Source organism: Cervus elaphus, chromosome 15, assembly GCF_910594005.1.
Source record: "Cervus elaphus chromosome 15, mCerEla1.1, whole genome shotgun sequence".
NCBI classification, from domain to species: domain Eukaryota; kingdom Metazoa; phylum Chordata; class Mammalia; order Artiodactyla; family Cervidae; genus Cervus; species Cervus elaphus.
In genome coordinates this window covers 75,866,584-76,154,941 of record NC_057829.1, presented here as the reverse complement: position 1 = coordinate 76,154,941, position 288,358 = coordinate 75,866,584, and the positions used below count along the sequence as shown (strand labels likewise).

Sequence of the window (288,358 nt, the reverse complement as noted above, 5' to 3'; positions counted from 1 at the left end):
GTTAATTTGCCCAGTAAATGGGCCTGGCTGGAGCAGCTGGCCTGGAGCTTTGGGCATGAAACCATCAGGGCCTGTTTTCTGACAGAGATGACGAATGGAGGAAGTGAGGGGGTGGGGATCTGAGCCTGAAGAAAAGCATGGACAAGAGGAAATGCCAAGGGCAAATTGCCATCACGAATTTTAAAGGCAGGCTCCTCAAGGTAGGAGAAAGCTGGAGTGTCACAGAGCCTGTGTTGGGACCTTTCTGTGAGTGCGTTTGGAAGAGACAATTGTTGAGGCCGCATACACGGACTGATGGCTCCACCTCCACAGAGGCACCCCAGCAGCAAGCAGAGGCTGGGACTAGGACAGAGTCCTTTCTGCATGCTTTTGGGAGGACTAGAGTTCAGAGCTGCATGGGCGGGGGGGGGGGGTGGGGGGGGTGGGTGCTCACCCTGGCTGATATCTGGGTCCCAAACATCAGGAATAATGACAGGGGGTGGGTGAGGTGGTGAGTAAAAAGCCAAAGGTTTTTTTGTTAGTTGCTGAGTCATATCCGACTCTTTGGGACCCCATGGACTGTATCCCGCCAGGCTCCTCTGTCCATGGGATTCGCCAGGCAAGAATCCTGGAGTGGGTGCCTTTCCCTTCTCCAGGGGATCTTCCTCATCCAGGGATCGAACCTGGGTCTCCTGAACTGCAGGCAGATTCTTTACCGTCTGAGCCACCAGGGGGGAAAGTTGCTCTTTAGAATACCAAAGAGATTCCTCCTGAAAAGAAGGCCCCGGCTCTACCGAGTACCTAAGTTTGAGAGCTTCTATGGAAAGGAGCTGGGAAAAGCCCAACTGTTCTTTTTTTTTTTAAATTTACTTTTTATTGTGGTTTTACTATGTACAGTCAGGTGCCCATATCTCAAGCGTATAGCTCTTTCTAACAAAGGGGGAAATATTTGGAGCTCCCAGGAACAAACCAGGTGGAGAAGATGAGGCAGAAATGGAAGAGGAGGTAGACAAAAATGGCAGCTGAATGGCAGGGGCCCAGGCCTTCTCCCCCTTTTCTGTGAAGTCAGCCAAGCCCTGAATGCCCAGTAGGGAAGGATTTGGGGCACCCAGTAAAGAGGCCATTGCTGGCAGATGTGGGGTGAAAAGATCACACATGTGCAGATGTTGGAGGTGAGGGAGCCGCAGGGAGGAGCAGACATCACCTCAAGGGCTTCGGGGATTTGTAGCCCTGGATCTCCAAAGGACAGGGAAGCCCAAGGTGACCTGTGGATCACAGGAGGGTCACCAGGTGGAGACACCCCCTGTTCCTTGGCCAGATATCTCTTCTCACTGCTTGCCCACCCACCTGAACGTCCACATGCATTCTTCATGTCCTTTCCCTGCCCCATTTTTTAAGTGATAATTTATACGTAATAAAATTCACCATTTTTAAGGTGCAGTTCTATAAGTTTTGATAAATATATACCATTGTGTAGTCATTATAATCATCAAGATATAGAACATTTCTATCATTCCAGAAAGCTCCCTTGAGTGCCTTTGAAAATCAAGCCCCTGGTCTGTTTTCTGTCTCTATGGTCTGGCTCTTTCCAGAATGCCATATAAGTGAAATCATATGGCATGTAGCCTTTTGGGCCTGGCTCCTTTCACTGAGCATAAGGTATTTGAGATTCATCTAGGTTGACCATATGAGGGGGGTTTTCTTCTTTTGATTGCAGAGTAGTATTCCACTGTGTGGACAGATCATGGTTTGTAGGTTTATTCCCTAGTGGGGAATCGCCTGGGTTGCTTTCTTTCATGTCCTTTTGACCTTGCCTTTTGTGGAACATTTTATTGGTGGGAATTACAAAGAAAGTAAGCCCAATCAGGCTTTGGTAATTCCTCTCCTTCTCAAGGGATCTAAGTCAGTTTTCCAGGTCTGTTTCTTCATGTAATATCTGCCTGCCAAGCTCACTGTAAATACGTAATTGTGTAACTTACAAAAAGGCTTTGTTAGTTTTCTTGTATAATAGTTTTATTGAGAGATGATTCACATACTATACAATTCACCCATTTAAATGAACAACTCAATAGCTTTTAGAATATTGACAGAATTGTGTACCCATTACCTGAATCAATTTTAGGACATTTTTATTACTGGATTTTTTTTTAAAAGCCCACACCCTTTAGCTGTCACCTCCAGTCCTGATCTATATTCTGTCTCTATAGATTTATTTATTCTGAATATAAATGTAGTCTTTGGTGTCAGGTTTCTTTCACTTACCATATTTGCACATTGTAGCATGTATCAGCATTTCATTCTTTTCTATTGCTGAATAATATTCCATTTTGTAGAGGTACCGCTGGTTTATCCATTCATTGGTTGAAGGACATTTGGATTGTTTCCACGGACTATTATGAATCATGCTGCTATGAACATTCATGTACAAGTTTTTGAGAGAACATGTGTTTTGAGTATGTAACTAGGATGAAACTGTTGGATTATAGGGTAACTATACATCTAACTCTTTGAGGAACTGCCCAACTGTTCTGCAAAATGGCTGCACCATTATGTATTCCGTAAAGGCACTTTGAAAGTGTAAAACTGTAAAGCAAATGGTTATAATTTAATATTACTCATTGAAGTGGCAAAACAATATTTGATCATTATAATAATTTAGATTGTACTAAAGTACCTAAAGTACTTATTCATGTCAATGTATGGCAAAAACCACTACAATATTGTAAAGTAATTAGCCTCCAATTAAAATAAATGAATTTATTAAAAAAAAAATAAGTGCCTAAAGTAACCTGACCCCTCCAGTCCCACTAAAGCCCACAGACAAAAAAGCACTGGAAAAAATTTGGTATACAGTCATCCTATTTTCTCTGCTTAACACACATATACCAAATTTTTATCTTTTTGATAAAATGAAAATGCATTCTTACTAGACATGATTCTAAGTTCCTTTTTAAAATTGTGGTAACAGACGCAGAAAACAAATGTATGGTTACAAAAGGGGAAAAGGGAAAGAAGGGATAAATTAGGAGCTGTGCATTAACAGATACACACTACTTACTATACATAAAATAGATAAACAACAAGGTCCTAGTGTACAGCATAGGGAACTCTATTCAATATCATGTAATGAGCTATAATGGAAAAGAATCTGAAAAAGAATATATATATATACATATATATACACATACATATGTGTATACATATATATTCTGAATCACTTTGCTGTACATTTGAAACATTGTAAATCAACTATATTTCAACTAAATAAATACAATTGTGAAAAATAGATGTAACACAAAATTTACCATTTTAACCATTTTTAAGTGTATAGTTCAGTGGCATTAAGTATATTCATATAGTTTTCCAACCATTATCACCACCCATCACAGAACTTTTTTTTCATCTTGCAAAACTGAAACTCTGTTCGTGTTAAACCATAACTCCCCATGACCATCCCCCAGGAACTGGCAACCCCCATTCTACTTTCTGTCTCCATGAATTTAATTAATCTAAATACCTCATATGAATGGAATCATATAGTATTTGTCCTTTTGTGACTGACTGACTTCACTTAACATTGCGTCTTCAAGACTCACCCATGTTGCCACATAGGTCTGCATTTCCTTCTTTTTTAATAATCTAAATCTCTATCTATAGCTAGCTATCTGTCTGTGGGAAATTGGCTCCAGGACCCTCAGAGATACCACAATCCAAAGATGCTGAAGTCTTTTATAAAAGTTGCATTGTATTTGTATATAACCTATGCACATCCTCCCATATACTTTAAATCATCTCTAGAGTACTTAACAATACCCAGTACAATGTAAATTACATACAATGTAAATGTTATATAAGTAGTTAAAAGAGTGTGGCAAATTCAAGTTTTGCTCCTTGGAACTTCCTGGAATTTTTTAAAAATATTTTCCACGCACAGTCGGTTGATATGGAGGACTGCCTGGACACACGGCGTGTCTCCATTCTTCTGCGGATGGACATTTGGATTGCTTCCACAGTTTAGCTATTATGAATAATGCTGCTGTGGACTCAGGTGTATGGTTATCTCTTCATGCCCTGGCTTTCAATTATTTTGAGTACATGCTCTCTAACTCCCTTTTTTAAAGAAAGACTAAACTTTTTATTGAAATGTATGTCACTTAAGAAAATCTTAACAGTAGTAAAACTACTGTGCTTCTCCCACATTCTAAATCACCTTCCTACTTTAAATTGTTCTGTTTTCATCTATAGTGTGGGAGTCCTATAACCTACTTCACCATTGCCCACCCCAGAAACTGAGCAGCATTACCAGCAGGTATTTCCCATGGACTGGTCGTGGTACAGGGCTCTTCACATGCATTTGCTGATGGGGCTCTTATAGCAATCCTTTGAGATGAATATAATTATCAACCCCATTTTAGAGGCAAAGAAACTGAGGATAGACAGCTTAGGTAATCCGCCCGAGGCCATTCTGCTAGCAAGGGCTAAAGTTAGAAATCAAAGTCTGTCTAACACCCAAGCTTCATAATTTCAGCACCATAACTAATGATATTACTAAAGGGTCTCTTTTGGTTGGCCCAAGAGTGGCCTGGTGGAGGCAGGGGAGGGGACATGAATGTATGTGGATGCTCACATCCCAAGAGCCATGAGGCTGATCCCCCAAATAGACCAGATATGCCTTTTACAATGAGTGTTCTTTCTCAGAAGCCAGGCTTCCTATAGCCTCAGAAAACTGAAGCAGGTTCCCACCTCCCTAAAGAGGGCTGTGGGATCATGCTTCCTCCCCTCCCCTTCCTTTCCTTTCTCTCTTTGATTTCTTATTTGCTGAATCCTGCTTTCACCCCTGACCCCACCTCCACACCATCCTCCAGACTATCCAGGTTCAGGTGACAGAAACCCAGCTCAAATTAGCTTTCAACCCAAATGAATGTTTGGGTTCATTTAACTAGGAATGTAAGGGTGCATCTGGCCTCAATCATGATTGGATCCAGGGGCTCAAATGATGTCATTAGGCTCTTTCTCAGCTCTGCTTCTCTCTATACATTGATCAGTTCTTTCCTGCAGTGGACAGGATTTCTCTGCAAAACGGGAAAGATATTCTGAAAGCTCTCAAACTACTGCATCAGAGCTTAGTTATCCTGCCAGAAGGAGGACCAGTTTCCTTCTCCTGTGTTTGTTAATTCACTTCAGTCGTGTCGACTCTTTGCAACCCTATCGACTGTAGCCTGCCAGGCTTCTCTGTCCATGGGATTTTCCAGGCAAGAATACTGCAGTGGGTTTCCATTTCCTCCTCAAGGAGATCTTCCCAACCCAGGGATGGAACCTGCATCTGTTTTGTCTACCTCCATTGGCAGGCAGGTTTTTTTTACCACTAGCGCCACCTGGGAAGCCTTCTTCTAGTATCCATAAACCAGTTTCAGGGAAGGACTTCAATTGGCCAGCCTTAGGCCATATGCTAATTCCTTAACCAATCACGTGGCCAGGAAGAGGCAGTATTAGGACTGATGCAAACTCAATGGCATGGAAGGCAGTTTGTGTTTCCAAAGAGAGAGCAGGAAAAAGCATGTGTGCCCAGCAGACAGAAACTGGTCAAATGGCTCCTCCAAGCAGCCACAGACTGCCCACACATGGCTACTGCTGTTACCGCCACCCCGTCGCTCAGTCCTTCCATCACCAGAGAATGAATGGAGCTGGACCACACTGCCTTAGAAAGACTGCAAACCTCTCATCTATGGAGAGATCCAAGCCATCCAGCCCTGTTTCTCTTGCTGGAGGAGACGCTGCACTATCTAAATATTTTCATCATCTGCTGCTTCTTCCAACTTGCTCCCCAGGCTTAGCTCATCTTTCAGAGGCCTTGTTTCTTTCCCACTCGAAGGTACAAGAACATGAGGTGCCCAGATGTCCTGGCTGTTTACACCACATGGAGCATGGGTTCCTGCGTGTGGCTCCCCACTTGTCCCCAGATTCTTGCTCCCTGAGGTCCTAGGCTGTGCCAATCACTACAAGCCAAATGGTCACGGACAAGCCTGGTCATTACGCGGCCTCTTCCTCTTGACTCGCTGCAGACCTGACCAGATGAAATATTTGATTTTCTCATCATAAGGAGGCCCGATGTTGCTTTGCCATTTGATTGACTGTAAAATGAAAGCCAGACCCTTTTGTTTGGTGTGGCGTTTTTTTGTTTGTTTGGTTTTTTCCAGCATGTCATGATTAATTCATCCCTGGCCTGACTCCACAGACAAGCTACGCTACTTGGCACTTTCTTCCTCCTTTCTTTTGTCTCCCTTTCCTTCCTGTACCCCAGGCCCACCTTGATGAAAAGCTTCTCTTCCCTCTGATGTCACTAAATACTCTTGCTGTAGGTGAACTTGGACCGACATTTCAAACTGCCAGAGACTAGGGCTTTGGGAAATATTAACAATATGTGTTTAAAATAGTTGGATGCTCCTGAACCATCTGCCCGTGCCAAATTGAGAAGTAAATCACAAAATGTAAACCAGATTAAACAGAACCACAAAACTTTCATTTTCAAGCAAGTCACAAACTAAAGAAACTGTAGCAAAATGAGCAATGGGTGCTATTGTCATTGTAACTAACCTGGTCTGAGTAAGACTTTATCTTAATCAAAGTACTTTCCTATCTACCAACTCATTTCATTTTCTACAGCCATAGCTAAGGGAAGTAGGCTAGGGATTATTCCTGTTTCCATTTTGCAAGTGAAGAAATGGTAATGGCAGATCCATGTCTTAGGATAGGCCTTTTCAGGGAGCCTTCTGGAATGAAATCCCTAGTGTGATCCCTGAGAAATTGAGTCAAGAAATGGAAGATCAGGTATGAAGCTGGAACAGAGAAGATGAGCACTGAACTCTTGTCCACTCACTTTTCTCCCCTGCACACATCCAGGGCACCATCCAAGATCAGCTGAAACAAGGCCAGTTCTTTCAAAACTCCTAGCCTGGAAGCCAACTAAGCACACAGAACGGCCCCATTTTACAGCTGAATAAACTGAAACAGGAAGGTTCACTCAGTGCCTGGGATAAATCATACAAACAGCTGGCGAAGAGAGAAATAGAAACAAATTCTTACCCAGACACGGCATGTTATTCCGCTTTGTCGCTGGAGTATAGGATTATTTTCCATTTGCACGCTTGACAAGAATGTGACTCCCATGAAGAAGGAGCAAGAATCACACATTCCCTGCCCCTCAGTCTCTCCAGAAACCTAAGAATATAAACACGCAGATTACTGTTTATACGCTAGGGTTTGGAGCTCGAGTTGAGAAATTCACAAAATCTATTCTTTGTACTCTGAGCTTTGGACTCTTGACTTCCTTTTAGACAACAGGGACATGAATGCAGTTCTTTCAGTGGATGCTCACAGTTACGGGTCATTCTGAATGGATGCCATAGGTTTAAGAAAACAGAGAAGTGGCGAAAAGAGCAGGATTCTACAGAGTGATGCAAAAGATATGGGCCATGTGTAAATAACTAAAAAGGAAGAAGTGCAATTAACAGTCAGTCATCCATTCAATCATTCATTCAATAGGCATCCATTACAATTCTCAAATGACCTTGAGGTTCTTGTGGGAGATAAGTGAGAACACTCATGCATATGAGGAACCCAGGGTGATGTCCATTACATGATGGGCCTACAGTCAACACTGGGTCCCTTTGTTCCCAGGGTCCCAGCTCTGTGTTATCTCAAGCAAGTACCTAGAAACAAGAGTAAAAGGGGTGTCTTTGTAAGTGAAGGCTAGAGGTAGTCTAGAAGCAGAGGGAGGAAGGGGAGATAACTATGGTCATGAGGGTGGGCTGGAAAGGGTTTTCCTGCATGTCAACCCCTCAAGAATCTCAGACATGGGTTGCTATGGAATCTCCAACAATTCCCAAAACACAGTTCCAAGCTGGGCAAGTTTAGAGTTAATCTCATGGTCAAGGGAGGCCCTGGGATGTAATAGAAAGTATACTGGGCTTTATCCTCTCTAGTCCCTTTTTCTCATCTGCAAAGCAAAGTGGGGAGGACCACATGCTTCCTAATGCCCTATTAAATACAGCACGACTATGAGCCAAGGTTTCCTTCTTGTGGAGCCAATATCTTCATTGTAAATTTCAACTCACTTCCTTTCATGAAATCAGTTAACTCTGGTCTTCCTAACATAATGAAAAGATCACTGGACTGGGTGGACCAAGACCCATAAGAAGGGACCCAACCTTTAGAACCAGCTGGCTTTAGCCACTCTCATGGCCACATCTGGTTCCAGGAGCTGCTGAAGTTTGGGGAGCATCCTTCCCCATGCACCAGAGATGTCTGTGTGAGGGCAAATGACTCGAGCTCTCAGGAAGCACACTAGGGATTTTGTTCCAGAAGGATTGCTATAAAGGCCACCCTGAGAAATGGAACCTACAGAAGTGATCCTGCAGGAACCCTTCACAGTGGCTTCCAGGGACCACCATCTCCTCTGGTACAGACTCATTAAGCCTTCAGAAAGAACTTCTATGTCTAACACTGTCCTGGGCCTTGCAGATACACCTTCACAGAACCTCACCACCTCTCCACTGTGTGGCTAAGGCAACTTTGCCTCAGTGACATTAAAACATCTTCCCCAGGGCTCACAGTGGGTAAGGGGTGAACCACGATTGCAACCCAGGTCTGTGTGAACCAGAAGACTACTGTGAGCTCTCTAGCTAGAGACATCAAAGAGAGCCTCGATGGGGGTTAGATTTCCTAAGAGGACAGTGTACAGGGGTGGGACAGAGGGAAAGTCCTAGAGGAGGACGCTGGACAAGCCTGCTGGGAGAGACTGTCCACACGCAGACCTTGAGGGCTGGCAGGGCACTGCTCCCCAGGGTAGAATGCTGCCTTCTGGCCATCTCCTGCTTCCCCAAGAGACCATCACCCAGCGTGACACAGACCAGGGTATCTTAAAATCTGGGGCCCAGGACATAAGCCCCAGTTTCTAAATCTAGGGATGACCACTGTTGTCCTTATTCAGAATGTGCCTTGTAGCCAAGAGAGGACTTCACCCATCCAGCCATGTGTCCATTGGGCAGACTCTGCCTTCAGGGGAGGTAATTTTCCTAATTCATGCAAAGGCACGCGAAGAGTGAGCCCCACTTTAAACAGCCCCGTTTCTGGGTCTCTCCACTTATCTATTCCATGAACATTTGTCTCCAGCCAGGTCATATAGCCATGCAAAGAAGATGGAGAGAGAGCCCCTGCTCTTGAGGAGGTGGAGGTCGAGTGCAGGAGGCAGGCACGCAGACCATGGAAAAGCACAGGTTCAGAGCACAGGGAGGCAAGGGGCCCCTCCTCTGAATTCCAGAGTCTCTCATGGCCGATCGCTCTTTATTACGTGCTCCTCCTCTCTCCCCCTTACTAGGCAAATCAGAACTCCGGAGGGGGACCCCCGGCCCCCAACTCCCCAGCTGTTCTCCTGCTCATCTGATCCCCAATTTCATGTGACCTGGGCTGGCCACCCTTCACCCCCAGGTGTAGTCAAAAGGTCCTTTGTCTCTGGGGACTCTGGGAAATTCCTTCCTTCCTCCCAGCTTGGGGACCTGCCACTCTTAATAGGTTCAATATTTGATTGTCAACAGATGGAAGGTCAAGTCTCTAAAAACAAGGGGTTTGGGGTCTGAATTGCTTCTTTAAGTCCCTCCAACTCGCCACAGGATCTCAGGCCAAGATATTAGGCTGCATCGAGAATCAATCAGACCTCAGGATACAGAAAAAGTGGCTCAAAATATAAAATGTGTTCTCTAAACACAGCACGAAGTCTCCCCCTCCAGAGAACGGATGCTCCTTTTCTCTGGGCAGTTTAAGGAACAGTGCAGACATTGGGTCTGAGGGACCTGACAACAACAATAACAAAGGGTCATCTCACTCAGCATTTCCAGGCTGCCATCTATTGAAACCTCCTTTTCCAGCAGTTTCCCTCATTTACAGAGCCTGGTTGAGGCCGCATTGGCCTCAGTCTGCTCCTGCTTGCAGTGTATCCACAGAAAGGAGGCCAGGGTCTTCAGAGAGAGTGAGAGAGAGAGAACGAGGGGCCTGCGTGGAGCGTGGACATGGGATTCTACTGGGGTAGCCTTTCCCAAGTAAGGAGACTGAGCCCATTGCCTTCCCATCAACTAAGAGCAGACCAAAGTCTGCCAGGGCCATCCTGGGGATACGTGGGGATCCCGATGGTCGGAGGACCCGGGTGGACCAGGGACTAGGGGCAAGACTGTTGCTGAGTCAATAAGAGACGATTTCTCACTAAGAGGGAATGTCAGCCACCCGCTGTCCCTGGGACCACCTAACCCAGCCCCAGAAATTCCAACTGTGACAATAAAGTCAGCCAAAGGAGCTATTCTCCATGGAATGGGAGGTCACTTTGGATTTTAAAAAGGAATCACTGAACATGCTAAGAACTTAGCTCCAAAAAGCCACATGTACTTCTCCCAGGGAAGGCCCTGGAACTCCAGCAAGGAACCCTAGCCACAGCCTGCCCTACCTTCCTCTGGTTCCCAGCCTCGCTCAGCACCAGGTTCTGGCACAAGGATGGAGTGGTCAAAGGCAGACGGCAGATAAGATAAACATCCGTGGTAGGACACTACACTAAAACCACTACAATATTGTAAAGTAATTAGCCTCCAACTAATAAAAATAAATGGAAAAAAAAATCAAAAAACAAGTGCATGGCTATAAATTGCATACCAGGATATGTGCAAATCATAGGAAAAGCCACCTAAGAGTGCTCACTCTACTCAATATTTCATAAGCACCGAACAACTCATGAAGTAGAAATATTAATGATGGCCAACATTTATTGAGCATTTACTGTATGCTCAAACCAGAAAACCAGGGCTCCCAGGGAAAGCATCAGACAGGAGGCTTTGCAAGAGAACTGAGAAGTGGAACCGGTGTTCCTGGAGAAGAAGGCTAGGAGCAAAGGCCCTGGGGCAGGAAGGGAGTCCAAAGCAGGCCTCCAACAGGACTTTGGTGAGGGCAGGCAGGTTGGCGGCAGGTGGGGGGCCTCACCTGGAAGGTGCCCACTACTCACCGAGGAAAGGGGAGTCAGCGGTTGCTTCTTTGCCCTGGTCTCTTTACCAGGCTGTTTAGCCCAGGCCCGAGCGAGGCAGAAAGGTTTTGACAGTTTCATTTTATTTTGTTCTAAACAAGAGATAATATGAAATAGGCACCTGGGAGTGTTTTGAATTAACAGCCCAAACGAAACGAACAGCTGCATCCCAGAGAGTGGGGGGAAAGTTTCCTGCCTTGGCCATATTTCCTTTCAGCAACATTACATTAACACTTATGAAATACAGCCGAAAAGTCAGGCGGAATTTAAGGGGAAGAGAAAGGTACTTCCATACTGCGTGCAGAATGCGCTGCCAGCTAATTGGCCGTGTAAGCTGGGTTTTCAACTCATCTGCGGGAGTCTGGAGGTTAATGAAACCATTACGTATGCACGGATATTGTGGAAGGGGAGGGGGGGAAGGGGGAAGAAATAATTGACAAGGCTCTCTACCTGCCTTCGCGGTGTGGGCTATTCTTATCTGACAGTGCTTATCAAAGTCAGGGATGTGGGTGGAATGGGTCTCTCCGGGTGTGTGCATGAGTGTGTGTGTGTGTGTGTGTGTGTGTGTGCGCGCGCGCGCGCACAACCACGCTAATGAGAACAATTCTGTTTCTCCATCTGGAATCCATTAGTCGTGATTATGATGAAGGCCTCTCCTCCCCTTCTTACTATCAGGGATTAGCTAACCCCATTACTACCCAGGCCGCTTTCTCAATCTGCTCCGCCGAGCGGAGGAGACGGTTTCCTGTCATCTAAGCCGGCTCCCTCTCTCCCACTCTGGAGCCATCGTAAACTCCCTCACCCCATCTCAATTACAAGCGCCCTAATCGACCCTCCCGTCCCAAGTGACAGGCCTCCGCAGGTGTCTAGGAGGCGGGGGCGGGAGGCCGGCTGATCTCCAGCCTCGCCCGGGCTCTTCCTGCTCACGCACCAGGCCTGCGTCTTGCAGGTGTTCAGCAATTATCTCGGCCTGGTTACCGCACCGTTTCTTGGGGTGGATGGAAACAAATAAAAACGGCACATTCAAAAGGTTGTTATGACAAAATAGGAAAAGCCTAAGAGACAGGCAGGACCCCAAATGGAAGGCTTGACTCCTTTAATCAAGCCTATGGCTTGGAGAAGTGGTCCTGCCCCAGTGGATCCCCAAGATGGGAGACAGGCAGGTGATTTAAGGGTGCTCTCCGATGGAAACACGAACGGAATTAGCAAGGCTCGTGGACTTTGGGCTCCCCTCTCCCGGCTCCCCAAGGGACCTTATTTCCTGGCCACCCCACCCTACCCCACCTGGTAGGCAGCAGCAGGCAGGGACTTTAAAAACTGTGCAAGAATTTGCTGTTTCCCGAAAGGCCATCAGAGGAGTCGCTAGGAGCGAGCACAGGCGGGTTATCTGGCCCTTATTTCCTGGTTTAGTCTAGTTTCTCTTTGTTTGGAATGTGGTTGGAGGTGGGCACCATTTCTCAGGACTCAGTTCCTCTGTGACCGCGTCCCTTTCATGTGCCTGAGAAAGCACTGTCTCCACAGGGCTGTGCTGTATCATCTTCATGTGCGTTGGGAAGCTCTGCCCTGAAGGTCTCCTTTTCTCCTGTCCTAATCATCCCTCCTCCCTTTTTGCCATGTTTAGACAGTCAAAGCTGTCAGGACCCTTAAATTGGCCTACAATGTCCTCTGTTGACCACTGAGGACAACAAGGCCCCTAGGGTCCCAGGACTTACCTGAGGTCACATAGCATCCCCCCAGGGCGGGTGGGGCAGAGCTAAGATTAGAACTCAGGCCTCTTGGCTCCACACTGAGCTCTCCTCTGCCTACCTCCTGACTTGAAGCAGACAATTTTCCTGTTTTCTGCGCTTTCCTCTCCCCAGGCCCTACCACCCACCGCCCAGTCTCATTCTTCTCTCCCCTGCTGGCCAGCAGGTACTGATTTGAATTTCCAGGCTACCAAGCGGAGCAACCAGGGCATCAGGAATCTATTCAAGTAGGAGACTTGGATGCTTGCTTGCTTTCATGCACCTAAAACCAGAGAGGAAGGCGGGACCACTTCTGTGTCAATCTGCCACTCCTAGCTTCAAGACAGCAAGGCATTCTCAGGAGGGCCAGGTTGGGCTAACTTTCTGTATCACAGGCAGATGCATGCACTTACTGCCATACTCAGCTTTGATTCCTAGGGACGAGGGAGGGAAGCGTGTCCTCCTGAGTGGTAATCCCCTTTCACAACCCACTTGTGCCACCATGGTACCCAAGACTCATCAATTTAGAGTAGGCAGGCTTCCATGTGGGCACTCTAGGGGGACCATGCATGCCTGTGTACATACTCGGTCATGTCTGACTCCTTGTGACCCCCATGGACTGTAGCCTGCCAATCTCTTCTCTCCATGGAATTTTCCAGGCAAGAATACTAGAGTGGGTTGCCATTTCCTCCTCCAGGGGATCTTCCCAATCCAGGGATCAAACTTGTGTCTCCTGCATTGCAGGTGGATTCTTTACTGCTGAGGCATTGGTGATGTCCTGGGGAACCATGGGAGACCACAAATATCCCTTTACCAAGCTAATTCCAAAATCTGGACTTTGGGAAATGGGGGAGCTTTGGTGAAGGTGGGCAAACCGTAAAACTCTTGTCAGACTCTCCTTGACTCAAACTCCATCTGAACATCTGTCCCTGTGTTTAAAGATGGGAAGGTTATTTTGGGCACTGTCTACGTGCATGTTCACCCCTCTGCAAATAAAGAATTTCCAGCCCCAGTTAGGGATGGCTTAATCTGATTAGTGTCCCAGGGGAATCAGGAGATGGTGGATGTGTCCTAATTCTTCACCGCGAAGGGGGAAGGATGATTCTAAATGCTTATTCCTCCAGGTCAAGAAGATTAGTAGCTCCCACATAAAGCTGTCATGTCCATACCTAAGAAACCTGGCGTCACACATAATTTCGTCCAAACTATAGCTGACAACCATTTGGAGATTGGGTGGTGAATGATAAGTTGACTATATGAGTTGTCTAAAGAGGTTCAAGGTATTTTAAAAGAAATCAATAATGGTGGTGACAAGGAAGCTGGGGAATGGGTGCTCTCCTAGACTGTCGGTAGAAATGAAAATTGCAATGACCTTCCTGAATGGCAATTTGACAAATATGTACCAAAGACCTTACAATTGAGCAGACTCTTTGACTCAGCAATTCTAAGAGTTATACCCCAAGGAAATAATCAGAAATGTGTACAAAAATCTACATTATGAATGTTCATGACAGCAATGCTGTATAGTAGGAAAAAATGAAAATAACTTAAACCCTAATAATAGAAATTCACTTTTAAAAATAGTGACGCCTTGCAAGAGAGTCACTGAAAATATGGAATTAAAAATTAAAATGAGAAATTTCATAATATAAGTAAAAAGAAAGTCAGGCTACAGAATAACTTTTCCAATATCATTTCAATTTTATAAAAAAATGTTCGTGTGTCTGTGTGTTGATTAGACCATATATTTGAAGGCTCTACTCAAAATTTTCCACAATGACTATATATTGCTTCTATACTTAGAAATAAAATTTTTAAAGAAATGAAGCCAATTCCTTCAGCTATGAAATATAGGGATAATGGAGTAACTTTTCTTGTTATTATACATATATATTAATATAATCTAATCATCTCAGCTCTAATTTCAGCTCTCAAAATTTTTCTCAAAGATCAGATCTGGTCTAATCAATACCCTCAATCAACTAAACTCATCCAAGACATGAACTTAATTTTATCACATGTGCATTGGTACTGTGTAATTTTACAAGGAAAATGGAGAAGTCTTCATTTTCTTCACTTGTGAGAAAAATACGTGTACCTACCCATTGAATGTTTGGAACAGACAGCATCCTGAAACCTAAAGGACTGTGGCTTTCCCTGCCCACACCTCTGCCATCAGTTGCCTCCTATAGAGCATCTTGCTGGATCCACCAAGGCAGAGCTTGTTGGTGAACCGCCTCACTTGCTGTTTAGTCGCTCAGTCATACCCAACTCCAACCCCATGTACTCTAGCCATGGAATAGAGCAAGACTAGCCCACAAGACTCCTCTGTCCATGGGATTCTCTCGGCAAGAATACTGAAGTTGGTTGCCATTTCCTTCTCCAGGGGAACTTCCTGACCCAGGAATCGAACCTGAGTCTCCTGTATTGGCAGGCAGATTTTTTGTTTTTACCAATGAGCCATCAGAGAAGCCATGAATGGCCTCACAGTATGAAGAAGGAATTCATAGGGCCTGGACTCCATCTCAGGCCTGTCCGTGCTGGCCGTGCTCGGCTGCCTCTCCAGCGGACTCTGAACTCTCTGCTTAGTGCCTGTGGGGACGACAATGGAAGGAGAAGACCCCCTCCAGACAGGGGAATCTTGAAGATCACATCCAGGCTACTCATTGCCTAAGAGGAAGCATACCGTAATCACCCCTGTCTCCGGACAGGTCATAAACTTTTTTCGTATCTCTCAGGATGTAATCACAGGCTTATCGATTATAACTGGTTGGAATGTAACTGCGGGCTTATTGACTATTGACTGTTTGGACACGTACACATGGGGTAGGTGGTGGGTTTAGACACGTACACATGGGCTAGGTGGTGGGTTTAGACACGTACACATGGGGTAGGTGGTGGGTTTAGACACGTACGCATGGGGTATAAAAGATTTTCACAAATGCTGGACGGGGTCCTTGGCTAAGAGGAGACTCTGCCTTGGGCCCGCCGGCGTAATAAACTGCACTCAACTATCTGCATTGTCCTTCTGAGTGAGTCTGTTTCCTGGAAAGCGTGGCTATAACAAGTACACTGCTAAATGGCATCTGAAGCCACCATAAGACAAAATTAGAGAGTGTTCTCATTGATCTCAAAAAGCCATTGCCAACCAAATGGACTCAAAAAGATTTTCAGTAGCATGAAGGGTAGTCTCTGATGCAGAGCAAATCCTGGAGATTTAGCCACGTTTTGTCTCCCACAGCCTCCAACTTCATTCACCATCATCCCTTCTGGACTCCTGCTGTCTCTGACAGACCATTGAGAACGTCCCCTCTCCAGGTATGTCTAGTGACCAAAATTGCTCCTCTCTCCTTCCAAGCTATCAAAAGTACTGTTGCCTTGAGAATGACTGGTTAGAGGTGTTGATAAGAAAGCCATCTGATTGAATTAGTCACTGTAAGATGTATATGACGATCGCCCTAGATCTCCCTGCGTGTGTGCTTAGTCGCTCAGTCATGTCTGACTCTTTGCAAACCCATGAACTGTAGCCCATGAGGCTTTTCTGTCCATGGGGATTCTCCAAGCAAGAATACTGAAGTGGATTGCCATGCCCTCCTCCAGGGGATCTTCCCAACCCAGGTCTCCCGCATTGCAGGCGGATTCTTTACCATCTGAGCCACCACTCTCCGAGTGGTGTCTTTTAAATAACACTAATTCATTCTTTTTTAAAGTATAACCTCTGAATCATCTGCATTAGAATCACCTGGCTGCTTGTTACAATTATGGGTTTCTGGGCCCCAGTCCTACCAGAATTGGAATAACTTCTGGTAGGCTCCAGGGATCTGCATTTTAAACAAGTCCCTTTGATATTGGTGCACCCTAAAGTCTGATAACTAGTGGAGTGTGAAAGAGTTGCTATCTTTGAGCAGGGAAGCCTTCACAGTTAAATGACCCACTTTTCACTCCAGGAGCACCCACATCAAAAAAACAGGGGTTAGAAATTTCATCAACACTTAATAAATTTTTACAAAACTTTCACACAGCAGGCACTGTTATCATCTACATTTTAACAATGCAGAAAACTGAGGCTCAGAATGATTAGGTACCTTCCCCAAGGTCACACAGCTTTTAAATGTTGGATCTAGCCTTTGAATTGCAGCAGCCTTGAGAAAGCCTCCTGAGGACTTACTTCAAATATCAAGTTATAACCCGTCTCCATCAAAACTTCAACTTCGCTAAGACAGGCAGCAGTGCCCAAACTTGAAAGACTATGCTGAACTGTGCTCAGCATCTCAGTCGTGTCCGACTCTTCGAGACCTGTGGACGGTAGCCCGCCAGGCTCCTCTCTGTCCATGGAGTTTTCCAGACAAGAATACTGAAGCGGATTACGATTTCCTACTCCAGGGAATGTGACGACACCCCTAGAAAGAGAGATAGGAAAAACAAAACCTGGCTGAGGTGTGAATTTCTTCGACACTACACCATGTGTCAATTCTCATTGAATATTTTGGACACCAGTGTAGGCTGGTTGATGTATTACAGTTTTGCCTGAGAAGGCTCAGAACTTTGAAACTGTTTCCTTTTGTGCTTTGATTACACATTCGTTCTGACTTGAAAAAGGATTATGTTGTTAGGAGCCACACACTCCCTCTCAGCAGCAGCTTGGAGCTGTTTTCATCTGTAATGATTGTTTAATGACTATTTAAGAAAGTGCTGCCTGAGGTTCTCTAATCACCCAATTTTTATTAAGCGCTCAAGGAAATCACATGGGTGCAGAACTGCCTAATTGACAGGCAAGTCTCTAGGTGTGCAGAGCTCCCTTCCTCCAGAGGAGGAAATGCAATGCTGATGGCAATGTGCGCCCCACCTCACCAGCAAGGGAGGAAACACAGAGGGGAATCACACATGGGTTCCCCCAAGGGGAGCAAAAGATAGATTTGAAACATGGAATAGACAGGAGAGAGCAATGGGGACCATGAGCAACAGATATTTTAAAGAGGGGAGCAGCAAGTTCTAGAAAGATCACTAAAGGTATGGAGGTCAGGAACCCTCATCTCCCATTACCTTGATAAGCATCCTGAAGATCCAAGTTCCTTCAACCAAGAGCTGTAGAAATCCCCAACCCTATCTGGAATGAGCTTTGGAGCTGAGTAGTTCAACAAATGGCTATTGATGGCAAATACTGTACTAGTTACCATGATGTTGGTACACAGATGAATGATGAGCATCTTTACCTGTGAGAAGCTCAGAGTCTGAGATGGAGGTAACAGCACAGGTATGATACCCCAGCAATAACTACAGTTTATGCACCCTTTTTATGCAATACATACTGTTAAGTGCTTTCAAACATAATGGAAAAACAGACATAAACCCATCTCCATATGAGAAAACAGAGACTTAAGGAAATCAGGTTCTTTACCCCAAATCATGTAGCTAATAAGTGATGGAGCCAGTGTTTGAACTACAGTGTGGCTCTGAAACCCATGCTCTTAACCACTCTCCTAGACTGAAAATTTATCTTAAGAATTGCTGTGAAGATGGAGAGCAAGGTATGCCCAGAGCATGATGGGAGCATTGACAGTGGACTCTTGGCTCAGCTTAGATTCAAATTCTGGACCAGACACTTGTTAAACATGAGACCTTGGGTTAAGAACTTAATTTTTCTCAGCCTTAGTTTTCTCGTGTGTAGAACAGTTTCAATAATATCAACCACATCGGATCACCCTAGAACAAAAGGGGATAAAGCACATAAAGCAATCCAACTCAGCATCATCTAGTAGGTCATGTGGTAGGCGATGAGTTAATATTGCTTTCCCTCTCCTTTCTGCTTTTCAGGTAAGAAATGGTGGAGCTGGCAGCCTAAAGCCAAAAATGGCCCAAAGTGCTTGGGAAACAGACTAGTGGGCATGTGGACAGGGGCAACTGCTGTGGGGAGCACTCTAACATTACCTAATGAAAATTAAGAAAATGCAACCAGGTCTGTATGGAGATGGGCATGGGGTTTCAGGACCACATTGTCTATAACAGTGGGGAATTGGAAGCAATCTACATGTCTGTCACTTGGAAATGAATATGAAGATTATGGGGGAAATCTATTATAGAATACATTGTAGGAGTTAGGGGTAATGTCCTATCGATATATACAACATGGATAGAACTTGAAAACATAGTTTTGGAGTAAACATTAAAGAATCAGAAAGATCTGTAGCCCAAGTCCATTCATTTAAATAAAGAATCCTTACACATTCAAAATAATGTTGCATTATTTTGCAGTGATACACACATATCTAACTTAAGTACATGCTTATGTGTATGACAACTCTCAAAGTTGTCCACATCCAAATATCAGTAACCTGTGAATACACCATGTTATGTGGCATGTTATATGGCAAGAGGGAATTAAGGTTGCTAATCAGCTGACCTTGAGATGGGCAGCTATCCTAGATTATCCGGGTGGTCCTCATATAATCACAAGAGCCCTCATAAGTGAAAAAGGGAGTGGAGAAGGAAATGGCAACCCACTCCAGTATTCTTGCCTGGAGAATCCCATGGACTGAGGAGCCTGGTGGGCTACAGTCCCATGGGGTCGCAAGAGTGGGAAGTTGATGTATAACACAGCTCAGCCCAGTGCTCTGACAACATGGCGGGGGGGCGGGTGGTTTGAGAGGGTAGTTCCAGAGATGGGGGAGTATATGTATACTTATGGCTAATTGATGTACGACAAACCAACACAATATTGTAAAGCATTTATCCTCCAATTAAAAAAAATTTTTTAAAAAAAAAAAAAAGGGAGCAGGAGAGCAAGTGTAAGAGCTACAAGTGAGAAAGACTAGGCCAGCCGTTTGTGGCTTTGAAGATGAAAGGGGGCTGAGCGCCAAAGAACATAGGTGGCTTCTAGAAACTGGAAAAGTCAAGAGAATAGATTCTTCCCTAAACCTCCTAAAGGAACGCAACCCTATCAACAAATGATTCCAGCTTAGTGAGACCCATTGGGATTCTGATCTCCAGAGCTGTAAAATAATACATTTGTGTCATTTTAGGCCACCCATGTGTGGTCATTTGTTTCAGCAGCTATTGCTGAAACAGGAATATTGCTGTATCAGGAAACTGATACAACCTCAAACACAGCAGTGGGGGAAGAGGAATGGAGGTGAAGACTGGAAAGGAAGGGAGTGCCATGCATGGACCCAAGCTGATATCTTGCCCCATGCTGAGGAGTGTGCTAAATTCAACTCAGTACCTGAGATGAAGCAAAAAGGAGAGGGAGGGAAGAGGGAAGGAGAGAGAGGGATTTGGGGGCTGGGGGTAGAGCTGATTGGTTGCACAGTATATGCCACACAATGCCCTCACATCCAGCAGTGTACCAGATGCACTGAAGAAGTCGAAGCACAGATGAGAGCTGATGACTATGAAGGGGGTGCATAGTAAAGGCGCTCCACTGTTAAGGTGGGTTAGACTGGAGCAACTCCTAGAGTGGGCCGGAACCTGGGTTATGGTCCCCGGGTTTCAGAGTGCAGTACAAAGCCATCCTCCCTACCACACTAACCAAAAGGTACCTCTTAGTTGGGTATAGAAGATTAACCAAAGAAAATCAGAGCTGCCTGTAAAATGGTGTATTAATACCAATTTTACAGAATCTCTTCCAGAAAATAGAAGATGGAATGTTTCCTAACTCATTTTACAAGGTTAGTATTATCCTGATACCAAAATCAGATAAAGACAGTCCAAATATCCCTCATAAACTTAGATACAAAAATCCACAACAAAATATTAGCACATTGCAATCTGTAGTTTATAAAAAGAATTGTATACCATGACTAAGCGGGATTTATTCCAGGCATGCAAGGCTGGTTCAACACTTGAAAATCAATGTAATCTACCATATCTACAGGCTAAAGAATAAAAATCATATGATCATTTCAACTGATGCAGAAAAAAGCATTCGACAAAATCCAATACCCATTTGTGATAAAAATTTCTTGGCAAACTAGAAATAGAGGGAAACTTCTCAACTTGATAAAGAGCATCTATAAAACACCTACATACTAACATGATACTTAATGGTGCAAGACTGAACGCTTTCTCTGCAAGATCAAGAACAAGGCAAGAATGCCCATTCCTGCTACACTTATTCAACATAATAAGCCAACATCTGGCCCTCAGCTCACCTCAAGACAGGTGAGAACTCAGGGACACAGCACCCAGGATCTAGGTTGCCCAGATGGCACCATTTCAGTCTCACTGACCTCTCCCACACACTTTCATTTTTTAAAAACTAATTTCCCCTCAAAAGTGACTATTGGATTTAAACCCTCACTGCATCCCTTTGTTCTTCTGAAGCTAGAGCTTTCCCAAATTACCATCAATTCAGTTGAAACCAAGAGAAAAGAATGCAGATTACACGCTGTTTTGTACTACCTAAAATCAGAATATAAAAGAACTTACCTTTTCTAACTGCCCACAAATTGCAAGATGCTTTCTTGTTCCCCAGCTCGTCAGCTCCAGTCCGCTCCTCTCACTTCTGAGCTTTCCCTGGATGCCCCCTGGCAGAATGAATGGCTCCCTCCTCTGAGCTCCCACGGGGCTTCCCAGGTGGCTCACCGGTAAAGACGCCATTTGCAGTGCTGAGCCACAGTTTGATCCCTGGGTGGGTTAGATCCTCTGGAGGAGGGCATAGCAACCCACTCCAGTATCCTTGCCTGGAGAATCCCATGGACGAGGAGCCTGGTGGGCTACAGTTCATAGGGTCACAAAGAGTCAGACACAACTGAAGCGACTTAGCACACACGCACGATGAGCTTCTACAGACCTTGGTACGATTTCCTGTGGCCACCCCTGGTACTTTCCATTAAAGCACTAGATCAAGCCTCTTTGTGCCCCACTAGACCAGGAGGGACTACACAGTGAGTAATTTAGCATCTTCTCCCCAGCACCGAGTATGGGCTCAACCATGGGGTTTGGGTGCAGTTCAATTGAGAGGTAGGTATTATTGGCACATAGAAGGGACTTGGTAACTGGTAGCTGAAGTGGAAGCCGGAGGAAGAAGCTAGGACTTGGACACACCGAAGGACTCCATCAAGGTCACACAGTGAGATGGTGACAGAGCTGGGCTTCGATGCAGATCTTTTGCTTTTCATTTAGATAAACAGACACTTTTCACCCACTGATGTTCTGCCCTGTAGCTCTGGGGGGGACCATACCCAGGAAAGCAGCTGAGGGTTTAATGCATACCTCCTCCGTGGGGAAGCTAAAGAGAAAAAAAAAAAAAAACAACCTTGTTCTGTGCCATCATGCAGAGGCAGCACAGAAACAGAAAAGCAGCCAGGATTCTGAGAACCTCTGAAAACAGAATGCAAACCACAGAGCCCAGCCTATCACGAGTTCAACAAAGTTTCCGAGCGTTGAACTCTGAACTTTGAGAAGTCTGGAATCTTTAGCAATTGCTTATTGCCTGCAGGAGAGATGCCGTTAGTCCCGTGCCTTCTGGGCATGCCCTTAGCTGCAATCCTCATTGAAGTTTCTATGCTGCTGCTTTCAAAACTGCTCAAATTCCTTCACTCAAGTGTTCTTAGCACTTATGTTGATAGGGAATACTTCAAAGGGTACATCTTTACTTTATCAAATCTGATCTAATTTTGCAGATGGAATCAAAGAGGTTCATTTTGAGTCTAGTCAAGTTTGCCAACCATCCCGGAGAGGAGGCACCGATGCTTTGTCGTCTGTGTAATTAACCTTAACTGAGGGGTCCCCAGAGACACTGGGGTCTTTGGTCATCTGGATCTAGAGACCCCTGGGCAGAGGCAGGGGCGTCCCTCAGAGTGAGAGAAGCATCAGGAAGGGAAAGATGGGTCTCTGACACCCAGGGATCCACGGCTAGTCCTTCACTTCAGCAGTCAAAGGCAGGATGGGTGTTCCAGGGGAGCTCTATGAAGACAGAAAATCTAATGAGCTGCAGTGTGCCTGGCGGTCTTTATAGTGTGCTGTGTGGTGGAGGGGAACCCCGGACACAGCAGCCAAGGCCCGGGGTATTAACCTTCACCCTCGGCTGCAGGAACAATTACGCTTCTCTTCTCCCAACCTGGCACTTTTTATAAAATCCAAAACTTGATGTCGGTGCTAATTTGCCCCTGAAACCTGCGTTTGAAGCTGAATCCAGGCATGGATTCAGCTTGCCTAACCAACTGAGCTATTATAATCGTTACAGTAAAAATGCCTGCCTGCATACAACACACCAGGTCGGAGGAAAGCCATTGAGTTTGGGGTTCAGAAAAGTTCTCTGTGGCTCGGAGCAGAGACAGCTCTGGCTGATGTGACTTTATTTGGAGATATATATATATACATATACAGGGGCAGCCATTTCTCATTGAATTGAACACGAAGGCAGGGGAGGCTCAGGGATTCAGCTCTTAATGTCCTCAGCTCTGGGGTCTCCCTTTTAAAAAGCTCTTCAAAAACTCCCACACACAATGGGCCCCCACCCCCTGGCTTTGGACACTGGAGGGAGTCACGCTCATCCACCAGCCTCTGGGAGGTCAGGGGGAAAGTCGCAGAGCCTTTGTAAGAGGCCCGCACAATTGACCATGAAAAAGCTCCATGGCTTAGATCTCTGCCCACGCATTCCGGTCATCAAGGGTGTGGGCGTCACTCTCTCTTTCCCTCGGAAAAGAAACCAGGCCAGGTCTGGGGAGGTGGAGCACCCGCCTCAGCTCTGAAGCCTTCAGGCCTCCCCAGGTTGCCTGGCCCCTTACCCCTTGCTAAGAGCCACCCATCTGGCTCCCCTCCAAATGATTCTCTACCCAGCAGAGTGACCCTGCAGAAACAGATCCAGCAAGGCAAAATCCTGAACTTGGCCTTGAGGGCTTGGCCTTGATTGCCTCCCCAGGTTGCTCTGTCCAGCCAGGGCTGGTTTCATCGACCTGTGACACCTGCAGCCACATTGGGTCCCATATCCTATTCTTGAGATTTTTGCTATTCTTAATTTTTTAACAAGAGATCCATATTTTTATTTTATACAGGGCCTTGAAAATCGCATAGCCTTCCACTATGCTTCACACGCCTTCCCGTGCTTCCTTGTACCAGGAGACTTTGTGCCTGCTATTCCCTCTACATGAAATGCTTCTGCACACCCAATCCCCACTGTTGACACCACCCTCTACTTACCTCACTCCTACTCATCCCTTGGATCTCAGCTAAATTGTCACTTCCTCCCGGAAGTCCTCCCTGTTCTCCCCAGTTGGGTCAAGTCCCCTTTAATAGGCTCTTAGAACACCATGCTCTTTCTTCCATAACTCTTTCTATGGTTGCAATTCTGCATTTATTATATGTACTACATGCTAAGTCACTTCAGTTGTGTCCAACTCTTTGAGACCGCATGGACTGTAGCCTGCCAGGCTCCTCTGTCCATGGAATTCTCCAGGCAAGAATACTGGAGTGGGTTGTCATGCCCTCCTCCAGGGCGTCTTCCTGACGCAGGGATCAAACCCATGTCTCTTACTTCTCTTGCATTGGCAAGCAGGTTCTTTACCACTAGCGCCACCTGGGAAGTCCCAACAAAGGATAGTACACCCTCGTGGCATGAGGGCAGGCCAACCCTTTGAATGCATTTGATTATTCCCATCTGGAATATAATTTCCGAGAGGGCAGAAACCACATCTGATTTTCAGCTCACCATTGTAGCTTCAGTGCTCAGGAGAGTGCTAGACACATAATAAATATTACATAAATGTGTGTTGAGCTAATTACATAACATAAAAGGAGAACATAATAGTGGTTGGAGGCAGGCTCTGCAGTCAGGCTGCTCGACTTCACAACTGTTTCTGCTGCTGGCTTTGTGACCTCAGGGAAATTCCCTAGCCTCTCTGTGCTTCATCTTTCTCATCCAGAAAAAAGAGGACAAAATAATTCATAGAACCATTGTGAGCCTTCAATGAAATGATGTACACAGGATAGTTGAGACAGGCCTGACACACAGTCAGCAGCCCGAATGTCCACCATTCTTGTTACGGGATGGCTGACGAGCCCTCTACATGCATTTCCCACATCTCACATGTTCTTGCAACAATTTCACACGGCAGGAATTGTACCCAGCTAACAAGTGTCTGAGTAGGACAGGAATCCATTAGAATCCATCTTCTTGACTTCTTGTATTTGTGCCAAAGACATAGCAGTTGAGAAAGGACTGGAAATGGGATTACCAGGGGGTTGCAGAAACCCAGGTTGGCCCCACCCTTTAGTATTTGTGTGATCGTGGACAATTTTTCTTGGCCTTCTTGGATCTTAGTTTCCTCATCTATAAGTCAAGGATGATAAGAAATGCACCTCATAGGGTTGCTATGAGTAGTAAGTGAGATAAACCTTGCAAAGTGCTTGGCACAAGGCATGGCTCCTCATTAAGTATTCGGTAAGGTTTAGCTCTTAGTGTTACGATTAAATTGAAAATACAGCCCATGGAATTCTCCAGGCCAGAATACTGGAGTAGGTAACTGTTCCCTTCTCCAAGGGATCTTCCCAACCCAGAGATCTAACCCAGGTCTCACACATTGCAGATGGATTCTTTACCAGCAGAGACACTAGGGAAGCCGCTGGTCAGAGTCACACTGATCAGGGTGGAAGGAGCTGCATGACACCTCAGTTTCAGAGCTGCCTTGCTCCCATAATCACTGCTACCAAGGCTTCTAAAGAGAATTCAGATTGTCTGCATAGAGGAGGGCATCGATATCCCAAATTCCTTCAACTTCTTGTGTTTCCTCCATGTCACCCTGGATGAATTGTGCTGGTGGCAACCTCTCTGCTTTCCAGATCAAGGGATGATGTTCCCCAGGGTGGAGGGTGTTCAGAAGACCAGAAGCCCCAGGTGTGGCCTCACAGGCCTGCTCTTGCCCTCCATCCGCTCTCCCTGGAGAAGATAGAGTCCTGGAGAGCAAAGGGTTAATTCAGCAGGTGCCTGCTTCACACATCACGAGCTGAGGGGACAACCTCGTGAATCCAGAATGGCTAGACTATGCTGATACGGGACTAAAGCAGAAATCCTGTTCCCTCCTCAGCCAACAACCAAAGAACCAGAATGCACTGTGGCCCGTTATAGACTCCTCAACACCCAGGAGAAAAAGATGGTTCTCACCACTGATCCTGTGGGCTCAGTAAGAGGGGCCCTTTCCTCCCCTCAGAATGAGCCAGGGCAGCTGGTAAGGGGAAGTCATGTGTGACCCAGGAGTGAGCCTGAGGGACCTTGACTGCCATCCAGATACATCACGTTCCCCCTCTCCGTGAGCTGGGGGGGCCCTGGAGAGATGCCTTGGAGCAGCTGCTGGGGACCATGGAGGTTAACAGGGCACCTCCTGCACTTTGGTCGGAGCCCTGCAGTTTTGTCTGACATGTATGTGTGTGTGCACATCATATACATACATATATATACACATATATATGTGTATGTATATATATACATGTATGTATATGTATATATATATATGTATGTATGTATACAGACATATGTATTTTAGAGAGGGTTCTATTTGAGGGTGGAAAGTCACTCTTTTTTTTTTTTTAAGGGAAAGTCACTCTTTAAAGAACATTATTAAAAGTAAACAAGTACAGAGATGCAGAGGTAGAGAATAGACATGTGGACATTGGAGAGGGACGAAGGATGAGCTGGGAGATTGGGACTGACGTGAGCACTGCCATTTGTAAAACAGATAGCCAGTGGGAAGCTGCTATATAGCACAGAGATCTCAGCTAAGGGCTCTGTGATGACTTAGATGGGGGGAGGTGTCCAAGAAGGAGGGGATAAATGTGTATCTATCTATATATATATATATTTATTTATTTATTTATTTATTTTATATATAATATAGTTGATTTGCTTCATTGTACAACGTTGTAAGGTAACTATACCCCGATTAAAAATATATAATGTTTTTGTCCATTTCCCTCATTTGACCCACGGCAAACTAAGACTCATGGAAATCTCCAAGACCTCCCTGCACAGCTAATTATCAGCCAAGGATAGGCCAGAACTCGAGCCCCTCCGTGTCGGCAGGGACTGCTCTACCCCAGCACTGGGACACTGTGTAGTGGGTTTGGCAGGTGGGATCAGCATGTGAAAACTCTTCTTGGAGAAAAGAGAAAAATCACTGAGCCAGAGAAGACCTGAGAAAAGTTTTTACCTTCCCATTGTAGGAAAGGTAGGACTAAATACAGGTGTACTGACCCTCCCCTCTGCCTCTTAGGTGAATATAGTTGTGGTATCCACTACCGGACAAAAGTGGGTCCCTCCCATTCCTGGAGACCACCCCTCAGGTGCTTTTCACTACAAGCATCCCAGACCTGCCATGCGCCAGCCATCAGCATTGGAAGTGCATCTATGGATGGACATTAGCTGTGGGGAGCCAAAACCAGGAAGTCTCGGTTTTGGGTAGATATTGTGGGTTGCTCATCCCTAAATTCTTTTGAGTCTGGCTTCAAGGTTTTGGAGCCCCAGGCTGATTAGCTGGCCATGAGGATGTTACTAACGCAAGTAAAATATCCTTCTGGCAGAAACCCTGAAATCTGCTTTGGAGGGTCATGAAATTCAAAAAACTGGGGGTAGAAAGAGTCATCCAAGTTTATCTAGACTAATGACTATTCTACAGAGGAGGATGCTGAAGCTCAGAAAGAAAAAGTAACTTGCCCAAGAAAAAGTGAAAATAAATAACGATAGACCTTTGCCTCTGGTGTAGAGGAGATGAATAGTTGTGTCTCATTTCTCCCTAAAATGTAACTGCTCATCTCAAATCAGATCCTCTTTCCTGAGCTACAAATCTCTCTTCACTCCATCTTCCACCTCCCCTTTATTCCTCAAATCTTACTCTAAAAATTGCTTTCCCATTGATAAGAAGTCCTAACTTCTGGGTGATTCACAATTCCCCATCTCTCTTGACTGAGCCAAGTAGCGGACATTTTCAGGAGTCATTAGTCCATACGGAAAGTCCTAACTCAAACTGAAGTCGATGCATGTAGCTGACAGAGCCAGGTCCCATCTCACAGCCTGAGAAGGACTCCATTCAACTTGGTCTTGCCCAAGCTCTCCTCTCAAGGCAGTGAATCAAGTTAACAAGATTCAATCTGGAGAAAGCGGGTCACGTTAGCCAAAATTATTAGAAAGAAGTTTCCATTTAATTGGGCCGATATAAGTCAGGCAACTGACACTTTACTTGGATCTGAGGACTCCACAGGCATGGACTCCATTTCCCAAATCACAGCACAAATATAGAATCAACATGAAGGTAAGCAGTCCATGCCCTGGTCAATCAAAACAAGAAAAATGACGATCACAACAATTCAACTTCCTCTCTTGAGGTAGGATGTTCATGGCTCATTAGTCTCTTTTGCTCTAATCACCTCCATCCACTTTTCAGTCTTTAAAACTTTCTTTTACCTTCACTTATTCATCCGTTCAATAAAAAAGTCAAGGTCAAGATGTTGCCCAAACGCTTATCCCCACTCAACACACTCTACCCACTACCCCCGTCCTTCCCCAGTCAGCCTCTTCTCCTCCAAAATGAGCCCACGATGAAAGTACAGCAGGCTCTGTGCATTTTAAAGAGTTAGCCTATTTTCAACTCTAAAATAATATGTGGCATAGAAAACAGCATGTAGGATGAAAAAAGATCCTGTTTAGTTTCAGTGTGACATTTGCCTGGGGGAAGAAGTGCAGAGCTCATTGGCAAGCCGATTGTTGAAGCCCTGACCAGTCAGTTACAAAGTGTCATCATTTAATATGCCAGTCAGCTCTGCCTTTTCGAGGCCAATCACTCCTTTTGTGCCGGGGAGAGGCGGAGGTGGGGGTGCAGAGGAGAAATTGAGCAGAAGAGGGGTGGGAACAGCAAAATGAAGGGAGTAAGGGGCCCACAGTGATTGCACAATGTTTGATGGCTTGAGCTCTCTCCCACTCCCATGGGATCCTCACTGGTGCCCACTGGGGCAAATGGCCAGAGCCCAGTGGCTCTTGGTCACGGTAGCTGCCCAGGTGAGGCATCCATAAATTATGCCCCCAAACCCCACCTAAGCTGAGACGTGGGCTCAGAGTTTCCATCCATCCCTAGAGCTGGGGTCACAGAGTTTCCATCCATCCCTAGAGCTGGGGTTATGTTCTGGCCCCAGATGCTACCAGAAATCCCAGCTTCTTAAGTTATGGGCAAAAAGGTCAACACATCTGAACCTATTACCAGCTCCTGCAAGCCTGACACATTTCTGTGTTCAGACATCAGTGCAAGATCCCAGCTCCCTTTCATGACTCTGAGCTTTGTATCCAACTTACCATTAACAGGGTTCAGCCAAGGCATGGCTTTTGACTCGCTCTCCCCCCTCCACGGCCCCCTCTCTCGGTCTGTCAGCCTTTTCTTCATCAACTATATTTGTTACAATCAAGTCCTGTCAACTGTCACGGCTTACATACAGACTGCCAGTAAATATGTCTTTCCACTCATTAGACATTCCTCCCAGTCACCTTGGGATTTCTACCTTGTCTATCTCACTCCAAAAAACTTTTGTTCAGAAGTATGAGACACCCACTGAGCAATGTCAGCTTGCGGCCATTACCTCAGGAAGTGACAGAAAACACCCAACTGTCACTCATTAAGATCCATTTTTTCCAGAGTTGATGGAAGTCAGACTTTGCCCCCAAAACGAATCATGATTTATTTAATATATTTGCTTCTACAAGTGTCAGCTCATCAGCTTAAAATGTTCCTCCTTTAACTCTATTGAGGACTGAACAGAAAGTTTTCTTTGAAACCTCGTTTTTGCTTTAAGGCTTAATAATTAAAACAGGAACAGGAACAGTGAAGACTCTGCTCTATAGGTGCACTTTGGTGGCCCCTGGTTTTATAATTATATGTACAAAGCAGTCGTGTTGGAATTGTCGCCGGACACGCTAGGAAAATTGCCCCCCACTGAGCAAGCTGGCTCTTTCTGCCGGGCACACCAGGCTGGGGCGAGATGAAATGAAAACCCGGGATGGTTTGAAAGCAGGGACAAAAATAACAATTAGGGAAGCCAGGAGGAGAAAGATGCGGTTTCTTAATTGCTCGGCCCATGCGCCAGCGGGCAGCTCCCCACAACGCTGCAGGAACGTGGGGTCCCCGATGCTGTCCAGAGGCCTAGGGGATGTGGGCAAAGGTGCACTGGCCACAGCTTTCTGGGAAAGATGCCCGAGGCCTGGCTTTGACCTGGATTTCAGGAGAGATCAAAGCCTGAGCCAAACAGGAAGGTGATTTGACGGGCTGATGGCTTCCTGTGGGGATCTTCAGCTCAAGGTCATATCCAGCCAACCTCCTCTCTTTCAGATTCACTCCGGTCAGTACCTTCTCCAGGAAGAGGGAGGTTGAACTCAGGAGGGGCCATTTGGAAGGCAATTACAGTGCCCCTTGATGTCCCTTTGGCCTTCCTTGGTGTCTCAGCAGTAAAGAATCTGCCTGCCAATGCAGGAACCACAGGAGACATGGGTTCAATCCCTGGGTGGGAGAGATACCCTGGAGAAGGAAATGGCAACCCACTCCAGCAGTCTTGCCTGGAAAATCCCATGGACCGAGGAGCCTGAAGGGCTACAGTCCATGGGGTTGCAAGAAGTTGGATGAAATAGAGCATAGGCATACATGGTGAATGATGTCCCTTTGGCCAGACAGGACTATGACTAATTCTCCCTCAATCCTGGAGCTTGCTTCCCTCAATCCCATGGCCTGGGGATCCCAGAGTGAGATAAATCCTGAGATCACCCTATCACCTCTAAAAAGACTTCACCCCCAGACCCATACATGCATCCAGTAAAGGTTAGTGCTGTAGAGTGGGAACGGCACAGAAGAGGAGCAAAGAAAGGAGAAAATCCATGTGAATTTCCCCAAAAGGAGATGGATGGTCTGGGGAGAAACTGGGGCTCCTGTCACCAAACGTTCCCACTCGACGGCTGATTGTTGGGGTGCGGCATGGGAGAGAGCCCAGCCTCGCCTGGCGATCAGGTTCAATGACACTCAAAACTGTACAGTTGGAGATCTTAGGACTCTGAGGGTTTAATATTTTGCCAGATGTTCTTTTTTTGTGTCTGCATTACCAAGACAATGTGAACCCCATCCTTCAAATCTCCCCCAACACCTGGTCAAGGTGGGTTAGGGCATCTTCTGGGTTAGGGTATCCATCACTGATTGACATGGAGGCGCAGGGGAAGCTAGGAGTCTAGAGGAGGCTGTGGAAGGCCCATGGGAGAGGCAGGAGCCGCCAACTGGGTCCAGGCAACTGCCCTGCTCACTAAGATGACTGCCTTGGCTTTCCTGCTCTGTGCACCCCCTCTCCAGCAGAAACAATGATGTTCTTCTTCTTTTTTATTTTTAATAAATTTAGTTATTTTTTTTGGCTGTGCTGGGCCTTTGTTGCTGCAGGAGATTTTCCTTGGTCATGGTGAAACGGCTTCTGTTTGTGGTGGCTTCTCTTGTTGCAGAGCATGGGGTTTAGGGTGCATGGGCTCACTCGTTGCTGTTCCTGGGCTCTAGAGCACAGGCTCAGTAGTTGTGACGGACAGGCTTAGTTGCTCCATGGCATGTGGGATCTTCCCAGATCAGGGATCAAACCCATGTCTCCTGCATTGGCAGGTGGATTCTTTATCACTGAGCCACCAGGGAAGCCCTGCAGTGACATTCTTAAAATACAGACTTAATGGCAAAATCTCCCTCCCACTTCAAACCTTCCAGTGGCTTCCCATGGTTTGTAGGATAAAAGTCAAACTAAATAAGAGGGCGAGCAAGGGCCTCGTCCCAGCTCTGTCTGCCTCACCATAAAATTTTGGTATCTCTATGGCCTGTGCCGAAGAAGGCAATGGCACCCCACTCCAGTACTCTTGCCTGGAAAACCCCATGGACGGAGGAGCCTGGTGGGCTGCAGTCCATGGGGTCGCAAAGAGTCGGACACGACTGAGCAACTTCACTTTCACTTTTCATTTTCATGCATTGGAGGAAATGGCAACCCACTCCAGTGTTCTTGCCTGGAGAATCCCAGGGACGGCGGAGCCTGGTGGGCTGCCGTCTATGGGGTCGCACAGAGTCGGACACGACCGAAGCGACTTAGCAGCAGCAGGAGCATGGCCTGTGCCAGACTTGAGTCCCCTGAAACAGAAGCAGCTCTGAGCCAGGTGGTAGCTTGAGGGGAAAATGGCTTCTCAGGAGATGGAGAGGAGGGCGAGGAAGTAGCTATTACTTGATCACAGTACCCTACAGTTGCCAATGGATTGTCCCCAGACAGATGAGTCTGATTGACTAAAACCAGGTCGTGTGCTCAATACTTAGCTGCCACGAGGAGAGAAAGTGGGCACTGCCCTTTCCCATGCCTACTCCCCTCCATGACTCAGAGAGTAGAAAATTCCCTAAATATAAGGAATTTCAGATGCTGGCCCCCAATACAGGAAAATGTCTTCTTTCACCTCAGTTCATTGCCAAAGTACAGTTTCCCAGGGAAACTGGCAAAAATCCCCCACTAGGTCTCATGAGGGCACATTTTCCATCTCTCTAGCTCTCCAAGCACCAGGAAGAGGACCATCTACTACCATGCACCCAACCACATCTGTAGCCATCTCCTTGACCCAGCATGACAGGCGAAACTCTGAGAGAGAAAACACATTAAAAATCGATCTACAAACAGAACATTGACTGTGGATCATTGGCCATGATCCACAGCTCTGAAGGTAAATCAGACATGGAAGTATTTGACGAGGCTCAGTCCATTTCTAACACTTTATTATAGCATTTAAAACCCGTGCCTCTTGGTAGAAGAACTCAACACCCCTAGGAATGTGATCAAGGCCCCAGATGGAGCTGTCAATTCACAAGTAGCTCCAGAGGACAGAGGAACACCTTAAACTACACCACAGAAGTGCAATCAGCAAAGTCCAGACTGTGGGAAACTCTGTGGGACAAAAACTTGGATTTCTTACATAGATGACTTTCAAGGGGACAAAATGACAGATGGGGATGGAGGGGAGGGAGAGCTTATAGATTAAATATACTTAAAAACATTTCAATTATTTGCAATGTTTAGACTTAATCTGAATCATGAACAACTGTAAAATATATATATATATATATGACAAGTCTTCCCGGGTGACTCAGACAGTAAAAATCTGCCTGCAATGTAGGAGACTTAGGCTCAATCCCTGGGTTGGGAAGATCTCCTGGAAAAATGAATGGCTACCCACTCCAGTATTCTTGCCTAGAGAATTCCACAGACAGAAGAGCCTGGTGGGTTACAGTCCATGGGGTCACAAAGAGTCAGACACGACTGAGTGACTAATACTTTCCCTCTCACTTTTCAGAAACCTGAATATTGGATATTTGATGGCATTAAGAAATTACTGTTAAATTTTCAGATGTGATGGTGATTTTGCTTTTATATATCTTTAAGTGCCCCATGCTTTAGAGGTACATATTTTAATGATATTAATGACATGATATTACAGATGAAATGTTATTAATGTCTGAGAGGCAAAGGGTGAGAATGCAGGCTTGCACAAGATTGGCTCTAAGTTGTTAATTGCTGAAGTTGGGAGGTGGTACCCATGCTTTGCTATACTAGTCTATTTTTTTCTTCCTTTTTAAAAAATTTTATTGAAGTATAATTTACATACTATACAACTTTGGCCACCTGATGCAAAGAACTGACTCATTTGAAAAGACCTTGTTGCTGGGAAAGATTGAAGGCAGGAGGAGAAGGGGACGACAGAAGATGCGATGGTTGGATGGCATCACTGACTCAATGGACATGAGTTTGAGTAATCTCCAAGAGCTGGTGATGGACAGGGAGGCCTGACGTGCTGCAGTCCATGGGGTCATAAAGAGTTGGACACAACGGAGGGACTGAACTAACTGAACTGATACAACTACATACTATACAATTCAGCCATTTAAAGTGCATAATTTAATGACTTTTCGTATATCCAGAACTATGCCTCCATCACCACAATCTATCTTAAAATATTTTCACTAGTGGAACTATGGTGTTGGAGAAGATTCTTAAGAGTTCTTTGGACTGCAAGGAGATCAAACCAGTCAATCTTAAAGGAAATCAACCCTGAATATTCATTGGAAGGACTGATGCTGAAGCTTAAGCTCCAATACTTTGGCCACCTGATGCAAAGAACTGACTCATTGGAAAGGATCCTGATGCTGGGGAAGATTGAAGGCAGGAGGAGAAGGGGATGACAGAGGATGAGATGGTTGGCAGTCCATGGGGTCACAGAGTTGGACACGACTGAGCAACTGAACTTAACTGAACTGATAAAGAAACCTTTCACTCCTACCCATAATCCCTCAGTTCCACCTTATTCCCACTCTTATCTCAAAGCAACCATCTTCTTGTCTCTATAGATTTGCCTATTCTGGCTATTTCACATAAATGGAACCTTATAATGTTGTGTTTATGACTGGTTTATCCATGTTGCATTCCTTCTTAGGGCTCGGTAGCATTCCTTTGTATGGATAGACCACATTTTATTTATCTAATTATATTCTGATTAGCATTTAGGTTGTTTCTACTTTAGGGCTATTGTGAATAGCGCTGCTTCGCACGTTCAAGTACAAGTTTTTGTGTGGTAAAATACGCTTTCGTGTCTCTTGGGTATATACTTAGAAGAGGAATTGCTGGGTCATATGGTAACTCTGTTTAATCATTTTAAAAATTACAAACTATTTCCTAAAGCAGCTGTATCATTTTACATTCCCACTGGCAATGTTATGTCTCTTTTTTTGTGCTTGAGAGCTTCCATAGTTTAAAAAAATTGTTTTAAACCAAGGAAATGGCAACCCACTCCAGTATTCTTGCCTGGAAAATCCCATGGATGGAGGAGCCTGGCAGGCTGCAGTCCATGGGGTCGCAAAGAGTCAGACACAACTGAGCGATTTCACTTTCACTTTTTTCAGGCTGAAAAGCACCAAGGCATCATCACCATGTCAGCACCTTCAACTTTTTCTGACCTCTCTCTGTTACTTTTACTGACATGGGCACTCTGCGATAAGATCATGGTCAATTTATATATATATATATATATATATACACATTTACCATTATTTCCTTATTTGTTTATTTATTTGTTTTTAGCTGTGCTGGGTCTTTGTTGCCACACACAGGCTTTCTCTAGGTGCAGAGAACAGGCGCTACTCTCTCTTTGAGAAGTGAAGACTTCTCATTGTTGTGGTTTCTCTTGTTGCCGAGCACAGGCTCTAGATGCACAGGGTTCAGTAGTTGCAGCACTTAGCCTCAGTAGTTGTGATTCGTGGGTCCTAGAGCATGGGGTGAGTGGTCATGGCCCACAATTTTTTAAATGCTTAGTTGCCTTGTGCCATGGGCAATCTTCCCTGACCAGGGATTGAACCCATGCCCCTTGCATTGGCAGGAAGATTCTGAACCACTGGACCACCAGGCAAGCCCCCATGGTCAATTTTCACGCCTTCTAGTTTGCTAGGTTTTTAGGTGCATAAGGACCTCTTATTTGAAACCTCTTTCATTTAGGGGATGCAGCTTCTGAAGAAATAAAAAAATTTAGCATCGGTAAATGACTTGAAGCAAGTTCCCAGAGCAGAGGAAATCTGAAGCAGCCGTCTTGTCCAGCCAGGCCACTCAGGAAACGTGTGCATGATGCTGACTGTACTGACATAATTACACAAAATGAAGGCTGCTCAGGAAGGAACTGCTATGGTAAGATGAGCAGAAGGGCCTGATTCTACCGAGCCCCAAGGTTAAATGCTGGGGCATAAAGAGATGTAACCAAGAGAAATCTTTCAGCACAACAATTTGGGTTGTAATGGCGCAGAGTCGCATTCTGCAGGTGTGCGGCAAGCACTTGGCTGCATTATTCCATCCAGGGTCCCCATTTTCTCCTGTTAAGAGGTCTTTGACTAAAGACACAATTGTCTTCCAAAGAAAGGCTGAAATGCCATGTGAATGACTTGAGCGATGGGCTGTAGCATCTTGGATGCTCAAGAAAAAGCAATGCTAATGGATTTGTACACTAAATAATATAAAAGGAAGAAGGGGAAAGCCCCCCCCCACCCCACCCCAAGGCACTGCAACAGCGCATCCCAGAGCCTTCTTCTGAGGCACTGGTAAGGAGCCAAGGCTTTGATAAAAATGTTCCTCCCCTGGTGAAGGCAAAGGATACCTGGGTTCCTGGGAGTCCATTCCTGACTCTGCCCTCCCTTTCACATTCTCAGATCCTCAAAGAACCAATAGCAGGTGTTCCCTCTACAAATCTGGGGCATATAGCTCCCTGGATAGCCTCGCACAAACAAGATCTCTGACCCAGACCAGATGCAGGCCTCCCCTCTCAGGCAGCAAAGGTTCCTGGGAGATTCCCAGCCTGCCTGGCAAAATGGTCCAGCCCTTCTTAGAAGTTGATAAACTCACTAGGAAGCTCAAGTGAGCACTCTTCTGGGATAACAAGGTGAAAGAAATATAGAACACAAGCAAGAAAAGGACCTCGGGGTTCACCAGATCCAACACTCTCTTTTTATAAACAAGAACTCTGAGAACCATGGGGACTTCCCTGGCGGTCAAGGGGTTAAGACTTTGCCTCACAACGCAGGGGATATGGATCCCATCCCTGGTCAGAGAGCTAAGATCCCAAATGCCTCTCGGCCAAAGAAACAAAACATAAAAGAGAAGAAATATTGTAACAATTTCAATAACGACTTTTAAAAAAATGGTCCACATCAAAAAAAAAAAAAATCTTAGGAAAAAAAAAAGAACTCTGAGAACCAGAGAGGGTGAGCAACTCTGTGAGGTTACGTCATCAGCTCATGTCAAGCTGTGTAATTCCGCTCCTTTGCCCTGTGGTAGGTGGAGTTCACTGCAGGAAAAAAAAATGAAAGAGCATCACTGAAGAATCCTATCTCTAATATGTCTGGTTCTGGGGATGAGGCAGGACAGGGAGACCTGAAGGTTTTTATATTTTATTATTTTAGGTAACCGTGACCTAGAAACCGCAGCTCAGGAGTCCCTTTTGAAGAGGACCATAGCTTTACTGCAGGTTAGCTTGTCCTGGTCTGTAGGTGTCAGCCATGGGGCATTGGACAATGGCACCTGAGATCATTTGGTCCACCCCGCTTCACACGAGCAAGGAAACTGAGCCCTGACAGCTGATGAGATCCCCCAGGGCCACAGAGCTCATCCTACTCCGCGTTTCAATCCCAGTGAAGGCACCACCCTCAATCCCTCCAGATAAAGGAACCAGAAACCAAAGAAACACCCCCAAGACGCCCCATCACTACCCACCCCCCCACCTGAGCCAATCGGTCCCCAGCCTGTCATCTCCAGCGTCCTTTCCATTCCCCTGCCTCTAGCCTAAAGCAGGTTGTCACTACCATTTGCTCAATCCCTAACTCTTCTCAAGCATCCGCCCTTGACCCCTGGTCCCAGTCACTCTCAAGATTGCAGCTAAAGTGATCATTTCAAAACTCAGAATTTGATCACATTTATCCCCCATCTAAATCCTTCAGCGGCCCTAGAGAAAAACCCCAAATCTTGACAGCTACAAAACCTGCCTGGCTTGGCCCCAGGGGTGTCCCTGAACCCTACCCCATACCAACTCTCCTGTTCAAGCCACACTGACTAACCCTCTTTCCATCTTTCAAACATACCATGTTCCCTTCTGCCCCACAGCTTTTCCAAGAATGCTGTTATCTCTCTGGAAAGTTCTTGTTCCACTCCTCATTTGATTGTCCTTCAGGATTTGGGGGGGTGCCCTTCCTCAGGGAAATCTTCTCTGACCCCCAACACTGGGTGAGCCCCTGATGCTTGACGCTTTCATAGCAAAGCTTCTTTCCTTTAGAACATTTATCCCAGTTTATAATCCTGTGCTTATCAGTGTGATGAACACAACCTATTTCTTCAGACAATAAAGATGAAGTCTGCTTAGTTTCACTGTTCTCCAGCTCCTAGCATAGTGCCAGATACTAGGCGTATATTCAGTGATAGGAACAGGACAGTGGTGAAAACATTGAAATGTTTCTGTATCCAGAGGTAATTAACTACTGCCCTAAACCTCCCATGTGCCCCTATAGTATATTAGCCATATCTCCTCCCCTGGACCTTTCAGACCACCCCATAGTCCAGTGATTAAAGGAGTAACTTCTGGCACAGCCCTCGGATAATAACAGCTAAATATTTTGAACATCACTCCAGCCTGCCTATGGCAGGCACTTAATAATTATGGCTTGACTAAAAGAGTAATGGTGGAGTTAGCATTTCAACCCTGATGTATCAACTCCCTGCGCATCATTCTTTCTGCTTTGCGCTGCTGTTCTCTATCTTCTACCCCTCAAGTAGCATAAAGAGTTTTCTCTGCACGTTCTGGAGGGCGGCATAGTTGGGCTCATGCTTGGATCTTTCAAATGATCCAATCTTTCCAATCTTTCACTCCCCACTTCAGGGCTTCAAGAACACTGCAGCACTGCCTACATTGACCTTGAAATCCACGGCCCCTGTTTATCGCCGGAAGCAGAGGCAAGTGGGTAAACTTGCCAGAACTCTCTGGGGAACCTCCAAGTCAGCAGAAGCCACTGCTAGAGGTGACTCTGAAAAAAAATCCATTCACCCTTTCAAAGGGGTGAGATCCACTGTATGTCAACTCTTTACAGGCCAGTCTTCCCTCTTGGAGAAGCAAAAGGGAGAAAGGAATATCTTTCTTCCATGAAAGAAGATACTCAGTTGCAAGCCGTTTTTGATTCTTAGGCTGCTGTTACCATGGTCGAGTTCCCTAATACCTGGATATTGAAAAGGTGGTTCCTTTCTTACTTTGGATTTTTCCAAAAGTAGACCCTGAGGATAATATTTTGATATAAGCAGGTTTGAGAGATGAGTCAAGAAAGTTCTCTACAGGGGGAGGACATGAGACCAAGCAAGGGTGTGTTAGTGAGGAGGGTACTTCTGTGGGAGGCAGGGCTTGGTCTCACAGTAGACTCTGCAGAGGGAACAGCGTGTTTCTGAATATTCTGTCAGAGGGGCGAGGAAGCTGGGGTATTGTTCACCAATTCCCATCCCTCACTGTTTGAGGGTTCCTCTTGGACATTCATCCTCTGCATTCCTGCTCGCCCTGTGATCTGGTCAAGCAGTCAGGAGGCCAGAAAATGCCTCAGGCCAAGAGACCCACAAAGCTATTAGATGTTTGGAAACTATCTGCAAGTGACCTCATGGGTGTCAAGGGGGTGTGTGCAAGGGAACCTCAGTAGCATTCTCTATAGTGTTCAAGTGCCTTAGAGGGGAGAACCCTTGGGGGCCACTAGGGAAGCTGCAGTTTTGAGTGGTAATGCAGCAGGAAGAGCTTTGGCTTCAGAATCCAAGTCCTGGGCTTGATTCTCCTCTCTGCCACTTAACTAGCTGGGCTACTGGGCTAATTAACCCCATGTGAACCTGACTTTTTTTTAATCTAGAAACATTATGAAAGTAAAAGTGTAGTCACTTAGTCGTGTCAGACTCTTTTCGACCCCATGGACTATAGCCCACCAGGCTCCTCTGTTCATGGAATTCTCTAGGCAAGAATACTGGGGTGGATTGCCATTTCCTTCAAGGGATCTTCCCAATCCAGGGATCAAACCTGGGGCTCCTGCATTGCAGGCAGATTCTTTACCATCTGAGCCACAAGGAACAGAAAGATTATAGTAAAGATCAAATTGAGTGCTTTGTATAAAGTGATTGGTAGAGTGCTGGGCCCATAGAAAGTATAGTGGTGATCACATGGCATGTGACAATTACATCATCATAATAATAATTACTATTGAAGTAAAATAAATCATTTGCTTTTAGGATTTTTATGATCTGGAAATCTCTCCAGACTGAGGATCAAGAAAAGGTGATGTCTTCTCAAGTTTAAATATTGGTTTTCTTTAATTCACTCGTGAATTGATTCACTCATGAATTTGTTCATTCAACAAATATTTTTGAGCATGTCTTTCAATGACTTCAACAGCAAAAGGAGTGATGGCTGCAATAGTTCTTTCTATTGCCTTCTAGCATTTACCATCGTTCAGTCTTCAACTGTTCTCTGCAGGAAGAGAGCTTCATTTAATGGAAAAAAGAATATTATAATGACATAATGGTGTTTAAATATTGATAACTTACCAGCTACGTGACTTAAAGTTACTTCACTCTGCTACCCTGTATCTGTGAAATGGGCATAATAATACCCACCTTGCAGTAATATTAATAAGAGATGGCATTCTAGAAATCTCTTATAGCATCAGGAACATGTTAAGAAGATGACATTGGTTCTTTCCCTTCATCTCTGGGGTATGCATGGTTCAACAGACAAATGTTAAGAAGTGTTGAGAGAGTAAGCATTTCAGATCTCTGTGAAAAGATGAGAATGACCCCGTAAGCCATGCGTGCAGCTGAGCTCATCAGCAATAGTCTATGTTATATTAAAGGACACACACTGACAGGTTCTAATTCAGCCCATCATCCTCTCACTCCCAATAGAGTGTCTGCACATAGTAGGGACTTCGTCAATATTAAGCTAAGGTCCTTAAGGACAAGTAGAGGCATTTCTTGGTATCAATGGCAAGCCTGCATGGTTGAATAACATCCAGGTAAATGAAATAGAATGTGGCCCAGGATCCATCTGCACTACAAATATAGACCTCTGTGCTCAAAGGCCCTGTTCTGAAGGGAACCACTTAATCATTTAGTCTTCCTACTCAGAGTATGGTCCACCCAGCAGTGGACCTGAGAGCTTGTTCAGAAAGGCAGGATCACAGGCCCTGCCCCAGATCTGCTGAATCAGCAGAATTCTGATTCAGCAGAATTCTCAGCAGAATCTGCATTTTATAAGCCACCCACGTGGTGCCCAAGTTAGAGCCATGCTGAGACTGGTTTTCTAACTTGGCTGCACATCATCTGGGGAGTTTTTTGGTTTTGTTTTTAATGGACACTGGACTCCATCCTTAATATTCTGGTTGTTTGGTGTGGAATGCAACTTGAACAAAGTGATTATTTAAAATAATAAGTGATTATTACAATCCTCTGGGCTTCCCAGGTGACTCAAGTGGTAAAGAACCCACCTGCCAATGGGAGTCGCAGGAGACGCAGGTTTGATCCCTGGGTTGGAAAGATTCCCTGGAGGAGGAAATGGCAACCCACTTCAATATTCTTGCCTGAAAAACCCTATGGACAAAGGAGCCTGGCGGAGTATAGTGCATGGGAGCACAAAGAAACAGACATGACTTGGCAACTAAACCACCACCACCAAGGTTTTTTAGTACCTCCTAGCTGGATACTCCCTCATAGCTCAGTCGGTAAATCATCTGCCTGCAATGCAGGAGACCCGGGTTTGATTCCTGGGTCGGGAAGATCCCCTGGAAAGGAAATGGCAACCCACTCAAGTAGTCTTGCCTGGAGAATCCCATGGACAGAGGAGCCTGCCGGGCTACTGTCCATGGGGTCGCAAGAGTCAGACACGACTTGGCAACTAAACCACCACAACATCTGGATACTGGGAAGAAAGCGCTCAAGTCGTCTGAGAACCAGGTCCGCCCAAACCAGGCCTCCACCTCATGAGAGAAGAAAGCGTTAAGCCCCAGTCCAACCTGCCCTCCCCGGCTTTCTTGTGTCCACCCACGGCGAGCCCCACAACCAGCACTGCAGCTTGTACATCTGGTTCCGTTCCTTGGAAACTTCTCCCCTTCTTATTGTTTCCCTCTCACCGGAGACAGCTTTCCTGATTCCTGCCCAGAAGAGTGACCTGGGGCCAGCAGGATCTAGCCCGAGAATGTCCCCACAGCCTCTTCTCTGGGCCAGACCTCCAGGTGGGGTTTGAAATGATTACATCAGTCATGGCCAGGGCAGCCTGTTCATCAGAAACCTTTCAATCCTCCCAGGAATCTCCCTGGGACAAGCACAAGGTTCTGGCTAATTTTAAATGTAATTAAAAGATTTTCTTCCTTTCTTTCTTTCAAGGCATGCTCAATTTCCATCACTCCCCTTCTTAGAATACAGTTCCTCTGAGGTCTTCTTTTTTTTTTATTTTCCAGATTTTTCCCCCCAAATGAAAACACTTACAACAGATGCAAATTCTTTCTTATTTGGCCTCGTTTATCAGCAGATAGTATTTTTACCATGCAGAAAGGTTTTTAATGGGATGTGGAAAATGTCTTTTCTCCCAAAACACTAATAATTAAAAAAAAAAAACTCTTTTTTTTATTTTCTTCAAATTGCTTTTTATAACCCATTCAGCATTTTCAGGAACATAATTAAAACATCAAACAGTTTTCCTGCTGGTTATGCTAAAATTTGAATACTTGAGGCAGCCACTATTATTAGATATTAAAATGGACTTGAGTATTTATTAAAAAGATCCTCTTAAGTAACTATTCATTTGGGTTTGCTCTGTTTAATATAAAGACAAGCCTCATAATGTGAAAATACCTGTTCCTAATAAAGTCCATAATTGGTAGCGGGAGGATATTTTTTAAAAATATAAAATATGTATTTTGTTCACTATTTTTCCAGCTTAATGTGACTAATTTCCCCATTCAACTTCATCCCTAAGGAAAACTATAGAAAGAAAGGCCATTACCAATACATGAAGCTCAGTAGTTTGCTTTCGTGGGATGTAATTGCTATCAAGAAGGCTAGCAGCTGGGTAATTTTGGTTTAAATGAGTACATAGCCTGAAAAAGGATACATTATCCTCGGTAGAACTGAAATTAGATTCCAGTGAAGGACTGTTCTAACTCAACGCACATCGAGTCCAGGGCTGGTGAATATGCTATTGTTGCCGTTCAGTAGCTCACTCATGTCCAACCCTTTTGCAACTCCATGGACTGTAGCCCACCAGGCTCTCCTGTCCATGGGATTTCCTAGGCAAGAATACTGGAGTGGGTTACCATTTCCTCCTCCAGGGGATCTTCCCCACCCAGGGATTGAATCCTTGTCTCCAGTGTCTCCTGCATTGGCAGGTGGATTCATTTCCACTGAGCCATCTGGGAAGCCAGAAGAATATGCTGCCCAGGAGCAAAGCCAGCGAGGTGCTAAGTGCCTGGTCAGTGGTTCAGGAAGGACATGGTAGGGAGGAGAGGATAGGGCAGAAGTGGAAACCAGGACTATTTGTCTCTCTGACTTTTCCAGGGGTCTGTAGACACTTTCTAGATAAGTACAGTTTTCCCTTCTCATGAAATTCCAGTGGGCTTCTCAGAGACTAAAGCAGATCAGATCAATTCGTTAGACACGCCGTTACTGCCAGCATATGACATGAAAAAGCCTCCTCTGCTCCACAAACAGTAACGGTAGAATGAATGTGTGAAGACCACGTGGCAATCAGCTTTCATCTCCCTGAGGCTTATTAGGGAAAGTGAGACTGATTAGCAAATCTAGATGACAACATGGCGGGCTGACTGCCTGTTGAATGGTGCTGACAGAAGAGCTCACAACACAGTTGTTGCTTTGAGTTGGGGACAAGATGGAAGTCTTCTCAGCAGAGGTGGCATTGAGCTGGACCTTGAAGGTCTTATCAGCTATAGAAATCATATCCGGGTAAGTCTTCAGCCTTCTAGAAATGCCTGTAACACTAGAGGGTGTCAAAACTCCTAGAAGTCCATACCTGTGACTGCCTACATAAACTCACACCATTGAGTTCAGTCCTTGCTTTCTTTGTGAGACAAAGGAAGAAGGTTCAGAGGCTCTGCAAACGTTAACTAGCACTGTTAAACTAGCACCCCCAACAAGTCACTGTTAGATGCTGCTGGAAAATGAGAAGAAATGAGGTAGCGAAATTAGCATTTGCAACTGGCCATCTACTGGAAGATTCAGATGCCTAGCACTTCTGCCAGCCAAATCTAACAACTCTAGGAAATATACAGTAGGCACCAGGTGAGTGCCAGCGTTGTTTAAACTATAGATGGGGAGGAGAGGAATAGACCCCTCCAGTCCTGGCAGCTGGGAGGCCTTAACTTAAGAACATGAAACTTGAATGTACAGCTAGGACAGCGAAGAGCCCATCGTGCGTAAAGAACATTAATAGTGAGATGCAGCGGGGTGGGGGCAGAAGGGAAAGGAAAATGCATTCCCTGGCTGAGACATTATTTGGCACTTTCAAACCAGAGAACAGACAATTTGAATAAGGAGTGAGAGATTTCCCAAGAGAACATTTCCCTCGCCCTCTTTCTGCTTCCTCTGTCCTTTTTAAGCACATCCCAGTCCCCAAGCCCTGGTCTAATTTGATGAGGCTGGCCAGTGTTATTTTGGGAGGAACAAGGGCTGGAAGAGGCTCCGCGGTCAAATTCTTCTTGATGAAAGCCTTCTCGTTCTCAGCTCCGTAACCCCCACCCACTCAGAGGGCTGGCCCAAGCCTCCAAGCCCCAAGGTCAAGATCGCTGCACTGCAGGTGCGGGGGCGCACCTGGAAATTTCACAGCCCCTCCCAAGGCCTCCCAAATGGAGTCCCGATGGATGATAAACACAGAAGAAGGGATCAAACTCTGTGGAGCCAGCACCGAACACATCTCTAAAGCCAGAGAATTTTGTTTCGCTACCCTCTGTTGAAGTCAAAACAGCTCCAGGAGAATTCCCTGGAGTGTGCAAGAGCTCTCTCATCACACAGGGTTCAAAGACACTGTGAGGCATGCAGCATAGCTGAAAGTGTCTGTATGTAATAATGCCTTTATGATGTTGTTTTGTTTCTGGCTTGCCTTTACCTGAATTATCTGAAGACATTGTTTGAGGCTATGAAAAAATATGAATAATATTAGGCCTTGAGATCAAAAATCATTTTTTATTTCCATGGTTGTTAGCCGTCAATATCCCACGCACGGCTCTCAATTTCCAAAGCAGCAGTGAAAAGCTGGAGAGACCAGGTGAGGACTTTTTTTTTTTTTTTTTTGATTATTTTTATTTTTGTTGTTATACACTGGTCTTGATTTTTGAAACTGTTGAAAGCTATTTGATATGGCAAAACTTATCATGGGTAGGAAACCACAATTTTAATGTAAGATAAAAAGAAGCTCTGCGTATGTGTGTGACGAGCTGTCCACTCAGTGGAATGAATTATTTGCCACCTTCCAGAATGGCCCCAAGTGCTCTGGCTACCCAGCGTGCTTTGAGGGGAGATGCTGCCAAGGATCCAGGGCTGGCTCTGGCTGGGGTCCCAAAGAGGGTTTTCCACACCAGGAGATAACACCGTGATCCATCCTTTGAAATGACAAACAGGCCTTTTCTGCCCGTTTTTCTCTTTACCACTCTGCTCACTCAATCCTGCCTGGTGAAGAACTTAGTTTGAAAAGCTAAGTGAGAAGTTAGATCTTTTTTTTTTTTTTGCCCCTGTTACCTAATCTATGGACAGTGCCCAACTTATGTCCCAACAAGTAGATGAGGGCCAAGACCACAGCTGACAGACGTTCACCTCAGGCTGACCTGCTTCAGGCCTGGGCTCCAAGAGCCGCCATGTCTCACGTAGAACACCGGATGTCTAACACCCTCCATGGTAAGACTGTTCTGACAGGGGAAGACAGAGCATCTGCTTTCTGGCCTGGCTTAACCTCTAAGGAGGTTCCGAATTTGGACACGTCACTCGGCCTGCCAGGCCTCCATTTTTCTATGCTTTCTGCATTTTCCCAGTTAGGAAACCTCACAGTCAGAGGCCAAATGATGCCTCCGTTTTCACTGGGCATATTCCCAACCACTTTCTTTCTTTTTTTTTTTTAAGATTTTTGGTTGGGTATGGACAATTTTTAGTCTTTATTGAACTTGTTACAATATTGTTTCTGTTTTCTGTTTTGGTCTTTTGGCCACAAGGCATGTTGGATCTTAGCTCCCTGACCAGGGATCAAACCCACATCCGCTGTGTTGGAAGGTGAAGTCTTAACCACTAGACCACCAGGGAAGTCCCCCAACCAGTTTCTGAGTCTCAGAGTTGTGGCCTCTAACCACGCTCTGCTTTTCCTTCCAGTTGCACTTGCCCGCCTTCCTAACCCATCTCCCAAACCCCAGTATCTTCCCCTCTTCCTTCCTCTGCTGCACCCTCCTGCCACTTTCAGATTCACTATCATAAGCACTTCTCTGATTCTGTCCTCAACCTTTTCAGAAGCTGTCAGTGTTTTCCATCACCCTCTCTGTTGATGTCTGCCTGTCATTACCTGTCTGCTCCAGCCTACCTGTTCATCCTCAGTGCCTACCATGTCCCTAAATTCACCCACCTCCAGCCAAACACATGTCATGCTTCACACACACAGTTCTGTGCTTTCCACCTCCACACACTTGCTTGTGCTGATTTTCCTCCTGGAACACTCACTGCCTACTCTCACCCTGACCTCTGCACATTAAATTGTTCTATTTGATTGATGGAAGATGCAGCAACATATGATTGTGAGAAAATGGAAACAAACAGAATGTCTAATTGGACTGAAATGGTTAAATAAATTATTGGTCAAGCATAATCTATAAAACATAATTTTGAAGAATATTTATGATATGTGAAAATTCATTATTCTGTTAAGTAGACCTCAAAGGTATTTATTCAGTATCGGCCCAATTTTATGAAATTGTGTGTGTGTGTGAACATATAGACATATATACACACAAAGACAAAAGCCTACAAGAAAGACACCAAGATGTTACTTCTGTTTTTTCCTGGGTGATGGGATTATGAATACATTAAATTTTCTCCTTTATGCTTTTTAGCATTTTCTATAGTGAGCATATATTCCTTGTATCATTTAAAAGTGCCATGAATAATCATTATCTATAAAACAGTGAATTAAAGGAAACCTACCATTGCTCAAGTGTCATCTCAAACATTATTCTGTCCTCTAAGCCTTTCTGGATGGCATCCTCTGACCACTAACCTCCACCAGGTGGATGTAAGTTTTCTTCCTCGGAGCCTTTGCTATGGCACATGGCCCGTTCTGCTTTATACTGATTCCCCAGTGGCTCAGCTGGTAAAGAATCTGCCTGTGATGCAGAAGACCAGGGTTTGATCCCTGGGTTGGAAAGATCCCCTGGAGAAGGGAATGACTACCTACTCCAGTATTATTGCCTGGAGAATTCCATGGACAGAGGAGCCTAGCGGGCTACAGTACATGGGGTTGCAAAGAGTCAGACATGACTTAGTGATTCACACTTTAAATTTTTTTTCAAGCTCTGTATCATGCCTGCCTCCCCTCTCAGCCCAGGCACACAGCTTGGCCTCCATAAGCACTCTACTTGAACTGCCCACACTCAGTCTCCAGGACTAACGGGGTCAGTAGATGGATGGTCTACATGTCTACAGCAGCCATCCTGGACATCTTAGCACATCTTCCTTTCTTGTAGTTCTGCAGGGAACTAGTTTGAAAAGAAGTAGCTCAAATAGCCTGTATCTATTCATTTCTTCAGAAAAGAAATAGAAGCCAACTCCAGCTCACCTCTGGTCTCTTCTTGTTAGCAAGTTCAAGAGATACTTGGCAGTATTGACCTTCGAATACAAAGATGGCATTTAGGGTTTCCTCATGAGTGTTTGTCCTGAGAAGAAAAGAACATCCTCATTCTTGGAAACCTAAAGTAATAGATGTACAACCATCACTTAAACTTTGCCTCCTGATTCCTGAGCTAGGAAGCCTCTGTCAGACACTAATAAATCGAGACCAGCATGGCCTGGAATCTCATGATCATCTCTAGTCAATGACTTTCCTGAGAGTTGTCATCAACTTGGACCTCAATCCAAAACTCAGAGGCCTCAAAGAACCTCAGCTGCAAGGACATTCTTTTCTGGCCTCCTGTTGCCTTGCCACCAGGAACACTTCTGCAGCCCCCACCATTTCTTTTTCCTTCACCAAAGTCAGAGAAACACAATTCTCTGATGTCTGTAGGAGGGACTGATAGACATTAACAACTAGGTAGTGGCTCAAACACTCAGAGAAGAGTGGGACACAGTCTCTACTTTTGAGGAGAACCAGTCTGTGGAAGAACAATTTAAGAGCTACCACAAACCAACCTCCAAGCGTGCCCAGCCTTCTCTGAGTCCTCTTCATCCTTCAAATCCCACTCAATTCCCATCTCTGAAGAAAATCCTCAGACCGTCCAGCCATAACGACTTCCTTTCCTGAATCCCCACAGCTGACTCAATAGTACCTCGTAAAGTTGCATATAAACCATTGATGCCAATACAGCATCCTAACAAAGATGAGCATGTAGCAGTTGCTCAATAATGATCACTAAGCACTCATTTTAGAGTTCTTATTAGTGTTCTTCTGTCCAACGTCATGTCAACTCCTCAAAGACAGGGATCCTGACTTCAGCAGTAAAGCCTTGGCTAATCATTTTTGTTGGGAAATGGATTGTTCTAAATCTCAGGGGTCTCCTGGGTGACTGAGAGTTTAACATTTTGAGGATGGTGCAAAGATACTCTTAGAAGCTGCTGGATCTGACCTCTTTCCTACAACCGCCCTTGAGTCCTGACTCAGAGCATTCTAGGTGCTGGAAGTTGGTATCTTCAGGGAGCACTGAGGTGCACAAGGCTTTCCACGTTCCTATCACGCGCAATCCTGCATCTCTCCTTGCCTCCCTGACTTCTGGCTCCGCTGTGTATTCCTTGTTCCTTCATCATCACATCGAATCCCCCAACAACTCCTGTAATGGCCTGCCTCCTTCGACTCTCTGAGCCCTTCGTTCACACTTTTCCCTTTCATCTCCTCTCACTTCCTTGGCTGTCATGTGGAAATACGTGGCCTCCCCTAGGCATCACGAGGTGTCCCTCTCTGTCCACAGCATTCTGGGTCCTCCCTGCTGGGGTCCACCAGCCACCTTCAGCCACCTTTGCCTTCCTCCCCAAGAAGCCTCCCTTTCCCCATTACATCCAGGCCAGCTATCATTCTGGACAATGACAGTGAACCTCAAGATGATACAGGCTTCTCCCCTCCTCCTACATGACCTCTGTTTTCTGGCAGAGAGTTAAAGATGTTCGATTTTCAATAAAAAACTGGCTGCTTGATTCAGGGAAGTAGTTAGAGAACAAGAAATGACAGGCTCAGGGCTATATTCAGCCTCAGCATGTAAAGGATGAGAGTGATCTGCAGAAACTTCCCGAAGCCACCCAAGGCTGTGCTGAATTTTGAGGGGAATGGAAAGTTTTAGGTGAGTTAGTTTGATTTTTGTCATTTCCTAAAGACATTTGACATCAGAAGCTTCTAGGGCTCCAGACGTCCTGGTCTCTGCGGCATGACCCAGCGTGAAGCAAGACATAGGGAGAACAGACACCGCCTGGTCCTGCCGCCCTCTGCAGATAATTAGCGCAGCTAAGGAGCAGACCGATTCCTGTCTCCCGCTCCGTCTACATGGCTCTTGCTGAGGTCTGGGACATAGGGACTCTTTCCTCCTCAATCGAGGCACGAGGAGGTGACTGGGGAGAGATGCATGGAAGATGAAAACACTATCTCGAGAAGCAACACAGCAACACGCTCTGTGAACTTCCTCTGATTTGCAAATGCGATTTCTCCCACAGACAATGCAAGCAGCACCAAGCCCTGACTGAAGACACAACTCATGAAAGTCTCCAAGTCAGACTCAGAAAAACCTCCAGCCACTGAAGGCAGAAGGCAGCGCTGGAAATAATGAACCACATTAAGAAATCGCAAAAGCCATCTCTATTAGACAGCTGTGCAGGTCAGAAAGGAAACCAGACAGGAGACATCAAGAGGAAACTCAGGCTCCCCAGGATAATTGCAGTGCAATTAATACAGGGTGAGTCACTGGCCTGGTGGAAGTGGGATCGCACGGCTAAGGGGAGCGGGCTTGCAGACCAGTCCCCCTGGTCTGTCAGCAGCAATTCCCCTTCCTCACCATCTGTGAAGCCCAAGGAAACATCCTCAGGAAACAAGGTCAATATGAATGACATCATTATTTTAAAAAACTCAAATGCAGCATCCACAAATATCAATACAGAAAGTGCATCACCTGGAAACCTGGAAATGATTTCAAAGCTGTCCATCCCAACACAAAGGCCCATTGGGCTGCTGACAGCAACTTGAGGGGACAGACAGTAACCAAGAGAAGGTTGAGAAGAAAAAGGGGGAAATAAGATGAAATTGACATGCCTTGTGCACCTACCAGCTGCTGGGTGCTGGCTATGGTGGTTTCTTCCCCATTACCTTCTGGGCTAAGTCCTACTAGTCCCATTTCACAGATGTGGAAACTGAGTCTCAGGGAAATTAAAGAAAAGTAAACCGAGAGGAGAACACAAAGAAGCAGAGGTAGAGGGTGAGAGTAGGGGATGAGAGGAGGAAAAGTGTGATTTAACCTATGGACAGAAGAGGAGCCTGGCGGGCTACAGTCCGTGGGGTCGCCAAGAGTCGGACATGACTGAGCAACTAAACACAGTACAACCTTTGAAAGGTCCACCACCTTCTCCTCTTCGCCCCCTTGGCCTTTTTCCCCTTGGAATCCTGAATCTCACATGAGGCAGAGATCACTGTGCTAGAAAAATAACCCAGGGCTCTTTCAAGAGCTACATTCAAGCCACACGCAGGGTTGAACAATATCCCAGCCCTCCTTGAGCCCACTGCACATGCACCAAACCAGAGGGAGATGGGTAGCACTCAGAGTACGGTGCACACCCACTGACTGTAGTGAGTTACAAATGCAGACTCTGGGGGCAGACTCTGGATCAATAGGTGATTCTAAACAAGGAAGGAACCACAAGCTCTGCTTTGAAAAACACAATGACAGAATGACACAATGACAGAAGTTTTAATTCTTCGGATTGAAAGTCTGCTGGTTGGTGTCATTGAGCTTTTCTCCCTCCCCCTCAAGGAATACCTGTGGAGACATGAGAACTTCCTGGGATGCAGAAGGGCTGAAGCAGGCCAGACAAGGGCCCTGGTTACCACTTCCCTCATCTCAATAGCCTCGTGGGAAAGCAAATTAGTAAGGGCTCTTTTAGTCACAAGCAGTGGTGTCCTGGTACAAGCTCACAAAAGCCAATTGTTAGATATTCAGAAATTTGCAAGTTGCTTGTTAAACCTTGGCAGCTTAAAATTTGACACAATGGGAGCATTTACACCATGGTAACTGGCAAACACAAAAAAATCAAGTCTCCTCTCTTTCTCTCTTCCTCTCCTTCTCCTTCTTCCTCTCTCTTTCTTTTTCCCAGCACACCACTGGTTGCAAGTGGCAGAAAGGCCACTCGAATGACTTAAATAAGAAGAAATATTTTTAAAAATTCATTTGACTGCACCAGGTCTTAGTTGTGGCATGCAGGCTCTAGTTCCCTGACCAGGGATTGAACTCAGGCCCCCTACACTGTGGGTGCAGACCACTGGGTCACCAGGGAAGTCCAAAGGAATATTTATTTGCTGTTACAACTAGAATTGCCTTCAGATACAGCTGGATCTAAAAGCTTAAAAGATACTGCTAAATGTTTTTGTTTCTCCCATATTTCAACTCTGATTTTCTCCATGTCACTTTTAATCTGAAGACAGACTTTCTCCAGGTGACAAAGAAGATGGCAACTCCCTGTCCCATGTCCATATTCACTGAACTTCAAAAAACAAAGCAAAACAACAACAGAGGAAAGGATTATTGCCCCCTGTTGGCTCTACAGAGCAGTCCAGAGAGGACTCTGATTAGCTTTGGGTCACAAGCCCACCCTTGAACCTATCACTGAGCGAGGGAAGAAGGAGGGTTCTAATTGACCAGCAAGGATTATGCACCTTGTCCCGAGATGGGGATATAGCCATCATGGTTGACTTTTGTTGTTGTTGTTGTTTAAAAAAAAAAAACATTCAGAGCTTGAAGTTGATATTTGACCAACCTCTCTGACTTAGGTGAGACAATGGACAGCAAGGCCTTCTGAAATTATAGGTTTTGCTCAGCTTATCCTGAAAAAGGGGAAGGAATTAGGAAGTCAAAGGAAATCAGGCAATGAAAGTGCATGTAAAGGACTTAATAATTGTCAAGAGCAATCAGACAAGAAAATGGTAGTATGGGAACATCAGAGGCAGAGAGCCCTAGGGACCATAAGGTACTATGCCATGAGTTGTTTGCAAGGATTAGGCAAGATCGACTTGAACAGAGTGAGGCAGATGCCTGACACATTTTGAATGTTCAATAAATGGTACACACTCCTATTATTATTACTTCTATTTGTGGCCTCTAGTCCTCACTTATAAAAGGAAAACAATGGTAATACTCATACAGTGAGCATATGAGACGTTATAGTATAGGCCTGGCCTATTATAGCTACTCCATATAAATTGCAACCATCCCTTTTGGGTGGAAACATTATTTTTCAAGGTTCCTTTGCTCTTGCCTTAGCTCCTTCCTTGAATCATCAAAATAAACACTTGACATTTTCCTTCCTTTCCTCTGAGCACATCAAGAAATAGTCAAGGAAATAAGACAACCATTTTGTCTCCAAAAAAGAACCTTCTGGAAATGTGTTTCTCTGGCAGTTTTTCCAGAGCAGGTGGGTTTGGTTGAAGGGAAGTCAGATGTTAGCAAATATTTTCTCTCAGGCTGATTTCCTGAGAAAATTGTACAAGTTACTGAAAGGTTAAAAAAAAAATCCTCCATCTTTCCAACTTCAAAAAAGACATTGAATGGGGTATCACTGAAGTACACAAGATCTTTAGCAGAGTGGATAATATCAATGCATGTTGCTACTTTTGATATTGCCTCAATGACAGGAGTGGCAGCAGAAGTGGAAGTTCAAAAAAAACAAATTCAGAAAAGACAGATGGGAAGAGCTTTGTCACTCAAAGAATAATAAATGTTTGCTATGGCCTACTGGGCAAGGCTGTTGAGGTAAAGACAGTGAGTTCGTTCAAGTAGCAATTAGATGCTATCCTGGGGGAAAGACCGTATTACAAGAGAGAAGCATCAATGTGGTGAATGGCTTTTCATGCTCCTAACACTGCCTATGTTCTTTTCATACTCTTCAGGGTCTGCAGTCCCAGAAGAATATGTGAGCACAGAAATTAGGCCTAAAAGTATGCTCTGGGAAACTGGGCCAAGAGAAATAATGCTATTCAGGCAGGACCACAATTTGTGATGTTCAGCTATAGCACCCATTTCATTTCTGCTCTTTCTTAAGTCTTGGAAAACACAGATGATGCTAGGGCAGGGAGCGGGAGACAGTCAGGTTCTCAGGGCCCGGTTACTGATGTTCAGTTATGCCCCATGCTACATTCTTGGGTTGGGAAATTCAATATAATATACAAATGAGATATTAAAGTATGTTAAGGTCTTAAATAAAAGACACACCATTGGCCAAATGCCACTGCATTTCTTCTTGGAAGTTCATCCTGACCATTGCCTCTCCTAGTCTCTGGGAACTTCATTTCTGTGCCATTTTCCCAGTATGGGGAAAAAACTCAGTATTTTGGATATTTTTTAAAACACACAATTTCCTGACTCCCTTTGGACAGTAGAGTTTCACATACCTACATGTAAGGTCTTCTAAGTTTTGTGTCAAAGATGTAATTCAAATTTAGAATATAGCTTATTTATTGCAAAAGATAAAGCATTAGCATGGTGGCCTCCCAAATCCCACTCCCAAGTCACATCTGAAAAAATAGGCAGAGATGTGGAACCTGCTGAACACAAAGGAAAAGATACAATTGACAGGTATCATTTGACAGGTGTCAATCTCAAACACGAAAACTAACACTAAGGTACAATTTATTCAGGCAACAGAAAAAGATTTTAGAATTTGTATAATTAAGGTCTGCAAAAAAGGAATCAAATAGAAACCTCCAAAATTAAAATTCTGTCCACAAAAATAATTAGTAGGTAGGCTGGCAAACAACATGAAATGGCTGAAGAGAAATTTAATCATGTAGTAAATGGAGAGGAAGAATTTGGGCAGAATACAACTTAAAACAACAATAAGTACAAATATGAAAAAAAAAAAAAAAAACAGTTGAGATGTGGAGTCAAGATTCAGTTGTTCCAAATTTCATCTAATAGGATTTCTAGATGGAAAAAATCCAGGAAATAGAGTAGAGGAAATAAATTATTTTAGTAGGAAAACTTCCTAGAGATGATCATTTATATTGAAGGGTTCCAGTAAGTTTCCTAGAAAAACAAGATGACTTTCAATATATCATGTAAAACTTTATAAAACTTAGTATAAAGTGAAAAAAATACTGTAAAGTTTTCAGACAGAAAAAAATAGTTTATCTACAAAATAACAAGACTAAAATTAGAATCAAGATCCTCAATAATGTACTGAAAGAAAAAAAGTCAAGTACTATCTTCAAACATCTGAGAATAATATTTTACCTAAAATTTCATATCTACTCAAATTACATTCAAGTGGGAGAACAAAATAAATATTTTTCTGACATTCATAAAATCATAAACTTTATTTACCACACATATTTACTGAAATAATCACTTTTTAAAAATAAGCAAGGAGTAGATGAAGAATTCATGACAGTTTTTACTATAAATACAAATAATTTTGATACACAAATTTATAAAAATTAATATCTGGAAAAATCTCAAATGATAATTCACATGAGAACATAAGGAAACAGGGAAGTAGAGTGAAAGCAAGTGTGTGTGTGTGTACTTCTGATAGAAGATCAATTTCTTTTTTCTGTTATGCATATTTGATAGTCCTAGAACTATTTATTAAGTCTATCACTTCTCAAGAAAATTTTAATGGTATCTTTGTATGTGAAGTGTCCATATATACATGGGTATGTTTCTGGGCTCTCACTCTTGTTCTTTAGCCAATGTGTCTATTTCTACATCAGTACTACACCAATTATTGTGGTTTTATAGGATGTGTTAATATCTGGCAGAGCAAATTATCCCACCTTATACTTTTTCTTCAGGCTAGGCTTGGCCTTTGTTTTATATATATAGATATATAGAAATTTTAGAAGAAGCTTGTCAAGTTCCTCAGGGTGGAGGGCAGGACCCTGTTGGGATTTTTATTCTCTTAACCCTAGAGCCTATAACTACTATTTCAAAAAGTAACTGTGCCCTTAAAACAAAAATATGAGGAAAGGAAAATTCAAAGTTTTTGGAAATCAAAAATATGATTGTTGGAGTTAAAATGTCAATAGAAAGACCAGGGGCTAAAAATGAAGAAAAATGGCAGGAAGCAAAGCAAAAAGAGAATTTTTTCATTGTAAATATGACAGAAAGGATGATATTTAAATAAAAAGTCTACTTACAACATTAGACTAAAAGGAATTCCTAAAAGAGAAAAATCAGGCAAAACAGTATCAAACAATACAGGAGAATATTCCGAAGTTGAAGTACACACATTTTCAGACTATAAGGAAAATGAATAGGAAAATCACACGTTGGCAAATGAAAAAAAAATGTCAGAACATCAAAAATAAAGAATGAGGCAGGGGGTGAAGGGAGTAACATTTTTTAAAAGGTTGACTACAGAGGAAGTAAAATTGGACAGGCATCATATTCTTTATCAGCACATTAGACATCAGGAGATGATGGAGAAATATCTTTGAAAGTCTTTTAGTCATGCATTTTTATACCCAGTGAAACTATCATTGAAGGGTGACTGATAGAATAAAAACATTTTCAGACATACAGGGACTTGGAATTTTCAACTCTTACATTTCTTCTTTGAAGCTGTGCTCTAACAAAACAAAAGAATAAGCCAAGCAAGAGAAAAATATGGAATCCATAAAAGAGTGGAACAAACCAAAAAGTGTAATAAATGGAAGTCCTAGGGTAACAGCTATAACTTAATTTTATAGAGCTGTAAGTTCATATTTATGAGGCTCATGGAGAATTCAGGACAAGTAAACATGAAAATGGAATGAGGAAGAAAGAATTTGAAAGATTTTAAGGATGTGATTTTAAAAGCAATTCAAGAGAAAGAGAAATGTCATTAGAAATGTTTCAATAGGAACACAAAATGCATCACAGAAATATACATGATGAAAGATATTTTTTTAAAGATATATATTTTAAAAGATATCAACTTCTCTAGTAATATTATTAGATTATTAATGTATCAATTTTGGCCAATTGGTTCAATAAAAATTAAACATCAATTACATCTATGCCACTGAGAATGCAATTAAATGGCCACTTTTATATGCTACTGGTGTCCTTTTGAAAGGCAATTTGGCAATAACTATCAAAGATTTTTAAATGGGCATTTTTGGTCCAAACAGCAACTTCCAGAAATTTAGGATAAGAGAATGTTTGTATGTATTTCATCAATATTCACCGAAATATGGTTTGCAGTGGTAATAATATAAAATGATAACTTAAGCATCAATAAATAGAAAGTTGATGAATTATGTATAAATTATAGCACATCCACACTGCAGTATACCATGCAGCCATTTTAAAAAGTATATGTCAGGGCATGAAAAATTCCAGACTATCGTTTAATGAAAAACAAACAGCAGAACAATACGAATAAACAAAGTTATAGTAACTGTAATGTATTACATAATGGGGCTTCCCTGGTGGCTCAGATGGTAAAGAATATGCCTGCAATGTGGGAGACCCAGGTTTGATCCCTGGGTTGGGAAGATGCCCTGGAGAAGGGGCTGGTTACCCATTCCCATATTCTTGCCTGGAGAAGCCCCATGGACAGAGGAGACTGGTGGACTACACAGTCCATGGGGTCACAAAGAGTCAGATGTGACTGAGTGACTAACACTTTTATGTCATATGAATTATAACATCCTTTACCAAAGACCCAGGAAGGACAGCAGCTGCTTCCTCCAGGATTCATGAGATCTTCTCAGTGTAAACAGGACCCACTGCTGGGGCTCCTCAACAGCCCAGGCATCATCTCAGGGAGCCAGGCATCATTGCCATAGGCCAAGTCCATTGCCAGCCTGACTCTGCCAAGAAACATGCAGTTCAACTACACTTGATTCTCAAAATAAATACTTTAAGTCAGAACACATGATGTCAGCTTGACCCAGAGCCATCGATGGCACCAATAGCAGGGAGAAAACTCTTGGACCAGAATAAACACAGCAGGAGGCCCCTTGGAAGGGGTTGGGTCAAGCTTTCAGGACCTCTGGAGCACACTCCCTGGGTGGAGGCAGAGAGTCTGCCCAAGGAGACATACTTCAGGAGAGAGGAGGCCGTGGTGCAGCTAAAGAACTCCAGCCAAGGGCCAAAGTGCCAGCTCTTATCCCAGCTCTGCAGCTCTTGGCAAATCCCTCTGCATCTGGGACTTAGTTTCCTGTAAAGGAAAGTTGTTTGAAGATTCAAAGAGCCTTGTAAACTAACTGTCTGGTGGGAGGAGGATTATAGTAGCCTGAGATCACCCTGGGATGTCCTCTGTTGCTATCATCAGGCAAAGAGAAGAATCAAAAAGGGGCTATTCAAGTGGCTAGGACCTGAGGGCTCAGACTGAAGGCCGTGGACAGAATCAAGACCTCTTCTTTCCTCCTTTCCAAACAGAAGGCTCCTGAACATGAGGTTCCAATTTTCTCCATCTGCCTTACCTTCTCCCTCTTTTCTTCCTTCCCTCTCTCTCTTCTTTCTTCCTTCTTTGTGCTGCAGGGATCCAACCATTGACAATTCCTCTTCATTCTTGAAACGGTGCTTTCTTCATCTCATTGCAGGACTTTTTACCAACTGTGCCCTGCTTGTCTTCCAGACCTCAATCTAGATACAGCCTCCTCTGGGCTGGGAGAGAGACCCCTTACTGGGTTCTTCTAATGTCCTATGTCCCTGATTGTCTCACCTCAGACTCTGAGCTTGCAGGGTAGGGGCCACATCTTATCCACCAGCCTCCCTTCCAACAGAGCCTTGGGAGATGTGCACTGAGTGAATGAATAAGCTAAATATTTCTCAGGGACACAGCAGAAGGACATTCTCTGTCTACGATTCCAGTGCTTATTCATTCACTTATTCTTCCTTTCAATTATTTTCATGCAACAAATATTTGTTGCACACCTTCAGAAGTCAGGCACATGGTCAAGTGCTGGGCATACAGTGAGGGAAAAGACAAAGTATTTGTTCTCAGGGATTTTGCATTCTAGATAGAATTAGGAAATTACAAAGAGAATAATTATCTGAGAAGGAGGAGTTTTACGTAGAAAATTTTAATAGGCTAATGGGATAGAGCTTGACCTGGTAGATATTTTAGATTGGATAAATAGGGAAGGCCTCTCAACAGATGGGACTGAGAGAAAATAAGCCAGAAAAAGCCCTTTGGGAGTGCCAATAGGAAGAATATTTCAGGAGAAGGACAGTTTAAATGGGAGGTGGGAACAGGAGGAAAGTTAGTGGGGTGGAATGCAAGGGGTGAAGAGGAGTGTGTTTGAGATAAGGCTGGGAAACCAAGGAGAGGTTAGCGTGGTGGGGGGGAGGAGGCTTGTTCTATTTTAGTCAAGTGGAATGAGGTTCACTGGAGAGTTTTAAGCTGATGTGATTATAATTCATGTTGTTAAAAAACTAGCCTGACCACCGTGTAGAAATGGTTGGAGGGGTGGACAGGAGTAGAGGTGGAGAGACCAGAAAGGAGGCCAGTGTGCTAGCTCCTGCAAGAGTAACACTGACTTGAGACTTCCCTGGTGGTCCACTGGCTAAGACTCCATACTCCCAAATACAGGGCACCTGGATTTGATCCCTGGTCAGGGAACAAGATCCCACATGCCATAACTAAGAGTCTGCATGCTACAATGAAAGATTCCATATGCTGCAACTAGGACCTGGTGCAGCCAAATAAATGTTATTGTTGTTGTTTTTTAGATAATGTTGACTTGTGCAAAGATGGTCATAGGAATGATGGAGAGAAATGGATGGACTCTGTTGGAAGGTAGAGTTGCTCAGATTTTTTCATGTTCAGAAGGAAGAATTGACAGAAAGTACACATGTCCATCCTAAAAGAGATCAGCCCTGAGTATTCATTGGAAGGACTGATATTGAAGCTGAAATACTGAAATACCTGATGCAAAGAGCTGACTCATTTGAAAGACCCTGACAGAGGATGAGATGGTTGGATGGCATCACCAATTCAGTGGACATGAGTTTGGGTAAACTCCAGGAGTTGGTGATGGACAGGGAGGCCTGGCATACTGCAGTCCATGAGGTCGCAAAGAGTCGGACACGACTGAGCAACTGAACTGAACTGAACTGAACTGAACACATGGTGTAGATAAAGGGGTAGATGAAGGAATGGGGACTCAAGGAGCCTGGGTGGACGGGAGTGCCCTGTACTATGAAGGAGAGAAAAGACTGGAGGGAGAGGAGGCTTAGGGCAAATGATCAAGGTTTGTTAGACCCTGTTTGTTTTTGGATGCCAACTCGATATCTAAAGGGAAGTGTCACTTAGTTTAGCACACAGCAGTTCTGGGGAGAGATCAGAGTCAGAGATTTGGGGATCATCTGCTTTAGATGACATTTAACATTATGGGTCTGGATGAGGTTACTTGCAGAGAGAGAGAGCATGCAGGGGGAGATGGAAGCTCAGGTTTACACTCTGGGCATTCTAGCACTGGAGGTCCACAAAAAAGGAAGAGTCAGCCAGCGAAAAGACCAAGAAGAGAGAGCCAGAGAGGCAGGAGGAAAGCCAAGGCAGGGTTGGGCCCAAAAGCCAAAGGAAGAGAGATTCAAGTTCGTAACTCTGCTTCCCTGCCGCCCCCAATTTTCCTAATCTGTCCTCTGTCCTTCTAGAAGGGTACCCTTCTGCTCCTCAGCTCAGCTGTTCTCAGTGGCACCGCTCTCACCCCACTGACCAATGCCAAAGTGCCGCCCTGCTTGATCTCCTTGGGCAGCCTGGCACTAAATGACTAAAGGATGCAGCCTGACCAGGTCCTTGCCCGTCCACAGCTCCCCGTTCCTCCCTGGACCAAGGAGGAGGCTGGAGATGGCTACACCTTGCCGACAGCCCTTAGGCCTGAGCCCACGTGACCTCAGGTTCCTCCTCCGCCTGCCTGTGCCAGGCTCTCCAAGTCTGGGCTTTGGTCAGATGTGGCTTCTATTTCTCCTCTTGTGGGGCCTTCCCCCACAACAGACCATAGAGCTGGGGTCTCTGGAGACAATGCCAGGGATGCAGGGGGTCGGCTCAGAGCGTAACTCAGAGGTGGGGCACATCCAGGGCCACAAGAAACCCCTGGGGAAGACCCAGAGGAGCATCAGGGGCACATAAGGGCCTCAGGCCCTGGGTTGCGGTGCAGGTTGTCCATGACACGTCTAGTCACTGGGGTGCTCTGCTCGTCAAAGAGGGCGCCCTCAGATCTCCATTTGCATTTGCCCAGGGAGGTAGATTTTTTTCTTATTCACACAAAAGCACCCTAGGAGTAGTGCCAGGGACCGCTCTTTGAGCCTGTCTCCTTGTTCCTGATGCTTCAGCTTCTCTGAGCTTGCTGCCTGGTTTCTTTAGGCCCACAGCCTGAGGTCCACAGGCCCATCACCATTATCTTTAAGCCCACCATGTGCCCTATTCAGGCATGCCGCCCAGCGCCTGGGTGGGCCTCCTGATGCCTGGGGGCCACCCCACACTTCTTTAGGGTAGCTCTCTGGATTATTGAAGCCTGCTGTGTCATAACTCTAGGCCTGCTGCCAGATTTCCCAAAGACCTGGGAACTGCGGCTGCTGCTGAGCATCAGAGCTACGTGGCACGTGAACGCTGCTCTCTGGGGGCGCTGTCAGGAGGAGAAGACAGGACCCCCTCTCTGGCCTCCAAGGGTGACCACTGTGAGTAGGCTAGGGGCTCAGCCAGGCTTTGAAAGGCGCGTTTGTACAGTTTGTTTCCCTGTGCAATACCACCAAGGCCAAATCCCCCAGAGACCGATCCAGGTACCCATTTGCTTTTCTTTTTTTTGGTAATCCATGTTTAATAGGGAGCCGTGTGTATAGCACCCTGTGCCTGCAACCCGGGCTCAGTGCTGGCAGGGCAAGAAGACAAGGAATGGCCAGCAGCAGGGGAAGGAGTGGGCCAAGAAAAACCCCAGGTCTCCAGCGGTGGCAGGAGGGCTGCCCGGATGGCCTGCCCACCAGAGCCTGGCCTCAGAGCTCCCAGGGACCCAGCTGGCCGGGTGCCAGCAGCTGCGGCCTGGTCCCTTTGCAGAGAGCCAGGGAGACAAAACAGACCTGGTTTTAAGAGAGACACAAAGTGGTCTCTTCAGAAAGCCCTGCAGCAATTTGGACCAAGACAGACGGATGATCTCACACAGGGAAGGGGCCTTGAGAAGCATAATGTACAACGTCCATTACATGCACGAATGCTGGGCTTGGACAGAATAATAAATAATGCAACTCTCATTCAGCAACAGCCTCCCCCACCTTACCTGTCAGGCACTGTGTTAAATGACATGCACAAGAAGACCACGAAGGCCCCACTGGTCTCCACCTTAGAGATTAGAAACCAAGGTTCACACATCTAGTCAAATGACTAACGTTTTTTTAAACTGGTAATATCAAGCCCTGGCGAGGATGCAGAATGGGGACTCACACATCGCTGGTGGCAAGGCAAAGCGGTACAGCCACTGAGGAAAACAACTTGGCGGTTTCCTATAAAGTTAAATACACACAAACCATATGACCCAGCAAGCCGACTCCTAGTTATTTATCCAAGTGAAATGAAATCTGTATGTAAATGTTTATAGCAGCTTTATTCACAATCACCCAAACTGGAAGCAACCCAAGCGTCCTTCAACAGAGGAACGGATAAACTAGCTCTTCAGTGCACAGAATATTAGTCAGCAATAAAAAGAAGCAGACTGTTAATACAGGAAAAATATAGATGAATCTCAACTGCATTATGCTAAATGAAAAAAAACTGAAATCAAATGGTTACATATTATATGACTCCATTTATCAATACTTGACATTCTCATGAAGGAAAAACTATAGGGAGAGAAAACAGACCAATGGCTGCCAGGGACTAGGGGGGTTGGTGGTGGAGGGGGCTGGATATAAAGGGGCATGGGTTTCCTTTGTTGTGCAACCCTCAGAATGGGAGAAAACAATAGCAAATGAAGAAACAGACAAAGGATTAATCTCAAAAATATACAAGCAACTCCTGCAGCTCAATTGCAGAAAAATAAATGACCCAATCAAAAAATGGGCCAAAGAACTAAACAGACATTTCTCCAAAGAAGACATACAGATGGCTAACAAACACATGAAAAGATGCTCAACATCACTCATTATCAGAGAAATGCAAATCAAAACCACAATGAGGTACCATTACACGCCAGTCAGGATGGCTGCTGTCCAAAAGTCTACAAGCAATAAATGCTGGAGAGGGTGTGGAGAAAAGGGAACCCTCTTACACTGTTGGTGGGAATGCAAACTAGTACAGCCGCTATGGAAAACAGTGTGGAGATTCCTTAAAAAACTGGAAATAGAACTGCCATATGACCCAGAAATTCCACTCCTGGGCATACACACCAAGGAAACCAGATCTGAAAGAGACACGTGCACCCCAATGTTCATCGCAGCACTGTTTATAATAGCCAGGACATGGAAGCAACCTAGATGTCCATCAGCAGACGAATGGATAAGGAAGCTGTGGTACATATACACCATGGAATATTACTCAGCCATTAAAAAGAATTCATTTGAATCAGTTCTAATGAGATGGATGAAACTGGAGCCCATTATACAGAGTGAAGTAAGCCAGAAAGATAAACACCAATACAGTATACTAACACATATATATGGAATTTAAAAAGATGGTAATGATAACCCTATATGCAAAACAGAAAAAGAGACACAGATGTACAGAACAGACCTTTGGACTCTGTGGGAGAAGGCGAGGGTGGGATTTTCTGAGAGAATAGCATTGAAACAAGTATACTATCAAGGGTGAAACAGATCACCAGCCCAGGTTGGATGCATGAGATGGGTGCTCAGGGCTGGTGCACTGGGAAGACCCAGAGGGATGGGATGGGGAGGGAGGTGGGACGGGGGATCAGGATGGGGAACACATGTAAATCCATGGCTGATTCATGTCAATGTATGGCAAAAATCACTACAATACTGTAAAGTAATTAGCCTCCAACTAATAAAAATAAATGAAAAAATAAAAATAAAGAAAAAAAATAAATAAAGGAGCATGGGTGAATCTTAGGAGGGTTTTGAAAACAGTCTCTATATATCTTGATGGTGGGGGTGGTTCCACCCTTGTGTACGTGTTTATCAAAACCAGCAGAACTACACACTCAAAGGGGTGAGTATTGCTAGATGCAAATTAAACCTTGATTTTTTTCTTTTTAATGAGAAAAAAATTAGAAGTTCAAGAAGATCAAGTAACTTGCCCAAAGGCAACTAGTCAGGAAGTGGCACAGCTGAGATTTAAATCCAGCTTTTTCACCACTAAGCTGGAGATCATCTGATCCAAGCCTGCTTCATCAAGAGACCTGGATGCCCCAGGATACTTAGAGAATGGTCGGTTCTGGGGAGCTGGCTTTCAAAAAAAAAAAAAGGTTAACTGAAAAGTTATCTACAGATCACTTTTTTCAGCCCCTCTTGCTACAAATGTTTTCCAGTTATCTGAAAATACCATCATGTCTTACTACACAGGTTACTAACTCTGATATGCTTGAGAATTGTGCACAGGGGCACGCCCACAGTTTGAAGGACCTGGTCACCTTCCTTTATCTTCCATTTGCTGTGTCAGCCTGGATATGTCATTCACTCCTTTCAGACCCCAGCTTCCTTATCCACAAGAAGTGGACAACTTCACACACCTCTAGAGGAAATAGGGAGACTAAAAGAGAATCATAGAACCTAGAGTTTTAGATCTTCATGATGTAATTCAACTGCCTTCTCTTTTTTTTTTTTTTTTTAAGTCTTTATCGAATTTGTTAGAATCTTGCTTCTGTTTCATGTTTTGAGTTTTTGGCCAGAGGCATGTGGGAACTCAGCTCCCCAACCAGGGATGGAACCCCCATCCCCTGCATTGAAAGGCAAAGTTTTAACCACTGGACCACCAGGGAAGACCCTCAACTGCTTTCTTTTATCTCAGGGGATTGATTCATTCTGCTAGTGATGATAAATAATAGTGAATACTTACTGAGTATGTACGATGCACTACACATTTTACAAATGTCAATCCTGCTCCTGAGCCTTGAGGTGGTACTATCTCATATAATACAACAGGACAATAAGGCACTTAGAAACAAAGTCATTTAGCAGGATTCCACAACTAAACGAAACAGTTGTTGTTCAGTTGCTAAGTTGTCTCTGACTCTTTGCAGCCCCATGGATTGCAGCACGCCAGGCATCCCTGTCCTTCACTATCTCGTGTTTGCTCAAACTCATGTCCACTGAGTCAGTGATGCCATCTAAGCATCTCATTCTCTGTCGCCCCATTAGAGCCAGAATTGAACCCAGGCGCTCCCATCTCAACTTTCCACTGCCATCTGCAGAGTAAGAATTGCTGGTTACATCTTTTGTCCATGTGTCAGTAGTAACCTCTATGGAGCTTTCCCCAGAGGGACTCTGGATGTCCAAAAGGATTTTTCTCCCCTTTGGGAAACCCAGCCAAGCCACAGAGGTCCGCCGTCCTTCTCCTGGCCACCTGACCTGCCCTCTGTTCCACCAAGCATGGGTGAGAGAGGACAGTGGAGAGCGCCAGAGGGTCATTTGGCCCCAGGAGGGCGCTAAGAAGAGATGGAAGCAGAAAGAGGCCACTTTTGCAGGGGAATGAGCCTGTGTCAAGCTCTAACTCAGTCCGGGAGGTTTCGTTCAGGCTCATTGTTCCTCATTATCAGAGCTAACTATGTTCAGGCGAAGGGCGAACATGTTCCTAAATTTATGTCTCTGTGTGCGACCACGACAATGCGTGTTTTGTGTGCTTCTCCCTGAAAAACTCCTCGGGTGACACAGGCGACCCGGCTTGGACTGGATCTTTCATGTGCGTTACCCACTCCGACTGGCCCCCGCTGGCAGATTTTTCTTAAAGTCGAAAATGAGGGGCTAACCTTCTCTTCTCGGCTTTTTCTTCTCCGCTACCTATAATCTTGATTTGACTCACACAAAAGTGAGTCAGTGGGAGCCCCACTCAAGAAGGCTTTGACAGGGAACAATGCACGGGCACCTCTACAGAGGCCAGCCCGCCACGTCGAGAGAGGGAAAAGGGATTAAAGTTTAAAGATGTCATGTATGTTAACCGATCAGTATCGGTTTTATGTATTTTGTCAAAGAGACAGCAGTGAAGCTGGGCCTATGAGGGTGAGGGGGTGCAGAGGAGGGAAGAGGTGGCCCCCAGGAACTTTGGCCAAAGGCCTCACCAGCAATAATGAGCCCGAGAAGCTGGAGTGTTTGAAAGGTAATAATAACAACAATAAAGAAGAAAGCGCTGAGGGGGGAGACTGTCGTGGGATTGTTGCGTGTGTCAGCTTTGTCCTTCCACAATGGCCCAGGGCCAGGAGCCAGGCAGGCGTCGGACAGCAGAGCGGCTCCTCCTGAAAGCGGATGCTGCTCTTTCAGCCCGGATGGCTTTCTTCCCTGATAATGCTCCGGTGGGGCCCCTGGAGCAGCCGGAGCCCAGGGGAGCCCTGAGTGAGGTGGGAGGGGGTGGCTCTGAAAGGAACAGCTCCCTGCCAGCCAGCTCTCTCTGACCAGGCCCAGCATAGGGCCTGGGAGCAAGGGGCCCCATGCCTGCAGGGGGCCTCAGCCCTGGCCTGGCTTCTTGTTCCGGGAGGAGGGTACCCCCAGCGCCTCGCTCCCCTGACAAGAAGTCAAGAGAATAGATGTGACCTCTGGAACGTCTCTTCAATATCCCTGAAGGAGAGTGGAATTCCCCACGCTGGTTTCTCCGGACTTCTGAGCACTCTTCCCTTTATAGGAATCTCCCTTTGTGAGGGCTGCTAGAATTTTCTCAAGTATCGAACAGGCGGAAAGTTGGGCATCTTTGAATCCTCTTTCTGAAGCAGTCCGACCTCAGACAAGATGAACTCAGCTTGGAGGAGATGGTGCACGACAGGATACGTTTGTAAACTGGTGACCTCCCATTTTGCTCAGAACTCTAAGGATTGGTAATGGGGCAGCCATCCTGGCTGGGCCTGTAGTGTGAATGCTTCAGAGGCCAGCCAGGGGAAGGTTTCAGAGCTGGTCTGAAGAACATTTCCCTGGCCTCTATTGGCCATAGGGATGAGGGCAGTAATAGGCTGAATCCAGCTCAAACTGGTTGAGGAGAGCTGATTTCCAGTAATTCTGCATGCCAGTTTTATTTTTCCACTTAACACAAATGCATTTTTTCACAGTTCTGGAGGCTGGAAGTCCAAGGTCAAGATGCCAGAAGGGTTGATTTCTCCTGAGACTTCTCTCCTTGGCTTGCATACTTCCCATGTCCATCCCTCTGTGTGCCAAGGGACGGTTTTTAAAAATTAAGTTATGTAAACTTATAACCAGATAAATCATATTAACAGCAAAGGTGATAAACATTCAAAGCATCACTTATTTTACTATTATCTATGCTTTTGCGGTGATACATGTCTATTACACCTATGAAAGTGAAAGCATTAATAACTCAGTCATGAATGACTCTTTGCGACCCCATGGACTGTAGTCCACCAGGCTCCTCTGTCCATGGGATTCTTCAGGCAACAATACTAGAGTGGGTTGCCATTCCCTTCTCCAAGGGATCTTCCCCACCCAGGGATCAAACCTGCCTCTCCCACATTGCAGGCAGATTCTTTACCATCTGAGCCACCAGGGAAGTATCATAGGAATGTTGTGTAATGTATGTTTCTGAGCATCTGTATCTAACGCCATATACAGTCACATGGATAGACGGAAATTGGCCATGGTAAAGTATTTCATTCATACCACAGAAATCGGCAAATGCTACAAACCAGGGCTTTTCCTCTTGAAGTTGTTAAACATTTATCAGTGCCCTGGTTTTGGGGAGGGAAGTGGTCTGGCCCAGCTCCTTGGTCACTAGACTCAATTACTTTCCCTCTGAAACAAGAGGAAGAAGAGATGGAATGGTGGGTGGTTTTGAAGACAAACTGTAGAAAACTACTAGTGCTTCTGAGTTTCTTGACGACTTCACCAATTCATCTCCTCTTTTCTGTTTCTCACTCAAAAACATCACATTAGGAAAATATAAATCATTTCTGGTTCCGAGACCTTCTTATAAATAATCTTTTCCAATGTCTGCCTTTAACCAGGATAATTCAAGGCCAAAAAGTGGATCTGCATGCTGGGCTCAGGAATGGGGGCCAGAGGCCAAGTTTCAGGCCCTGGGCACATCACCTTTGAGCCTTTGAGCCTACCTGTGTCCTCACAAGGCCTCTCTCTCTCTGGGCCATAGCTGAGAAGGCTGAAGCCGTCAACCCTCCCATGGCGTGTCTGCATTTGAGGGGTCTGGGGAGACTGAAATGTCTTCAGGGCCACTCTGAACAATTCCATGGCAGGGATCTAGGCCTTGGGAGCACTGTGCAAATTTAAGTCTGGCAGCCTTCCAAAAACATCATGTGGGCCACTGTCTTCTCATCCTAGAACACTGCCTTTGGACAGGGTCCTTCTCTCTCCTGCCCCAGAGAACACAGGGCAACAGGAGCAGTAATAATAACTAGTTTTCATGGAACAGACCCCACATGTCCAATGCTGGCCCAAGCATTTCCATCTCACTGAGCTTCCCGGAAACAGGCAGTGTCTTAGCTCCACTTGACGGCCAAGGAAACAAGGCTTAGAGCAGTTCCTTAACTTGGCCAATAGGCTCAGCCAGGAAGCCACAGGATGGAGTTCACACCCAGCCAGGCAGACTCCAGCATTCTCCTTCTTAACCACTTGGCTTAACCGGTTCCCAAGAATTATCCTTTCTGACCCAAAGATATAAGCCTAGCTGGCTCCCCACCACCAACTCTGGTCAATGGGAAACAGGAAAAAAGCAGGAGAGGAGGGTAGGGGTGAAGACAAGGAGGCCAGAAATGGGGTGAAAACCAAAGTAGGAGGGGGCATAGCTATTGTCCTGATGCTTCTACTGGGCATTCCCTTGGCCCCTGAGGCATAGAAGTTTCCAGGGGTATCCAGTCCTTGAAGGCAAAAGGAGAAGAGGGCGGCAGAGGATGAGATGACTGGATAGCATCACCAATTCAATGGACATGAGCGTGGGCAGGCTCCGGGAGATGGTAAAGAACAGGGAATCCTGGTGTGCTACAGTCCAGGGGGTCACACAGAGGCAGACTCGACTAAGCGATTGAACAACAATAACACTTCTGTAGGGTGAGGCTCGCTCCTAGAATGTCCCTTCACCCCTGACACATGGGGCGTGAGGCCCACGTGAAATTGTTTCAGGTCCTGAAGGGCAGCAGCCTGAGGTCCTCGGCACAGGGCACGCACAGCCCCCTCCCCCCAAAATGGAGAGCATCACTGAACAGGCCCCCCTAACAACAATGGGGATATACCACAGTCTTCTTTCCCCCAATGGCCTCCACACCTACAAGGCACTTTCAAAGTCAGTTTCTGATTTGCTCTTTACGATCCCATGAGGCCAGCCTGTGTAACGAAAACACCTTTTGCAGAAGGAGAAGTTCATACCAACGCCTCTGGGGTTGGGCCTGGGCCGCTCAGCCCAGCTGGCCTGAAGGGCGGCCTCCAGACTCTCAGTCCAGTGCTCACTTTATAGCAGCATCCGCATGCACAGCCCTACGCGCCCGCCCCTGCCCTGCCCTGCAGGAGGCCCAGCTTCTTAGAAGCAGATGAAACCAATTGGTCCTTGGAAATGTGTCAACCGCTGAGACCAGGAGACAAGTGCCAGGAGGAAAGAAATATTTGAGATTCCTGTTAAAGAACAATGTTGGGTTTGACCTGAATAACACCACAGAAAAAGGAGAAAATAATAATGTCAGACATTACATAATCTGTGGAGACGCAGAAGGAAGCTGGAGCTGGAAGGAGCACAGCGGGGGAGATTTCAAAGGGGTCACCCTTCCCCACGGAAAAGATGAGGGGGTGGGCAGGGTCACTGACGTACACCAAGCTGTTGCCATCTACTAGGCGGTGGGCAGTTGGTCGTTGCCATGACAACCCTGTGGCCTAAAGATTATTACCTCCAGTCTGTGGATGGGACTACTGAGAGAATAAGGGTAATTTCATCCTCCCAAAGCAGCACTGCGGTGCCCAAGGGCGCTTCCTCAGATGGGGAGCGGGCTGAGGGCTTCAATATGGTGTTTAAGAGCAAGGACTTTAATAGCCAAAGTCCATTAATTAGTGAGTGGCTAAACAAAATGCAGCAAATCCATACAATCGAATATTACACAACAGTCACGGGGAAAGCACAATCTGGATGGACCTCAACATTATGCGGGGACTTTCCTGGCATCCAGCAGTTAAGACTCCATCCTTCCAAGGCACGGCAAGTGGATTTGATCCCTGGTTGGGAAAACTAAGGTCCCACATGCCATGTGGTACAGCCAAAAATATTATATGTGTGTGTGTGTGTGTGTATATATATATATATATATATATAAACATTACACTAAGTCCTACATTCTCCACCAAATGATATGAACCCTAAAAGGGAGAAAGTTGGGGGCAAGAACTTCTTAGCTATTACAATAATTTGTGGTTTTCCAAAGCTCAACTCAACCTGACAAAATCGTATTCCTCAGTATTTAATTTCTGTCTTTCGGGAGAATTTTAATTAAATATAATTTTCCCCCTTGGGGAAGGTGTGGATGATGAAAGAAAGGTTGAAAAGCACTGTGCTAAATGAAAGAAGCCAGACGCAAAAGACCATATAATGTGTGACTCCACATGTAGAAAATGGGAAGAAAAGGCAAACCTACAGAGAGAGAAAGAAGATGAGCAGTTGCCCAGGGCTGGGCGTGGGAACAGGGTGTGACTGCAAATGAGCAAAAGGGACCTTTCTGGGGTGATGAGAATGTTCTAAAATTGAACTGTGGTGACGGTTGCACAACTCTGTAAATTTCCTCAAAGTCACTGAATTGTACACTTAAGATGAGTGAGTTTTCTGGTATTGAAGCTATACTTCAATAAAGCTATTTTTTAAAAAATAGGAAGAACATGGGCTTGGGGCTCTGAGAGGCCTAACTCCAGTTCTGGTTCCCTCACTCCCTCTGGGCTTTCAGCATGCTCAACTATGAAATGGAGCTGCTAGGAGAGCTTTGGGAGGCTGGAGGATGTGGTGAGTCAGGCACCAAAGAGTGAGACAGACCTAGAAAACCTCCCAACTTTCAGGCCTCAGATGACACAGCACCTCCCTGAGGGGCCCCCTTAATGCTCGGAGGCTCTTGCCCATCGTGACATTGGTTTATTTCCCTGTGGCACTTACTGAAATCTCAAGGGGCCCTTTTGTTTACTTGGTGATTGTCTGTCTCCCCACCCTCCCCTGGAATGTTAGCTCTGGGCGGGCAGGGACCTAATCGACACCATCCCTGTTAGAAGGACACCCCGCACTAGCACAGAGCAGTGATGTAAAAATGTTAGCTCTGGTTATTATTATTATTACTGGCAGAATACCCAATGAACTAAGGCTTGCAAGCTAAGTTTGTTCATCCGAAAGTCACAAGTTTCTGGAGCTGTCTTTCCTTCACAAAGACCTCTATGTCAGGTGTCTAGAGGGCTGAGCAATCCTAGAAGAAGAAAAAAATTGCTTTAATGACATTGATTCACTGGCCCTGCCTGACTGCTGTGGCGATTCGTGTCCTGAAGGTCATGGGAGCTCATGAACTACTGAAAACAGATGCAGCCTGTTGTTTGTAATCAAGCATATACATTTCGGGGGTGGGGTAGGGTGATGGTTATTAGCTCTGACCAGAATTTCAAAGGGTTCATGATGGTTAAATAAAGCCATGATTCTCTGGTGCTTTCCAGGTAAAACAGAGACTCGTAAGTATAGAGGCCATGCCTCTACTTACTCCCTTTCTCTGTATTTCAAGTACTAAACACGCACACACAACTCCGAAGCTCCAACCCTGATGGAGAACTTGGGGCTGGGCAGTGATGAGGAATCTTCTTTGCGAAGCTGAAAACAGACCAGCTGAGATAGGAGCCCAGCAAAATGGGAAACAGGAAGACTGGAGACCTCAGGGCTCACACAACATCTGTTCCTGGAATAGCAAATTGTGCAATTAGAACTTGGGCTGGGCATGCATAAGGAAAGCCGCAAAGAGAGAAAAGGAGACCGAACCTCGCTTTGCTTCTGAATGCTCCTCAGAGGGGCAGGCCGGTCACCTGGAGCACCTGTGCGCAGGCGCAGGGCACGGAAACGGGGGTGGGGCCGGCCTGGGACGCTTGGGGGCGGGGCCAGTCGTCCTGCGGGCACCTGGCAGCTGGGCCCTGTAGGCTGCAGGCTAAGACTGTGTGATCCATCAACAGGCTTCTATGGGTGATTTTCCAGGGTGTGTGTGCACGCACACCATGTGAGTGCATTAGGGAGAGAGAAGAGAGAAAAATAAGCTCTCTACCATGAACAGAGCATACTTCACCATCCACTCTTAAAAAAGGGTGTCAGACATCCAGGGGCCCAGGAAACCAGCTCCTATTCTCTGAACATTGTGGCCCTTAAAGAATAAAAACAACAAGGGAGCGGCCAGGGGAACGGGCTCATTACACCTACCAAGCGACAAATCACTTGGAAAACATAAATACGTTTTCAAGGACACTCCTCCACTAACGAAGCTAAAGTGTTTTTCTTTCAAACCCCGGCAAGAAAATCCAAGGGATGAACAAACTTCGCTTATTTTAGTTTCTACTCAATTACCTGTTAATGGAAAAAATCTGGCACCACGCGTAATGAGGCGGGCATGAGCTCACTGGCGCGGGGGTCGGCGCTGTCAGGAAGGCTGCAACAAGCCGGGCATTTATCTGCCTCTCTGTAACCCTTTTCAAACTCGCTGTCAGGGAGCCCACGCCGAGCGGGCAGGAGAGGAAGGGCTTGGAACCTGCTGCCGGCCTCCGAGGCCCTCTGGGAAAAAGAAAATTGTTGTTGGCAAGTCTGCCTGGCTCCAGAAATTGATCCAGTGCCCCCCACTTGTCCGAGCAGCGGCAGACAGAGCTGAGAATTTTGTTATAATTAAATAGAGTGCTGATTGGTTGCTAGAGGTGGTCTTGAAACTGGTGTTTAAAAGCAGAGGAGAACAAGGGTTACTATTCATAGGAAAAGCTCAGAGTCTTAAAAATCCATCTGTTTCATTCCCAAATTTAGGCCAAAAAAATGCTCACTTGCTGTCTTTAAAAATACCACCTGCTTTGCAATGTTGTATAATGTGCCATTATATAAGGTGGAGGAGGGGCGGAGGGGACGGCCAGGCAGAAGGATGCGGTGCGGTGGCCCAGCCCCTTCCTGGGAGAACAGAGGCTGTCTACAGAGGCCAGGCTGTCTGCTCCTAAGGCTGAGCGCTCCTCCTCAGATGCCCACCAACCAACCTCAAGGCACTCGAGAGACTTTCCAGTATCACCTTAGTGAGTTGCATTCAAGAGCCCCCAAATGCCAGGCTCTGGTAACTACAGACATCCACCGTGCACCTGGCCTCTGGGATCAGCCATCTGGGGGTTGCACTCAGGGCTGGACTGGACTCTCCCCACTGCTCACCACAGCTGGTGGCACACGGTGAAGTCACGGCTCCTGGAACCAAGAGGAGGAGAGGTCTTCTTAGCCCTGGAGCCAGGGCCACTTAGTACCCTCCCACAACACAGCACCCTAACCCTAGGCCAGAGCAGCCGTGGGACATAGGGCTCCCCACAGGGCAGCCCTGTTTCTCCCAAGTGGACAGGTGTCCCAGTCCAGCCTAGTCCTAACAGCTTTTCCTAAACCTCGGAGAAGTGTCGGGACTCAGTTTCTCTTTTAAGATTCTCATATGCAAGGTAACCGAAGAGAATCAGCTGATTTTAACCCCAGCTCCAGCACTTTTCTGCTGACTGATGCTGAATGTGTTGCTGAGCTCCTTCTCATGACCGTGGAAACAGGAAGACTGTCATCGTAGTATTTGGGTGAAGAACAAATAAAATCATGTGTGCTGTGCCAGATGCCCAGAAGCCTAGTGTGGTGCCTGGTACAACAGAGGCACCCGCTAACAGGCGGCTTCTGAATTCCTATAAGCTGCACACGCCAGTCCTCCATTGGAGTCTGCAAACCTGGACACTGACCCAAGATTGGGAACGAGTCTCAGAGCTGGCAGCAGGATGCAAATCCCCTATCCTCAAAGCCAGTCAGTAGAGGAGTCAAGGCTGGGGTCGTTACTGGAGAGATCCCTGGTCTAGATTGCAAGGAATCCTGGCATCTAGCCTAGAACCTGCCAGCACCCAGCTGTGTGGTTTCAGGCAAGACACACTTGGGGCCTGTTCTCCGGCTGCAGTTTCCTCTGGTCCATCTTTCCAGAGCTCTTGGAGATGAAGCAGTCTGACTCTGTTTAGAGCAGCTGTTCTTGGCCTTACAAGGCCCTCCTGGAACTCCTACCCAGAAGGATAGAACTTACATGTCTCCGAAGCTCCCTCTTGGGAAATCTGATATCCTGGGTGGAGGTGGAGGGTCTAAACAGGAGCCCCCCTCCGCACCTTGATGCCAGTGGTAGGCTCTAATTTCATAACAAACCCATGATATCCCATTTCCATCCTCCCCTCCAACCCTTGCACCCTGAAAAGCAAATACAGAACCAGAGTGGTTTCTAGCAGGATGTTATCTGCAAAGTTATTAATAGGAATTTAATGTGTAAGTTTAGTATTTATCCTTAGGGGCCATTCCAGTAGCCCCACTCCATCCACATTTTTTCACTGTGAATTTCCTTCCACCCTTGGTCTCATAAAGCTAACAGGGATATGAGTGAGAGGTGGGCAGTCCTTAGCTTGTTTTAAGTAGTAACCACTGCTACCTTTAGAATCCAGAGGAAGTTAACATTGCTTAACCCGAATTCTTCATAATTCCATAAACTGAGTGAATAGGGGGCATTCCATTTTTTTTCAAAAAGTTTGTTTCATGACTTCTGGCTGTGGTCGCTCGCCTGCCAGGCCCTAGGCTGTAGACTACATGGTGATCATAGCCGCAGTCTTTTATTACCTGCTCTAGGCAAGACAAATAACTGAGAGGACTTTTGTCCCCCTCACCTGCCCAATATCACCTCCAGCATTTCAGTGGAATGGAGTGTGTATCATCTATGGGGAGAGTCCAGAGGGATTGTGAGCGCACTGGATGAGAACTACCCATTGTATGAAAACCACAATGTATCCATCCTATTATTGATGGACAGTGTGTATGAGTCCCGTTTATGGCTATTATGAATAAAGCTGCTATCATCTACTAAAGGTAAACTTATGCTATTGGAATATTCTCTTTTTTTGTGAATCACCTATCTCATTTTTGTTTGGTTTGGTTTTAGTTTTTGCCCACTTTCAGTTGATTAAGCTATCTTTCCTTTTGATTTTTAGGAACTTTTTATTCTCCTGGATATCAGTCCTTCATCACATAAATGTGTTACAAATATTATCTCCTACCTGTGGCTTGCCTTTTCACCCTTTAATTGAGTTTGTGATAAATGCTGTCAACAAACTAAGACTGAAAAAAGTACATATCTACAATAAAGGGCTTCCCTGATGGTTCAGTGGTAAAGAATCTGCTGCCAATGCAGGAGACACGGGCTTGATCCCTGAGTTGGGAAGATCTCCTGGAGAAGGAAATGGTAACCCGCTCCAGTATTCTTGCCTGGGAAATTCCATGAACAGGGAAGCCTGGCATGTTGCAGTCCACGGGATCGCAAAGAGTCGGACATGACTGAGAGACTGAACCGACTGAACTGAGCAATTAAACAACAGTTTACAAAAGCAGCTGACAATACATATTGTTGTTGTTCAGTTGCTCAATAGTGTCTGACTCTTTGCGACCCCATGGACTGCACCATGCCAGACTTCCCTGTCCTTCACTATCTCCCAGAGTTTGCTCAAACTCATGTCCATTGAGTCAGTGATGCCATCCAACCATCTCATCCTCTGTCGTCCCCTTCTTCTCCCACCTTCAATCTTTCCCAGCATCAGTGTCTTTTCAAATGAGTCAGTTCTTTGCATCAGGTGGCCAAAGTATTGGAATTTCAGCTTCAGCATCAATCCTCCCAATGAACACCCAGGACTGATCTCCTTTAGGATGGACTGGTTGGATCTCCTTGCTGTCCAAGGGACTCTCAAGAGTCTTCTCCAACACCACAGTTCAACAGCATCAATTCTTCAGTGCTCAGCTTTCTTTATAGTCCAACTCTTACATCCGTACACGATCACTGGAAAAACCGTCGCTTTGACTATATGGACCTTTGTTGGCAAAGTAATGTCTCTGCTTTTTTAACATGCTGTCTAGGTTTATCATAGCTTTTTATCCAAGGAGCAAGTGTCTTTGAATTTCGTGGCTGCAGTGTCCATCTGCAGTGATTTTGGAGCCCACTGTTTCCATTGTTTCCCCATCTATTTGCCATGAAGTGAGGGGACCGGATGCCACGATCTTTGTTTTTTGAATGTTGAGTTTTAAGCCAGCTTTTATACATACGTAGTAAATATGGTAAAATAGTGAATGCTTTTCCCTGAGTTCAGACAAAAGACAAGGAAGTCCAATATCAGCACTCCTATTCAGCGTTTTACTGGAGGTCCTTGCCAGTGTAATTAAAAAAAAACAAAACAAAAAAAAGCAGAAGAGGGAGTATAAAGATTGGAAGGGAAGAAATAACATTATCAATATTTGCAGATAATACAATTGTGTGGATAGAAACACCCAAAAAAGCTATCGCTAACCTATTAGAATTCATATGTGAATTTAGCAAAACTGTTGGATGAAAGGTTTATATAAACAAATCAAGTATAATCTGATATACTAGCAACAATCAAATAGAACATAAAATTTTTTAAATGCCAGTTATGATCACTTCAAAAAACATGAAATATCTGGGGATAAGTTGAATGAAAGACATGAAAAATCTCTATACATAAAACTATAAAAACTTTTGTTATGGGCTAAATTGTGCATGTTCCTGAGTATGCATGTGACTCTTTGGGACCCCAAGAACTATAACCTGTCGGGCTCCTCTGTCATGCTCCTCTGTCCATGGGATCATCCCAGCAAGAACAGTGGAGTAGAGTACCATTTCTTCCTCCAGGGGATCTTCCCAGCCCAGGCATCAAACCCATGTCTCCTGCATCTCCTGCATTGGCAGGCAGGTTCTTAACCACTGAGCCACCTGGGAAGCCCTGGGCTAAATTGTATCCCCCACCAAATTCATATGTTGAACTCCTAACCCCTTGTACCTCAGAATGTGACTGTATTTGAAGATAGGGCCTTTATAGATGCAACTAAGGTAAGAAGATCCAGATAGGTGTCTTTGAGAAAGCCACTTAGCCTTGCTAAATCTCAGAATTTCTACAATTGTAAAATGAACATAAAAGGAGTGTCTATTCCCAGGAGAATTAAATGAGAAACACGGGTAGAGTTTTTAGCACATCCTCTGGTCATTATCCTTCTATGAAGCTTCTTTCCAGGTGAGCGGCTTGTCCAGGCTTCAGGAATGTTGGTGGCCCCTTTTCTTAAAGACGCTGTCCTATTTAGATACTTCAGGACTGAGCTCAAAGGGAAAAACAGAGACCAAGTTGACTTTACCCAGACCTCTGTACCAGTTGAGTTCAGTTCAGTTGCTCAGTCATGTCTAATTCTTTGTGACGCCATGCACTGCACCATGCCAGGCTTCCCTGTCCATCACCAATTTCTGGAGCTTACTCAAACTCATGTCCATTGAGTTGGTGATGCCATCCAACCATCTCATCCTCTGTCATTCCCTTCTCCTCATGCCTTCAATCTTTCCCAGCATGAGGGTCTTTTCCAATAAGTCAGTTCTTTGCATCAGGTGGCCAAAGGATTGGAGTTTCAGCTTCAGCAATAGTCCTTCCAGTGAATATTCAGGACTGATTTCCTTTAGGATGGACTGGTTGGATCTCCTTGCAGTCCAAGGGACTCTCAGGAGTCTTCTCCAACACCACAGTTCAAAAGCGTCAATTCTCCAGCACTCAGTTTTCTTTATAGTCCAAGTCTCACATCCATATGTGACTATTGGAAAAACCATAGTTTTGACTAGACGGACTTTTGTTGGCAGAGTAATGTCTCTGTTTTTTAATATGCTGTCCAGGTTGATCATAACTTTTCTTCCAAGGAGCAAGCATCTTTTAATTTCATGGCTGCAATCACCATCTGCAGTGATTTTGGAGCCCCCAAAAGTAAAGTCTGTCACTGTTTCCATTGTTTCCCCATCTATTTGCCATGAAGTGATGGGATCAGATGCCATGATCTTAGTTTTCTGAATGTTGAGTTTTAAGCCAACTTTTTCACTCTCCTCTTTCACTTTCATCACGAGACTCTTTAGCTCTTCACTTTCTGCCATAAGGGTGATGTCATCTGCATATCTGAGGTTACTGATATTTCTCCCAGCAATCTTGATTCCAGCTTGTGCTTCATCCAGCCTGGCATTTCGTATGATGTACTCATGTAAGTTAAATAAGCAGGGTGACAATATACAGCCTTGACGTACTCCTTTCCCGATTTGGAACCAGTCTGTTGCTTCATGTCCAGTTCTAACTGTTGCTTCTTGACCTGCATACAGATTTCTGTGCTTGGTTCAAAGTGGTGCTCAAGAAATAGTTTTTAAATGAATGAATGAGTGAATCAATGAATCAGTGTGCTTACAGCTCCCATTAAGTGCACTCACAAAATGCTAGCTTTAAAAAACCCAGACTCAGAGTTCACCAAAGTTGCCCATCAGACCCACACCAGGGTTCATGCCAGCCTCTGCCATTACCTGGGAATGCTGGACCTGATCTGAAATGGGAGATGAGGATGCCAACCTCAGAGGGGAGCCCTCTAGAGCATCAGACCTCTAGCTTTGTTTATTAGTGATTCCAAGCTCTGGTTTCTGGCACTTGCCCTGACGCACAAGACTTTTAGAGTACTCTTTAGTTTCTTTCCAACAGGCTTTAATTAAACACATACGTCCATGTCACAAAAAGCACGTCAGCCAGAGCTGCAGCTCTCCAAAAGGTAGAATTATTCCTTGGACCATGAAGTTCCAGGTAAAGTGAATGAATGTGGATATTCACAGTATCCAAGGCCTATGGTCCCTCGACTACAATAAGGATGGGTCTTCCACATCCGGGGGCTTCCCTGGTGGCTCAGCTGGTAAAGAATCTGCCTGCAATGTGGGAGACCTGGGTTCGATTCCTGGGTCAGGAAGATCCCCTGGAGAAGAGAAAGACTACCCACCCACTCCAGTATTCTGGTCTGGAGAACTCCCTGGACTAGTCCATGGGGTCGCATAGAGTCGGACACGATTGAGTGACTTTGATTTTGACTTTCATTTTCCACATCCAGATCTCTATAATTCTCTAACCTGGGCTTAAAGATTCAGACTAGTGGAATCCCAAGGATAAATAAGGAAAACAAATAATTATGACCAGCCTTCTGCTTTTGTGATAATAAACAACACAATGATTTATTATTCCAGGCACTCTGCATTTCAGCCCTCATAAGAATGTCAAAATGACACTTGTCACATTGACAAAATGACATATTGTCACCAGGTGTTAGATGAAGAAACAGAGGCTCAGAGAGTTGAAGGCATTGCCCAAGGACACACAGTCAGGGAGTCAGATGGACAATGCTCCAAGTTCAGGTTCATGCCACTGCTCCCACAGGCTTCCCCTCTTCAAATCCTGGATCCAGACAAAAGGCTCTGACCCTCTATGCATCTACATCATCAGAATAAAAAAGTGAATTTTCCATTATCTGAAATAGAAACACATCTACTATAATAATCCCTCTTGGCACGGGATTGTCCAAAACCACCACCAACAGTGGAACAACTACTCATTCTGGAGGATTCTGTTCTAAGACCCTGCCAATTGTCCCAGAATTGGCAAATGCCTCTGTTGTGGGCTGAAGGGTAGCCCCTTAAAATATATGTCCCTGTCCTAATCCTAGAACCTTTATTACTTTATATGGCAGAAGAGGTGATTGAGTTAAGGACCTAGAGAGAAGTGGCTTATCCAGGATCATCCAGGGGGCACAAACATAATCCCAGGGATCCTTTTAAGAGAGAGGCAGAGGGACTTTCGGGACAGATGCAGAGGAGGCAGTGATGAGAAGGTAGAGGCAGAGATCTGAGTGATGTGGCTACAAGACAAGGAACACCCAGGACTGTAGGCGGCCTCCAGAAGCTGGAAGAGGCTCCAGAACATCTGGAGAAAGCACGCACTGGCTTTGACTTCTGGCCTCCAGAGCTGTGACAGCTATGCCACCAAGTTTGTGTTCATTTCTTAAAGCAGCCACAGGTGACTAATACACACTACTATGGGGAGAAATACCAACAACCTCAGATATGAAGATGATACCACTTTAATGGCAGAAAGCAAAGAGGAACTAAAGAGCCTCTTGATGAGGGTGAAAGAAGAGAGTGAAAAATCTGGCTTGAAACTCAACATTAAAAAAACCAAGATCGTGGCATCCAGTCCCATCATTCCATGGCAAATAGAATGGGAAAAGGTGGAAGTGGTGACACATTTCCTCTTCCTGGGCTCTAAAATCACTGTGGATGATGACTGTAGCCATGAAACTAGAGGACAACTGCTTCTTGGCAGGAAACCTATAACAAACTTAAACAATGTATTTATTAAAAAGCAAAAACATCACTTTGCCAACAAATGTCCATATAGTCAAGACTATAGTTTTGCCAGTTGTCATGTACGGATGTGAGGTGAATCATAAAGAAGGCAGAGTGCCAAAGAATTGATGCTTTTGAACTGTGGTGCAGAAGACTCTTGAGAGTCCCTTGGACAGCAAGGAGATCAAACCTGTCAATTCTAAAGGAAATCAACCCTGAATACTCACTGGAAAGACTAATGCTGAAGCTGAAACTCCAAAACTTTGGCCACCTGATGCAAAGAGCCAACTCATTGAAAAAGACCCTGATGCTGGGAAAGATCGAGGGCAGAAGGAGAAGAGGGCAACAGAGGATGAGATGGTTGGACGGTACCACTGATTCAATGGACATGAACTTAGGCAAACTCTGAGAGAAGGTGAGGTACACGGAGGCCTGGCATGCCGCAGTCTATGGGGTTGCAAAGAGCTGGACATGACTTGGCGACTGAACAACTACACAAACTTCCTTGGCCAGGTCCCAACAGAGGTCAGGGAGCATATGGCTCAGGGACTGAGTCACGGGCTCCTAGATGTTGTCTTAGGGTCCCTTAGTAACAAAAAGCCACAGATTCTTCCCATGGATAAAATGGGAAGATGTTCAGTTTGAAAGTAAACTCCATAGGTAGGAAGAAACCAAACTGATGTCAAGAAAAGAGATGAAGGGCAAGGACTTGGCCTGGCATTTGACAAGCTTGGAGGGAAAGGAACTTCTATGTTGGGGTAGAGAGAAGATCCTCAAAGCTCAAGTGTTGTAGATCAGGAAGCACAGAGCTGGGTGATCTATATTTTGAATTTTAGGAAGAGATCTGTACCCAGGCTGGGCTGATGATGGAGGAACAGCCCCTACCCTGACCTGGTATTTTTCAGCCTTTATAACAAGGGCAATGAGTTATATTCCAGCAAGGCTGAAAGGATTAAGGAAGTAACTGAGAACTTGAAAGTTCTAGGAACACATTTGGAAGCATTATGGAAAGCTTCCATTCTCTTACTTTCTGCAATACAGGTGTGGAGTTGGTCAACTTCATTTATTCTTTCCCCCAACGAACATAAATGGAACACCATCTATGTGCCAGGTGCTCAACCAGAACCCTAGTATAGAACAGTGAGCACCAAAGCCCTTGTCCTCCCGAGGGGCTCTCTAGAGCAATGGGTCTCAACTGGGTGTGATTTTTGATCCCGAGGAGGCATTTGGCAATGTCAGAGGATTGTCTGACAGGCAATTTCTGACTGTCATGACTGCTGGGGAGTGGGGTGCTTCTGACATCTACTGGGTAGAGGCCATGGATGCTAACACCCTACAGTGCATAGGACAGTCCCCTACCACAGAGAATTATCCAGCCCAAAATGTCCATGAAACTGAATGGTACTATTACTGGCCTAACTCGGCCACATCCAATGGACACGATGGTGGGTGAGACGTTAATGGGAGGGAAAAACAGGAAGCTGAAAGGTCACACAGAAGAGAGACATCATCACTATCATCTACGAGGGGAACTGAAGGATGAGCGAGGTTGCAGGAGCAAAGCAGACCTTCCAGGCAGAGAGCAACCGCATCTTTGAAAGCAGAAGAGCAAAAATACATTTACGAGAAACTGAGTATGTGCTGGGGTGGAAGGGGGGGGCAAACAAGGAAGTCTTCAAAAGGACCATCCCATCACTCTGGGAGACGGAGCATCTTTATTATGCAAGGAAGTATATCTTAGTATTAAGAGCATGGGTTTGGAGTCAGGGCTGAACTTAAATCCCAGCTCCACCACCCTACAGGCTGTGTGGTCTTGAGCAAGACACACACTCTGAGTTCCTAAACCCAGTTTTAGAAAATAAAGCAGAGTGTGGAGGTAGAGGATAAAATCTACCTCAGGCGGTATAGTGTTAGGAAGAAATGAGAAAATGCTCATCAATGGCTTGGCACACTGACACAAAAAAACAGATACTGTCAAATGACACAAATGTTTTCAAAGGTTACCCTGGTCCCAATGTGCAAAATAAAATAGGGAAGGACAACCAGAATCACTTTTTCCTGGATATACAAAACAACTAGAGACAAAAAATACAAAGATTTTACAGAACAAAAACCAACTTGAGCAAAGCAGAGCTTCTAAGGAGCTTTAAAGTCCTTGATGACGATACTGTGTAACTGGAAGTAACAGGGGCAGTGACACAGACTGCTTCTGTGTCCAGTGAAATCACATCCTTTGAAGGTGAGGTTATCCAGACAAGCAGAACTACATATGCGCCCATCTATCCAACCATTCATCCTAGCCAGCATGAGAAATGAATGCAGTGGAAACCTTGGGATGATCTTTACTGTGGCCCTCGTTGGTGATGGCGGTGAACTTGCATGCTGGCCAGGGTGGAGTCCTGAACTTGAGTCTCAGGGACAGCAAGAGTCCTCCCTGCACACTTGTAACAGAAGTACCTTGATCCGTTTTCTAAAAACCTTCTTGCTTAACAACCGCTCACCCTGGCATCTCTCCTTACATGTGATTCTTACAAAGACATAAGGATACTTTCACATCAATGATCCTTAAATGGTAATGATGTGCTTTCTTATATTCCCTCCTGGTGAACTAAGTTTCATTAATAAGTATTAGATCATTTCTGCTTGATACTCAGAGGGCCAACTCGGATATATCAGAGTGTCAGTCTTATAGCCCTAAGAGTGACATTTGCTTTCAGAAATGAACCAACCAGGTACACAAACTATGCCAAACCGGCATTAAGAATGAGATGGGAAAATAAAGAGTTCAGGGCCCTTTCTGGTATCCACATCACCACCCATCACCTACACCAACCACCGGGTCTCAAGTTCCACCTTGGGAACACATTTCTCTTGCTGAAGGCAGATCTAGTTTCCCCTGAGAGAAAACCCCAATTATAGAAACAAGTGACCAGCCTTTATCTGCACATACTAAGTTGCTTTTATTAATCCAGAATGGCATGCTACAGATACTGTACAGCATGAACATTTATTCATTACAAAAATGGCTTCCAAACCATTAAAAATGAAATTGGAATAAGAGCATAAAACGGAACAGTAACATCACAACTGTTAGGAAACATTCAAAGTATTCACAAAAAAATGTTATAGTTAGCATTTTAATAAACCAGAGAAAAACCGGAGACAGTTTTACAATCGCTTCATGTCAACTACAATGGCACTGAATGAACAGGTTTTAGCTTTATACAGCATTTTGTAACATCAACATGCCTAGGTTTTTTTTTTTTTTATTTTTAAAGTTTGCTACCTACTTGTATGTCATAGGGATACATAAAAGCGGCAGCTGGTTTTTCCTTTAAGAGTAATCTAATATACAGAATTTTTGGCCCTTAAGGGTTTATACCTCTTCATTTAAAATGCTTTCTGGACAATCTGCTACCAAACACGTCTTGTTATAGGTGACATTAAAACTACATACAAATCTACCTATGTAACATCACAGCAAAACATGATGAACGAAAATTACAGCATCAAAAAGAGGGAGAAAGCTAAAGTCACTGAGAATTTTGGCACATAAAAAGTTTTGCACACGGTCAGTCCATGTCTTCAGGGTGCAGGACACTCGCCTGTGAGTTCACAGGGGAAACGGGACAATTCCCACTGCTGCTGGTACAACGTTGCTAAGATTCCCTCACTAATGTTCAAGTCTTGTTTTACATAATGGCTTTTAAAGCAACTTTTGTTAATGCTACTGATCCTTTAATGCAACTATTAACGTCCATTTGGCGGCATCTGGGTTTCATACGGCAAAAAAAAAAAAAAAAAAAAAAAGTCCAAAAGGGAAACAAAAAATATATATATACACATTTTATATATAAACTTAAAAACCTTGTACAAATGAGTTGTTATATATAAGATGCTTATGCTAAGGGGAAAAAAACTTTATACAGTTTCAAGAAAAAGGAAAACATATTTTAAAAGGGACAACGTACAGGTTCGACGAGCAATCTCTAAAGCAATAAATACTACTGGTCCAACAGCAATGTGATTCCATTAATTGTTGAATAGCAACCCCCTCCCCCCAAAAGAACAACACCATGGAACAAGGTATATTAACACATTTTAACCCTTTGTTTCTGTACATTTAAACAATAACAAGTAACATCACAATAAAAGTTGTTTCACACAGAAAAAAAAAAAAAAGTAAATGGCACTGCATTCCTTGTGCCCTTATGGTTTAAAAACCAGATGTAAAATGATTGGTTCGCAAGCTCGTATTTAATACAAATAATACAGAACCAACTCCTTTTGGAGGGCTGCTTCAAAATTGCTTTTTTTTTTTCTTTTTGTTTTTTAATCAGTCTTTTAAAACTAAGCTATCCGAACTACATAACAGTTATGTATATATATATATTTTTTAAACGCTACAAAGACTTTAAACAGCTGTTGATAAAAATTTTGGTAGAATCATGAGGTTCTTCTCTCATCTACATATTTAAAAGGAGAAATTGAAATAAGAATGGGTCAAATATTGACCAATGAACTCGATAAACATTAACTAATGTAGCCACATGGCACAAACGGAAAAGAGGACAACACGAGAGAAAAACGGGCCGGAGGGTGGGGGTGGGGCGGGGCGGAACCGGAAATAAAGAAAAAGCAAAAGGAAAACACTCCACAAAGCACCTGGGGCTGAGGAGGGTAAAGCTATTCTAAAGACTTGGTGACGAGGGACAGTGGCTGGGGCTGGGTCCCGGCCAGAGAGCCGTGGGAATGTAAGGAAGATGTCGACGGCTGTGCCAGAGATGAGGGGGGGATGGCAGGCGGCTGCAGGGCGGCGGGAGGCAGGTCCAGGGCCCCGTTGGCACAGAGGGCGGGGGCCTTGCCGTGGGCGGCCTCGGCAAGCAGGAGGGCGGGCGGCGGAGGCATCATGGACAGGTGGGCCAGGGGGTCGGGCTTCAGGGACAGCGAGAGAGGCTGGGTCTGCTCAGTCTGTGACTTGGCGTCTTGGGGAGGGGAGCCTAGCAGATTGGGGGAGGAAGGAGGCGAGTCTAGTAAGCTTCCATCTGAAGAGGGTGGACTGAGGCAGCTGCCTTCACCTTGTATGTAGCGAACGCACTTTTTTTTTCTCCTAGAAACAGGGGAGGGAGGGGAGAGAGTTATCTGTGAATAAAGGGCAGAGATGCCAAGGGAGAGAGTTATCTACTGCTCAGAGACAAGAGGACCGCCACCTGGCGATGCCCCCCGGGGAGACATCGCCCAGCGGCCAGGGGACGTTTAACGTCACGCTGGGGTGCCCGGCTCACTGAGCTCTAACGCCCGCTCTGGCGAATGAAGTGTGTCAGACCGCACAACTCCCTACCTACCTGCTTCCCCTGCCCCCGCTAAACACCCCCCGCCCCGCTTCTGACCGAATATAAGCGAGCAGGCTCAAGGGCGCCGCCTGTGGACCGTGACACAAAGCGGCCACGTCCACACTGAGGTACTCAAGAGCTTGTTCGGTTCTCTTTTTTGGCTCAGACATCCCTTCATTTCCCGTGGTAACCATCCCCCTCCATTTCCACCACGACCACCCCCACCCCTCAATGGGTGTGTGTGTGTACATGTGTGTAGAAGAGAAAGACAGAGCTCCCTCCCCAGGCGCCTCATATCCATCTGAAACTCAAAATGCTGACTGTTGAGCCCACAGAGCTTAAAGGCAGCGCGAGCAAGAGGCTGAAGAGGTTTTATCCCACCACCTCCACCACCAACCACCACCAACCACCACCACCACCATCAGAGGCTGCTGGCGCCCAGAGAACTTTTTGGGCTTGTCTGTTAAGAACCACACCAAATCAAGAGAGGTCAGAATCAGTTGTGAAGGGGGGGCGTGGAGGGGGGAGGGGAGGGAGAGGGAAACAAAAAGAAAACCAAATAAACTCAAAAACAAAACAAAAATAAAAAACAAAAAAACAAAACCACCAAAAAACAGGTAGAAGAGGATAAACAAAGGTGGGGGAGGGGGAAGAATAAGAAAAACAGAAAATGATCCAAAGGAACAAGAATAACTGGTTGTATGGCCTGCAGGTTGTGGATTAAATTATGATTCAAACTTTTTTAATTTTTTTTTTTAAGATTTGGGGTCTTCCCCTCCCCCACCCCATAGTGAGAAGGCTAGAAGGAGAGATGGTGAGAATGGGGATGGAGGGGCAACTTGCCCTGGTCCATATGCCAGGGCCAGTGAATAAGGGTTCAGCCCGTCACAAGGAAGTGACAACAAAGAAGAAGTGCCAGGGAGTCGCAGCATGGACTTTCTTGAAGGGGGGGGGGGGGGGGGCGGGTATCAGGAGTAATGTTTAAACCAGAAAGACTAACTTTGCCCTGCACCAAAATGAGAGTCTCCCCTCTCCATTTCCTGTTTATGTAAGAAATAGGATTGACAATTTCAGAGCCTCTTGTGCTTATCCATCTGAGGTGGGCGAAGTCAGTTCAAGACACTGAGTGTGTGACCTCACAGCTTCCCCCTAGTATTCATCCCAGTTTGATGGGATCATATGTGGTAGGACAGGTGATCCTGGCAACCAACCCCACTCATGTAATGCAGATACAGGGGATGTGCTGACCTAAGAATACAGTCCGAACCGCGGCCGATAACACTGTCTAAAAGTAAGTACCGGCTGGCTTCCGGTCATGGGAAAGCAACCAAGATGCTGCCCAGTTGAAGGCCACCACTGTCAGATGTCAGTGGCCTTTGAAAGGAAGTGAGTGCACTGAGTCCCTCCTTGGGTCCGTGCCCCAGAGCTGTCTGATGATGCCCCTCAGTGCATGGGGTGTGGACTCAGCAAGATGGCAGGAGGGAGGGGAGGCGGGGGGTGAAAGGGCACATGCTCAGTCCTTCCTGCCTCCCAGAGGCCAAGACCCATTGGGCCAGTGGCTTCAGGGCCTCTCCATCCCTGCCCTGGGTCGGGAGGAACTCCAGGAAAGTGAGGGCAGTCTGCCTTCACCTTTCAGTTGACAAGGTTCCTTTTCCTCCTCTGGGATAGACTGAAACGGACTGTGGGTTCTGCTCCCATCCCAGAAACCCAAGATAAAATAATTAAGCCTCTTAAAAGAGTTTTACACCACCTTAGCCTGCAGATCAAAACATGCTCAAAAAACTAAGATGTCCATGCATTTTAAAAATGGGAGAAGAAAGGGAGGGGCATAAGCAAAACTGAGAAAGCAACAGGGACAAATGAGAGAGAGGAAAGAGGAAAGGGACAAAGAAAGAACAGAGGGGAGAAAATAACAGGAAACAAGGGGATGACATCCAGCAGCGTTCCATGCTATATTAGGGCAGAGTGAAAAGATGGGAAAAGCAACTTGGTGGGCTCAAAACAGAATCTTGTTAAAATGTCCTCAAATGTCAAGTAAAATTAGAAACCCTGTGCAGGGAGCGAGGAGCCCTGATTAGCTGGGAACATTTCTGGTGCTCCCCTCCCCACATCTGCCCTCCTCATGGTATGAAGTTTCCATGTCCTGGGGATGAGTGGGGGGCATTTGAACACAGACACAAGGACTATGAATGACACAGTGACCGCTCCTTCTAAGAGGTGGCAAAGCAGATGGCAGTTGGAACCCACACATTTCGGACAGGCCAGAAAATGCCTTGTTTTGCAAATTCTTTTATTATTTTTTAAAAGCATATCTTGTATGACTGATTTAGCATCAAGCCAGAGATTCTAGCAAAGTCAAGAGGAAAAGTGGAGGAAAAAAGGGACGAGACCCATTCTCTTATCCTCCCCCACCTAGGCTCCACCTTTCATCAAGGTGTGGCCCCTGAAAAATCGGTTTTTGGCTTCTTATGGATTCAATCTGAAAGGAAAGTAAGAGTTCTTCCTGACCCTATTTTGGAATCACACCCTTAAAGGAGCAGATATGCATTGCTAAAGCTTTTACAGTAGGAGACAACAACCCCAACGAAGGAAAAATGGCCCCCGGGGAAGGTCTAAGGGTGCTGAGGCAGGAAAGAGGAAAGATGGCACTGGGGGGGTGGGGGGCACAGCTCGGCGTCTGAGCAGCCATGCTGCACGCTGACAGCTGCCCCCGAGCTGCACTGTAGAAAACCATGTTTATGAAGCAGCTCCGAAGCCTTGGGGTCGCTTGTTTTTGTTTTGCTTTGTTAAAAACGTCATGGAAATTCTTGTTTCTGAGGAGGATTCCACACTCAGGGTTTACGTGAGGTTGGAGCTGGGTCTGAGAAGGGACTATCTAGTTAGTCAATGTTGGACATGATAACTTTCAGCCCCCAAAATGCCAGGTCTAACTCGCAGTTAACTGCTTCCAAAGCAGTAAGAGGGATTCATACACCACCACTCACCTCCTACAAATAAAATACACAAAGCAGGCAACAAACCACATTGCAAGGGGCGCACAACGGTGTCGGCTGCACCTTTCTACAGAGCATGAAGAACCCTCCCTTAGGAGCGTGCCCTGTGAAAAGCTAACCTTTCGCCATGGCAGAGCGGTGATTCTGCAGCTAACTGTCTTCCTACTCTGCACAAATAAAGGTTTGATACAAATTCACTGCCTATAAAGGGTCATCAGAGGCTCCATCTTCTAGGCCAGCCCTAGTGAAATCTCTGATGCCCTCCACCAGCTGCACCATGAAACTCTTTTCTGTTGCACAGACAAGATCCTGGGACTGAGTGGCAAAACCATTTGTCACCTCCAGGGACACTGTTGTCTCACAGAACGGGTGGGGGTTCCCTCTCCTGGTGGACGAGCACCCAAGGTGCCCTGTCCTCACTCAATGGGCAGAGAGTTGCCTGTGGAGGGAGGTCTCTCTCAAGAAAGACTCTTGGGCCCCAGCTCCCCTCAACGTCTGGGCAACACGAGGTGCTTCGCTGATCTCTCGTAAGGCATTGGGGGAGGGGGAGAGAGACACAGGAGATTGGTGGGCATGCACGTGATGGAATGGACATGGGAGCTAATGTCTAAACATGGAACACATGGCAAGGGCGTGGGGAAAGGGACACGTGACAAGGGAGGCACTACAGACAGGGGGGCGTGTTGGGTGTTGAGATACCTACCATCATAATATTCCAAATTCAAAGACTGCTTGTATCAGAACAAAGAAACAACAAATTTAACCAAAGGTGGTCATTAAAGGAAAGGAAATGAGACAGGAACTAGCTGGTATCCCTCCACCAAGAAGGAAGTACCTATACCTTCCCTGAAATTACAGGTTGGATGGAACCTGCAGGTGGAACACAGGCGTTTAATTTGGACTCTTCTGATTCCCTTTGGAACCAGAGCTCTGTCTCTCTAAATATATGTATAGATACATATATATATATTTCTTTTTTTCCATTGTGCAGGCCAGCAGCACTGCAGTACGTGACCTCTGCTTGTGGCCCTGTAGCTGGTGCATGCCATTCAATGCCACGCTTCTTTTCAGCACTGTAAAACAATGTCAGCTAACCAAGGTCCTCTGTCCAGAGATGTGGTTTTGAAACAGAAAATAAACAAAAACACAAAACAAAACTAAAAGAAGCCTGCCCCCAGAGCCCTTCTCCAAGTGTCTAGACTCCAAGTACATGGGAATGCTATCACTGCCAATCTGAGCTCATTCAAACCTTGGGACACGGTGGGTCTCCCTCTGTCCTGCAGACACGCCACAGAAGCTCTGACAGGGCCTGGCCAGATCCAGGATGCTGGATTTTGGAGCAAAAGGCTAAGTGCCCGTCCTGGCCTGTGAGGGCTGTGGCCTAGGTCCTACCACCAGGGATATGTTATTTGTAAGAGCAGGGGAAAGAGAGAAAGAGAAAAGGAGGGAGAGGACACAGCATAAAATTAGCAAGGAAATTTTGAAGAATGAGGATCATTAGTCATTGATGCCAGCAGGGAAGTAGATGGGAATGAGGTCAAAATATATTGACGCACTAAGGTACCAGAAGGACAGAATGTTTTGATTTTTCCCAAAGGCCTTGCAGTAGGGAATATACCTGCACGGTTTGCACCATAAAGTCTGTCGGTCAAGCCCGAACAGTGCCCGACACTTCTTTGGAGTATTTGCATCTGTTAGCATAAGGTAAACACAAAAAAACACAACACAATGGTGGGTCGTGCTCAGTTGGACGTAAAATCTCGGCTACAGCTGACTTATCTTCGCTATCACCTTGGTTCTACGTGCCTGTCTTCCCTTACCAAGGACATGAAAGGAAAGGACTTCAATGCGTCGAAAGAAAAAATAATAAAATAAAATGATAAAACACAAAAAGAAAAAACAACAACCAGAAACCAAAAAACAACCAGGAAAAAATAAAAAAAATAAAAACAGAGAGAGAAGAGGAGGGGGAGAAGGTGACGTTGTTTGTTTCTACCTAGGCCAGGCTTACGATGGATGTCACTGAGCCCCCATCCCGGGCGGTCGGGAAGAAGGGGTTGGCAGGCAACATTCCCTGGGAGGGGGCGCGCTGGGGTTTGCTGTCGCTGACCCGAGGAGGCACAAATGATGCTGTTTTACAGTGGCATTTTGGCTAGCAGCAGCGAGGAGGACAAGCACGTCCCTCACAGAGCAGTGTCCCGCGCCCTCCTGTCTCCTAAGATCCACACACAGAGCTACAAAGCAACAGGCCGGAGAAGGGGGGAAAGGACCGAATAGACCAGCTGCAAACCAGCACAGCGAATCTGGGAAATCTATACACACCTGCAAGGGCCGCACCAGTTATTCTGTTGATCAAGGCCAAAGCGCGCTCGGCATTTCTTAGGAGCGCTCAGGTCTGAATGAGTTCAAGAGAGAAGCGAGCAGAGGAGGAGGACGTGGGAGAGAGGGAGAGGGAGAGAAGAGAAAAGAGAGAGAGAGGGAGGGAGAGAGAGGGAAGGGGGGAAGAGAAAGATACAAATAAGAAAAAAATAAAAATAAAAAAGGGAATAAATCAATGACCTGGTTACTAATTACAAAATATTGACTTTTGATTTTTAACTTTCTTTAATTAAAAAAAAAAAAGGTAAAAAAAAAATCACATTCTTATTCAACTCGTGAAATTAGCTGTTGCAAATAAAGCTGCAGTATCCCTTCTTTGAGGACTGTCTCTCCGATTTGTTTGAACTGATAAAGGGATGTTAGCTCCTCAAGAACTAGCTTTTAAATAATGTTTTTCTTCTTTTGGTTCTGCTTTTTCTTTTTTTCCTCTCAATTTGTTTTTCTTAAAGAAGAAAATAAAGCAAAGGAGGGAATTAAGTTTGTCACATGCTCTTTTCTTCTCAGAGTACAACAGTTTAAAAAAGAAAAAAACAAAAAACAAAAAACTACAAATAAAACCAGAACAAAACAAAACGAAACAGAAAGAAAGAAAGAAAAGGGGTTGTGGTACTGGGATATTGCAGCTTTTGGAATGTTCATCTTTTCTTTAAATCTATTTTCATTAATATTAAGAGAGGAACAGATAAAGGTCAATAGGCTGTGTGAATGAGCTGTTAGGAGTTAGTTAGAAGCTCACAGCGGCATTTAAGCAGGTACAGTCAGTGAAATGCTAGTGGATTTGCAAGTTATGAGCAGAAAAGTGAAAGAAGAAAAAAAATGAAAATAAAAAAAAAGCAAAGGAAAAAAATAATCATACTGCGGATGCATGCTTGCGTGAGAAAACTTAGTGGGAGCGATGAAAAAATGCCATTAGATTAAGGAGGTTTATTACTGAATTCCTTCCATTTTGTTGTTGTTGGTTTTTTTTTTTTTAACCAGTCTCTTTGAAAGAAATACTGCATATTCAATTTGCACAGTTAGTTCAACTCTAAATCACTGTCATCATGGCTTAAACAACTGTTACGGGAAAAATAAATAAACAAAGCAGAAGTTAAATTAAATTAAAAAAAAAAAAACAACAAAAGCAAAAAAAAAATCTACTGAAACATACGAAATCATGTAGATGGTCATTTTAAAGAATGTTCAAAGGTCATACGTGTTTTCATGTTAATAAAACTATAATGGCAAGAAAAATTAAAAAACAGTTTATCAACTATTTTAATGACTCAAAATGACATTAGCACCTGTAATCGGAGGAAGTGAAAGGCAAGGATTTAGGAAACATTCGCTGTGTTCTGAAAAAAAAGAACAAATTATACAAAGCCTTCACAATGTTTTTGTCGTTGTTTGTAAAAGCCTGGCCTTCTCGAAGGGCCCTCTGAGATTGCCTATGCAGTATTTCTAATTTCTTCTAGAGAATGACAAACCTCCTTAATTTAAATCGGGTGCAATAGACCACTGTAAAGGCATGCATCAGAACATTCAGGAACAGCCCAGTTAACATCAAACACTCGCACACACCCCCTCTTCTCCCCTAGCCCCCTCCTCATCCTTACTCAGACACATACAAAATAAGCAGACTGTATAAATCCCCGTCTAGGCATGCCTACCGCTCTCCGCTTACAGGCTCTGCAGTTATTTAAAAACACATTCCACTAGACTTACAATGTGCTTTTCATGCAACAATGAATGTTACTAGCTTTAAAAGGGCAGTCATGAAGCAATTAATTAAAATGCATAAACAAAAAGGCTGGCTAAGATGGCTACCCCCCGCCCCACAACATCCTGGCCTTGAATTTCTCCTGCCTCCCCAGACAGAAGCCTGACATAAAAGAGTGGTCCTCAGAGTACAGCTCCCTTCCTCTATCCTGCTTATTCTAACTTACCATTGGTCTCCCCGGGCTGCTTGTCCCTTTTCCTCTTCTTCTTTTTCCCCTAGACAAACAGATGAAACACAGGGCATTATTTCAGGAAATGGATGGGAGGATGGCAATGTCTGGGCTCACCTGGAGAGGAGGAGGGCAGCACCTGCCATCTCCAGCCACACCCACTCCTGAGTGCTTTCCAACCCCCGGTTCCCTTCAGTCCAAGTGCCCTTCAACTGTGCTCCAGCTAGAGGAACGCATGCCTAGCGGAAAAGATGGAATCAGTGTGGCAGAGAAGAAGGACTTCTTTTCCTATACATCCACCCTCAAACTTGATCCAGAGCATCCATAAAAGGGGAAATGAGGCCTGGATGGGGAAAGATTCAGACAGGTGTAGAGAGACAGGATTGGAAGTGGCCCAAGAGCCAAGGGACGAATGAATGATTTTGAGATGGCCAAGAGAACCCCTTGCCCCATGCAAATCTCTTACTAAGGCCAAAAGCTGCTCACTCTGAATCAAAAAATTAAGACTTAGTAGGGGATTTTTCTTAGCACTGTAGCGTGGGTCTTGATTTTAAAGTCAGAAGGGGGAAAAAAAGGCGAAATAAAACCAGAAACCATCTGAGCTCCTTTTCAAACTGCTGAGTGGACATCCATAAAGGAGAACATTTGGTCCTCACTATTTTCCACTTATGTAATGACTATAATACTCCTAGTAATATGGACTTCCCTGTAGCTCAAACGGTAAAGAAACTGCCTGCGATGCAAGAGACCAGGGTTTGATCCCTGGGTTGGTAAGTTCCTCTGGAGAAGGGAATGGCAATCCACTCACAGTATTCTTGCCTGGAGAATTCCATGGACAGAGATGCCTGGCGGGCTACAGTCCATGGGGTTGCAAAGAGTCGGACACGACTGAATGACTAGCACACATATAATACTACTGGTAATAACAGCTACCATTTATTGAGCACATACTATATGCCAGACATGGTTCTAAGTGTGCTATGCCTAGTGACCCATTTATCCTCACACAGTCCTGTACAACAAGCACGATCACCATCAGATTTTATAGATAAGGACGCTGAGATACAGGGGTGCACGCAGTTTCCTGAAATGACACAGCTATCAGATGATGTTGTCGATGGGAACCCAGGTGATCTCAGTTCCACAGCCCTTATCCACTAGGCTATGCTGCCTTCATATTTACTGCCTTGTCCTCTGAGGAAGGCTCTTAATGGATTATAGGTCAAGAATTGCATGGAGGCAATCACATTCTCCACCTGACCCTCCCTGCTATCTTGAGTGTCTGCCCCTGGATGTGGATGTGCAATGGGAGTGGGGATGAATTCCCCTTCTTCCTTACCACCTCCTTCCTTATCTGAAACTAGTTCTCCCTCACCCCAATAGCTCTGGTCCCATCCATATGAATTAGCTACCTGGTCTATATGAAATGTCACAAGCAAAACGTCACATCTATTTGTTTCAGAATATCCAAATATCCTTTGCCTTGTGGTCGGCTTAGTTTGGGCTTCCCTAGTAGCTTAGCTGGTAAAGAATCTGCCTGCAGTGCAGAAGACCCCAGTTCGATTCCTGGGTTGGAAAGATCTGCTGGAGAAAGGATAGGCTACCCACTCCAGTATTCTTGGGCTTCTCTGATGGCTCAGCTGGTAAAGAATCTGCCTGTAATGCAGGAGACCTGGGTTCGATCCCTGGGTTGGGAAGATACCCTGGAGAAGGGAAAGGCTGCCCACTCCAGTACTCTGGCCTGGAGAATTCCATGGACTATATATAGTCTATGGGGTTGCAAAGTTTGACACAACTGAGTGACTTTCACAAGTTCTCATGGTGTGTTGACATCAACTCAAGAAGAAACAAGAAAGAAAAGCCATAGGCAGAAAACCTGAGAACCCACACAGCTCTGCGAGGGGGACGCCAAGGCAGGGATGCCCGAGTCTTAGATCTACCTGAGGGCTGAGGGTCAAGAGTCCTACAGGAAGCCTCCCAAATCTGGGGGCCTGTGGCATCAGGGAAATCTGTCTGGGCCCTCAGTTCACTGTTTCCACTAGAAACATGTTCCGTTCCTCGGCATACAACTTTAAAGAAGGAGCAAAGAAAGGAGTCTGTGTGCTTTCTCATGAGCCCTAGCAGCCCACCTTCATGTCTGTGCCTCTCCCACATCAGGAGCAAAGCACTGCCTGGCCATCATGGGACAGGCAGGAGGAGCTAGTTTCAGTTTATTTAGGAGCCTGACAGAAAATCTCAGCCAGGCACAGAAATGGTTCGATTCCAGGCAGTGTGTCATCCATGCAGTCAAGGGCTCCCCAGTCATCTCTAATACAGGGCTCACCCACGTTCAATCTCCTGAAATATATTCTGAAAGGCAGGTGACAATTCCTTCACCCCTGGGAAGCTATCCATGTGAGATACAAAACTGAGATGTTCACGACTGAGGCAATGATCATTTAGACTAAAGGCTTCTAGCGGACAGGGACTGTGTTTTAACTGGAAGAGGATATGAAGGAATGAATCAACACTGCAAAGTGAATAGGGAGATGCCTTTCAAGGAAGGCGGCCACCTTGTTATCTCTTTAAATGTAACAAAAGAAAGAAAAGGCCTCAAATATGGTGGTGAGGGAGAAAAAACTCACGGTATACAGATTACTGGGGATTTATCTCCTTGACTCAGTATAGAAAAGCTAGAAACGAAGTAACTTCTATTACAGTGTCACGGGTTAGACATCACTCTCTGACCAAAATCTTTTCTCGTGTGTTCCACAGTGTGTACCAAGTCCAACCCCCCAAATGTGACTGTTTTACTCAATTCTATTTAGCTAAGGTAGCGTATAAAGGCTTCTATCCCCGCTGGGCTAGTAAAGCAGGAACGTGCAAGAGGCATAAGGATATTAGTTCAGAAAACTTTTTCCAGAAGAACCTTCAGAACTTGACAGCACCAAGAATAATTTATAGAAGCTTCTGTGTCAAGTCGGTAAAAAAACAAAAACGCTAAACAGTTTCTACCACAATTGAACCTCTGAACAGTTTAACTCTTGTTCCACAGACCACTTCCTGAGATGAGAGAGGAAGTAAATGAGAGAGGAAGGAAAGAATGAAAGAAGGAACAAATGGAGGGCTGTGTGTGTTCAAAGCCACATGCAGTGAGCCACTGATGAAGGAATCTGACAGTCCCCTTATAAGTGGTAAAGCTCCTATAGCCCCAAGTCCAGATATTACCTCTAAACTTGATCTCTCAAGTCTTCTCAGGGGTTCCCCTATTATACCAAACCTTGTCTCAGTGTAAAACCAAGCTAAAATCATTTCAAGTGTCTTGAGAACCTTCTGAAACCTAGAAAACACTTCTTAAGAAGGCTTGGGCAATATCTTGTCTTGAGTCCAGGCAAGTCCACGGCAGTATTCTTTTGAAGCTCTCAAAGTCAGCCCATACCTTTGTGGAGTATCACCCTATACACCTCCAGGAGGTGCTATGCACACAGACCACAGTGTGAATGGCACACCCTACAGTTGTGCAGTGCACGCCCCGCACAGCTGTACATGAAGACTCTCGTCTGACCCAAAATGTCTCCTGGGGACAGGATACCTAAAGAGTAGCTGAATTTCTCTCTGTGGCACCATTCTAGACTCCTCAAAGAATTGGGTCTGTAGCAGGGAGAAGCTGGTTAAGAACTTCTGACCCGAAACCAGGAGAGCAGCTGTCCGGAAATGAGATGGCTCTATGTGTGGGAGCTGCAGGGCCTGCCCGCTGCTGGCACCTTGAGGTCAGGTGGGGCTGAAGAGCAAGCCTGTGGGAGAGCATTAGCTTTCTTATCCTCTTCCTTTCAGCTCCAGAAGAAAGGCTCCCCCACTGCACACATGCTGATGACGAATGGAAAAGTCCCAAGCGGGTAAGACCCTGCGCCTAACCGTCTGCGACGGACAAGGGCTCTGAGAGGAGCCAGTGTGTCATTGAGAAGTACAAGCACTGATTCCTGTTTTGACTCCCCAGGAGGAATAGGTTCTATTGCTGAGTGAAGTGCGTGGGACCTACGAGGAGATGGGTGGCTGTGGAGATGGAGACACAGGTGTCTCGGTCCTCCCCATCCACATGGCAAAGAGCAGAGAAGTAAGCGTGTGTGTGAAAGTATGAGACTAAAGAGTGATGACACTTGGAACAGCTGGGCAGTGGAAGCAGAAAGCTGTCTTTGCCCAGGACCCACACATTCAATACAGATGTCTGTGCCTCCTGGTTAAGTTCTGAGAGAGCTCTGATTTAACTCAATCCCCATAATACTGTGCTGACAGTAAGCTCACAAACAGCAGTAACTGAATGGATCTCGACTCACACACACAGAGAGCTTCCCCAACACAGGTGAAGGCCAGAGGAGAGCTAGGTCAGGGAGCACGGATGGTAGAAGAATCATCCATGGCTCAGTACCAACAACAAGAAACAGGAGGAGATGCCTGCTGCCAGCATTAAGACGGGTTCTGTCTCCCCCCAAAGAGTGGATGGTAAAAATCACTTCATGAAACTAAATGCCATGCAATGAAGTATGAGGCAAAATAAGAGACATTTCATCCATTAGAGAGGAGAATGAGCCCAGAACTTGAGCTCCTGGGCAAAAAAAACAGATTAAGAAAGAATGGCGAGAGGTGACAGGAGAGAGTCAGTTTATGGGAGGAGAAGAATCTGGACTGTCACAATCACTGTGATTAGTACAGACAACAACCCCTACGGTGTTTTCTAAAACTCAGGAGAGGAGATTAGGCAAATTCCAGAGCCAACAAAAAGCTGAGGGACACACACATCACCCAACTCACACACCTCTCTTACGTCACTTCATCCATTCTGCCTAAAGATGGCTACTTACTTTCCAGTATATTCCCATCATGCCTCTCTCAAGATGCACTAGGCTTCCAACTTCTACTGTACCACATCCTAAACGAATGATTTCATTTTTCCCTCTTAAGGGTGAAGGCCCTGCTAGAACAGCTGTGAAGAAGTAAATGCTCTCCTTCCAGCTGGCATCACTGCTGAGAAACACACAAGCCTCACTGGGTGTATTCTAGAGCCATGTCTCTTCAAAGACATGGGCAAGAAGGTGTGAACAGCCCTAACCTGGCCCCACAGGTCCCCTGAGCTGGAAAACCAGCCCCCTTCCTCCTCCTTGAAGAACTATCCCATGTTGATAGAGCCCTATAGGAGGCGAAGATAGAATCCTCCAATCTGGTGCTGAGGTAAGGTGTGAACAGTCCCAACTGGGCAGACTGGGTGGTACCGAAGACCGATTCAGGTTGGCAGGTTGCATTTCCTTTGTCCATGTGGACATCAACCACATCTCTATAGCCTCTAGTCCTGAAAAAAAGGAGCCACCTACATAGTTATCCCGTGCGGACCAGCCAGGGTACAGCTGCATGTGAAGCTGTCGCTCCTTCCGGGCCAGCTCATAGTACTTTGCTTGCTCTTCTCTGGACAGCGCGTGCCACTGGAGGGGACAGGGTGAGGGGAGAGAGAGACATGCAGAAACGTCACAAACCACACTGTGGCCAGGGGACGGACAGCGCTTCCGTCGCAAATGGTGTCATCTGTAGATGCCTACGGTCTGCAGGGGCCTGGCACTAACAGGAGGGCCCAGACCAAACCTGACTTGTTGTCTATGATGTTTGAGTCTTTGCTCTCTGCTGGTGGGGAAGACCAGGGTGTGGCTGTTGTGAACATCATTCGAAGGCAGAGTTACTGCTTCCAACTCCACAAAGACCATGGCAGTAGTCAGAGCACGGCTGAAGGAAAAGGATGCTCCAAACCAATGGGGACAGGGACACGTCACCCCACCCACCGTGTCCTATTCTGGCCCTCTTCTCCCAACAGGCACGCCACTCACCCTCCGGCCCAGGATCTGGTTGATGGCTGCACTTTCTTTCAACGTGCATTCGGCTACGACCTTTGCTCTCATTTCCTTCATATACAACATGAATGCATTAAGAGGTTTCTTTATGTGGGGCTTCTTCTTTTCTTCTTCCTTTTTGGAGTCCTGATGCTTTCTGGATGGGGACAAAACAGACAGACGCAACCCAATGAACAATCTTGAGGTCAGCTTCCTCCACAGCAGAAAGCCCGCCCCCTTGCCTGCTCAACACCCTAAGCGATTCAGAAGGAGAAGCACACGTCTACTTTGGGTCTTCTCCATCCTGGGAAATGGAACAAAAACAGCCTGGGGGATGGGGGGATGAGGGAGATTTTGTCATCACTTCCTCAAGGTTTCAGTTCAGTCGTGTCCAATTCTTTGTGACCCCATGAACTGCAGCACGTGAGGCAACCCTGTCCATCACCAACTCCCAGAGTCCACCCAAACCCATGTCCATTGTGTTGGTGATGCCATCCAACCATCTCACCCTCTGTCGTCCCCTTCTCCTCCTGCCCTCAATCCCTCCCTGCATCAGGGTCTTTTCCAATGAGTCAGCTCTTTGCATCAGGTGGCCAAAGTATTGGCATTTCAGCTTCAACATCAGTCCTTCCAATGAACACCCAGGACTGATCTCTTTTAGGATGGACTGGTTGGATCTCGTGCAGTCCAAGGGACTCTTAAGGTTTACAAACACAAAATTTTACCCAGCCAGAGGGAAAAGCACATTGTGACCGTTTCCATCTCAGCCAGTGTCTCTTGCGGGATCAGGGATGGTAGGTGCGTGTGTGCTCAGTCGTGTCCAACTCTTTGTCACCCTATGGACTGTAGCCCACCAGGCTTCTCTGTCAGTGGGATTTCCCAGGCAAGAATACTGGACTGGGTTGCCATTTTCTCCTCCATGGAACTTTCTCAACCCAGGGATCAAACCTGAGTCTCCTGCGTCTCCCACATTGGCAGGCAGAAGTGGTTGCAAATCCCAGTCCCTCCAAGGACACAAAGAGTTGTGTTCTCGCTCACAGTGGGCACACGCCTCCCTCTCTGGAAGGCAGGTGCTTACTGAAGTCTGGCCAACCTTGGGCAGGGCCACCACCCAGGCACCACGGGCTACACACACGGTGAAGGATAACACGACAAGAAGAGGGACACTTACGCGCTGTGGAGGGAGCCGACGTCACTCTGAGAGGATTCTTGTTTGACTGTCGGCGTGACTATGGCCGGGTGGGGAATGCCGGTCGTGTGTAGAGTGTGATGTGGTGGGACCATATGGGGAGGGAACCTAGAAGACAGAAAGCTGTGTAAATCGTCAGAATCAAAATGAATGAATGGGGAGGGATGTGTACACACAATTAAAAAAAAAAAAGAAGAAGAAGAAACAGCACGTAACACTCACATGAAAGCAACCCAAAGCATATGAAACCTGTCAGCATTAATTAGTGATAAATTAAACATAATGATTCTCGTAATGTCATTAAAGCCAATCTTCCCCTTCATTATTGCTACTGACATGAGACATTACGATTCCTAACATCTTTAGCAAAAGACAAGTTCAGCCAGTATACTTGGGCGACAAAGTAGGCTTGGTCTACCTGCTGGAGATCACAAGTCCACCGGTTTGGGAGGACATTATTAGTGGCATCTAAGGCTATTTCTTAAGTCCTAATCAGCACTAGAATGAAAGATGAAATCTTTTGTTGCATATTGACAGCTAAATAAAATATTAACGCAGCTGAAGTATACATACATTTTTTGACAATGCCGCGCAGGCCTCATTAGGCCTCATTCTGTTGATGGGAATGCAATAAAATTTTTATTTCTCTTTTGCTGCTGTGGTCCCATCGTTTCGACAGTAATGGGAGAGAGTGAGGCAGAAAGACGGGGGGAATCCAAATCACTGCCATCTGGTTCCCAACATACGTCACGGATGTTTTAAATAACTCCGTATCAGAGATGGCCCCAAAAGAGCATTTTACACAGACATCCCCACGAGTGAAGCTTTGAATTCTGGGATTTGTATATCCTTTCCCACTCTAAAATTCAAGGGTTCCTAAATTACTTTTACTTAAAATACTGCCTATGCATTAGAAGACCTTATAAAGGATGATCAGAATTATTAATAAAGAAAAGAATAGTTTGTGTTTTTCCTCTAATACTGTTTACTTTCAGGCATGTTATTTTGAACATGGTTTAAGTCGTGAATTGGCATTTCTCAACCATGCAAACTAGCCAGGACATTCAGAGCTAATTTTAAAGTGCTCTTGGTTCATCTCCAAACTGACAACGGGATGCAACCTATAGCTCTCGTCTTTTCTGATACGCTTGGAATCACAATTTGTTCTCGGTTAGAAGAACCACCCTCTTAAAGGAATGTACATTACTGTAGAAAAAAGTGGAATGAGGGATTACAAGGGGCGATTCCCCCAAAGAAAACAAAAGGGCAGCCCCTAGGTTCTGCCCTGACAAGATCAGGCAAGTTTAGGTGAAGAGGGAACCCAGATCAAGCAACTGCTGCTTTCAGCATAAATCTAAACCATGACCACCCCATGTACCAACCAGGGAAGGACCACTTGCTCTTTAGAAAGTCAATTCTGCTGGTCACTGGAGGTGCTAGTGAGACTTTATTGTGACAGTTAGTTCACAAGGATTCTGTACTTATTTACTAGGTTCTTTTCCTATGTGGACTGGAAATCTAAATAGTTTTCATTTTACCAAAAGAATGTAGCAAATGTTCATCAGAAGAAAGATGAAAAATTAAAGTTCTAACTGACTCTGCAGAGATCAACAGAGAAACTACCAATAAATAATGCAGATTTTGGGGCCAGAATCACAGAGGACATTTGACTTGGAATTTCTACCCTGATGTGGCTTTCTGCCATAGCTGCCTTGACAAATTTACTGAAGTTTGGTAACAATAGCATGATTTTTTAAATAAGAGTCCTGTGAGTTCTTTTAGGGTGTCAAGAAAAAGAAAAAAAAAAAAAAGAAAAGAAAAACCCTGGCAGAGGAAAAGAAAAGTAACTTCTATCCCCATCCCCCTCCCCCAACAAAAAAATAAAGAACAAAGCTTGGGAGGTATTTGGGCTCCCAAGTTACACCCTGTTCCTTCCCAGAGTTTGAAGGCCTCTGAGAAAACATAAGTTAAGAACATGTGTTCGTCGAAGCCCTTGGGTGAAGCGGTGGGTGGAGTGGCAGCTTTTACTGTGAGTTTTAAAGGCTTGACATTCCTCAAATACATATGTTGCCTTCCTGCTGAATGAGAATATGTGTACAGACAGAGAGAGAGAGAGAGAAGGGGGAGAGATAAAAAACACTCTGTGTGCATGTATGTCTGTACACCAAACACCACAGTGAGACACCAGAATCTGAGTACATTCTGAGGTAGGGAAACATTTCTAGTGTAGCCATGAAGACCAAATACTTCCAAGTTCACATACCTACACACATATTCCTATACCTGAGAAATTTATGGCAGAGAAAGGTTTGGGACTCCTCTGTGTGTGTGTGTGTGTGTGTGTGTGTGTGTGTGTGTGTATGGGCTATACACATACTTTCATGTAAGCAATTCCTTTCTGCAGACAACTATTTCGTGCAATGCAATAAACACCCTAAAAATTCTAAGCAGCTCATTATATCCCCCCGTCTGCTTTCATGGCTCCAAGCCAGAATATAATGATGAACCTTAACTTGTTAAGGACAACTAATTTTTGTTTCTGGCTGTCTCAGGGGCTTCTGCCTTCCCCACTCGCGCTTTCCTTCACTGTTGACACGTTTCTGTTAACTGGATGTCATCTGCCGGCCTTGATTTTATGCACAAGCAGTGGGATGCATTTTCCTGTGCAACAAGCCTGCTTTGAGCTGCATTAGGTTTGTCATTATTCTCTCATTTCCCCCCTTGCACTTGTAACATTTCATCTCTTCCTGCCTTATTTTTTGTGAGCCACGGTGCACCCACATTATGGTTTATACATGATCTCGCTCCCTTTGAAGCCGGCAGATTTCAGAGCCCGCTCTCGTCAGGAGAAGAGCCTTGCGCCAATTTAGCAGGCTGAGGGCCCGGAGCTCCAACATCTCAATCTAAAGGGGGTCACAGGGTGGCACAAGTGAGTGTCAGCAAGAGCTGTTTAATTGCCAATCTAGGCTTCTCCATGGTGTTTAAAGTATAATGACCCATCACTTAATTCTGAGAAGCCCTGGCCCCGCTGCTGAAGAGAATGAATATCAAAGGGTGTTCTGGAACAGGGCAAGCTGCCTACATTCCCTATAACTGCCATAAGTATAATAGACCCATACTTCTGTCGCCCCATTACCACAATAATGTATTTAATTTGCTGTATACGCTTTTTAACTAGCTACCTTTCATAAGGCCTACCTGGGGAATCAGCCGCCTCCCCCCCCACCCCCCGCACCTCGAGCCCCCTAACCTTCCCTCCCACCGTTCCCTTCCTCTCCTCCACCCCCTGCCCACCTAGAAATCATCGGCTAACCTCCTAATGATAATTCAATCGATAAGCTTAACCTCAATCCCTATCCTACGATTACTGCACCGCTTTTAACCTCTGGAATGCTCCGAAGCAACAAACACGAAAAACAAGCCGGTGCGGTGGAGGAATGCTGGTTCGGAGGAGGGTGAGTTATGGATCCGAAGGTGCTCAGAAGCAGTTCTCCTTCTGGGAGACTCCCTATTCGTTCCCAGGCTTTGCGAGGTTGTGGTGACATTATTTAATGAGAATAACCTTCCTCTTCTTGCTAGAGGAGAGGACACACAAGCATTTTCCCGCCTAACCAATACTGGTGTGGATTTGGAAACTGACATGATTTATCACATGTGGGAAACAGGTCTTTACAGCTGCACGATACCCATGGCATGACGACAAACATTAGAGATGCTACAATTTATGCTTCTTCATGAGTGTGGTTCTTACTCTTTCCTCCACCAAAACCACTTGTTCCGTAAGTAGGAAAAGAGGCATCGTGGCCCGTCTTTCCAACCCTTCCTCTGGTCTAGGGTCCTCACGCTGGCTACAGAGATTGGGGAAGGAGGCTGGGAGATGGCATCCCTGCCATGTAAATGCATGCTCATTAAATTAGGTGCCATCCTCAAAATGGATTTGTTGTTGCAGCCTATCAGGAAAGTCTAAACCTCCACCGATTTAATTAACTTGACTGAAAATCAGATGAACAGAAAATAAAACTATCATTAGGTGCAATTAGTGACTACTTAAACATACTGCTGCCAACCAGTTTGTAAATAAACTAGCAGTCACTGAAAAATTAGCCAGAATTAATTAGAAAGGGGGGGAAAGGAGAACATGGGGATTAGAAAGATCTAGGTACACACATGCGGGCATCTTTGTATGTTATATATACATTTATATGCTTAAAAATATGTGACTGTACACATACATAGGATTTTAGCTACATAGGCCAACATGGTCTCCATCAGCCACATGGGGCTACTGCGTACTTGAAATGTGTCCAGGCCATATTAAAAAGTGTTTTAAGTGTGAAATACATATCAGATTCCAAAACTAAGTACACAAAAAGTTAAGAACTCATTAATAGTTGCTTTACAGTGATAATGTGTCAGAATGATATTTTGACTTATTAGGTTGAATAAACTCAATCATTAAAAATAATTTTGTCTGAGTTTCCTTTTCTCTTCTTTTAAAAAATATGGCTACTAGAAAACTTAAAATTCCCTTTGTATATTCCCTATATACAAAGCTCACCTTCCATTTCTACTGGACACTGCTACTTTAGACAGAGATGTGTTTGGGTAGGGGAGGAGGTGGGCAGGAGGGGAATGCTCTTTTCTGTTTATGCTTAAGAGCCTGGAGCTTTGAAAAGACCAATAACCCTCCCTTAAATTCCTCTTTGTATATACAGTAATAACCTTACCTACACTCTTTCCTTCCTTCCCTGGTTCAGGCAACAGAGGAATAACACTTTAAAAAGCTCCCCACGTCCTAATTATTTCTTCCTGCCTTCTTAAGTTCTTAAAAATACTGACTCAGAAATTCAACCTTAAAATTCTGGCATCACCCACCTGGGAAGTTCTGAGCAATTTTTTCAGTATTTTCTAGGAGAAAAGCCTAACCCCCTCTATGGGTCTTACACCCTTAGACCTACATGTTGCAGACATGCCCAGATGGTCTAGCAGCATCCAGAGAACTTTCTGAAAAGTGACTCATGGCTTCGGTCGAAGGCACTGGGTCTTGGAACTCACCTGGACATGGAAGCGTTGACAGTCAGAGCTGTGGGGTAGGGGTGACGGAATCCTCCTGTCGTGATGGGGTACACTGGCTGACCTTGCCTACAAAGAGTGGGGCACATGGTGAGAACGTGGAAATGGGGGTGGGGGGTAGGGAAAAGGAAGAGAAGAAAAAGGAGAAGTTCTCTCTGCACAGTAAGCTTTATTCTCATTTGATCAGAACAAAAATCTTGGGGATTGTACAGCAAGGATCAAAGGGAAGAAACACAGAACAATTTGAATGCCATAAATCTGATAGGAATGGCTAATTAAATTTTATAACCTTTGCTTATGTCAATAGAGACCCTCTCCCCAAGCTGAAACTAGGTGTTTTGTTGTAATAATTAAAGGCGAAGTCTCGCTTGCTTTAATGGAGCCATCACACTAATTGAGGGCTACACATCCAAAGGAAAACAATAATGAATGTAAATTTATACCAAAATAAAGTACAGTGAATCAAAGGACTTCAGTTGCGCTTTGGGCCTCTTTCGGTATTTAGATCTCGGTGAGAAAACATTAAATTAACAGAGCTTAATTTGTAGCCTTTTGTCAAATTAACAAGTGTTGACAAGAGTTACCGGGGGGAGAATCCCCAAGAAGAATTGTGGGTAACCAATAGACAATCACACCTCATTACAATAATTAAAAAATACAGCAACATGCAAAATAGCATCCTCATGAAAGACACACAACTTTTCCTGACAGAGGGCTGTCTGAGTTGGCTATTCCTTTTTATCTAGCCTTCAAATATCTCCCCATCAGCTGAATGGGGCAACTGATGGCTGAGGACTAGTGCAGGCATGGCCCCACCCACTGGAGAAGAAGAAATAGGACACATACTCCCATCCACATCTACCCTTCCTAACAAAATTTAGGAGCAAAAAATAAACTACACCTGGGCTTGGTATTTAGTACAGCTACTGTGTAATACAAGGTTTTTTTCCTTTTTTCTTTAAAAAAAAAAAAGAAATTGTAGAATATGCTGAGCTGGAGAAATCAAGGTGGAACTGGGGAAAAGAGGTGAACCACTTCAAAACTGTACCTTCTTTAAGATCATGAAAGGTTAACTTCCCCAAGACCCAAACTTGAGAGAGTTTTTCCAGGATTTACTCCTGATAGGATTCAACAAATTGTCCTGTGTTTTTTAAATAGTAGAGATCACCGATAAACATGGAGAAAGATATATACAAAAGCACACCATCATAAAACACGTTATTACATGCATGCACACAAATACAAACACAGTATGTTTATATATTAAAGGACTTTCTGCTCTGATTTTAAAATACATGTTCAAGTTGTCTAGGAAAGGTTAATGGGTGGTGCTATAAAAGCAAGACTAGGTGATAGGAAGACAAACTGTAAAAGGCAGTTTGATGATGTGGAGAGCTGCCAGAACCTAGGGCTGACATACAGTGAGGATTCCAACGGCCTCACACTCCCTTCCCTCAGAGTTTGGTGAGCCACTTAATATGCAGATACTCTCAGAGAGAGATGCCAGTTGGAGAACATGGAACTTCTCAACAGACACAAACTTCCACTGTGGCTGTCAATCTTGGGAATGATGGCTGCGGTGGAGGGTGGGGTTGTGACCCTCCGTCTCCCACTCCCGGATTTCAAAACTAACCCACTCCTCTGCTGCCTCAGTCCAATGACAGGACTCAAGTTTGGGCTGCCACCCAAAGAGGCATGATAGGCTTCACAGGAGAGAAGCCCTCAGAGTCTTCTGCAATTCCCAAAGTACCTTAAGGGTATCTAAGTTCACAGAGAGGAACCTAGAGCCTTTGGAGACCATAGGTGCAGAATGCTGAACATCAATAGCTTTTCTCTTGTATCATCCATCTGAATGGCTATTGACTTGCCTGCTGTTCCACTGGGCAGGTCAACAAGCATCTTCCCCATGACTCCCCACCCACAGCCCTCCCTCCCCTCTACTGTCTTCTAAACACACACAGAGACACACACACACAAAGAATAAGTAATAAGCATGCCCATGTAAGAAACAAAAAGGAAATTAAAAAATGGAACTCCTTACTGTGGTACTAACCATCCTAGCGGATGGGGGATTTGTCCTACGGTGCCGGGTGACAGTGGGTAGTACGGAGATATATCTGGAGGGTGCGGAGGCCGTGGGATTCCTGGAAGAAGAAGCCACAGTTTAGGTGCAAGAGAAAGAGAGAAGGGAAGAGAAACCATCAAGTGATGGGAACAAGGACAGGATAGAGAGAGACATCGCCTCTGTAATCCTAGCATGAGCTGTTTTCCATGAGTCTGATCCTAAGACTGGTCAGTAGGTTTCATCTCATTATCCCTCTACACCAGCTTGAAAAATTCATCTTCTTCTAGATGGATCATACACTGGCTAAACACATACAGACTTAGAAAATGCCTGCTTGGATATTTCTGCCTCATGGGATCGGTGTGATTATTTGAATTGGGAAAAAAAAAAAATCCAAAGGGGCTGGCACATAGTAGGGGATCAAGTGACATTAGATCCCTTTGTCCTCACAACTTGTCCTTTTCTTCTCTTTAATTCTAATGATTTACCTGCATGAGAGTTACTCCTCTGGTTTCTAACATACTTTTTGAGTTATGGTTTTTAGAAAGGTTACTTCTTTCTAAAAAAGAAATCAACTTCTAAAAATTAACATCTAAAAAAGTTGTGCTAAGTCGCTTCAATCGTATCCGACTTTGCGATCCTGTGGACTGTAGCCCACCAGGCTGCTCTGTCCATGGGACTTTCTAGGCAAGTGAAAAGTCTAGGGTGGGTTGCCATTTCCTCCTCCAGGGGATCTTCCCAACCCAGGGATTAAACCAGTGTCTCTTACATCTCCTGCACTGGCAGGAGGGTTCTTCACCACTGTTTAGATCTGTCAAACTCTGCCTTGAAGATGAGCTGTAGGAGAAACTCAACCAATGCCTTGACATCATATTTAAGGAAGAATTTGAACTGACCAGACCAGGAGATGCTGGAGGCCTGGTACACTTGGATCTAGAACCTGGCTTTCTAGAGGACAGAGCCCACCACAGATGGGGTACTGCTGGACCATGGGGGGGGCTGATGAGTGAGTTCTGAAGGTCCATGCATCACACACCCATTAATTCCATAGGCACATATTCTGCAATTGAGAAATCCTTGGTTTCTTAGAAATCAAGAGGGCTGGGAACAATTCAGGCCCAGAGGAGCAGACCTACACTGCTCAAGTGGAAAGCAAAATGAACAATTGCTCAGAATTAAAACAGGACTGAAGGGAATGAGCTGTGTGTTTGCAGATGAAAACTATTTCATTTTTTTAAAAATTCGTTCAGGAAGCTTTTAATCTGTAAATTAAGCCTCCCTGGGTGACATTTTCATGCAGACACTGCTTTCTCTCTATTACAAAAACCAAACAGATTAGCTGGGCTTGGACCCTACACCAAGCCACTCGCACACTTGAAAGAATGTTCGCAGAGGAAAAGTAAACAGTCCGCAGACGTTAATCATATGTTTTACGATAACCATTTAAAAGCTATTCCCTGTACTACCATTATTTAAATGAGACGTTGAAACTGCCATTCACTCGTGGAGCCTGGGGCCGGCTGGCGGCCTCCTCCAGCCATCCCAGCGCCAGGCTCGGTCCCCCACGAGCACAAAGGGGGCTCAGAGGCTGCTGAAAACCAGCTAATGTGTGGCTTCATTCAGGGGCGGCAAAGACGGCCTGAACAGGCAGTCTACCTCGGCCCAGCATCCAACAATTCCTTCCGACCAAGTGACGTGGAATAGCCATTCTGAATTCATCCTGCTAATTAACCAGCTGGGAAGAGAAACCAATGCCAGCAAGTGCATCGCCCGGCCGGAAAGAGACAACCTGGCCTTAGCTGTTCTCCTAAGACCACCCCAATTTGTTTTAAATCTTGTTTCAGGGGAGTTACAAGTAACCTCGCCTTCTTCCTCTCCCCACTTTTGAGAAAAAGCACGTGGATGGAAAGGAGGGGACAAGTATAAAAGCTGGAGTCACGTGGCATCTTCTGCCTGAGACCCTAATGGCTGTTCCTTGATGCAATGAGGAAACCATCTTGAACTTGGGTTTTCCTGTCTGTAAAATGGGCTTGAGGATAAAGACTCAGGATATTACAGGGGAGGAAGAGCCCAAATAAATCAGCAAAGAGAATGCAGAACCCAGTGACACAATCTCTCAAGGCTGCACCAAGTCATTGCCAGGGGACTATATATAGTCCCTTAGCCACCAAGGAAGCTGGGGCTTCAGGGAACCAAGCTGTTAGGGCTCTTACACTCCCATGGAGCTGAGGAGGAGTCCATGAGATGCCCCCAAAACCATTACTGCCTCAGAGTCTGTCTGAGGTTCTTGGAGTTATAAGCCACTCCTGAGAATAGCTACTCCTGAGAACAGAACTCATAGCAAGGTTCCCAAGACAGCCCCTCAGGGGTACCTGGAGCTCTGGAGAGACCTGAGCGCTGAAAATGGACTTCTCCGAAGGGGAGGAGAGATCCACTCCCTCACCAGGCTCTGGTTTCCCGAAAGAGGTTCCCAGCCAACACGTGGGAGAGGCACAGGGACCCCTCCACTGCTGCCCCCAGCCCAAGCCCCCAAAGCACCCCTCCACCCCCCACCGCAGCAGGTCCTCCGGCGGTCCCGGGACCAGCACGCCTTCTCTGCACCCAAGCATGCGTCCTACCTGTTTTGGGGTCTACGTCAGCTGGTAAGTGTGGAGGCGGGTTTCCTGGCGTGAAGTGTTCATTGCTGTAGGTGATAAGAGGCGTGAGGGGGTGGACATGGTGCGGGTGCTGCACAACCGGCACTTTGTTCGACTGCAGGGAGGCGAAGAACAGAAGAGGACACGGTCACGCTGGCTCGGGCAGCCCAGGAGCCTGACCCCGGGCAGCCCTGACCACACCCTCCCACCTGGATTCTGTAAGTGCAGGCAACCCGTCCTGGCCCTGGTCCGTGTACTGAAATAGCAGAGAGTGATGATTCAGCTCTCTGGGTAGGTGTGCCTGGGTCTTCACACCCCCACCCCACCCCCACCACTCAGCCTGGCTTTTAAAATACCTCCTCCACCACCGCCGCCACCACCCCATCACAGAGCCCAAGGATCTGCACTTTTCCCATCGGCAGGTAAATCGGAAGTGACGGCTTTAATCCCCCAGGCCTACTGCGCTTCTGCAGGTGGTGGTCTCTCCTACCCCAGGGCCCCACGGGAGGGACCTTCGGGAGGCAGGCAGGCAGGCTTCACGGGGGGAAGGCTTCCGTTACAAGAACCTGGCAGGGCCCTAATCCCAGCCACCTTATCCACCACCCCAGGCTCTGAACCCCTCCCGGCTCCTTAGAACCAGTGGGCAAGCTACAATCCTTTACAGGCAGCCAGGATGAAAAGCCTCACTCTGGTCTGGATGGGAGTGTGAACTTTACCAGAAAGCTCTAAACTGCCAGGCGAGCACCTGCATATTTTATGCAGATTACAGCAGCCTGGATTCATTACGAATCTCATTAGGAAGTCACAGGGAATGCTAACAAATTAACTGGATGATGATGAATTGGGCTAATAAAGGGTATGTACACATTTCAGAAACAAGCAGTTCTGGAAAACAACATACAGGCAATTTTTTGCTTGGGAAGTGTTGATAGGTGGAGAGGAGGATTAAAAAAAAAAAAAAAGAAAAGCATCTTAAAGATTTTCCTAGTTGCAATGATCAGACCTGCCCAAATTATTCTCCATTCCTTCCCCTACCCTACTCTCAACCATCCCTCCCCCTCCCCATGCGATGCTGTAACTTAGCCCAGCAAGATCACAAAGAAAAAATTAAGCTGAAACAAGCGAACTACTGGGCCATTTACCGAGAGTAATCCAATTGCAAAAAACCCTATTCCCAATAGAGGATTTTCACTAAAATCCTACAACAGGGACATTTAACCAGATTAGGTACCAGCAAAGATAAAGAGGCTAGTATTAGATGATGAATGGATTAGAGTCAACTTTCATTTTAGAACGTGTCTTCATTTCCTTTTATTACTTTTAGGAAGGCACAACTTGCATTAACATCAAGGAAAAGGAATTGCATTAAAAGAAAAGAAGGAGGGTTCCAGTGCTGCCCACTAGCGCCTCTTGAGTTCAGGGACCACCAAGCAGTTAGTTCTCTTTACGTTTTTCTTGTCCTTTAAAAAAAAAAAAATAGGTGAAGAAGGGGTGTGATAGAGTAAGAGTATTTCTTACCACCGTTTAAGTGTGAGGAAGGAATTTAAAAAGGTGCTTCTAAATTTTCCATGGGTATGTTTGGAAAGGAAAATATGCACTTTCTAGATGCTCCCAGAAAAAAACAAAAAACAGAAAAAGAAGTCACATGTCCAAGAGCCAGGCTTAATGATCCCTACAAGCAACTGGACACTTTCAGAGAAAGACAGATGGTAACTAGTGGCTCACAGAAGCCTTGTATTGTGAATTATCATTTTGCAATCAGAACACTGAAATTCAAAGCACCCAGTAACACTTCCTTCGTCAGCAGCCACAAAAGTCTGGACATGACCAAAGAGCAGAGTGAAGGACTGCCACTCCAAGGCCAGGGCCAGCATCTCACAGACCTCCGCTGAGAAGTTTTTAGGAACCATTTCTGTCTAGGACAACTTGAAAACTACCCAACAAAAACACTCCCACTGTGTGCTGGAGTGGAGATGGAAAAGAGCAAGGGACACACATATCAGATGGACTGGAGACCATCAGGAGGAAAGGAAAATGAGAATTGCTGCCTTCTAGAAGTCTTCTATCTGGAGAGATACACAACCGCTGAAATGAACGCAGACCAGTCTCAGACAGTTTAGAATAACTGTGGAAAAACTCTGGGACCCCTGGGAAGAAGCACCAGGCCAGGGGAGGGGAGATTGTCACCGAGGAGCTGAAGGACTTTGAGGGAATAGGACCAAAAGAACAATGAAAGAAAACAAGTGTGTAAGTCTATGATGGGAGAAGAGCAGTGAGACTTCAACATTTCTCAGTTTTGCTGAGTCAAGCATCTCTCAAGATGATTATCACAAACATGGGTTCCTATTACTAAGAAAGTTTCACAGGGACCCGATTCAGTAGGTCTGGGCTCAGGACCCAGGCATCTTGGATCTGCCTATGGAGGGCCACAGGTACCTCTTCCGTTCAGCCATGACCCCTAGACCAGAGAACCACAAAGTTCCATACAAGCACAAAAGGTTAAGAGACTTGAATCCTAATCACGGATCAAGTCTTAGTTCTGGAAGAATTCATGGGAAGGGCTTAGTATTAAATGTAAAACCTGAGACACGGTAAGCACAGGAATGCTGGTTTATTGTTATTTTTATTCTTTGGGAGAAGCTGTTCGAAGGAAGGCACAGTTCTGTTTTGTAGTCAGAAGCGCAAATTTCATGATTGTCTTCCAGGCAAGAAATGCAGGGGAAATCCTCTCTCTACACTTGTGCATAGAAGGATGAAGACAGTATTTCAGCAAAAGAGAAGTTCACGGGTGCGTGAGAAAAATTAATTCTCCCTCTTCCAGTCAGATACACGCATGAGAAGAGGATTCCAACAAAAGCTGGACACCTGTTGGGGCCACCATCACTATCATATTATTTTGTACACCTGAGTCTGTAAGCCAACTATTTTTTTCCTGTTCATTCAAAACTCTATAGTATGGGTTGGGGGAGAGGGGGCAGAAGGGAGTGAAGAGATATGAAGTTTTAACTGCTGTCTGGCTTTTGTGGGGGAGGGAGAGGGCTACTGGGACATGGAGCTCTTTCCTGATGTGACTACATATTAGGCAGGTCCCTAGAGTCTTTATATGTTGAGTGGTTCCCAAACAAGGTGGGGGAATGCAGCCATGTGGGCAGAAACCAGGATCTGCCACTCCCACTGAACCTGTCTGTACCTAGATTGCTTTTATGATGGTAGGATGTTCTTCTGGAAAATGCCCATGTCTCTCCAGCATCAGATACCCACAATCCTTTCTGTCTACACCACACTATGTCCACTGCTGGGATCATGATGCACCTTCCTTGGTCCCACCATAGCTAAGTCCCTGAAGGACAAAGATAGTGTCTTGTAGACCTTTGTGTCCCCTGTATTGCTCAGCATGTGCAAGTGATGAGCACACTTATAAATTGCAACAGTAAGCACCAGAAGAACAGAAGGCTAGAGCCAGTCTCCCAGATTCATTTCATTCAAATGGCAGTGCTCTTAAATGGAGTCTACTCAACATCACAGGACAGAGCTGGGGGCAGGGGAAGCCTTCAGTAACCATCCAGTCTAATACCTTATTACAAGTGTCTTTCGGGGAAGAAAAAAAAAAAAAATTGGTTTTCAAGCCCATTGGCTTGTACATGACGACCAAGAGTGAAGTTAGAAAATTCCAGGAAGACCCACGTTTAAATCCTACTTCAATCCAGCTGTGTAACCTCTTGCAAGCCTTCATTTCTGTGCGAACTCTCGGTGAGAACTGGGTCTACCTAAGAGGGTTGTGAAAATCTAAAGAGATCATGTTTGGGAAGTGTGTATTAGCCCAGTGCCTCACACATCCATACATGTAAGGCAAAGAAGCTTTGAAAAATGAAAAACACAGTCCAGTGCTGACGATGTGGGCTCGGTGAAGTTCACATTCGCTACCCTTCCAGTCTCTTCTAATTAAATTCACAGGGGGCAAGGCAGCCATAGCCCGCACTCCTTACTGCAAAGGCCAAGACATGCATGGCAGGGCAAGAGTACAGGGGTGTTTTGTGGCCACCTTTCCTTAGGTGCACGCCTTTCTTAAAAATGCAACACTTAGTCCACACATATAGTTAATTATGTCATTTGAGAAAAACCATCACTTGATTATGCTAATAAGTAACACTGTCACAGAAGAGCTGGAAGTTACCTTGGTAGCTGGAGATAAGCAAGGTCCTTCAAGAAGTAGGGGTAGGGCCTTGAAGCAGAAGCTGATACAAATGATACACAGAACAACCACCCACATAGGAAAAGTCCCTTAGACTTCCCCCTTCTCTAGACCAGCTCCCACTTTTTTTTTTTAATGAAAATAGCTTTCCTTTTTTTTTTTTTTTTTAACTGAAAAGCTTTGGTTTTCCAGCAAACCCTTTTAGAACTCTTTAACTGAATGTGTTAAGAGTACCACTATATGCTAGACACAGCATAAAGAGGCAAAACTCCGTTTTAAAAGTTTTTGTGGATTTTCCAAGTCATTTGGTCATAATGGAACTGGGTTATAACTGCTATAATGAAATCATCACTAGAAATAATTCTTTTCAGATTAAGGCCTTGGGGATGAATCTGAGTTGATGTGCAGTTCCTCCAGTGCTGTTCCCACTTCTTTAAAAAGGAGGTCTTGTTTTTACGGACTGTGTTCAAAACCGTACCACCCTAAGAAAATTCGGATGTGAAAATTTCCTTTTGTGGAGGACAACAGAAAACTTTCCAGAAACACATCCGGGAAATCTAAATCAAAGCCACACTGTATTCTGGGAGTGCTGGTGGGGTAAACAAGCTGAAATACATGTCTCCTCCCTCTTTAATCTTTTTACAGAGTCCAGTGTTCAAGACAACCGTAACACAAAACCACGTGCCTCTTAGGAAAGTGTTTTATCTAAATATTAAATATGTCTTCAAAACTACCTGAGCATTTGCACGAAATCATCACCTGCAGGGACAGCTAACTGAAGTTCAAGGTTGAGAGAATGGCAATCATGGGAGGCTGCCTGGAGAGCTTAAGCCTTATAGAATATGATGAGCACTAGGAATCTGTGAGCCAGGAGAAAAAAAAGCAACCAGCAAACATTCATAAAACATTCATAGAACGGAAGTTCAGGGAGTGAGGCCACAGCTGCCCATATGCACCAGCACTAGCAATGCCTGAAACTCACCCAGAGGGTCGCTCCGGACCCCTTGTCGAGACCGCCGTCTCACTCAGGCCTCTCTAGCTCACAGCAGTGCAGGTCGCGGCCGCCACATCTAAGGGAGCCCCGGCCCCTGTGTTGACTGCGACAGACTATTCAGTCCTCACAAACCTACGTGGTAGCTGCATTTGTTTGCATTTGTTATCAGCTCCACCCAGCAGGTGAGGACACGGGTCCCAGGTCTACCTTCCACTGCTGTGTCTGCAGACATGGGCCCTGGATGGGGCTGACTGCCAGGTGGAGGTCGTGAACTGCACCCAACAAACGCAGCCTGGGCCGACCTCCCCCACTGGACACAGATGCTTCAGGATCGCAAGGGGACATTCTGGAACCCAGACCAGTTCAGCACACTGTGCTCCCCCGAACCCCCAATTAGAAGTAAGCTCAGGGCTCTCCGCCTCAGCCAGGCACACCCTTGCCACGGAGCATGAAGCATTTTTAGTAGGGATTTTCACACCATGTGGCTGCTTATAGAGGGAGGGGTGTGAAACATTCAGTGGGGATATTTCTGCTTCTCAAATACAGACACAAGTGACATCAGGGGACAGACGTGGTCAGTCCCAGCAGAAAAGGAAAAGTCAGCTTAAAACCCGAACGTATGAGGTAAACAGTAACTATTTAAAAGGAATCAAAATCCTCATGTGACTAAATCATGGAGGCTTTCTGTTCTCTACCTGGAGGCGTGGCTGTGACTCATTTCTTTCCCAGTTCCGTTCATCTCAGTTTTGAGCACTGAATGGTTAAATTAGAAAGAAAGGGTCCTTTAACAGACCTCAAAGCGCACAAAGCCTTTCCACCCGAAGTATTCATCCCACTGCAGTGGGGGGGAGTGGGGAGGGGGTGCCCCCTGTGGCTGAACTTTGACCCCTGGAGAACCCTTAAGCCCGGTGTTCTGCAACTCGGCCCTGCCACCCTCATCGTGCCCACACACCCGTCCACCGAATGCTGTTCGAGATGGGGAACCCAGCAAGTGAAAGGGTGATTCAGGCCCTTCGAGATCCCCCTGCCGGCCCTCCGCTCACCCCAACCCCTCCACCTTCCCTAACTGTGGGGAACCCAAAGGGAATGAAAGCTCGCCATTCACCCCACAACCTATTAATCAACAGACGTTGAAAACAAATAGAGCCATTGCTGGCCCTGGCCTCTCGGGCGGCCGGCCCTCCTCTTCAATACTCCCCTATGGCTCTCCCTTTCTGCACAAGAAAAATGGGGCCAGAAAGTGCCTTTAGGAGCCCAGCACAATAAAACAAAGGCAGCACAGAGGAGCACTTGTCAGCCTTCTCCCCTCCCCGGGGTGGGGAGCGAGGGTCTTCAGGGTCTTAGATGACCGGCCCTCCCAGGGTCTGAAATCAGCATCAGGAAGGACCACTCTTCAAGCTCTGTTTACTGTGTGTGTGTGTGTTTTTTTAAATGGGTTTATGGCTCATCTTGATACATTTTTCCCGGACACTGCTTCCTATGCTGTACCATGGCCAATGGCACCCAGCAAGACAGTAACAGACATTGCACATCACTGGGGCCATGGGGCACTGAAGGGCAAGAGCGGTTGGGACGAAGAAGCGCTGTCTCTTCCTCATCAACCACCCGCCCCCCGCCAGCGTGATTCAACTAGTCCTGTTGTGGGGGGGCTATGAACCAGAGTGGAAGGGTCAGCGATGGTAGTCTTCCTGCCTCAACAACCCATCGCACCAACAGTGAGCAACCACTGCAGTGCTGAGATGATGACGTCAGGGAGTGCCCTGGAACCAGGCCTGCGCTCACAGCCAGACTTACCTGCTGAGCATCTCACTACTCTACCCTGTAAACCTCCCGCAGGCACGCACGCACACACAGAAGGGAAAGGTGGTGGGCGGCCCTCCACGGGGGCTGAGGCCGAAAGGGCTGTTTCCCACCTTCGCTGTGACCCTGTGCCCTCACAGCGGTCAGAAAGCTCAGGCAGCGAGGGCCTCCCAGCCCCCCCCCCCCCCCGCCCAGGTGAGGGGCTGTTCATGCTTGGGCGCTGCTCCTGTCTGCCTAAGGCTCAACCTGGGCCAAGGGGGCATTGTTTCCTGGGGGTCAGACTGCTATGGACGGCTACAGCACCAAGAAAGCTGCGCAGGGTTTGAGTTTTCTTGAAGAAATGAGGTGGTTCAGAGAAAAGAGGTCTGCCTGTGAGATACAGAAAAGAAACACAGCCCTGCAACTGTGGTACCCACCGCGCACCCCCTGGCCTGAGTCACGCGCCCACAAGGCTGCAAAGTTACAGCTTTCTACTAGCACCTGAGACTAACACCCAGGATGTTGTTGGTTTTGTGAACTATCAACGGCTGACTATTTCTTCCCCCCTTCCCCTCTTCTTTCTCTGGAGTCAGATCCATTTAGACAGCAAGAAGAGGGAGAGAGAAGATTCCCCCAGCCATCTACGAAATTCTGCCGACTCTCAGTTCCTCCTGCACTCACACAGGCATTAAAATTCTTCGTGCAGGGAAATGATTGAACAGGGCAGGCGGGGAGAGGATAAATGTGCAGCCAATTTTCATCCAAATTCTCACACACACATGAATATACATAGAACTAACACAAACCATCCTGAGCCCTTGGCCTTTTTTGGATGGGTTTTGTTGTTGTTTTTTGGGTTTTTTTGCCCCTTCTATAATATTACAACATAGCAGGTATCATAACCAGACTGCTGAGCATTAAGGGTCTAGGGGACCAAATTCAGCTCTTCTTAATGACCATGTCTCAATCCCCCAAAAGGAGGAGGGGAGGGGAGGTGGGGGGCTGGAGGTGTCAGGGTGGGGAGTGGGCACACTAAGGGAAACATTTAAACATTGAAAATAAAGATGTGGCCCAGCCGACTGGCTTTGGGAATGTTGCAGCCAAGGCCCGACCCAGCAAACCTGTGCCTTCACAGACTCTTGAACAATTACTTTCAGTTAAGTTCATTAAACAGAATTTATTTCCACTCACTCTCATTTATTCTCCAATAAAAAGAAAGCATCCCATTGTGCTTCCCCCAACTAACCTTTAAAGCACTTGGGAGCTTAAGCCTCTGCCCACCCAGTCCAGGCTCATCCCTGACCACGGAGTTCCCAGGGTTTTCTTCCTGACTCCTGCCCTCCCTGCAGTAACTTGCCTCAGCATCCTGGAGGGCGGGGGCGGGGGGTGGGGGGTGGGGTGGTGTGCACAGCAGTGCAAGGGGGCCCTCTGACAGTCCTAACCCTCCACCAGGTCTCAGAGATGAAGGACCAACCACTTCACCCTGAAGTAATTTCCCAGGAATTTGCAACCTCCACCCTCCAGCCAGCAAGATATTTTTCTACTACTTGGGCATTAAATGATTAGCGTTAGCATAATCAATCTTGTTAAGTGTCCGAGTTTGCAGGGAATGTTTGGGACTTGGGTAAGAGGGTACAGCTGTTTCTAGGAGAGTCAATTTTCAAAACAGAGCCAGGGATAAAACTAACCTATTCCAAATGAAGAAATCCAAAAGCTCAAATTCAAAACAACTTTTTAAAAAATAATGATTTCCAGACCATCTCCCCTAAAACACAACCACCCCAAATCTAAGGATTCCTAAGTAGGATGGAAAGGAAATCACCAATTTTGATTTCGAATAAATTTTAAGTACATAATGGTTATTACATCCTGGGGATTTCAAGAAAGAAGCAGTGAACAAAATTTGACACCACCTTTCTAATTTATTTACAATGCCCAGCTATATAAAAACGTCTTTAGTGTTCTTAAACACTCTGTGCCTAACTTTCCAATCGAGGCAGTATTTGAAAGCCATACCTGTTACATGAGTCTGATAAGAGCTCAAGAAACAGTCACCTTCAGAGAGCAGGTAAATTTCTCCCTAGTAACAAACAGATGAACTGAGAGGTGGGATAGACATTTTCACGTGGCCCCACAGATACAAATGACCAAAACTTGGATTCGACAGGAATTCAGCAAAACCAGACTAAAGGGAAGACGAACACAAAGGCAAAACCGCACTGTCCTGCTCTGTTTTGTCCTGTCAGTGTCCCAAACACGGGCCTTCTTTAGCGGACATCTATAGCCTCCAATAAATGATACACGCAGGAGACACGGAGCTACCCTGCAGTGAGAAGGACACAGCGCCGCTGCCCTCTCTGACTGCAGCTGACGAAAGTTTAAGGTAACAAGAGAATGACCCAGACAAAGTTCACTTACAAAAAAAAAAAAAAAAAAGTCTTCAAATGTGTGCAGAAGTATGTAATCTGGACGGCATGTCAGGATTTCATCACATTCCAAAATATTGCAGAAGGAAAGAATTCCATGACATAGCTCAGCCAGGCCCCCCACCATCCCCAAACCACAGAGGGGAGGTTTCCTTAAAAATATAAGGTTGCAGGCTCTGTTGCTTCCAGAAAATGCGGAGGCAGCAGCCTGTTGTGACAATACAAAGATCATAATATCTGTATCATCAGAGTCAGGAATTTACCCTTTCAAAGGAACTCCCTTCCCATAAGCCATCAAGAATAGAGGCTTCCCCATACCAACACAGCAGGACTGCTATGAAGTAACCCCAGTAATTTGAATAAACAAAGGTCTGGAACCTTTCAGGAATCTGGAAACGGATGGGAAATTTGTGGCAAGACAGTTTATACATTTGCAGTGCCAGCCTGTACTCTTCTCCCCACAATTCTTGACCGTTTACACCATCATACGCTGAGCTGGAAAGTTACACAGAACCAGAAAGGGAAACCAAGACACACATTTGTCATTCCTTCATGCTCAGCTAGAGAACTACCTACCACTCTGATAGTTCAATATGACACAGAGGATTTTAATTCATGATTTTGAAAACATAAGGATTCTTATAGTCTGTAGTATATTTCATTCCTTCCTCCCCTAAATATCAGATCTAAGAGTTGACTGACCACCGCCAATGTTTCTTTGGCCATTTGACAACAACAAAAATTAATAATAAAAAGCAATAATAAAGACAGGTAAGGAATCACCTCCAAGAGAATGCCCTTACAGCTTGTGGCAAAGGATTTGACCTGAGAGTTGAACAGAGTATCAAGTATTCTAAGCCCCAAACAGGTACTGCAAAGGGGCCTTCTCCCTGATCATTTACAGCACAATAGGCTGTCATCAGTCTTTGCCCACATTTCCAAAACACATTTTATATTACATTTACAAAATACAAACACCACAAGCAAGACTGGAGCCCTAAAAGGCTGGCAGCATCTAAATTTGGAGATTGAAAATAAATACAACCAAAGACAGAGCAACACAAAGTTAGCATTAAATATGAAACCAAAATACACAGTTTACACAAGCCCTGCTACTGGAAAAGCCTTATTGTTCAAAAATGTTTCAAGCTTCCAAAGTATGCTCCTCCATGAGAGCATGTCATTTTTCCTTCTCTTTCTTCCAGTGGAGCCCACCCTGGTGGGTGAAGGGGTGGGGGGAATTATTTATTAGAAGAAATCCCAAATCCCACCACCCTTTTCCAGATTCCAGCTTGCTTGCACTTGGGGAGCCGGGTCTGTGTTGCTATAGAACCATAAGGATGGTGATGAAAGTCAAGCTTTATATACTCCCCATCTTTTTTTTTTTAACCCTTTCCCCCTTCCCCAAAAAACTGCTATGAAAAGTACATAGTGAGAGAGCATAGCTTGAGTTGACCATTTACTCTTGTTTTGTTTTTCCTTCCCACTGTCTGAATCAAAAAATAAAAAAGCCAAGCACAAAGGTTTAATGGTCAAGACTATATATAAGCAAGGACATGAACACACACACACACACACACACACACACACACACACACACACACCCCACTACTCACCCAGCAATTCAAATTGAGGTGCCAACCGCCCAACTGGTGGAAGAGAGTGAGCCCAGAGGCCACCGCGCCTCCCTTCCCACTCAGATCTTCCACTCCCACTAAGATGGTATTCCTAGGGTCCATAATAGCTTTGGTTTTCTTTCTCTCCACCTCAAAAAAAAACTTTCTCTGTACCTTCAAGATGGGACTGGGCCAGCTTTTTTTCTCCTCCCTTATTGCTTTTCTCACTTTTCTTCTTCCTCCCAGCTTCCCCTCCCTTTCTCCCTTTCATTTTAAAGAGCTGAAAAAAGGCATCTTAAAAGATGGAGATGGCTCCCAATTTCTGCCCTGGGACACTCAAAATGCTCCCCAAGTTCTCGCTCACGATGCCTGCAGTTATTTGGTTAATTCTTCCCTCTCCACACACATCCCTCTGAAACCAAAAAAAAAAAAAGCAAAAACAAACAAAAAGAAACCAAATCATCTAGTTCGACTGGTTACAGATTAAATTTTTAAAAAATTAATGAAAAGAAATTCCTCCCAGTTTCTACCCTGTACCACTGCAAAATCCTTGAAGGAAGGGGGAGGCCCATTTCCCCAGCCAGCTCGGGCTCTAAGCAAGGGAGTCCCCCCTCCCGCACCCGTTACCTTGGGCAGCGGGGCCAGAGACACCGCTAAGAGTAGCTAAGAAATTACGGTCAGCCATGAGGGAAAATGATTAACCGAAGGCAGGAGGCAGGCACTTTATCTACAAGATTGTCAAATCCCTCAAACAAATTTCTTAGGGAGAGGGCTGCCGTGGGTTGGGGGATGGGGAAAGGAAAGTGTATTTTCTTGTCACAGTGACACGGGAGTGACATTTGGTAGGGCCTTGCCTGCCACACGTACACACCCCTCTTTTCCTTCCAGAGCAAGAGACTGAGCCTGTGAGATATTTCAGTTGACCTCTCTGGAAGCAGAAGAACGGAAGCTTCCCGCGTTCACTGGCATTCCAGGAGTCTGAACGCTCACTGGCTTTCTGACTGTAAGTTCTGTGAGCTTTCCCCAGAATGAGAGAGAGAGAGAGAGAGAGAGAGGGAAGAGAGGAGAAGGAGAAAACAGGCAATCCCTGAGTCCCCCCAACCCGACTTACTTTTCCCGGGTCTCTCCTAGGATCCAGGACTGGGTACATGTGTGTGGGTTTAACTTAATTGGAGTTGAGAGACCCAGACATCACAGGCCTGAAATCGTCCTCTTTTCCATGAAGGAGGAGACTGTGGGAGGGTGTCTGCTCCAGGAGGGGTTAAAGACAGAGAAAGTTGCAGAGGACAACACTCACCCAGAGCGCCTTTCCGGTCCTTCCCCTCCCCAAGTGTGAAATCTTTTCACCTTCTTCAAAAGCAAACACACAACTCCGATTTGCATGCAGCTAAGAAAACACCCCGGCTGCCACATGGGGTCCCGGCTGGCCCGGTATTGCTTCAAGCAAGACCGGTGGCAAAGATTCTGTTTCTTCTGGCGCGGGACACCTAACATACAGGAGATGTTTTTAATTTACCGACTCGACTGTCCAGCTGTTTATCTGCAAACCCACAGGGCTCTTTTTCCTGATGTCGGTCTTTAAGCAATCTGTTACCATACCAGACAAGTTGGTACACCTTGCAACTTCCCCCTCCCCACACTGTCCCCTTCCACAAAAAAAAAACCACAAGGACGGAAGGGCTTCAAGGTAACAAAAAAGTGAGGATTCTTAATTTTTCTCTTCTTTTTTTTTTTTAAAATACTGCTCTGTGGCCCCTCTTTCTGGACTTTATTCGGCCTTCCTGTGTAAGTGTCAGGCAGTAAGCTTTAAGGCCCTTAATACCAAAACAAAACCCTGCCATTTCCCTTTACATGGCGGTAACAAAAGCAATGAGGCTCCAGTTTGACAAGTAAAAAGCCCCAACCACACAGCCCCCTAATTGCCTCCCCTCCCTCTATTCACGCGGACCACCACACTCGGCAGCTGCCTTTGTCACACATGCAATTTCTTAAGTAAACTGCAAGTTCCTTTCCCGTTGATGGACAGCTCCCAATCATTCAGCAACAATAACTTATAAAGTGCAGCAAACAGGATGGGCAACTTGGACTAGAAATGTATTTTCTGGCTTTCTCAAAAGACAAGGAAAATGGAAACAGCAAGAGGAGCCAACACATTCCAGACAGACCTCCTCCTCCTTCAAAAGGACACGGAAATCTCGTGAATTTCTTCAAACTAACCCCTCCTAAGGAAACGCTCCCGGAAATATGCTGTCCCACTGTCCAACTGTTCCCAGTCGGTCCCCTAGGCACCCCGATTTGTCAGAAGTACATCCACACTTAGAACATTTCCATTAAAAAAAAAAAAAAAAACAGTGATCGAAGGCTGCAAAGTTCTGTGGGATTTTTTTGGTAAACTTTCCCAAATGCTTCTCCTCTCCCCCCTCACACACACACACACACACACACAAAAGGACCCTTTCCTTTCAGCATGCAATTAACAATAACGTGGGAGAAGAAATAAACTCTGAAGGGACAGCCCATTTACATCCCACGGTTCTCTTCCACATCAGCAACAAAGTTCTGTTTACGTTGTTTTAGATTAAGAAGTTTGAGATGGAGGTGAGAGAAACTGGGTCTTGAAAGAAAATATACAAAAGGTAGAAAAGGGCCGATCCTTTAGGAAAATATTTGGGGAGAGCCAGGGAGGAGGGGAGTCAAGAAGCTGGAGCATTTAAGTGAATTTAACTTGGTGGGGCCAAAAGAAACAACCCCCCTCCCCCGTCCCGAATATTCACGTCCGAATTAAACAATAATCATAAAGCATGTTTTTATAGTCACGGGCTAAAAGTTCAGAACGAAAAAAGTCATGTCATTTTTCTTTTTCCGTTGTGTGTGTGTGTGTGTGTGTGTGTATGTTTTAGAGTTTAAAAAAAAAACAAAAACTAAAAAGTCCAACTCCATCGGGCACCTTACCAGTCAAGGGACATCAATCTTAAAGTTACTGCGAAGTGACAGCGAACCCCACGGAGGCTGGCAGCAGGAGCATGCAAGGGCCTTGGACAAACCCGGACGCGGCGGGGCAGCCGCGGGGCCGCAGCGGGCCGGTTACCCCGCCCCGCACACCCGCCTGCCGGCCCGCCTGCCCGCGCGCGCGCGCGGGGCCGCTTACCATCTAGAGCGGGTTGCGGGGCTCTCCTTCCCGCCGCCGGCTCGCGGGCATGCTGCCGCGCGCCCGGATGGCCGCGCAGGGCCCGCGCCGGCCGCAGGCTCCACTGGAGGGCAGCACCCGCTCTGCAGCCGCGCGGCGCGCCGCGGCACAGGGGACTAGCTCACACCACCAGCGCCGCCAGACTGGGTGATGCTCAAGCACAGTTCCATTCACAGAATTATCTCGCTTGATAGGGAAGGGCACAATAACTGGGATCTCCCCCGATTCCACAACAATCCACACCGCCCCCCCCGAAAGGGAGGGGTATTAAAAAAAAAAAAAAAAAGGCAGGGCTTTCTTACTCTTTTTTCCCCCCCCTGTTCCCGCAAACCGGCATTCAATCAAAAGAACAAAGCCTGATATTTTGTTTGCCGACTTGGCAAACATAAAGGCAATTTCAGTAGTCCAAAGAAGTTCACCTAAGTTGGCGAAAGTAAGGCTTTGCAGTTCTCCAGTGAAATTAAGCTTTAATAGCTATCTGATGCCATTCAGAGAAGGAAAGGGGGGAGGGGGGAGACAGCTGAATTTAGATAAAGTTAGAGGACCACTTCACTCTTAAGTTTTTTGCCCGCTGAAAGTACCCTCAAAATTCTTGACAACATCCAGAGCTCAATTATCTTGCTGAATTCTTTTTTGGGGGGTGGAGGGGTATACAAAAGTCAAAATAGACCATTAAAAACACCAATATGTAAAAGAATTCAGAACAATTTACTGTATAACATTTTTCATGACCAACTTAAAAAAAAAAAAAAAAAAACCTACCGAAAACTTGTGGATGTGTTCCTTTAAAGCAAATGGTCCTAACACATATTAAACCACCGCTGCGCATCTTCTAAGCATCGTAGGAAAAAATGACTATTGATCTTCAAATAGCGATAATTGAAAAGATCAAAAAGATTAAACAAAATCAAGAATGTGCTGACTTACCATGCTATGCTTTTTTGTTGCAACTTTGTAGAAATTTCACTCAAAGAAACTGCATCAGAGGTGTCAAATTTTTTAGCGGACTGTGATCGTATTATTTCCGCGGCCCTGCCTTCCAATGCTTCAGAACTTTTTTCCCTTTCTCTTTTTTGTTTGTGGTACCTAGCTTTTTGCTATAGACTTTAAAAGCCTTCAGCTCAGCAAACCAGCACAAATTATCCTGCCACCTTGCGCAGCTCTGATGCTTTGGCCGCTAACTTTGGAAGGCCTTTTACTACTGCATCAAAATTAGCATTGTCAAAGCAGTTAATGAATATTAATATTGTATTTGTCATTGGAGCCGGCCCGTTGCTGAACTCCGAGTCATCCATCAGGGACAAGATTAAGAACACAATTATTTCTGACTGACAGGGACCAAATCTGCTAGAATTTTTTTTTTTTTTTTAACAATTCGGGGGGAAAAAAACCCACAATATCATCATCTTAAGGTGTCTCCCAAGAGACTGGGAACCAGATTAATACGCTTTTAATGAAGTAGAGATCATTATGTATGAAGGGGAAAAAAAAAAGATGTACTATTCAAGCTATTTAGTTATGGTGGCGGCGAGAATTTAAAAAAAAAAAATGCAGACGGCATATCTTTTTCGACAGCTGTCCAGATTTTATTCATACTGTTCTAAAGAAAAAGACGACTTTTTTTCTGAAATCTTTTCCTTTTTAAAAAAAGAACAGAGAATGAGCGATTCGTCCCATCTGGGATAATTTTCCATGTCTTCACTTTTACTGTAGCAGCTCAGGAAAGACAGCACGGTAAATAATTCCTACACAAATTTGACAAGAAACACCTTCATCAGCTCGACTCCTTCCACCTCTATTCCCCAGATCCCAAGCACTGTCTCTCTCACTTTATTCAGGATGAGCCATTACATTTACAGAAACTCTTAAGTTCCCTTTAACAGTGGCAATCTTTCTGTAATAAACACACAGAAAACAACACAACTCAACGAAAGTCCATTCAACACACCTCATAAATCTCGAATAGCCATCATACGGAGTATCCAGTATCTTTCTAACCGGCCAAGACTGTCTAATTGATGGCGCCGCAAAGTGGTAATGGAAGTTTTGTCAGAAATTAAACTAACCAAGCCTGATGAACTGAGCCATCAGCCCAGTAGCAGAAAATGTCTTATAAGATTATTAAAACACAGAACCTTCTCTACAAAACAGGCAAAAGACTAATTTAAAAGGAATTAAGTGTAAAAACTTGCAGCTTACCTGGCATAACCAACTTATTTGAATTCACCAAAATCATTTCAACATCTATATATCATGCAAAGTTACAGCACGTATAACTACACTGTACTTATCTACACACATAGATATATATGGCGATTTCTTAGACGTTTTAGGACTAGCGTGCTTCACTGGCTTGCTCTATATAAATTGTCTTCGAGATGATATTTCCACCCCCCTTTTCGTATTTTAAATGTGGTAAAAAGGGGAGAACTAAAAGGGATAAAATGACAGATGTGATGGTTAATCTACCCAATGAATCGTGGGGGTCTAGGTAAAGCCGTAATGGCCACTGAGCTAATCTACAACACCCACTGACCACCCCACTGGCCTTCTAATACCATTATCAACCCTTAGATGAACATTCTAAATTAGAGTTTTGTTCGAAAAGGGTGTGAATCTGACCTTCGATGCTGGGAAGCCGGTGCTGTACATACAGATGGGAAAGTTCTTATAAAAAAAAAATTTTTTTTAGGTTTCTACTTTCTCGCGATTTGCATCTTTGAACTCTGTATCTTTATATCCTCCCCTTTGCACAAAGAAAAAAAAAAAAAAACCTCTCCCCAAATCCCCTCCTGCAATAGCCACTGATGTCATCTCTACCACACACTTTACAATGTTTATGCTTATCCTTTAAGAAGAACCTAAACCAAACCACTGAAAACAAAGAAAAATCCTAAACAAATATAAAAACATTCGCCTTTGACCCAACTTATCTCCTCTCTTTCAATTTTCCACTGCCTTTACCTAGTGGTTCATTTCATGTTCAACAAATCCTTGGAATGCATCATAAAAATGTACCATATCATAAAAATGAAGAGACTTGATTCAAACTCTAGAAAGGGAACAAAGATAAGAGTTCCATAAAGAGTCCCACTTGTTTGCCCGCATATCAAGTTATGCTACAAAAAAGGAAAGAAATTTGGGGCTAAGACTTCTCCTGAAGAACTTCCTTTTAAAAAAAAAAAAAAAAAGTGGACCAAAATGGACTTGTATCAAATTATTATTGCCTATTATTATTCACATCAGGAGATAGTCCCAATGCCACTTAAAAAAAAAAAATCAACATAACCCCCTATGATGTAAGCATACTTTCAAAACTCCCTTTAAAAACCAAAAACAGATTATGTGCCTTTTTTCCCCACGCACATCACCTCTTAAAACCTATAGTGGTCCTTATGTAGATCTCCCCTTTTATTTTAGAAAGGTGTGTGTGCGTTTCTGCGGTCACATGTTTATCTCTACCAAATGGACACTGTGCATATCCAAGTACATGTGTATCCAAGTCAAAGATTTTTCAAGCATGGACTAGCTTCCAGATAACCTGAGATGTCTAAATTAAGGACTCCTTGCTTTATCAATTCACGGTTTCCCCATTCCTGGCCAAAGCCTGTCTTTTCAGGGTCAGGGAGAGATCGGTAATCTGCATCTTTGTGCGCTCCGTACCAGAGTTGTTAATAGGCAGCCTTCTCTGCCTCTCTCTCGGCTTCCCCAGCACGACCGCACCAGCACTAGTATCAAATTAACTCTCCGACTTTGAAACTTATTGATCTGCTATTAAGACACCAGTGAACTTGATGAAATGAGTGCTGTAGGTGCAGTCAGGACTTCAAAGTCTAGCACAGCCACATAAAGCAAGCGCCTTTGATCCTGACTCCGATCTACTGAGGGTTTAAAGCCCAGCTCTCCCTAAGCTGCCCTTCACTCTCGTCATGTCTGATGTCTTACCAACTAGTGACTTGATAATGTTAATAATGCAAATTTTACAAATGATTTTTACAATGGCAAAATTAATTATATGAATGGATGCTTCTTGCAATAAGGGTTTCTGCACTTCTCTCCCTTATAACATAACAATTGGAGCAAACAGGATGGCTAAGAAGGGGTTCGAGGCCCACGCAATTCCAGACAACGTTTTACTGCCTTCTTTTACCTTTTCATTTTGTACTTAGAACCAAAATAATTAACTAAAAGTCCCATTCATAATCTTAGTAACTTGTATTCTGTAATTCTCATTTCCTAGTAAATATCAACTGTGGAATAGAAGCAAACTACTCTGCACACAAGGCTTCTATGTTTATATCACAAGTCAGTACAAAATCCTTATTTTGGTGTAGAATTTCTTCTCGATAGTTACCACAAACCCACAGTAAAGTTACAGGGGCTTCATACCCTCCATTACTCTTTTTTTTCCGATTAGGAATAATCTGAAATGGTACGTGGTCAAGAATCAGAATGAACTTACACAGATTCTGTGACCTGGAAAATTCACACACGCATACCCTCTCACTCAATCTGGCTAAACAAAACTATTCTTCTAACAGTTATTTTTATCACCAGAGAATATATCTTTAAACATACATTGATTCTACAACTTCCTTCAGTAAGAAAATCCTTGTTATTAAAAATAAGTTTCAAGTTCAAATGATCTAAAAAGAAAGAAAAGCATCCTAATTCTCAGTTTCCCTGAGAAGTTTGGATTTAAATAATACAAAAGGTTATTATAGACTAGGCTAAAAAATAATCTTATATATAACTGGAACAGCAATATTTAAGCAGAAATACATCTTTTGAATCAAAAGAATCAATGTCTGAGGACAAATGCTTTGCTAAGAGGTTATTCTTTGTATGTTGATTTTGGACAGAAGAATATCAGTAGTTCAGAGGAAAATGTGCTCCCCTAATAGAAGCTCTATGTACCTCTTTTGATTTACAGTATGTTATGTAATGTCTGTGCTCTCGCTATTCTGAATATATTTATTACACGAAGAAACTAAAGAGGCAGAATTAGATATATTCTCTCCATCAACATGACAATGTATTTCCCCCAATTCCTAATGTCAGGACTGGAGCCCCCCAAAAGGACCAAACATAACAAAAGTTTAAAAGGATCATTTTGATACTTGCCTTCATTTGTGTGTATGTGTGTGTATAAGTAATCCAATTAGTTTGTTTTCCAATGTGACTCTAATCATAAAATTTAGGTGGTATTAACTTTGTGTTATAGTTTTCCCTCCTCCCATCCACCCCCCCCAATGTTGATACTCACTTAACCTACTTGCAATTCTAAAGAAGTCAACACTTGATTGTGACAACGTTCAAAAGAATTTCCTCTGCCACTAGCACAGTAAAAAAACTTTCACCAATTAGTGCAGGAAAAAAGGAGGGAAAAGCCACAGTGCTGGCGCTCAAAGAGCCAGGCCTTGCGGCAAATCTGTCATGTCGAGAGGATTGATCAACAGGACGGCAATTTCTAATGGCATGTTGTCATGAAAAGTCAGCCACAGGGAGCCACCTGCTTTGCTCCTCACAGACAGCTAGGGAAGGAAGGAGGAAGAGGGCGGGAGGGGGAGAGAGGGAACCGCTCACCATTCCTAGCCCTGCCAGTTCCCTTTTGCTAACAACTTTGGTAAAGGTATCATGATTTTTCATTCGGTTGAAATATGTCAAGTCTCCAATCATATTACCCTTCCTCTAAGATAACAGTGGTTTGAAGGCTGGCTCTTTCTTTTCCCTCAATCCCCTTTTCCCCCCCCATTTTGAGCAGGGGATGAGGTACCTTGATTAGAACTCCACCGCCTCCCTCTTTTTGTCAACCCATACTCCTCAGATCAGAAGACATCTCTAATGGCTTTAAATCAACAAGGAGCATCCCGACTTAATAAAACCCAAGTCTGGAAGATTCTGGAAGACCAAAGAGGTAACAGTGACACCATCAGGTGTTGTTTTTCTGAGCCAACTGAAGGTATGTGCTGCTGGCCCCGTACTTTGCAGGGTTTCGTCTAGTTGAGAAATAGTTGGGAAACTAGGTTTTGCAAGCTATCATCTAATCCATTAGAACCTTCTCTGGTGAAAGTGGTGCTGATCGTTTTCTTGGCTGTAGCTTTTCTTGTGTTCAATGCAACTCAGTACTCCATAACAACCTCCAACTTACCCTTGATAACAGAAGATGTTCTGCCTTTGAATACTCCACTAGAAGGTATTATTTTCTTGATACTCAAGACTCTGCTTACCAACCACTCCAAAGAAAAGGACAGTCCTTCCTCTCCCCAATGCCCTACTCAATGCTCTCTAGTCCTTTCAAATAATGCTGGGATTGGATTACTAGTACTTACAAGATACTCTAATACTCTAATGGTACCATTCCCCTAGATGTCAAGCTCCTGAAGTATACTAGAGGGACTCAACACAAAATCGCAACATCTAAAAAGATGCTTTCCGTAGACCGGATCTTAGAGAGTGGACGTAGTTGCTCTCCATGAAAGCTGGTAACACAAAGGGCCACCCCAGCCGTCTCCATAAGGATGGTCCGAAATATCGCTGTGACCTACTGTCCCTGGTAATTTTCATACTTTAAACACTCACAAATATACTCACCCCTCAATCTACTCTGAACAAAAGAAAAAAGTCAAATAAAAGTTAAAGAACTTTTAAGCTCATGAAACCAAACCCCACTTGGCATGCAAATCACGTACTGTAACCTTTTATTGGCGGAGCCTCTGGTCTCATCAGTCGATGAAATTCTCAGCCCGCGGCAACAGCTTAGCCGAGGGACACAGACCAATGAGAAAATATTCATTGTGTTAGCATTTCAAATGGCGAGAAAGGAAGAAGCGCTAACTGATCACTGCCCGTGGAATTAATTGGATATTCCAAGAATAATGTCTCTTACTGAAGATCCTTGGAGGCCGAGCGCTGGTAGAGACCACATTTTGTGCGGTGCCTTCAAAAAGAGACCGCTTGGGGGTACTGGACAAGTTAGGGTTTTAGCGCATTTCCCTAAAGGCCAGGAGATAATCAGATGCACTGAACCAAACTCAACTAATCCAATCCATAATTATACACACAAATCCAATAAACTTTGCCACGTTACTGGAAAATTAAACTATTCCATTAAACTTTCAATAACTTAGGAAAAAAGTTTAAGGGGCATCACGGCTAAAATGTTTCTTTTGGGGGTCGGGGACATGTAGCCAAGAACTCAATTATTATTATTATTTTTTTTTTTTTTTTTTGCTTGCAAGTTAGAGCCTTCTGTGAGGCTCGAGGACTGATCTCAGTGCCAACTCGGTTTCTTTATTCAGGGAGGGATTTGCGTTTCAGCTTTATTGCACATAACCCAAGCATTTGCAATGACCCTGACCGATATTAGTATATCTTTCCTTAAGACACATCTTAATCTAACCTTTTTAAGACTCTTTTGCTTTCAAACTCAAAACAGCATAAGAAACAAGCATTGTTGATGACACCGGGAGCCTGAACTGAGGCCCTGGCGTGGTCCGAAGCAATAGCCCCCTGAATAAACAGCTGCTGGGGAAACTAAATAACCATCGGAGACCAAAAGGTAAGGGGGAAAAAATGAGATTAGGAACTTTCCCAAATGTTCCATCTCTCCTATCGACCACTGGCCTAGCGTGAGGTGTCAATTTTGACTCCAAAGAATTCGCAGCGGTCCCATTATGCGGTCTCTGCTCTCATTGTAAATTCTGTCAACGAAGTCAATCTTATTAACTTCCGCACTGGTTCACACATGACATTTTCTTCAATTTTCTTGCTGACATCAAAAACATCAATTAGCAGCCCGAAAATAGGAAGGAACGAATGACAGCGCCTGATAACGTCGACTATTTGAAGCCAAGGGTAAATCTATTCTCCAGTTCTGAATGCGTTCATTACAATTGCATTTTCAAAGAAGACCTCCAAATAGCAAAGAAAATTAAATTTATCATCTAGAAATGCCTAGAAATTGTTTTTTTAATCCTATGTCTATCTCTCAATCCCAGAGCGTAATACAAAGTATCGCAATTGAGTTTTATGATAACATGCCCCAACTTTAATAGAAAGTTTATAAAATATGCAGCCTGGACTACACTTACTATCAAATAACAACTACAATGCTTGAGGGAAAAAAAAAATTTCCCCAACAGATTGTGGCCTCGCCTTGTAGGGTCCATCTATTTTCCTGGGCTGTCACAGTTTGCGAGGCAAATGTATAGGTAAACATACACACCCGCGCACACACACACACACCAGACAACAAACAACCAGTTGGTTGAAAAGTTTTTAAAAGGAGAGAGAAAAGGCAACTAAGGTCTACAGTTCAAAACCCAAAAGTTTTTATGGACAGCAACTAACACTACATTCTCCCTGTTAAATTAAAATCATCTTTACTATCCACATACCCAATCTCCTCCTCTCTAAGAAACAAGTTCTCACATAAAATCTCAACTCCTTGCCACTGACCACCCCAAGATATATGTACCTAAGTCTTGTCCAAACGGCCTAAGCAAGGGACAAAACAATTCTTCATCTGCCTGGTGTGGCCCACCTAATCATCACCCATTTCACTCATACTGACTTTTTCCCTCCAAAATCAAATAAATAAATAAGAAAAATGTCAAGTGCTCTCCCCTGATCTGAAAATTAAAATGCCCATGAGTAAATCCTCTACCCCATCTGCTGGGCTGCAGCCCAGGGAATCTGGAAATGGCTGGAAACGGATGGAGAGACACAGCACCCCAAACTCGGATTTCAGAGTCTCGAAAGCAAAGCTTTAATTTATTTTATTATTTATTCATAGGGGTGGGGGGAGCAGGGAACGAGCTAACATGCCTGCTTTCTGAAGCATCGCTCCACGCCGTGTCGCCTCTCTCAGGGAGGGAGGCAGCAGCGACCAGCTCTGGAGGCTGCCCCCCGACACCCCGACCGACTTCTGGGGGAACAGAAAGAGCAACTCCACCCCGTAAACAGATCGCATTCCTGCGGCCCATTGATTTTTTGATCTTTTGACATTTTTTAGTTGCTTCCATTCCCTTCCTTGTCTTTTCTTCAATGTCACAAAAGACAAAAATGTCTAAACAATTGAGGGCAGAGATATCTATTAGCTGTCAGACCGCTGTTTTTCCCAGCACTGACTAAGCGCGCGCCACACAGAATGCCGAGAACCGGTAAGATGACAAATTATATCATTTTTTTTTCCTTAAATAGGGATAATCATATTCCAATACCTTGGCTTCTCCTAGCCAACCAAAACATGCTGTGTGAGAAGGGAAAAAAATCTCATTGTATTCTTTTCTGCAATTTCTATTATGTTAGCTGTTATTTGTTGAAAGAGGAAAGAAAAAAGAAAGAAAATCTCTTCAAGGAACGAAGTAACATATTTCAGGTTGTAGCATCTGAGAAGCAAAAGCAGATCTTCCTGATTATTTTCCCCTAAGAACTGCTTCGATAGTGCAAGTACCACATTAATAAAAGAAACAATTTGTTATACTTAGGGATGAAAGACTGCAAAAAAAAAAAATGAACGGATGTCCCCTAAGTTACTTGTTTCCCCCTGAAGACAAGCAAAGCCATTCTTTCAAAGCAGTTAAAATTGTAGATTTGAAGTGCGGCCAACCTCAACTTTCTGAAACCTAAAATCTGAAACTTACCATTCCTATAAATAATGCCCTGACAGGAATACTTTAAAAAAATTATTTCAAATGGTTTCTCTCAGCTTGTGATTTGACTGCCATGAACATGTTGTACATCTATGATTTCAAAGTTAAAATTCAAAACACACTCACACTGCGCTTTCCTTCAAAACCAATAATCAACAATTTATGGACAAGAGGCTAAAATGGATCAACTTTACACTTACATTTGAGAAGATTAATGATTTTCTTTCAAGGAGCTGGTATGTTAGAAGCATTAGTTTCCAGCACACATTTTTGTATGTAATAAAATTATTTAAACTGTTTAGGTTAAACTCTATTATTTAGAAACCTATTTTATAAGGAAATGATCTTTTTTAAAAAAAATAGGCCCAAATTTGTAGGATGCAATTTTTAAAAAAAGAACTGGTTCCATTGAGAGTAACTACCACTTAAATCTTATAAATAACTTTTTCAGAAATAATCAAAGGAATCTCCAAATTTAATCTGTACTTGTTTTTCTATTTTATGTATACAGGCTCCTATTTGACATTTAACATCTAATATTCATTCTTCTATTTCCAATGATGCTCTTGATAGAGACTAAATATGTAAGATACTGGTACATGCCTGTACTCTTGCAATATAGGGAGAACTATCAATTAGGTATAATATTTAGATTGCAAATGATAAAATACAACTAATTCAAGCTCAGGAGGAACAAAGCCCTATTAAGCTTTTAAGAATTGTATGAAACATCCCAACAATACTCAGAGTATTCAATGCTTTTCAAATACAGATTCAAACCAGCAAACATAAGAACAAATTTATAAACTCCAAAAGAGAAACGGGAATGGGGGAGAAAATGGCAAATCAAATTTTTCACCCAATTATCAAGGTAACATATGTTTGCAAACATAACGAATTCGATTTTTCTGCTGTTACAATAAACTAATTTCTGCATTAATGTCAGCTATAGACATCAATATTTTCTTAGCAGAGCACATCATTGTCAAATAGATTCATTCAAACATGTTAGTAAAACAGGACCAAACTTCCTTAAATCATTCCATAATTATGGAAGATAGGTATCGGTAAGGATCTCTCTCTCTCATGTGAATATATATACACGTTTATAAAATACTGCTTGGGTTTTCTTTAACTTTATGAAATAAAGTATGACGTTACAGCAAACCATGTATTGGGGGGTGGGGGGGGGACGGGTAGTCACGGCAAAAGGCAAGCAGACACACACACATTCACAAAACTGACCACAGGTTTCGGACGGGCTGGTCGGTAGTTGTGGTTTTTAAAACCGCGCGCTGTCCTTGAAACGGAGGCCGCACACAGCTCCATTAGATACAGATCCAGTGCTCTTGATCTATTATTTACAAAGAAAAACCCTTCACTGCTTAAGTGCCCCCTCTCCTCAGCCTTCCATTTCAACAGCTTCAAACAACTTAGTGGGAGAAAAACACAGGACACAACAACCTGTGTTCATCACAATGTTCCAGGCAAGTCAGAATTCCACTTGAATAGAAAAAATACATATATCAGAATGCCCTGAACAGAGGTTGTCGGCTACACAACAATCAAATGAGAGGTTTGCTCCAAAATACAGATTGTCATTTTCTAACAAGTGACGTGAGGTTTTATAATCCTTCTGTAAGAGATATTTCTCTTGGAAAAAGAATGGGAAGAATTTCAGGAAAACCATTTTTACCTCAATGATGTGAAAAGAATGTTTTCCGAACGTATATTTAGTATGAAATTCTTTAATTATCAAGTCTGCTCTTTGAGTCAAACGGCATTCGATCTAATTAGTAAGCTTAGATCTCACCTTCATGCTGAACTTTAAACTCTCTGAAGCCAATTAAAAACTATTTAAATGAATATTAAAAGGATTCCTGTGATTGTTTCTGACATGAGAAAAAAAATGCTTTTCAGCAAAAAATAGGTTTACACAGCATGCCTGCATTTCACAAAATATTTGAATTGAGTTTTGCATTTAATCTATTACCCTTCTTCGATTCTGCCATCCAATGCTCTTCCTAGGCTGTTTTATCATCCTTGTTCAGGCATATCTGCCGCCAATACAGTTTTAACTGCAATTAGAACTGTTTTATTATTCAGTGCTCTTCAATTTTCAATAACTTATTAAGATTTACTGGATGGTACCCATTTCCCACTTTCATTTCAATTCACTATTGACTTGGGCACGTATGAGGATGCACCAATAAAAGTTGAAATTAGGAAAAAAAAATCTTAGCCATTTCCAATTTGATGAGGCAAAGCATACTCAGACCACAGTCAACAGCAAGTTAAATACACACTCTTTCTCTCTACATCTAGGCCTTGAAATAGCTTTTTGAGATTTAATAAATTATTCTGTTTGCTTATGAAATTAAATGCTCCCATGCAAAGCCGTTACAATTAACACCACTAAATGTGTTAGGTTACACTGAAGAAATCCTCACAGTATAATTATATCAATGAGTCATTTAACTCACATATATTAATTCAATTTATCTTCATTTTGAACTGTGGGGACTGATGGATTGTCATCATTAGAAATGACAAAGCTCTACGCTGGAGGGAAACACAGGCCTGCTGAGGTTCTGACTTCTCGCAAGACCACACATCACTGCCTCCACTAAGAGCGCCCACAAGTCATCAAGGGATGTATTCTCTGCTGAGGACCAGAAAGTCAGGGTTTCTGATCAGGATGCAAAAGAATGTCAACTGGAGTCTCTGGAACCTACACACCAGGGTCAGTAAAGCAAATGCCTGTACAGAGATGACAATGGTAATATGTTCTTAGCACCAGGACCATGACATACTTGGTATTAAGGAAAAATTCTCTAAATACTCCCTGGGAAAATGCTACATAACATGCCATTTTCCTAACCCTGCAGCCAATTGATAAGCATTTCAGGTTTAAAATAAACAACAAAAACAAACAAACAAACAAACAAACAAAAAACCAGAGCAGTGACAGAGAAAACGTATTAACCAAGAGAGCTCAGCTGGGGATAGGGTCAATAAAGAGGACATTACCAGGCAAAGCAATTCCATGATTGTTCATCAAGATTTCCTCCTGAAAACTTGCAGGATTAGAGGGGTCATTATTAAGGTTTTAAAAACTATTGAGACCATATTTGACCAAGCTAAACCTACCCTGATGGTCATCCTAGCTTTTGAAAAATGAAATCACGGTGGGAGATTCAAGGTGAAGTGACTGACTTTGCATTTGATTCTTAAAAGGCTGATTTTTTTTTTTTTTTAAGATTTAACATCTTGAAGTACCCGACTCAATTATTTAGTTTCCCTCCTCTCTTAAAAACTGAGATCCTTGGCCAGATAAAGCATAAATCCTTGGGTTTCAAGATGCCCAGAGTGACATCCTTTTTTTTTTTTTTTTTGCCCAGAGTGACATCTTTTATCTCCAGTTTCTCTAATCTGGACAATGGGGAAACAAAGGAAATTAATTTCTTTGAATGATGGTGGAAAAGAAGAGAGACCACACAGCTCCCTGGGACTAGGAGAAATGGGTGCAAAGACACGTAGGAATGGCAAGTCACATTTTCTCAAGGGGGCACACTTCCTTTCTCAAGGTCCCCTCAGAACTTCTCAACCTGGCCACTGCATCCAGTCCACCCACCTTGGAAAGAAGGGTCCTTTCCTTATTCCACTCTGATTTATGTCCTCATGGGCAGTGATCAAGTTCTGGGGGGACAAGTTAAATAAGCACAGCAAGATGCAGTGAGAAGTGAGAAGTTGTTGATCTGGTCAAATTTAAATATTTCAGAATAACACACTTATGAGGATTTTTGCATTTATTTGCTGGATCAGCAGTCATTGCTGTGTGTCTTCTCCACTGACTTGCAGGGAGGGATGGAAAGACCCCACAAGCTGTCAGGATTTCACTGGCTCGACAATGCAGACCTGGATGGCTAGTGCTGGGGTGGAGTTTTCGGTTACAGAACTAAAAAAAGACTCCTGTCACCCATGAGGCCCCTAATTAGATACTGCTGAAGCAAAAATAAGGTAATTTGGTGAGAATGAAGGGAATCTGTTTTATAGGGAACTGTGTCTGCTAGAACCAAGAGTTGAAATTAACAATGAATTGGGAGCTTGGGATTAGCAAGGTCAAACTATTATACATGGGATGGATAAACAACAAGGCTCTACTAACTAGCACAGGGAACTATATTCAATGTCCTGTGACAAACCATAATGGAAGAGAAGATGAAATATGTATATATGTATAACAAGTCACTTTGGTATACAAAGAAACACAATATTCTAAATCAGCTACATTGCAATAGAATTTTTCAAAAAGATGCAGGTGCTAATAAAAATAAACTTAAAAAAAACAAATTAATTAGAAGGGAAGTCATTTTATAAACAGCAATGACATACAAAAAGCATAATAAAGGAAAAGCCCCTTCCAGTTTGTTTTTTTTTTTAAAAAAGGCCAAGGATCTGAATATATATGGACACTGGCCAAACTCACCTTCTTTTACCACCTCCCATGCTTAAAATACAGGATTGCTCACCTCTACATAAAGACAACCTACCACCAAAACATTAGAGGGAAGGTGACAGCCCAGACAGAATGATTCTGTCCATGGTTTTTTTCATTAACAAATAAATGACGTTTCTGTGGGGTTTCAACCTTTGCGTTTCATAGCAAATTTAGGAACACAGCCAAGAAAAGTCACCCAAATCCAGGAAGTGGGTTTCAACTCTACTAAATAAGCACGGAGACTCGCTATGCCCTTTGCACACGTGTTTGAGAAATTAGATTCACACATGCTCAAGCCCCAAGCTTGAGCCACGGGGAATTACAGGGTTAAGGGGAGGAGATTTTAGGAAGGCAGGTCTTTCTGAGTGTTTTGAGCCACTTGCTGAATGGTAATGATTTCATCCCTGGCCAGTACTGGTTGCTGCTGGATGCCAAAGGGGGGGTGGGGGATGGGTATATGCTGGATGCCTAAGGAGAGGGGGTGTGTGTGTGTATGCATGTCTGACTCTTACACTGACAAGATAGCTTTATAGACAACGCAGTCTCTACTTCTTTGCTAAATAAGCTCCTTGCAAACACACCCAGAGGCTAGCATACAATGGGCACATCCAGCAAATAATAAAGTAAAATTAAATTATGTCATGCCTCCACCATAGCAACACCCATGGGCTGTCTGGGGAAGGAGCAGGGGTGCCAATGTTCCCGCCACAGTGTGGAGTTGGAGCTCAAGTTTGCTCCCTCCAATGAGGCACAGATGGAAAGCATGCTGCAACCGCCCGCCTAAAGCAGACTGTGAAACTGGTTTCGGATGCGACCAAGCATCTTGGTATAGTCTGGACTGCGGTGTTTTTTCAAAACCATCTTGTTTTTGTCTAGCACCTCTGTTCAGGGAAGTTTGGGAGGGACTATTTCTCATAATCAAATAAAGTCTTGCATGACAACAACCCCATTTTATAGACAGAAAAACAAACAAGCTCGGGGGAACTTGGGAGAACGCATTTGAGATTAGCTGGTTAGTAACTTCAGCAAATGAAAAAGGAGGAGGAGGAAAAATAACTGCAGTGACAGCAGGAAACTTCCCTACATTTTACCCTTAAAGATTCACTCACTGATTCAGTCAGTACTGATTTGGTGTCTCTGCATACCTGGCACTATTCTAGGCACTCAGGATAAATCAGTGAGCCAGAGGAAAAAAGTCCTTGCCCTCAGGGAACTTACAATCAGAGAGCGAGGTAATAATTTACAAGTGTCAAAGTGCTACCAGATGCCCTCCTGGAATATCCTCATGGAATAATCTAGTCAGAGCCAAACAGAAAGCAGTTCTCTGACTATCCAGCCCAATGTTTAACACCAATTATTCTGCCCCAGAAACAGTTATTGAAAAGCCTGAAAAATCTAACCTTTATTTGCTAGAGAAGAAGCACAAGTTTTTTATCACCTCTTTTTTAGTAGTTTTTAAAGAATCCCAAATGCTAAATGATGCTGTCGAATCACCTACTGATGAAGAGCTATTTGCACTGGAGGTCAGAGAACATCACAGACTTGGGGGATATGCAGATGCCAAGCTTTTCACACCGTCCTGAACTCAGAGCTGTTGACTATTTCATTTGATCCATATAGTTGGCCAAATTAATCTATGCTTTGAACAGAAACATCACTGGCACTCACGGAGTGAGTGTTAGTTGCTCACTCAGCTGTATCCGATTCTTTACAACCCCATGGACTGTAGCCCACCAGGCTCCCCTGTCCATGGAATTCTCCAGGCAAGAATACTGGAGTAGGTACCCAGGGGATCTTTCTGACCCAGGGATCAAACCCAGGTCTCCTGCATTGCAGGAAGATATTTTTTTACTGTCTGACCCACCAGGCAAGCCCCTGAATACCAGCGAACACTAATTTAATTTCTTCTCTTTGACCCAGTACATAGCGTGGTCTTTCTGGTACTTCTGTACTTAATTCCAGAGCTGTATAAACTACAACTCCTCAAACTACTGGCACAAACTCAATGCTTTTAGCTACTTTTCCAACTATAAATTAGATAAAATATATAGATGTAGAGGTCAAGAGCAGCAATTAGAATCTACTTCATCCTTCACTGTAATTTTAGGTCAGCCAGGCTTATAAGGAGAAGTTTCCTTTACCAAAAGAGTGTGTATATTACATGGTTATCACTGTGTCTTAATATAAAACATACAGAACAAATGAAGCACTGAGATGTTCAAGAAATGTTTGTTGCAGGAATTTATATATAAAAACATTACTATTAGAAAACATTTAAGAAAAAAAACTTAAACTCCAAATAGACAATCTCTATATGTCTATAATTAGCATTTCAAAGCACATACTGAAATAAAAATTCTTTATATACAGTTCCTGAAATTGATTTTTTTTAAACAATTGTTCAGATGTGATTTCAGATGTAATATCTGATGAAAAAGTATCACAACCTAGTTTAAAGACTAAAAGTTCATTATGATCTACAAAGATACTATTTTTCTAAAAATGCAAACTTTACTCCTATGCAAACAGATATCAAAGAGATCTATAAGAACTGATTCCTTTAACAGAAGAGTTTCTTAAATGCAGGGATAGAACTCTGCAATAACCATGCTTGCTTTAAAATGAGAATGAGACTCTTTTTTTAAAAAAACATTTTCTAAACATGTCTCTTTAGTGGCTTCAACAAGTGTATTTTCAAAGTGTTAAGTACAGCAATAAGGAAGCAATAAGCTTCCCTGATAGCTCAGTTGGTAAAGAATCTGCCTGCAATGCAGGAGACCCTGGTTCAATTTCTGCGCTGGGAAGAGCCCCTGAAGAAGAGAAAGGCTACCCACTCTGGTATTGTTGGGCTTCCCTCATGGCTCAGCTGGTAAATAATCTGCCTGCAATGTGGGAGACCTGGATTCGATCCCTAGGTTAGGAAGTGCCCCTGGAGAAGGGAAAGGCTACCCTCTGCAGTATTCTGGCCTGGAGAATCCCATGGACTGTATAGTCCACAGGTTGAAAAGAGTCGGACATGACTGAGCAACTTTCACTTTCACTTTCAAGTAAAGCAAAGCTAATCTCTGTGAAAAGTGTTACAGTCTTCAAGCCAGAGGCATGTTTTAAAAGAATAGTAAGATATTACATACTCTGATATAAACCACTGTTTAATTAGAATAAAAAAATTATCCAAGAGGTTAAAAAAAACAGCAAAATGAACTGTATGAGTGTTATGTTTCCAAAAACAGACAGTGGATGCCACTGCATTGTAACCTGCAGGTTACTGAAGCGCCATGAGGTTCTCACTTTCTACAAGGGAACACTGAGTAGCCCGTGTGCAAAGATGCCTAAAAGCTGTTCTCTGCCCTTCCATGAACATCTCCTTTAAATTCCACATCCCTTGGGATGGGGACGGAGGCGGGACGGGGGATCGGGATGGGGAACACATGTAAATCCATGGCTGATTCATGTCAATGTATGGCAAAAAACACTACAATACTGTAAAGTAATTAGCCTCCAACTAATAAAAATAAATGAAAAAAAAATTTTTTTAAAATAAAAATAAATTCCACACCCCTCCGGGTGTTGATGCCACTGTCCCTGTATTTTCAGAAGACAAAACGGAAGCTCCTAGGGAATAATTTCCCAGGATAATTCAGCAAATGGCAGAGTCTGAATGTGAACCCAGGTCTTCGAACTCCTCCCAGTTCTACGACTAAAATCTCCTCCAGGCTATACTGCGCAGCAGAGGTGCTAGATGGAAGATGCCAGCAAGCAATTTGGAAGCTGGCTGTACACTGCCGCCTGTGATCAACGCATCAGGTTAGATGGCCTGCATGCGTGTGTGTGTGTGCAAACACTGTCGGCAGGGATCGTAGCGATGCGCTTTACTAACTATGGGGACAGTTGGTAGGTATGTTGGCAAGATGACTATAGATAAACCCTCGATAGCCTATTTATCTTTTGAGTTTTAAATAAACAGAGGCTGAATGCTATAATTAAGATCAGAAGTGCCTCTGAAGACCAGATGGCAAAAGGGAAGCGACACAAAAACGTCGCTGGCAGGGAACTGGGTGTTATCCCTAAGGTGGAGTGAGTGATAACAAATGCTTTTAACTTCGCTGCCTGGAGGACAGCACTGCCCTGCAGACTTACAGGTAGGCCCAAGGCAGGCAGCATCCCGCAAATGCGGAGGAAGACAAGGTCCACAACTCAGAGTCTCGACTGCAGGGGGCTCCAAGGAGCTTCCGGTCCAGGCTGACCTTGCCCAACCACTCAGGCCGGGAGAGCCTCAAAGAAAAGGCAGACCTGGAAACACAGTCAGTGCGCTGGCTTCACTGATGCCTGGAGGCCCCCACGGTCTTCCTCCCTTTCTCCCTACTCAGAAAAACAATGGCATCTCTATGCCCTCAATGGCTTCCATGTGAGCCCCTCCCCCACACAATGGCCCCATTCAATCCCCCACCAAGAGCGATGGCCCCAAGTTTAACGGCCTGTGTTAGGAGAGCCCTGGACACAAAGGGAGGTGTTTCCAGGTTCGGTGAACACTTTACTATCACTCATCAGAGAAGAAACAAAAAGCACGCCCCCCCCCCCCCACCATTTACCTTGGGCAGCGCAGAGGCTGGGCTCTGCCACGCTCACCAAAATGCAGCCTTTTTCTGGCCCGGGTAGAGACCACATTGTGTTTCAGGATCATTGTGCAAACAGGGGTTCCAGGTTATTTCTACCTTCTACGAAGGACATTAACATAAAAATGGGATTCTTTTGTCCCCGAAGAAGAGCCAAGAGAAAGATGGGAGGTGGGGGTGGGGGACCATGAGGGCAGAGGGAGAAAAAGGCCCCCAAATAAAGACCAAGAAGGTCAGTCAGTAGACAGACCTTAAATTATACTTTTGAATCTTTATTAGGAAAATAGCCCACCTCTTTCTTTGCTTTAAATTTTTTATTAGGGTTGACTGCTATTTTTATTAAGGAACCCAGCATCTACTTTGTATAACTGCTAAAATTACTGACTACCACTGCTAGCAACATTTGACGGATATAGGCTAGGTGTTTAAGAAACACCATTTCACATCAACCGAAAGTGCTAACTCCTTGATTGCAAGTGAATACACAGACCCTGGTGCCTTGACCACAGCGTTCCACGGCAACATTGGGTTATCAGTCAACAGCACCGGATTTTACTAGTTGGTCATAAGGCTGAACTTTTTTTTCCCCTCCAGGGGATTATGGGGGTGGGGTCTTACAGAGTTTACACAAAATGCGAACATTCAAAATAGCACATATCATACCTCCCTCCCTCCTCAGAGAGACACCTACCCACCCCTTTCCCCAGCCAAGTTGGATTAGTCACACTAAACATAGCCCATTCCCAATCAACTCTTCAAGCTTTGGCAGGCCTAGCCCAGATGACATTCCGGCCCAGTTTAACGTTACATAATGAGAGCTTCACTCCCATCACGGGCTGCAAGTCAAAACAAACTTGCTGAACTTGACCCAGAGCACCAGCTCTGCCACAGGATATGGGACCACAAGGGGCAGAACCAAGTTCTCAGCAAACACTGAAAAGTCACCGCTGAACTCCTGAATGCATTCTTCTTGTCTGTCAGGGTTGCTTTGACATCAGGTATTGACAGTGCCCAACCTAGACACTTTCTGAGGTTTATCATAGAGTGCTGGTATCCAACTTGATTTCAAAGGATCATTTTCATACATTTCTCTGAGTTTTAGACACAAGCCCAGAAAGCAACCTTGTAAAAAGATTCCCAAAGATGAGTCCTCTGGGAAAGAAGGTTGGTGGGGTTATAGAAAAGGATATAATTCTGTATCAGAGACTACTTACCTCAAAATGCACATATGAACGTAAGATCTGACTTCCTACGTGTTGCTAAAGCACAGTCATTGCTGGAAGAGTTTCTAAGACTCCCTAAGACTCTCCAGCTCACTTCTCCCTAGTGAACCCCAAGCAGATGACTGTAGAGTCCATCCTCATCACCACCACGAGCCTCCTGATCGTCATCATGTCAGTGCCCGGGGCATCCCAGAGAGACTCAGCCTCTCAAGAGGAAAATATGTGAATTCATACTGAACATACTCAACTGCACACACTGACCCAGAAGGAGCTCAAAATGAACTGCACTTAACATGAAAGGTCCGCAAAAATCAAACTCCACCTTAAGTCAGAGGTTGGCAGGATAGAAGGAGAAAATCTGAGAGGCCTGGAGTCTGGTGGGGTTGACTCCATTGTTCCCTGGCTCCACAGAGTCATCTCCTCTCTCTGGGACTCAGTTTCCCCAGGTTTACAGAGAGGACTGGATGGCACAAGGAAGCCTGAGTTACCACTCGGCTCTGACAATTCTAAGATTTTATATCTGTCTCTACGCATCCACCTACTCGAACCAGAAGGAACAAGTTTGTTCCCTCTACTTGGGGTCAATGGCTCAAAGAATTGTTTGCATTAATACTTTGAGGTCACTCAAGTCCATTTCCGTGACCTGAGTTATTTGATCTGTCTTGCACCAGAAGCCCAGGCTCATATACACAATGACCTTACCATCAGCCTATACTACCTGTTGAGCAACATTCAATTTGAACTTACCTGCGAAACCATCCCAGTCAATCTCCCTAGGTAACGTTTTTGCTTTTTTTTCAAATCTAGAGGCCATATATTTTCTTAATCTATCAGGATTCTAATTAAAAACACTGCTCGTCAGAGGACTGAGGGCTGCCTGCCCTATTCTAAACAACTCCAGCTTATGGCACTTTAAAATTACTTCTCTCTCCCCTTCTTCTAAAATGTAAGAGGCCAGAATTGCCAGAGACTCTGCTCTGCCTGAAGTCTGGGCAGGACATGCCTGGCAACCAGGTATGTATGTTATAGATCTTTGTGATGGGAACAGAGACAAAGATTTGATGCTGAACAAGGAAGAATGTAAATATGGTGAGAAATTCCCTGAGATGGGGAAAATGAATTTGGGGAAGAGGAGAGGGAGGGTGAGACCAAAAGGATGCTGGTGACCACGACCACGAAGAAGCAAGAGATGAAGGAGTAGAGAAGTGGGTTCGGAGGCATCTAGTCTGTGGTCAGAACCTCCCAAGCTTTGAAAGTGGGCTTGCCCTCTCTGAACACACCCTCTTCAACAGGGCTTTTCTTGAAAGCCTCGTTATGGAGACCATTCCCACCAAGATGGAGGGATCTCATCATGGAGGGAGTTCTGAGTTCTCCAGAAGCCCAGGAGGCAACTTCTTCTGATGATGCCTCAGAAAGGAGCAGACCTCAGGGTGGGCAGGGATCAAAAGGGAGCAGGATGTCCGAAGGACTCAAGTCACTACTTCTAGCTAGAAGGGCGACTCCTTGAAGGCAAAGACTCAGTCCATCCTGTTCACACCTCACCCCCAGCAGAGAACAGCACCCACCCAGCAGTGCCTGGTGAACTTGAGCTGTCCCAAGAGCTGCTGGTGCTTCTGTCTAGTCACTCTGGATGTCCAGAAGCATCATTACAAGAAGACTATTCGCCTGTCCCACAAAGTCAAGGCTTTGTAACAGCTATCAGTCAGAAGTCTGACGTCTGAAAGACCTGTCTCCATCCCTGCTTCACTGAACTTTTTCCTGTTCTTTAGCTGCTAAGTTGGGTCCAACTTGTTCGTGACCCCATGGACTACAGTCCACCAGACTCCCCCGTCCATGGGATTTCCCAGGCAAGCATACTAGAGTGGGTTGTCATTTCCTTCTCCAGGGGATCTTTTCCCCACCCAGAGACTGAACCCTCGTCTCCTGCCGTGGCAGGCGGATTCTTTACCACGAAGTCACCAAGGAAGCCTCAGTAACTTCTAGACTCCCTTTCATCTGAAGCTAAGCTCATTAAATCAAGCTAAGATGATACTGTCTTGTCTATCTTAGAACCTGGCCTGAGAACCAAACCCCCAGACAGCCAGAAGAGTAAAATCATCCTTCCTGAAGCATTACCTGGTGTTACAAAAGCTGTGGCCAGATCTTCTGGCTTTACAACCAGGAGAAGAGCTCAGTAAAGCTGAGATATTCAAGATCAAGTTGAATGGGTGGCTTACGAGGTACTCTTTAAGCCATCTACAAGTCCATTTGGGACACTGTACCTTTTGTCCTAAAATTAGAGGATACAGTACACAATGCCGTGATAGCACCAAAACCACTTCTCTGAATGCACTGCCCTGAAAGGGATAAAGACAAGCATCAAGGGGCAGCATCTTACTTCTAAGACTTTCCCCCAGTGCTTCTCTACGCCCCTCCCTGGTGTCCAGATGACATCCATTAAACTCAGGCACTGCTCCACAAGGGATCTTGGCCTCTGGTTATGAGAAGAATAGCATCAAAAAATTGCTTGCCAACAACCCACAAATTTAAACAAGTCAGGATGGCAAGAGGAGGCCTGCCTGGGGATGATCATAGAAGAGAAGTCAAAAGCAGTATGGGTTCCAGCGGGACTCACAGACAGCCCTCCAAGCAGGACATTCTGTCTCCTACAAAGGCGAATCCCTTCAAGCACCCACGAGGATTAGAAAATCACCTCTTCACCTATGTGACTAGCTACAGCCTTGGAATGACAAGGAAGTTTTGCTGGGGATGTGATGGGCAAAGGATCTCCAAATGGTCAGCATGTCTGACTTGGCCAAAGACATCAACTCAGACCCTGGTCTGAGAGGGGGAGAGTGAGGGGAACAACATATGTGCAAGGGTACCCATTTTATGTGTATAAAAGTGAGGGTATAGCGTGAATCATTAGAACAGAGTCCTAAAAACCAGGAGTCCCAGCTACTCTGGTTCAGCCCTCCTGACATGGAAAAACGCCTGGCTCCCTCCTGCCTCAATGGCACAATCCCTACAATGGAAACTCATGGCTGTGCTAAGGCTTCCTCCCACCCAGCTCACCATCACAGGTTGTGAAATGAAGCAGAAAGGACCACACACCATGTAAATGTATGCTTCCTCCTCAGTCCTCACACCCACTTGCACAAAAGACATACCATTAATAAGTACAAAAAAATGTAGGTTTCCTCCCAGAGCCATCTTGTGCATAATCCCTCCCATCATTGGCAACAGCCCCTAACACTATTTGATTCTGAATTCAGACAAGGGGGAGGTGAAAAGCGAGAAATTCATAAGCCTTTACACATCTAAAGCTCACCCTCAAAAATGGAACTTTCCTCTTGAAAATCCCGTTTTAATCATTCTACCAAATGGACTCATTTTTTTTTTCTTTCATTTGCGGGATCCAAGCAATTTTTACTGTGGGTGGTAAGGAGAGTCTAACTGTTTCTAATTATTTAAAAAACAAAATCACACACACAACACAAAACAAATCAAAAATCTACGCTGCCAACTGCTGAGACTCAGAAGCCACAACTTCCGGTAATAAAGATTTTTCTTCCCAACTATCATAAAGCAGCGGATCTGGAGAGCATCTGTGTATCTGCTCAGTGCTTCTCATGCACGATCCTGGCGAGCTAGGACCATTCACATGTTAGAGTGGAGGCTGGCAGTGCACTGGTGAGGTGCGCACCCTGGCTTTACAAACATGTGAAGAGCCAGCCTTCACATCCCAGCCCTAGTATTACTCTCCGTAGAACCAAGGACAAATTTTTTTTTTTTAAACAATTTTTACGCCACAGTTTCCTTCTCTTTAAAAATGAGGAAAATAGTTCTTACCTTTTGGGGGGGGGGTGGGGGTGAAATGAATTAACATATGAAAAACCACTTAAGCTAGAGCTAGTTCATGGAAAAGCACTCAATATACATTACAACTAGCTTAGGTATATACAAAATTCGAAAAAATAGTTTTTCCTCTTATGATGGAGTAGCTGTAAGTGTGAAACAAGAATATTTACGAAAAACTGAACTCAAAGACTGAACAACAGCACATTTTTAATACGTGGTGGCTAATATTAATATTACACCCCGACCAGAGAAAGGGTTCATCCTTCTTTCCTCTCAAAGAGATGAATTTAAAAATACCCACTGAGAATGAGTAAGAGCTAATGTTGATAGGAGTGCTCACTGGTAAAGAATCCACTTGCCAATGCAGGAGACGTGGGTTCAATCCCTGGTTGGGAAGATCCCCTGGAGGAGGAAATGGCAACTTCAATATTCTTGCCTGGAGAATCCCATGGACAGAGGAGCCGGCGGGCTACAGTCCACAGGGTCGTAAAAGAATCAGACACAATTTAGCAACTAAACAACAACAGATGTTGACAGATGGACATGCACACCACTTTAACTCAGTGAAATCTCCCAATAAAGGAAGGGATGTATAAAAATTTCCCTGCTTTACAGACGGAGAAACTGAGGTCTAGAAACTATACTATGCACATGATCACTTAGCCAGTCAGTAGCAAAGGCAGGGTTTGAATTCACGCTCTTAATCATTCCATTAGACAGACTTTGCAAGAACCATCAACAAGTGCCAAAACGCATTCTCTCTTCTTCTGAGGCAAGACAGCTCATGCCAAAGAGGATTGTAAGAATTACGACTTTATCATTACATCTGAAAGAGGGAATAACAAAGAGATCCTTTTTATGGAGAGGAAATCCACTGAAAAGACCCAGAAGGAGGAGCTCAACATGACAGAAGGAGGAAGGCACTTCTCTGGGCTACCTTGGACCTCCATGTCGACGAAAGGGCCCTAATTCCACTCCCCGGGAGAAAGAATCCTGTACAATCCTCCACCCCTCGACCTCCACTTTCTCCCCCACTTGTTAACCGTGCCAGAGGGTGGCAATACATTTAACTGCAGACAGTCGTTTTTGTTAATGGAATTCTAAGCCCATCAGTTTTCAGCTGGGAGGATGAGAGAGTCTTTCGCTGTGTTTTTCTAAAGCAAATATTTAGTGCTTTCATCTTTTAGTGCCCTAACATGCAATCTGTCACCCAAATAAGAAAAGGGGAAAAAAAAAAAAAAGAAACCTTCTTATGTGGGTGTTGGTAGAAATGATATCATGTTTCCGACATCAATCAAACAAACGGCAAGCACCTCAGGAGGCAGAATGATCACTCTGTAAGTTCTCTGGCATCTTCCAGAGTGAAGGCACCCAGGCCCCGTGGTTTACACTTGCTCCACGTGTGAAAATGATGCCAGCCCTGGCTTTCCACAGCGCCCCTGTCCTGTCAATCAGGATGCGGAAAAGCGTCTTGTGTCTGAGAGTTGTTCTATTCTCCTGGTTTCGTCCTGGCGCCCATGCTTGTTACTTTGTTTAGTGTGTGATTTTTTTCTTTTTTTTAAATGAGAACCATTCTTCTTGCACCGGGAGGACATTCCTCTACAGAAACCTGCTGCCAGACAAAGGTAGGTTCTTATCAGCAGACTCACTCCTCTCAACTAAACCCTGGATGCCCCGACTCTTTCACACTCAGAGGGGTTCCTTCAGCCTGTCAAGAGAGCAGCGAGGAGTGGGGATACAGACAGGAAAGAGGGTGACATTTTTTAGAAGGCAGTTCTAACGCTTTCTCCTGATTCTAAAGCAGTTTTCAATCCCAGAAAGCCAGGAGGAGAGTTACGACTGTGTTTCTGGATGTTACCTCCCCTTTCCACCCCTATAATTTCTGCTTTCTGCTCTGGGTCACTGTTCCCACTTCTCAATTGGCTGTAATGGCAAGTCTCCAAGTAATTACAAAGGCAGGAATCAGATTACACCAGATCTTACATGTGTACGATTGTTGCCACCTTCCCCAGCAAAATCCACCACAGAGGCATCATCAACTGTTCAGTCAAGTGTGACGTTCTGAGCCAGGGACCTTTGAGGTCACCTCTCCTCATTTCCCAAGAGGAGGACAGGCACATATACAGGAGCTGCATGTACCACACAAACATTCCTGCAGTTCACTTTTCCCGAAGAAAGCAGAAGGTCTGACCACAGCAGGTGACACACAGCTCTAGCCTTCCCATGGCTGTTCCAGCTTGTTCCTGAAACTGGTTGGGGAGGCATGGGTGATCATGGAAGCAACTCTGTTTCAGGCTTCACCTAAGTAGTCAGACAAGTGAGGACAGTCTGGGAGAGCCACACGAGTCAACAAATCTACAGATGATGCACCATCTTCATTTTACACATCACACCAGTCAATCCTAAAGGAAATCAACCTTGAAGATTCATCGGAAGGACCAATGCTGAAGCCAAAGTTCTAGTACTTTGGCCACCTGATGTGAAGGGCCGACTCACTGGAAAGGACTCTAATGCTGGGAAAGATTTGACAGAAGGAGGAGAAGGGGGTGACAGAGGATGAGATGTTTGGATGGCATCACCGACTCGATGGACATGAGTTTGAGCAAACTCTGGGAGGTAGTGAGGGACAGGGAAGCCTGGTGTACTGCAGTCCATGTGGTCACAAAGAGTCAGACATGACTGAACAACTGAACAATGACAAACCTTGATCACTGGTCCTGATCATCAGTCCTGACATCTGGGAGAGAATAACATAGATAATTCAAAGCAGAATACTCCAGAAGTCACCTCCCTTCACAAGGCTTCCTAGATGATCAGCAAGAACATGTCCCTTACTAGTTATAGTTTTCTTTGGCCACTGTCAGAATTAGCCTGAGTTCTCCTAAATTCACAAAATGGCCCAAAGCATCCTAGGGGTGTGGGCAAAAACAGCCAGCACAAAAACCAAACAACCCACCCCACCATGTCAGTAAGAGGCTGACAAGAAAGGTACTCTGGTTACATCTCTTGGTGGAGAAAGAGCAGAGCAGGAACTTACAATCAACAATGAAAACTCAGCCTCTGAATGAAAGAGACAGATCAGGTCAACAATACCTTTCAGAGGTGAAAACCAAAAAATTTAAAAAAATAAACCCCACATCCCTTATGACCTTAAAAGGGTAGCATAAAAGTGTACACAAGGTGATGGAACTGTTCTGTATCCTGACTGTGGTGGCGATAATACGAATTGATGCTAAAATTCACAGAACTATAGGCCAAAAGAAAAGGCCAATTTTGTTGTAGATGTTAAAATATAATTTTTGAAAACCCCACATGGCCAAGGAAGCCTGCTCCTAAGACCCAGAATCAGGGACACAGAAGTATACACAGTGCAAATCAAAAACTAGACAGCTGCAGGTGACCCACCAAGCAAGACTGCAAGGAGGAAAGTCTCCCACCAGGAACCTGATTTGAGTTCACTCTGCTGCCCCCAGCAGGACAGGGTCAAGGAAAACTAATGTCCCAGTCCCTTCAGAAGCACACACATCACTACATCATGAGAGCTGCGAGTCCACGCCCAGACACTGCTGTCCTTGCCCCGCCGGGCACAGAAATGCCCCACCTGCCCTTCAGGAACTGCCCAGATTCCTGAAGCCAGTAAAAGCATCATCAGCAGGCTGCCCCTCCCTCTAGCCTCCACCCAGCTTTCTTCTGGGTTCTTATTTTTAAAAAAAAAAAAAGGCAGGAAGAAAGAAACTTGTCCAAGAGGCAGAGCTGTGAACTGGGATCTCCTGGCTGATTATGAGTTTCTTCTACTTTCTGGTGGAGGGGCTTCTCCTTTTCCCGGGAAGATAGCACCTCTCCCTGGCCACTCTGGTTGCCGGCGAACCACCCGGACCTGCCAGAAACCCAGCAGGCAGAGTCTAGGCCAAGCCACTCAGTGATTGAGCGCTTGCATGCTCCCTCTGACCCCAGCCCCGTACATCATGTCCAACCCAACACCATCTCCTGCCAGCTCTGTTTTTTGAAGCAGCAAGAGGTCCCCGCTGGGGCCCAGGGGCTGCCACACAGGGGGCTCTGGCGAAGCTGGGCAGTCAAGTGACAGGTGGGGCTGGGAAATAAACACAGCGGGCAGCACGCGTCCCCTGGTCACCCTGCAGCCTCCGCGCCTCCTGCGACTCTCACTTCTTCTTTTTCTGGCGTCTCTAGTTCCTTGTCCCCACCCTCCCTTATCGGAAGGAACTGGCTTTTCCAAAACAGAAACTTTCACTCTGAGCCCAAACAGGCCTGCTATTTAGACCTTTCCAGAGAAAACTGCTGCCGAGCTGTGAGCACTCTGGGGGTGGCGGGGCCCCGGAAGAACACAGCACACATATACACCCCAGGAGGTTATTAACAAAGAGTTCAAAACTCCTTGGCCGGACAGAGGCCACCTCCTTCCCCATCCGCAGCTCAAGCAGAGGCGCCAGTCGCTGATGGGGAAAGGACAGCCCGAGGAAAGGGTGGTCAAAACTTGAACCTGGCCTTACCAGAGAAGATAAGGCCACTTCTACCACCTTACTCCCCAAACCAACATCAAAAAACTGTTTTTGGAACTACTACATTCCTTTAATGCAAATGTTTTTGAAGTGAGCGTTCAGTGATGTGATGCAGAAGGCTGGGAAAGTGTGGAATAAAGAATAAAAGATGAGGTAGCGCCTAGAATCAGCTCCTGCAAAACTAGCAGCAGCGGATACAATAAATACCTTTTGGATCAGGTGCATAGAACTGGCCTGAAAGAGAAGACTGGAAACTAAGATCCTCCACTTTGGTGACCTGACAATCTCCTTTTAATAAAACCAAGTTAACTAAGTTCCAGAGTCTGGGCTGAAGTGTGGTTCCTCTCTGTTCCCAAATTCCAAACATCTACCACACTGACATCATTAAAGGAAAGTACTCTTGAGAAACAGAGGTATCACATCACAGAGAAACAGACAGACAGGCGGATGCAATAGAATGTCAAAAGCGTGAATAAAAAGCATCCACTCCTTCTCTTCAAATACTGACCGTGTATTATGAGCTGAGGGGCCCTGTGAGGTATAAAAAGTCTGAAGGTTAATTTAAACTCTCCCTTGACACAGCGCAGCCCATTAAAAACTGATCTGTCACCTCACAGAATTACAAAAGGGGAGGATCCCAAACCAATAAACTGTGTGGATGACAAGATGTCACGCATGGAAGGCCCGAGTCTTCCCTACTAATGACCTTTGTCACACGAGTTGCAAAGAAAACATGTGACTCACAAAGAATGGGGAAAAGGGAGGCAGTCACAGAGATAGGAGCCATGATCCAGCCTGTGGTGTCGGGACGGGGTTCGGGGGGGTGCCCCAGAGCCTGGATGCAGGGCCAGAGAACGCCCCCACCCTGCAAGGGATGGGGTCCTTAGAGGATGTTCACGCACCCTGCCTGGGCTTCCTACCTCCCAGAGTGGACAAAAGTATAAGAAGTGATCAGTGTGCACGCCTTTGGTCCAAGGAATGGTCAACAAGGAACATGAGGCCCAGAATAATCCTTTCCCTCTCTGGGCCTGTGTCCCTGGTGGGGAGTCCTGCGCAAGCAGTGGTCAAACTGTGTCAATCCTGCAGGGCTCTGACACGCGGCAGGAGAAACCACACCACGTTCACCACACATTGGGAGTGTGGCTTCTCTGAGGTGTCAGGAATTCCAGCTGGGCACCATGATGCCCACTTACACTCGTGCAGCTGAAATTCGACAGAGGAAATCCACGCACCCATGTGACCTAGAAGAACTCAACAAAGAAGCTCTGCAGGAAGAAAAACGAGAAACAACAAAATAGTATGGGTGGTCCCACCACCAGTCATCCCACCGGGAGAATGACTCTGGGGAGGGGAGTGAATTTGCTGGATTGCTTGCACAGAATGCTCCAGGGGTGTGTGTGCTAAGCCACGGGTGATACACATCATGGGGGCATAAGGGAATGTCCACAGTCGTTCCGTCTTTGTTATTTTCAGCTTGCACTCTTTCCCACATGAGATGCAATCAGACTGTAATAGTGGAACTTTTAGAAACAGTGGGTTGGCACGGGGGCAATGACTAAATATATTGAGAGATACCCAGTTCTAGGATGGACACCGCTAGATGTTTTACCAAGAGTCTTCACAGGATACACAGGAAAGGGTTTCTATTACAAGAAATGTCAGACGGATGGAAAAGAATTATATATATGATACGAGCCTGCCTCTCAGTTTTTAAACACATCCTTTAAAAGACTGAAACCATGTCCAAATACTAATTTTGCCTTTCAGGAACACTTTTACTGTTTTCTCTCATCCTGCTTCTTCATGTAATCAGGAGGGAGAGGATGAACTAAACATTTTAACTGAGCAGAACACTTGGTAATCCAAAGTTGTAATGCAGAGATTAATACTTCCCCCTTCTAATGTACTTTGTTGTGTAAATCCAGATTTTCCATACATTAACATATTGAAAAACAAGAGAACTAAGGAAATGAAGCAATTTCTATATTTGTTTCAATGACTATTGAGCAAAAATAAAACTCTGGCCATGATGCCATGCTTTTTAGAAATCAGACATATAATAAGCCACAGATTTATAGGATGTGGTCTAATAAACCTAAGAAAAGTTTCATTTCCTCTCACCAAAATGGTTAACTCCCTGTCTATGTGACTAGCTTTGCAAAGTTAGCAGAAGTCTTTTTTCCCCCTCAAATGTCTAAGCTGAGAAGTTAAGAAGCAAGTACCAGCAATAATGTGTCCTCTCCTTAACTCACACACACACAACACACACACACACACCTAAAAATGAAATAAAACTAGGCTCAAAACCAGCAAAAAGGTAGGTCACTAGACCAAAACATTAGAAAGGATAGAGGGTATCACCCTGCTAACCCCCAGCCCACTGATCAGGAAAAGTTCAAAAAAGCCCTTCAAGAGGAAGGAAGCACAGAATAAGGGAAGGATTCGAACAAAGACCTCTTTAAAAGTTTGTTTGCAAGCATTTCCGTGAAAATGGTATTGACTAAGCAATTATAGGAAAAAAAAAAACACTTTCTTTCTTATCTGAATGCATTTATGCCATGGGTCACACCCTATTATTGTCACTATTAAACATGGTAATAGCCTCAATGTAATGACTTTGTGTGGCGAGCTTGAAAGTGGCCAGGAATAGCTAACTAGAAAGAAGTGACTCATGTCTGCCCAGGTGGATATTGACTTTCTTACTCATATTTACTCAACTGGTCTACCAACCTTAATTCCCTTGAGGAGAGAGCTAAAGGGTTAGAATCAAGCTGACTCGCAGGGGAGAGAGAAAAGGACCAATGGATGGGTTAGAAAGGATCCCAGATGTGGTATCTATAAACCAAAGACTGAACTTTAGATATCCTGAATCAGAGGTCTCCTCCCAGCTCCTGAGAGGGCTGGGTGTTGAACAGGACCTAACCCAATCTCCTTTAGCAAGTGGAAGGTGATTGGTGGGGAAGGCTCCAAACCATGGACTACTGCCATGGTCTTTCATTAACAGCAGTTTTACAGATCTGCCCCTTTGCTGTGTAATCTTAAGCAAGTTACTTAACCTCTCTGTGGTGCATCTGCGAAACGGCAAAACCACAGCACCTTCCTCTTAGGGTTGTTGTCAGGTTTTCAAGAGTTAAAATACACAAATCCCTTAGAGAAGTGCCTGGACCACAGGAAGTGCTGTGTTAAAAAGTCTCTTTGATCAGGATTTCAAGGGATCCTGGCAGGTGCCCAGCGAAGGAGGCTGGGGCAAGGATTCCTCCATCATCCCTTTTTAACAGACAGGGGGATTGCATCACAGACGGATGAAGCACCTTGCCAGCAGAGGTGAGAGAATGCTGGACTCAAATCTGGTTCTGCCTCCTCCGATCGTGTGCAGTTTCCGAGATGCTCCCCGGAACCACCTGGAGCACATCCGAGCTGTGTGTGGAAACCATGCGGCAGGACTGAACTACCCCACAGCATAGGCTGGCAGAGGCCAGCCCATCACACAGACACACCGTCAGGGTGTGACTCCCCCAGAATCCTGCCAGATGCTTGTGCCAGACCCAGCACACAAGCTCCCCTGGCCAAGTTCCCGCTTCAAATGCCTCAAGTCAACTGAGGTTCACCACGGCTCACATCGGGTCCCCCGGCCCCGATGAGGGACTGAAGCACAGAGCAGTTAGGTAACTTGCTCGGGGTCACAGAGGCCAAGTGGTGTCTCTGTGTCTGGTCTGTTCACAACTTAGGGACTTAGTCCCCCATCTGGGAAGCCGGGGTAACTGGCTCTTCCCCAAGAGATGCTTCCCTGTCCTGAGGGCAAAGCTGAGAAACTGGCGCCGGCCAGCTAATCGGCGCCTGTGGATCTCGAGTTATAAGGAAGAAACCCAGTGTTTCTGTTTCGTTTTCCTCAACTCAGAATGGGTGCCTGGTTCTCCTTTATCTACCATGTAACTCTGACCAAAGATTAATGAGTTACCATTTGCCAGGCCCTGGTGGAGGAATAACTATGTTCGGGATGGCCTTATCATCCATAGTCAGGATGAACAGAAGCACTTATTAAAAGCCAAACCGAGGAGGGGCTGCTGAGAAAAAGCTCTTCCTTCGGGCCAGGGCTGCCGCACGGAAGTCAGCCTCCCTGCTCCATCTGACTCAGGCCAGTTAAAGACCCAAGCCCCAGCGGATCCAAGCACAGGGCTCATCAGAAGAGGTGGGGTGGGGTGGGGTGGGGATGATTCAAAAGACCCTAGACACATCCTCAGTTTTAGTCACATCTCGTCAGAGGGGACTAATTAGACAGGAAGAGCCCCACAAGACACTGTGTAACTAACCAGAATTAAGACACAACATAGTGTACGAGAAAAAACAAGTGAAAAGACAAAACTCTGTAAGGAACCATTGCATGTTTTACAAATGTTTTACAAACCATTTTTAAACTTCAGGCACATGAATGACAAGAAAGAAATGCATCCAAATATTAACAGATCACAACTAGGTAAAAAAGGAATGTGTTGACATTTTCTCCTGCATTTGGATGAAACATTTGGATGTTTCTCTACGTGTGTCTCGTTTTCTTACAGGGCTATTTACTACTTTGTAAATTAGGACAAGCTTCTCAGGATGATCTCACCCGTCTTTTTTCTCTCCAAAGGCAAGACAGACCGACAAATGTAACGTGTTACTCTAAGCCTCTGTTGTTTTCTGTCCCTGCAGTCCCAACATGCTGCAGGGCAACCAGCACATAGTAGGTATACAATCAATGTTTATCAAAGACAGAGGCTCTACTAATTGGCTCTTAAATATTCCCTTTCCTTTTCAAAAAGGAAAAAAGTCAAAAGCTAGCATGAGTTACTAAATCATGCACTGTTTAAGTTTCAAGAGTTAACTTTACAGTTTTTATCTGCGTTGACTTTTGCTTTTCTGAGGATGAAAACATGTTCTAGATGTTCTTTATTCTTTGGGACTACTAATTTGAAGAAAGTGTCACTCCCAAGCACGGAGCAGTGTGAGGTATTGACATCGGATTGAATTATTTAAAGGAAATTAACAATGCTTCCTGTCCTTGAGAGCGACATTTGCCAGAAAAGCCATGCGTGGCTGCCTCGGGAAGCACCACTGCAGAAAGGGTGAGCAGAGCCCCGGCACCCTGAATGTGAAAAGAAAATCTATAAGTTCTAAAGAATGAAGAACAAAGGCCAAGTTCAGGTGATATCTTCTCTTCCACTGGAAGCTCTGAAGAGTCCTAGGAAATCATTTCCATGGGGTCAAGTTTAACAGGATGACCTTGTTCATCATTCTTATGGAAGCCACGCATGATGCTAGACCACGTGGCTTCAACTGGGAACCCAATGCCTTGGGTTCACGGGAGCATCTCCCTTCTCCTTGTCCTTGTAAACTGGCACTGTTACGGCTATGATAAACCTATCCATGATCAGGACACCCAGACATCGCGGCACCCAACGTGACAGTGATGTGACAGGACTCGGGGACCACGGAGGATGGGCCCTGCCCGAGCGGGAAGGAAACCGTGTGTATGGGTGGCTTCTGTCCAGAGCCCGCTCATCTCATACCGTCATTCTGCTCCGAGACCTACCTCCAAACACCAGGGCTCCCCAACCTTTTGTAAGGAGTGGCTCCTTTGCATGTCCCTGAAGACTTGAGTGCTGACAGTGAAGTCTGAGGGGGGGTAGAAGTGCTGACAGTCATGTCCCTGAGTGCAGCAAGGGAGGGGGCACTGCTGCCAGGAAGAAAGGGGAACAGAGTGAGGCTCCGGAGGGAGGGCTGCGCAGTCAGCAAGGCATTCACGGCCCCCAGCGTGACGTCCTGCGCTAACCCCCACTTCTCTACAAACTCCAGGAAGGGAAGGATCGCAGTTCCCCGCTCGAACCCGGAACTCTCCCGTGTCCTTGCCAGTCACCTCGGGGACCCTGCCAGAGACATCTTCAGCACAGCCTCCTCTAGGCAGCCTTTCTGGGGCATCTCTTCCCACTCTGCCCACCCTGCCCATCACTTCTTCTTCTGAGAAGCCCGCTGGCTAGCATTTTCCCTCTCTCTCAACTTACCTTACCGAATCATCCATTAATTTAAACCATGTAATATCGCTGCTATTTGGTTGGCCCAAAATTTCATCCCAGTTCTAAAGAAAACTCCAAATGAACATTTTGGCTGAGCCAATATTTCTACCCTACGAAAATGCAGTTGCATAGGGTTCCATGCCACTCCGGAGCTATTTGGGGAGCTATCTTAATACCATTCCCTCTGCCAGGCTGCAACCTTTCTGAAAGCTGCAACTACACTGAGGTCTCTGGACCCCCTCTAGGATCTGGTAGCACCAGCTCAAGAAGTCGGTGCTCTACTGCATTTCAGCTCAGCTGGGGCCCTGTGATGAGTGCTGCTTCTCTGTTTAGGGTTTGAGACAGGAACATTTGGGTCATTCCACTATTCCTTACAACTATCCTGTGAGGTGGGTACTGTTGTGCCCATTTTACAGAGGAGGAAACTGACTCAGAGACGTTAAGGAGCATGCCCAAGGTCACACAGCTAGCAGACGGCGGGGGAGGGGGACCTGAACCAGGCCTCAGTCAGCTCATACTGTTGCTACGTAGACGAATCTTCCTGTCCAGATGTTGACTATTGCTCTAAAAATGGGGTAGAGAATTGAGGGGTGTTAACAGCGACCTGGGGTCCAAGAATGGCTATTTCACAACAAGGAAATATCATTCTAATTGTTGGTAAAAAGAAAAAAAAAACCTATGACTTTTGTGTTCATGGTAAAGAATTATGTCTGCTCTACCCTACTTGTTAAAAAGTCCCATGTGAAGGAAAATTCCCATGAACAAATTTTTTCACCCTTTTAAATCCCCCCCAAAAAAACAGAATTCAAGATTAAGAATATGAGATTGGGCACAATATTCAATATCTTATGTTCTGATATTCACTAAATAGCAGAATGAGCATGGCGGGCACTGAAGAAAAAGCAATGGAAATAATGGACAAATCTATGAAACAGCAGTCACATTTCTAGAATAATTTACATGGTTCTCAGATAACTGGGTCCTCTGATGGTGGCCGGGGGCGGGGGGCAGGTTTCTCCAGGTGGATTAAACCAGCCAAAAGCATGTGAATACCCAAAATGAGAAGGGGCCACGTCACCTGCAAACCAGTGCCTCTCCATTGCCCTCATGAGTTGCAACTGTCCCCATGGCTGGACACTGAATGTCACCACTGCGGGAAGCCCAAGGTCTGCCCCCAGGAAGGGCAGCCCAAGCTCCAGAGGAAGCACGGGTGCCCAGTCCTGGACGTCTCTGGTCTCCATCCGGGAAGCAGAGTCTCCCTCTCTGCACTTCTCCACGGGGCTCATTAGTAAACAGGAACGTGAGTCATGGGGCAGGCATGAGTCCATTTTCCAGATTAGCCCAGCTTTACAACCAAGGTCATCCTATTCTGCCCCCGTCACAGCAGTGACTCATCTTACTGCCTCCCATCAAAGGGGACATGGTTTAGCCCTTCAATTGTTCCTGAAAGGAACCCAGCAGTATGGAGGTTTCAGTCCTGGTCTGCTTGTTCTGCTTCCTAACACAATGCTGAGAGCAAAGATTTAAGATTCCCGAGAGCAAGCATTCCAGGAGTTTGGAAAAGAAATGAATCTAAGAATACCCCAGACCATATTATCTTCCCATGGCCTCTTAGGGTCTCCACTCCCATAGAGGCTTGCACACAAGTTTGTTATACTTATGGGTATGTGGGCGCGTGCGCGCGCACGCACGCACGCACACACACACACACACACACTTTCTCTCTCTCTCCCCTCTGTACAGGATCTAATACTCTTCCTGGGAACCTCAGAGCCAAATTTGCAGGTCACATCTACCAATCTCATAGGATATTCCAGCTTTGAAATTTGTGAGATTAACCTTACCCCCATCTTGCTTTCCTCTTTACTCTAATTTGCTTTATTATTCACTTTCAATCTTTTTACATAATATGAAGTCTTATAAGCCGTTTCAAGTTTGGGGGGTATAGGATTTCTTATAAATAGATCTAAGTGTGCATACAAATACCAAATCATTTTGTACCATGACAGAACTCTAAATGAGTCTTCCCCTAACAAATACAAGACTCTTCAACAAATCCTAAAGATGATGAAGCAGAAGACTGCCAAGTTTTCCACTCAGCATCCATTCGAGCTTTTTCTGATAACAGTACCCTTAATTATTTAGGAGGTATCACCCCGACGCTTGACCCATACAGTTTGGGTAGAGTGGACTCTAGTCCCCAGCTCCACAGATGGGCGAGTTTACTCAGTTCAAATGTACTCAGCCCATTATGCCCCCTGACCACAGACACTGGTTCAGAACTGTGCGGGGAGATAAGGTCTCTCTGGACTCAAACCTGTCCCTATGCAATGGAGTCAACCTGGAGGAAAGCAGGACCGAGGGCTAGAAGGAAATGCTGTCCTGGAATATCTGACCCTGGATCCAGCCATGCCTGACACATACATCCTATAAACTTTTCAAGTATGGGTCAATACACTCATTTACCTCGGGCCAGTTTGGGCTAGGTTTGAGGAAGGAGAAGGGCATCCTGACCAGAGAAACCTAGTCGCCTTTGTCAGACTAACCTCAATAATCATCCATCCACAAAGCAAGCAATAATGTGGAAAAACCTGGAGATGTTCCAGGAAAAGTCGATGAAGGCCTCTGGAGTTTCATGATCCAGGCATGATGAGGGGACTATTACAAGGCAATATTGGAGGTAAGTGTCCAGTACTTTTCAAAATAAGAATGAATGAGGTGTGTGGCTAGTCTTCGGACAGGGGGGTGGGGACCTTGAAAAACCACACACCTGTTAGAATTACCACTCGGCCCTCCTCCTTTAGTGCCTCCGAGGCCACTGGCTTCACTGACCGACTTTAAGATGTGGTCTCCAGAAGTTGAGGCTATGACATGTCAAGACAGACGGCATGCGCAGCAGGCAGCAGGCTTCATTTTCCCTGATGACGTGGCCCCTGAGGGCGTGGTGTGTTGGCCAGTTCTGGACATGGCCACATGGAGCAGAATCAAGGTGTACCACTAAAAGTTGGAGCAATAGTTGTGTATTCTGCTATTTTGTTTCTTTATGAGCTTAAAGCCACCTTAAGCAGGTGGCTGGGCAATATTCAAAGGTTAACGCAACCGAATGGAAAATCAACGAGACAGAAAGTACAAATTGCCCTGCCAGGAAAAATAAACACAAAAGAAAAGAGAGGCTAGAAAGAGCTGAAAAGCATTTAAAAACCAAAACCCCTAAAAACACTAAAGCCTCCAGACATAAAGATTTTGTATGAAATGTGTTACTCACACCAAATTTGGTCAACAGCTGTCGGCTACTGGGAGAATTCTACACCCACTGCTCAGGCAGGAAGAAAAAAGCAAAAGCTTCCAATTTTGTTTCAGTGAAGTTTGGTTGTGATCATTAATTTTTATGGGTCAACTTGTCTGGGCAACGGGATGACCAGATATTTGGTCAAACATTCTGAGTGTTTCTGTGTTTTGGATGAGTTTAAATTGGCAGAATGAAAAAACTGATTGCCCTCCTTAATATGGGTAGGGCTCATCCAATCAGTTTGAAGGTCTGAACTGAAGAAAGGCTGATCCTAACCAAATAAGGAAAACTCCTCATGTTTGACTACCTTCAAGTTGGGACATGGGAGTTTTTCTTCCTGCCTTTAGACTTGAGCTAAAACACAGGCTCTTTCTGGGTCTCAAGTCTGCCAGCCTTTGGACCAGAACTACATTACCAGCTCTCTTGATTCTGAGGCCTCCAGACTCAGACTAGAGCTAAATTATAAACTTCCCTGGGCCTCCAGCTTATTGAGTACAGATCTAGGGACTTCTTGGTCTTCATAATTGCATGAGTCAATTCATTACTTATAGTAAGTCTCTTTCTATATCTATCTATCTCCTATTGGTTCCGTTTCTCTGGAGAACCCTAATATGTTTGGGGGTTCCGTTTCTCTGGAGAACCCTAATATGTTTGGGTTTTTTATATGTTTTCTCCCCCCATATAAGAGGGAAACGATTATTTATGGATCTCTCAAAGGAATCAGAATTGGAAAATGGAATGGGTCTTAGAAATCATGTAACTGAATTCTTTGTTGTTTTTTTTTTTAAATCCCTAAGTCTAGGCATAAAGGGACCTCCCCAGGACTATACAGCTAGAAAAGAACAAACCAAAAACCCAGATTTTTTAAAAACTAGGAGGTCAAGGTTCTATGCACAACACGGAAGAGTTTTACTTTGAAAAAGCATCGTCTCTGGAGGAAAAAACATCCATTTGAGAGAAGGACATGGGCAAGAGCCATTGCACTAAAGAAGCCAACTAATAAAATGATAATTAAAAAAAAGAAAACTGGCAAGAGGGTGAAATCCTCTTATCTCTTTACCATTTACATACACATGCACATGTGTATATAAACCAGGACACAAAAAACAATTAGGCAACAGCAGCCATCCATCCATCCAACCAACCACACACATACACATGAACTCAGAGGGTTCAGATCTTTATGCTCTATCAGTTATTGTCACTTCTGAAAGTAAGGTAAGTTTGGTGCGAACTAATCACATTTGACAGGTCTTGTCAAACAAGACACAAGAAAACTGTAATCATGGCTCTAGGAAAGCTACCATTTTTGTCTTTAAAGGTGAGTCCAGTTTTTTCCCAAAGTAGCATACCATCACAGACATCACAAATGTATGTGACACTACTTTTCATGATTCATTTTTCTAAAATGTATGGGCGTGCAGAGGTAGGTGGGTATTCTCCAGTGTGGGTGACAGTGGCCTGCAGTTAGGAACGGCAAGTTCCCAGCTCGCAGAGAGCAACTCCTTCTTGTCAATATCACTTGTCACTTCCCAGTCAGTATCACTGGGCCACCCTGCTCAGACCTGGCAGCAGATGAAATGTAACCATCACCCCTACACTCAAGGGATGTAGGAATGAAGTCTGCCTTAGCCCTCAAGGACCTCATCTTAGTGAGAAAGAGACTAGGATGCAAACACAATGAACACAAAAGGAGCCAATGTTAAGTCCCTCCATAGACTAGCCTTTTACAAAGCACAGTACATCTCATCCTCGATCTCAGCAAAGAGACAGAAGTGGGACCCATTTTCACTGCCACTTTCCACTAACTAGCTGTGTGCCCTGTACTTCTGGGGATCAGTGTGTGAAGCCATGTGAGGGTGCTGGCGACTGAATGACTGGTAAGGGCCCTGCCCACCTCCCAAGTGCTCCAAATCTGCAGGGTGAGAAGAACAGGGGTGGGGGGTGGAGGGGGGGCATTAATTCCTCCCATCACTCTGAGTACAAATCCTACATGCCTGGATTTCTGCACATGGCCACTGTATCCTGAGGTGATATTTACTGAAGACAGTTACATCCAGGAGAAAAAACTTTCTTTTACCAGATAAAAGATCTACATGGCCAAGGAAAAATACTTTAGCAATAAAGTATAAAAAAAGGGAATTTGTAGCACCATTTTGAAAGGTGTTTACTGGTTTAAAGAAACTTTGTCAACTTTTGTTTTCTGAGGGAAAAAAATAGTTCTCAATAACAAATAATGAGAAGATGAAAAAGAAACTCACTTTTTTACTATGGTAGAAACAAATGAAGGAAAATTACCTAAAATAGTTTTTGAAGAGCTTGGGATAAAGTTTAAAAAAAGAGTTACTTGAGTAATTTTGAATAAAGGAGATGCTTTTATTTATTAGCTGATATCAACACTAAAGAAGCCAAGAAAGTGAAGTCAAGACTTTCTGGGATGGTAATAATGTACAATAGCCAACCTTAATAATGGAAAATTAGCCAAGGCATGAAAAAAGTAGATGAAGTTCTAACAGACATCGCTGGAACACTAAATGAAGTCCTTTCTACAGCCAAACTAATTCCTCCGACACCCATGCACTAGCAGAAAACCAGTGTATCTTTCTGGTCTCTTTCCTCAGACAGTGATGAGGCTCCGTGGTGACCTCAGCAGATGGAAAACTGAAGCTTCTCCGTGCAACCTCCACCTCCATTATTTGCATATGGAATTGAGAGATTAACAGTGTAATCTCTCCAGACAAGTAAAATGTCAGCAAGCTCATGAAAAACCATGCTCATCAGTTACTTTGGGAGAAAAGGACCTGATTCACAGGTGCAGGCATAGATCGGTATGGAAGAGATGGAGGCCGAAGCTCAGGTCCCGAAAGGCTGAAGGAAGGTTTGTGCATCTAGCTAATAAATAAATGTAATAACAGGCTATTGACGAGATTTTTGGTAAAGGGTAGTTCTTTCTCCCAGAAGAGCCTCTGGAAAGGGATGTGGGTCCACATTTTGCCCCTGGGGGCCATAGATAGTACTAGGCAGAATCAAGGGACCAAGAGGGGGAGAGAGTCTGATTGGGATTGGCAGTGTGTACTTGGTAATCCTCTCTCTTTACAAACCAACATACTCCCTAAAAAAGACAAAGAAAAGCACCTCAAAATGGAGCGGAGAGGTTTTAAAGACAGCACAGAGACCAGCTATGCCTGGGGATCCAGTTACCACTCAGGAAATTTGGAGTGTTTTGCCCCCAAAAAGAAGGCAGTGTTGATCAACAACACCCTCCTTCCTTATCAATAGGACCAAATGTTTTAAAATGCAAATAACAGGTTTCTAGAACAACCCTGGAATTTCTCCTGGAAATGTTTTTATAGTTCACATCTTGTTAGTCGCAGGAGCCCCAATTAAATGTCTTCTCTTCTCATTTCTGCTAACCAATTATTAGCATTAGATAATAACATACTATTTTCTGCTAATATGTTTCCTGACAACATCAAACTCCAGAGGGTCTTCATGGTGCAATAACTGAATAACTGTGGAAATGAGGACTAATTTATGAGAAAACATTATTTAAACCTACTCAATGTTTATGAAAAACAACCATTTTGGTTAAAATGCACTATACTAATGGCATAAAAACTTAGTAAATTGAAATAACCTGAAAAAAAAAAACTCCCCAAACATTATGAAAAAACAGGAATCACACTGCAAGGCTCTAAGGTTATAAATATTCAAATACAACAGACATCCACAGGCAGGACCAACCTGTGACATCATCTCATTCAAAATGAGAAGGTACTTGAGAATTTGAGGAAAGGCTTGCCAGCTTCATTCGCTAACACCTCTGGTTCCAAAATCACACTCGCCTCCTAGCTGTCCTCCTCAGAAAGAATCACACTATTGCTAATCACGTAACTTGAGAGGCCATAACTCTTGTCACTGGGCACACACCTGGGACAACCATAGTGTGGTCCTGCCTGGACTGGGGTGATGAATTCTCTCAGAATTATGGTATTTGGAGTTTCTCAGCTTGAAAGGATAAGGGATCTGAGATAAATTACCCCATGCTACTCAAGTCAGACACTATCCTTCTACCCCACATGTTTATATCTTTAATAGTAAAAATCAGATTAAAGAGAGCCCTGAGAGAGGAAAAAATAAGTCGTAATTGTGGGTGTGGGTGTGTGCACGTGCGTGCGTGTGTGTGTGTGTGTGTGTGTATAGGAGACAACAGACAGTACACCCAGGTGGCGGTGCTAGTGGTAAAGAACCCACCTGCCAATGCAGGAGAGATAGGAGATGAGGGTTGGAATCCCTGGGTCGAGAAGATCCCCTGGAGGAGGGCATGGCAACCCACTTCAGTATTCTTGCCTGGGAAATCCCATGGACAGAGGGGCCTGGGGGGCTATGATCCATAAGTTCGCAATGAGTCGGACTCGACTGAAGCAACTGAGCATGCACGCATGCGATATTTTTAAAATTCTGAAGCTTACCATCAACTGATACATGGATCAGTAAAATGTGATCTATCAACACAATGGAATATTATTTGGCTATTAAAAAGTAATGGAATAGAAACAGATGCCATAATATGGATGATCTTTTTTCCCCCAAACTTTAAACTTTTTATTTTGTATTGGGGTAAAGCCAGTTAACAATGTAGTTTCAGGTGAACAGGGAAGGGACTCAGCCATATACACACATGTATAACATGGATGAATCTGGAGAAGACCATGCTAAGTGGAAGACACCAGTCACCAAGGACCACATATATGACTCTATACATGCCAAATGTCTGGAAGAGACAAATCCATAGCGACAGAGAGTAGACGGTGGATGGGGGGTGAGTTGGAGGAAGTGGGGAGTGACAACTAACGGGGACAGAGTTTCTTTTGAAGGTGATGAGATGTTCTCAACTTGACTGTGGTGATGGTTGCAAAATCCTATAAATATACTAAGAATCATTAAAGTGCACACTTTAAAAGAGTGAACTGTATAATTTTAAATTCTGAAGTTCCAATTGGCCTAACTACCATTATCTTATCTCTAACTGCCTTCTGAGCACATTTTATTTCAAGCAAATACTCAACTCTGGGCAACAGGCAGGGTAAGAATTATTATTCCCATTTCACAGGAAGCAGAGGTCCAAAGAGCTTCTGTTTTCCTTTCACTGGCTGCCTAGGTTTCCACAGGGTGCAAGGAGGAGTGTGAACTATGGGGGAGTCCTAGGTCTTATCACTCCCCAAATCAGGGAGGGATTAATATCCAGCTCTTGCCAGATGTCTAGAAATTTATAGGGCTGGGTCATGCAGACAGGCTATTAAACAAAAGACACTGAAAAAATGGCACTTGGATTACTGGAATGCAACTCATAACAGCATGAAATCCAGGTTAAACCATTTAGCTAAAAAAGGAGGGGGGGAGTCATCTCTTGAGTTGATATCTAGAAGGGTGAAAATATACCCAATTAGATGTGGTCATATAATTTTCACATCAAACATCTTGTGCTCCCAAAGGCAACTAATGGCACAGCTCGCTGTGGATTTTCCCAAGTTTTCAGGAGCAATGACAGCCCTCTTCAACAAAGCCATTTAACATAACAGAAGGTTAAAGCAGGAACCACAAACACTTGCTTTTCTTAATTTACACCTTTCATTTACTTCCCCAGAAATGTCATGGAGGAGCCAGGAAATTTATGATGTACTGTCAACAGATGGTTCCTTTTAAGAACAGGATTTAGAAAGCAAAATATGAATTCTGGAAGGTAAGCTGGAGGTATACATACCTTTAAAAAAAAAAACAAAAAACAAACTTTTAGTATTCCAGGAAAAGCAAGATGACTTGGTTGAGTCTCACACTTAATTTTAAAGAAAAGGAAAAGTAAAGACTATTAGGTGAGTGGGAGACTGGTAGGTTTTGAGAAACCCAAGTATAATGACTTCACATCATCTATCCCAATAACCAGGTATGATCAAAATCCATTGCTGGACCACAGCAAACAAAACACAGCTCACAGGGGCTTTTCTCTACGTCACTGGCTTTTGGAAGTATGAGAAGCTGCTAGCATTTAAATCATCATGCTTGTGTAGTTTTAACCATTTCTTAAAAAAAACAAATTCTAGTAAACCACTAAGATTTTTTAAGCCATAAAGTAATTGGCAAAAAAAAAAAAAAAAATGACAAAACATAACATTGGCAAGTTGGGGTGTCATTCATTTTAAAGATATTCTTTCTTTTACCTTGGTCTGTTTCTTAGTTTAAGGCATAACAAAGGGACAGGTGCTCAACAAACACTTGCGTTAAAGCAGGATTTGTCAACCTCAACAGTACCGACGTTCTGATAGCTCTTTCGGGGGGGTGGAGTGGGGGGCGGCGCCTGCCTCTGCAGCATCTCCGGCCTCCACCCACTCAATGACAGCATCCCTTCCCCCCTCCTCCTGCGCAGCTGTGTCGACCAAAACTGCATCCAGAGTCTGCCGAATGCCTCCCGGGCAGCAAAGTCACCCTAGCTGGGAGCCAGGGAGCTGAAGGTAACTGGCCTGAATACTTCCCTATGACGGGCGCTGATGCAGAGGCCCTAGCCTGAACATTTCTGTCTAATGACTGACACAGAGGCCCTAGCTTGAAGAAGGACCCAGACCCCTGCACAACAAAATCAGCCAGCTCTCATCCGAACCCTCCAACAGCAATCAGTTTCAGAAACCCGGGAAAACATGATGATCTGGTCAATATCGCCCTGAGCCCCTCCAAGTGACTAGCGTGCAGCCTTCAACTATGCACCAAGGTCCCACAGTGCCCTACAACTCTTGCACGTGTCCTTAATATTGTCATTTACAAATGGATGAAGTAACGGTACTAGCAGGAACGGTATGTGTCTGAAGGCGTGGGTGAGAGCAGGTAATTGTTTAGTCACCAAGTTGTGTCTGACTCTTCTGTCACTCCACGGACTGTAGCCCACCGGGCTCCTTCTGTCTATGGGATTTCCCAGGCAAGAATACTGGAGTGGGTTGCCATTTCCTTCTCCAGGGGATCTTCTCAACCCAGGGACTGAACCCGCATCTCCCAGGGAAGCCCTGGGTGCAGGTACAGGTCTCTTTAAAATGGCAGAGCTGCAGTAATCTGCTGATCTATAATAGATATCCCAGTCACTCAAGAAAACCCAAACTACTCCCTGTTCAGAGCAGGGGAGTCTGATGGTAGCCAGTCAGCAAAACGATGATATTTTTATCTCTGACCTCCTTAATGAAAGAATCCAAAGTACAAACTAAAACATGGAACCCAAGTCTAATTCATAAGTCCAGAAGGTTCTGCATAATTAACCCTGAGGATCTATGAGATCCCAGAAGATGTTGGTGCTCAAGCAAGAAGGGGGGCGGCATCAACAACCTCTTGGCCCTTTGGAGGATTAACTGGCCAGCCAACTGCCCTCAAACCACCATGGGTAAGCATTCCTTTGCTCATCACCCCTGGACACAAGAGGGCACAGCAGTGCAGGGGCCAGGGGGCAAGCCCCAGACCCATTTCAAGACCCCGGCGTCTCTGGTCTAGAGTGGAGAAACGCCGCAACGCATCGTCATTCCCAGGGTGTGGTCTGTTTTCTGGACGCTGTGCCAGCAACTCCTGCTGGGAGACGTCCAGGCCACGGGGATGGGTGGCCGTCTGACAAAGTGACTCACACCGAGGCTGACAGGTTGGAAAGGCTGGCGAGAATAAAAAATGGGAGGGGGAAGCAGCTCCGCAGGGAAGAATTCAGAACACCCTGTGACCCATTTAAACCCAAACCCTCTCGTGATCATCATCAAAACCTAGGTTTTCAGGGTGGACACTCCTCCACTGACAACAACAGTTCTTTCTCTACAGACCCCAGGCTGGTGAGGAGCCCGGGAACTCTGCCTGTTGTCAGGGTTCTAGACTGGAAAGACACCTGCTCGAAAGACAGCGAGAGAAACTTTCCCAGTGGTCCAGTCCTTAAGACTCCACACGTCCCACTGCAGGTGGGCACGGGTTCGATCCCTGGTTAGGGAACTAAGATCGCACATGCTACTTGGTGTGACCAAAAAGAAAGAAAGAAAGAAAGAAACAGACTTAAAAACAACAGAGAGATCCATGAGGCAGACCGTGTACCTGCAGCCAGCAAGGCCCGGTGTCCTGCAACTCCCTTGGAACCCCTCTTAGCACCATCTCACATCAGGCCACCTGGCTGTGCCCTATGAAACATGGTTGGCCGCCAGCATCCTAGTAGCCTTGTGGCCATGAACAGTGTAGTTACTCTAGCTCAGGGGTCAGGTTCCACACCTGAATTCATTAAGCCACCTTGAGAACCCTGGTTTCACATTTTTATCTAAGACACCAGAAAGGTCTTGGACCCACTGGCAATCCTTACATCGTTACCATGATGTATTCAGGGAAGGACCCTGTGTCCTGTTTCTTTTCCTCCCAAAAAGGAAACCAAGACACAAGAGATAGCTAGAGATCAAGGCAAAAACCAAGCTATGAGCAGCCACGAAGTCACCACAAATAAAAACGTCTCACATGCCACTGCTGGTCTTCCAAACATGAATGACATTTGTATTGGCTTCTTTTATAAGTTTCTAAGTGGGCGGGTGATCTGGAAGGCACTTTCCCATGTATTAACAGCAATGCGCCTAAACAGTCATTCTCCCTGGGGAGCATGTCTGAAGATAGTGGCAACCCAACCCTGCTTCTTCAGGCATCCACATAGCCCCAGGCAGGTTCCTGACCCCGAGGAGCCCACTCATCTTGGGAGGGAGGACCGCCTTCCACGGAACTACGCCAGGCTGACCTGCCTGCTAGAACCTGAACCACCTCCGCCACCAAGATCCTTAATGCACCAGGCTGGTGAGGACAAGTCTCCAGGTCAGTCCGGCCAGCTCGGCTTCCGCTGCAGCTCAGGCACCAGTGAGGTTTGGGCCCGTGCCCAATCCGGACACTGATAACATTCCTCGCAGCTGCCGCACCGGAACAGAAAAGGTAAAAGATTCCTCCCTCCAATGTGTGAACTAGGGGAGAAAAGCAGGGGGGGGCCCGGGGAGAAAACAACTCCCTTGGAGCCCCTCTTAGCACCACTATCTCCACGTCTGTTCCAACATCACAAAAGACAGATACTCAAGCTTCCCAGGCCCTGGGTACCCTCAAAGCAGGAATTTCCCCTGGAGGTAGAGGCCAGGGAGGCAGCATTTAATTCTCTCCCCATCACCACTGGAGTTCCCACTGGGCACTCGGAGGGAGGAATCCATTCATCCCAGGTTCCACTACCAATGCCAGCATGCTCGTCTGCCTGCTTCCCAGAGTTGTGTATTCGTTTCAAGTAAAATGAATTCACAATGTCCGCTTGGGTTTTTCCATCTTCTGGCCTCTTGCAGAAAACAAGGCAGTGAGGCAGAGTTGAGAGAAGCGAAAGGACACTGGATTCCAGAAGGCTGAGGCTGAGGCCACCTCAGGCAAGTTTCCATCGTAAGTCCCTCACTTTGCGAAGTTAAAGGAGTAACAAAGACCACATGGTGTATGAGTCCATTTATAGATGTCTAGAACAGGCAAATCTACAGAGACAAAAATACAGTAGTAGTTGCCTAGGACTGGGAGGAATTGGGGAAATGGACAGTAGCTGCTTTTTTGTTTAAAAAAAGGGGAAAAAAAATGTTTAGCCACCACAAACATAGGGCTTCCATCCTCCTCTGGATTAGTCAACTTTAAATATTGTCTCTTGGATTAGAAGTAAAGATAATCTGGAAGGTCCTTAGGAAGTATCTAGGTAAACTATTAACCTGCTTGAGACTCAGCCTGCTGGAACAGGAGTAACAATGTTATCTACCCTAAAATGTCAGGAGGATTCAATTTCAAGGCGGAGGTAAGGAGTTTATTAGCACAGCACCCAGGACATGGTAGACACTCCATAGAATGCTCCTGTGCTGAGTACAGTCCCACAGGAAGCCTCAGAGAGAAAGGCCAGGTTCAAGAGAGAAGGACTGGCCGCTATCTTTGCCTGAACCCTGCTTCTTTTCTTTTTTCCCCCAGCATTCTTTCCTCACCTTCAATATTAAGGCTTTGACCAGCTTAAAAAACAATTATAATAACAGCCAAAGTTTGGGAGCTCTACGAGAGCTGTACCTGCAATGCCATGTCCTCAAAATATGCCGTGTAACTATTCCTGCAGGGTTCTCCTTCGTCAGAAAGTCTTGCCCCTATTCAGCAGACGGGCCACAGCAAACAGCACAGGGATGATGCCCAGGATCACGCTGGCTTCTCCAGGAGGAGGTGTCATGACCAGTTCTTAGCTCCAAATAGGCTAACCCCTTATGATCTCCTTCACAAGGGAAAGGAGAAAAACTAATGAAGAGCATCTAGTAGACCCCAAAAGGCTAAGATCGTCACACCACCTGTTGAATGCAAACTTCAGTAAGTGTTTTAAAGACCAACTCCGGCTAATCTATCCTAGGAAATCTTAACACCAGTCAGTCATTTGATCCAATGGGAGCCAACATCTGCTTACATGATCTTCCCTTCCTTGTCGCACTGATTCGTCCAGAAACTAGACCAATTGACCCAGACAGACCAATTAGAATCCTGTCTCAGAAACGGGTCTGAGTCAAGTCAGGGCAAGAGCCCCCACAAGCCTCCAACTAAGGATGAAAGCCTGTGACACCACTCATCCTCCAGGCCGTCCTACCAAAGCTCTGCAGCAGGAGGAAACGGGGACTCGAGGGTGGATGTCCCCTCATGGGACAGCCCTTCAGCCAGCCCTTCAGCAAGCTCTCCCTCCGCCATTCCCACAAGTTAGTTACGGCAGTCAAAGAACTCCCCTCCTGCTTGTTTAACCTTGCTCAGGTTGGGTTTCTGACACCTGTCACTACAGAGCGCCATTAAAGGAGGTTTGGGTTTTTTTTTTTTTTGATGTTTTAAAGAAAGGGGGAGATGAATTAACTTTGCTCTCATACACAGGTAATAATGAATGGCGCCAGAAACCTTGGCCGGCCCATCTAGCTCCAAAGTGAGTGGCTGGTCGACTCCCCTACACTATACCAACCACCCTTACTCAACTCCTCTGCCCTGAATAGGACCACAGGGCATTTGGTGAGGCCCTCCGTTGGCCCTTAGAATTTTCACGGAGGTTGTCTCCAAAATATACATGTGCACACTCAAGTCACCAGCAACACAGAAGGCTCCTACTCTCAGGTAACTGCCAAAATGATTAAACGTGGACTTCTAGCCTGTGTGTTTGTGAGAACATTGTGTGTGTATGCATGTGTGTGTGTGTCTCATCCCACACACCCCACACAGCACTGCTCTGTTACTAGACACGATGGAACACAGGGCTTCTATATTGTATAAATGAATATCAAAAACAAGGAAGACAGCTGTAGAATCTGTGCTTAAAACCTGCAGTGGGGAGTTAGCAAATAGAGCTTCCCAGCACAAAAGGCTCCCTAAGTGTTCCTTCCACTAACATTCTCTGGAGGTGGTTGAGCCCATGCAGATCTCAGCGTCAACCAGAGGGCATGGGAACAGGTGAAGGGGATGCCCTGAGTGAACTCACTATGTGCCCAGTGGGCACACAATCCTTCAACATGCAGAAGACCAGATGGGTCTAGTCTTCAAACATGCCCCAATTTCATTTCTGAATCATGTCTGGGTGTTTGTGGCTGTTTGCATGGCCCCAGCTCATCCTTCTGGAAGGTTTCTTTGACTTAGGCCAGCAGGAAGAAACAGGCTTCTGTTACAGACACGCTGCTCCCTCTGAGTAGACACACCACTGTACCCACCACACCCACTATCCGCCTCTGAGGGGTCCACCCCACCCTAGGTGCACGTTCTCAGCCACGTGCCCAGCCCCTCCCTGCTGACTGGACCGGAGGCAGCATCTTCCCCAAGGATGGCTGAGGCTGGACAGTGGCCATCAACAGCCACAGACACTCCAGCCAAGCCCGGGGCAGGGGGCCAAATTCTCCCTCTTGGTCTTTTCAGGGGTTTTTGTTTCCTTAATAGGGAACTCAGAACAAACTGAGAGTCAAAGGCAAAGGGATCTAGAGCAGGAGACCATGAGGTGAAAGGGCTGAGATGAAGGGTGAACGTGGAGGCAGGAAGATGATGGGGCCTCGGGCAGAGAGTACGAAGGTGCAGAGAGCAGGTGGCCCGCAGACGGGGAAGGTTAAGAGATGACACAAAAAGATGAGAGAAGACAGGCCAAGGGCTGAGTAAGAGCTCGGTCTGGGGCAACTCCTGCCCTGCCCTCCAGCAGCCTGGGTCAGGAACAGACCCCGCTCCCAGCCTGCCAAAGCCGAGGGCCAGCAGCCCCTCTCAAGCGGCTGAGTTCTCTGGTCTGGGTCCACCGGAGGCCAAGCCACCATGTCAGGGTCTCTTCTCTCTGGTTCTCAGTGCAGCCTTAAAACAAGGCCCGCAAGACTCATGGTAACCAAGCTGCATCCCTTGTTCCCCAAGCCCATTTCTTTCCCTGCTTTCCCAGCATCCTGGACCACTCGCAAAGCCTTCTGGGTAATCACCATGCAGGTGAGCTGGTTTTCACCCAAATAAACAATCCCCTGTCAACTGTCAATAGTGAGGAAGAGCAGTATAGTGCAGAGGGGCCTGAAGACTTCGTGTACAAAAAAACTTGTTACATTTTGTTCAGAAAGGGAAGTTGGTGTAAGCTTCATTTTTTAAAGGGGAGTTAAGTCTAGACTGTTCTCATATGCGATAACTGGTCTCCCAGGACTGTTATCTCCTCAGTAGGTTTAATAAGGCACTTAAGACAAAAAAAAAGACTAACTTTCTGAAAGTGACTTCAGAGTTTAACTGAAGTCCATAAAGTTATACTAAATGCCATGGAGGAAGACGTGTCCCCAGTCAGAGACTTCCAAAGGGTACCCAGAGATGAAAGAGAGAAGAATTTGAGAAGGCTAGTCCTCCAAAATTATAAGCTCTGTCCACTGACTCTATTTTCCATTTTACAATCACAGCAGAGGACACAGATCACTGAATCTCTAAGTTTCCAAGCTATAAAGAACCAAAAAACCCTCATCATATATAACCCCTATTTTTCTTTTTTAAAACCTATGAAATAAAACATGCCAAGACTTGCCCAGGGTCACACGGCAAGTTTCTGACAGAAGTAACACAAGGACTCAGGCTCCCTGGGTCGGAGCCCAGGACTCATTCCTTTCTGCCCTGGAATTTAACTTTCAACACATTGAAAGTTTCTGTGAAATCTAAACATAATTACATCAAAAGCCTAGCACTACTTATGAAATCTAACAGAAAAAATATATTGCTTCTCAGAAGCTTCACAAGAGAACCTTGGCAACAGAGAAAAATTACGGTTGAGTATTTCTGGGGGGAAAAGAGGTACAAAGAGGTTTGTGGATAATAAAATCACTTCCAACCCAAACTGACCCACATTTAGAAGTCCAGATCCAATTAATCTGACATCAGTCAATTCTGTGCTGCAGTACAAGCATTTGAAAATTTACTTTGGGCTGAGTATTACCAGAAAACCCTTGCTGCCAGTGGTCTGCAGTTCATTTCTTTGTATGACAACCTCAACACCCAGAACTCCAGTCCTTCTGGAGCCCATCCTACAGGCTCTTTGCTGGTAGATTTAGTTCAAGGTCCTCAAAGTATATATCATTGTCCAATTCACGTAATATGTTAATAACCGTGGGCTATTATGTTGATTTATTCAAAACCGCTCACAGCAGAAGTGCATTCTCTTCGGGCCGTTCTTCCACTGTATGTTCAAATGCATCACATTTACAGTAAGGTTAATGCGAGGTGCCCGTTCTTCCCAATAGCACACAGAAGAACCGGGCACGTTAAATGCTCAAATATTGCCTTCTGATGAAGCCTCTGTAGTCACCATTCCCATTCATGCCGAAGCCCAGCCCTTCCGATGGGGTGACGGGATAAGACTGGAATGCAGACTTATTTTTGACAGTGCTTATGGAGAAAAAGCTTTGCACGGCAGCCCAGACTCTTCATCTATCAACACAAACACCTCCCGTTAATGGTCAAAAACAAGGTGAAAACACGGAATTGCAGAATCTTCATTAACGGAATCCTGCAGAATTGGTCCACGTGATGTTTTAAGTGTTGATCTTTGGCCAATCTTGTCTCATGACTGATCTGCATTTACTCTTTCAGTATGGCTTAAAATTCTGGTCCATACAAATCCTACACCTGTATGTGATCGAAAGCGGGTTCGAAAGCTTCTTACGTAGCATTCTTTCTACTCAAATGACAAGCAAACAGGCATAGCTTCTCCATCCTAAGGCTCGCATTGTTCCTCCATGTTTACATTTCTGAAATTTAGATGCATGTGACAGGCAGATAAATTTTAACATAGCAGTGCTTCTTTACTCCCTGAAAATGTGCTCTTAAAGGCAAATCTTACAACTGATGGTGTATTCAATTTAGAAAACACGGTACTGCAAACAGTCATTCTCATGCATTTCTCTGGCAGGCGCTTGCCTTCACGCACCTACCTAAACCAAATAGTAAGAACTGGCATAACTTTATACTGAGGCAAAAGACCTGCTTGCAACGCCCTCCAAGTATTAGCAGCACCCCCCTCCTAAACATTGGGTGAAGCAACATATCCTGTTTGAGAAGCTGTTTCTCCATCAGCCACCTGACTCACAGCACCTCTCATTCCTGACTACAATCCATGTAGTAATCCTGACTACAATACATCCAGTCATTATTTCCCTCACTTTACTGATAAGGAAACAGACTGGGAACTTTCCAAGCTGACCCAGCGAGGAGGCAGCTAATCAAGGTGAAAACCAACGCATGTCCATCTCCACACTCCCAATGCAGGGGGCCCAGGTTCGATCCCTGGTTAGGGAAATAGATCCCACATGCCACAACTAAAGATCCCGCATACCATAACTAACACCCAATGCAGCTAAATAAAAATAAATATAGAAAAGGGAAAAATACAAAGTGTGTCCATCTCCAAAGCCAGTGCTCTTAACCACTAGGCTCCACAGCCTTGCCCCTTCAGAAGCCAGGGTTATCCCCTTTCTTTACAGATGAATAAGCTGAGTCTCATGTTAAGCCATCAATACAAAGATAATATAACTGCAAGTGGAGAGGCCAGGTAGTGGGAGCCAGGCACTGTGTGAGTCTGGAGGCAGGAAATACTTTTTCCAATGCACTAGGCAAGAAATAAAGGATGGTCCCAAATGGTAGCCTTAAGGTAATTAATAAATGAGATGTGTGTCCTTTACTCCGCATACCATGAGTACTCGGGATAGTTTCCATTTCTATGAATGGATCTATGGGTATCTTCTCATCTCTGCCCTTGACCCCACCCAAAATGTTTCCCAACTGTTTGGATATTACATTCCATACTTCTAAACAAGAGGCTACTTTCCCCACATTCAAACAGGCCTCCTGCCAACCCATGAGGTTGCTGGCCTGGTAAATAGCACTCACACCAGCCACACTAACCACCTGCCTTACGCTCGGCTCCAGAAAGAGTAGCCGGTACCTGAGTGGACACAGCCTCTGGGAGTTGGAGCCCTGCCTGACCCAACTTCCTGGTTTGTAAGTTCAATGAGAGGCAGGTCAGGTTCCTGGCTACACCCACTGGGATGGCCAAAAAGTCTGTGCGGGTTTTCTGTGACTTCGTACCAAAAACCCAAATGAACTTCCTGGCCAATCCAATACTCTTCTCTCTCTAGAATGGGGATAACCCGTTCATCGTTCCCTCAAAGCCTTCTCGTCACTGAATGAATATGTGGTGAAAAATGAAGACAGAGCATTATTTAGATCAACAGTTATTAGAGGTAACAATAGCAATAAACAAGTTTAATTGTACAACCTACTACTCAACACATTCTGGCTAGACACTTATTTATACTTCAGTTGAAAAATCTAGGGGCCTGCCTAGAGAGGGGACGAAATTTCACTTGAAGGAATGACAGAATATTTTCCCAGGCCCTCAGCTGCTTCATTAATGCTCGCCTTATTTGGGGAAAAAGAAAAACTGGCTGAAGCATCCGTGGTAGTTTTATATGCCGTGAACTGGCAATGTTTTGGAACAAAAAACAACTTTTGCACTAGGGTACTTATGGCATCATTATCGCATTTTCCAAGCCTGGCTGCCGAGCTGCCAGGGAGAGAAGGAGGGAGCTGGAGAACACTAGTACCTTCACCAGCAGCAGGCCTGAAACAAGGGGGCTTTAGAGTAAATCTTGGTCTGCGTGCACATTTATGGCGAAATAACCCACGTGCATTTACCTTATAAAAGTGTTACAGGTAGGCATACTTATGTAATTTATTTAATGTTCTTTAACATCCATGCTTACTTGGGTTTCATACAATTTATTAAGTTTTCAGTCTGGCCTGCAAAAATGGGAAAAATAAAAGCAGATGTGAACGGACTCCCCCGTTTAAATGTTCACTAACCTCCTGCAAAGCCTAGATCCAGCTAGGAAATACCTCGGCTGCCACCATTTGGAGCCTGTCCTGGCCAGGGCCCTCCCTTCCAGCCAGGGGAAGCCTAACCTTAAAGGTACAAGGGTCTCTGCAGCTGAGGCGAAGAATAAAATTCTCCAGCTTGGAAGCCTGGTAAACATCCCAAAGGAAAGGGTTCCCATCCAGGAGATGAAAAGCAAGATGGTGGAGGCCCAGCCAGATCCAGCCAGTCCTTAGCAACCTCCCCACCTCTTCCTTCCACCCAGGAGCCCCCTAGACTTGTCTACGTTAGGAATCCCACAGCCTTTCAGGAACTTTCTTAAAACTGCGTGGGTGAGACATAATCCACCCATCCAACAAAACACACATAACACACTTGGACATGCATGCACACACGTGTGCACACACATCCATGAGTGTGCACAGATATGAACACACACACACACTCTTCTGCTCTGTCTCATCTTCCTGCACTTGGCCCTTTGGTTTAATATTTACCAAATCTCTTGGCATGTTTCCCTTTCTGCTAAATAAAAACCCTTTCATTGCTCTTTTCTTGGCCCCTTTTTCTTTCTCCAGCCTCTGACTTCTTGGGAGAGGCTCAGAATCAGAATCAACTGAGGGGGTCTCAGGAGAAGCCAGCCAGGAGGAGAGGACGGATTAGGAGGGAGAAGTAGCAGATTCAATTCAACAGCCTCAGGTAACAGAATCAAAATACTGTCATACCCGGGGTCATTTCCTTCAGCTCGCAGGGCCCACCTAGGGTCTGTCCACCCAGGCTCCCATCCCCTCCGCTCTCTCCTCCTTGATTCCTTGTTCCCTCCAGCGAGAGCAGGGAGAGTCAGGGCCATATCACAGGCCATCTCAGCCCATTCACCAATACACACGGCTCTGTAAAATGTCATTGCTTCATTGTTTAAGAAACTGGAAGGAAACAAGGAGTATGTTTTTGGCCCAGCATAAAAGCAGCCTAAGAGTTTGGTTGGCGGCCCCGAAGCCAATGACTGTCAAAGGGGAAGTTTATTAGTAAACACAAGCATTAGCCTGTCATCAGAGAGTCTTTCACTCTAGGGTCAAATTTACATCTCCAAATAATACTGCCCCAAGAACAGAATACATGGAGACAATGAGGGGGAGGCGGAGTCGAGGGGGAACTGGTTCAGGGAGCTAAGAGCTATTTCTTAAAGCTGGGCTGAAGCAGCCTATCCCCAGAGAGATCGCAGGAAGTGTGTGACTTAATAACAGAAACACTGTCCTAACTGTGAGCATGGGGGTCAACTAGGGGAGAGACGATGGGAATGCAGAGTTCCCAGGTCCGGAGTTCATTCAACATTGTCTTCCCTGATGTAAGATGAGAAAAATGAGAAATTTTACGCACAGTTCCCCCAAATTATTCATGGTATATGTGTGTCTATAAACACACAGATTCATCCCGCTCCTCCCCACCTCTGTTGTTAGTATTTAAGAAGAAGCATCACACCCAATTTATTAGTCAATCTTGGGTCGTAAAGAGCTCAAAATGAAAGCCCGTTTATTTATGAAGACCTCAGGGTGTCCCTTGGGTCCCAGACCCCAGGGGAATTGTAACAGACCACAAAGCCCTGACCTCCTGTCTTGGTTCAACCCATTCCCCAGCTTACACAACTCAGTTGCTATTAAAATACCTAATGGGCCCTTAATTGGGTGGATTTTTTTTTTTTTTTAACCTAGATGGCATACACTAAATAATCTGGTCTGGAAAGACTGAACTTCACTATTATCTGTGACCCTCTCACTTGCCACACACCTCTCCCCAGCCAAAGCGGAGGAAAACAAAAAGAAAATAAAAACGCACTAGGGCCATAAAAGAACCACACAAGAAATAAATGTGACCAAAGGCAGTAAAGGAAACCCCTAACAGCAGGAAAATGTTAACTTACATTCCTACCGGGTGATACCTGGCTTGGAGGGAAATGTGATGTAGTCCACTTTCACGTGGATGTATTTCGTGGGCACATGGGGTCAGAGAGATGAACTAAGGAGCTCCCAGTCTTGGCGGGAGGCAGCCAGTTTCACTCAAGATGGCTCGGCAACAGTGAGTGGAGGCTGGGCAGAGAAGGTCGGGGGTTTGAGGAGGGTCAACTGAAGGTGCCTCTGGAGTTCAACAGTGGAGGAGACAATAAAGGACTCACTGGATGGCTGAGAGTTAGTCATCTCCATAAGATTCGTTTCTTCCACGGGAGAAACTTTTCTCCTGAACAGTACGTCCAAACTCTTTCAGGCATGGTGTAAGTTTAACCTTTCCCTCCCCATACCCTCCCCCTGACCCCAGTGAAAGTATTTTGTAAGATGAGTCTCCTGCCCTTTGTTAACAACAAAACAAACAGATACAGAATGATGATATTTGCCCCTTTCCTCCTATTTCTTCACGTCATGCTTCCCTGCACTTCTCTGCCCTTCTCGGTCACCAGATTCTTCTAGAAACACAGTCCAACCCTTGGGTAGGCAGAGACTGAAAATGCAGGGATTCTCAAACAGGCAGGGAGTGCCGACTTTTAACTCTCCACTTGCTCTTGGGTCCACCCGCTGACGAACTGGGAATTCCCTTCGTCAGGAAAAAGCTCCAAATGGAGGCTGTGCAGTGCCAGAGGAGACCCCATCACTGTCAGAGGGGCACAAGGAAGAAAAAGCGGGCACTTAACTCACTGCCCTCTGATCTCAATGGAAGAGGCAATTTCCTAGGTGACACAGTCTTTTCTCTCTCTTCCAGAGTCTTGTCCGAAGACCACAGGAAAGATTTATGATTTAGATGTTTCAAATTAGTGCCTGCAACAATGATTACAAACACTCAAATGAATATCTCGAAGGAAGGGGAAAGTGAAGACTCAAGTTTTACAAGTCATCACAGAGGTTACGTCCATCCTTAATTGAAGCAAGTATGTCCAGAAAGTGGCAGTTTGTCCTAGTCAGCACCCCAGGTAAAGACACTGGATCTTGGAACACACTCCATCCAGGAGGGGCAGGAGGAATCGCCATCATCACTGTGCTCTTCATGGAATGACTGGAGAAATGCAACCTGCTCCCCCATCCGCCGCAGCAACAGGGAGACATGCCATCAGTTTACCCCAAAAGTCATGTGACTGCCTCCTGAAAGAAGTTTAAACTTCTTGAGGACTTAACTTACCTGGAAGAGGGATGCCCTTAGATCCCTGAATAGTGGACAAAAGAAAAGAGGGTAAATATACACATGAAGTTTGATGATGGATTCCCAACATCTCCTGAATCTCCAACATCATCAAAGACAGCTTACTCGATGACCACCCTCAAGACTTCATGGTTCCCAATCGAGCAATGTGAGACCTCTCCTGGATGTGAACTTTGCTGAGGCTCGGTGAGGCCAGGGCTCCCCACGGCAGCTACAAACTCCTCTTCACGCAGCAGCTGGCTGTTTCACACGACCCTTCGCTCCAACCAGGGCGGCAAAGTCCACCCATTCCCCGTGGTGTCTTAGGGAAGCACCCTCCTTCCAGCACCCTCTCCCCTGAGTTATTTCGGGCACGATCACACGATGTACCAATTTACGCTTCCGCATCTAGAAACACAGTCTTCTGGGAAAAACAGGCTCTTTTCGGTGTGGCCGGGGAGTTTGGCCACAGCTTGTAATTTTGGCTAAGGAAGTGATTTCCTGTCTGACAGGAAGCGGGAGCCAGGGCTGACTTTAGCTGCTACAAACCTCTGGCTTAAAAGTTAAAAAGGAGAGAAAGGCAACCACTTCCACTTATCAGGGAGTCAGAATCCGAGTCTTCCAAGAACGTGAACTTCTCCCTTGACCCCTATTTATTAAAACAAGTTTATCTAACAAACAACCCCAGTGCCTTCTGTCCCGAAAAAGTAAAGCCTGGTCTCTGCCTTTGTAACAACACAGTCCTTTTAAAGCTTCTAAGGACATAATTACCAGTTGAGTTTTGAACTTTGCCCAGATAAAGGCTGATATACCAGGCTTCATGTTTGTTTCTCTAATCAACTAAATTCAAGTGTGAATAGAAATCTGGACTTTTCTTGTACCTAGTTCTCTAAGATATAGTTACTTTTCCCCCTTTCTTTATCACTAAGTTTATCCTTATGGGTAGCAGAATACGTTTTCTTTTATAAAATTCCAACTACTTGATTTTTATTCCATTGAGGCATTTTTAAGAGCAACAAATACTAATAGGATACTAAAATTCAAATTGTTAAAAATCTACACTGTCATATCCACTGGGGATGGGTAACTTACAGGTCAGCTATCTTTAAAAATTGATAATACGAAAGCCTAACATTCAAATTTAAAAGGAAAACACCCTATTCACCCTACACACACACACACCTGTATCCAGGATCATGGACTTGAGTGGCAGATGATTAAGAAAGAAACAACCCACACTTTTCCTACACTTACCGACGTGTTTAACAGTTTCTAAATAAAAATGTGATTTTCTGTCTTTTTTTCTTCCTTCTCAAAGCAATTTCCCACAGCCAGCCTTGGGCAGTAAACAGTTAAGATTCCACTCTCCCCTGCTGCCTTGAAAACCAAGGAAACAATTGAGACATTGTCCAGTGAACAAGACTCCCAGGGACTGACATTTTTGTTTATGTCCCAGTTCTCAGCCTGTCAATTTCCACTAGGCTGCCTGACCTGCACCAATACGGTCCTCCGTGAGCTGAAAGGGCTCCGCTTCATTTATTTTATTAAAGCTTCGGTGTCTGTTTTTGATTCAAACTCCAAACCTCCCCACCCCCGCCTTTTCCCCAGAAAGTTGCCTCCTAACTCAGAGGCTGTGTTGCAATTCCTTCTTAGGACAGGTTGCCAAGAAAAGTAACAAAATATTTTCGAATACCAATGTTTGCCTGGTTTTGCCAAAAAGGGTGGGGATATGGGGGTTGGGGTGGGTGGGTGGGGTGGTGAACCTGAACACGTCGCCGGCCCAGCCTTGAAAGTCTCGTGTTTTTACGGAGTCTTGAAAACATTCCACTGAAATGTGTCCATAGGAGTGGATACCTACGGTGACCTAACATGCAAACTCTGGCGCTTGGAAAACATTTAAAAACCCACAGATACATCTGCAAACCCCAAACTTCAGGTTCAAAAACAAAAAGGGTACATCAATATTTTCCTCCCAACTGATGCCACTGCCTGACTAACTGGACCAATTCCAGCCCTGGAGCTCCCTCCTTGTCCCTGCTCCCCAGTCCTCTCCATCCTCCAATGACCACCCCAATACTTCTCCAACTGGATGTGTGTGGGGGGTGCTGCACAACTGTTACTCTGGAGCTCTGCTCCTGACACTTTATCTCCATGAAAAGCACACAGAGCACCAACCATTTCCTGTTTGCAGAGTGAGCATGAACCAAATCTCACATGGTGCGGCAGCGACGGAACTCAACAGCATATGGCATTGTGTCGGGATTTACTATGGAATAAAGAGAGCAAAGCTCTCCCGCTGCTTCATATCAAATCCTGTCACTCTGCGCCTGGAGGTCTCTCTCTTTCCCACTGGCCCAAGCCCATCTCTCTCCATGGAGGTACCACACACACACACATACACACACGCACACACACGCACACATGCAGTCCCAGACCTAAAACCTGGAACTTTTACAAGGAACAGGATACTTGAGAACTTGAAAAGTCTCATGGAGCCACCTCCAGCAAACCTCCTAGATTGCTCCTCTTTTCAAAAGCTGACCAGGAAGCCAGAGGACCAGGCTGGGCTACCAGCTGTCCCAGAGAGAAGTCCATGGTGAAGTCTGTATCGCCCTTGATCCTCAGGCACCCTGCCCAAACTCTGCATCTAAAACCACATTTTCCAACTAACCATCTATATACTGTTCTTTTCCTTCTCACCCTCTCCAAAAACAGCGTTTGGCTACCTTCCCATTGCGATTCTTTGTTTAGAATTGAGGATTCCCCACCCCCTTTTCATCTCTGCTCTAAAGGGCCTCTTCAGACCCTTTCAAAGCCTCTTCAGCCTCCCCAAGCTCGGGTCATCAGACACTGAAATAAATGGTGATACTTTTATGGCATATTTTAATGTAACAGGCCATTCTCTCCCGATTGGAAAAAGGAAGCCTGTGGGGCAGTCGCAGGTTATTACTGAGCCAAGGTTGAAAGACAGAATCCCTAAGGGCCAAAGGTAAGACTGTAACATTTACAACCACCATGTTCTTCCCCACTTTTAAGGCCCTAATGAACCAGCCTAGAGCACTGGCAAGGCATTAACTCCTTCCTGCCAGAAGCTTCCATTTGCCCTGCGGGTGAGCATCACAGGTCTGGAACTTCCACCGTTCAGATCTTAGCCAGGGCACCGTCTTCTCAGGCCTTCCCTGATCACCCCATTCAAAACAGCCCCCAACCCCCCCAGCCCATGGTCCTTCTCTGACCCCTATCTGGCTTTGTCTTCTCCATGGCTCCTACCATGATCTTAAATGACTTTGCTCAATCTCAGCTGGAAGAAGAGCAATGAATAAGAGCTTGGCCACCTCCTAAACTAATATTTCAATGGTTTGACTTTCTATGAAGAAGCCACTTCCTTCCTTTCTGGGCTTCAGTTTCTTCATCTGTAAAATGGGTATACAATGATGATGCTGATAATAATAATACTTATGTGCTCTCCAAGTGGTTGTTAAAGACTGAATAATACATGTAGAATCTGGTGCATAATATAAATGCTCAAAATATTGTTATTACATTAATATTATGTAATAACATCTTTTTCATATCATTTATTTACTGGTTTCAGTCTCTATGCTCTCCCCATCATCCTGCCCATAGAATAGAAGCTCCATGAGAACAAGAATTTTTTCTTGCCCACTGACATAGTTCTAGCCTGCCTCCTTACCAGTCATCACTAAACATTTATTGGAGATTGGCAGAGAGAGAAAGAATGGGGAGGTGGGAAGGCAAATGTCTGGTTTTTCAGCTTGGGCAATCAGTAGCCACTCTAATTATTATCACCTACTCATAGTAACCTTCGTCAACTGACATAAAGGGGCAAAGACAAGAAGAGTTCATTGGTTAGAAGGTCTGTGGTCTTCAGACATACTGAGACAGGACAACATTTCCATCCTGGCCTCCTGGCTTCCTCCCACTTCCTGGAGGAAGAAGAGTCAGGGGGATATTTGAAAGGGCCTCTCTGCAGAGCCCAACACAGGGGCCAGGTCCTGGGAAACAGATCTCAACCAGGCGTCCTCCCCAGGCTTGCCCATCTCAAGTGATGACGATTTTCCAAGTGGTAAATGAATCATGTCAGACCAAAAGCCATTTTAAAAGTACATTTTGTTAAAAAAAAAAAAAAAGTACTACAGCACATTTCATTTATTAATTATGCTATGGATTAGGGATCAAAGTGGTAGAAATCTCAGTATACTCAAAATAAATGGCTTTTGTGGTTACCTAAATCCTCGGAGTCCCCTGGAATGTAATTCCTTAGGCAAAAACAGCTTCCCAGACTCCCTGCCTCCCCGCCCCCACCCCCTCCAATAATACAGAGAAGGGTGGTTACTCAGCATCAGACCTGCATGATGCAATGATTCGGGTTTTTAACATGTTAGTTCTATGAAACATGGGGCTCTTCCTTTTAAACTGCCCTCCTAGTAATGGGTTTCTAGTTTCTAATATCGAATCTCAAATCCTTCCCCTTTTCCTTTCTGTCTTCCTCAATCACCCACTCTTTCTTTCCAATTAGATTCAAAATGAAAATAATCCATAAAGAGGTTGGAACTCAAACAAATTCCAACTAACTTTCAAAAAGGCAATGGGGTGTAATATTAAGCACACAAGCTCTGTGGTCAGAAAGATCTGGATTTGAATGTTGGCTCTGCCACTTACCTCATAAATTTTACTTCTTTAAGCTTCAGGGTTTTATCTGTAAATAGGGATAAAATCACCTACTTCAAGAAGGGCTGTTGGGAAGATTGAGGAGGTAAAATAAAGAAAGCCCCTGTCCAGGCACCAGTACTTCATCAATATATGACCAAGAGTTATTTATTAGCCTCATACTTCCTTATTTTCCAGATATGGGTCCTGGCCACAGTTTCTTCATCTTGCCCCCAAGTGAGTTGTTTTAATCGTATTTGAAGTCAGGTTTAAAAATCAATCCTCTCACTTAGATTCCTACCAAAGGAAAGTAATCTCCTCAGATGTGGCGGTAACAGAGCAGACACCCAATGAAAATCATCATTCCTGCAGCAACTGTGGACAGACTCAGAAGAAAAGGATGACTTGAGTGCGTTAAAATATGAAACTTCATTATTTAAAAACCAATTAGGTTTTAAAACACCACAAACTGGGATAAAATACAGCCATCCCCCGCTATGTGTGGGACTTCAGTTCCAGGACACACACACACACACAGCCACATGCATGAATGTTCAAATCCCTTACAAGAAATGGCACAGTATTTACATATAACCTATACACATCCTAACTATATTTTATATCATCTCTAGATCATTTATAGCACCTAAACACAAGTAGCTGCTATGTAAATAGTTGCTGCCAAGCAGCAAGCTTAAGTTTTGCTTTTTGGAACTTTCTGGATTCCCCCCCAAATATTTTCAATCCATGGTTGATTGAATTCACAGATGCAGAACCTACAAGTATGCAGGGTTGACTATATTTCCAACACATAATCAAATCTCCAACATACATAAAGAGCTCCTATAAAAAAAAATAAATAAAAAAAATAAAGAGCTCCTATGAATCAATAAGGAAAAACTGATTCTTCAAAATGAGCAGAAGATTAAATCAGGCAAGCCACAATGGAGACAACAAACAAATGACAAGATTGTCAACCTCAGGGCTCAAAGAAATACAAATTAAAACATGGTAAGATGTCACTGCACACTAATCAGACTGGCAAAAAGTTTAATTCTAACAAGTATTGGTGAGATTCGGGGAAAGAAAGTGCTTATACAGGTGATGAAAGTACCAGCTGATTCAGTCACTTCAAACAGCAAGACGATACCTTGTGAATCACAACTAAACACCAGCATCTTGTGTCCTACCAATGACTCTACATGGTATGAACCTCAGAGGAACACTCAACACGTGTACCTACACACACTTGCTCAAGAATGGTTACTGCAGCATAATCTGTATCCTTAAAAACTTGGAAGCAATCCAAATAACTATTGATCCAGAAATGGGAAAACTGTAATATGCCCATACAGTGGAATATTACAGAGCAGTTAAAATGGGTGGATTAGATTCAAGTGTACAACAAGGGCAAAATCCAAAAAAATGTTGAATAAGAGAAGCTGAAGAATACTATGAAAAATGAAACCACTTACCTAAAAGTTAAAAGCTACTAGCATTAATTATAATACATTTTGATCTACATATATATGTGTACAAAAGTGTGAAAACGTGGACTGCAAAGACATCAAATTATAACCATAGTAATTATGTATCTGGATGGAAGATCAGGGACTAGGGAGGGGAACACAAGTTTGGTTCTTTTAAACACAAGGGATAGGATTAATAATTGTTACTATAGATGGCAGGTACATAAGTGTATTTCTTATCTTATCCTTTTACACCATGAAAGAGTGAGTATACCTGGCACTAAATGGTTGATGGCCTAAGAAAAATACTTACAAAAGCCTTCCATCCAATGTAACTTACTAACCAGATGGCTAAGTTTTCCTCAAGTTCAGACACACACCCGCCTTGTGTGAAGGGAGACTTTAATATAATTTGAATGAATGGAAGGCTCATCGTGATGCAACTCTCCTTTTGTTGGTTCTTTTCTTTTGCCATGAGTTCATTCTCTGTCCTCCTAAAAACCCACAAAGCCTCATTTTCTCATCAGCAATAAACAGCATCTCAAAGCACAACATGCCTCCAAGTTTCCTGAGGCAGCCACCAGCCCAGGCTGTGTCCCTGGTTGTGTACCTGCTCCAGACAGAAGCAACATTAACACCTACAGATGAGAGCCCCAGTGCTGGAGTCAGACTCCCCACGTTCAAATTCCAGCTGGCCACTCACCCACCACCTGTATGACCTTGGATGGATCACCCCCACCATCACCACTGAGTCTCAGTTTCCCCACCTGTAAAATGGGATAGAAACAATTGCTAACTCACAAGGTGTTATGACGATTCAACCAGACAACCATACACACTACTCAGAACAGGAAATCAGCAAAATCAGTAAATTACTAAAACGGCAAAGTGACTGAAACTAGCAAGTGGTCAGTAAACCTCCAACATTATCATGATCTTAAGCACATCTCTCCATTTCTCAATGCATCCGTTTCTTAAGTAGCACAAGGAGGGCTCTGGACCAAAAGAACTCCTGAGTTCCTTTCCAACATGCCAAGTCCACAAACAACTCTGAGATTAAAACAAAAGTCAGAAACAGGAGTGTGAGCACGAGAGAGAACAAGGATCTGCTCTATAACGTGCAAGCCTGTTGGAGGTGAGGCTCCAAGACACAGCTTAATGAAAAGTTCTCCAAGCCCCTTCCCTTGGCTTCAGTTCCAACCTCTGGAATCACACTCCTGTACCTAATAGGATCCCGACAATCCCCACCCTTGGCTCCAGATCCAGCAGATCCCACGATGCCAAATGAAACCTTTGGAGGAAACTCACACAGGCATCCAGACACCGGAACACTTGGCCAAAACCACCCCTGCTGGCCTCTGGATGCGGAGCTGGCCACCACTGGAACCCCGGCCCGCTTCCCCAGGCCAATGGCCCGCCCTCCCTCGCACTGACACATGCCCTCCCCACCCACTCACTTATTCCACATGGATGTCCAAACACGCACTAGCTCAGCATATGTCCTTACTGCCTCGCAATGGCTTGTATTTTCTCATGCTCTAAAGCTTAGCCATGCGATTGTTGGCATGAGAGCTGTGATCAGTTCAGGCCTGGACTCATAGAGTGAAGAATAAATCAGGATGAAAGTCGTCACAGGTATGTACCAAAAACAAACTAAATAAACACGGAGTTGGTTTGTTTGTGTGTTTTTTTTTTTTTAAAGCCTCCCTTTCAAAATAAAAGGTTAGATAGCATTAAAGTTATCATCCTCTTCAGGCACATCTTGATTTTTTTTTTTTTTAAATAGACACATCTTGATTTTTTTTTTTTTTTTAGATCAGGCAACTTTTTACTACAGGATGGCAGGACAGGAGAAATGTGGACTTCACCCCCAAAGTCCATTTTTTTATAACTGTCTGTGTGTACTGCCAACATATGCAGGTGTGATGCCCCCAAAAGTGGGCTGAATCTGCAGCTCATGCATGGCCCACGTCATGTCCTGCAAGACCGATTGTTCATGGAGGTCAAGAAGAGCTCCTGGCTGCGGGAGGAACTGAGTGAAATTAATCAAGACGGCTGAGCCACAGCCCAGCTCCAAAGCCAAGGTTCATTTTCTTAGGCACATTCTCATTTCTGATTCAGATGAAAAATGTTGCTCTTTCCCATCACTTCGGAAAAAATGTTTCAATGGTGAGGCAAAAGAATGTCCATCGTAATGAACATTTGATCCGGCTCTGACAGACCCAGTAGAGGGCTCAGTTTCTGACAGTCTTCCCCCACAGTGGATTGCCTGAAGCAGAGATGACAGCTATGACACCTCGATCATCCTGTACTGCATCCTGTTTCACCCAGATATTAACCCATCAGTATCTTCTTTCCCTTGGAGCTGTGATATAAGGCCTCAGAATCTCTCTCAACACAGTGCTCTAAGCAGACACTACCCAGCCTCCATCTAGGTACAAACACTGCACTCTTCTCACAGTCCTTGGAAAAACCGTGTTTTTTTGGTCTGGTGGAATTGCAAGATCCTTTCTTGGTTCATATGTGATATATAGGAAAATGAACAGAACAATTATAAACAGGAAAGTTGCAAGAGTCAAACAGGAATAAACACCTGTATGCTCAGTTTGTCAGTAATTATCCCTGATAAGATAGTGGTGGTTCTAAAATAATATGAGTGTGGATATGTAGAAGAGACCACTAGCACCTCCTTCTTTATGATGGTTAAGATCACATTTTTCCAACAAAAAGGGCTGTGCTTCGTACTATTAATTAACTGGCTGTTCCTTAATTATCCCAAAGATCAGAAATAAGAGCACTTTAGGGCAAAGATGATTCTGTCAAGTAGGAGTCAGAAGAGAAAATTCTGTGAAACTAAAAATATGAAAACAGGAATTTCATGAAAATGCCTCAAGTTCATTTTCAAAATTCCCCATGACCACAGGAGCAAAGCATGGACACTGCTTTCTTTTTTCCCACGCAAGCCTCTCTCTAGAAATTGTTTGTGAGAGAAAACTGCGTGTAACTCCCACAGGTGAGCACAAATCAACCTCCTTCTTCAAGAAGGCACGTATGTTTCCTTCATATGGCTCCCTGTTTAGAAAGCAGCAGAAGAGCCAGTTCATGCTCTAGCATGTTTAATTCAAAAGAATCAAAAATTGAAAACATGAAACAACATTTTTATAAGTCTAAAGCTTGGAAAACTGTAGTGGTTAGAATTCCTTTGGTTGTTAAGGGTCAGAAAACATCTCTAATTAGTTGGCTTCCAAATTGAAAGATTCGACTAGCTGGATAGTCCAGGATTAGAGCTGGCTCCATAGAATTAAATGGTATCATATAGACACTTCTCCCACACACATTCTAATTCTCCCATATCACTACAAATGAGCGCTCTCCATTCAGAGTGTGTGTATGTGTGCAACCCCATGGACTCTAGCCCACCAGGTTCCTCTGTCTGTGGAATTCTCCAGGCAAGAACACTGAAGTGGGTTGCCCTTTCCTTCTCCAGGGATCTTCCCCATCCAGGAATCGAACCCAAGTCTCCCACATTGCAGACAGATTCTTTACCATCTGAGCCACCAGGGATAGCACCAAAGACGCAGAGTTAGAATGCTCTGCCTAGTGAAAGCTCCAGAGCATTTTTGCTTATTAAATCACATGCCTACCCCCTACCCAATCACATGTCTACCTGGACCAACCCGAATAGAGGAAAAGTAGTTCCCTACTCTTAGGGGATGAGAAAGATGCTGCCAGCAGAAAAACAAACCAAATAAATAAATAAAACCAAACCACACACACACATCTCACATAGAGATAAATGTGAACTCTGCTCCATTGTTAATATTTGGTTTCTTAGACTGGAGGATCACTGCATAGATGCTATTCTCAATTCCCAAAAATAACTTGATAATTTAAGAAGAAAGTGTAATAAAGACCGTGCCAATCAAGCGCTTTGTGAAAACAGAACGGGAAGGGGTTTGAGGAGGAAAGGAAGGAAGATGTTTGGCTATATTTTAAACAAGGAAACGGCTTCTCCCAGTCAAATATTATTTCTTCCATCTTTGACAATGTCTTCTTGCCTTGGTCAGGACAAATTTGGCTTCAGACATTTCTTCCTTTATGGGCTTTGGTGGAAGCAAGATGCTACTACCCCTTCCCCCAAAACTATTTTCTCCTGTGTTTCCACTGAATCACCCTAGAGGTTTGCCCTAGAGCCTCTTCGCCCAGCCTGCTCCCCTTTCTCTTTAGATTTTATGTTCTCCCTCTGCTCAGAAAGGCTGATTCTCCCTTGAGTGTGGAAGAGCTGGGGAGAACACTTCTCTCAGACTCTTATATGCATCCCTGAGTGGGTCTAACTTCAGGAGCATTAGAAAGAGGAAGAGTCAGAGGTCGGGTCCAAAGACAGGTCTGATAATGGGAGCCCCACACAACCGTGGTCTCTGGGGGCCACGGGGACAGTTCAGTCCCAAGGTCCGTGGCGCAGACCTTCCTTCCTTTCCTTCTTCAGCCTTTTAAACACTTGATACTTTCTTCACCCCAGCACCTGGGTAACACAATGTTTTTGTGAGCAAAACAGGCAGCCTGCACCCTTGAGCAAGGACAAGAGGCCTTTGCCCCACTGTACGTTTGGCACATGGTGACCCCATAGCATTCAAGCCTATTAAGCAGTCTCAGTGATGCACTTAATCACTACCCGGATCCACTCGCTGTGCAGGCTCTGGCTGGAAAACAGATTGCATCACGCCTGCCAGAGTGCCTCACAAGTTTCTCACTGCAGACAGACCATGGCTGGACAGACTGCACACTTGCAGAGATGGTGGGGCTCAGATGCAGGACGGGGGGGTGACCCAGATACCAGCTGCATCACACTGCACCGGCAAAGGACTGATGAAGGGGGGGCTCAGTCAACCTCCGTGACCCCCTTCTGCCCCCACCCTCTCTCCTCCAGCCAACACCACATTGGAAGGGTGGCAGGGCCTGGGCCCAATCCACCTGTATACTCTCCATTGTGAGTCCCTGAATCTCCACGTCCCACCTTCTAACCAGGTGACAGAGCCAAGTACCTGTTCATAGCCTCACTATGTCTTCTCTTCAAAAGACAAGATCTATTCTCCAGATTTTCAGTAAAAGTACATGACACGATCTGTTTTAGGATGTTCCAGGCCATCTCGAATATTGAATATGGGAATGCAGAACAGGGACCAAGGAAGTAGGACAGGAAGTGACTGACAAAGGTGGGAAGTGCGGAGACCAGAGGAGATGCTCTAGCAACACCCTAGTGAGTGGTACTGGCAGCCTGGGCTTTGGTGGTGATGGCAGAGGGGTGAAAACTGTTTGAATCCACAGATATTTTGAAGGCAGAGCTCATAGGCTATGTGGATGGATTATGAGCCCAAAGGACAGGCTAATGGACTGAATGTGGGGTATGAGAGAAAAGATGAGTCAAAGATAAACTCCAAGATTTGGGGCTCGCACAACTGATGAATGTTGATGATCTTGACTGTGACAGTGAACGCGGGGAGGAACAGGCTTGGTGGTGGGGAGCAGGTGGAAATGGAGACCTGGATTCTGAACAAGCTAATTCTCCCATGTCTGTCTGGCATCCAAATGGAAGTCCAATCAGGCAATCGGGGGAGAGCCCAGGCTAGACAAAGAATCTGGTAACTCTCTAAATGTGGTCATTTCTGCCCATGGAATCCTGAGCAACTCCACTCACTCATAGGATTCTCACATCCTGAGTTTCTCAGGTGGCTCAGTGGTAAAGAACCTGCCAGCCAATGCAGGAGACCTGGGTTTGATGCATAAATTGGGAAGATTACCCTGGAGGAGGAAATGGCAATTCACTCCAGTATTCTTGCCTGGAGAATCCCATGGACAGAGGAGCCTGGTGGGATATAGTCCGTGGGGGCTCCAAGAGTTGGATACAACTAAGCTCACAAAATGGACAGAATAATAAACTTTTCCATCCAGACCCCCATAGGGTCCCTCCTTCCCTAGTTTCCAAGTACACTCCAAGGGATAATTCTGAAATCCAAGTGTTAAATTTTATTAACTGATTAGAAGAGATGAAAATCTGACTTGCAAGCCATTAACAAGCCAATCAGAAAATCACTCCACATACCCAACGCTGTTGAAAATACTCATTTCCCATAATATATCATTGAGTCTTAGATTTCACAAGCTCTCTCTTAAAAAATTCAGGCATCTTATAATAGGATTCCTAAGGACCAGCCAGTTTAAACAAGATTGGAAAGAGACAAAACCCTCCAAGCCCAACCTTCTGGAACTTCCGTGTGAACAACGTTTACATAAATGCTACTGGGGTGATGAACAGGCTCAGCTGCGAGTCAGAAGGTATTAGGGCGGATTCTCAAGTTAGAAAGTAGACATGTGGGCAGGCTCTGGTGCTACAATGATGCACCATGAAGGTAACGATAAAGGTACACTTGTTCCTGACCAAATCAACCCCTGTCCCTCACCAGACATTGGTTTTCTGCTTAATTAATGAAGCATCACAATACAAGGGGAGAGAGACACCTGCGAAGAAATAAAAATCATGGGGTTCCTTGACTTCAGGAAACTTACAATCTGGTTGAAGAAGCAAGCCCCATGCATAGCGTGAATCAGCCAGACAAGAAAGGACAAGCAGGACAGGACTGGTGCCAAATGCACACTTTTGTTTTATTTACTGGAAACATAAACATAGGCAAATCCATGAGTTGAGCTCGAAGTACATCCATGTTAATTTAAAACAGGCTCCCACGCTGAGTAAACAGAGCAGGTACTGAAACTAAAACAACTTTCCAGAATATGCACCCATCTTGGCCCTGAAGAGCCAAGAAGAATTCTCCAGTCAAGCTTGCTTTAGGGACTCTTGCAGTTTCCAAACACCCAGAGGAATCAAGAACCTTCCCTGAAGAAACTGACTGCATAACCCAGAGCTTCCCTAAACCTCTTTCAGGAGGGAACCTTTTTCCTAGCAACCTTATTAACACTCAGTGACACAAAGGTCAAGAAACACTAGCCCAGAGCTGCCAGAGATTTTTTCGCCCGAGCACAAGTCACAGCATTTGGAAATGGTTGAAACTGATCAGAGTCTGCCAGCCTCCACCACACTCCCTGTGGACTGATCTTAAACAGGGAGACCAATGGCATTTCTAAAAAGGAGGCATGTTTTCCCAGAAACACAATCCAGGATGATATTCTTAACAAGCTCATAAACAGCATCAAATAAATAATATCTTTGCCTAATAATGTGCTATTAACAAAAGAGGAAAAAAAGTTTGATGATCCAACTTTGTTATTGTTTAATTGCTAAGTCATGTTTGACTCTTTGCCACCCCATGGACTGCAGCCTGCCAAGCTTCCCCGTCCTTCACTATCTCCCAGAGTTTTCTCAAAGTCAAAAAAAGAGCTACTAAAATGTAAAAAACTACAATTCTTTGGGTTTGTAAAAGTATACTCCAAAACCTCTAAAAATAGCCTATGTGCTTCATATATCGTAGTAGGCTAAAAAATTATTTCTACAAGTATCTAAAATGAATATACATCATTCTGTAAAACCAAGATAACATCAGCTGACTTTAAAACCTACTAGCTATATAAGAAGCAATCACTTTTGTTTGCTCATTTTGAAAGTGAGAGGCCTTAGGGAGGTTGCCTTGGGCTGGGCTGGCTGGGTCTCTTTTCTGTAGCAACATGGAGAAGGGCATATCCTTCCCAGGAAGCCTGAACTTTTGCTTTTGTTTAATTCCCCAGAGACAATAAAATCATTCTGATCATGGTAAATCTAACTCTCACACTCTGAGGATGGTTATAAACTGAGACCTAGCAGGAAGATGTTTATGGCTACATATCAAGAAATGTTTTAAACTTTTGTTCTCTTGTAACTATTTTCCTAGCAATTTATCCTAAGAAAATAATACAGGGTGGGGGTGGGGAGGGGAGGGGGCCACACAAAGATGTTCATCACAGGTTTATTTAGAACAACAGAAATGAAATACTCTAAAGACCCAACAATATGGCACTGATTAAACTAAATAGGGATACAATCATAGTATGGGCTATTATGTGGTCATTAAAAATCCGTAAGAATTTTAATGACATGAAGACGTGCTTAAGCAATTTTCATTTTAAGTAAATCCAAGGTTGAAAACACTGAGCACTACTATGGGATCAAGAATGTTAAAAACAAATATAAATATTAATACACTCAGAGGGAAAAGCCTAGAAGGAAACATACCAAATATACCAAACAATTTGTAATGTAACATCAGACTGGCAAGATTAGGGGTTATTTTCCAAAGTGTCTACAATGAACATAAATTTTATGAACGAGGAAAGCTACACTTAACAATTATCGTCACTTATTTTAGTAGGAGGGTTTTTTTCAATCAAAAATGAGTAGTTTTCATACTTAAAACATTCTAAGATCAGTCACCGCAGACGTGAGTCACCATGGAGGACGATCTTGAGCAAACCTGGTGATGAGGGAAGGATGTTTCCGAGCTACCATCTTGGTCTTAAGATGGGTTAGTGGAAGAAGCTTGAGTGCAACTGAACAGCAAAACACACATCAAGTCTGAGCACTTCGAGGAGAGAGACTTTAGTGCAATGTGGACACAGACCTTTGAGTCCATCTTGTACCAAAGCAAACGGTCTGCGTCAGAAGATAGCCAGATGCCCCATCTCTGCCTGAAAACAGTAAGGCTGGCAGAGGGACTTCTGAGCGGTGATTAAACAGCAGAAGGGACAGCACTGGGTGACATGCCTTGTGATCTGAAGGTTGTGAAACTCTGTGATTCTAATCTGGAGAGGATACAACCGAGCTTACACAATCCTTCTTGGTAGAATATTTCCACTGCCATAGTGGTCAGCTGCCACACCACGAACCCAAACCTCAAAACTTCAGAACTCCTCACCGTAGAGTATTTTCTGGAAGGAGACAGGAAGCTTGGACTTTTAACCACAGACCATTATGGACCATCTTGGGGTTTACTCCACTCCCTCCCTTTAAAGCACACCTGATCCAATCCACCACTTCTTCCCCAAAACAAAGATAACTTGGTTGCCTGGTTCTTGATATTAGCTCCGCATAGTGTTCCTTATTAAAAAAAATACTAATATTTGTGCAGGGCTCACAGGCTTGCTTTATATGCTTAGACAAAACACATACTTTTAATCGTGGTTCTGTGAAATGGGAAAGTTCTGACTCAGCCGCTGCTAGGAAACACATCTTAAGTATTCTAGAAAGTCTGGTTGGGTCACAGAGAAATGGACTCATTTAAAAAAAGAGGGAAGTGTATATGCAGTGGAGGAAGAGGAGACAGCACAGGCAAAGGCTTCTAGGAAGTCAGCACAGTTCACCCTCACATCGCCCGAAGTTCATCTGCCCCCGGAGCATCCGCCCTCCTTTCCCACTACGTGTCAGTGGGTCCTCTGCAGCAGCCACACCCAGAAACCAAATCCCTGGCCAAGCTCATGGCCCACTCTCCAGGGAAGCGAGCAGGTCTCCGTGAACAAGCCTGCCCTGGCCAGCTGGTGCTTCCCCGACAGCACACTGCACACGGCACTGTGTCCCACTGACCTCTTTCTCAGCACCTCTGGGGTCAGCGGAGTTAAGACGATGGCATGCTCTGGAGCTAGTCCGCCTTATTTCACATCCTGACTCCCACAGTTGGGCAAATACTTCACCTCCCTGTCCTGAGTTCTTCCTCTGTAAAGTGGGGGTAATACAATTTCTGAAAAGCACGTGGAAAAACGCCTGACACGAAGGAAACGTCCCAGACTTATTTGCTATCATTATTGTTATCATTCATCATCGACTCCACTTTCTCTCTCCATCTAGAATAGTTTTTCCCCCACACAGTGGGCAATCACGAAATATTTGCAGGACACATGAATATGAGCCAGTGACTGAATCAATGGTAAACACAAAAAACCAAGAGAAAGACCAATTAGAGCTACTTATCTAAATTCTGGGGAAGGGAGACTTCTCCACCCTTTCATAAATACATTCTGAATAAATGGAAATCTAAATTTAATAGATAATCAACATTACTCTTGATGTCAATTTAATCCATTAAATTTGAATTGTAAATTAAGTTTGAATTGCTCCCATTTCATATTGCCACACTGCTCTGTGGGGTCAGGAAACCTGGTATCTTAATCTCTCTAAAAAAGACAACTCAGGGAAATCCCCAGTGGTCCAGTGGTTAGGACTTGGAGCTTCTGCTACCATGGCCTAGGTTCAATCTCTGATCAGGGAACTGAGATCCTGCCAGATGTGAAGTGTGGCCAAAAAAAAAAAAAATACAACTCACTCAACTGTACTTCAATTTTAAAGAGACATTTTTCCAAAGCAGGTATGTGAAATATACCAATAGGTACACAAAAAGATGCTCAATATCCCTAATCAGAGACATATAAATCAAAACGACAAAGAATTACCTCCTCATACGTGTTAGAACAGCTGTCATCAAAAGACAAGAGACAAATTTTGGTTAGGATGTGGGGAAAAAAGAATGTTCTATATTTTAGCAGGAATGTAAATTGGTGCAGCCATTATGGAAAACAGCATGGACAGTCCTCAAAAATATTTAAACTGGAATTACCATATGATCCAGCAAACCTACTTCTGGGCTTCCCTGGTGGCTCAGCTGGTAAAGAATCCACCTGCAATGCGGAAGACCTGGGTTTGATTCCTGGGTTGGGAAGACCCCCTGGAGAAGGGAATGGTTACCTACTTCACTATTCTGGCCTGGAGAATTCCATGGACTGTAAAGTCCATGAGGTCGCAAAGAGTCAAGACATGACTGAGCAACTTTCACTTCACTTCATTTCTGGGTATATATCCAAAAGAAACAAAAACAGGATCTCCAAGAGACATCTGCACTCCCCTGTTCACCGCAGTGTGATTCACAACAGCCAAGATAAGGAAACAAGCTACGTGTCCATCAACAGATCAACAGATAAAGAAACTGTATTACATACACCAAAGGGAGCAGCATTCAGCCATAAGAAAGAAGGAAATTCTGCCATTTGTGACAACATGGAGGACCCTGAAAGCATTACACTAAGAGGAATAAGTCAGAGAGAGAAAGACAAACACTGCATCAGTTCAGTTGCTCAGTGATGTCTGACTCTTTGCGACCCCATGGACTGCAGCACGCCAAGATTCCCTGTCCATCACCAACTCCTGGAGCTTGCTCATACTCATGTCCATCGAGTCAGTGATGCCAGTCATCCAACTATCTCATCCTCTGTTGTCCCCTTCTCCTCCCGCCTTCAATCTTTCTCAGCATCAGGGTCTTTTCCAATGAGTCAGTTCTTCGCATCAGGTAGCCAAAGTATTGGAGTTTCAGCTTTAGCATCAGTCCTTCCAATGAATAGTCAGGACTGATTTCCTTTATGATTGACTGGTTGGATCTCCTTGCAGTCCAAGGGACTCTGAAGAGTATCTCATGGTATCGCTTACAAGTGAAATCTTAAGAAAAAACCACACAGAGAGTGCACCAGGGACCCAGGGGTTGGGAAAATGGCGAGATGCTGGTCAAAGAGTACAGACTTCTAGTTATAAAAGGAATAAGTTCTGCAGGCCTAATGTACAGCATGATGATTATAATTAACAATACTATATCATATACTTGAAAGTTGCTAAAAGACAGTAGATCTTAAATATTCTCACCACAAAAGAGAAATGGTATTTATGTAACGGGATGCAGTTTTAGCAACAGAAGTAGTCATTTTACAACATATAAGTGTACCAAATCAACACAGTGTACACCTCAAATTTATACAACGCTATATGTTGATGGTATCTCAATAAAGTTGGAATAAAAATGTTTTAATTAAAGACAACTCTTCCACCCCAAACCTTCTCCCCACCCAGTATTTCCCATTCAGCGAACGGCATCTCCACCCACCCACTTGGACCCTCCCTTCTCCCCTCACTGACAACATCTAATCCAACACTCAGTTCTACTGACGGTCCCTCCCTCCAAATCGGTCCACTTCGCCTTCCCCACTGGCAGCAGCGTAACCCAAGCCAAAACCCTCAATGATTTCACAACAGCAGTTGGGATGCAACATCAAATTGTCACTGTATCTTACCCAAGTCACTGTCTCCATGCCCCGTGACCAGCAGCCATCATAGCTGGCATCCTGCTTCTCTCACAGCCAGCCTCTCTTTTCTTTAGGACCTTCATACATGTTTTATCTTCTGCCTGGAATATTTTCTCACCTCCAATCCCTTTTCTCATACCTTCACCTGGTCAACTCCAAGTGATCCTTCAAATCACATGTTAAATGCCACTTTCTCAGGGGACAATCCTGGCCTGTTAATCCTCACCAGCTTCTCCAGTGGATGTTCACCAGCGGACACCCCAGCTCCTTGATCATATACCCTCACGGGCCTGGTAAGCCCTCACAGCACCCAACACAGAGCCTCCCAGCCAGGCAGGGGCTGCAACAGCTCTGCTGGACCTCAGTGTCCAGGACAGGGTCTCCTGCCACATGGCAACTGCCACCAAGCATCCCACCGCACAGGGAAGAATGCAACCCAAGTAACACAGCAAAACATCCGTGTGTACTTAATAATGAAGAGGATGCTCTCCAAGTCATTGGCTGTTATTAACTGCAACTCAGTGCCCCCGCACCCCATTCCCGAAATCTTCAGAAACAACAACGAAAGACTCAGCATGCCCTCTGAGCTGAAAACGCTCAACTCAAACAACAGACATCTTGTCTGAAGCCCTAACATCAGGCTATATTTCATAAGAGCCTTCCCGCTCTCTTTCAGCATTTAAGCAATAACAACAACAAAATAAAAGAAGTACACACTCCAGTCTGGCGGGCTCGGCTCTTCGGGATTCAGGCAGCTTTCTCATCCCACACCTCCATGCTCATTACACAACAAAACACATAAGACCCAGAACCGCTAGAAATCCACCCCAAGGTAAAAACTCCACGTCTACTTCAAAAGGAAACCCCCAAGACACAATGGTAGGAACTTCTGAAGCCTTTTGCCATTTTGTAAGACACATACTATACCAAAATACCATCACTTTGGGTACAGAATCTTCTTTTGCTGGGTACAAAGGAAGTTAAATGAAAGTATTTGTATAGCAAAGACACCTGGGGTGGTGTCCAGAGAGGGGCTCCTCATAGCGGCCCTGGGGGTGGGTTGGCCAAGACTCAAATACCACCACTTAGCAGAGCCCAGCTGCCTGGCACTCATTTTGGAAGAAAGCATTTAAAAAAGAGCAGGGAATTAAAAATATAAACACCACAGAGAAAGAAACAGGAGCAAGTTCTACAAATTAGAATATGGGGAGGCTGAGGAAAGGAGAGGATCCTGGCTCTTGTGACTTTAGAAAGTTCATGAATTTCTGTGGGAGTAAGGAAGAAGAGAAATCCAAGGGAGAGGGAGAGAGAGACAGATCTGTTGTATAAATTCCTATTTTTTGAACAGTCAAAAAAAAAAATTTAAAAACCGTCACCCTTGGGGGATCATTTCTACTCTATTTTGAGCATAGAGGAGGAGCCATCAGATTATAATAAACAAGATGCTGTATCAGTTACAGAAACTAAACTTTTGGGGGCTTGCTTCTTCATATAAACATTATTCGATCAACTGAACTCCACTTGTTAAGAACATTCATTCTATGCATCTTTTTTTTTTTTTTTTTTACAATGTGGTAACCCACATACCACATGAGAAAAAATCCAATCAGATTAAAATATGCCAACAAAACGTTTTAAATTCCCATCTGAAAATTCTACCCCCACGAGTACGACGGCAAGTTATTTTCCTAGCAACCTGTGATAGCTGTAGTCCCTAATGATTACTAACAAACGCTGAACGAACACTTCTCTAGTTTCAAAATAAAAACATTAGAAATAATTATGAAACAGCCTGGCACCAAAATTACAATAAATCTAAATTTCAGAGAAATTAGGAAGCAATCCTCAGACAATTATTTTGAAACAGGTCTGATGAAACACTGTGATGTGACAAACTTTTATTCAAGAGAAAGAAAAACAACAAAGTAAGGAAGAGCCCAGTGTCTGGAGAAAAAGTTAGCCATTCATTAGAGAATCCGAAGGAGAACCAGAGCCTCCTGGCCAATGCTGAGCTATACAAAGACCCAAATGATACATCAGCCACAATCCAGAATGTTCCCTGTATAAATACAGACACATTGTACCTGCCAAGCTGGTTTGGGCTGACATACTGCCCTGCGTTCAATGAAAAGGTGATCATAAGTTTATACTCCCAAGGTACACGACTCCTCAATCCCCCAAAACTATACATGACCCAGAGGTCAACAACCTCCAGACTTCCTTCCCCCTACCTTTCCATTCTCCTTCTACTAACTTCCTCCCCAACCCCAATACCCCTTCCTCCTCAGTCCTGGTGTCAGGTGAAGACTGCAGAAATGCACAATGACAGGGCTGACTCATAATATTCCATGGCCACAAGCACTAAGTATTGCATTTGGTTTCCTTTTCACCCAAGTTCATGGCTTTTCTCCTCTCTCCAGCTCCCAAAGCCCACTCTTCACCGCCAACCCACTGTATAACCTCTATGCAGTGTCGCTCCTAGGCCCCCAGGAGCAGAGAACAGAAGATCGGATTACAGCTGCCACCTGCGGCTTTTATCGACAAGGGTCTCCCTCAGAAGGGTGGGGTGGGCTCCACAGTGATTGCTATGGTCAACATGCCTCCTAAGCCACAGCAAAGGAAAAAGAAACCCAAGTCCCTTCACTGCGCCCCTCGCCAAAATCCACATCGGCTCTGCAAAAATGTTTTACCAGCTCCTCGGATTGTTAACTCGTACACGTGAAAACAAAGTGCCTAGGGCCTAAGTTGTAGCAACTGCTCCTATGGGATCTGGGGAGTCAGAGGGACAGAGGGAAGGAGGGCAATCATTGACCTCTGTCCCAAAGGACAGACCCCACTCCTGCACAGGGGTAACACATGGACCTCCAGGTCACACCCACCACGGGGCTGCGGCCCCTCTGGACCACTTCTAAGAAATGCGTCTTCTCTCCAGACTCAAAGAGAGACACACCTCCAAGAGATTTAAAAGATAGCATCCCTTTCCTACACTTCCCACCCCAACCCCCCAAAAAATGGGTGGCTTCTGCCCAGCACTTCCAAAAGCAGAAAAATAAATTTCAAACCTAGACCCCCATTGGGAAATTCAGGGAGGCAGGAAGAGTGAAACAGGCTGGCTTCCTCACTGTACCCTCAAGGACTTGTAAAACAATCTTTGTGTATTGTTAAAATACGGTGGGTTTTTTTTCATGGCATTCATTTTTCCGGGAGAAACCTACATGAGAACCCCAAGCCAACAACTTCTTTATGCCTATGACACTGTCTTTGACAGTGAGCCAATTTAGAGAAAGCAAAACAGAACAAGTCACAGAGAGTTACTTTTGACTCCCTTAGGAGGGAACAGTCCACTGGGCCCCAAAAAGAGAGCTGAGAACTGGGCCCAGTTCCCACTCTGGCCGCTAACACAGCGTGTGACGTTGGGCAATTCACTTAAGGCATCTCTGGACCCGTTTCCTTTTCTGAGAGCAGGTAGGACCTAGCTGATCTAAGGTTACTTCCAGCCCTGAAATCTCAGCATTGTAAGAGCATGTGTGATTACGAGCATCTGTTTTTATCGAGGGACTGGAGGAAGGAGGAAGCTTCTGGGAAATGTCAACCTTCTTTCTATGTGCCTCATTTATAATATAAGAATTCATAAGACCTTTTCACAAACGATGACTCAAAGAAGTGGTTTTACAGAAATCAATTATTTTGTGAGATATACATACATACATATATATATTTAATATTCATATAACAGAGGCAAAACTCATTAAATAATATATGCTCAATTATAACAAGCTACAAAATAAGGAGGCAGTTAGCCTGAAATTTGACACAATGTATCTTAAGATTTTTCTACTTAAGAAAATTATTTTGCCATTTTTAGAAATTAAAAGTAACACAGAGGCAAAATATATTAATGGATAACATTTTGTGATACTTAAATAAAATATACATGAATTGTTTCATGCTTTGCATAATTCTACCTGTCATGAATTCATTATAAAAATATATCTTCCATTAATTATTTCAAAAGTATGAAGTCCAGCTCATGATAGGAATATATAGAAGAAAATATTCTAATAAGGCCGAGTTATCTTCTCAAGAGGTTAATTTATAAACTCCACTTTCAGAGTCTACAAAATCCTGAGAAAGTGCATTAAAAATATATGCAGACACATACTTTATGTTGTAGTCTCTTAGTAGTACAAACAAATGTTTTCTGTGTTAAACCCACACACTTTCAAAGCCAGGGGTGTACACATTAAATTTAATTTAAGCCTTTCCAAGTTCATTTGGACTCTGCGTTTCCAATCAATCAGCCCAGATGAAATCTTTCTGATGTTAGTCTAGATTATTCCTTTCCAATAATTAGGATAAACTGGTGAGTATGTTGAGGGTAAGGGATGAGGGGAATAAGATTGGAAAGTCTCAAATTCAGGATTTCCCTTTTGAGTTTCCTAATTCTCTGCTCTGCAACTCACCTCCCCTAAATGATTTTTTCAGCAAACATTTGGGTACATTTTTTTAGTTGCTTTAATACTATTTCCAATCTTCCCCACACCATGGTGATTGTGCCCTATTAACTGGAACCCACAAAGCTAGATTCTAACCCAGTACTAGGTGAAAAGGGTAGTGGGAACATTTCCAGGTAGATACCAATCATTAAGGTCCAATAGCAAAAAAACAAGTGCCTTCTAGATACAAACCATATCAAAGAATATGCCCCCAAAGAACTATTTTTAACAAAAGAGAAACTGATAAACAAGGTCTATTATCAACAAAAGAACATTTTATCTCCCCACAATAAAAGAAGCAAACATCTCTGTAAGGTCACTTACAACAATGTGGGCTGGCGACGGAGAGCGAGCATCCTTGAGGGCTTGTCTGCTCTGGAGGGTCCCCGCCTGGACATCAAGTAGTGGCCATTTCATCTGAAGATACTGGAGATAGCAAACAAAATGAACATGGAAAATGAATTTAGAAAAGAAATGCGAAACAGCTACCCCAAGAGCTTTAGGATACATGAAACACAGATCAGAAACTGCAAAACTTAAAAATGTGCAAATAAAGACATCAAAAAACATGAAAGCAAGCAAATCAGAGGGACAACGACAACAGAAAGTCATGCAACGCTGACAGGTTCTTCCTTGGAGTTCATGTTCAACAGGTACATGCGTGGAGCATCAGTGTTATTAGCAATTAGTTTTGTCTTTGTATTCAAACTACATGGCCTCAGATAAAATGGTATCATTGATACTACCTCATTTGGAGAACACCAGTAAGGGAGAGGGGAGAGGGAAGAAGAGAAGAGAGACCTCTCTTCTGAAGAAATAAAGCTAATGAATTCTCAAGTCATGGATACCCTACTCAGTCATTTCATTGTTTGCAACTCTTTGCAACCCCATGGACTGTGTAGCCTTCCAGGCTCTTCTGCCCATGGAATGGAATTTTCCAGGCAAGAATACTGGTGTGGGGTGCCATTTCCTATTCCAACAGATCTTCCTGACCCAGGGATCGAACCCGAGTCTGTCTCCTACATTGGTAGGCAGGTTCTTTACTACTAGCGTCACCTGCGAAGCCAACAGACGTGCCCAAGGAGACCATCAATTCCAAATCTGCTCTTTGAACAACCTTCATTTCTAAAATGCCATCATCCTTCACCTTCAAGAAAGCTGAGTATATATGTGCAGCTGTCCTTTACTAGAAGTTACTCGAGTAAGGTGAGCATGGAATTCCTCATCCAATTCCAAAGCTTGTAAGACAAAAAGTATTTCTCCATTAAGAGACGCACAGACAGGGTGCAATGCAATTTCTACATTCACAAAAGGTCAAAGAAATTCTTAAATAACACACACCATACCACATGGAGAAAAACAAAGGTATACACCAAATGGGTCCTTCTCTATCTTTCTCTGAGACAGAAAATGAATATATGACATTAGAGCAAGAGCGCCGCTTCTGTCCAAAGTGACACCTCACCTTTCAGAGAACAACCCCTTGATCCAGCTCCCCATCATGTATATGGGGGAGGAAGGCAGCCTGTCTAGTCACAGAGATATTTAACACACATGTAAGCAACTTGCAGGCATCTGACTTTTGTTGGTGACTTTACATCAGTTTCACTTCACAAACAAGCAAAACTTAAAGACACGACGCTAAGATTTTTAACAAGGACGTCAACACTAGCCTTTGTACCTCCAAAGGTCAATTGGTGAAGGCGCCATCTTGATCGTTCCAGAGGCTAGTTTTATTACTAATTCTATAGAAACTTTTACTTAAGGAACACAGATTAAAGCTTGTCTCATGCACAGACTTCCTGCGAAGCATCATGTGTTTCCTCAGAGAACCCAGCCACATGTGAGAGGGCCAACTCACCACAGGTAAGTCAGGACAGAACGTGGCGAGGCTCTGACAGGGACGTGGGGAAGGTGGCCAGGGAATGCCAGGAGAGAAGGTGCATTTCTGAGGAAAGAGACTGAGGTGAGGAAGACTGAACAGAGGAGGTCTTGTCAAGTCAGAAGGACTCTGACAGGAAGAAAAAGGGACAGCAAAGGGAAGTCCAGAAAGAAGGAAGGGTTTGCTCCACTCCCACATGGGATGTTAAGAGCCAAAACTATCCACAAGCTTTTCCATGGATTCCTCAAATACATGACTGTTCCAGCAAGTTAAAACCAAATTTGGTGATACCTAAAGCTGGAAGACCTAACCCGGGAGCTACCTGCCAAACTGAGTTGTCATTTACCCAGCCTAGATCTAGACGGAGTTGGAGGGACTTCTGCCACTTCAGATCTTTCACCTAGAAGCCTCCTGTGGTGAGGAAATTTGGTTACTAGTTCTGGTAACTCACCACAAGACCTTCCGGTTTCTCATCTATTACTGAAGTTGTCAGCTCTAAGGGGAATGGGTGAGGGACTGTCCCAAGCACCAAGGAACTTCTAGGATTCTGGGCCCCCAGACAGGAAATGTCAGCAGGCACACCCCGCCCAGTGACCCTTTTAATTAAACCATCTCCAAACATTTGTCCGGAAGCAACATCATCCCAAATTAAGAGCCACTGAAGTAAATGTTTCCATGGTCTCCCTCAGGCCTATAACCCGAGCCAGCCGGCTATGGGAGTCTCTTCTGCCTGGTCTCACCCTTACTTCTTCCCATTCTCACTTGCCACATAAATATATGGGCCTCATTGGTCAAAACCACTCAATAGAGTCATTTCCTTGAGGCCAACCAAAATGGACATCCGCCAACACTCACCTCTTCATCACATAAAAAGCCTGTGAAGAAAAATGCCAAGCCAAGTCGCCACACACCTCCACCTCCCTCTGCCCTCAGTCGAGAGGGCTGGATTCACAGATGAGTTTCTGGCCATCTGCAAAAACTGATCTGACTGTATCCAAATACCAGCTCCCCAGATTGAGGAAATGTAGGCTTTGTTGGAGGTGACAGGCCAGCCCTAAGGACCCCACCCAAGAATGATCATACCCATAATGCAGTATTAATACAGAGACTTATAATTCTTACTTTACATAAAAGCTTCATTGTGAGCCACATCCAATCTCCGCAGGCTACCTGCACCACATATTTTTATGAGCCTACATTTCAGCGCTCCGAGCCTACAATACACATAATTTTCAATTATGTTAGGGCAGCCCAGGATCACTGCCTATATAACATTACTGGTTGGAGGAAATGAGACTCGGCCCTGCTGCCCAGAGAGAGCTAACCAGATCCAGATGGTGAGGAAGACAGCCCAGGTCCCGCCGACTCACAGCCACTCTGCAGTGACAGCCCCAACTTCCCCATCCCGCTGTAACTCGATCCCACAGAACGGCTGGGTCCCCACGAGGCTGTGCCCATCCCCTGGGCCTTGACTGGCACTCAGGCTGACGAGGTTCCTTTTTGGGGAAACAAGCATTAAGCCAGGAGTTTTTAAAGGAAGTTATTAACCTCCTGCAAAAGTGATGGGTTTCCCAGGTTCCTTCATCTTCTACAATTGGTCCTTATTAATAGGGAAAATAAATAAATAAAGAGAAGAAAAAGGAAATTAGGTACTATTATAGCCTCGAGGAAAATCTTTTCCTTCCTGGAGACATGAAACAGCAGGAAATTCTATTCTGTTGGGTCCTAAAGGAAGACCTGAAGGGGGAGTCATCTCAGACTGACGGAAGGGCTGGATCACCACGCCACGTTTTCCCAACAGTTCAACTTTGGTTTTTATATCCTTTTGGGGAAGGGAAAAAAAAAGTTCCCACCATCCCACTATAAAAACAACACTGGGCTCCAGGCTCCCTTCCTTTTGGGCTGCTCAACGTGGAAATTATGAATTGCCTACAAAAACATTAAACTTTTCAACAAACTGCAATCAAACGGGGCTGTGGGAATTCCTGCATTGAAAACTGTTGAAATGGAGTCTACTCAACTTTCATTTTGTAAAAATAAATAATTAAGTAAATAGGGCCATCTTGGCTTAAGCATTTCATCCTTTGTTTAATAATAATGTTCTGGTCATGGCCCATTAGAGTTTCCTGCCTGTCCCCCCACCCCCTAATCACATTTTATGACATATCTCAGGGAGCTTAAGTTAAGCTTTGGACTTGTGGGCAAAGTCTTGAATATATATACACACCACCAATGGCCTGAAAGGAATCAAGGTGGTTTAAAGGCTTGTTGAATTATCAGCAAAAAAAAAAGAAAAAGGTACACAGCTCTAATTTCTCCTCCTCCACCCTCCCCAATAAAAAAGGAAAAGTGAAGGCAAATGGGGAAGGTCTTCAAAATCAAAAGCTACCTCCAGTATCTATGTTCCTGGTGATGAGTAGGTACTCAAGTGGGCCTGATAGGATCTGCTTCCAAAAAGGCATCCCCGTTCCCCATGAGTCCCAATTCCATGACAAAGATGGCGAGGGGAGGCTGCTTTCATCACGCCCTTCCACTGGAGGGGAACTCCCTTCCAATGGATGGGCACATGGAGACCACCCCTTAATTGTTCAAGGCAAGGTTGGCAAACTTCTTCTGCAAAGGAGTGTGTGTGTGTGTGTGCACGCACGTGCTCAGTCGTGTCCAACTCTTTGTGACCTCCTGGACTGTGGTCCTCCAGGCTCTTCTGTCCACAGAATTTTCCAGGCAAGAATACTGGAGTGGGTTGCCATTTCCTTCTCCAGGGGATCTTCCTGACCCAGGGATCGAACCTGGGTCTCTTGCATCTCTGGCATCAGCAGGCGGTTTCTTTACCACTGTACCAGCTGGGAAGCCCTGTCCTATAAAGTGCCTGATGATAAACACCTTAAAGTTTGCAGCTACACTCTGCTGTAGCTACAAAAGCCACTACAGGCAATAATACATGTATGTGTTATGTCATGGCTGTGTTCCAACAAAGCTTTGTTTACAGATGCCGACATGTGAACGTACTGTGATTTTCCTGGGTCAGGAAATATTACTCTCCTTTTGATTTTTTTCAACCATTTAAAAATAATGAAAACTGTTCTCAGCTCACAGGCTGTACAAAAGGTGGCAGGCAGGACAGCTTTCTCCTGCGGGCTGCAGTTTGCCATCCCTAGCTTAGGGGCTGAGTGTGCAGATACCTGAATCATGTCAGACGGAACACATTCCTTCACTGGGTCTTAAAGGCAGACAGTCACACGCCAGCACATAGAAAAGCACGTTCAGTGGCCCAAAAGCAACGCTATGGATGAAGCGTCACTGGCAGACTCAAGTTGGAGGGGAAAAAGCTTGGAAAAGCATCTGAGCTCTCTGGCTGTGACTCCCAGTCACAAGGTCCAACCACTAGACCACAGTCTCAACGGGAAGAACCATCCCTCCTTCCAAAATGGAAGTCTGAAAAGCCCTGAGCAATTCTGACTGGAAAAGGTCCACGTGTCCAGATGTTCTCACCCAGCTCCCGGGAGACCCTGGCGACGCATCACATGTCAGGAGTCACCACAGAAGAGCAGGGGGCAGAAATCCCGCAGGTCAGGGTGATGTACCCCGGCAGCTTTGGGATCAACTCTCGAGGTTCAGATGCTCCTCTCCTGCAGATCTTCCGTGAATCACAGTGCTGGAATTGAGCCCCTGCTGTGCCAACCCCGTCTGCCACCAACGGACAGCATCAGTCCCTGGCTCGGGCAAAATGCAGGGTTCAGCACGGGAAAGGGGCACCATGAACCTGGACAGATTATTCAATGGCGATGAAGCCAGTCTCTTTTCGGAAAACAGTCCTTCCCATAGAAGGACTATCACCCAGAAAAGGGCTTAATTTTTACATTTTGAAGTCCTTGCTCCCCTCTCCTGGCCTGATATGCATTATTTACGTAAATACAAAAATCAGCCACAACAAAACAGCCTCATCAATCCAAGCTTTTTCTCGGTAGGGGTGCTTTTTCCTAGGAAAATCCAAGAATTTACAAGAATTCAAATTAATTGGAAACCATCCTCATGGCAGATTTGGACTGCGAGGTCTTCCTCACTCACTAGTGCCAGAAAGCTGTACATGTTATGTTTCTTATAAAATGGAAAGTCAATACTCTGCCTAAACACCCCACACTGAGAGCACTGCCAGCCATAGCCTATCACATGCAAGTTCACTCATCCTTCCTCCCCTGTAAGGTAACTTGCTCCCACCTACCCCCTGCAGGCTCATCAGGGATCAGGCCAACTCTAAGACAAAACTTTGCTCTAGAAGGGATAAAACATGATTATGTTCTCATCAATGAACTTTACAAAAGAAAGGCTGGTGGCTCAGATGGTAAAGAGTCTGCCTGCAATGCGGGAGACCCAGGTTCAGTCCCTGGATCAGGAAGATCCCCCAGAGAAGGAAATGGCAACCCACTCCAGTATTCTTGCCAGGAGAATTCCATGGACAGAGGAGCCTGGCGGGCTACAGTCCATGGGGTCGCAGAGTCAGACACAACTGAACAACTAACACAACACACCAGAAGCCACTCATCCTAAGAGGGAAACAGGAAAACAGTGGGACAATAGTCAAATGCTAACGCTGATGGCACAGAGGAGCTGGTATTGTGAGGCTCAACCCTAACACACATCCACAAAATTAGGTCTGTTGAGGAACAGGCTCGGCTGTCACTCTCTAAACCTATTTCATTCCTCAAAACTGGAAGATGGAAAACCCAGCCACCTTCTCTCAATAAGCAATTTTGCCCTGGGGATCACGAAACCCCAATTTATCCAGCATGGTTAAAATATAAGAATCTTGTGATTAATTTCATACTCTGGCCCACCCACTGAATCATATCAGTACCAACAGGTTTCCAAAAGTCAACAGTGATCATATATACCTAACAGTGGGAACGATGTAAAACTATTTCGGAAAGCTTCAAATCCTGCAGGATCCTTGAGAGCCACCATTATAAACTTAGTTTGCTTAATGATGCAGATGCAGAGGAGATTAGGTTGCTCTGTCCTAGGTTAAAACAAAGTCTAATAATTTCTTCTTTTGAAAATCCACAGAGAACCTAAGATAGAGGTTCTATTTAAAGAGGTATTATTTGTCTATGAAGCATAAGAGCACAGAAGAAAATTCAGGAACATGTGATTTCTACTGGTTGGGAATTAACATAAGTGAGTATATACTATAGTTACCTAGGAAAAGAAAACCAAAGATCTCAGAAGGCTGGGTATATTCTGAATTTGGAAAAGGAAAAAAGCCAAAAAAAAATTCAATACAAAGATTGACTTTCTTTTTCTTTTTTTATCTCCCTACCTTTCTCAATGACATGGACATAAAGGAACTTTGAAATGTTTCCCTTAAAGTCACAACCCCATTTCTCAACATAAAAACAATATGGGGGAAAGGGCCAGGGGGCGGGGAGGGAAAGAGTGATCAAGGCATTTGGGCAAAACCATTTAAAAGCTCTAGCTCTATGGGCTAGTTGTTATAATTTTTTTAATTGAAGTATAGTTGATTCACAAGTTTGCGTTCGTTTCTGGTAAACAGCAAAGGGATTCAGTTATATATGTGTGTGTGTGTGTATTCTTTTTCAGTTATATATATATGTGTGTGTGTATTTGTATATATATCTTTTTCAGATTCTTTCCCATTATAGTTTATTATAAGATATTGAATATAGTTCCCTGTGCTATATAGTAAATCCTTATTGCTTACCTATTTTATATAAAGTAGTGTGTATCTGCGAATCCCAAACTCCTAATTTACCCCTTTCCTCCCTTCCCCTTTGGTAACCATAAATTTGTTTTCTATGTCTGTGAGTCTATTTCTGTCTCATAAATAGGTTCGTTTGTATCATTTTTCTAGATTTCATAAACAAGTGATATCATATGATATCTGTCTTTCTCTGACTCACTTCACTTAGTATGATAATCCCTAGGCAGATAAGATCCTTTAAATAAAATCCTTACAGTTAAACTTTTCACTCCGGATCATAATAACTAAAGGGTCCTAATATTAATAGTATTGCTTCACATTCAGAGAGTATTCAGAGTTCATAACCACACTCATAACAATCCTTTGAAATAAATGATCAGGAAGTTACAACCAACATTTGACAAGGAGGGCACAAGGGCCAGCACAGCAGCCCTGGCCTGCCCAAGGTCCCTAGGTCAACTGGTAGCCTTGCAATACACAGGGTTCCAGGTCACCAAGATGTTTCAACCACATCCTGACCGATCTTTCAACTCCCCTCTACCTTCCTTGGGTTTCTTATCACCTGTGAGGCATCCTCACCTGAACTCTAACCAGGGATCAGCGTCCCAAAGGGTACAGCTAAGGGAACATCTCATGGTGTCCCCAAAGGGATAAACGAACCTCCACCATTTACCATCTTTCTTCTCCCCCATAGGTCGCTGGGCAAACGTTCAATTATATTCCTCTAAGGCCACCAAAAAATTATTTCTACAAGAGTTCCTGAGGACACAGATAGTAATGGAGAAACAAAGCTAAACAAGCAAATAAATAAGAAACAAACAAAATCCAATAACCAAAATTTGGGATTGCCTGCTTTGAATCTCTCCAACTATTCAACTTAGGACCCTAAGATATTTTTGCACTTAGCAACAGTGGTTTTGCAGAGAGGTTATGGGCTAGCAGCTCATGGAAGTACAAGTAGCTCATGGAAGCACAAAGCTGTCACCAGGACCTCCTTCTCAAACCCAGATGGGCCCCTGGGGCTGAGACAAGGCCTCCCTTCCACTTTCCAGAAAATCAATCTGAAAATTATGACTGTGTGCCCCTAGGATTCGCACGTTGGGATAAAGTCTGGAAACCTACTTTCCAGATCCAGCTCTGCCGCTAGTTGGGCCATCATTCCAATTTCACTTCTTCACTGGGCAACCTCTTCCCCACTCTGGGCCTAAGTCTATGGCAGGAAATTGAGGAACATGACCCCCAAAATCCCTTCTGCTCTAACACGTGGATTCCTGCAGCATTCACAAAGCACATGCTCAGTGTACGATGTGGACTACATATTCTAAGGCCTAGAAAAGCTGTCTAAGACCCAGCCAATGAAACAAGAAGGTAATGAGCGGTACAAGGGTGAACACAAGAAAGGTAAGTAGAAACATCATGAAAAAAGATTTAGTTCTTGATGGTGACATGGTCCCTGGTTCATGAACCATGATGGTTTGTTTAGAGACTTTTCTCCTCACCCACTCCAGACCTGCTTAATCAAACCATTTGGGAGCGGCCCAGGAGTCTGTATTTTCATTTTCCCAACTTGCCAAGTGACTCTGGGGATCAGTCATTAGCATAAATTACCAGTGCTGTACAGTGTCGATAAAGAGCTCGCTAAGCGTATGCAGATTCCACCTTCCCTTCCAAAGACTCTTTTCAACATCTAAAATGATTGTCACTACATCCTTTTTAAGCGGTCAAAGCAGATAATCTCCAAATCCGTTTTAAAAGAAAGTGAGGTAGAGAGAAATTAAGTGACTTCATCATGCACGTACTAGGGATTCTGAACCAGAATGTAACGTTTGGGTATTTTCAGGCCAGAACTCAAAATGAGACTTGAGTAGAATGGGCAATGAATGGGTGACCTCCAGGGGAGGGCAGAAAAAATGCATAGAGGGGAAAAGGGGTACAGCCCCCACTTCTACAGAGACCAGCAGGAAACCAGCCTCAGAGAGACAGGGTATCACTCTGTCAGGACCAGAAGTCCCCACCAAGACTGGCTATGTTGCAGTCTTCAACCAGCTTTAAGATTGAGTTCCCCACAAAAGAGCTATGGGTTCCAAGAAATGTCAGCCCTGCTATAAGTACTCAAGTCTCTGAGCCATGGGTCAGAGGACATGAAGCCACTGGAAAAACATGAGAGGAGAAGCCCTGGTCCTCAGACTCCAGGTCGCCTAAGTCTTCAGCATCAAGACAGGCAGTCGCAGCTCATTCCCTACAGCCTCCAGATGGTGGCTGACAAACAACAATGGCTCGCATGTCAATGTAGGAACCTCACACTGAGAGAAAAACTAGAAACGACCTACCTTTAGACAGAGAAACATTTAGTCTTCTCAATTGCAAGTCACCACATTTTTTATTACTGTTTCTTATAAAAAGGCCAAGTAGTCCTGTTGGTTGGAATGTCCTGGTTACTGCCTGTTCCCTTACAAGCACGATGTGGATGCAGGCACAAGACCAGGAAAATAAGTTGGAAGTCCCATACTTGGGACCCAGAGCAGATCAGGGTCCTAGTATGGGCATCAGGGGAGCTCAGAATATGGAGCACACTGGGATAAAAGCGTGCACCAAGCCTCAGCTGATGGATGGATAAGTAAAATGTGGTATATCCATACAATGGAATATTAGTTGGCAACAAAAAGGAATAAATACTGATTCATGCTACAACATGGATGACCCTTGAAAACATGCTAACCTAAAGAAGGCAGACAAAAAATGTCACATATGGTACGATTCCTTCTATATGAACTATCTAGAATAGGCAAATCCATAGGGACAGAGAGTAAATTAGTGACTGTCAGGCAGTACAGGTATACAAGTTAAGGGGGTGACTACTAGTGGGTACAGAGTTTCTTTTCAGGGCAAAGAGAATGTTCTGGAAATAGTGATGACACTGGCACAGTCTCGAAAACACACTAAAACCCACTCAACTGTATACTTTAAATGAGTAAATTTTACAGTATATGAATTAGATCTCAATTTTTCTAATTACAAAAAAAAAAAGTACCAAGTCTCTTGACAGTTTTCACATTCATTTCAGAGACCAGTGGGGCAGGAGAGAACAGATCCATTCACACAGACTCCAACCAGAATGCCTAAGAATGAACTGAAAAACAGGTGAGTCTACTCTTAAAAAAAAAAAAAACAAAAATCCTATCTTCCAAAATTCTGTGGGACTCACAATTTCCAAATGTGATTTTGGCTGGTGTCAAATCTTTGCGGAGGGACTGTTACAATGGCAGGTGAACAAGGCTCCGTGAGACCTGCATCACCCTGGATTAGAACAGCCTGGGCGAGAAGAACAGAACTGTGTGCTGCTTCAAGGCTTGTGGCTAAAATCAAACAGAGCAGAGCAACCGAGTCAACAGAACCACAGGGAGTTCGGAGACCTGAATCCTGCCGTCTATGCTCCACTTTCCCCGATGAGGCAGGTCATTGAGGCTCCACACCTCAATTTCTTCAACTAAAAAATGGGCATGGAATTGCCTGCCTAAAATCTCCTGACGGACTTCCTCACCAGCTTTCAGAACTCAAAGGATAAATGGTGTAAATCAAGTAAAAGAGTTAACTATAAAATTCGAGAGTTAAGATTCGTTATTTTTTCCCCTACCTGCACTAGGGATTTAAAAGTCAAAAGTTACAGGTCTACCGTGGAAACTGTTAGAGACATAGCCATCAAATGACCCTTGAGAGGTAGGAAGCCAGAGAGTAACAGGGTCTTGGTGACCTGGAAGGGTTATTTTAAACGCATGCATGATCAGATCACAGCAGATATTAAAACGAAAAATGCTGAAAAATTCCTTCCTTTCTCCCTGGCCGAGAGCTCTTAAGACTTGGGTTTTTCTGATTAGGGCCTTCTCCCTATAATTCCACATTTCTTGACGACGAGAACATCGAAAGTCCTGGCAACCAATAAGCAACCAATTAAAGTGCTTTAGTCAAGTTCACATAGGAACCAAACGCAAGACAGGCCTCCACTCCCATCCTCAAACTCCAACCGAAACCCTAAAGCAGCCTGTTTCCTTTTTATTTTTTCCCCCCTCTTGTCACACTTGAAAGAGGTCGGTGGCTCCAGCAAGGTCTCCCTGTCCGAATTTTTATTGTGCAATTCTAGCTGTGACAAGCATGTGGAGATGCTTCGTAACGCGACACCCAGGGAGCCGAAAGGTCAAGCAACGGCGCTGGTTCGTTTCGCAGGGGGAGGAACGAACCCCCCAGCCAGGGAGGGGAAGATTTAGTGAGGCTGACCTTCTGGAGGCCCCCCGACCCCCCTGCACACAAGTCTTGCTGCCTCAGCCAGAAGCGGCCTGCCACTCAAGTATCATCTTGCTGTAACAAATTACTCCTAACCCAGGATTACGGCTCTTTCCAGATCCCTCCTAGAGAGCAAGGAAATAAACATTCTCTCCCAGGACTCAGCCCCAGTTGTTTCTCCTGTTGGTAATCCCCGTCTCCATTTGCTGCTCCTACAAGCCCGCGTCTGGGAGGTCTGCGAGACCATTCCGGCCCACTCTCCTTTCAGACACCGGCTGAATGTCTCAATTGTCCATCAAGCGCGGCGAAAGATGAAGGCAGGCTTTCTGTCCGGAGGAGCCTCACACAATAGTTCCCTTTGCCCACACACTTCTCGTCCGCCGGCAGACTCCACTGGCCGGAGCCCAGTCACTCAGGGAAGTCCACACCCCACATTCTTTCCCTCACGTTCCTCACACGGACGAGTGAGGACAGGTCGCCATCAAGCCACTCGGCTCAGCTCTGCAGCATCTCGGAGAAAGACGCGGGGCTGCTCCCACCCCCGGGGACAGCATACCACTGGGGGGTAGGTTCAATATGGGGGGTAGGGGGAGAAAGATCTAGAAGGAAGAGGCAGGAGAGTAGGCCTCAGGCAGGAGAAACTGTCTCCGATCCCAGCCCGTGGCTTCCTCTAACAAACCACCAGGAGGTATTTTGAGGGCAATCACCTCATTCGGGGAAGGAAATACAGTTGTCCGCTTGCAGAGGCTCCCGTGGGACACCAGGACAGTCCAGTCACTAGGGACATGGCGAACTGTTGTGTGTTTTTAACTGTATACAGAGAAAGACCAGAACATGCCAAGAGGCAGAGAGAGCAGAACAATGGATGTTATAATCAAAGTGGGTGATTGGAAGAGACAGGATCTCAGGGTTGTTTGACAGGGACTTTCTCCCTGGAGAGACACAAGGGCTGACACACTCTGAGCTGGGAGAGAAACTTTCTAAAATAACCCAAAGGCACTGAAGGGACAGACATACCTCCATCAAAACTTCAGACAACAACAGAGAAAGATAAGTACCATGTGATACCATTTCTATGTGGAATATTAAAAAAAAAAAAAAATGACACAAATGTACTTATCCACCAAACTGAAACAGACTTTGAAAACAAACTTAATGGTTACCAAAGGAGGAAGGCAGGAGGAGAGATAAATTAGGAGTTTGGGATTAACATATACATGCTGCTGTATATAAAAATACAGCATCAACAAGGACCTACTGTATATAGCACAGGAAACTATTCAGTATTCCATAATAACCTATATGGGAAAAGAATCTGAAAAAGAATGGATATGTAAACCTGTAACGGAATCACTCTGCCTTACACTTGAAACTAACACAACACTGTAAATCAATGATAAGATTAAAAACTAAATTGTGAAAAGAATCCAGACAACAAAACAAATTCTTGTTCCAAGGCAAAGAAATGGAGTTAGGTGACAGAAGTCATTCTGAATTGAGCGCCACCTTCACCCTCCCACATGTAAGCCCAAGTCGACCACCTCCCCTTGCTCAACTGGGCCACTGTGCCATCTCTAAACCAACTTGTTCTTTGCTTTTGTGGTTTTAGGCTTTAAAAGAACTTGGCTGGGGAAGGAGCAGTAACGATCTAAGCTAACCACTTAGCTCATTAGTATGTCATCTGGACAGGCAAAATCAATTCCAACAGCATCAAGTTTGGTTATTCCCTCCCCCAAAGGTCTGCACTATTAATAGCAAGAAAGTTTCCCAGGCTTCAGTTTATTTGTAATCCCAACCAGCCCTGACCACAGAACCTGGCCATCTCCAGTTTTGAGAGCTCCCAGAAATCTGGGAGAAGAAACTTCGGGTCTCAGTCTTTTTGACAGCAGCGCAAAGATGTGGGAGGCAGCTGAACTTAAGAGATTTCAGGTCAAAGAGGGCTTCATCTCCGAAAAAGGGCTGGGTAGCCATGGCGAGGAACTAAGTACTGTCTCTCTAGCCATCTAACAGCGTCTGTGTGCTCTCTTCTAGCCTGAGCTGACCCTAGGGACAGAGGTCACCACTCTTTCTCCCCATTGTGGAGTCAGCTGACAGAAGCTTCCAGAAGAAGCAGTCTGGTTCAAAACAAACCTAAAACCTCACTAACTCAGACCAGCAGAGAGCTGGAATGCCTGGTTTCAAATCCAGGATCTGCAGCTTAGTACTTTTAGGATCTTGGACAAATGGCTTCACCTCTCTCAGCTTCCCAACTCCCGCCTGCAGAGTGAGGATAATAACATGGGAACAGCAAGAGTACCTCCCTCTTAGGCTGGGTATGAATGGTCATGTACCACAATAAACTACACCTTCCTGATGTATGTGATAGAAGGCCAGTGAGGTTTGAGTCCATGGAGCGAGCAATCTCACTGCAGGGAGTAAAAGAGAAGCGAGTTCCGTGCAATAAATGCAGGAAGTCAACAGAGAGGCCGGCCGCGTTGGAAGCGTGACCAACAGACCAGCTGATAATGACATGCCATTACTGTCCACACGCAAACGGGAAAGTAAGAAAGTAAGAAATTCGAGTATTTAAAATATATCCCTCTTCCTGTCTTTATGTACCCTGGCAAAGGGCTTTGCCTTGAGAATTCCACTGCGCTGTCTCAATCACCCGACGCCCAAATGAGCGGAAGCCAAGTTCACGAGGCCCCGCTGAGTGTCTCCTCGGGTACAGGTGACTCTCCAGTCATCCACCTGAAAGGCCTACGGGAGTCCACCCAGCTCGCTCTGCAGACACGGGGGTCACCAAGTGAATCACACGATGCCACAATTGAAGAGGAAAACACGAATCCAGCAAATTCTCCTGAGTGACAGTCCACATCATGCCTTTAATGTCAAAGGACCCCAGGAGCCTTGTTCTTGCCTCCACTAAGTCCCCTTGCTCCCTTTCCTCTGGACCATTGAGCCCCCATGGGGTTCATCGAATCTACTACTGTGAGGACTTACAGCAGCAAAACTTTAGGGGTCATGGGGGCTGCGTGCACTCAGGCCAAGTTCCTAGATCACATCCAGAAGCAGCTCAGACCCGGGTTCAAACCCCAGCTCTGTAACTCCATTCAACTCACCAGAGTATGCACAGAGTGCCCCATATGGGCCAAGTGCTGACACTCAAAGAAAATTTGAGTTCTTTAAAAAAAGATATCGAAGCAAACCATCTAAGTAGGGTGAGCCTGGGCAAATCATTTCACTACTCTGAGCATTAGTTTTCTCATCTGTAAAATGGGAATATACACAAAAGCCATCTCCCACGTTCTCGTGAGGATCAAACGCTTGGCACAGTGCCTGGCGTGTGGCACGTGTTTAGTAAATGCTATTATATCATTAGCAAGCAATAATATTGCTATTAACATGATCAGTATCAACAGAATAAAACCCCTGGAGCTATTGCACAATTCTAAACCATCCAAAAAAGTAAATCCTCAGATACTATCTTAAGCTTAAAGGGAAATGAACACTTAGTTCGAAGTAAAGCAAAGTGACCGAAAACACCCCTATTTAACCAGTCTCACCTCTCCAGATTATTCCCATCCCATCCTTCAATTCATTCACTCCCAGCCTTCTGGTCAAGTGGAATTTTCCTGTTACCGCGTTTGGTCTTCTGCATGTCTGGTCTCCAACCGGGTACACCAAAGCTCAGCTGCAGGCCTGGTGTTCTAAGCCACTGCATCTCTTCCCTCTAACTGACCCTCAGACTTAAAGACAGTTCTTAAATGTCTGCAACCCCAGCAGAACTCTGATTCTTCCCTTTCATGGTCTGCAAACAGCAGACATATAAGGCACAAGCTGGCCCAGAGAACAGGGGGCTGCAATGCACTAGGTCAGACCCAGCAGCTGCTGCCCCAGGGCTACCAAGAAACCACACGAAATCATCATCCAAAAGACGTTTTACAATGTGCATATGAAAGAAAGATGACAAAGGGAAAAAACAAGTCTCAAAAAAAAACCCAAAAAACCTATCGCTTTTCTCCCAGGCCACGTCTTGATTTTTGTGTTTTCCTCCTCTATCTTTCTTTGGAGATGTCAGTAAGATTTACAACCTTGTCCATTAAAAATATTGCCTAAAGAAGGGGTACCCCGTGGGGAAAGGGAAATTTGAAGACCTCCCTGGTGCCTCTGGCTCACCACAGTTGGGCAGAAAAACAAGATCAGCCATGGGCACCCTGGTTCAGTCCAAAGACCAGAGTGGATTTCCTCCTGAGCTCACCATGTACTTTGAGAATGGTCAGAGCAAAAGTCCAGGCTGTAAACGAGCCGAGTGAGATATGAAGATGTCCAGAACAAACACGGGGAATTAAGTTTTAGGTGCAGTTTATAAAGAGTGGGAAGTGGAACCAATTCTGGTGCAGGAATCCCAGTAGTAACAAGTGCTCAGTTGTGTCCAACTCTTTGCAGTCCCATGGACTGTAGCTTGCCAGGCTCCTTTGTCCATGGGATTATCCAGAAAGAATAATAGAATGGGTGGCCATTTCCTACTCGAGAGGATCTTCCCACCCAGGGATTGAACCCACGTCTTTTGCGTCTATTGCATTGGGAAGCAGATACTTAACACTAGTGCGACGCGGGAAGCCCAAGGGAATCCCAGACCACCACTCAGACCCTCAGAGACTTTGGGCAGGACACCTAACTTCTTTGAGCTCCAGTTTTCTCATCTATAAAATGGGAGATACAACAGCTCTTTCGATCAGAGATGCTGTCAAATCAGGACTGCATGTGGTGGCACCCAGGAGATGATTAAGTGCTCAAGAAACAAATGGCAGCTCCATGACCATGATTGTTACTATGAAGCTGACGTTTGTCACACCTGGGGATTTTGGAGATACGTCAGGAATGCTTTTTTCACTCTTATCATCCAACACTACAGTTCGTCATCAGAAATTCACTCTCTAAGAGGTAGAAATAAACAGGGAAGATGTGTGATAGGCAAAATGAAAAGAAAGCAGTAAGTCAGGAGAAATCATCTCCCATTTGTGTTCTTACTACAGGAAATGCCCTCCATCAAGTTCTTTACCCAGTTTTTCAGATAAGTTTTCAGGAAACCGAGCTGGGAGAGCCCAGGCAACCAGCCCAAGGTCACAGGATTTGGAAGTGAGGGTCAGGAGCGCAGGAAACACGTGTGTCTCTCTGTGCCCCTGTGCCAAGCGCGCACGGTCTCTTTAAGCCTCATTTAACATTCGACAAATATTTATTGATGCCGGAGCCGGGCATTACGCTGGGTGCCAGAGACAGAAGAGAAAGATCCGCAGGGCCTGAGAGTCAAGTGACCTGGGTGTAAAATCCTAGCTCTCACCCAACCTGCTGTGTGAAGGTGAGTGGAGATTTCAGCTCCCCTGACCCCCAGTTACTGCAAAATAATTTCCCTCATCCACCTCCCTCATGGGGTGAATGTAAAGATTCCCCTAAACCAGGATCTAGCTGCCCGGCAGTTTCTAGCCGAGCTTCAGGGTTCAAATCAAGATCGGTTCCCTGGGATGTGTGCGTGGATGCTCAACAGGGAGGGGATGTGTGCATACTTACAGCTGATTCACTGTTATATAGCAGAAACCAACCCAACCTTCTAAAGAAATTATCCTCTAATTGAAAATAAATTTAAAAATAAAATTAAAAGATTAGCTCCCTTCCTTCTTTCCCCACAATCCCCTCCCATCTCCCCAGACAAGCCCTGGTTAATATAGCCTATAAAATAAAGATAATAGTAAGGTATCTGAAAAGCACTTAGACTGTAAAATATCATATCAAATGTTATAAAAGCAATATTGTTACTAAAGGAATGGACCAGCCCTGCATCCACTGGCCTCACTGCCACTGCAGAGTTGCAGCAAAGCACCTTGCCATCAGGTGAAGCCAAGCCAGTCCTCTGGCCCTGGAGGAGAGGGAGGAGGGAGGGGGGAGGAGGGAGGAGGGAGGGGGGCGAGGAGCGGGCAAAAGGGAGCTGAGCTGTACAGGATGCTCGCATTTCCAGGCAGGAAAGAGAAGCACAAAGCAGGAGGACCAGACTGGATCCACACGTAGCGAGGGGCAGGAAAGGTAGCGGGTGTCTGCATGCTTCTTTTCAGCTGGCTCGCCATCTGCCTGGCAGCCACTCCATCCATCTCCCCAGCCCTGTATCAGTCAAAAGAGCCTTCCAGGCCCCTCCCGTAGGCTAGGCACGTTCTGGGTGAACAGAACCCTCAGGTGACGTGGTATGGTGGCGTGGCTGCCCTCCAAACTCATTATCTTCAGACCCCAAAGAATCATTAGTTACAAGAACACACAATACACATACTAACTTCTAAAAAGCTCAACCCGAGGGCCACAGCACTTCCCAGTATTTTAAGAGGCATCCTTCCACTCACCACCTATTACTGCTGCTTTTAAAGAAGGGCAAAGGTGACATTTCCGCCTGTCACTGGCTCAAAGGTCACAACAAAGAAGCCAAGAGAGTGCTTTTGGGTTGTCAAGTCTGTAACATAACGTCAACCTGCCTCCCCCGATGCCAGCCACAGTAAAACCATCAAATACGGCAGTGGTTTACTTTTCGTTAAGGGGCAAGGTGTCAAGCCCAGCTGAAATCCACATTTAAAAAAAAAAAAAAATGTTGGCTGCTCATGTGATCATGTGCATCCCTGAAAAATCAATATAGCCAAAACACTCATCTATTTACCACTTTGAAAAAGAAAAAGCAACCACCTTTCATAATGCTTTTTCTCTAAATAGTGGGATTACGGACCATTCTTTCTGCTTGCTTTAGATTTTCTAACACGCCATTTTACTCCTTAAGAACATGTTAAAGAAAACCTATTTTCCAGTAAACTAGCAGATAGTTACAACTTACGCAGGACATAAAAGGTCAAAGGGGCCACCGTGTCTGGTGTCATTCAAACTGGTCATGTTCGCTGGGGTCAAGTCACTGTGTCGCCTCCCCATAAGGAAGCGATAAAACGGGCCCCAAAAACCACCAGGGAACCCGTCCGCTAAACCGGAGACACAGTCTGGCATCGTTCCCCCTGGAGCCTCCTGAGGACTTCTTCAAAGGTGCCTCAGACACAGGGAGAACCCCATTTTGGGTTTCACGTGCTCTGTCCCACTGGCCCCAGAAACCCACTCCCACTCCCGCGTCACGTCTGGACGCGGCTCAGACTGCCACCCGCACACCCACAATAACTGTACTCCGCTTCCTGGTTCTCAGGGCTGCCTCCCAAGGTCACGTCCTGCGCACCTCTCTCCTGCTCCAGCACTGCAGCTGGCGAGGGTGAGGCGCTCAGCAAGTGAAAGAAACAGAAAGAAACTGGGCTGTCCACGCCAGCAAGGCTCTCACAAAGGACTCGGGGTAAAGCCTACAGGGCTGGCTGAGCGCCTTCCACCCATTCTCAACACCGACTCATCGAGGACCTCATCCCAGCCTAAAGGACATTTTCAACGCCTAAAGCACAGAGAGAATGCAGCAGAGAATAGCAGGGCCACATACCCAGAGAGGGAATTTAATCTTCTCCCACATCTTCAGGGAGGCTAATCTTTATTGAGCACCTGCTACATGCCAGACCCTGGTCAAACGCTTGCCATAGGTCATGGAATCTTCACCATCATGATGTAAATGTACTTGTTTCCTCAGCAGTGATGGGAGATGAACTGGGGGATACGAATCCAATTTCTCAAAGCCTCTTAGAGACCAGCAGTTTCCCCATCACCCAGCACTGGGCTTGCTCCACAATTATGTGTCGATGGCCCCGATGCCACATGACTCAGCTCCCTCCAGCCCTCTTCAATATGCTACAAAAGCCTGGTTTGCAAAGAAGATGCATTTTTAACGTGTAAAGGTTTCCACTGAACCTCTCTGAACCTCAATTTTCTCATCTCTAAAATGAACATAAGCTGTGCTTACAAGCTGCTATGAGAAGTAAATAAGACACAATTAATAGACACCAGCAAGGAATTTAATACAAATTTGGTTCCTCTGTCTTTTTTCTGAGGAATAAGGTGATCAGAACAGCTATGTCTGGCTCCTCCAATAATCAGATTCTTCCTTAGGAGATTCTGTAGGGTGCATGCCCTCCAAACAGGAGGGCATTGGGTGAAAGTGAGAAAAGTCCCCAGTGGCCAGAGAGGGTGGCCAGCCTTCCCCTTGGCTCCAATGCAAAGGACCACATCCAGGAGAGCCCTTCCCAACCAGGCTGTGATCAAGAGGGGCCCATTTAAAGTGTCTCAGCTATGACAGTAGAGCCAGCAAAAGAAATGGGTGTGGGCAGCTGAAAAGCACACCTGAGGAGGGACCAGGAAGAAAGATGCTTAGTTCTCCATCGCCGGGCAATTCCTTTGCTTCCTCAAGGGATAACGCCCACTTCTCCCCACTCCCTCAGGCCCTTCATTCGAGCACTCATGCCTGCCTCACGGAGGAAATCATTCAGAAAAGTCTCAGGCCTGCCCTACATATTGCTACTCCATGGGACTCGAATCCCTCACGGTTTAGGAAAGTCTTATAAACCACATCCACAGGGCCTACAAGAAACAGCTCAGGTATAGAAAACACAGGTCAAGTTTTGGCTTCACTGAAGACTAGGATTTGAGTATATTCCTGGCCGTCCTATGTTAACATTAGACCAAGAGGAGAAGGTAATATGCCGGGGAGCTGCTGGTACAAGAATCTGCAGCTCTTCTTGCCAGGGGCTCTTTGCAAACTGGAGATAAGCCTCAAGAAGTGGTCAGTCCTCTGGGTTTCTGAGCCTCGGGGCAGAGACACACCATCGAGTTTACAGAACACCAGGCAGCAGAGGCTGCCGGGGGCTCACACAGTGCTCCTGTGTCAGAAGATGTTGGGATAACTTGCAAAGGTTTTTATTGGGGGCGGGCAGCAATCATTCTGCTGATAAGCAGAAGGCAAACCAAATCTTTCATTTCAAAAAGGACTGGCCCAAAGATCTTCCTTCCTCCCTCAGCAGTCCCATCTTCCCCACCAACCAGGCAGCTGATAAATGCAACTGAAGAAGGGAAAAGAGCCACAGAGTCACCCTGCTCTGCCCCGAACTGCAGGGTACCAACCTCAGCATGCTAACATTTGATGAGAAAATGAAATGCTGATACACACCTACTTGAGGCCAGCATGAATCAGTCTGAACAGCACCTTGGAAGAAAAGCTATGACAAACCTAGACAGCATATTAAAAAGCAGAGACATCACTTTGCTGACAAAGGTCCATCTAGTCAAAGCTATGGTATTTCCAGTAGTCGTGTACGGATGTGAGAGTTGGACCGTAAAGAAGGCTAAGCACCAAAGAATTGATGTTTTCGAACTGTGCTGTTGGAGAAGACTCTTGAGAGTCCCTTGGACTGCAAGAAGATCAAACCAGTCCATCTTAAAGGAAATCAACCCTGAATATTCATTGGAAGGACTGATGCTGAAGCTGAAGCTCCAGTATTTTGGCTACCTGATGCAAAGAGTCGACTCACTGGAAAAGACTCTGATGCTGGGAAAGATTGAGGGCAGGAGGAGAAGGGGATGAGAGCAGATGAGATGGTTGGATGGCATCACCGACTCTGGACATGAGTTTTAGTAAACTCTGGGCGATAGGGAAGGACAGGAAAGCCTAGCGTGCTGCAGTCCTTGGGGTCGCAGAGAGTCAGACATGACTGAGCGATTAAACAACAACCACCATAGCAAAAGATCACTCTCATTCCCAACTCGCTTGACTCAAGTACATCTTGGGTCCCCAGGAAGCAGATTCCTTAGCATTTATATCACTGAATCAAGTGAAACTAAAAATCACAGTACATGGAGCACAGACGAGGAGGACCGAAGGCAAAGCCTGGCTCACTCACCCCACAGGCACGCAGTCCAGGTTGTGCCGGGGTTGAGAGGTCCCTGCTCTGGACTCAGTCCCCATGCTTCTCTCACCTCACCTGGCCACAGGCTCAGGCAGACGGTACATGACTGACTGACTGCAATCCCTCACGTTTTCTTCAGTTTTGTTGGGCAGAAAGAGACAGCAGAAGGAATGGGCTTGGCACCGGCAGAAGGGGCTGCCCATTCTGGTTCAGACTAATAATAAATAATAATACTTTGTGCTTCTCTGCTGCCTTTCATCTGAGCATTCCAAAGTGTTCTGCAAACAGTAACTAATTATTCCTCCAGAATCTTGCAGAGACAGCCAAGGAAAGAAGCCGACGCAGCCCGGACTCAGAAAAATTTCAGAATTTCTAATGTGCAAAAAATTCCCAACTCTCCCCAGGATGACAGTGCCCTGAAGATGGCAGAGGGGAGGTGGCAGTGAGGTCACAGGCCAAAGCCACCCCACAATTTTCTTCCTAGCGCTAGTCTATGACTTCCTCAAGTGATGCAAAGGTCACCAGCCACAGCCGTCTCAGATAGTAACAGCAGCAACCATACAGTATAATGGCCAAGCCAGGGCACTTGTAAGAATAAGAGGGGACACAACTCTGAGCCTTGTATGGAATCTACTCATTTCAGGATCCAGGCTTCCTGCATTCACGCACCAACATAATCAATGAACAGAGATCCCAAGTGCCAAGTGCGTACTTCCATTCCAGAAACATCATTGGGCCTTGAATCTACCCGATAGGATTAATCTGGTTCCAGAGAGAGTGATACACAAACTAGGTAGCTACAAGCACATGGCCCTTTCACAAGACCCACCACAGTCCTGAAGCCTCCTACCTATGCCTTTTACAGTTCTTGGGAGACTTTACAAGACTATGCCTTTACAGACTTGGGAGGGAAATGCAGAGCATGTCGTATCTCAGCATTCAGAGTGCCAGAGTTTCAGCTGCATGCTAACCAGAAACTAACACATTCTCTGTCCAACCACCCTCATTATTCAGAGGCCAGTCTCTTCTAGAGGCAACTCCCTAAGTTCATGCACCCCTGTTCTTGCATGCTAACATTACTAGTTTCTGCATCCAAGTTGAGTTCCAGCCACACATTCATGGATTCTGAGACAGTGGAATATATAGAAAGTCTCAGTCAGCACTTCTTGGTTCTCTCCAATCAGCAGAAACTATTGAAAAATGTGAATTATAGATGAGCATTATTTTTAAGAAAAATGTTTCAGTCCCTCCAAACGCTTAAAGTAACCCCCAAGATGCAAAGCAAATATGCCTTAGAGAAGATCCTTAAGGAAGCTGCGGAGAAGGCAATGGCAACCCACTCCAGTACTCTTGCCTGGAAAATCCCATGGACAGAGGAGCCTGGTGGGCTGCAGTCCATGGGGTCGCAAAGAGCCAGACACAACTAAGCAACTTCAATTTCACTTTTCATTTTCATGCACTGGAGAAGGAAATGGCAACCCACCCCAGTGTTCTTGCCTGGAGAATCCCAGGGACGGCAGAGCCTGGTGGGCTGCCGTCTATGGGGTCGCACAGAGTCGGACACGACTGAAGCGACTTAGCAGCAGCTAAGGAAGCTGCAGAAATGGTTATGGGCCAGGCAGGTGCTTATACATGAATGACAAGGCTCTACAGGACCTGGGTGCAGCAGCAAGTTAATGGGCCCTCTGCCAGCTCATTAGTCAATGCCCACCAAACCCTTCCATCACAGCAAGAAAAAGAGATTTCAGTTTGGGGTCCCAACCAAATTACCTGTAATTCAAAATTCCCAAGTATCCTCCTTCCTACAATGCTTCTGCTTTCAGAACCCATCTTCCAGCTAGTTCAGACCATCTTAGCAGCACCCAGAACAGTACCTGGCCGGCTGCAGGCACTCAGCAAATATGGCAGACTTCATGAATAAAGTCAGAAAACAACTGCAATCATTCTCAACTCCATCCAATCCATCCTCTCCACTCCCCAGATGGAGCAGTCAGTCCCCCAGCTCAAGTTCAGCAAGGACCATCCCACCCCCTAGAGCAGCGTTTCTCTATCGTGCACCCAGGAGTCACCTGAATATCCTTTAAACATCCCGTGGTCTAGGCTCCCATCCCCCTAGACATTCTAACCTAACTGGAATGGAGCATGGCCGGGGCATGAGCATTTGAAGTTGCCCGGGTGACTCTGTCATGCAGCAGTTTGAGAACCACTGCAAAAAACAGGTATAATAACAGCAGCAGCAAGGGCTGGGACTTGGGAGAAATGCAGACTCCCAGGCCCTGTCCCAAGGCTTCTCTACCAGAATCTGCATTTTAACCAGTGCTCCCAAGGATTCAGTCACCCATGAGAACCTAAGGTCTCTCCAGCACATAGCATTCAAGGTCCTTCACAGTAGAATCCCAACCAACCATTCCAGCTTCTGAACCATCCACTGCCACCACTAGATCTCTTAACTGCCCTTTGACACGGTATTGCAGCCACCCTGCCTCTCTGAAAACTCCATGACCCTGTGGCCTTTTTGCTCATGTGGTTTCCTCCAACCTGGAATCTTCTAATCTCTAGGTCAGAAAACGACTGCTCAAATGTCAAGGCTTAAGCATGCAGGTACCAAATGTTTCCCAGTTCGCCAGAGCAATTCCTCCACCCCCACCCCCGTTAACCAGGGCCAGTGACCTTGGTCAGGGTGCTCCAACGTCTCTGAACTCCAGCTATCTTGCCCATAAAATGGGGACCACAACACCTACCTCCTTAACTGTTCAAGGACTCACTGCGATGACTCTTCTAAGTATGTAAATGTTAATATTATATGTAAATATTATACATACTAGACTTCCCTAGTAGCTCTGTTGGTAAAAGAATCTGTCTGCAAGGCAGGAGACCCAGGTTTGATCCCTGGGTCGGGAAGATCCCCTGGAGAAGGAAATGACAACCCACTCCAGGACACTTGCCTGGAAAATTCCATGGACAGAGGAGCCTGGCAGGCTACAGTCCGCGGGATAGCAAAGAGTCGGCACGACTGTGTGACTTTCACTTTCATACATATACATATGCTGACCTGGTGAATGATCTGCATAGGTGACTCAGAATGCAAATGATTCCAATCTTTTTCTCCTAAGGCAGTGGTCCTTAAACTCTGGACTAACTTTGGGATCTTTACAATTACTGATGCCTCACTCTTCCCACAGAGCGGGACCTGGGTAGTGAGTGACATTTTTATAAAAGATGTCTGGTTGATTCAAATGTGCAACACATTGGGGGAAGCACTGTCCTAATAATACCTGATGGATAGGAGACATCCACGGATAGGAGAAAATGACTCAGACGTACGCTCTGGGGACCCCTCACCTGGCTGCCCCACCCCAGACACTAAGGCCCTGCCCAGTGAACACAGAGGCAAGCTTTTATACACTCCATAGGAAAACTCAAAAAGTTGACAAAGACCCCCCAAAACCCCATTCTTCAATCTCCAATGGTGTGTCTCAGTGGATGAGGTGGAGAACAATGAAAATGGAGCCCACAGGTAACTCACAAGTATATAGTTAAAGGAGACCAAGAAAAGATTTAAGACCCCCAAGTGAAAGGTAAATGGACACGTGTGTTCATCTTTGATGGTCTCCCTTAATTACCTAAAAGAACAGTCCACGCTACCAAGCAGGTCTGGAGAAAGTCTTTCATCTCTCCCTTGCCTCATTCCCCAGGGAGACCCGACAGGTTTTCTTAAATGTATGAAAGGCTCTGTCCAGGAATGCTAGCTTCAATTCACCATCCACTAAGGAACATGAATTAAGAAGCTAAACAAATTTGACAGTGGCCCTTTACAGCTTTAAGCTGGGCAAAAAACACCCATCTCAGGGAAGCCCCAAAGGGCACTGAACTTGAGGGATTATAAGCAGCAGAACCCCCCCAGAGCAGTCCCCCAGGATGTGTCCCTAAAGCTCTGGAGACCCCGCACCAGAGACCGGCATCTTGTATTTTCTAAGGATATCCAGAAGCCCACACCCGTTACTGGCAGGAGATGCCTTTTCAAGAAGATGCCCAGTGGCCATGTATAATGAATGCAGCTGAGAGCCTCAAGGGCTGAAAACCTAGAACCACAGGAAAGTCATGCCAACAACTCCGATCAAGAGGTGGCAGGGATTTGCAGAGACCTTTCAGAAGGTGACTCAACCCAGAGCAACCTTGGGTTGCCCCAGCCAGCTTCACCATCCACCTCGAAAAATGGCAACAATCTGAGGACTTGGAGAAAATGTCTAGTGATTTAAACAGGCAGCACAGAAAGGGAGGGAGAAGGAACTCACCTGACAGGGAATGAATTCTAGTCACTAGAAAACTGATCTCCAGAAGCCTAAAACCATTCCGTGCACAGAATTTTGAATACACGCAGGAGCTAAGCAGAGGTCAGCTGGCCTCAGGAGCAGGAAGAGAAAGTAAGACAGCTAAGTGTCAACAGATGCCCAAACCTGCAAGCCACCAAAACGTGAAGCGGGGGTGGGAGGTGGGGATTGCTCTTTTAAAGTACTGTTTCCCCAACTGTGGGGCTACTGAGTATGGTTTCAGGTGGTACAAGGTGTTACCTGAGTAGTTACAGGATTAGATTCACGTGTATTAGGGAAAAAAAATAATAACTAGCACATCGAACTCATAATTTCACAGATGTTAAGACTTACAGTGCAACTGGGTTTAAATAAGTGAATCAAACGTGTGAATGCACCAGAAAAATAACAGTGCAGGTGGCATACAGTTATGCCAAAGATCATGAAGAGGGGAAAGGATGAGAGAACCTGAGAAACCACGCCAAAGAAACCTAGCAGGAGTTATGGCTATGTCATGCTGAACTCATCAGGGTTGAAAGAGCCTGCGGAAAAGGGGGTTGGCGGCAGGGGGAGGAAGCATTGGAGCACCCTTGCAGGGAGAGAGAGGTGAGGACAGAGACAGGTGAGGACAGAGGTGATGGGAGAGACGGGTGAATACCGGGGAGGAAGGGGGAGCTGAGGGTGAGAGGGGAGTAGTGGCTCTGAATGCTGAACAACGACGGAGCAAAAGCACCCAGGAAGCTTGAGATACGCAAGAATGAACCCAGGCAAGTCTGCAGAAGATGACCAGCTTGAGGAAGCAAAATCACCCCCCAAAGTAAATCATTTGCTGAAGGTGTTGAAGCCAGAATGTGTCAGAAAACTACTCAAACACAGCTTTGGATGAAAATCTGAAAAAGAAGCATTCCAGAAAATGTCCAATGAAACAACCTCCATACAAGTGCCCACAAAGCTCGGCAGAGAAACCCAACGGAGGCGACGAAAGGGTTGATTTCAGCTTGGCTTCTGTCGTAAGTCCTTTCCTGGCTCCGGGGCCGGCTTCCCCTCTCACTGCTGCAATGTTCGGGCTGCACAAGACTTCCCCCGGCCCCAGCCCAGCTGCCTGCCTGCAGCCTCCTTTGGATTCCATCAGAACTCAGAAACACCCAGCTAACACGGCAACAGTAAGTGGTACAGAGATGCCACGCGAAAAGGCAGGCAGACAGCTCACGCTGGAATCAGGGACGGCGGCACTTCCAGGGTGTGGTCCATCTATGGGGTCACCCCTCTCTCACCATCTCTTTGGTCTCCATTTCCCCCTCCTCCTCACACCCTCAATACACATCTTCTCCCCCAGAAAGGGGATGAAGGAAAGGCTCTCCCTGCAGCCCAAAAATTCATTCCAAATGCAAATGAAGGCTTTTTTTTTTTTAACAACAGCACTCCATCTCCAGGAAAATGTGGCGGAATCGCCATGTTTACTCCAGCCTCTGCGATGCTGCCAGGACGCAACACAACCTTCAGTCAAGCTATTAACTTGAACGTTGAACTTCACAGCCTGGCTGTCTTCCTCAGCCTTCCTTTTGATGTTACCTCCAAAGCAAAAGATCAAAGGCTTTGAGTGTGGTGAGGGGAAGTCCCCAGCTCTTAGCCTACCAGCCTGTGATATATGTTAAAATCCTGGCCAAGAGAGCGAGCAGGCGAGGGAGCCTGCTCCGGAGAGGCCTGGGGCGGGCCGGGGTGCAGGAATGAGGCTGGACAAGAAATGAGGTCACTCATGACACAGACATCGGGGACAATGACGGTCCTTGGGCTTGAAACATCTCCTACCTGGAATCCCCAAGAACAAAACCACCTGGGCAGGCGGCATACGCCCCCCACCACCAGCACACACACCCCCCAGAAGGGCCACAAGCTGCCCCATGAGCCCTTCCGATCAGGCAACCGACTTGAACTGGGCGTCCACTGCGCACCAGACACTGCCCTGCTCTCCCTCTAAAGGGAAAGCGCATGTTAATCAAATAATCAGACCAGGCAATGCTGATTACAGACAGAGATGCCAGCCCTGCAGGGAAAGGACTGTCGTTTTAAGAGGGTGCAAAATACAACAGCCACCCCAGGAGTGCCCCCAAGGTGGTAGCAAGTGGAGGATGGGAAGGAAAAGAGCAGGTCAGGCTAGGGGGACAGCAGGCAGGGAGACCTGGCATGGTGTGGCAAGGAGCAAGAGGGTGGAAGAACTGAAAAGGCCCAGAGGATGGTCAGAGGCCATTCTCCCTGGCTTCAGCAACCTGGGGACCTGAGCGTCCCAGGCAAAGGTGTTGTGCCCCAGGCTTTTGTACCTGTAATTCCATAATTCTGTGATACACAGATAAGACAAAAAGTGTTCTAATGAAATAGCTAGAGATTCCAATAGACTGAATTTGGGTAAGGAGGAGGGATATGAAAGTAAAATTAAAACCCTAGGGATGACTCTATGTATATGAAATTGAAGAAGAGAAAAGCTATGGTTATAGAAATAAGAAGCAGTTCTCTCTGGGAAGGGGCACGACAGGCCCTCTAGGATGCTGGACAATGTCCTTTATCTTGATCAGGGTCGTGGTTACACAGGCATAAACATGTAAAAACTAGACAGCTGGATACCTGAGGTCTGTGCACTTTTAAGTTATCGTCTAAGTCAAAGGGGGAAAGAGAAAAAAGTTCAATGGATTGCACCATGTGGCCAGCTCCTCCAGTGTGGGAAGGTCCAGGTTAGGGAACCTCTGGCCTTTCTTGTTCTGACCCAGGAGAATGGACTTGAAAACTCTAAAATCTGAGGTTTCAACTAAGAAAATAAACAAGCCTATCTCTCCCCCTTCTCCTCTTTTAGAAACAGAAATTTGGCTAAAAGGATAGAACAGAGAAAGAAATTCTTGAAGGACAACCTTTCATTATAGACAGAATGTGCTGTTGCCCATTTTGCTACATCTCCCAGTTTCATTTAATGTTTTTGCAAGAAAAAGTTCTGAAAGGAATCAGAGGCCCTCAAGGCCAAATTTATCTTCACTCCAAATCTAACAAACTCTTTCTCTAGAATGCCAACAGAGCCATTTTTCTCCCTCATCCCCACGTCTCTGGAATGTTCTATCGGCCCCCTCCTTTTCCTATCTCTGTGGATCCCCCAGATCAGTCTTGGTTTTTACTTCCCAGAACACATAACAGCTACATTCCACATTTAGACAATGACACCGTGGCCCAGACTCTGGTCAAAAGAAAACAATTTTGACAGAGGGGAACTCCCAGACCCATCAACTGAAATCCTTGCCCAAACCAAGCCTGGTTTTCCCTCTTTCGTTCCTGCGGGTTCCAGGCAAGAACCCCAGGATGACATCAAGGACACACACTTGGCGAAAACTTCCTCCTGCTCAGTACCCCATCCCTTCTGCAGACAGGACCACCTCCAGCGGGCAATCCTCACTTCTCAGTGTCAGGAGGGGCCGTTCAATCCCAAACCCTCAAAGCAAGACAGGGCGGCAGGGGTGGGGAGGAAGTGGGGTGATAACCAGAGAAGCAGCTAGGGGCCAAGCATTGGGACACTTTAGGAATCACTGCTCTCAGCTTCAGGGTCATCAGGGGGTGAAATCATTTCCAACGCCAGAGTGAAGCCCAGCAGATAACACCAACGATGAAGCTCGGGATATAGGAAAGGACTTAGAATTTCACCAGCTCAAACCCAATTTAAAGCCCGGTGAGATGCGCACCTCCTCTGCAGTGATCCTGCCAGCTAATGTTATTCACGGACCTCAGACTCCTCCCCCAAGAACCAGGCTTTCCTTCTGCACGTCACCACAAACCAGCACCACGCTAACTGCTCACTGGACAGTGAAAGGGCCCTCTGCTCACAGTTACAGCACGTACCACTCAAATGACCTGCAGCACATCAGACCATCTACGAGACCACCCTGAGCACCGTGGGCTTCATACAGTCACTCACTCTTTCATTCATTCATCTTTGCCCTAATGATGAATTCCAGGGGCCAGGAAACATGTCCAGGGTCTGAGCGCCACAATACAAAGCCCCCGCCCCCATTCCCCAGAACTGCAACAATTACAGAGGCTTAGGCAGGAAGACACTCTGAGCGATCCAAAGGAGGGCTTACAAAAAGCGGAGCTGTGCGAACACCCACACCCCACAAGATACTCCGATTCCCGGTGGGAAATTTAATGTGAACTGTCTGAAAACATATGATGAGTCACAGCTGGGAGAAGAAAAGTGCCACCTCGATTCCAGACAGGGAATTCTTCCTGTAAAAAAGTCGGACTGGGGAAAGGAGTCTTGTTTCACTGCGGCCAGCCACCATCTCTAATTTGCGGCAGAGCTGGACCCTATTAAGCTCTGGGTCTGAATAAGTACCAAAGGACCTTAGGGTACCACTGTCCACTGTGCTATCCCTTCCTCCAGGCGAAGGTCTCAGCTGCAGCTCCCTAAAATACTGACGGGTCCTGTCTGGAGTCCACGCAGACCCAAAACATCCTCTGGCCGGGAACCCTCCCTGCTTGGCCCTTACGTGACTTTCCGACCCCAGCGGCTCTCGCTGCACTTCCTGCCCCAGGCAGCACCCCACCCCAGAGCTTTCTCCACGCCCTGGCGCTCCTCCTAAAGATCAAAAGTCCATCCGCTCTTCAAGGAACCGGGGGAGTCGCTTCTCATTCATCAAGTACACACTAACTGATTGATCTTGGGCAATCAACTTCCCCTTTCTCTGCCCATTTCTTCCATCTGTGAAGTCCCCGATGGTTTACCAATCGCAGGCTCGGCTCACTGCTTGCAGCCCCCAGGGGAATCCCAAAACGCCCCTGAGTCCATTCACCAGCTTCCCACACAGAAGGCACGTGTCCACAGCTCCTATTGCCTCTATCTAGGTGGGCATGGAGCCTCCAGCCTCAGAGCCCCACCAAGCTCCAAGCCATCTGTATTTTTTATAACATATGGGTCTTCATTGAGGCACGCAAGATCTTCATTGCAGCATGCAGGATCTTTTTGGTTGAGGCCTGTGGGCTCTTAGTTGCTGCCTGGGGTATCTAGTTCCCTGATCAGGGATCGAACCTGGGCCCCCTGCATTGGGAGCAACAAAGTCTTAACCACTGGACGACTAGGGAAGTCCCACCCGAGTCATCTAAACAGTGGTGGTCCGTCGACCACTACCTCACAGGCAGGGTCTGGGGATCTAAGTCAATCCGGTCATGAGACCTGCTGCCTGTAGACCCTCAGGCAAGTTCCCCAAGAGAGTCAGGTTCCCACTTGTTTAATAAGAATCCCACCTACTGGCATCAGAGGGTTGGAGAAGCGACTGACCAGACGCCGGGGCTGGCACAAGGTAGGTTATCTTAGACAAGCTCCCGTCCCCCTCCCCCAGCTCTTCCATAACACATTTGGTAAGTTACTAGGAACAAAGATCAAAATGACTGGGAAAGGGGGTCAGGGAGGAGAGGGGAGGGGGGAAGAGAGCACAGCCATTATTTCTAAGCCCAAAAGTGACTCCAGGAGGCAGCCAGGTCCAATCACGGAGACCATCCCCAGGCCACACGGGGACTCTGGGGACGGCTGGCCACAAAGCAGATGCTGCTGGCACCACATGGGTGGTTGGCAAACAAAGGTTCTGGCAGTCAGAGGGTCTCCAGGGGCACGTGGGTGAGATCCCACAAAGAAAGAGCATCAAAAAGAACCCCAAATCAAGACCTGATCACATATCAGCCACAATAAATAATGTTTGCTCAAAGGTAGGAGGAGTAAAGAGAGGCCCTCATTGGAGAAGGCCAACTTGCATGCCCAATGCTGAAGAAAAGCTTGTTTTGTGTGCTACACAAAGGAGACATTGTTCACAAAACGCTTTGCCCATATACATAATCAGGGCTGCCTCTGGTCATTACATAAGTCTCCGATGACTCAAGATTCAAAAAATTAATTTCTTCCTATATTATTCATATATATGTATAAGCAAAAATACATTCATATGTATATGATATATATTCTCATATGTAAGAATACATATATACATATATGTATATAATACATACTCATACATAAAAATACATACATACACACACACATATATATACACAAAGGCCCTGCAATGGAATTTGGAGATGGGCAAAATATATAGGCATATCACACTATTAAAGCAGTTACATCTGAAGAGGTGGAGAACTCTGACTTCTTCACTAGGCCATCTTCCAAGACAAAGTGGAGGGATAATGTGGTTTTTCTCTTCTTGTGTGTTTTACTGTAATTTTGGAAGAGAAAGTCTCAAAATAGAGACGAAGGCAATTGAATAGAACCACAAAATAAATCAAATTAAATTCTTTCTCCCCTTGGATCTCAGGGCTCTTCACAGGCCAGCCTCCATCATGATGTTCCCATAACCAACACCAGGGCTAGGGCGCTGATGAGCACCGCTCCCCCCAGGGTGATCACTGGGGGCAGCACATGTGGGTCTCCCTTCCCAAACGTACAACAGGAAACACGCACATGTACTCACTCACACCAGACACTCAACCAGGGATTCTCAGCCTCCGCACCACTGACACCCTGGGCTGGATAGCTCTTTGTCACGCGGAGATCCGTCCTGTGCACCGCAGAAGGGTCAGCAACACGCCTGCTCACTAGACACCAGCAGCACCTCCCAAGGAACGGCAATCCTCAGTATCGTCAGACATCACCAAATGCCCCCTGGGGTGCAAGATCATCTCCATTTGAAAACCACTCAGCTAAACAAGCTGGACCAGGCAGCCCCAAGGAACTTCAGAGAAGCTGAGCTCCCAGCCAGCTTCCTTGGTGGCCAGCTCATCCAGCGCACAACACGCACTCGAGGATCAGCTCACTGAACCCAAAACTTCTGGGTCTGAAGTTTTGTCAGGCCACCTTGATGCTCTCCCAGGGGTTCATATAAGGTTGAACATGATCCATAGATTTCAAAAGTCACAGCTTTATCTTCCTGAGAACAGGGGCTGAGGGCTGGAAGCTGCCAGCCCACTGATTTCTCACCCTCATCCTGGGTGGTGGTGGTGTTCAGTCGCTCAGTCGTGTCCGACTCTGTGACCCCATGGACTGCAGCACGCCAGGCCTCTCTGTCCATCACCAACTCCCAGAGTTTGCTCAAACTCATGTCCATTGAATCAGTGATGCCATCCAACCATCTCATCCTCTGCCACTCCCTTCTCCTGCCCTCAATCTGTCCAGGGTGGCAGAGGTTATTGGGCCATTTTACAGATGGAAAAAAAAGTGAGGCCCAGAGAAAGCCAAACATTGATCCCCTAAGTAGCTGGACTTGGACCCTAAAGCATCTCCGTCTACGCTGATAAATATAAACAATGAGTGTTCAAAGGCTTTTTAATTCTTTAGGACATTACTTTGGGGGAAAACAGACTATCTTAGTGATGCCTGGCTTAGACTCACATCTCTTCTGTTTAGCTTTAAACTCAACACTCAGAAAAACAATAGAAACACCCTTCTTACTAACAACAAGTATCTTCAAATGTGATTTGGTTCTCTGGGAAGGAGGGAGAGGGCACATCCATTCCCCTCCAAGCTTTCTTTGTGGCACAAACCAGAAATGCCAGAGGATCCTTTGGAGTTAACATGCCCAGAGAAAAGCTTAGAGGAATCCTCCCTTTGCACCACAAGAAGGGGGAAAAAAAAAAAAAACCACTTAATCATTGAAAACTAAGGTGATGGAGAAGACAGTCCATGGCTCACTACACTGTCCAGCCAGCCGCTTCTCTGAGCACCAACCTACCAGCTAACAACACATAATTCACAGCTGGCTGGCTGGGGTTCTGCGTACCCTGCAGGCATTTTTCTCATTTCAAAGTTTCTATTAACTCCCCACTGATGTGCCCTAAAAGAATTTTTAAGGGCTTGGAAACACATAAATAAAATAGTCTTTGTTGGACCAGCACAGCCAAATGAAAGTCTTTCACCTGTAGTCGTGATGATAAAAGTTTCAGGCTCCGCTTTCCTAGGAGCCTTCCAAAGGCTTGGGAAAGCTTGGAGTTCTCCAACCCTCCTCGGCTGCCCCGGCTTCCCAGCAGGCACATCCCCACCCCAGGGCAGGGTGACGGAGGCCCGCCCACTGGATGCAGGGGTTGCAGGAAACATTCCTGACTCCAGGCCTGCCCTCTGGAGCCTTCCAAAAATACCCAGTTCATCATGTTTGTCAAAACCCAGTTTGCACACAGTTAAAAGCAATGAGGAGGCTGTGGCTGGCTGGTGCAACGGACGGCTGAGGACTGGAGGGTGCAGCACGAACAGGGAATTTGGAGGAGGAGAAATATGACCCAACCACATCAAATACCCCGAAAAGAAAAAGAAAAGTGTCTGTCCAACCGAAGGCAGCGAAGCAAATCTTGCGCCGTGGCTCGCATGGGCGGAGCCAGCGCACCACGTGCTATGCTCCTGTGCTCAGAGCCTTCTACCAGAGGCGTGATCTCGGGCCCTCCCCTCCAGGCCCAAGAGATAGTTTGCCAGGGCTGGGACAACAAGAGCACTGCCAAAGGCCATCCTAAGAAAACAGCGTTGCTTACACTGTCCAGGAAAGACATCACCCCAACACCATCTGGCAGATTAAACAGCTCCGATGTCTTGCTCTGAGTGATTCGTTAAACCTGAGCCATTGTCAGTGAACTGCAGCTTGTAGGCAGGTCACATGGCCTCTCTGGGCCTGAAGACTGCTCACCTTTGAAAAGAAGAGCCAGACCACGGCCAACTTTCTGACAGTTATTCAACTCAAGTCAGTGCTCAGTCGTGTCCGAATCTTTGCGATCCCCATGGACCGTAACCTGCCAGTCTCCTCCGTCCATGGGATTCTCCAGGTAAGAATACTGGAGTGGGTTGCCATTCCCTTCTCCAGGGGACCTTCCCAACCTAGAGATCAATCCTGAGTCTCCTGCATTGGCAGGCGGGTTCTTTACCACTAGTGCCACCTGGGAAGCCCCCCATTATTCAACTGCATACTTCTATTTGCCAAGGGTCTCAAGCCCCAATCCTGGTGGGTCTTGATTTGTCCTCTTCCCTCCAGAGCTTGGCTTTCTGGGTGATGAAATAGAGAAGCACCAGTAATGCTACGCTCCTTCTCTTACAGCCTGCTAGTCCAAGACAGGGACCATCCCTTGACCCAGCGGACACACCTGTGACCCATGTCAGATGGATTAAAGAAAGGGAGTGAGATTCATCTTACCCCTGGGAGACTGCTCAAGCATCACCTAATCCCACAGTTCCCGGTGGGCACTGCTCAGGCCAACAAAGAGCTATCTGGATTCTCTTTTATGCAGGACTTCTCGGACCTCTCAATGAGCATCTGAATTCTCCAACAGGTGACCGCTCATGCAGACTCCCCGAGAAGTACTCAGTTCCAGACCTTTTGGAGGAAGCTCCTGGGGTTCCACACTAAAGGACATTTATGAAGACAGCCCACTCCCCATTTCATCTTACAAAAAAGAAAACAGGCCCTGGGGAGGTACATCAAGGCATCCAAGATTCGGTCCAGCTCTCCTCAATCCAGTCTGCACAACCTTTTCATTTCAACACAATATAGACAAGGGTATTTATAGACATGAGTGGTCAAAACTACAAGCTCTTTGGCATTTCCAAGGATCCACACAGTTCCTGAGATCTATAGACAACACCCATTGAAAGTGAAAGTGGTAGTCGCTTTAGTCATGTCTGACTCTCTGCGACTCCATGGCAGGCCCCTGAGTTCATGGTATTTCCCAGACAAAAATACTGGATTGGCTAGTCATTCCCTTCTCCAGGGGATCTTCCTGATCCAGGGATCAAACCCGGGTCTCTGGCATTCCAAGCAGATTCCTTACCATCTGAGCCACCAGGGAAGCCCAAAATTGAACAGTAGCACCAAGTTCTCTTCCCTTTTTTTTTTTTTTTTTGCCACACCACATTCCCTGTGGAATCTTAGTTCTCTGACCAGGGATTAAACCCACACCCTTGGCAATGAAAACACGAAATCCTAACCACTGAACTACCAGAGAATTCCTAGCACTAAGTTCTACTAACAGGGAAGTCCTCGGGCCAGGACAGTTTTCTAACACAGACCTTACACCTATGGGACAAATAATTGAAACTTCAGGGTGTTCAGTTTTGTATCCAGACCAGGACAGACTGCCCCAGTAACCCCACTGACCTGTATTCAAATCCCTCACAGAGGAACTCAAGTCTTGGGCAGCTTCCCCCTCTCCTCCCAGAAAACAAACCAAGATGGCATCTGCAGATCACAGACAGCTTCCCAGGAGGAAGGCACCAAGCTAAGCCAAGGGACTGTTATGTAATATCAGGGCTCCTGTTATTACAGGACCTCCCCACGGAGGAGGAGGTCCAACACCTCCTAGGCTGAGGGGTGCTACCCTCAGGTCAGGGACCAACTGCCTATTCAGCCACATGGAACACAGACACGATGACCCAGGACCGTTTCCATTAGCCCACTGCACAGGTCTGGATGGACAGAGTCGTCCTGCAGCAGAGAACCCGGTTAGCTAGAAAGTCCCATGCACACATGGAAAGCGTGGGGAGCCAGCATCACTTCCGCATTCATCACCAAGCCAGACAGACGGAGCGGACACGGGAAGAACCTCTCCCTCTGCTGAACCTGCCTCTTCATTGGATGCTCATGTGCTGATGGCTAACAAACACATGAGCTCATGCGAAGGCATTAACCAAATTCTTAAGAGCCTGTGGTCACGGCATATGGTTCTCCATCAGCAAATACAGAGCAGACATGAATATTAATGAGAGGAGATGCAGCAGCTAAGCGCTTGAGCTTCTAAGCCCTTCCTTTCCGTGTGACTCTGAGCAAGTCACTTGCCTTTCCTGTGCCCATGTTTGCTCAGTTGGAAAGGCGTGTGCCTCACGCAGGGCTGGAACCGCAAAATGTCTATCAGGGACTTAGCTTGGTAACCACTCAGTGACGGAGGGTTGTGTTAAGGTCTGATGAAGGGAGGAGAGTCTGTGTAATTTTCACCACTTAAAAATGGGTCTTCTCGGGACTTCCCTGGTGGTCCAGTGGCTAAGACTCTGTGCTCTCAATGCGGGGTACCCAGGTTCGAACTCTGGTCAGGGAACTAGATCCCATATTGCAAAACTAAGACCTGGAACAGCCAAATAAATAAATGAAAAAAAAAAAAAAGGCAGGGGAGGCAGGGTATCTTCTCACTCCCTGGACTGGCAAACACTTTCTCCTATCAGCATTGCCCTCTGGCATCTCCCCTGCTCCATACAGCTTTACTCCCCCTTTTCCTTTCATGAATGCTACCCTCCAAGAAAATTTACACGTAAAAAGATGGGGGGGGGGGTTGGTCTTCGTATATGAAAAACTAAGAAATATTTTTAGTCCAACTCAATTTACAAATAAAAAAAACTAAATCTGGAAGGCTGGTTTGTACAACCAGAAAGTGACTAAGCATGAACAGAACTTAGGCTCTGGTGGCCTGGGCCAGGCCACCATCAAGAATATCCCCAGGATAGCCCTCCCTGCGCCTTTTTCTTTTAATTGTCAAGGCAGCTGATTAACCATCTCCTCCATAAACATAACACACTGGAAATCAGAATAAAGTCCATGCAGAAGGAGGCCAGGTATGATGGATTAGCTTACAATACTGGGTCGCTGATAAAACTGCTCAGAGAGGACAATGCTCACCGCCAAGAGCATTCATGAGGTAAGGGACTGGGACTCAGTATAACACCCCAGCTCCACGGGAAAAGAAACCAACACAGAATCTCGTTGAGTTTGACCCCGGGTCTGAGAAGGCAATCCGGACGGGCAGGACAGAGTGAATGAGACCAGGAGGCACTCTGAAGGTGCAACCACTGGGTGGGCTGGTCCTCTCTGGTCCCTGGCCTCCTCCCTGGTCGGGGAAGGGTGTCAATCCTTTCCCGGAAGGCAGCAGCTCAACAAGGCCCTTCCCAGCGAGGCCCATGGGCCTCTTCCTCCTTTTCAGCCTCTGGGGGATGGCCATGTGGCTATCAACCAATGCCATCATCATCAGCTCCCCAAGGATCTCACAATGAGCCCCTCAGGCCTAGTGCGTGCTTGGTTGTGTCTGACTCTTTGCGGCCCCGTGGACTGCAGCTCCCCTGTCCATGGGGATTCCCCAGGCAAGAATATTGGAGTGCATAGCCATTCCCTTCTCCGGGGGATCTTCCCAACCTAGGGATCAAACCCAGGTCTCCCACACTGCAGGCAGATTCTTAACCAGCTAAGCCACCAGGGAAGCCATGGTGGAGAACCTCAGGGCTGGTGCCTCTCGGCTTTCATCTGGTTGCCCTGCAGATGAACAAAACACCCCTCCCATCCTCCCTTCATGTTAAAGTTTCAAAACAAAACATTGCAACTCAAACCAAGACAAACCATAATTTCTCCACTGCTTACATATAGGGGCTTCCCTGGTCTCAGACAGTAAAGAATCTGCCTGCAATGCAAATGACCTGAGTTTGATCCCTGTGTCAGGAAGATCTCCTGAAGAAAGGTATGGCAACCCACTCCAGTATTCTTGCCTGGAGAATTCTGTGGACAGAGGAGCCTAGCAGGCTACAGTCCACAGGGTTCCAAAGAGTCGGATACAACTGAGCAAAACACTTTCACTTTTCTTATGTGTGTGTGTGTGTGTGTAATTTTTATTATTTTTTGGTCACACAATGCGGCATGCAGGATCTTTTTCTCCAACCAGGGATCAAACCTGTGCCCCTGCTGTGGAAGATCGGAGTCTTAACCACTGGACCACCAGGGAAGTCCCTCCATCTACTTTTTCAGATGCTGACGGACCTGTGGTCTGTGTAAGCCAACCTGCCCCATTAGGCTGAGGTCCCCTCCAAGTTGAGAAATGCTCTACCAGCTGCAGACAATTCTCACAGATGTGCCAAGGCTAAGTGACTTGCCCAACAGTGGGCAGTAGGGAGGAAATTATTAATACCCAACTCACCATGTAATGACTACAAAGCCCACAGCAAACAGGCTTCAAGATCTCTTCAGAAACGTCATTGCTTTGTTATTTTCTGAGGAAAAGGATACCTGAGCAGGGTCTCGCTAAACTCCTTAGAACCACTTGGACTTCAGTTCAGCTCCGCACCACCACCCTCATCACCCCTCACAATCATGGTGGAGCAGGAACCCCACTTCTTGTGTTTTATCCTTCCCCAAAATAAATTCTAACCTCTGAGGAGCACAGGGTCTCAGAAGACAGAAGGCCCTTGTGAAGTACCCCAAACCCGCAGAAGTTTCCCCTCTAGAACCCTGGGCTCTAGCCATAGCTCCGCCACTGAGGAGTTATGACCTTCATCTCCCTCTCAGTTCCTGATCTGAAAACAAGGATGTAAATGAAACAGTCTGTCTGGCCCCTTTTGGCTAGAAGGCCCTAACCGAGCATACTATACACCCTGCATCAATCAGCCTGCTGGCTTCACACATGCTAAGTGCTGGTGGCCAGAGAGCACCATGCCCTGTAGAAGCCAGCTGAGGAAGGAGAGGTGGCAACCGTGGCCTCTGGCCTTGCTGGATAAGGATCACTGGTGAGTACTCCAGCCTCTGCCAAGGGCCTCACGGAGGTTTGGGCTAACTGCTTCCTATGGCCATCACTCAACGCTCAGGAAGCCCGGGTCTTGGGTGATGGTTGACAACGAGGACAACCTTCTGGATCCTGGGGGGGTGGGGAGGGAAGAGGGGCCAGGCTCATACTCAGCTCTCTCCTCTGAGTGGCCAGCGTCAGTATCCTAGCCACGTGGACCAGCACATTACCACTTTTCTGGCTTTTAGGCAAAAACCAATTTAGCATCACCTTGGGTATCACTGAAGGCAGAGTTATTTCCTGGTGCCCTAACAAATACCTTGACAGGAAGCACAGACCATTTTGGTTAGCATCCTCCTCCTCTCCAAGTATCTTTTTTTTCAATGCACAGGATTCTTTTTATTTGTTAATTCCCTCCCTAGAGGCAACAGAGATCTAAGAGCTCTAGAGTGGGATCAGGGCCCTAATCTAGGCTGTACTTCCTACTGACCTGCTCCTCACCCTATATACAGGGAAGCTGTCCATGACCACCAAACTTGAGGGACTGTGATAAGGTATAACAAAGATAATAAAGTCCTTAGCCACATGCAGGACACAAGTTTTTCAATAAGTGTTGATCATTATTTACTGGGTCGGATTGTTCCATAACCAGAAAGAATTTTTTGACCAGACTAAGATTTATAAAGTATCAGAAAAAGACACGGTATTTAAATAAACGTTATTTTTTAATCTCCTTAAACAACTGCCAACCCACTTCCAGTTTCCTAGTTCAATCTGATAATGCCTTTTATGTAGTACAAACTTTTTCTATTTATGTATGCCCCAGAAGAGGTATACTACAAAAACTCCTGATTGTCATATTTTTTTAATAAACAATAAAGTGGGCTTATCTGGTGTCTTAAAAAAAAATGTTGACCATTATTATTTCTTCTTGAATATAATTTATTAAATAAAAGAAAAGGGTCTCAGCTTCCAGAGGCTCAAAGCTACATCCCCACAGTCATTGGATACTTGAGGTGAAGACTCAATAACTCAGTTACTCAGGATATTTCTGGAGCCCCCGAGGCAATGAGGAGAAAGCAATGAACTGACGCCTCCTGTCCCCCTGGTGTGAACCTCCAGGTGGGGAAGGGACAACACAGGTAAAGGACGATGCCAGCCAGCGAGTGATCACTATACAGAAGGAAACGGAGGGGCAGTCCTGAGGGAGGCGAGGACCCCTGGGAGGAAGCTTCAGAGAGGCAAGTGCAGAGCGAGTGACATTTATACCAATTTCACCGAAACACCCAGCAGCGGCCAGCGCAGGAGATGACCTGATCCACAGAGGAGCCCAGGTGAAAGGTCCTCCTGGAGCTGTCCCTCCCTCTGAGCTCCCGGCATGTGGTGACATGCCCGAGGCCACCACAGTAAGTCCCAGCAGTGCATCTCCCCATCCCTCATCAGTCTCCCTGCAGGAGACTGGGGTGGTCACCTGGGGCCCCGCCCCCAGGCTGAGACAGACAGACCACCTCGCAACAACCAAGTCCAGCCACTGTCAAGGAAGCAAGGACTCTCCCAGCAGCCCTCTCTATGGGTATTATTATGTGCTTCAGCTCGAAAATAATTACAGCCAAACTGTATAGAGGTTAAGAGACTCCCCTCCCCCATCCCAGCCAAAGGTCACCTCTCACAAGTTCCTCCCATTTCCCTGCCCAAGTCCCAGGTTCCCATTTACACCTGAGGGTGTTGGGATCTTCCTAGACTCTATCTACTCAGCACCAACAAGTCCTTCTCTGCCTTTTCTTCTCACCCTTGGGAGAAAGGAGAGAAAGACTCAATACTGACTTGTGAAAACTCAGGTCGAAACTCCAGTAGCTAGAGATTCTAATTTAACTGATCTGGAGATGAAGCTTTTATTTTCTAGAAGCTTCCAGGTGACTGTATCAGGGAGCTGGGGTCAAAACCCCCCTGGGTTACAGGAGGGTAACGGATGGTATCCATCCAATTAAACCAATGCCTGGGGCGGGCGACAGGCGGGGTTGGGGGGCGGGGGGGTGGGGGGATTTAACGTGACCTGTTTTTTTAACAGGCAGTCTTTATATCTTGTCTCTGGCAAAGAAAAGTCACATATTGCCCGACACAACAGGGCACATCACAGAATCCAAAGTCTGAGAAATCTGGCTCTTCCTAAAAAAGTTAAACGTAGAGCTATTAAGAGCATAAAATTCAGCAAATTCCACTCATAGGTATACACCTAGGAGAAAGGAAAACATACATCCATACAAAAACCAATGAATGGACAAAGAAAATGTGGTGTATATCCATACAATGGAATATTATTTGGCCCCCAAAAAGGGATGAAAACCTGATATATGCTAAAAGATGGAGGAACCCTGAAAACATGATGCTGAGCAGAAGAAGCAGGACACAAAAAGCTATATATTTCATGATTCTGTTTATATGTAATGTCAAGTATTGGGTAAATCCACAGGGGTGGGGGAAATGAGGGGTGACTGTTAATGGGTATGTGGTTCCTTTTTGGGTGTGTGATAAAAACCTTCTGGGACAAGATAATGCAGATGGTTACACCACTCTGTAAATATACCCCAAATCATCAAATTGTATACTTTAAGTAAGACAATCATATGGACTGTAAATATATACATCTCAGGAGAGCTACTGGTCCAATGCAGGGCGGGGAGCAGGAGGCAGCCGACGGCAGAAAGCATCTTTACAAGCATGTTATTTCTAAAGACACACTCCCAGGTCCTGCCTTCAGAGATTCTGATCAGTAAATGGGGTAGAAAGAGGACACACAAGAAATCTCAATTTTCAACAAGAGTTCTCTGATCACAAAAGCCTGAAGCATAATGACCTAACACCTCATTCCAGAATCTCAGAGAAGGATCAATGCAGATTACTTCAGGAGAGGCCTGGAGGGTGGGGGAAGGGCAGAGCCTGGAGCCTTCCACAGGATGCTCTAACCACCTTCCATCCCATGTCCCACGATTCCCTCTCCTCCCAGGAGCTCCAAGCCCTTGGCGAAGACAATGCAAGCGTAGTGCCCAGCAGCGTCTAGTTCAGGAGGCCTCGCTGGGCAGACTGCACTTCTTTTTGATTCCAGAAATGTTAGCCCAGCGCCCAGGCGATTGGCAGTGAGCTGGAACTCAAACCCAGGAATCCCAACGCCCGTGCATTCTCACCTCCAGTTCCCACAAAAGTCTCTTTGTTGGGGTTGGGTGTCTCCCGGAGGGCATGTCTCCCTCCCAGGGCTGGGGAGAGGAGGCGAGGGTGGTGTGTGGAATGGAATCTATGCCACCGACGTGCATTGTCTGCTCGCCAGGTTGCCCAATCCCACCACCCGAGGGGACGGATGGGAAGCGCTCTCCTGGGCTTGGCATGGGGCGTCCTGGAGGGAATCAGGGCCCGCCCCTCCCCAGGCCTCGCTGCCCGCATCCTGCCAGTGCAACAGGGCTTGAACGAACAACGGGGCTCTTGTTCAGACACGCATTTTAGCCAGTGAGGTTACCCTCTAGAAATACTTCCAAATACATACATAGGCCAGTCCATCCTGAGGTCTACATGCTGCCCGGCTTTCGGCACGATGCTGGCCCCCGTGGCATTTCATCTCCCCACTGGCCCCGGCAACCACCTCTGTCCTCCTTCCTGACCCAGGCGAGGTCTCCTGGGGAACCAGAGGGAGAAGCCACAGGTTCACTAGCCTGGGGCTGGTGATCACAGCAAGCCAGAGTTCTCCTTCCAAAGCCCCTGCCGCCTTCCCCAGGGAGATCTCTGCTCAAGGTGCCAGGCGGCCCAGGCTGGCAAAGAAGGACCATCCCGGCCGAGGGGTCACACCCTGAGCCCTCTGGGCAATGGGAGACACTCCCCCGTGGCTTTTCCTCTCTGGAGGAGGGGGTCCCTGCTTTCTGAACCCCTCAGGAGCCTGAATTCAGGAGGGGTACTCCACTAATAAGATCTCTGCCACACCCACTTCCCAGAGAGGGAAACTGAGGCCCCAAAGGTACTGAAAGAAGCCACAGCTCCGGGCCCCTCTGCCTGGCCAGGAGAGATCCAGGACCTGAGGAAGGCCACAGGAATGCGCACCTTGATGGGGCTTCCAAGAAGGCAAGAGGCAGCTTTGAGCTATAAAAGTACAGGATTCAGACTGTGACCAAAAGACACAGAATGGTCTCACATTTAAACGCCTGCCTCACATCACTTCTCCCCAGAGGGCTTCAACCACACGGTGTCCCTTTTGGTGCTTTAAACTTCCCACTGGATGAGTAAGCACTACTCCCATTTTAAAGGTGAGAAACACATTTGAAAATGTGAAAGAACTAGAAGCACCTGTCATGTTAATTTTTAACATCCTTTCAGATTGTGAGATTGTGCACCTGCTCCCAAATTTAAGGAATTAGGAAGTATGACTGGGGGAAGGGAAATAAATTTCACCAACCTGAAACTGCTCTGATATTTAATGGCTATAATTAAAAGTTGTCCTTCAAGCAATGGGGAAAAATAAAAAATAAATCTGCCTAATTTGAGTTGCCCTGGGGATCTGCAGGACAGTCACTAATAAAACACTCCAGCCCCCACTGCTGTGTGTCCAACTCTGTGGAGAAATAACTCTTTGTGGGCCACGTGCAGGAGTCCTGAGAGGCAGGCAATTGTCTTTATATTATTAACAGTAATGGAAACACACTACTCAGAATAATCATTCCTACATCATGCCAACGTGAACTTTCATTTCACTGTACGAGCTGCTGGGCATCAAAGCCAACAAATTCACAGAAATGCTTGGGGAAGGAAGGAGGGGGAAAGAGAATAAAGCCCAGCCCCCTACCTACCACCATCCCCTCACCCCATCCATTAGAAAACATATTTCTAAATAAATCACGAGAAAGCCCGATCTACAAAATATTCCATAGTGCTAGGTGAGCTGAAACCCCCAAAACATCATTTAAAAAAAAAAAAAATGTTTAGACCTCAATCTCACTGATTCATCTACCCCCACCTCGGTCCAAATTAGATGAAATGCTATCATGCTGCTGTTTTAAAACAGTGTCCGAGAAGGTAGAAAAGGTTACCCACAGCAAGCAAGGACTGCCATCCTCACCATAGCAACGCGCCTATTTATAATATGGTCTACCTGCTTCAAAGGCTTGTACAAGACACTCAAGGCAAGTCTAGTGCTACATCCAAGCCGAAGATGAGCCGGAAACTCTCATGAGCATGTCAATGAAACACTTCCAATTACATTACATGCCACAATTATTAGCATTGACTATCAATTTTTTTTTTTCCTTTCCTCTGAAAGCAAAAGCAAAGGGGAAAATGAATTAAGACAGATTCTAGGACATAGGAGAAACCCAGCATGTGACTTTCCAAAGTGCTCTGGCTATTTTTTCTTAATGGTTAACCCCAGAGGCAGAGACAGGAAAGAGGGGTTTCACAGGAGGCCCACACCTGAGGGTGCTGATCATCACCAGGGTCAGGCATGCGCAGACTCGTGAGGTGCCCACGGGCCCACAAGCAAGGCCTCGACCACGCACACCAGAGAAATTCAGCCCAGACTCAGATCTACACTGGACCTTGGAGGGGAAAAGAGGTTTTTGTTTTAGAGGCAGAGATGGGCAACCACATCCAATTACTCACTTGCAAAAGGATTCCAATTCACCCCCAAGGTCGATGTGTCCAAAGAGGAACCCAGCCATATTCCCAGCAGCAGCCTTCCATTTCCATGTCAAAGTAGCAACTACATAGCATCCAACCAGGCCCAGATGCAAATCACAGTGTGGTCACTTAATAGCCATGTATTTGGGGGAAAGTCCCCTAACTTTCTTCAGTTTTCTCAACTGTAAAATGGGGATGATGCACAAAGTTGCCTTGAGCATTCAGTTTAAAATTATATGGCATGTTTTAGAAACTGACACATAGCAAAAGTTCAACAAACAACATCTATCCTTTTCTCTTTTTGCTACTTAAAGTTCTTCCTGCAGTGATGACTGCCCAGTGAACAAAGCCTCAGTTCCCATACACGAGAGAACCACAAGAATACCTCAAACATGTGAGGTATTTACCCTACCCTTATCACACAGCCGTCTCATTTCACAGATAGAAAAACTGAGGCAGGACTCACATATGTACCAGTGATAAGGCAAATGTTCAACCTGGGGGGTCAGGGGGAAGTTAAGAAAAATAGAAGGGTGAGTGACTTACAGGAACCACGAGCAGAAGGCAGACAGAAAGAGACCCACACTGTTTTCATTCAGTCAAATGGAAGACAGACAGAAAGAAACCCTTGGACCAAAGTGAGTGGCACCAAAGGCAGGGAGTCACAATTCCAGACACCCTACTCCGCTGAGCACTTTCTTCTCCCGAAAGACTGTGCAGCCCTACAGGGCAGGGGCTACGTCATTGCATTCAGGCATCCCTAGAGTAATGGACACACTGCAGACCCCAAATAAAGAGCCTGTTCTACTAAATTCATTCAGGGCTGTGGGCATGGGGGGAGCTTCAGCTTCATATTTCCCCTGAAGTGTTTCTTTACCAAAATAAAGGCAAAAGCCACAATGTTATTTCATTCTGTTATCACAATAATCCTTGGAAGAACATTTTTTACTATGTCTATTTTACAGGCAGGGAAACTGAGGTTTAGGAAAGTACCAGCTCAAGATCATACAAAGCCTCAAAACAGCAAAGCCAGAATTCAGAGGTGGGGCTGTCTGACTCTAGAGTCAAGCGCTTGACCACTTCGTTATTCTTGATCATCCTCTTGATGTATCGTGTAGAAGAGTTGTTAGTCACGAGCAAATGTCAGTGTTTTCAAAATGGAAACACAAAAGAAATGGGCAACTCGGGTTATAGCTCCCGAGGCTCACAAAACCCTAGATCAACCACAGCTGAGAGCGCTTCACCTCAGCCTTGCATACCCACTGCAGACATCTTGGAAAAAAAGAATTCAAAGCATACCTTCAACCACCCATCTCTGCAAGAGAAAGCCCAAAAGCAACACCAGCAACATCAAATGGACTGGATTCGTTCAGGGTGAGAGTCCCTTGGACTCCAAGGAGATCAAATCAGTCAATCCTAAAGGAAATCACCCCTGAACATTCACTGGAAGGATTGATGCTGAAGCCCAAGCTCCATAACTTTGGCCACCTGATATATTGGGAAAGACCCTGATGTAGGGAAAGATTGAAGACAGGAGGAGAAGGGAACGACAGAGGATGAGATGGTGAGATGACATCACTGACTCAATGGACATGAGTTTGAGCAAGCTCCGGAAGTTGGTGATGGACAGGGAGGCCTGGCATGCTGCAGTCCATGGGGTCACAAAGAGTCGGACACAACTAAGGACTGAACAACAACAAAGGAATTCAATTATTCCAAACCAGGAATCGAGCATCACCAAAGAAAAGGGAGCAGGAGGTCAGGGCAGCACCCACCTGAGTGGAGTTCTCGAACTTGACACCTTCTCAAAATCTTCATGGTGGGGGAGTGGAGGCCCCGTGGAAAAGGGAAGGACGTGGAAAAGGCCCTAACACATCCTCTGAGCCACAGCCTGAGTACTTCTCCACCAGAGAGAAACGTAAGTGCAACAACAGTGACTTCTAAGTGTGCAGGCCGATTATAGCTTTACTTTCAAAAGAGCTTTGATTGATCTTTTTTGATAGACCTGAAATAAATTAAACTAGATTGACTCACTTGAGAATGGACTGTAATCCCTTAGTCAGATCCCGGAGAACTCAAACCAAACCAGCTGTTAATTTAGGCTTTATAAGATAAAGCATGAGAAATCCAAGCTGATGTACCCCAGAGCAAAGCTTACATCATCTCTGTAAGCAATCAACTCACTGCTTCTTTTAGGAACTAATCAGTTCTTGGGTAAGTGGGTGCCAAGCCTGCATTCTCACAGCGAAACTGGCTCAGAGAAAGGAAGAAATATCCTGAGAAACACTGGGCTGACTCACTCCTCCACAAGTTCAGAACCAGCCCAAGACATTTCCCTTTGGCTTTCTCCTAGTCATCCATCTCCGGCTTCGGAAACTGCAACAGCTTGACCGGAGGAGCCTCAGCACCAAGAGAGAGGAAGCCACTGACACTCTTAATATTTCTTTAACAAAGGGAGGGGGTGCAGAATTACCCAGAAAATACTCCCCACTATTTTTTTAATCCACTCATCTTTGAAGATCATACTGTCCCCTTTATCTTGGCTTCTGGGTGCCTTTGATTTGAATACAGGAATCTCAAGGCTTTCAAGTGGCGGCTGCCCATGGCATTAATAGAGTTAACAAGCACATAGATACATACATACACACACACACACAACTGCAGGCTTCTTCCCAAGCTATGTCCTACTCACTGACAGGCAGCCCTCCCAACTTTCACCAGCATTTTTTTTTGGAAAGGGGTTCATGCCTGCCTCCCAAGTGAAGATGGAATTCACCTGGATGGGACCCCAACCACAGCATCACCCCAGAAGACTCCAATACAGCCCCTTTACTTCTTAAAAAAAAAAAAAAAAAAAAAGGCAAGGCTGCCAGCCTCTTGCTCCTAAACAATGATGTTTCATAGAACACTGTTTACCGAACATAAGGGGATCAAGAACTGAAATCCAATTTAAGGAATTATAGTGCCTTCGCACTGTTTTTCTTCAACGATGAAAAAAGACAGGCATGTTGTTTCTGGAATTAAGCCAGAAGAAACTGATCCTTGTAGTAATACAAGAAAAGAAAGAAAGAAATCAATGTATGTGTTTATGTATGTGGTTGGGGGAGGGGAACAACTAAAACACGAATTAGAACCTGAGCAGCAAGATGAATTTGTCTCCTGCTATAGAAGGATCCTGAAGCTGATGTCAAAGTCCTCTTTTTAATACCTATTTGACAAGGAGAATACAGGTCATCTCTTGATACTTCTGAGAAGCAAAAACAATGTAACCAGAAAAGATGGCATGAAAATCAACCAAGATGTCTGTCCACTCACCTTCATTTGTAGCAAAATGAACTGGTACCTCAGCATGAGTTAGAACCTGGTAGGTAGATAGACATCATCCCCTTTAAATAAAAGTAACCACTGTAGATCCATACTCAGCACTGGCCACTATATGCATGTTTTCCTATTTAATCTTCTGAGATCCCTTTTGTTCCTGTTTTATAGATAAAAAGTGCTGTGGTTAGGGAGCTCCGAGAACTGGCCAAGACCCTACATGCACTAAATGGGTGTGACTTGAGATCCCAACTGTGTCTAACTTGAGTGCCAGGGCCCTCATCCATCATCCTAGAATGCCTTCTTCTTACAGCAAAAATTATTGAACTCCTGTTAAAAAGGCACTTTCACAGCTCCCCACCACTGTGCACATCCTGTGGAGGCATTCCACAGGTAAGCAAACTGAGACCCGGAGAAGAAAGCTCTGCACAGCCAGGTAACGCAGTGTCTCTAAACCTAGCTGCGCTCTGAGCTCCTGAACCCCTCTCTCTAATTATGAAGCTGCATCCTCTGCCTTAATTAATTCTTCCCTACTGCCGTTCCCAAAGACAAAGTCCTCCCTAGAGGAAAATGCCTTGCCTCACCAAGTGCTGCCTGGGGAAAGAATTTTGCGATTGGTGTTAATTTGGGAGGAGGGGGGCACAGAAAGGAGGCAAAACTATTAGATGAAGTAAATTAAGACATTTCTGAGAGGTATGGAATAAATCATCACTTAGGGGCACTGACCAATTAAAAAGGTCCAGCATTGCTCTGGATAAACGCTACAGCATCAGCCAGGGTGCTACCCAACGACAGAGGAAGGAGGCAGGAGAAAATGCAAGCAACCTCTGCAGCCCAAGGCCACTGACCAGCTACAAAGGCCTGGCCAACGCCAACAAAAATTCCATACCTTTCTAATGAACAAATCTGCTCAATACAAGTCTTTTTTTTTTTTTTCCCAAGGGAGGGGGGAGGGCCAGAGAGTGTAAACACACTCATCCATTGTTTTACACCTCCCAAAGCCAAAAAAGATCCACTGACTGTTTTCTGATTTCTCATATTTCACTGTCTCTTTTCCTTTTGGCCTCTGAAAAAGCTCAAGAGAGAGAGCCATGAGAACAGACCAGTCTCCCAGCCCCATGTGTCAATCTGACCTCCTGCAAACCAGGGAGGTTTGAACTGGACCTTCCGGAACCAGGAGGTGTTAGAAACAATGGCTGCTGTCAAGTCAATTGGGAGAACCAATGTCATTTCTTAACCTCCACTGAGAATAAATCATTCTGGACAAGCTCCTGACTGTATCACTTTTGCCCAAGTGGAAGTGTGAACAGACCTGAGTTCCTCATCCACTAGCAGATTCTATGCCCAGGAGAAACTCCCAGGAAAGTTCCAGCGAGGGGACCTGTGTTGTAGGCAGGGACTCAACTGCAGAGATGCTACCCGCTTCCCCCATGGGCGCTGGCACCCAGAGTCCTGGAGCAGCTGGCTTCCAATCACAGACTTTTTAGGCCTCTTGCCCTCAGTAATCCACTAGGGTCGCTCATCTTTGAGGCAAAGTGCATGAGGAGGGGGCTGTTACATGCTTATTACAAATCCAGACAAACAGCCTGACCACAGCGGCCCTAGGAAACTCCCTCATAAAGAAAGAAGTAAGTGTTATTGGGTTTGCAAGCCAGGAGCCAGCCCCTCTGCCTTTCAAGGCCCCAAAAGGATGCCTTTTCAAATCTATTTTCTTTAATGAAGTTCGAAGCAATAGAAATTTGCCCAAAGAAGAGAGCAGGCCCTACGACTAAAAGGCCACAAATTCCTGTCTTGCTGTCACTAATTTCATGCCCATCAGAAGCTGAATAATTCGAAGTCCAGTCTCCCAATCGGTTTTTTGTCTGCCCTCCCCAGGGAGATAAATTATGTCACAACACAGACTTTTCCACCCTAGAGCTCTTCAAAAGGTATTCTGGCCTCCTGACTGGACCCACTCTCTTACAGAAGAAGTCACTCAGAGCCAGATTCTTTTGTCAGCAAGGGGGGAAGAGCGAGCAGAAAAAGGTGTGTGACACAATACATCACCAACTTGTCAACCTCGGCCAGAGTGTTAACAGTGTGGTCAGGGTGACCCACTGTCGCCATGTGCCCGGGGCTGATGGGTTTCCCAGGACACCCAATTGGTAACAGTAATGACACCACGTAACCTTTCTCATGGACCAAGCGCTGGACTAAATCTCCTCACAGCGTCTCACAGAAACCCACAGTAGGCAAGCCCTCTTATGAAACCCATTTTCCACAGATGCGAAAATTGGGGCACAGAGCCATGATCCATCTGCCCAATTTAAAAGTTTTCGGCTTTATGTAAAATAACAAAATCAAGAAACGGAAAGAGGTGGAAATCAAATGCTGGGATAAAGAAGAGTTCATATGTGATGGGAAATTCTGACCTGGAAACTCGTTAATGAGGAAAAAAATATTTCCTGCCAGAGGAGACGAGAGGAGACAGCAAGGGAATCGGGGGAAATTCAGAGAACAGGAAGATCAATCACAAGCAGGTCTAGATGTTTCCAAAATAGTCCTTAGAGGCATTACATAACTAACACAGAACGGAGAGAAGCCCCAGCTGGGGAGCCTGTGACCAGGATGGGAACAATGGCTCTGTAGCCACTTGCCAGGGTACTGGGGCTCCAGGCGAGGTCTTCAAGCTCAATATTCCTGGATAAGGCCATCCCCCGGCTCCCTGTCCTCAGACTCCCGCAACCCAGAAGCCCTAGCATCTCTGGTTCCCAAGCAGCCAAGCTGACAAGCCGTGATGGCAACAAGAAACCACAAACCATGAAGGGAACCAGAAGTCGGTCAAAAGATAAAAATCCACTCTCACGGAAAAAGCAACGATAACAGAACCACGGAGGTCGAAATCAAAACCATATCTGCTTTGCATGGGGCATGTGGTTTTGTGTGTGTACTTTCTACATGTCAGCTCGTCCGTTCCTGTCACGTGCAAGTCACTGTCGGGCTCCTTTAACTGCTATGCAAAACCAGGGACCCGGAGAGAAGCATTTGGGCCAAAAATTCCAATAAGAGCAGAGGAAGAAAACACTAGATAACTCTCATTATTATTTTTTTTTTAAAGGAAACTCCCTGGTGGTCCAGTGGTTAGGACTCCACACTCCCAATGCACAGGTCCTAGGTTTGATCCCTGGTCAGGGAACGAGATCCCACATGCTGTAACTAAGACCCGCTGCAGCCAAATAATAAATAAATAAATAAATAATTTTTTTCAAAAACAGTTGTGGAGGCAGGACACCCAACTTTTTCCTACAATGAGGATTTTGGTGCTTTTCCTACACTCTCCTAAAATGACAAAATCATAGCAGGAGTAGCATGCTTCTGGGGAAATGATAAGTATATTCAGATTTATTTTTTGATGAAGATAAACTGGCAAATGTAACCCAACTGAAAAGCCACCAGAGTGAAACACAGCATTTTTTTTTCTTGATTGCCCTTTTTTTGGGGGGGGGGGGGCAGGCGACCCCCTCCAAGGAAGAAAGGGTCTACCATGTGACTGAAGCCTTTTCCTCTAGAAATCAGACCCTGAGTGCCAATCCTTCAGACACAAATGGCTTCACACGTCAGGTTTTCTGTGGGGAGACATTTGTCATCTGCTTTCACTCACCAGTGTGAAAATGTGACAAGTGACAAGTTTTTTAAGACAACACAAAACAAAATCGGGTGCACAAACCACATTGGTGGTTTGCTAAACACATCCTTTTGAGCTTGGGGACATTTTAAAACATTCCTTTAAGTTCTCTTTCACAAAAAAAAAAAAAAAAAATTGTGCCTGCCTACGTTGGGTCAGTGAGGGTTTTTTTTTTTTTAATTAACAGGAAAATTCTTGGCTTCTGCAGCAATGATTAAGAAATAAATGCTGCTGGATTCCAAAATAAAAACTAAGTGACTGGAGACCAAGAGGAGAAAAGAAGGGAGGTTTGCTTTCGATTTTAAGGATAAGAACCAAACGAAGAACTCTCTAAATCCTGAAACATCTCCTGAATTGTCTTATAGATTGCATACATCAATTAATCTCTAATCGAGAACATGATACCATAAGTTAATTTTTTTAATTCTACAGAAAATAATTTTAAGCTAAAGAGTTGATATTATCTATTTCATTTTTGTGCCATATTTTAAGTATTCCTAGGTCTTTTACTATATAGTTATATCTTAGGATCTAATCAAAATGGCAAAAATGTCCCTTTGCGCACATGGTTGCCAGATTTCAGCTCCATTCTGTTCATAAAGGGACAAGTTAGTTGAGAAAGCAACCCTCCAGGATCCTGAAAAGACTTACCCCTAACATGAACAGACCATTCTACCCACTGGGTACTTACTTCTAACATGAACAGGCCATTCTACCCACTGGGTACTTACTTCTAACATGAACAGGCCATTCTACCCACTCAGTAGATGTTTTCTTTTCTTTAAGAGTCTATTTTCCAAAAACCCCCTGATTCATTGCCTGCCCAGTGTACGCTGTCTATACCCCACCCTCAGGAGTATAAATCTTGAAAGCGCTTTTGAGCCAAAGCAGACAGAGCCCCCATAAAACTCATGGAATGCAAAGGATGCTCCTTCTTTCAGTGCAAAGAAACTTCATTCAGATTCAGAAGCCCATCTTGATGTTTCTCCCAAATACATTTAGGTGCATTACTTATTCTGAAATGATTGGGAGGTCTACCCACAGGCAGGTCAACCTGACGGCTTCACTGTGCTGGTGGGTTTTGGTGGAGATGACAGTTTAAATTATCTCAAAGTGTTCTGCCTAAATTCTACTGCTAAACTAGTTCAGAACATTCAGATTCAGTATTGGGCCATACTGGTAAAGTCTTAATTTTTTATCATCATCCTGAGATTGGTTCTTCAATGGAGGTGAAGAAAGGAAGCAAAATCCTAATAAATTTCCCTCTGGGAAAAAAAGATTGCCTGGAATGGACACTCAATGTATATACCACAACCACATACAATGAACTGTACCCCAATTCCAGGAAAACAAAAAAACAAAAAAAACTCCTAGGGCTTTAACCTTCATTTACACCAGCACTCCCAATGGTTAGATTTATGGGCTGGGGGTAGGAGTGCACAACCATGAATTTCTTGGCAGTTCACTGCCAAGCTCCTTACGCACTCCAGTCTTTCAAATGCTCCTTTCAACAAGCCAAGAGTCCAAGTCCAGTCTACTCCACAAAAGAAAAGAAAGAAGAAAACCCAAAACCAAAAGAGAAAACCAAACAATAACAGACTCAATGGGAGACTTTACCAACTTCTCCCAAAACAAAAGGAAGCTAACTAGAGTCTTCTAAGAACACCCTGGACCAAACCAACATGGGGGGGGGGGGGGGGGGTGCAGGAGTAACATCAGAAATCTTTAGTTATAAATCATAAAATTCCTAGAATGCAAACTACTGGGTAAATCCAGAATACAAAGTCCTGATAGATCCTAATGAGTCTAAGTTGTGGGAACACCAGTCTTTAGCTCTAAAATCTACTTTTCTAAAGTCCAATGTTCAGTGAATACCTCACCAGTACATCCTGAGCGCCCACGACACAGGAAGCTGGGTTACCACTCAATAGCTATTTTAAAATAATAGAAAAGTTTAAACAGACAAGCCCTTCCAAACTCTCTTCCAGATATGCACCCTATATGCATTTCAGAATAATCATGCCCTCTTAACTGCTTTCCAGTAGAGAATCAAATGCCCCAAGATTATCAATTTAAACTTAGCTGTCCTTTTTCCTCTCTTCCTCTCTCGCTCTCTTTTTCTCTCTTAAATTATCATCCAGGAACTATAAAGAGCATTTTCTAGGCTCCCTACTACAAGGTTTGGAAAAACCCACAAGGATATTGGGGAGCTGGAAACACAGAAGAGGAACCTCAAATTTCCTTTATATTTTGGACTGTCAGCAGCATTTAGGAAAAACACCTCCTCTCATTTCTGCTTCACATGTTTTCCTTATTGGTTCATTTACACAGCGCTGCTCTGCGGACGGCAGTTAGTACATCGTTTTGTCATTTCTGCCTTTCCCCGCCATTAGTGCAGGCTTCTGAGACGACACCCCAGCTGCCTCCCCAAGTGGCCAGCAGCATCCGCACATCCCTTCCCTCCAAGCGGTCCCCCCGTTGACTAATGTTCACCAACACTCATACATCATTCCCAAATTGGTCCAAATGAATTAAACACAGCTCTGCTTAACATTACGAGATTTAAATGGATTTTCTCTCTACAGGTCTGCCCCATAATTGGGTTTATCCATCTTGTTGAAGTACAGTTTACACTTGCTAACATCACGCCAATTCAAGCTACATTTTCTGCTCCAGTGGCAGGAGCAAGGCAGATTTGTCATCGGATCATAACAGGTAATTCAAACAACAATTAGTTTGATGACGGCCCGTATGTCAATGTCTGCTCCCAGCAGCCCTGTGCTCTCTGTTCCTCAAGATGAATTGTCTTCACAATTCTTCAATTTCAATCATCAGCAATGCTTACTGAATCAACTTAAAAACTATTGACACAAGACTATCTTCCCTACAGGGTAGCCTAACCAAAGCCCTAGTCTCCTTCCCACCCTCCACACCCCCCAAGAATGGGCTACTACCACACACACATTCATTTTCAAGCCTTGAATAATTTCTGTCAACCAAAGTTCTTTATTATTCTAGTGTCACACCTGAACCTCAAAATTCAGGGAGGCACAAGGTTTGGGAATAGAAAGAAACAAATTTTTTCATGCGAGCTCATGTATCTACAAGAAGGAAAATGCTTAATGATTTTTTTTTTTTGGTAAGTCCCCTGCAAGAATTCATGACAACTGTCAAAGTCTGAGAAAATGTTATAATCCAGTGGATAACACTACTTGTCATTAAAAATAGTAATAATAAGTTAACTAGACTCCAAACATCTTGAAAATTAGCAGACCATCACATACATATAAACCAGTCCAAACATGCTTATACATTGTTTGAGCAATGCCACAGTTTATTAAGACAGGGTGCAAATTCATGTGCTGAAGGAGAACTGAAATCAAAGCATGAGATACCTGGGAAAGAAAATCAAGTTTACATAGGGATTGAAGGCCTATCTCAAATTATTTGGTTGAATACTAAAAATTATACATATTGGCCTCTCATGTTTGAAAGAGGCTGTTTTGAAAAAAATGCAAACTTATATACTCTGTTCCCTTTCTGCCCACAGCATACAGTATGTAAACACATTCAGTCCCCTGCTGTATACCTACTATGGCCCAGGCATTCCTGCATGGAGCTCTAAGGAGACAACAAGGAAGAAGACACAACCTCAGAAAAGCTCATATTCTAGTCAAATGTTGCAAGGACAAGGCAGGATTTTCAAGTGACATAAGAGAAATGTAAACAGCAACCAATAGGAGTCATAAATCTTTGTTACCCAGCAAAGATAGTCCACGTTATCAAATCTATCATGTGTGATGTTCTTGACAGGAAATAAAAAACATACAATGCATGTCAGAATAAGGCAGATTCGAAATCTATAAACGAGTACTTCACATAGTTCTCAGTTAAAAACAGCTGCCTGTATGCTTGTATGTATTAATCAGGGTGCCACTGCCCTGGCCCACCTCATCACAGACCTGAAGGTACTTCATCTCCCCCGCCACCTTGTAGAAACAGGCACTATTATTAATTAACAGCATCATCCCCATTTTGCAGATTAGGCAATGGAGGTCTGGCAGAAACTGGATCTGAACCCAGGTTATCTGACTCCAGAAGCATGAGCTGAACACGCTTGTACCTGTCCCTTTAACATGCAAAGCTAATGCTCCCATAGCCTCAATGGCAGGGTGCTCACTCTACGCTGATAAACTGAGCCCTGTGGTTCTCAACCAGGTGCAATCCGGGCCCCGGGGGGACATTTGGCAAGATCTACAGACATTTTTGGCCGTGGCGTTGGGTGCTAGCGGCATGCAGAGAGTAGAGGCCAGGGCCAGTGCTAAGCAAACATCCTGGCATGCACAGGACAGTCTCCTGTGCAACAAAGAATCATCCAGTCCAAAATGTCATTAGAGTGCTGTGGTGGAGAAGCCTGCACTAAGGCGTCGTATCTCATCCAGCCCACAAAGACATGCCAATATCTGGCCTGGGCCTCAGTCAGTGTAGAAGTTGGTGCAACCAAGTGTCTTTCCGGCTGGCACCTCAAAACACTGAAGTTTTGTGAAGATGCTTCAGAGAGTCCACAAATATTCAGTTCTCATGTTTCATTTTCTAACATGCCAAAGACAAAGAGATATATAGTACCTTTGCCTACTTTTAGGCTTTATGTATTTTTAAAGTCTCAATGTATTACTCATTAAAAATATTAACCTGCCAACCCCCCAAAGGTTTTGGGAGAACCCTCAGGAAGAATGGCCTTCCATTTCTGTTTAATAGAAGAGTATCCTGAGATTCCAAGGGAAATGATTCAAAAAAAAAAATTTGCAGCCACTTATCAGTTTGACCAGGACGTGATACCACGCAACCAAACCCAACTCCAGAAACAAATTAAGTGCTAAGCTTGATAAGCCTGCAAATGTCAACCATAACCCACTTAGAAATGTCTGTGCTTAGCTAAACGGCCCCACGATTTTCAGGGACTTTATGAAAAGCAAATACTATTATAAAGTGCAACTTATAAAATGAAGTTACTAGGAATTCCCTGGTGGTCCAAAGGTTAGGACTCAGGGCTTTCACTACTGGAGCCCAGGGTTCAATCCCTGTTCAGGGAACTAAAATCCCACAAACTGCGTGGGACTTTGGGATTGACATGTTATACACTGCTATATTCAAAAGAGATAACCAACAAGGTCCTACTGTACAGCACAAGGAACGCCACTCAATATTCTGCAATAACCTGAATGGAAAAAGAATTTGAAAAAGCATAGATACATGCACTTTGCTGTACAATGAAACTAACACAACACTGTTAATCAACTATGCTTTAATATAAAATTGTAAATAAATAGAGGGCTGCAAAAAAATTTTAATAAAATGAAGTTACTAAGACAATGCAACCAGCTGACTGCCACAGACCAGACCTTTACACCTACTGGCTGTGGTCCAAATGGGGGACACCTATGGCTGATGGAAGTTGTTTCCATCCTTTCTGGCTGCTCTAGTCAAAGACAAACACACCTTCTCTCTGTATCCTCATCAGCCCTCTTAGAGGCCATGCAGGCTGGGCCCCAAATGCCTTAATATGGTGGAGAATGAACAGATGCAAATATCTCAACTCATACAAATACAGTGATGCAATTAGAACAGATAGAAGTTAAAAACCAGAAAGTAAAAACTGGACTGTTTTCTTTTATCTGGCCAATGTAATGCAACTGCTCTTGGCTCAGAGAAGAGGATAACATCTCCTTGAAAGATGGACATTAAGCCAAGTTGGACCCCTGGATTCCTGTTCTCCGCCCTGTTTCCACCAAGCGGTGGGACCTCGGACAAACCAATTCACCTCTTTGTGCCTCAGTTTCCTTGTCTTTCAAAGCAGACTCTACCTTTGCTCCCCGCCCAAGAGTGCTCTAGGACCCAGGACTGTGAGCACCTCTTGGGAGTGTGTCAGAAATGCAGAATCCCAGGCCCCACCCCGGAACGACTGATTCCACATCTGCCTTTTCACAGCAAGGGAAGTCTGAGCAGCACTTAAGACTGCCAGGCCCCTCAGCTTCAGGCTCCCATAGGCCCTCACATAGGAGCAGCAGAGTCCCTCCTTCTCTCACCGGCACTGATTAACTCAAAGGACAATGACCATCACCGAGATTACCGGGTAAAGAAACGCTCTCAAAAGAGAAGACTCCCCCACTGAAGAGACCTCCTTTTAGAACTCTGAACCCAAGCAGTCTCTTCTCCCCGAGGGAAAGAGTCAAGCTAAAATAAGCCAACAAACAAACAAGAGATTTTACAGCAGTTGTTCTCACGTAACAACATGCATCAGAATCACCCAAAGAGTGAGCCGGGATACAGATTCCAGCATCCTCCTCGGCGGGGGCATTGTCTTTAAGGTTCCCCTGGGGACTGTGATGAGTAACCAGAGTTGGAAAACACTGCCCTTGCTCAGTGGGTCTCACAGTGCTGTCGTCAGAGAAGGGACATCAATCTCACCCGAAAATCTACTAAAGCTGCAAATATCAGGACCTACCCGTACCTACAGAACCTGAAACTCTGGTGGGGCCACAATCTGGGTCTCAACAAACCCACCTGGCACTTCCCAGGTGATGCCTGCTCCAATCTGTGAAACAGAGACCATTCGTGATGACTGAGGACCTCAAAGGGGTTGAAACCCAGGATTCTGCATTTCTGAGCAGCTCTCAGATGGTTCCTCCGTATACAGCCCAGAGAGCCGGTTAGTCACCGCCGCTTTAGGAACCCCAGGGCCTACTGAGCATTACATTCTGAGCAGAGAGAAGTCAGCACAAGGTTCTGCGGTACAGGCTCTCTCCAGGCGGACTGACCAGGTTTGAATCCTAATTTCCTGACTATCTATGGGCAAAACATCTCTGGTGTCTGAGTCTACATTTCCTGATTCAGAAAATGGGGATAATGGTGGTAAAGAATAGCTTTACCATTTGGGTTTCCTTCTGTGTCATTATGAAGAATCAATAAATAATTCGCATCCAGCACTTAACACCAGACCCAACGCGTCGGGAAAATTCAATAAGCAGAAGCTGATATTACTATCAGCTGTTGCTACTGCCTCTCATCCCTAAGACCAAGCACATCACTGCCCAAGCTCCTCTATCATAAACAAAGAAATGCCTGCCTCTTCGTGAGCCAAGCAAAAGTATCTGGTTTTCCTCGAATAATCGGGGGGCGGGCGGGGGAGGCCACAAAAGCTCATCAGAACCCAAGGGCAGACTAGTTTCTCACTCAAAACAAGAAAAAGTTACCCATCAAGTACTTGGCCAGTCATCAATTTTTACTTGGCAAGTGAAAATGACTGAGCAGCAAATAAGTGATCAATTGACTGATCAATTGCCTCTGGGGCAGCAATTCCAAACCTTTGGAAGGCGAAACTCAGAACCCTGATTAAAAATGCAAATCTTCGGACCAAGTGGGATGCTTATAAGTCAGTATCCAAATCATCATTAGAACTGAAGCTCCCTGATGAATTCCCCGGGGGCCTGGCACACACATAATTCACAATAAATATTTCTGAATGAATGAACAAGCCTTTTGAGGTGTGGACTTCAATTAGACAATTAGGCTAAAATGCACCACTACAGCAAATGAATGAATCTTTTGAATGAGTTAAACTGGTATCCAGAGGCTTTGTCAAATTACTCTAGTGAAATGGCATCTAAGTCTGTCTCTCTCTCTCTTTCACATACATAAACACACACAAACTACATTCCTCGTGAAAAGTGGACATGAAGTCTCACAGCCAGTCTGGTGATGGCACTAAAGACCTGGACCAAGAACTGAAGCTGCTTCTGGGAGTTCTTCCTCTTAGGCTAGATTTGCTCCTCAGTGAAGATAGCAAATCCTCAAGAAACCTGAAAGGCCAGGAAACTTGTGGAGCAAGAGAGGGCCTCAAACACAAGAGATGACCGCCTGAAACATGAACTGGGGAGAGGCCAAGCCCTCTCAAACATCCCGCCCAAACCCACTGGTACAGTTCACTGGCCACTCCTATCACAAACACCAAGGATCCAGTAGTGGAGGAAAGAGATGGACTCTCAACCACAGCACCTCAGGAATCTTAACAATGTTAAGACTCAGACAAGACTCAGTGTCAAGTTCACATTCAGGACTAAAGGACCAAGAGGGAACAAGAACACTCTCCAAGTTGTATCCTTTTCTTGCTGGCTCCACAAAGCGCTCAGGCTCCGAAGGAGAGTCCTCGGGCCATACTGAATCATGGCAGATGGGTTCTATGACCAAGCAGAAGGGAATGGGCTGGTGGAACTCAGATGGAAGCCTGCAAGCCTGAGGATGAAAGGGAAAGCAACACCCACTGCAGAATTTCCACCGCTCAGCTGTATAAACAAATAAAACGGTCCATTTCTTCTGGATCCTCTCCTAGTTGTCTTTGCGCACGCACACAGACACACACACACACAAACCACTTCACATCCGAAAAGAAAAACAACCAAGAAAGGTCTACACAGTTTGTTTTTGCTGCATGTGGAGTTTTTTTTTCCTAAATCACATCTGACTTGGTGTTAAAACATCAACCTTTGGCCAAAATACTCTTAAAACAAAGGCTTAATTGGTTCTGAATTCGCCCTTTTGAAAAACAAGGGAAATGTCTTCTGTGGGTCCTGACCTTCATCCCAGCACTGTTCGTGGGGTTGGAAGGAGTGTGGGAAGAGCTCTCTTTGGGGAGGCAGAGGAGATAGTGCCTAAACGGTTATCCATGTCAACTGCAGGGTACGCCTGGGAGGCACTGGAAAGGTGGACCCCTGGGTCCACCTCTGCGCTCAGCCTGCACCATCTCTTCCGGGTTAAAAGAGACAGACGGAGGAGTTCCCAGGAGCTGGGGCCACTGGAGCTTGGGCAAACTGGTCTCTGACCCCACTTAGATCTTTTTACTGCTCCCCTTCCTATGTATCACTCACATAGCCAACCACCACTATGCTGGTGCATTTCAACTTGAAATCCAGAGTTCAAGTCTCTCTTAAAAGGGCAATGCAAGCGAAGCACATATTACTCTCCCAGTCTACTCCTAAGTCTGAACAACAGAACCCAACACATACAGTCCTCCGAAAGATGCAGGTGAGAAAGTAACTAAGGCCTTATATTCATAAGAGCAGGACACAGGAATAAATATCCATTAGGAACCCAAATATCCTAAAGCACAGAAAAGACACGTGCATCATGGAATAGTAAGTGACAATAAAAAAAAAAAAAAAAAGCCAACTATTCTACAGGAAATAACAAGGATGAAACACACGTATAATGCTGAGTGGAGCCTGACATATAACACTGTATTCTACACAATCTCACTTCTAAGATGCTGAAAAGCAGGCAAAACTAATCCATGGTGATAGATGAAACTAATCCATAGCAAGAAGTTTTGTCAGGGGCAGGGCGGGGGGGGGGGGGGGGGGGGGGCGGGTACTGAATAAGCAAGACTGCAGGGGAGTTACTAATACTCTTTTGCAGGGCCCAGCAAACTACAGCCCGTGGGTCAAGTTCAGCCACTGTTTTTATAAATAAAGTTTTATTGAGGCCCAGCTACATCTACACCTAGTCCTTTAGGTATTGTTTTTGGCTGCTTTCACACACAATAGTAGAGTTGAGAAGCTGCCACACAGATTGTTTGGCCTACAAAGCCTAAAATATTTACTGTCTGGCCCTTTATGGAAAAAGCATTCCACCCCATTCTACCTACTGAGTTGGGGGATGGTTTCATGGATGATCACGGAAGTAAAAGTAAGAAGTTCATCCACCTCTCCACTAAAAACCTGTGCCCTGGGCTGTACTTATATTGTGCACTGTGCTGTACTTATGCTTCAATAAAACTCTCTACAAGTCCACAGAATTAAATATCTATGTCTTTTTTTTTTTTTTTGAAGGCCTTTGAATTTGTATTTCAATTATATTTGTGTTAACCATTTAGGATGAATACAGCTTCTGTGCTGCTCTTGTCTTTTCAAAACTGAGAGGAGCTAGGAGATTCTCCAGAGTGGGGAAGCTTCCAACACATCAATTGATATTGTGTCCAAATCTCTTAGAAGAACATGACGCTTTTACAGAATCACTCAGTAGTAGTTGTTCGGTCACTAAGTCACGTCTGACTGTTTGGGACCCCACGGACTGCGGCGTGCCAGGCTCCTCTGTCCTCCACTATCTCCTGGAGTTTGCTCAAATTCATGTCCATTGCACGGAATCACTCAGAAGCCATTCATATAAACGCTGCACTTGGCCAAGTCCTGAGATCACAGGAGGGACGGGAAGGGAAAGGAGTGGGAATCTCATGTGATACATGGTGTCATACTACTCGAGGTTATTTTAGGGTGTAGCTTAGGAGAGCAACCAGCTCAGCTCAGACTGAAATACAGCATGTATTAAGGCTAAACAGTCTTAAATTTCCAGGGAAGAAAATTCTGCCTTGAAAAGCACATCGCATCTAAGCTTTAAGTGGAGAATGGGGGATTGGGAAGACATCCGCTCCACTCTACACCAAAAGAGGGCCACCCTCTTGTCCCACCTCAACATGGCTACTTGGGTGCTCGCTTCGGCAGCACACATACTAAAATTGGAACGATACAGAGATTAGCATGGCCCCTGCGCAAGGACATGGCTACTTGGCTGCCATGTGCCTGGGCGACAAGTTGATTGTGTCTGAGGTTTCCTCTTTCTTTCCCTTTGCTTCTTTTGTTTTGGTTTGCTATTTATCCTTTGATGATCAAACTACAATCACAGCTAGATGCCTCTTGGCTTCCCCTTGTCCTGGTCTAGCAGAGATTGGGGGAGAATGAATACTCAAAGGCATGGCAGTGCTGTGTCTCTCATAGAATGTGTCTCTGTTTGCCCACATGGGCATCAGGCCTCGGCAAACAGAAGCAGGGGAAGAACAATACTACCTGTTCATGGAGGAATAGTAATGGTTTCAGTCCTTCAAACAATGAGCTCTGTAATTTACTCCATCTTCCTCCTGAGAACGCGCTTCACATGGCCCACACCGTGCCAGGTGGTTCAGAGAAAGATGAACTGCCCGGGCTAACAAGGGACGCTTCAGCAACGGGTGTAAAGACACAACAGCTGCTCTGGTCTCGGCTGGTCTCCCAGTGACATGGCCCCAGCCAGCCTTTCCACACCAAGATAAGGGTCATGATGCCACTCACCCTCGACAATTCCCACACCCCGGGCAGCAGGACTTCCCAGCACTCCACTGAGATGTCTGAGATGTCGTGGGCCTCAGGACACTGTTCCTCATCCATTTACCAAGGGTTAGGGTTTGGGTTTGTTCTCCATCCAAGCCCTGAGCCTGTACCCTTTTCCGGCAGCAAAATTCACTGTGCTGTTCATCAAAAGGAAGAAGGATCCCCCAGGGAGAGGACCAGCAAGATCAGTAGCCTTGGAGACCTCTAGGCGTGAAGGGACACTAACAAACAGCTGCATTTTCCCCTAAAATCACACACGGATCAGCAGCACAACTGCAGAAGGAATCAAAATGTTTTTAAAATAAGTTACTGTCACCCTGAAACGAGTACAAAATATTAGGGCCCCAACCAAATAACCGTGTCTGCCGAGTCCTACTTTTCACTGACGGAATAATTCACAATTGACCTGGGGCAAAGGGCTACCGGAAAGTCTTCTCCAGGCAGTTATAGATTTGAAATGGCACAGCGACAAAGATGCGATGTGGCTGTGGACCACATACGCACACACAAGTTATCTATCTTCACACGCAAGGGAAGAATGGAAATGCTATCACCGAGCGACACCAACTTCCAAGGAGAGAAGACCCCAGAGCCAGACTTTAACAATCCGACAACGAGTTTTGAATGCCCCCCCTCGAAGGGTTAACCCAGAAGCAGAAGGACTCAAGAAGTTTCGGCACCATCAGTTACACCATGGGGTCCATCCATCCTGGCCAGGGCCAGGCAGACAGACGAAAATCATATTAGTCTGGTCTCCCTCCACTACTGCACTCTGTTGGCATCAGTTCAGCTCTGAGTCTATATTAGTCCGTGATTTGTTTAGCCTTTGGATTTAAGAGAATGGAAGTACTACGTGAGCAGGAAACAGGACACTCAGCAGAAGCTGGGATCCGTGGCCTTTCCCTCCCAGCACTTCCAGTGTCATATATCAACAAGTCCGAAAGAAATCAACATTTCAGAACAATCAGGTCAAAAGTGATATTCTTAGCACCACTTAACATGATTTTGATCCACCGGAAACAACTCTCTGGCTGTCACACAGCCTCTTCTCCCATCTCACCCCCGTGTAATTCTTCCCATTCACATTCTGTCACCTCATTTGACTCCCAATTTAAGACCCCTCCCGAAGCAAAAACCAGTAGCCAAACTGGCATCTGTGTGCCCATCATGCCTGATCAAGATGCTCTTGACAAAAATACATAGGACTCTCGTGCTTTCTCTATCTTTACATCATTTCAGCAGCTTTTCTTCTGCCCTTGTTTCTTCTTTGCTTCCCACCTCCCCCAAAGAATCAACCACCACCACCACCATCATCATCATCACCACCATCATCATCATCACCTCGGTTGGGGAAAGGGTGGAAGATAAAAGACACAAGAGACCTACATATCAACAAATCAGACTTCAGGATCTCTTGCATGTCCTACCTGAATTGCAATCTGGTGTTCAATCGTTTTGTACGCAGAGTAATGTGTGCTCCCGGACTGAAAATGGAGCTGTAGAAAGAAACCAAATCAAAGCGTTCTGCTTATGTCACAAACTACAAGAAAACATCTTAAGCAGTTTATGAATAGCAGACAAACCTTCCTAGATTGAACTGCAGCCTTGGCATTCAATCAAGACCTGTGTATTTTTATTTGTTGCTATAAATAAGATGCTCATAATAATCTAAGGTTTTTTTTTAAAAAAAAAAAAAAAGCACCTATTCAATAAGCAAAAGGGAGGGAGGTAGAGGGGGCCAGGAGTGAGGATCAATGACATGAAAAGGAAAGACGGACGCCCATTAAGACATAAAGGAAGCCAGTGTGCTGAGCAAGATGCTGCAGAAAAATTAACTGTGTGCTGCAAAAATCATTAGAATTGCGACACGTAGGCGAAAGGGAAAGACTGGGAGAGAGAGGATGTGAGAAGCCACAAGACTGCAAAGGTACAAGCCCCCCCCCACCACCACATCGCTCCCCCCGCCAGAGTTCGAATAACTGGGCTCTCACCCTCAAACACAATTCTATTTTGGGGAAAACAAATGTGGCAGGCAGAGAATTCAGGGGCCACCCGATGCCTTATACATTCTTTCGCAATGACTAAGCTATCAGTCCCAGGACAGCTCAGGACAGCTCTTGCAACCCACACGCACTCTAGGAATCCACACTTCCCCAAAGAGGGAGCCAACCAGTGCCCAAGAGCAACTGAGAGTTCTGAAGACCACCTATTCGGGGGCTGAAGGGTGAAGGTATGCCCCGAGTTCACCAAGACCCCGCCCCCCCCACAGCAGAAGGCTAAAGTCTCTCCTGGGTCTTTCCCCTTGAAGACCTATAGATCCCCCAACAAAGAAGTGGGTAGCCCCAAATAAAAAGGAATACCAAGATGGCTCTCCAAATTTTTCTTTTCCCCAATAATACTTGTTAATCTTGGGCTCCTACCAACTGGGAAAACACACACCATTTGCTGACTGATTTTATAAACAACACAACAATCACCAATAGGTCTCAACAATATCTGAAGATGCATTTTAATTGACCATAAACGAACAAATGATGAAGAACCACATGGTCCTATGAAATTGCTGTCCATCCCCCTCACAGCAATAGGCAGATCAGTTGCATTTCCAAACACAGAACTGTATTATCAGAGCAAACTACTGCTATTACCACCACTGTACTGTTACTATTACCAGAACCTTCCCGTAAAGCAAAGCATTACCTAGCCTAAGTGAGTTTTAGACTCCATTATTTCGTATCTTGCTCCCTGTAAGAAAAATTACTCACTTTATACAGGTTTTTATTTGTGGGGGGGGGGGGGGGGGGGGAGAAATTCACATAAGAATTTCTGAACCAAGTCAAACTAAACACAGCCCAGTAGTAATGAAATTTTTAAAATAGCCTAAATCCATACTGCTCATGGGATAAGGCAGTACTGTTCCCAGTTGGGGATACAATGGGTTCTGAGACCATTATGTCTTTTCCAAATGAACAAATAAAAAAACACTGCTTGTATAGATATATTTGGAGTCTGCCTGGTCTCAAAGTTAAAAGGGAGCACAATAGAGGCAGGGGGAAAAAAATACATATATACACACATATACATATTCCTTTACCTGTCAAGGCAAAGTAATGAATCACACTCCCAAAAACAACAAAAGATAAAGGCTGAGCCACTGAGATAAGCCCCTCCCACGCACAGAGCTGCCCCCCCCCACCCCCCAACACACACACTCAGGAGCTGTTCATCCAAAGTGAGTCCCTGCAGAAGACAGATGAACTTGCCCCCTCGGCCCCCCCGCACCGTCCTTTTTGTGAAAACTGCCAGTCAGTAAGCGGAGATCAGACTAATTACTGTGACAATTCTGCATCGTGTTAAAACAACTTTTGTGCGCGGGACAGGTTCCTCTGCGAGTTTGGAATTCTTGGCTGAGAGCAGCTCTGCTCGAGCGGAGCGGGGGACTCTCCCGCTCAGGAGAGAAGGCAACACTGAAGGCTCATCCTCCTTTTCAGCCGGTTTTATTCTTCCCTTTTCCAACTACCTGATGCAGAGCTTAATGGAAACTTGTCCAAGCTTTTCTTCCCACAAACCCTGCGGAGCCCTAAGGCGATCTTGCACTCAGGGTAACCACAGAAATCTTCTATCATCAATTAAAACTGAATGGACACCTGATAACTAAGTAGACATCGTGGAAACAAAATTTCGTACGATCATGACCTTCTGAACAAATTAGTGCAACTGTGGCTAACCCAAATTCAATTTTCACTTGTCCGGTTCCGTACTTAATCCTTGTGTTCAACACCAACCCAAACAACACAACTCCAAAGAGAAAGCTACTAATACAATTAAGACAGTAAAAATGCAGCTGCAAGATTCTTAAGAATCTGATTGTTACTGTTCAGTTGCTGAGTTGTATCCAACTCTTTGGGGACCCCACCAACTGTAGCCCGCCAGGCTCCTGTCAATGGGATTCTCCAGGCAAGAATACTGGAGCAGGCTGCCAGTTCCTCCTCCAGGGGATCTCCCCAACCCAGGGATCGAACCCAGGTCTCCCGCACTGGCAGGCAGATTCTTTACCACTGAGTCACCAGGAAAGCCCTAAGAATCTGGCAGGACAAAGCTAATCTCACCTTCACACACACCAATCTAACATCCCCAAGCAATGTAACTTCACTCCTCAGGTGTCCAGGCACACTGAATAATGTTGACCAGCTCCTAAATCTGAAAATGTTGACCAGCTCCTAAATCCATGCAGCACAAGCTCCAATCAGATCTTCACTCCTAACCAGAACCCACTGTGTTGGAGAGATTCTGAGCTAAACTTCCCCCAGCAACAGCGAGGAAGACTTAAAATTTTCTCATTTCTCCGTTGCATTTCCACCCCCTCTTTTCCCAAATACTCTCTTCTAAAACACACCCTTTAAACGGCTTTTTCCTTCCCTGTAAAACACAGGGATGCCTTGTTCATTATAGTGTAGCTTTTTAAGACGAAGATAAAATACAAGGACCCAGTTAAAAACTTGGCATTCTAAGATGGAACAATAATTTATTTATATCTCCGTATAAAGCTAGAATAAAGAACAAGAGAAGGCTGGCCCTCTGTGCTTTTGTTTGTTTTTGGAAGATATGGGGAGGCTGAGAGATCTTAGATGGCGAATTAAGGCTTATCTGATTTAAGAACCAGGTCCCCCCTAGCATGGACTCTTGGGACCCCCCTGCTCTGGTCACCTGCAGCACTGTCCATCACTTCTGCATCCAGCAACTGTGGCTCTTATGCCCTGAGCCTGCAACGCACCATAATGTGGTGCCTACCCACCACCCGGAGCCCCCATCCCGCCACCTCCTAAAGCAACACCAAATGAGAACTCCAAGGTACTCCTCATATTGTGCCTTCCTATGAAACTTGCAACAAAATAAACCTTCCCTTCCTGTGTGTTTGTTCACAGTGGCCAAGCCCAACCACACATTCTGACACTCCCAGATGACCCAGCCATCTCTCCCCCAGAGAAAGAGTCATGGAGAAGCACTGGTGCTCTGTACAGTCTGGCACACATTCTCCCCCAAAGCAAAATCCAGTATTTCACAATCCACCACCTCCCTTATCAAGAAATCCTATCTTGATTTCTCTTGTCTCATTTCTAATTACTACTGGCCCTAAATTCACTGTTTCCCATACAAGACATCAGACATACCCAGAGTCGCAACACAGCTTTTTCAGCCACAGAGATCTCATCCTTAAAGGCAACTCAAAAAACTTGAAACCCTCCATTGGGTTTTCCAACACTCAAGTGAACTTCCTGTAGGATGAAGATTAATTTCGTATGCCTACTCACTCCACTAAACTGGGAAGAGGGGGAGCATTTGCTTTATTTCCATTTTTATGAATCACCTAGCTTTCTATTAAAAAAGAAGAAATCCAGATTCATTTCCTAAAAAGTTCTGGTTTGGGGGAATTCTTGGTTCACCTTCCTCACCACTGTAGCTACCACCAAGAGGCACCTGTAAGTTTAATTTACATATTATTAGCATAAAAGACAAACTAGGGGCCTAAGTATATCTAAGACCTTTTCTTAGGTCACCAGTCATTTTTCAGGACAGTGACAGCACCCCCAAGCCCTATACTGGGAGCCTCTTACATTTAGTGGGAAATAAACTTCTGACCAGGCCTCTGGGTGTCTGTCTGCCTACCCCTTTAAAAAGTGCCAAGGGGGCTTCTAACTCCTACAGGGAAGGCAAAACCAGCAGACTGGTAGGTATGGAGGCTTAAGCATTCCTGCAAAGATCCAGACACAGAACATCTGTACCCTCCTAAAATAACAACTTAACAAAGGCAACCACTTTTCCCTTCCTGGCTTTCTCCTTCAGAAATTGTGCCACAACAAAATGCACACCTTTAGACAAAGGAACAATCTCTCCTACTGTCTCGACGTTCCATCAAATGTCTATTTACCCTCATTAATTTTTTCTTTTCTTTTCCTCAACCTGAAACCATCAGCTATGAGTCAGAGAACGATCATTAACTTTTACAGCTTTCATACACATCCACCTACTCACACTGGGGGAAAGTATTGACTTGCAACACTGACTGAGACCAAAATTCTCTAAGAAAAAAAAAGCTGGGGAAAATCACTTTGAGAAAGTTTTATCTATAGGTCTATGGTGGGGGCGAGGGGGGCAGGGAGCTACATTTATTGTTTTTTTTTTTCCATTTTGTGGTGCAGTCACTGCAAAAAGTTAACAGTTGAACTTGGTTATGGTGATGGGCATTTCTGGATTTGTTTTTTAAGGGAAAATTAGATGATTTTCTTTAAACATCAAACCATAATTACAGTTCTTAAACTGTTTAGGGGAGAGAAGAATAAAGTGAAGCAAGTTTCCTGCTCTTGTCCAAAACACATTTCCAGCATATAAAAACACGTGGGCTAAAGTGCTGAGACATGTTCCTAACACAGCATTTTTCATTAAAAGTTGCTACACTAACACTCTTAAAATAATGCCCCATCATTACTCCCCTTAGCAGTCACAGCGCTGCAACTCATAACGAATTAATTTGCATTAATGTGGGTTTCATGTGTCCTTCCCTGGGTATGCCATTGTGATTCAGGCTTAATAAAACTGACAGGACAATAACATAGGGCCTTTTATTTCACTTTCCCAAACAAACCAACCCACCCAAAGACCCACACAAATCCTCTCGATTTTTTTAAGCATTTTGCTAATATATTTAGTACATCATAATTGGCCCAGCACGCAAGAACCTAGTTATCTTCTCAGTAAATATTTATAGCATCACTCTTTCCCATTCATTCTGCATTTTCTTAGAGAATCTCACTGTAGCCTACATCTGCAATTCATTGACTTTACAATTTACCACATGTTGGGATGGGAGAGGTCTTAGCTCCATTTGAATCACTACACAAATATGCAAGTGATTTATCGGTTTCAAACTAAAGACTGCAGGAGAAGGACTCCACTTTTCCTGAACATTACTTCTTCTGGCAGACCATGAACAATTACAGTTCGTACTAATTAAGCTCTGTAAATGTGCTGTGCCTTACTAATGCCTACCAGGCCTCAAATTTATTTTCTTGATGCCAAACTTCAGCAAGCAATTTTAACTCCTTCAGAGCTGATCCCACTAACAGCCATCTCTTTTCCCTGTAAAAGGAGGTGTGTGGGACTACTTCATGACCAAAGGAAAAAAAAAAAAAGAATAAAATATAAGAGACCAAATTACCAGCCCAAAATCAGATATGCCTAAGGAAGAAAACAGCCTATCCTAGGAAAACCAAAGAACACCAGGGCTGATAACCGTTCAAAGATCCCACAGTCCCATCTTTGTAATGAGCTGCTAAGGGATTCATATCTGTCCCAGAGGGCTAGTAAGTTTCTGCATTCCATTGATTAGAAAATAAAACCGTTCAGCCTCAGTCTTTAAGTTTGGGTTGGATGGAGCGAAGGACTGGCCAGAAATGACAGAGCCATCAGCCCCGCCCCTCTTTGCCACAGTTTCCCACACACCTCGGAATCCCACCCCCCCTCAGCCATGTGGTCACACACACACTCGGACAGCCCACTCCTTTTTTAAGAATAAATTACAATCAGCAGGGTAACTGGCCATCTCTCTCACATCGGGGGTCTTCACCACAGATGCCCCATCCCCAGACTCTTGCACAGTAACTCACATGAAGTTATTATCTGCTGCATAGAGCTCTTTAGGTGAAAAGTAGATTGGAACCAGTTTTCACTGAGCAAATCAATATGGTTGTTAATACGATCCCCCCACACTCCCCCCCGCCCCGTCATGATATTTTCACCTCTCCTAAGAAACGTCTAACTCCTAACTTCACTCAAGACACTTTTGTCAAGCCCAAATCTCTGTCACGTCTTTTTATACCTTTCTAACCTTTCTTAGCCAAGTATTTATTCTGCCTTCTCTGTTACTTTTCTGTGTCCTCCACCAAGACGCCACTGCACATTTCACAAATGAATGACCTTCCCACTCCCAAAGCAAACTTGGATTTTTTTTCTCATCTATTAATTCTTTTAATCAAGTCTCCTCACTCCATGTCACTTCTCTCTTAACCCTCTCGTTAACTAGCGCACTATGCAATGTATGCATTTTCCCTTCCAGCTCAGTAAAACATCATATAAATTGAAGGGCAGCTTCCCATATCAGGTTTCTTTAAGTATTCTGGGAAATAAGCACAATATAGACAACAGGGTCTCAAAAAAGAAAAAGTCAAGAAAGGAAAAAGGGATAAACCAGATGAAAAGGAAAAAAGATGCAAACACCTAGAGCAACTTTGCTTTTGAAAAACATTCGTGCAGAGCCCCCACTGAATTTCCATTCCTCAAAGTGCTCTTTATAAATGTGTATAACAATAGCCTGGAGGAAAAGTACAAGTCAGCTGCCAAAGGAGGAGGGGGTGTCTGTCTCAGTTGGCTCAGATTGTAGGGGTGGGGGTCAGAGGCGGGGGAGAGGGCAGCTTTGGCGATGGGCTGTCCCCACCGCCCCCCCCCCAATCTCATTGCTTATAATTAGTGAGAGAAATTTGAGCTACTGCCAGTGTCTGCGGACCTTGAATATTATAAGGCCAACGTGGCGTCAAATATCTTAACATTCATAAGTGTTATGGGCTGTAAATAAAGCCTGTGGATTTATGACCCGGCGGTGCTTGCCAGCAAAGGACTAGGGCACATTTCTTTCAGCAGACCTGTCGAGGTGCGAGTTTGCCTTTGGTTGTAAAATTAACCATTTCCTTCACAAATGTGCTCAATTATAAGTCAGAGTTGAAGATTGACTTACACGGTTGCCAATATCCACTCCCAGAAGAAACTCAGACGCCCACATCACACACCCCTTTCAAAAAGAAAAGCCTCAAGAATTTGATTCACCCCCCTCCTTCTCCAAACTTCTGAAATGTGTCACCTCCAAACAGTTATAAATGCGGTTAAAGATATTATCTAATTCCACTCACCAAGACTAAAAAGCTTACACCTACTTCCTTGGAAAGTGCTTATTTATTTGGCAACGCCACGGTTTTAAAAAAAAAAGGAGTAAATCACTCCTTGTCTGAAGTCCCTTCCCCCAATATAATGTCATCTACTTCCTGTGTAGGAGAGTCTTTGCTAAATCCAGGTTGTCTCAGACTTAACTGCCAATAAACCAACTTCCACAGAACTTCCAGACAGCTGGGGAAAAGGTCCCCGGAGTTTTAGTCATGGTCCAGAAACACGCGTCCGCACAAAAATTTGCAGCTGTCCTGTCTCTGCAGTGCATTTTTAATGTGATTCGGGGGCCCCTGTTGTGAAACATCTGACAAAATGTAAAATCCTCTTAGATACCTTCCAGTTTACCCACTGAGCCTGTGTAAGAGAAGTTGCACCAACATTTCTCCACCAAGAAGTCTGGGTGCTTTTCGTATGCACACAGGCACCTCGTGGCATGTGAGGAGACATTCAAAACCTGGAAAGGCTTCTACTGTAATCTTTAAAAGCACAGCCTCTGGTGCAACTATTAAAATGCTGGTTTTCTAAAGCAAATATTTTTTTAATGGCGTGCAGAACTGCAGTTATCCTGAGCTGCTAACAGAACAGCATTCTTGATCTGCCAGCCCCCGGAAACCTTCCTGTAACTTTTTCACAGCTTGCTAAGAAACAGAAAGCTGACCAGTTTCCAGCAGGGACTCTAAATGAAATCCATATCAGTAAAATTAAAATCAAGGTGGAAAACTCCCAGCCAGAACGGGGGATTGTTTTTCTCCAAATCTTTTCTCAATCAGATAGGGGTGCATCAATGAAAGCTACTTTCCTTCAGCAGTCAAGTTTCCAAAAACACTTCTTCCAGATAAACACTCTAGGCTCCCGAATGCCTCATAGTTTTGTTTCTGGGGTTTTCAGAAGGCTTTCATTTCAACAAACTATGGAAGTGCTGGCATATTAAATTTATAATCATTAAAATATGACTTATTGGGTGAATGTTGAGCCCATAATCCAAACTGCAGACATTAAACCCCAACCTTAGAAAAGATTAGCACGGAATTAATACTGCTGCCTTGAGATTGAAATCTAAACATGTTTGCCATAAATATTTCTCAAGGAGAAGAAAAACAATTAGCATAAATACCAAAGAAGGGCAAGAACACCTGTTCTTTTTCAGGGCGATAAGCATTTTATTGTTCTCTATTTAAAATGTAATGACCTGTGTAATTACAGTAATATTACATTGTTATGTAGGGGCTTGGAATGTCACACTTTGAAAAGTGTTGTCAAAACAATCAGGGGTGAAGGAGGGGGGTGGGAGGACAACGGGGAAGGACCACCATTAACCCTTCACACTCCAAGGTCTAAATCTTTTGTATTAGAAAGGATTATGTTGTTTGAGCGAGGAGAAAACATCCATTTTTCACCAGGCAGAAAGAGAAGTTGCTGCCCAGCTAAATAAAACCCCAATGAATAGGCCCCTCTTGGTTTCCTTTAAATGCTGGATTCCAAGTTCAAAAATGAATTCAAGATGCTGCTTATTTATTTGTTCAACCTAGTAGCAAACAGTTTCAGCTGAAAAGCAAATAACTTTGGATCAAAGAAGATGCAAAAGCTCTAATAGCCAAGTCCTTAATTAAGAATTTCAAACCTAACTGGAATTTCGGCCACCAAATCCCATATTCTCATTTGGCAGGAGGGAAAAAGAAATGTAAAACTAGTTTTTCCTATCAACTTTAATACGGAAACAGTATTCTTATCTTTAGTATCTACAAATGTTACCACAATTCTAATATTTGCAGTTCTATCACCTCCCATATGCTTAACCAGACCTCTCGCCTTAATGCTTTTTTGTATTTGAATCTTTTTAAAAGCCGTTCCTATTACTGTATCAAAGGCTAAATTAACGTGATGTAGAAATCTTTGTCATTTTAAAATAAAATTATTACTATCAAGCTTTATGGCGTCTCCAGCAATTAAAGCATTATTCTTGAGATAATGTATTATTCATCATAAGCCCATTTAATGATACTCCTTAATTCTTTACGTTCTTAAATAGAAAAGCAGAAACCAGGAATCCAAAGAGCTTGCTTTTGAAAGGATGTAACTGCTTACAGGTAGACTCATAAGTAACACAAAATAAGCAAAAAAAAAAAAACACACCACCACCAAGGAGGGTCGGGTAAAGAACAGAGCCAATTTGTCTTTACACCTTGCCCTCAAAAAACACACTCTATGAAGCACTAAGAATTTCAGATGAGCATGAAAAGACCGCTATCTTGCCTATAGATTCCTTCGGCAGCTGTATCAAATCTGGAATTGCAAGCCGGCCTTCTGATTGAAGAGGTCAGGAGTGACACATAACAGCCTCTCAGCCTCATTTCCATGTCTCTGCTTACCGGCTTAAACAAATAACTTTAATTTTGGAGCACATCAGCTAACTCAGGTAACAGATAGGAGGGAGGAATAGCCTGTGTGCACAAAAGATGTCTGTTGGACGTTTGACACGCAAATATTAAAACTGCCTCCTGAGTTCAGAAATGTCTTCTCAATCTGATGTCACAGCACCAGGCCACCCGCTATGTCCGCAATTAAAATCACAAGACGCCGAGTATTCCTACAATGCCCACAAAGGGGACGGGGTGGTTGGGAGCTTTCCTTTTCGCACCGGGAAATCATTTATTTGCCTTTAACAATTTCCCTGTTTCCTAATTACAGCACAACACAACTGTTGGAGTTTCGGGAGACAGTGGGGCAAGCCTGCCAAGGGTCACAGACAGGAGTCTGCAAGGAGCCCAGAAGGGCCAGCAAGCCCGTCATCAAAGCTCAGTATTCATATGGCCTTTCAGATGGCAAAGTGGATTTTAAAATAATATCAGAGAGACTTCCATCGTAGGGGGAGGGGAGGAGAGGAAGAAATTCTCAGGGTTACTTTGGAATGTCGCTTGGTCAGCTTGGTCATTACACAAACTCTCCGGTTCAAGATGCCCACGAGCTCCCAGGAAAAATACAACGTAGCCGGACTGTGTTTCGCCTCCAGCCGCAACCCCACAGACCGGCCCCTGCCTCCAGACAGCGCTGGCCATGTAAGAGGAGGTCGGGCTGAAACGGTCTCCCAGCTTTCCAAGCCTGCAGAAGCCTGGGCGCAAGGGAGGGCGGGGGGCTATAATTATTTCTTTTTCCTTGCCGTAAAAAAATGACCGATCTACCATGCCCTTGGCCTTTTTTTTGCCGGGGCCCCAAAAAACAAGTCAAACCTGATAGTTAATATTTTAATGCTTAAAAACACTTGTAGATCGGATCGACTCCCGTCCGGCAAGCCCTCGGCCATTAGCACCGAATCCACGGCTGCTCAACAGTGAGTGCCCTATTTCAAATTGATAGCTCGAGTTACCGAAAAAGAAAAAGACAAAAGTAGTGTGTGTGTAAATAAGAGGTAGGGGGACTAAGCCAGAGAAGGTGCAAAATAACAATTGAGAAGCCGGGCACAAACGTTTAGAGATCGCGTCTAGAGATTCGGGATCCACGCTTTTAAGAGGAGGGTGGGATGGGGGGAAGGGGTTCAGGGCGAGGGCAGGGGGCAGAGGTCGGTCGGGGAAGGGGGTGAGCCTTATTAACAAATGTCAGGGGTGGGCTCCGGGCGCAAGCTGCGGAAAGCGCCCCCCAGAGCCTGGCACCCCGCTCCGCCCTGGGGCCCTCAAAGTTGGGTGGCCTGCGATTAGCAGCCCACTCCCTAGAAGGACAGGCGCCCTGGGCCTCCCTCAGCCTCTCTACACCCTTGGGCCCCCGCACACCCTGGTCTCTACCCCCCTTGGGCCCGCTGAGGGCCTTCGCTAAAGCTGGAGAGCGCAGACCCCGCTATATAACCCCAAAGCACCAAATTCCCTAGAAATACATCAAGTCCGCCCGGAGGAGGCCATCCCGGCTGCACACAACCCGAGAACCGCAGCGACAGGGGCCTCTCCACCCCGCGCGGCCCAGGAGAGCCGGCAGCCAGCGCGCCACGCCGCCGAGCCAAGCCACGGCGCCCAGGGCGCTCGCGGCCCTGCGGGGTGGCCCCCAGAAAAGGAAGCCCGGAGCCCCCCAAAGTTTCCAGTGGAACCCGTCTAGGAAGCGTGACCTTCCAAGGGGAAAAGGGGAGGAGGGCTGAGAACCAGCCAACGCCACTAGAAAGCTAAACAAATCAGCGGCCGAGAGAGAAAGCCGAGGCGCTTCTCCAAGGCCCCGGGCTCCGCGCGCCCGCTAGTTCTCAAGTCCAAACGCCCGGAGGGACAATCCGCTCTCTACCACCGCGCGTCGGGCGCAGCCCAGTCACTCCGTCCCCGGCCGCGGCAGCCAAGGGGTTAACCGGGGGAAGCCCAAGACGCCACAGAAGAGGGAAGGAAGAGAGAGGGAGAGGGAGAAAAGAAAGAGCCACACAGTCATCTTCCCAGGGTGAAGAAACAAACACCACCACCAAAGGGGGCGGGGGCAATCAGAGCGCAGGAGGAAAAAAAAAAGAAAAAAGTTCTTCTCATTTCCCCCCCACCACCACCACCCCAGCAGAGCCCTGCTTGGAAAGCAAAGTCTCCCCAACATCACGAGGCAACAAACTGAAAGCAAGAACATGGCGAAGTGCAAACACATCCCAGTCCACAAAAGGCAGAAAAGTTTGGAGAGTTTCGGGCTGCTGGGCCACGAGCGGGGGAGGGGAGGCGGGGAGGGGAGGAGGCGGGGAGGGGGGAGGGGGAGGAAGGGGAGGGAGAGGAGGGAGGGGGCAGGGCAGGGGCCGCATGCGGGGCCGGGCGGGCAGGCTGCGGGCGGGGGGCCGGGCGCGGAGGCACTTACAGTTCGGGCGGTGGGCGAGAGCGATCCGTTGGGGAGGTAGGGGCTCGTCAGGTCGGGGATCATGATGAAGGGGTAGCCGGGATACGGTGGCCCCTTAAAGAGCCCTCCATCTTGCCTCTTGGCCGCTAACATGGCGGGGCGGCGAGGGGACGGCGGCGGCGGCCGCGCGGAGCGGGAGAGAGCGAGGAGAAACTTTTTAGAAAAGTGCCCCAAGTGGCCGGGGGCGCCCGGGGCCGGACCAGCACACGGCCGGGCCGAGCGGGGCGCGGGGCCCGGGCGCGCGGGGCGGCGGGCCCCGGGGTGGGGGGCGGGGGGGGGGCAGCTCCGGGCGGCTGCGGGGCAGCGCGGGGGCGTACTCACCTTCTTCCAAACTTTCCCGGGATTTATCTCGGAAACTTTCGGAGCGAGGCGGAGGCCGTCTTTCCGCCTTCCCGGAGGGGTGGAGGTGGGGAGGGCGAGGGGCAAACGCCACGCAGAGGTGGGGGGGAGAAGGGGGGGGAGAAAAAGGATCAGCGAGGTGGGGGGTTTGGGGTGAGGGGGAAAGAAAAAAAAAACAGGGTTACAAGTTTTTGCAATAGTGGCCCCACAAGCACACGCCGCCCGCCTGGCCCCGCGGCGCCCCGCCGCCGCCCCCAGCCCCGATTTCTCCCCTCTCAGCCACATTTGCCAAGCCCAGGAAATAGATTAAGAACCCCACCAGCCCGAGGGGCTTTTCCTACCTCGGAATCGGAGGAGCTGTTTTGATTCGTTTCTGATTCATTGACTAGAGACGATTTGACATCAGCTAAATCCCTCTCCGCCGAGGAGTTTTCGGAGCTCTTCTCCTCCTGCTCGCCCTCGTCTTTGAAGGAAATCAGTTCGTCGTTGGCGCCTAGGTCATCTCCTCCACCGCCGTTCAGCTGCGGCATTTTTTTTCACCCACCAGCAGCAATTTTGGAAGAAAAATGAAGTAGGAAGAAAAGCCAAAAAAAAAAAAAAAAACCCCAAAAAGTTTTGCCCCCCCAAAAAAAAATTGCAAGAAAAAGACGAGTCCAAGGTGAACTTTTTTTCTGCTTTGGGGTCTTTTTCTCCTGGGGAGGGGAAAGAGGGAGGAGGGGAGGGGAAGGGGGGGGAGATCTTCTGCACGCGTGAGTTTGGGTTTCTTTTTTCTCTCGTTCCCAAGGATCCGATCAATGTGCAAAAAAATAATAAATAAAAAAAAGGGGGGGTAAAAAAAAACACACCAACAACAACAAGAAGTCAGATATAAAGAGCAAAGGGGGGGGAAGCCGAAGATACAGGAGGAGCTCGTGCCGCTCGGATTTGAGTGAGTTGAAGTTAGACTGAGAGCTTTTCAGTTCAAAGGCGGCGCTGATTGACAGATAGAAAAAGGGGGATCGAAATCCGGAGGAACGGAGTAGTCTGGGAGCGGAGATTATTGACAGGGCGAGAGGAACACACTCGCTTAATGAGATGCCGGGGGGCGGGCCCGGCCCGGTGACGTCTGCATAAATAAACAGCCGGGGTGGGCGGGGCGGGGGCGGCTAACAATGATCCTTTCGGGCGCCGGGAGAGGGAGGAGGGAGGGAAGGAGGAGGAAGAGAGGGGCGGGGGAAGAGGGGGGGAGAGACGGAGGGAGGAGTGTGCAAGGGGAGAGGCCTGCGCTGAGTGTGTGCGAGCCCCGGAGTCTGGGCGAGGGAACGGGGACTCGCTCCGGGTGGGGGGCGGCTTCAGAAAAGACAATGCGGAGTAGGAGAGGAGGGGAAGGGGGGGTGGGTGGCGATCGCGTCAGGAATCCGAGTCGAGGAAGGCGGAAGGAAAGCCCACTTGGGGGGCGGGGATGGGGAGAGGCCCAGAAAAAGTGCACTTTAGAAATATTAGAAATAAGTCTTAAGGAAGGAGAAAAGGAGGAGAGTATTGGGGAAAGGGTGGGAGGTAGGGGTTTAGTGGTTAAGCCAGCAATGAAATCAGCCACCCTTGGGCGGGATGTAACAGAAGTGGTCAAAAAGAGAGATCAACCCTCCACTCTCAGAGAGCTTGGGGAAGTGGAGGGCTGGGCAAAGTTCCTGGTCATCTGCAGTGAAAGAAACTATTAACCCACGAGGTCTTCCCTCCCCTTTTTTGTTTATTAATAGTGAATCATTTCGTTAAATCGTAAGTCTTTACTAGAATAAATATGCCAAGATGACTTTTTACCCAAAAAACAATCAAATACTGTAGTGTTTGTCAGGGGCATTAAAAATATCCTTAAGGAAAAATACATGATTCTTGTTGATTCTTTTCAATGTAGAATGTTGTTCTTTTTTTTTTTAAACTGACCTTAGAGGTGGTAGGATATCAGCTAGGATTCAAAGTCCTTTCTGACTTTAGAGGTGAAAAGTTTGGGCGTTAACGCCGCCAGGGAAAATAAAACTGAAAGTTCACCAACCCCAGGGATCAGTGGTACTGGAGTCTTTCTGGAAGGAGATCTGAAATGAAATCCCCCAAAGACTGACCAAATAATCAAGATGTAGATGGTTCTGGCAGGAAATTGCTAACCCAGCTGATGCTAGAAGGCCTCAGGGAGGAGATGGAAAACCTGAGGTTTGAGGCAGGTATTTGTTGATTTTTAGGCTCTCTCCTGGGGAGCAGATTGATATGCTACAAAATGGGGAAGAAAATTATGTTAAAGGGGAAAAGGCCTGGGTCCCAAAACACAGTGTTCTAGAAAATGGAGCAACAACACTCATTTTCTTGCAAATATCCAGTGAGAAGTGAACTGGAATCTGCAACAGGAAAGGGGACAAAGAGAACCAGGAAAAAAAAAAGAAATCAATAGGGAATTAGCAAATTTTCTTTTAGGAACAGTGTTGGTCTAGAGTCGGAGATGTACTAAACTATTTCACCCATCCCCTAAAAACACATCTCACCTGCTTTTCAGCTGGCCCATCAGCACCTAAGCTTTCCAAAAGAAAGCCAATTTACCATGTAATATTTAGAGAGTTTCGCTTTTCAGCAAAACTGTTTTATAGGCTAAGGTCTCAGAAAGAAGACTACTAAAAATAATGATACCAAGATTGACAAGGCCAATGAATTCCCCTGCACTGGAAAAAATTCATAACCACATTTGCACACTAAAGAGCAAGATGTGGGCAAAATAAAAATGTGGCGGGGCAGGGGGAGGCTATGGAGGAGAATCACAGTAACTCCCAACTTTAATATTAATCAGAAAATCACAAGTAGAGTGAGAAGGAGCCTGAAAAGAAGTAAAACAAATGTGTACATTTAATCAGACAGGATTGCATAGGATACAAAGCACAGGGCTAATTAGTCTCAGCAGGTAGGACTAACCTTCAGACTTCATAAATAAATAAGGCGGGCACAGTTTCTAAGAGGGTGAGTGGAGACAGAAAGGGGATTATTTTAAGACACCAAGTAAAAACATGAAGAATGAAATGCTTCACTGTTAAATCCATGTACAAATGGATTTAACAGTTTCCTTTTTTTTAGGTCTTTTCACCTGGTTGCCTTTAGATTTACGCATTTATCGAATGGCCATAGCTTTTCACACTTGCTAATTGTCACCTGTATACTTGGTGTGCCTGAATCTGTCTGTGTACAGTGTAGACTTTCCTAAGGCCTGTTTTAAGGCCTTATTTACTTAAATGAGAACACATTTACAGTAACTCAATTTTATGGCAATTTCTCCAGTGCAATGGTTCTTTTATTTTACTCCAACCCTGATCTGAATTAAATTGGATACTGAGGTCTTCTATGTCCTTTATAGGACTTACCTGGATAATAAAAGGTCATAAATATACCAAATTGAAATTTTAACGAATGTACTTACTGTTTTTAGTGTCCTGGCCTGCATTTTTATCATATGTTAATACTAAGGACTTTGGATGATTAGTAACCTCATCCATTTTGGCATATCCTTATGTTTCTCGTTGAAAGGAATCTCTTAACATCTCTGATTCAATTAATAAATTTAGAGTTATTCCATCATTCACCACATTTAATCGTGTTGCTTTGTGCCATAGAAAGACTTGAGACCAGGAAGATCTCAGAGCATCAATTACCCCTGAGTCTCCGAAAGGGTTTTAGGTAATCTGGGGGGATAGGGGAGAAATGGGGGAGGGTGTGAAATTAAAATCAGCAAAAAGCAAGGTAATATAGTATTTAAAAGAAAGGTCCGGTTGGCCTACAATGTAGACGTGTCGTTTGTAGATTTGCTGTGAAATTTTAAACAACCGCTGGCTGTATCCAGGTGTTGAGGCTACTTCTCTCTCTAGATACTGATGACTGACTCTTAGTTTAAAGAACCAAGAGTTCTGCCCAAATAGCAGGGGTTCTAAACATGGGGAGGAAACCAGAGCAGTTCTGACTTTAGCCTGAGCCAAGGAGTTTTGCATGTAAGAAGCTGGGACTTCTTCCCTCAGAGCCCTTTCCCAGGGCCAGCCCAAGTCCTGAGCTGTAAGTAGACGGCCCCTCTGCCCTCGTTTCTTCCTCCTCCTCCCCATTCAATGTCTTTTGGCTTCTTCACTTCTCTTTTCTTCTCCCCTTCAACCATCCCTCTGTTAAATCTCTGTGGACCTGTGTTGCTATTAGTAATCTGCATTTTAACCTCAGAAATTAAATGGTTTACCTCTCCCATGGGTTCTTCCTTGTTCATCCCTATCAGAGAATGTGAAAGGAAGTTTCAGTTTATATATATATCACTTTTCAGGCATCAGTTCTCTACTGGGGGTTGTTATGGCAGAGTGGTAAGTGTCCTCTGAAATATGGGACTGTGCTTGAAGGGAAATGGCGGAAGCAGGCTGGCCATTGGCCTTGTTACCTATGGCCCCTTTGTCTTGTCTCACCTGACCAGTGAAGTGGTTGGACTGGATATTTTCTTAGGTCCGTTCTAACATTCAGAAAGTCTATGATTTCATACTTTCAGCCTATACCCCCATTATGCTGAGAGGCTCACCAGCATACCAACAAAAAGAACAAACTGTGTTGGAAGTTTGGCTTTAGAATTTAGGAAAAACAAGGATAGTCTGCTTAGATTCCACCAGAAGTAGAGAATACATGTCACCAACCATACTCAGCTTCCCCAGTCGATTGGTAAGATTCTAGTAATTAAACCTTGATGGTGTTGCATACATGTGTGTGTGTGAGTGCTGTGTGATTTTTCTTTAAATATCAAGGTTCCAAGATGGATGATCTGTTACCCACTGTGTTGGACTTATCTTTGCAGGGAGTGTGCTGACTGAGGGAAGCCAAAAAAAGAATCTGAAAACATAAGGAAGCTATAAAATGGGGAAATGTTTAGAAGCCAAAGTCCTGATTCCACTGTGATATTTTCTGTTTGCTTTCTGTTCTGTGTGGGTAATGGTTCCTTATTGGATCTTGAGGAAAGCTACTCCTTTAGCCAACCTAGGAATACTAAAAATTGGACACCTGAGAGTTTTCAATGTTAGTGAGAGGAAGAGGTAGGCAAACAGGGCCCACTTCAGGCTTCCCTGGTGGCTCAGTGGTGAGGAGCCTGCCTGCCAATGCAGGAGACATGAGTTCGATCCCTGGTCCGGGAAGATCCCGCATGCCACAGAGCAGCTAAGCCCAGGCACCACAATTATTAAGCCTGTGCCAAGACTCCCAGGAACCACAACTACTGAAACCCATGCATCCTAGAGCATGTGCTAGGCAACAAGAGAAGACACCGCAGTAAGAAGCCCGAGCACCGCAACTAGAGAGTAATCCCCACTCATCGCAACTGGATGAAAGCCTGTGCAGCAGCAAAGACCCAGCACAACCATAAATAAATTAATTAATTAAATAAAAATATTTTTTAAAAAGGGCCCACTTCACAGGCAACCTTTTATTCAACGCCCCCCCCACACACACACACACACGATTCTATCAAGGGACTCAGAGAGGCACACACCCTCTTTTTGAAACCCTGAGGAACACTGTTCTGTTTTGGGCACTATTCTGAAGCATTTGGTTTGATCACCTTGCTTCAGCTAATGACAGGTCCAGGTAATAAAGTGACAATAATGCCTGATGATCCAAGGGTTAATGGGAAGACGTATGCATTTGTACAGGGTTTCATCACCTGCCTTCATAAGCTGATCACTACCGCTATAGGCATTTGTGACAGGAGAAGCCTTTTGAAAGGCATCAGTCCTCCATAAATATACCTTTCTTATTGACAAGATGTCTTTTAACCCTAATAGTAATGGAAGAAGGCCAATAAATGAAACATTTACTGCATTACTTGCCTTATTTGGGGGTGGTGTACTTTTCCTTTCTAGCTGTCTCTAGAAGATGTTTTCAGCCTAATTTGCTCCCTAGAAATTTCGCTTGCTACAGTTATACGTCTATGACGTTTTATTGCCTGAAGCCAAGTCTGCATAAGAACTTTCTTAAGATATACTTATCCTAATGCCAAGCTACAGGAACCGAGCTTCTTTATGCTGAATTATTTGTGCTACCCTGATATACAGGGCAGAGACTGCCTGATAGTCATTGCCATAGGGTAGGTCTAAATGTTTCTGAGAAGGGGGAAAAAGGCAAGAAAGAGGTGAAAAAAGTTTCATCTAGGTTGATGTGTAGAAGTCTTTAGAATTAATAATTGAGTGTGTATTTAACATATTAAAATGCCTGAGGTTTTCTTTTCTTTCCTTTCCTGTTTTGTTTTTTTAAAAAAAAAAAAAAAAGCTTCAGTGACCCCATCCATTTTCAGGGAACATCCTTGCCCACTCAAACCCGTTGTTCTGTTCAGAGATGTCATGGATACCAAATCACCTCCCCCAAAGACATAGGTACTTTAACTTGAGGCAAGGACTGTGTCCACCAGCATTGAGCAATCTCTTAAGGTGGTTTACATCTATTCAAGGGACAGAGCAGGTGAAATTTCAGGAGAGGACCATACCATTGTTCCCCTTGTAATGTATCTAGGTGTGGGCTAACACACCTGCTTCTGGCCAAAAGCATTGTGGGATGGAGGAGGATTCAAGGAGACACCCAGGACCAGGGTGTGAAGATTTCAGACCTGGACCCCCAGGAATCTAGAGCAGCTTTAAGCCCCAGCCTGTCCTTGAAAGAAAGTGAAAGTGTTAGTCGCTCAGTCATGTCTGACTCTGCAATCCCATGGACTATAGCCTGCCAGGCTCCTGTGTCCATGGAATTCTCCAGGCAAGAATACTCCTATGGATTGCCATTTCCTTCTCCAGGGGATTTTCCCGACCTAGGGATCGAACCCAGGTCTCAGGCATTGCAGGCAGATTCTTTACCTCTGAGCCACCAGCGAAGCACAGAGGAAGGTCTAAATCTATGTTGATCAAATCATTTGAGACTGGGTTAGAATCAGCTTCCCCCTGCCTGGCAAAAATGCCAATTGCTTCTGCGCATTCCAATGATATTTGTGGATTATATTTCCTAATGAAACACTCATTTTGATAGGGAAAGGGAAGAAGGATGAATGATGAGTTCCGGGTCTGGAGTGTGGATTGCATACAGACAACAGCCTGCAGCCAGAAACAAGGAGCAAGGCTTCCAGCGAGTCATCGAGCAAACTCGGTCTGTTGGTGGCCTGAGGGCACGCTGTAAATACCTAGCGCAGGAGTGAAGGCATTAATCGTTATTTCTTAAAGGTTCCAAGATGCCGAGAGGGAGAGATTATAATGACCCCAAAACCCCATAAGAAGCACAGTACCCCTCCCAGAAATGCCTCTCGTGGAAATGTAGTCTTTCTCTAGGCCTGCATTCTTAGACACATTGTCCCACACCTAGAGATGGTCCAGGTTCTTGACAGTCTGTATGCAGAACAAGCAAGCACATTCCTCCATCCCACCCAGCAAAGGACTCTGTTTATGTGAGTGCTAGTGTATAAGGGCCTGTGAGACCCTCCTAATCCCACCAGGCTTTACTGGCCACCCCCACCCCCCAGCAGCAAAAGTGTTGACAATCTGGAAGCCAGATGAGGCATATCTGAGGGAAGGATCTGATACTGCTGTGTTATAGTCTTTTCTTCTTTGAAGGCAACTCACATACCCCTCTTGACAAGAAGCATTTTTCTAATGTGATCTGGCTGTTCATGTCATTTTATTGCTGGCTACAAAACAGCATGTATTATAGAGTTCTTTTTTTTCTTAAGTATAATTGTTCTTTAAAAATATTGGAAAGGATGTGCTCCAAAATGTCAACAGCACTTTTTCCCCCCTAAATGTTAGAAATGGGGGTAATTTTTAGTTATACTTTTATACCTTTCTATACTCTTGGGTATCGTTTGGGTTTGTTTGGTTTTAACAACTGGGCACGGGTTATTTGCATCAT

At 45.3% G+C, this 288,358-nt stretch overlaps 1 protein-coding gene and 1 pseudogene across 36 annotated transcripts; one reads left to right on the top strand and one right to left on the bottom strand.

Moving 5' to 3' along the window:
- Positions 1-82,199: 82,199 nt before the first annotated feature.
- On the bottom strand, positions 82,200-281,530 carry TCF7L2 (transcription factor 7 like 2). Of its 36 annotated transcripts, none has more exons than XM_043925833.1 (16): positions 280,795-281,528; positions 280,436-280,502; positions 280,076-280,200; positions 267,712-267,780; positions 203,237-203,338; positions 156,829-156,972; positions 108,695-108,827; positions 106,065-106,155; positions 103,994-104,080; positions 98,921-99,061; positions 97,747-97,906; positions 97,243-97,350; positions 91,895-91,943; positions 91,253-91,303; positions 89,913-89,985; positions 82,200-84,374 (listed from the first exon to the last, which is right to left on the bottom strand). In XM_043925833.1, the coding sequence occupies exons 1-16, from the start codon at positions 280,981-280,983 to the stop codon at positions 83,951-83,953; spliced, it is 2,013 nt and encodes a 670-aa protein (XP_043781768.1). In that variant the 5' UTR covers positions 280,984-281,528; the 3' UTR covers positions 82,200-83,950. The 36 variants fall into 36 exon arrangements, with proteins under 36 accessions (XP_043781768.1, XP_043781766.1, XP_043781770.1 ...); XM_043925831.1 differs by having other exon boundaries at positions 106,053-106,155; positions 280,795-281,527; XM_043925835.1 differs by having other exon boundaries at positions 98,921-99,046; positions 280,795-281,527.
- LOC122709732 lies at positions 265,627-265,696 on the top strand (annotated as a pseudogene).
- Positions 281,531-288,358: the final 6,828 nt, after the last annotated feature.

Bases quoted from the DNA above. Each gene is read 5' to 3' on its own strand.
- TCF7L2 (XM_043925831.1), bottom strand. From the start codon at position 280,983: ATGCCGCAGCTGAACGGCGGTGGAGGAGATGACCTAGGCGCCAACGAC. The intron at 106,156-108,694 runs GTAGGACGCATG...TTCTTCTTCCAG, and splicing joins TGACGTAGACCCCAAAACAG to GAATCCCACGGCCTCCGCAC. The intron at 91,944-97,242 runs GTAGGTGGCTCC...CTGTTTGTCTAG, and splicing joins GGTCCGCACGGGATAACTAT to GGGAAAAAGAAGAAGAGGAA.